This window comes from Pungitius pungitius, chromosome 1 (genome assembly GCF_949316345.1).
Source record: "Pungitius pungitius chromosome 1, fPunPun2.1, whole genome shotgun sequence".
NCBI classification, from domain to species: Eukaryota; Metazoa; Chordata; class Actinopteri; order Perciformes; family Gasterosteidae; genus Pungitius; species Pungitius pungitius.
This window is the reverse complement of record NC_084900.1, coordinates 26,532,553-26,810,358: the sequence shown is the minus strand read 5'-3', so window position 1 is coordinate 26,810,358 and position 277,806 is coordinate 26,532,553. Positions and strand designations below refer to the sequence as shown.

The window sequence follows — 277,806 nt, the reverse complement described above, 5'->3', positions numbered from 1 at the left end:
TGATTGGTTGATTAGATAATTGCATTAATGAGAAATTGAACAGGCGTTCCTAATAATTCAATTAAATTTATTTTATTTTGTGTAGCCCAAAATCGCAAATTACAAATTTGCCTCAGAGGGCTTTACAGTCTGTACGCATGCAACATCCTCTGCCCCGAAACCCTCACATCGGCACTGGAAAAACTCCCCAAAATATGAAAAAACCCTTCAATGGGGAAAAAAGGGAAGAAACCTTAGGGAGAACGTCAGAGGAGGGATCCCTCTCCCGGGATGGACAGACTGCAATGGATGTCATGTGTACAGAATCAACAATGTAAAAGATTTACAATACATTCAATTTCTCTAACAGAAATGATACAAGTAATTGCAAGTAGCAGAACAGGTGTACGGCAGGACCACTGTAGGGACAACCACCATCAGATCAAACCACCATCCACAGAGGCTTCTGTGGGGAGGGAGAGCAGAAATATGTTTGTTTATGATGACAGAAATATGAATCATATTTAAAGTAATGATGATGGCAGCAGCAGGTGTCAGCAGAGCCATGCCAGGAGTCAGAACCGGGTCCGCACGAAACTATGATCCATGGAGACCTGCTAGGCGAGAAAGCACAAAAAACTCCCGGAAAGAAGCTTAATTAGTGATGTACATTAATAAAACATGGATGATTGTGGAAGGAGAGAGTGAGAGTGTGAGAGTGAGAGAGGGGCTCGGTGTGTCCTAAGAAGTCCCCCGGCAGTCTAAGCCTAGAGCAGCTTAACTAAGGGCTGGTCCAGGCTAACCTGAGCCAGCCCTAACTATAAGCAATATCAAAGAGGAACGTTTTAAGCTTTATCTTAAATGAACTGACCGAGTCTGCCCCCCGGACTGAAAGTGGAAGCTGGTTCCACAAAAGAGGAGCTTGATAACTGAAGGCTCTGGCCCCCTTCCTACTTTTTAAAACTCTAGGAACCACAAGTAGCCCAGCATCTACGGAACGCAGATGCCTTGTAGGGCAATACGGTGTAACAAGCTCTTTAAGATAAGACGGTGCCTCACCAGCAAGTGCCTTGTAGGTGAGGAGAAGTACCTTAAATTCTATTCTTGATTTAACAGGAAGCCAGTGCAGAGAAGTTAATACAGGAGTTATATGATCCCATTTCTTAGTTCTTGTTAATACACATGCTGCAGCATTCTGAATCAGCTGGAGAGGTTTAAGCGATTTACAAGAGCAGCCTGATAAGAAAGAATTACAGTAATCCAGTCTAGAAGTAACAAATGCATGAACAAGTTTTTCTGCATCACTTTGAGACAGGAAGTTCCTGATTTTCAATATATTACGTAGATGAAAAAAGGCAGTCCTTGAAGTCTTCTTTATATGAGAGTTGAAGGACATATCCTGGTCGAAGAGAACTCCAAGATATCTGACAGTGCTGTTGGATACCAGAGCAATTCCATCCATAGAGACTGTATCACGTGACAGCTGACTTCGAAGGCACTCTGGGCCTATCATGATAACTTCCGTTTTTTCCGAGTTTAACATCAGGAAGTTGCAGGTCATCCAAGTTTTGATGTCTCCAAAACAATCCTGAAGTCTAACAAGTTGGTTGGTGTCTTCTGGCTTGATTGATAGATACAGTTGAGTATCATCTGCATAACAATGGAAGTTTATGCTGTGTTTTCTGATAACGTCGCCCAAAGGAAGCATGTACAGGGTAAATAGAATCGGTCCAAGCACAGAACCTTGTGGGACTCCGTGACCAACATTGGTGGTACTCGATGATTCACCTTTTACAAACTGGGATTGATCCGATAAATAAGATTCAAACCAGCTGAGTGCAGTTCCTTTGATACCAATTAAGTGTTCCAGTCTCTGCAGCAGGATACGGTGATCGATGGTGTCAAATGCAGCACTGAGGTCCAGCAATACAAGAAAAGAGACAAGTCCTTGGTCCGATGCAAGTAGAAGATCATTTGTAATTTTAACCAGTGCCGTTTCTGTGCTATGATGCCCTCGAAATCCTGAGTGGAAATCCTCGAACAAAGCATTGCTTTGTAGAAAGTCACATAATTGATTCGTGACAGATTTCTCAAGGAAGTTAGCGAGGAAGGGAAGATTAGAGATGGGTCTGTAATTAGCCAACACCTCTGGAGCTAGAGTAGGTTTCTTAAGAAGAGGTTTAATTACAGCTACCTTGAAGGACTGTGGTACATGTCCTGTCAACAAAGACAGATTCATGATATCCAGTAGGGATGTGCTAATTAACGGAAAAACTTCCTTAAGCAGCTTAGTTGGAATCGGATCCAGGAGACAAGTGGAAAAGTTGGATTTCAAAGTTGTAGAAGTCAGTTGATCAAGGTTGATGGAAGAGAAACCATTCAAGTAGGTATCAGGGCCCACGGCTGCGTCCAAGGTTCCTACATCCGAGGACGGGTCGGCTCCGGTTGGGGGTAGTAGACCATCAATTTTCTCTTTGATAGTCAGAATCTTATTATTGAAGAAGTTCATAAAGTCGTTACTACTGAGGTCCACAGGAATACACGGCTCGACAGCGCTGTGACTCTCTGTCAGTCTGGCTACAGTGCTGAAGAGAAACCTGGAGTTGTTTTTATTTTCCTCGATTAATGATGAGTAATAAGATGCTCTTGCGTTACGGAGAGCCTTCTTATATGTTTTAACGCTGTCTTGCCAAGTTAGCCTAGATCCTTCTGATTTGGTGGAACGCCATAACTGCTCAAGTTTCCGCACAGTTTGCTTTAAGTTCCGGGTTTGAGAGTTATACCAAGGGGCGAACTTCCTTCTTGTTGCCATTCTTCTTTTGAGGGGAGCAATACCATCCAGTGCCATTCTCAAAGAGCCTGTGGCAGTATCGACAAGATGGTCGATTTGTGACCTTTAGTTGAGTGTATGTTGTCATTATACAGTGAATACAACCGTGTTATTTGACAGACACTGACTGATACAAGAAGAGTACATGTGTTTTGGGATATTGTGACATTATCTTTTAATATCTTCTCTACCAAATGAAGCTCTTTGTTCAGAAAGGACGCCTGAACCCATGTATGCGTAAGCTTGGGGCTTTTTTCTCATACCCCGACAGGTTAGTCACGTCATTTGTGCAGCGACAAAACTACAATTTTTCTAAGGAAATGGACTACCAAAAAAATAATCTTATTTGCCTTTGTCCGTTTATTGTTACAGTGCTAATTCATGTAGACAACCTAAAACTACCGGGATCAAGGTATTACTTTACTAGTAAGGTTTTAACATGTATTAGTTATACTAATGAATACTTGGTCCCATCCCTTCCTACTCAGCAGAACAAAGCAGAACGAGTTTGACCTTTGCACCCAGGCGTTGCCTGAATTCAAACTTTGATGGAAAAATATCTTCGACATTCACAGAGTGATGCAAATGATCTCCTTTCAAGGGAACTTTGTGGTCATAGCTTAAGTCATGCAGAGCTCATTTGTAAGAGGATGTAGCATTTTAGCATAAACCATAGACACATGGTTAAAATTGTTGAATAATTTGTGTGTATTTGCTTATGACCCTGTGTGATGGTATAACCTCATCTGGACTTCATTTTGATTCTTTCCTGTCATTCACAGACCATCTTCATTGTAAAAGTTTTATTTGATATTCTAATTTTTACACTTCATAAAATGTCCCTTTGAGAGGCATTCATTACTCACACCCAGCAATGTGCCGTTATCCCAAACCTGGTTATGCCATCATTTGGACATTACACTGACTAGAAGCCACTTATCACCGCATCACTACTTGTTTTAGAATAGGGGCTGCAACTTCAGCCTCAAACCAAGGCATCCCAGTGAAAACCTTTCAGCAGACAGAGAGGTGGTCCTCTTCCGCCATGACGTCATACATTCGCTTTGCCACTACACTGGCAAAGCAAAGATAATTCAAGCCTTAACAATTCCAGTAAGCATGTATTTCAATCCAGAGTCAAAAATTCAACAATGCTTTATTATGGAACAGGCATGAATATTTATAGTGCAATGTTGTTTGGGACTTGGACTCCATCTTGCAGCAGGATAGACAAGGGGCCGGGATGCTGAGCCAAGATGAGGCATATCCCCTTAGTTGTCAGTTGTCATTTCAGCACACACCAAGACAACCCACCACTACCCCTGACACCTCCAATCTACAGCAGAACCTGGCATTTGAAAATGATTGGAGCAACTTATTCTCTACCACCCCCACCAGTGTCTGGACTCCATCAACCACACAAGTATCGGCTGACTCAGTTGTGTGTCCTTGAATAAATAGTCGAGACCTTCCTATGGCTTACAAACTGAGGCACTGTAAATGGTGCATTTGTCATCTCGGTTCAAGGAAGATTAAATTAGCACCAGATTTATTCATGATAGCGGGACTGACTTCACTTGCTTCTAACGTTAAACATTTTTCATTGCCAAGTGAGTGCAGCCTAAATCCTTTTTGCATAGTGATTTGTTTATTCTCCTCCAACCATTAACAGGTAATTACTTATGACATCTGACGTCATGCCATCCCATATGCATGGAAATGAACACTGGGGAGTTTGTTGTTACGAGCATCGCATTGCTCAGTAAAACGGTGACGCTACTGAGTTCACATCAGATTAGTGAAAGGTAATTGAGACAATGAAACATTTCCTTGCTTCTCTGTCTCTTTTGGGAGCTTTTCTTCATGCTTTGGCCCAACAGGCTGTCCCAGCCTCGGAGTTTCTGCTGGAGGGAGATTACTTGTTAGGTGGAGTTTTTGATATTCATCACAGTGGCACCGTTTATCATGACAGACCCAAAGCCATCGACTGCTCCAGGTGAGTTTTTTAACATATCTGTAAATAACTAATGGCAAAATCTTGGAACTGAATACCAATTTCCCCACAACTTTAACCATCAATTTTGCAATTATTAAAGTTCTGAATTCCTGTTGCACATTATCAAGGAAATAAGAAAGTGGAAGTTTCCACTGTCAAAACATCCACTAACCTTTCTCTGTTGAGGAATGTAAAAGTTATGAAAACTGTTGTGAAAATAAATGAATTGTATTCTTGTTCACAGTCAACCCTTCATTCTTTCAAGTTATCGGAGGTTTCAGTTGATGAGATTCTCTGTCGAGGAAATTAATAACTCCACTGACCTTCTGCCAAATGTGTCTCTCGGCTATGAGATATTCGACCACTGCTCAGAGGTTCACACTTTTCCAGGCATTTTAAAACTCCTCTCAGTGGACAGCTTGATACAGCCTTGGGCTGAACCACACAAGAATTTGTCCAAAGTAATGGCTGTGGTCGGCCCTTTTTCAAGCGCTGACACCCTAAATGTAGCACCACTATTCATGATGGATTTCATTCCAATGGTAAGTTTGCCAACTACTTCATTTTGACATAACCCATAAAATATTTTATTTAAGATAAGGTATTAACATTTTACACATTTAAAATATTTAAACAACTTAAATGTTACATTTGAGAATGTATTGTTACTGAAAATTTTGTCCATTTCTCTAATACCCCTTTGTCAGATCAGTTATGGAGCTGCTTCCTCTGCCCTTAAAGAGAAAGAAAGATTTCCCTCTTTCCTACGAACAGTGCATTCAAATAAAGACATGATTGAAGTGATTGTTAAGATTCTGCAACACTTCAACTGGCAATGGGTTGCATTTCTTAACAGTGATGACAGTTTTGGGGAAGATGGCTTGGATTTGTTCATTTTGAGGATTAAAGATACTAAGATTTGCCTGGCATACACCAAAACACTCAATGACAAAACAGATTATTCCCAAATGTTCAAACAGATTGATTCCCAGACGATACCCATCATTATTGTTTTTGCCCGAGAATTGGGAGCTGAAGCGCTCATTGAATCAGCAATAGAACTAAACGTCACCAACAAGGTGTGGATCGCAGTGGACACATGGTCCTTAAACAAGAAGCTCCCCAAAGAGAAAGGAATCAAACAAATTGGAACTGTAATAGGAGTGTCTCAGCCAATGGTTACAATACCTGGTTTCAGTGACTTTATCTATCATTCAAAAAACAAGACACACTGCAAAAATGCAGAACAAAAGGTGTTTTGTAATCAGGTTTGCAACTGCAGCAACTTGACACCAGAAGAAATCCTCAACGTGGACCCATCTTTTAACTTTGCTGTTTATTCTGCTGTATATGCCATTGCACATGCCTTACACAATACCTTGCATTGTGGAACTGACACATGTAATGGCAATATTACAGTGTTTCCATACATGGTAAGTTTTAAACATTTTTCATGTTCATTTATTCTTATGTTAATAACAGATTTCAACTTTAGATAATGTAGGGCAAATATAAATCAAGTTATTGGCCAAATGTGTTTTGTCACAACATCTCAAATAACAAGTATAATTAAAGTTGATGTTCCCTGTCAAACATTGTCTAGCATTCAAATCTCAGGAAAGACATTTTGTGTGTCCACATCAGGTTCTAGCAGAGCTGAAGACGTCAAACTTTACTCTTTTAAATCAACGTATCCAGTTTGATGGGAAGGGTGAACCCATGTTCGGATCCTACTCTATTGTTTTCTGGAACAACAGCGGTGATGCAGAGGAGATTGGCTTTTATAGATTCCATCCACCAGACAATTTTTTCATCAATATCAGCAGCATTCACTGGTACACAAAGGGAGAAGTAAGTCAGTGTTTCCTTGTTATGTGTGGGTTAATGCAGAATATTGAAATGTTAAATGTATCAAAGTTCAGAGTTCCTGTTGTAGTAGTCACATTATCAAGGAAATAAGAAAGCTGAGGTCAAAACATCTGCTAACCTTTCTCTATTAATGAATGTAGAAGTTGTAATACTGTTTCCCTCCATCTTTCACATTCTCTTTTCTTCCAATAATTTCATTTCATAAAATTGTTGTGTACAGGTGCCTACTTCAATGTGTTCCCAAGAATGTGCTGTAGGATTTGCAAGAATAGCAAGTCGAATCCAGAAATGCTGCTTTAGTTGTGAAATCTGTCCAAACGGAACTTATATCAACATCACAGGTGAGAGGAAGAACATTTGTGGAAACAATCAGGCCTTGATGAATTATATCTGATTTTGAGAAACATAATGGGTGATATGGTTTAATCATAATTTCGTGTGAATTTCACACGTCTATGAATGATTCCATCCTTTTTAATTGCATCTGTCCTTCTCTTGTGTTGAGCAGAGAATGCCTATAAGTGCATCAGCTGTAAGGAGACAGAATGGTCTGCAGCAGGAAGCACATCATGTAATCTGCGGGTGTTGGAGTTCGTTCCATTCACAGACCTTGGTGCCATACTGATCCTGGTGGGAGCCTGTGTCTTGGTGGGCCTCACAGTAGCCATGTCCATTCTCTTTGCCATCAACTACAACACACCTGTCGTCAGATCTGCTGGGGGACCGATGTGCTTCCTCATTTTTGGCTGCCTGTGTCTGTCTAATGTCAGTGTGTTCTTTTACTTTGGTAAGCCCACCACTTCCTCTTGTGTCCTGAGGTTCTTACCATTTCTCTTGTTTTACACTGTTTGTCTAGCATGTTTTGTGGTGCGCTCTTTTCAAATTGTTAGCATTTTCAAAATGGCTGCCAAGTTCCCAAAGCTCCACAGTGTGTGGATGAAGTATCATGGACAGTGGCTGTTCATCACACTGGCATTTGTTACTCAGGCACTCTTACTTCTTTTTAGCTATATTCTTACACCTCCACATCCCCACGATGAAACCCTTTGGTTCCCTGACAAAACCATCCTTGTTTGTGAGATGAATATCAAAGCATCAGCTGGTCCTGTGCTTTTACTTGTATCTCTGTGCTTCCTTTGCTTTGTTTTCTCATACATGGGCAAAGACCTTCCTAAAAATTACAATGAAGCCAAAGCAATAACCTTTTGCCTGCTCCTGCTGATCCTCACATGGATCATCTTTGCCACTGGATGCTTACTTAACAAGAACAAGGACATCCAGACACTTAATGCCCTGGCAGTCCTCTCAAGTCTCTACTCCTTTGTGTTGTGGTATTTCATGCCAAAATGCTACATCATCATTTTCCAATCCCACAGAAACACACAAGAGTACTTCCAATGTCTCATTCAGAATTATACCAAAACAATCAGCAAGTAGCACTTCCAGTGAAAATGTATCTCTATTGAAAGAAAAGCTGATGCGCCTCAGGTTGCCTAGTAAAAATGTAGAATTTTTAGAGTACACTGTAATCATGGTCATTTTTTCTTCCCTGAGTAATAAACTAATGCTACATGCTTGTTTTTATTGTTAATCTTCATTCAAGATAAAGAAGGCCTTAAAATTAGCAAGCACTTAATGTTTGTGGCATGTTATTTTGGAGATGGGGGGTCACATGTCTCTAGGTTCTGAGTATACATTAGCTTTTTTGTATGCCGCCTTCTTCTGACACTTACTCACTTTAGAAGAAACTCAACTGTGCAGAATATGCTTGTGTCCCAGTGGCGCCCAACGTGGAGGGGGGACAATGACGGACGACAACAGGCAGGAGATACCAACCAAGCCGTTTATTGCATTGGGCCGAATGATCAGGGAGCTAGCGGCCATCCAGCGCGACCAACCGTCAGTTCCTGGGGGCGCTCCAAGCCCAAATGGGGAGACAAGCCCAGGCGTTGGAGCAGCTCGCGTGGCGGCCAGCCGCACCCCCGCCGGCGCCCGGGATGGCGGCGTTGGCCGGGCTGACACTACACCGGCTGACAGCGGGGGATGATGTCCAGGCATACCTGGAGGCCTTTGAGGCGACGGCGGAGGCGTGTGGCTGGGCGGAGGACGAGTGGCCGGTGCGGCTGTTACCGCTCCTGACGGGGGAAGCGCAGACGGCGGCCATGGGACTCCCACCGGCGGCACGACGGGAGTATGCGGCCGTCCGGAAGGCCGTGGTGGACAGGCTGGGACTACTCCCGGAGGACCACCGCCGCCGGTTTCGCGAGGCCAGGCTGGGGCCGGAGGACTGGCCGTTTTCATACGGGCAGCGGCTCAAGGACTCCGCGGCCAGATGGTTGCTGCCGAACGGGCCGGGTGGGGCGCAGGCAGTAATGGAGAAGGTGGTGTTGGAGCAGCTTATGGTGGGGCTCCCGGAACGGACTGCGGCGTGGATGCAGTGTCACCGACCCCCGACCGTGGAGGCAGCGGTTACCCTGGCGGAGGACCATCTGGCGGTGCATCCCAGCGGGGGAGGAAGACAGCTGGGGCCAGCGGAGCGACCCACACCGGCCCCGCAACGGGCCGCGTTCCCCCCGGCATACTCTCCACGGACAGCAGCAGACGGCGGCGCCATTCCCGACCCACAGGGAGTGTCTCAAACGCCAGGGCAGGCGTGCTGGAGGTGCGGGCAGCCGGGACACCTCCGGAGAGATTGCCCGCTGATGGAGGTGGGGCAGGTGATCCGGGTTGCCGGCGCTCCAGCACCCTCCCCCGGCCCGGGAGCGACGTACCGCGTTCCGGTAAGAATCCAGGGGGGTATACGCCAGGCGATGATGGATTCGGGCAGTCTATGATGCATCAGAGCCTGGTTCGGCCCGGGGCATTGGTGGAGGAATCGCGGGTGAGGATTAGGTGTGTCCACGGGGACATTCACGAGTATCCCATAGTGTCCGTAGAACTTAGGTTCAGGGGAAAAAAATATAGAATAAAGGTCGCGGTTAGCTCCCACCCGACGCACCCCGTAATTTTGGGAACGGATTGGGGCAGGCTGCGGGGGTGCGTTCACGACCGACAGGGATATGCGATACGTGTGCGGTGCTCAGCGGTGACGCGAGGACGTCCGACGCTGCCGAGGGGGAGGGGGAACCGGCGGAGCCTCCCGTGGAGACTCCAGCGGTTCCCGGGTTCCGCTCCATGGAAGATTTTCCACTCGAGCAGTCTCGTGACGATACTCTACGCTCAGCTTACGACCAAGTGATAAAAATTGATGGTCATTTGGTGCGCCCTGACGCAGCACAGTCGTATCCGCACTTTTCGTTGATTAGGGACAGACTGTATAGAGTGAGTCGTGACACTCGGACGGGGGAGGAAAACACCCAGTTGCTGGTGCCGAAGAGCCGCCGAGAAATGATTTTCCAGGCGGCTCACTATAATCCGATGGCGGGTCACATGGGATACGGGAAGACACTAGACCGGATAATGACCCGATTTTATTGGCCAGGCATCCGGGGAGACGCGCGCCGCTGGTGTGCGTCCTGCCCGGAATGTCAGTTAGTCAATTCACCAGCCATTCCGAGGGCCCCGTTGCGGCCTCTACCTTTGGTGGAGGTTCCGTTCGAGCGAATCGGCATGGATTTAATCGGGCCATTTTACCGGAGCTCACGCGGATATCGCTTTGTGTTGGTCCTCATGGATTACGCAACACGATATCCGTAGGCAGTGCCATTGCGCAATATCTCTGCAAAGAGCGTCGCGCAGGCTCTGTTTCAGGTCATCTCCCGGGTTGGAATCCCGAAAGAGATTCTAACAGACCAGGGCACTTCGTTCATGTCGCGCACACTGAGAGAACTTTACGGGTTACTAGGCATTAAGTCGGTCCGCACAAGCGTGTACCATCCCCAGACTGACGGGTTGGTGGAACGTATGAATAGGACACTGAAGTCTATGATCCGTAAATTTATTAGCGAAGATGAACGTAATTGGGACCAATGGCTTGATCCTCTGTTGTTTGCAGTCCGGGAGGTCCCCCAGGCCTCCACGGGATTTTCTCCCTTTGAACTTTTGTTTGGCAGATCACCAAGAGGGGTGCTGGACCTTATTAAAGAAAGCTGGGAGGAAGGTCCGAGCCCCGGCAAGAACGAGATCCAGTAAGTCCTGGACCTGAGAGCAAAGCTCCACACACTGGGTAGGATGTCACGGGAGAATTTGCTCCAGGCCCAGGAACGACAACAACGGCTGTACGACAGAGGAGCCAGGCTGCGAGAATTCACACCGGGAGAAAAGGTACTTGTATTACTTCCTTCTTCCAACTCGAAACTCCTGGCTAAGTGGCAAGGGCCCTTCGAGGTCACACGCCAGATGGGGGACGTCGATTATGAGGTGGTGCGGTCTGACAGGGGTGGTGCTACACAAATATACCACCTCAACCTCCTGAAAGCCTGGAGGGAGGTGGAGTCTGTTTCTCTGGTGTCCACAGTATCAGAAAGAGAGGACCTGGGGCCGGAGGTGCCAAAAGCGGTCAATCCCACCCCGCTCCCGTGTGAGGCCCGGCTCTCTGAGGACCAGAGGGCAAACGTGGCCCAGTTGCAGAAGCGGTTTGCTGATGTGTTCTCCCCCCTGCCAGGCCGGACCGACCTGATAATGCACAGAATCGAGACTCCCCCGGCTGTGACTGGCACTGCCCGTTTCTTTACGACCCTGGATTTGACTAAGGGCTACTGACAGATTCCCCTGTTTTCCACTGCTTTCTCCACTCCGTATGGTTTGTACCAATTTACCATGCTTCCCTTTGGCTTGTTCGGTGCCCCGGCCACGTTCCAGCGCCTCATGGACCGGGTGCTGCGTCCACATGCCGCATATGCGGCCGCGTACCTGGACGATGTAATCATCCACAGCACCACATGGGCGGAGCATGTGCGGCGGGTGGATGCGGTGCTGGCGTTGCTGAGGCGGGCCGGGCTCACCGCCAACCCGGGGAAGTGTGCAGTTGGACGGAGGGAGGTACGGTATCTGGGGTACCACTTGGGGGGGGGGCAGGTGCGTCCTCAGGTGGACAAGACGGAAGCTATCGCGGCCTGCCCACGCCCCAAGACAAAAAAAGAGGTGAGGCGGTTTTTGGGGCTGGCAGGTTACTACAGACGGTTCATCGCCGGCTTTGCGGACCTCACCAGCCCCTTAACCGACCTGACCCGGAAAGGTGCGTCAGATCCGGTCCAGTGGTCGGAGCTATGCCAGCGGGCGTTTGAGACTGTGAAACAGACTCTCTGTGGGGAGCCGCTCCTCCACACACCTAACTTTTCTCTCCCTTTTGTCCTGCAGACCGACGCATCGGACAGAGGGCTGGGGGCCGTTTTGTCCCAGGAGGTGGGGGGGGTCGACCGCCCCGTGGTTTACATCAGCCGGAAGCTGTCAGAGAGGGAGGCCAGGTACAGCACGGTGGAGAAGGAGTGCCTGGCCATCCGGTGGGCGGTGGAATCCCTGCGCTGCTACCTCCTGGGACGCCCATTCACCTTCTGTTCGGACCACGCCCCGCTCCAATGGCTCCACCGCATGAAGGATACTAACGCCCGGATCACTCGGTGGTATCTGGCCATGCAGCCTTTTAACTTCAAGGTGGTCCATAGGCCGGGGACGCAGATGGTCGTGGCGGACTTCCTCTCTCGCCCTCTGGAGGGAGGGGGGGGGGGAGTAAACTAGGCCGGACGGCTCCCCAGCCTAAGTCGGGCGGTGCGGGTATGTGGTGGCGGGCGTGGTTTCGGCTCGGCTGCAGAGGGAGAGAGAGGGGGAGTGGCTCGGGGAATGGTGACAGCTGGAGGTAATGAACCTCCAGCTGAGGACAATTGAAAGAGATGCTTCCCCGTCTATTTAAAAGAGACTGACCGAGCGAGCGGGGGGGCCAGCAAGCCGGAGAAATATAAACAATAAAGACGTTTACCAACTGTGAACAGGTGTCTGAGTCCTTACCTTCCCCCCATAGTAACCCAGCTGTTACAATGCTTTTTCATTTTCTTGTGGAAAATTAGTTGAGATTGATACTATTCTTTGGTGGATCAACAGTGGATCAAAAGCAGGATCAACGTTCTCATCTAATTTGCAACAAGAAACTTTATTTAAAAGACACAATGTATAAAAAGAGTAGTGGTTATTTATCTAAATATTAAGCTAAATTGTAAAGCAAACTACACATGAGTTGCATGAATGAGTGAAATATGTTCCTGATGGAAGACCTCTCTGGCCTTCCACGTATTGAATTGTCCACACTGTTGGTAAAATATATTCTCTAGTGAGGAAAATATCACTGTGCACTCACTTTATTTAAACTTCTCCTATTTACTTTGTAACATCTGTCCAGGGACTGAAGATGAGTAGCTGGACGTCTAAATATAATTGTTAGTCTGGCTACAGGCATCTAAGTCTAATTGTATCTGCATGCTTTAACTTCCAGTTTTATTGTTTGCACGTTTTTGTTTGTTGGTGTGCAGTGACTAGTGTATTGCAGATGTGGTTTTATTTGTTTTGTCTACCTTGTTTATTAAGTGCGTGTCTAACGGCATATCTTATTAGGGTCAACAGGTGCGTTCCAGAAATTGACAACAGGTGTGCCACTCTGCACCTTTTTAAAAAGCCTGGCGAGAAACCGGGACGGCGGCAGTTGGAGCAGCACGGAGTAGAGGTGCACAGGAGGACTGTGACAGAGTTGTGACCAGTAGGATTTTTAGATGCGTTTAGAAATCTGTCATCCATTTGGCTTTTAATACGCTTGGTAAGCAACGTGTCCTCTGGTCTTAATTACCCAAATGACCTTTCCCTGTGCTGGCCCAATCTGGTGCCCCTTTGTTTGACTTGTCCTTTTTAAATAGAGATGCATCTTTTACTTGGTTTTTATGGTGGCGCAGGACCTCTGAGACTACTTTTGGATTCAGTCATTTTAGACATTTTTTTATCTTGCTTGACTGTTTTTAATTCGTAGTTTGTGATTCAGTGCAATAAAATGTATTGTAAATTCTTTTGAGTGTTACCTACCTAGAAGATAGTGACTAAGGTCTCCCCAAATCTCTCACCAACACTCTTATGGTGTAACCTCACAGAGTGTGCAAAACGAAAAACCCCACCCTACAAAACCTGTTAATTAGAACTGTCGTGCAATATCTAGATCAAGTTATAGATTCTTAATGTTATAATCTAGTTAGTAATAAATACTTAATCACAAAGCGAGTTCAAGATACTTTTGAAGGGCTTAATCCATGAATTTCCACCACAATTATATTTGAATTTAACGGAAGTTGCAATCTTTAATATTTGTCTTGCATTAGTCCAAAAAGAGCATGCTGTATACATAAAGGGTTTCTCCAGTAAAATTAAAACCTATACCCTTTTGCAATTTAATTTAATAAATGCTTCACTTATTTCTACACCCACACTGTAACATGAGTATTACTCATCATATAATCTGCGTCGCGCCACTTTTCAACTCCTTCACACTTTCAGCTATTTAAACCGTTCAAATATTAAAATTTTCAGCTCATTCAGGAGAGGGGTGCTATGACCTTTCAGCTTTCTAGCTCCAATTGAATTTATATTATTTAAAATCAACTTTAACAGTTCATTTTCAAATCTTCTCAAAACTTCAACTTTCAACTTTTCCAATCTTTCAGCTAGAGACACCATTTAAACTTTAAAATGTTGACACAAGTCTTAACAATTTTGTAAAACAAACCGCTTGTTGATGTCTATTCTACTTTTTTCATGATCATTAATTATGTTTCATTAGTTTTTGAGTCCGTTTCAGAGTTTTACATGTGTCTCCATGTGGAATGTTCTGGAAACTGAGCTTGTTAGTTACCAGCTGGTTTGTTTGTGAGCGCTACCCAAGTAAAAGGTTCGATGGCAGTAAAACCAGTAGCTCAGGAGTCATCCACTGTGCCAGGGACGTGTAGGTTTAACCGTGGTTAGCGAACGGTACTGTTACGCTCCAGCTCCCTAGAAGGGAGGGGACCACCGCTGCTCAAGACCCAACTATATCACTAACGGGGGGCATTCGGGGGTTGTGGTGCAAGTTGGACACAAGTTTGTTACCGTATATAGATTATTTTATTATTCTCTAATCACACGGATTGCAGGGAGAAGGTCTGGGCAGAACCAAAGCAATGAAACAAACAAAAATACACAGGCTAGTTCCTATATATAGTGCCGTAGCTTTGGCACGCTAACAAAAAAAAAATACAGATGGTGGTCTGCCCAGGTCTAACCTAGTGTTCCTGGACAGAAACTCACTGCGGGTGATGTATGCCCATGGGCCTCTAGCCTAACCACAACAGCTCCCTTCCCCCTGGGACGAAAAGAAGAACACGGTTGTTAGTCCAAATGGATGTAGTAATAAGGACAACACATATCAAAAAACTAAAACAACCACAGAACAGTCAAACCACCCACAAAGCAAAACAAATGTCTGACCATACAGTGTAACCCATGTGGAGCGAGAGACGGGGGCCTGAAGACTGTGGCCTTTTGAGCTCCAACCAGGTGCAGCCACTAACGATCCTGAGGTCTTCAGCCAATCAGGGTGGTAAATCCTGTCAATTTGAGAGGAAAGGGAGATGCACACACACACACAAGCAACCTCAACAAAAAATGCACATACACACATACCAGGCCCTGCTGTGGAACACAGGGCCGTAACTATGAGGGGCCGTTTAGGACTTAACTACTGAGATACTCTCATACACACTACTGAGACACTCTCATACACACTACTGAGACACTCTCACACACACTATTGAGACACTCTTATACACACTATTGGGACACTCTCACACACACTAATGAGACACTCTCACACACACTATTGAGATACTCTCATACACACTACTGAGACACTCTCATATACACTACTGAGACACTCTCACACACACTATTGAGACACTCTTATACACACTATTGGGACACTCTCACACACACTAATGAGACACTCTCACACACACTATTGAGATACTCTCATACACACTACTGAGACACTCTCATATACACTACTGAGACACTCTCATACACACTATTGGGACACTCTCACACACACTACTGAGACACTCTCTCACACACTATTGAGACACTCTCACACACACTATTGAGACACTCATGCCATCTCACTAGTGTGCGTGAGAGCATCTCACTATACAACGTGAGAGCATTTCACTATACAACATGAGAGCATCTCACTATACAATGTGAGAGCATCTCAGTATACAGTGTGAGAGAATCTCAGTTACACCAAAAGGCGGAAGCAAAGAGCGCTGATTTTGAACAGCGCAATGCGCCACTCATACGCCGTTCCTTCATATGCCTTGAAGTCCGGGCTTTCCCGTCCACGTTTATAAATACTACCATATTCAAAGGACGGAATGTCATTTTACGACATTTTCAGACGAGAAATTAGGTGTTTAAGCAACATTTCTGCGGTCTGTTTGTTAACATTCAGCCATCGTAAAAAATTCTATTGAGGATGTCGGAGATGTGAGGTGTAGCTAACGTGACCATCTGATGCCCCCAGCACCGGGCGGTCAGCCTCATCTCACGCCGCAGACAGCAGCCTGTTCTCGGCCAGACTTGAGACTGTGAAATTGACTACTTGTATTAGGGGAATGTTGGACCGTCCTGATTTGCAATGCCCTGACGCGTATTTGTCCTCCTTTTTTGGAGTTGCGCTGGGAAAACTGTCGCCCCCCCCCCCTCTCTGGCCGTAACGTCCGCGCCCGTCCGTGCCCGTCCGTACTTTAAAATGAATTTCAGCTTTATGCACACATTTTCAGCAGGAAATGCATTTTCAACTGAACCCATGAATGTGTAAGCTTGGGGCTTTTTTCTCATACCCCACAACAATCACATGATGCGACAGGTTAGTCACGTCATTTGTGCAGCGGCAAAACTACAATTTCTCTGAGCAGATGGACTACAAAAAAGAATCTTATTTGCCTTTGTCCGTTTGTTGTCACAGTGCTGAGTCATGTAGACAACCTAAAACTACCGGGATCAAGGTATTACTTTACAAAACAAGGTTTTAACATGTATGAGTTATACTAACGGATACTTGGTCCCATCCCTTCCTACTCAGCAGAACAAAGCAGAACGAGTTTGACCTTTGCACCCAGGCGTTGCCTGAATTCAAACTTTGATGAAAAAATATCCTCAATGTTCACAGAGTGATGCAAATGATCTCCTTTCAAGGGAACTTTGTGGTCATAGCTTAAGTCATGCAGAGCTCATTTGTAAGAGGATGTAGCATTTTAGCATAAACCATAGACACATGGTTAAAATTGTTGAATAATTTGTGTGTATTTGCTTATGACCCTGTGTGATGGTATAACCTCATCTGTACTTCATTTTGATTCTTTCCTGTCATTCACAGATCATCTTCATTGTAAAAATTTTATTTGATATTCTGATTTTTACACTTCATAAAATGTTGCTTTGAGAGCTATTCATTACTCACACCCAGCAATGTGTCGTTATCTCAAACCTGGTTATGCCATCATTTGGACATTATAATGATTAGAAGCCACTTATCATAGCCTACATTCTTTTAGAATAGGGGCTGCAACTTTACCCTCAAACCAAGGCATCCCAGTGACAACCTTGCAGCAGACAGAGAGGTGGTCCTCCTCCGCCATGACGTCATACATTCGCTTTGCCACTACGCTGGCAAAGCAAAGATCATTCAAGCCTTAACAATTCCAGTAAGCATGCATTTCAATCCGGAGAGACTTAAAAAAAAATGTTAAAATTCAACAATGCTTTATTATAAAACAGGCATAAATATTTATAGTGCAATGTTGTTTGGGGCTTGGACTCCATCTTGCAGCATGATATGATTGGAGCAACTTATTCTCTACCACCCCCACCAGTGTCTGGACTGCATCAACCACACAAGTATCGGCTGACTCAGTTGTGTGTCCTTGCATAAATAGTCTAGACCTTCCTATGGCTTACAAACTGAGGCACTGTAAATGGTGCATTTGTCATCTCGGTTCAAGGAAGGACAAATTAGCACCAGATTTATTCATGATAGCGGGACTGACTTCACTTGCTCGTAACGTTAAACATTTTTCATTGCCAAGTGAGTGCAGCCTAAATCCTTTTTGCATAGTGATTTGTTTATTCTCCTCCAACCATTAACAGGTAATTACTTATGACATCTGACGTCATGCCATCCCATATGCATGGAAATGAACACTGGGGAGTTTGTTGTTACGAGCATCGCATTGCTCAGTAAAACGGTGACGCTACTGAGTTCACATCAGATTAGTGAAAGGTAATTGAGACAATGAAACATTTCCTTGCTTCTCTGTCTCTTTTGGGAGCTTTTCTTCATGCTTTGGCCCAACGGGCTGTCCCAGCCTCGGAGTTTCTGCTGGAGGGAGATTACGTGTTAGGTGGAGTTTTTGATATTCATCACAGTGGCACCGTTTATCATGACAGACCCAAAGCCATCGACTGCTCTAGGTGAGTTTCTTAACATATCTGTAAATAACTAATGGCAAAATCTTGGAACTGAATACCAATTCCCCCACAACTTTAACCATCAATTTTGCAATTATTAAAGTTCTGAATTCCTGTTGCACATTATCAAGGAAATAAGAAAGTGGAAGTTTCCACTGTCAAAACATCCACTAACCTTTCTCTGTTGAGGAATGTAAAAGTTATGAAAACTGTTGTGAAAATAAATGAATTGTATTCTTGTTCACAGTCAACCCTTCATTCTTTCAAGTTATCGGAGGTTTCAGTTGATGAGATTCTCTGTCGAGGAAATTAATAACTCCACTGACCTTCTGCCAAATGTGTCTCTCGGCTATGAGATATTCGACCACTGCTCAGAGGTTCACACTTTTCCAGGCATTTTAAAACTCCTCTCAGTGGACAGCTTGATACAGCCTTGGGCTGAACCACACAAGAATTTGTCCAAAGTAATGGCTGTGGTCGGCCCTTTTTCAAGCGCTGACACCCTAAATGTAGCACCACTATTCATGATGGATTTCATTCCAATGGTAAGTTTGCCAACTACTTCATTTTGACATAACCCATAAAATATTTTATTTAAGATAAGGTATTAACATTTTACACATTTAAAATATTTAAACAACTTAAATGTTACATTTGAGAATGTATTGTTACTGAAAATTTTGTCCATTTCTCTAATACCCCTTTGTCAGATCAGTTATGGAGCTGCTTCCTCTGCCCTTGAAGAGAAAGAAAGATTTCCCTCTTTCCTACGAACAGTGCATTCAAATAAAAACATGATTGAAGTGATTGTTAAGATTCTGCAACACTTCAACTGGCGATGGGTTGCATTTCTTAACAGTGATGACAGTTTTGGGGAAGATGGCTTGGATTTGTTCATTTTGAGGATTAAAGATACTAAGATTTGCCTGGCATACACCAAAACACTCAATGACAAAACAGATTATTCCCAAATGTTCAAACAGATCGATTCCCAGACGATACCCATCATTATTGTTTTTGCCCAAGAATTGGGAGCTGAAGCGCTCATTGAATCAGCAATAGAACTAAACGTCACCAACAAGGTGTGGATCGCAGTGAACACATGGTCCTTAAACAAGAAGCTCCCCAAAGAGAAAGGAATCAAACAAATTGGGACTGTAATAGGAGTGTCTCAGCCAATGGTTACAATACCTGGTTTCAGTGACTTTATCTATCATTCAAAAAGCCAGACTCACTGCAAAAATGCAGAACAAAAGGTGTTTTGTAATCAGGTTTCCAACTGCAGCAACTTGACACCAGAAGAAATCCTCAACGTGGACCCATCTTTTAACTTTGCTGTTTATTCTGCTGTATATGCCATTGCACATGCCTTACACAATACCTTGCATTGTGGAACTGACACATGTAATGGCAATATTACAGTGTTTCCATACATGGTGAGTTTTAAACATTTTTCATGTTCATTTATTCTTATGTTAATAACAGATTTCAACTTTAGATAATGTAGGGCAAATATAAATCAAGTTATTGGCCAAATGTGTTTTTTCACAACATCTCAAATAACAAGTATAATTAAAGTTGATGTTCCCTGTCAAATATTGTCTAGCATTCAAATCTCAGGAAAGACATTTTGTGTGTCCACATCAGGTTCTAGCAGAGCTGAAGACGTCAAACTTTACTCTTTTAAATCAACGTATCCAGTTTGATGGGAAGGGTGAACCCATGTTCGGATCCTACTCTATTGTTTTCTGGAACAACAGCGGTGATGCAGAGGAGATTGGCTTTTATAGATTCCATCCACCAGACAATTTTTTCATCAATATCAGCAGCATTCACTGGTACACAAAGGGAGAAGTAAGTCAGTGTTTCCTTGTTATGTGTGGGTTAATGCAGAATATTGAAATGTTAAATGTATCAAAGTTCAGAGTTCCTGTTGTAGTAGTCACATTATCAAGGAAATAAGAAAGCTGAGGTCAAAACATCTGCTAACCTTTCTCTATTAATGCATGTAGAAGTTGTAATACAGTTTCCCTCCATCTTTCACATTCTCTTTTCTTCCAATAATTTCATTTCATAAAATTGTTGTGTACAGGTGCCTACTTCAATGTGTTCCCAAGAATGTGCTGTAGGATTTGCTAGAATAGCAAGTCGAATCCAGAAATGCTGCTTTAGTTGTGAAATCTGTCCAAACGGAACTTATATCAACATCACAGGTGAGAGGAAGAACATTTGTGGAAACAATCAGGCCTTGATGAATTATATCTGATTTTGAGAAACATATAATAGGTGATATGGTTTAATCATAATTTCGTGTGAATTTCACACGTCTATGAATGATTCCATCTTTTGTATCATGGACCACATGGACTATGTCCTTTTATCATGGGATGACTGTGGCTGAAGATCCCTGCATCAATATCATAGTAAAAAAGAAAAAGTGCAAGACATCAACAGTGTAACCTCCTCTGATATTTCGTCAACCATAATATAACTAAGTAATCCTTCCTTTTTAATTGCATCTGTCCTTCTCTTGTGTTGAGCAGAGAATGCCTATAAGTGCATCAACTGTAAGGAGACAGAATGGTCTGCAGCAGGAAGCACATCATGTAATCTGCGGGTGTTGGAGTTTGTTCCATTCACAGACCTTGGTGCCATACTGATCCTGGTGGGAGCCTGTGTCTTGGTGGGCCTCACAGTAGCCATGTCCATTCTCTTTGCCATCAACTACAACACACCTGTCGTCAGATCTGCTGGGGGACCAATGTGCTTCCTCATTTTTGGCTGCCTGTGTCTGTCTAATGTCAGTGTGTTCTTTTACTTTGGTAAGCCCACCACTTCCTCTTGTGTCCTGAGGTTCTTACCATTTCTCTTGTTTTACACCGTTTGTCTAGCATGTTTTGTGGTGCGCTCTTTTCAAATTGTTAGCATTTTCAAAATGGCTGCCAAGTTCCCAAAGCTCCACAGTGTGTGGATGAAGTATCATGGACAGTGGCTGTTCATCACACTGGCATTTGTTACTCAGGCACTCTTACTTCTTTTTAGCTATATTCTTACACCTCCACATCCCCACGATGAAACCCTTTGGTTCCCTGACAAAACCATCCTTGTTTGTGAGATGAATATCAAAGCATCAGCTGGTCCTGTGCTTTTACTTGTATCTCTGTGCTTCCTTTGCTTTGTTTTCTCATACATGGGCAAAGACCTTCCTAAAAATTACAATGAAGCCAAAGCAATAACCTTTTGCCTGCTCCTGCTGATCCTCACATGGATCATCTTTGCCACTGGATGCTTACTTAACAAGAACAAGGACATCCAGACACTTAATGCCCTGGCAGTCCTCTCAAGTCTCTACTCCTTTGTGTTGTGGTATTTCATGCCAAAATGCTACATCATCATTTTCCAATCCCACAGAAACACACAAGAGTACTTCCAATGTCTCATTCAGAATTATACCAAAACAATCAGCAAGTAGCACTTCCAGTGAAAATGTATCTCTATTGAAAGAAAAGCTGATGCGCCTCAGGTTGCCTAGTAAAAATGTAGAATTTTTAGAGTACACTGTAATCATGGTCATTTTTTCTTCCCTGAGTAATAAACTAATGCTACATGCTTGTTTTTATTGTTAATCTTCATTCAAGATAAAGAAGGCCTTAAAATTAGCAAGCACTTAATGTTTGTGGCATGTTATTTTGGAGATGGGGGGTCACATGTCTCTAGGTTCTGAGTATACATTAGCTTTTTTGTATGCCGCCTTCTTCTGACACTTACTCACTTTAGAAGAAACTCAACTGTGCAGAATATGCTTTTTCATTTTCTTGTGGAAAATTAGTTGAGATTGATACTATTCTTTGGTGGATCAACAGTGGATCAAAAGCATGATCAACCTTCTCATCTAATTTCCAACAAGAAACCTTTATTAAAAGACACAATGTATAAAAAAAGAGTAGTGGTTATTTATCTAAATATTAAGCTAAATTGTAAAGCAAACTACACATGAGTTGCATGAATGAAAGAAATATGTTCCTGATGGAAGACCTCTCTGGCCTTCCACGTATTGAATTGTCCACACTGTTGAATGGTAAAATATATTCTCTAGTGAGGATTATATCACTCTGCACTCACTTTATTTAAAATTCAAACTTCTGCTATTTACTTTGTAACATCTGTCCAGGGACTCAAGATGAGTAGCTGGACGTCTAAATGCCATATTTACAGAAATATTTTATATTATAAAGAATCTACTATAATTAGTATACAAGTAGATAAATGTAGCAAGAAAGGAAGGTTTTCAGTAATGCAGTAGACCTGGCCAGCCACTTTGTAAGGCACTGAGACATTTACTAGCTAGAGCATGGGCTTTTGTTTTAATCTAAATCAGAATCAGGTTTATAAATGAAGACTATTGGGTTCGAAATTATTTTTAATAACTTTTGGAGAAAACACCAGGAACAAGAAAAATATTACCAGAGAAATGCTTCGCTGGCGTTTGGGGGGGTTGCGCTAGTTAGCTAGCTGACCGAAAACATGAACGGACGAGCCGGAAAAACACAGACACTCCGCTGCATTAGAGAAAGTCCCTTCAAAATAAAATCCCAGGATATTTTTTTTTTCCATGCAATGGCCCACTACAAACGGGTCGGCGACCCACTACAAACGGGTCGGCGACCCACTACAAACGGGTCTGCGACCCACTAGTGGGTCGGGACCCACCAGTTGAGAAACACTGCTCTAGCAAATCCAGTGTGTTTCATTCCACATTGAAAAGAGAATCTAACATTAAAAAGTGTCAATGTGGCACCTGAAGTACCTGAAGACTTCCTTGTATGGTTGAAGTTTTTATCCTGCATGTTATAAATTGAATTTTTGCACTTAATCAAAACAGAATATCTGTGTAATGTTGACAGCATTATGGATTGAAGCATTTACAACTGTAAAATATTACACAAGCAATGATTAAAATGAGCCATTTCGGAGGTTGGATTTTGGTGTAATACTAACATCACCACATGACAAACATCTTTAAAATGTCATCTCTTCCTTTATATTAATACCTACTTCTTCTTACCTCTAGTGTAACAATTTTAAAATATTTAAATTGAGGTGGAATTGTAAGGTATAACAAATGTTTAATTGCATTTCTAAATAGAATACCTTACAGCCATTATTTGTAAATATATTAGCTTTCAGCAAAGAGTTAACATATTTGTATAATGTGTCCAAAGTACATTACTTTATATGGATAGACAATAAAGACAAAAAAATTGTAATGTTACAGTACCAACCACATTGTTGACTACAATGTTGTTGAACTCTTGTAATGAGAGTTCATCAGCAAACATCTTTTTGCATAGAAATGTGCCATGTCACTGACATGTTACTCCTATTAAGATGTTGTGGCAAACACAAATTTGTTTGACTTCAGTCAGGCATGATTCACATCACGGTGAGAGTCCCGGCCACTTGTTCATTTTCCTATCTCAATCCCCTGTGCGGGCTAATGTTAACTCATGCAATTATTTGTGAGAGGAGGTGGTCATTCAGTAGAAACCAAAGATACTTGGTTGAACTAATTCAATTTATTTGCATTTGCTTGTGGATATCCTGCATCATCTACTGATGTCATCTGAACTTGTTGAGAACATTCTCTAAGTGTATCTTTTTTTTGAATGGCCATTTGATTTTTAAATGTTTACTGCAACAGCAATAGTGATCGGTTCGCTGCCACAAGATGTTTTAGTTATTACAAAAATGGTATAGCAAAAAAGACCTCTACTGAACATAATTCACCCGATGACAACACGGTGGAAGGGAGACAATGACCAGTGAAAACAGTTAGAGGAAACAGTTTTTTTAAGGGGGGGGGGGGGGGGGTTACGTGGGGGAATCCCCACTGCCATGTTATTTTAGGAATATTTGCCAGTGTATTAATGGCCCCCAATGTTCCTTCTTGTTTTTTCTGCAAGGTCTCTCTTGATCCTGATATCCCCTTGATGGCGGGCAAAGTCGTGGTGTACAAAGATAATCACATCGGCTGCCAATGGCCTGTGGCAGCTTACTCCCCCGAAGATCCCTCCTCGATCAAAATGGGGAACTATGGTGTCTACCTACTGAGAAATTAAACTTACAGTGTACTGGCACCAAATGTGGTGGCAACAATCCAAGGCCAACACCATGCTTGTCAGGATCGGGCTGGTGCAGGTTGAAGGAGGCAGGAAGGCAGGACTCAGACGCAGGGTCTTCAGACGAAGTGCTCTTTATTTCAAAAAACAAAAACCGACGTGCTCCAAGCACGGGAGACATTTGACAATGACGCGACCAAGGACAACAGGCACACAGGGCTTAAATACACAAGGGAGGTGCAGGTGATTGGACACAGGTAGAGACAATCACTCAATCACAAGACAAGGCAGGAAGTGAAGTTAACCCAGGACCACAAGAAACATGAAACTTCAAACTAAAACAGGAAGGGAGACTAAACCGTGACAATGCTGTCCACTTCCCAGCTGGCCTTGGTAAAGAGGGGCTATTAAACTGAGGAATGACTTTGGTGACTTGAGTGTAATTGTGCAGAAGGAACCTTGCATTTGTCACCACAGTTGACCTGGATGAAACTCTGCAGCAGGAAATTAGACTACTTTGCATTTCCGATTTGGGTACTGTCCTCCAACCAATAATACTATGAATTTCATTCCCATGTGCATGTAAATTTCTCTCAGGGCTTTGCCATCACCAGAGACACATAACTTACTGAGGCAAATTCCATTCCATCGGAGTTCAAATCAGATTTGTACTTACAACCATGGAACATCTTCTTGCTTTGCTGTGTCTCTTGGGAGCTTTTCGACATGCCCCGACTCAATGCACTTCCCCGGCCTCAGAGTTTCAGCTTGGAGGAGAATATTTGATTGGTGGACTTTTTGATATTCATCAAAGTGTCCCTATGTATCACGACAGACCAGAAGCAATCGACTGCTCGAGGTGAGTTTCATAATGAGTGGAAAGCTTTTGAAGACAGAATCAGTGCAGAATACACGGTATAACAGAAATATTATTTAAATGACAGTCACATTTAAGAATAGCTATCGCTAAAAAGCACATTTACTCCACAACTATATTGGTACGATAACAAAGACGTCAGATAGAGTCATTCTGAATTTCGTCCTTGTTATTTGAACTCTGTTTTGTAAATGTCATATCTTTAAAGGGGTCCAAAAATGTTTGTCATTAAAGGATTTGCCAACAAATGTTTGAAGCACTGAGGCAAACATGGTGCAAATAAGAAGCTCTGAGCCAGAGTAGACCGCAGTCAGCAAACACCTCGATCTTGTTGTGTTTTCTCTGTTCACAGTCAACCCTTCCTACTCCCAAATTATCGAATGTTTCAGTTGATGAGATTCACTGTACAAGAAATCAACAACTCCACCAACATCCTGCCGAACGTGTCTCTCGGCTATGAGATCTTTGATCATTGTTCATCAACACAGAATTTTCCAGATATTTTCAAACTGATCTCAATCAATGGCGTAATCCAACCTTGGGGTAAACCACACTGGCAACAAGCACATGAGATAAACGTGTCCAAAGTGATCGCAGTGGTTGGGCCTTTTACAAGCACTCAGGTCCTGTCTGTGGCCCCACTTTTGATGGTGGATTTTATTCCCACGGCAAGTTCAACCTTTTTTACTGTCAAACCAACTCATTTAAAGAACACTTTTATCAAAATGGCATGATCAATTCAGTTGTAAAATGTTTTTTGATGTTACGTTTGAGAATTTGTCTGTGAAATATTTGTTTTCCCATTCTTCCATTGCCAGGTCAGTTATGGATCTTCTGGTTCTGTCTTCTCAAAATAAACACTTTTTCCATCTCTACTACGAACAGTCCATCCCAATAAAGCCGTCATAAATGCTATTGTTGGCATTATTCAACATTTCAACTGGCGCTGGGTTGCTTTTCTTAACAGTGATAGCGATTATGGCCTTGATGGAGTGGAGTTGTTCATAAAGAAGATCAAGGACACTGAGATTTGCCTGGCATACACCAACAGCCTCAAGGACAATATGAATTACTCCTTATTGTTCAAACAGATAGAATCACAGAGAATAGGTATCATTGTTGTTTTTGCTGCAAAAATTACAGTTGAAGAACTCATTGAGTCCGCTATTAAACTAAATGTCACAAGCAAGGTGTGGATTGCAGATGAAGGATGGTCCTTAAACAAGAAGCTCCCCAAGAAGAAAGGATTAGAAAATATCGGAACTGTACTGGGAGTGTCGCAGCCAGTGGTGACAATACCTGGTTTCAGCGATTTTATTTATTCCTCCAAAAGCCAGACTCACTGTGAAAATGCAGAGGAAAATATATTGTGTAACCAAGTTTGCAATTGCGGCAGCTTGAGTGCAGAAGATGTGATCACTGCAGACCCATCTTTCTCTTTTTATGCGGGTGTATATAGCATCGCCCATGCTTTACACAATACCTTACAATGTGGAACTGGGAAATGTAATGACAATATCACAGTGTACCCACATATGGTGAGTATACAAACAAGAGTATTTAGATTTTGCTCACTTATGTCCTCATTGCTTTGATTTAACCCTAAATCATTTGTTACCCTTTACAAAGGTAACAAATGATTAGTCCAGCCTGTAATCCTATATAAAAAATGTAAACATACATTTGAAGTAGATTTTCACCTGTACAACATTCAGGTAACAACCAGTCAATAGATCCACCATATAAATATAAAATGAAAATAAATCCCAATCGATCGGATTTGACAAATCATGACCCATAAGTCAATATCACCAATGTGACAGCCTTAATTTATCCAGAGCATGTACATTGTGCAAATTATTTGTTTAATGTCCAGCTATTGTAAATATATTAGATATTATTAGTGATGTACACATTAACATTAATTCCCAAATATGGCTTTTGTATGAAAATATGAGATGAAAAAATGTCTGCAGTTGTTTAAGTCTAAACCACGTCCTGAAAGGAGGGGCATCACACCGCCGTTCAAACATGAAAAACATTTTTTGAACGCACAGAGGAAACGATCATTTGTGTTTTTTTTGTTCACTCAGGTTTTAGCAGAGCTGAAGGAGTCAAACTTTACACTTTTAAATCAACGCATACAATTTGATGATAATGGAGAGCCCACGTTCGGCTTTTATTCAATAGTTTTCTGGCACCAAAGTGGTGACGCGGAGGAGATTGGCTTTTATATAATTCACCCATCAAACCAACTGTTCATCAACAAAACCAAAATTTAGTGGAATCCAAATGCAGAAGTAAGTTATTTTAACCTTATTATAACATGTGCAGGATAATAAAATATACTAAGTTTATTCATCAACAGTTTTAGTTTTGGATGAGTCATATTTGTTGAGTAATAGCTGTGAGACACTTAAAATACAAAATTAGAAACATAACCAATAGTGGCTGTTAATGGTGAAATTCCCTGAGAAAAATACATGTAAGTGTCTGTTAGAAGGATTTGATTTTTAGAAAATAAATCTATTTTTGCTTTATTGCTAATTTTTTGCTACATAATTGTCTGGAACAGAAACCGACTTCCCTGTGTTCCCAAGAATGTGCTCTTGGATTTGCAAAAACAACGAATGGAATTCACAAATGCTGCTTCACTTGTAATATCTGTCCTGATGGAACTTACATTAACATTACAGGTAAATTATAATACCTACACTTGCTAAGCTTGGAAAAAGTTTTTTTTTAAATGTTTGTGTTCACCTGCATGTGGACGGCTTTCCTTTCATCATGCAATGCATTGTGTTCTTGTTCAAATAACCTCTCCACTAATGATGGTCATTTAAAGCAAATTTGAAATTCACAAAATATGTAATCTTGAAAGAACACACAAATTAAAAGATGGAAAGAGTAACACTTTTACGGCTCCCTGATATTATTAACATCATAACCTAAACTTGAATTGCATCTGTCCTTCTCTCGTGTTGAACAGAAAATCCCTACGAGTGCATCAACTGTAAGGAGACAGAATGGTCTGCAGCAGGAAGCACATCATGTAATCTGCGGGTGTTGGAGTTTGTTCCATTCACAGACCTTGGTGCCATACTGATCCTGGTGGGAGCCTGTGTCTTGGTGGGCCTCACAGTAGCCATGTCCATTCTCTTTGCCATCAACTACAACACACCTGTCGTCAGATCTGCTGGGGGACCAATGTGCTTCCTCATTTTTGGCTGCCTGTGTCTGTCTAATGTCAGTGTGTTCTTTTACTTTGGTAAGCCCACCACTTCCTCTTCTGTCCTGAGGTTCTTACCATTTCTCTTGTTTTACACCGTTTGTCTAGCATGTTTCGTGGTGCGCTCTTTTCAAATTGTTAGCATTTTCAAAATGGCTGCCAAGTTCCCAAAGCTCCACAGTGTGTGGATGAAGTATCATGGACAGTGGCTGTTCATCACACTGGCGTTTGTTACTCAGGCACTCTTACTTCTTTTTAGCTATATTCTTACACCTCCACATCCCCACGATGAAACCCTTTGGTTCCCTGACAAAACCATCCTTGATTGTGAGATGAATATCAAAGCATCGGCTGGTCCTGTGCTTTTACTTGTATCTCTGTGCTTCCTTTGCTTTGTTTTCTCATACATGGGCAAAGACCTTCCTAAAAATTACATTGAAGCGAAAGCAATAACCTTTTGCCTGCTCCTGCTGATCCTCACATGGATCATCTTTGCCACTGGATGCTTACTTAACAAGAACAAGGACATCCAGACACTTAATGCCCTGGCAGTCCTCTCAAGTCTCTACTCCTTTCTGTTGTGGTATTTCATGCCAAAATGCTACATCATCATTTTCCAATCCCACAGAAACACGCAAGAGTTCTTCCAAGGTCTCATTCAGAATTATACCAAAACAATCAGCAAGTAGCACTTCCAGTCAATATTAGTCTCTAGACAGAAAAGATGAGCTAGTCTTCTGAAAACGTTCAAGATAGTGCTTAGGCTTTTACCAAATATTTGTATTCCATACCCTTTGTTGACTCTTTTTAAAAATATTTTAAGAAATGTAAATTGAGAATATATTGAGAAAAAGAAAAAGAACAAATAATGCAGCAGCCTGTAGACAAGTATTTACAGTACATTTTGTGTCTACGTGGTCAAACAGGAACTGACAGGCCACACAGAAAGAAAAAAAAGATAACAGCAACAATGGTTTTCCTTCAAATTGATCAGCAGTTAAACCCATCTTTGCAACCTTTACGAGCTCTTATTGCTCACAATGTCTGCATAGAGTGCATCAATATACATTTTGATGTTGGTGAATCATTGCTTTAACATATTTTGACATTATATACTGTTAAAAAGTCTGAGGCCATTTAGTGATCCCCTTACAATGAATTATTTGAAGCCCCTGTAATAATATAATAAATATTTGCATGTACACGTAAAGCAGTTAAACAGTAAGTGTGACTCAATAAAAAAAATATTTAAATGGGATGTCTGTTTTTCTGTTGTTTTAGTTACTGTAACCGGAATCTCACCACATGATGGCAGTAGTTCACAGGCATGATCTGATTGAACAGTTCCCTCATTTGACTATAACTATATGGCTATAATAAATGATACAAGGCTCACATGAAACCCATATTAACCCATTTTCTGCATAAAGGTATAACATAAACGAGATGGGTCGTTATACATGAAACTTCATTCTTTAAATGCAAAATCCGCTTAACACTATAAAAACTATGGGTGGAAGGTTTCTCTTTTTTTATTGGTTATGATTGTATGCATACATAATATAGTTTAACTATTTTAATCAATAGTTAATTCATGTACAATACACAAGATTGAAATGGACACTCAGTAATGTATGCTATCATTTTTGTGTGTGTCTTTTTCAGTTGGTTTGCCTCATGGACAAAGTAATAGTCTCTATTTGTATAAAATGTAATGATAAAAAATACTTTCCTGCTTTGATGCCCCAGTAAAACGATATATGTTTTGTTTTTTTGGAACATGTTATGACTGATCCATCCATGCTTTTTCGAATAATGGAATAACAAAGTCACTTTCAAACCAGTTTGCTCCATCAGAAAAAAGAGAATGTTTCATCATTTTGTTAGAACAACGTAAAGATCATTTTCAATTAAAAAAAACATTTGGCAGAAAAAAGTTTATTGTGACCTTAATTAACCTGTTTTGCACTGAAACATATTTTCAACATCGTAGCAATAAAGTGATACCTGTGCAAAACACAGAATGACACATGAACTATATTATTATTATATGATATTCATCGTTATTAGTAACTACAAATATTATCAAAACAGGTCGCAGACCTGATGCCCACTCATTCAACTTTTCACTTGTCAATAGTTGTGAAGGCAAGAACGGTCTAGTGCGACGTACAGCGTCCCCACGCATGCGCGGCCGCTTCTGACAGACGAGAGCCTGTTTTGCGCCGTTATACTAGAGGGTCGCGCCCCACAGTTTGAGAGACACTAATCTAACCCCCAGTATTACTCACCAAACAGCAACATCTAACCTTCTTGCTCACTCTTGGAGTGAACTGACCATTAGTTTGTTAATTAGTAATAATAAATAATATCCGTAAGTAATATTCCGGAGTTAATTATTTTTGCAACCTTGCCTTGTGTTACTAAAGACAGCCTTTATGTGCCCACGAAGCTAACGTGTTCCCGGGTGGTTTTGACAGGTTCCCTAGTGTGTGGTCGTGGAAATGCGTCAGCAACGCTGAGCCGAGACAGTGCTGGCGCTCGACCTCTTTCTGCCTCCACGTGAAAGGCAAAGTTTCACGCTGTGACACTCAGTGAGGCCGGGACGTCCCACGACGTGAAACGGAAAGAGCCCTGCAGCAGGGGGTATGTGACAAATCCAGAGAGTAAATTGCCATTTTGTTGTGGCTATTCAGTTTCCTGGCAGGGAGAAGGGGAGGACGGACCGTGAAACTGGGAACGAATTGGTAAATGGTGCCACTTAACATGGCATATGGCGCGTTTGGAGAGCGGACCACGCTGACACCAACAAATTGACGATTTCATACCAATTTCAGAGTGACATTCGCCACACACGTTGTCACGTGGAAATGCATCGTATTTATCCACCATGGGCAGACTTTCTACATTCGTGTAGCCTGTTACATTTTTAGTTTGTGATGAAACACTAAAATAATTCAGCGTGATGAATCCTAAATGGTCCAAATTTCGAAAACGATGAGTATATAGCTCATAATTTGCCGAGACTTGCAATTTCGCATACTGTGTGTATTCTAGAACGGCAACATGCCTGGATTATTTTAATTAATCTTTTAAATTCGATGAAGGTGGCATTTGTGCTGACGGGACACATATTTCAGGTTTCACAAAATATGGAGCGAGGAGAATCGGAGGAACGCCCACTGGCTTTTCTCTTGTAACTTTCAATTTTCCACTTTGGTCAGATAAAGGGGGAAACCCTGGGAAAAACGGGTCCTAACTGGTCCTTCCTTTTAAGCTTAAAGCAAAATCATACTTTAAATGGGGGCCATCTCTGGCGGCCATATGGGATTTGCCTTTAAAATCGCTTGGTTTTGAGTAAAATAATAAAGTTTCTCCACAGGAGGTTCTGGTTTTGAGATAAATTTCACAAATCAAGTTTTCCCCAACTTCAAACTGTACTAGTCCAATTTCGAAACACTCAAATCTATAGTAAAACATGTAGGTCCCATTTTTGAGAAAATCGATTTGATTTTCAACAAAGAAATTAATGACCAAATGAGTTTGATGTTTTGGAAATGCCAATACTGTTGGGTCACTCTCAGCAATGACAGTTATTTGGGAATTTTTAACCTGTATGCTATTGTTAAAACTATTGGTGGGTTTTATCCACAGTGGCTTTGTGTTGAGATTTAAGCAACGGGACCTGCTGTATACAAACCAAACCAAAATACCGTGACGTGGACTAACGGAAAGATTAGTTTCTAGGCAAATAAAGAAATGTTCATTTTTTTCAATCGGTGGAATTTAGGGGACAATTTCGATGCAACCGAAATGAGAGCAGCACTAAGGTGGTACAGCTAAATTATAAATACTTTATTCGGAGTATGATCCTAATCTTAATCCAATTCTTAACTCCAACTTTGGTCATATGGCTTACTGTTGTTTTACGCACGGCTAAATGCACTGCGCTAACGGGTGCTCGGTTATTCTAATTCAAATCTCGCTCAAGTGGTTCAGAGTAATGGCAGATGTTTTGCAATTCAAGGGACATCAATACCCATGCGCTTTAGTGCTGAACAATGGCGATCCCCTTTTGTTAGGCACTTGTCTCTTTCAGTTCAGAGCTCGACAAAGGCTTCATCCTCCAGCGAGTTATAAAGTTACTTTCCAGCCAGTTCATTTCGGCCCTTGAGAAAACCTTAAGCGATGTTAATGTGCACCTCTGGTCTTTTCATGCGGTAACCCCGGCACACACAGGCAAACAGCGGCCATTGTGTTCCCAAACCAAAGTAAGAAGTCTTTAAATAACCCGAGGACCAGTCTATAGAAATTCATGACGCAACGTCTATTTGATGTTTGATTAGAGCTTCGTCAACAGGTCCGTCGCGTGGCTTTTCAGAAAAGTCCTGTATCTATTTCTAATATTTTTCCAGTGCACCTGTTCTGGTACCTGCCCCCTTTTATTGTGACTCTGATGCTCACAATGAGCGTTTGGGTCACACCAGTGCTGGCATTTGAATGGAAGGCGGTACATCGATTTGCTCCGCTCACGGTGCGCCAAGTTATGGGCCTGTTTGCATATTTTAACAGCGCTCTACTACGACGTGACGTGCAAACACGGTGCAGCCTTTTAATGCACGCCGCAATACACGGACGAGATTCCTGAAGCAGATTTTAACTATTGGAGAATGTATTGAGGTATATCGTCTGAAATCTGAAATAAATAAAATGCAGGCTTTCATTTTAAATTTTACACTAACCACGCACGTTGCTAAACATTGGAGCGTATTCGTAATACATCGTTATTCTTAGACAGTATTATTTACATAATGTTTTCCTCAGAAATAGCCTAAACGGTAGATGAATAATCTGACGTGTTGACGTCATGCATTTCTGCATGGTAATAGCCTAGCCATTGGTTTGCAAATGTATCAGTTTCCCTCGAGAAACAAAATAGTTTATTGCAGTAATTGCATAATTGCTTCACTAATTGTTGTTAACAAGTTCCCCAATAGTCCAATTATTACAGAAGCATTGTCAGGTCCCCGCCGGCCTGCATCCATGACAAAGGTCCGGTAGAGTTAATGAATGACCTGGGGCTGAAAAGTGAAAGTGGAGCGAGGGCCCGAATCCTTTTATAAACATACACTTAACTTGTCATTTAATGGCACTTGCTTTATTAGGTCCACTTGGGACACCGTTTCTCGTTGCCCCATTCTAATGGATAGATGATGACATAACGACTTTTGAGAGAAGTGAGGTTGGAGGGGAACGATTTGAGAGCCGTTCACCCCCAGAGAGACAACACTAATTGAAATTATACCGAATAATCAGCGGGGAAATCTCTACTCTGCGGCACAGAATGACTAAACAGGCGGCTGTTGTGATGCCGTGACTTCCAGCTGAAATCCAAAGTCTTGTGTCGAATCCAAGCGTGAAGGTGCAGATAATGTGGCGTCGAGCGAGGACAAAAGACACCAGAAAGCTCACTTACACCAAATTTCATACCGATTAAATGATTCAGTATGTCACAGCACGAGTGTGGCAATACGTTTTGGTACATTTTACGCAATTAGGGGCCCACACGCCGGATGTGGCTGTGCTGCAATTATAGCATCGAAGTGGGACTTGCGAGTTTCGAGACTATTGAAAAAACTATGAATACATACATTTTACACAACTGTTTTTAATAAACGACAACATCCTAGTTGCAGCACAACGCAGTTGGACCCACGCGATAGCCTTCTGTGGCCAAGACATGAAACCGAAGAATTTACACGAAGTCTATACTTTATATTGTCAAAAGGGAATGAAGAGAAGATCGCGTTAGAAGTCCAGGGAACCTTTTGATGCGCACACGTTTCTGGTCACAAAGCAAGCCAAAAGAAAAGATCAATGGAGCACATAAACTGGCCTCTTTTCATGCGCGCTCTCCTCAGACTGAATACAAATGCACCTCCTTCAACACACGCATTGTGTCCCGGATCAGACTAGAAGGCCTATGCAATGAAAGGTTTTCTCGGTGTGGCCTCTTAGAAAACGTCCCATCTAAACTGACTTTCTATCATGTAGATATACTCAAGTATAGATCTAAATATATAAGAGCTAATTCGCTCCAATTATCACATTTACCTTAGAGCCATATAAGGAGCCAAATTATAAACGAGTGTGTCCCTAGTTAGTATTTTTATATCTTCTGTGTGGGAGCTCAAGATGTGCAGTCTAGTCAATACATTGTTTCAGCTGCTACGACTTTCCCAAGCCTTTGCCCCTTTCAGGGAGCAGTGTGGAAAATCGGGAGGCGAGGGACCGAGGACAAGGGGCGGCCCACAATTCTCCTCGGTGCCTCAACACGCCTGGTATGAAGACAATAACTTGCGACGCACAATAGTCAATCTTTAGCAACAACAATTTCGCAGAATCCCTAGTGTTGTGATAAATATTTTGGTGTTCACTTTTCCTCTTTTCATAGGATAGGCTGGCCTCAAGGAGTAGTTCAACTGCAAAAAAAAAACATTTCACAGGTGTAACACTTTTTTACCACCGTGGCTGTACCAGAAAATCGGCGTCTTGTGGGAACACGCAGGAAATTACCACGGTGCTGCCTTCGACCTGGTGGCGTGAAACTCACATATAAAAGATTGAATACCGGAGTCAATTGTACCCACCGCATGCTTGCTAAGCAGAACCATTATGATTAGCCACTATGTTTAAGATTCGTACGCTTCCCCTTTCTGCCCCACACGTTGTTAGGGCTGCCACTTGCACATCTATTTGGAAGGCGAAAGTTTGTCGTCTGTGCATTTGTTGTGTTCATTTATAAAAAAAAGGGTTTGTGACCGGTTTGAAATACATTAGGAAAACGGACTAAGTCATCAAAAAAAAAAAAATTAAATGTACAATTTGTATTTCAAACTGAATAACATTCACTTTTCTGTGCATCTGAGTCTTTTGTTGGTTTTGGCTGTCAAATGACGCAAGTGGTTGAGCGCAAGAGACAGGCGGGACTGTTTGCATTGAGATGTTAAGTGGGTGTCTCTATAAAACTCCACTAAGGCTCAACTCCTTCATTCGTGCGCCAAAGAGGGAACTAGATTAACTTCAAGGAAACCAGAAAAGGACTAAACAGAATGGTGTCGACGTCAGGCTGTGAAGAGAAGTCCAAACACATCGCTGGAAACAAGGTGTTTAAAAACTCAGAGACAAATAACCACGAAACTATTGAAGTGTGTTGTATGGGATATTCATTTTACCGGCTTTTGTTACAGGTGTCCAAACCCCTGATGGAAAAGAAACGAAGAGCTCGCATAAACAAATGTTTGGACCAGTTAAAATCTCTCCTGGAGAGCTACTACAGCACTAGTGTAAGTGTGCAGAGTGTACCTTTAGGATTTTCATTTTGACCTCGGATTATACCAATTCATGTTTAGGTAATCGTAACCGGCACTGAATGTCTTCTTTTCTCAGATTCGAAAGCGCAAACTGGAAAAGGCCGACATCCTGGAGCTTACTGTGAAACATCTAAGGAACCTCCAAAAGATCCAGACCTGTAAATTCTAACCTCACGCGGTCGAAGCCATTTCATTTATATATATATATATATATATATATATATAAAAATGAATATCTATATATCAATATATATATATATTAATATATATATATATATATATATATATATATATATATATATATATATATATATATATAAATGAATATCTATATATTTTTAAGGTTTAAGGTTAATACTTCAGCTGTACGAACAACTTTATGCATGTGTGTTTTTCTCAACCTTCAATGTCTTTCAATTGATTCCAGGTGCTTCCGCTGTTTCAGAGTTTTCTGAATATCAAAGTGGTTTCCGCAGCTGCGTGGCAAATGTGAACCGGTATTTCCTGATGGCCGACAACTTGAACGGAAGCGACCGATGGACGTTAGCGCAGCTCTCCACCAAACTCCGCCGCTCGCGGGGTCGAGAGGAAGTCTTCAGCACCATGGACAGCGTCCCGGACCAAGCGGAGACACGGGATGAGGTGCAGAGGCTTCTCCCGTCCGCAGCTGGATCCGAGGGCAGAAAAATGACTAAATGCAAAGCTGTGGAACCCCATAGTGCAAGCGCGTCGTCCTTTTTACCGAATGAAGACGCACCCGGAATCCCCTTTGTAGCGCCCAAACAAATTGTGCCTGAAAAAATATGCAGCAACATGATGTTTCACCCGGTCAGTCACGGGAATGACGTTACAAACTCTCACAATGTCTGGCGGCCTTGGTAAAGATTGTTGTCCGATTACATGTTTATAGTTGTACTGTATAGATTATCCCATTTTGCTATAATAGGTCATTGTGTATATTTTTTTATTTTCTTAATAAAATGAAATACAGAAATAATGTGTTGTTTTGTGGAAACTGATATGGATCTTTAACGTCCACGTTGAGAAGGAGTCGTTCATACATAACATGCAGCTGACATATCTATTTTCATACATAACGTGAGATATCAAGTGAAAGCATTGTTTTATTGTGGGTACCTGCATATGCCTCTCAAACAAAATGTATTTCGTGCCGAAGCTCTCAAATTAAAATATAATTATATGATCGGGGGGGGGGGTTAATTCCGTATAGATGATGTGGGCACCGAATTAAAATGAGATGTTACTGTATTGTGTTGAATATTTGATCAATTCATTAGACCTTTACGAACACATCCAATGTTTTATATTTCCAAACTTAATTGCAATACATCTAATGTATTTACAATAAATCCCAAATTCACGTCGATATTTCAAGTCGACCTGTAACTGATTGTGATTCCCCACACTCAAAGATCATCGAGGAGAGAATGTTAATTCATAGATTCATTTATATAAAACCAAATAAACTGGAATAAAGTGAAATACGTTAAGATAATTGCTCCTTCGAAAGTCCCATTCTCAAAGAAATAAGCAATGAAGCATCTTTTTTCAATCAATTTTTCAAGTGGTTGAAATTGTGGTGGTCGTTTGACGAACAAAAAGAGAAGTTCCGATGTGTATTTCCTTCCCTTTAAGCATACGACAAACAGAAAATGCACCTACACGTTTCAGTCTTACTTGTTTGTTGTTGTTTAAACAGAGGAGTGCATCACGTAAGTTAACACTTAAAGACAATTGAAGTGGCGCATATCGACAAATTATAGGAAAATTCACTGGAAAAAGCTATTGATAAAAATTCTACAGTTGTATAAAAGCAAACTTATTTGCATGAGTTGTGTGGAATTATAGAACAAAATAAGCCCCAGGAGGGTGGGTGTTTGAATGACATTCCCTCCATTCTTCTCTGGTTTCACAGATAAGTACCGAAACAGTGGCGGGCAAATCAGATGCTTGTTGGACAGCAGGACAATTTTCTGCTACAGGCTACTAATCACACGCCATGCATCCTTGTCCGGCTCCTCGCGACTCATGTGGTCTTCATTGCTGTCCAGCTTTAACGCAATTCAGCATGATAGCTCGAGCTCCTCTGGACCTTTTTCTAATGTCCCATGAGACCAATTTATACAATAAAACGTCATCGTGTGCAGGTCAGGTATAGGTTTACTGGCTACCAATGTTCTACCCATAGATTATATTAGTGAACTCTTCTGCAGTGAATTATAACGAATGCAAAGTAAATGGTACATTTTAAGGAGACATCTTTTTGGCGAAACCACAACGCACTTTTATGTTATTCGACTAAAGTACTGATAATTGTATGCACACTGAGGCACTTTCGGGTTTCTTTTTTACGATTTAGTGAAAAGCAAAACATGCTGTTGGCCTACCCTTATGAGAGATTGTGTTGACGTAAATATGATCGCGATCTGGTGTGTTTTTTTGGGATACAAGACCTATGCGCGCTCTCAGAAAGCTCTTTAAAAGTGCCATTTGGTTGTCTTCCGCTGCTTTGGCAGGGATGTCATAAAGTGTCTCCCCATTCTAAAGGAGGCCTCGTTGGAAACGATGGCACCTCGCAGCGAGGAGAATCGAGTGAACGCCCACAGCTCTTTCACAAGGTACATGCTGAAAGGACACTGCTGCCCGGGGAGAGAGCGGTGCTCATGTGCTGCGGGTCTACGACCGACAATAAACATACGCATGATTGGTTCATGCTTTTATTTCCACCGCAAAATATTAACTATATAAATAGCTCCAAGCCCTCTAAGCGCGACTGTGTCATTCCAGCTTTGTTTGGTCTCATCGCCTTAGTCTGTAAATGTCGTTAATAATTTCACAAAGTCAAAGCCACTCTTTTGATGCGACCAACAGAGGCCCGTGGCAGAGAGAGGAGTTTGTTTAAGCCAAGAAAGGAAATGCCACGTGACTTCCATATTGAATGGCCTTCAGCTTTTTCTAAGAATTTCTATGAACTCTTCCCAGTATTGTTTAAGGAATCTAGTTAGGTCTGGCACTATAATGGCGACGTCTATTAGAGCCGAGAAGCGAAGGGAGGAAGAGAATAAGGTATTTGCATCAGACTGGGCTCAGTGGAGCGCTCCTAAGAGAGCAGACGTGGACGAAGTGCGCGGCAGACCCCTCCCCTCTCTATGCTCATTTGGCTGGTAGTGTCCCTGCTATGATACATTTTGCCTCACTGCTCAGTGCATCACTTCTGAACGGGATAGTTATGCAATGCAAAAGATTTCTCCCACACACATTTCTATCCATTTGAAAGCAATTTCATATTCGACAGAGGCGTGGCATAACCTTTGTTATGAGCCAAAACATTAATTTATTCGTAGCAGTTAAACATGACCTTTGGGTGATTGGGGTAGTCAGTATATGTTACTGGTGAAGAAATACATCAATTTAACACAAACAAAAAACCTTCGAATTGTGTGCATCCACTGAAATAAAATAAATAACAGGTCAAAGCACGGCATGTTTGATGAAATGGTTATTTCTAGAGAGAAAATAATCCGACCTCTAAATTTTCTGGAACACATCATGAATCCGGAAAGATCACCGCAGACCCCATATAAGGGACACAACCTGTTCCCTCGGCTCCCCTCTAGTAGGCGCTGCAGAGCCAAAACAACCAAACAGGTTCTTCCCATTAGTCGTCTCTCTAATGTTGTTTAAGTTGTGTTCTTACTATAAATATATCCAAGAATATATATATTATATATATATATATACACACATGCATTTTGTGTACTTAGATGTATATTGTATTATTAGGTATACTTCAGTTTTACTTTTGCCTTGTTCTTTTAAAAAATCCTTTTTTGTTTATTTGTTAAAAAAATTGGTGTATGTGGAGAACAAAGAAAACAAAAACGTTGTCAAATTCCATGTATGCGTTGAGCATAGATGGCCAATAAAGCTGAATGTGATTCCGGTCCTAAATGAATGGACTCACCTTTGGTCAACAGTTGAAAGAGAATTTGATTCAGGTTAAATGCCCAGCATGATGTTACACGTCTCTGAGGTGTTAAATAGTGATATACTTAAGTATTACTCACTTAGTAATGTAATCCTTGGACTGGAAGAGATGAAGTAAAGATAACTACTACTGCTGGCTTTGGAACAAAAGACTAGCAGAGGATGGTTTCGATCCATCGACCTCTGGGTTATGGGCCCAGCACGCTTCCGCTGCGCCACTCTGCTTAGCGGTAGAACTACTGTGCAGTTATAAGTGATATTATAAACACAGGGATTTGCTGACTGCTTTAATGATTTCATTTAGCTTGATAATAATTTTTCAAAAGTCGACACAATTGTACAAAACGTAGCTCTGGTAGGTTTGTCTCATTTCCCAAAACATTAAGCTTTTATTTTATTATTAAACAATGGTTTGTTTTGGGGGCGATGTGTTTACTAGCGTTGGCTGGTTCACATTGACGTTTGTGCATCTGTGTAACTTTAGGGGGTAAACTGCTTGTTAACTGCAACAGAAATTCTGCCGCCGTAAAATCTCAATGTTGATGCTTTATATAACATCAAGATGGAAAACAGAAAAAATGTGGTCCTTTTTTTAAAGCGACCAAACCTTATATGTTATTTTCTGTTGTGCATTCATAGGAAGCTGAATGGTTTAAGTCTGAATTGTTTATTTATTAATTCATATATTATGTAATGCAGTATGAAATCAGACCAGATTTCATACAATTTTAAATAATTAAGAACAAATGTTTTAAATTATATTTAGATATGTTTCTGTAGATCAACCAGAAAGCACAAAGTTGCCAAAATGAGGGTGATTGATCACAAATCAGTCGACGATCTGTCCTCGTGGGGGTCGCATGTGGATCTCTCGGAGGGGTTCGGGACGGCCGAGGCACTTTTCCGTCCTTTTGCCGCGAGATCCAGTGCCTGATACCGGGCATCGGAAGCACAGAGAGGCACATGTGGCTCAGCCAGTCGAATATGAGGGAGAAGGACAAGTCCTTCCTCCTCGACGCCCCTCTCTCCCCGTCAGCTCTCTTCTGGGACGCCATTGACATGGTCGTGGATAGGTTCCACGATGAGAGGCGGCAGGCAGCGGAATTTAATAAATTCCTTCCCCGCCGACGCAGCGTCCCCATTGAAGCATTGAAACACTTCCGCCCAGCCTTGATGTACCAGCATGTTCTTATCCGTTCAGACAACAAATCGGTAGTTTCATACATCAATCAGCAGGGGGGTCTGCGCTCACGGCAGCTATACAAGTTAGCTCGCCAGATCCTCCTGTGGTCACATGGGAAGCTCCGTTCAGTGAGAGCAGTATATATCCCAGGGTACCTAAACCAGTGGGCAGACGCCCTCTCGAGACAGGGGCCAAGGCCCGGGGACTGGAGACTCCACACCGAGGTGGTGGAGCTCCTTTGGAGACACTTTGGTCGTGCCGAGGTAGACCTGTTTGCTTCCAGAGAGACAACACACTGTCCTCTGTGGTTCTCCCCGAAGCATCCCGCCCCGCTAGGCGGCCTTGTTGGCGACCCATGCCCCACTGAATAAGGGTTCTCTGGGGAGACACCCACTGGTACCTCAGGGAACTAAGGTTACATACGGAACCGGAGACGTTACTTCATCTATCGCTCAAAAAATCCAAAAGGTCTCTCAATGTCGCCTAAAAAGAGAAACATAACTCTAAAACCACTCTAGAGCATCACCTTGTGAATATAATCAGTAATATCTTTAACAAAGTTATAATTTGAACAAGGAAATCATAACATTTAACATAATTCATATTTGAGTCATAAATCTTTTAATGTTACAAAATTATAATTTAATATTGTAAACAACAAAATGCAAAAATCTCCAACAAAGCAATGTTTGACAGGTAAATGTGATGTTTTGCTTCCAAAGGATGCATTTCAGCTAAATACAGCAATGCAGTCCAGTTGAATATAGGCTGCAATAAGTGAGAGGAACACGAATACATAATTCAAAATAAACATTTAAATGACTGCAGGTATAAAATGAATATATGTCAAACATGTGCAACTTTATTACTTGGATAATAGCAAAAGGGCACATATCAATGTCATGTTATCCTTACCTTATATTTTCTTTGAAAACCTTTTAATGTCCAAATACATTCGGGTTAGCAGTTACTGCACGTCCACGCCCAGGGTTCTTCCTCCTTTTAGTGAGCACATGTTCACATTGGGTAAAAAGCTTTTTAGTGAATTTAACAGGCTTTTTGAAGCATTGCACAAGTTCACTGCAATGTGATTGAGGGAGCAAAGTATAAGAAGTTCACAAAACTATGGTCACTGATAATCCCATTACTGTCCTTGACCTTTATTCTTTGATACAGTGACGAATAACCATATTTTCTCTCCAAATATATATTCATAGAAAATGAATAAATGCAAACACATCCCTGAATCCATATGCGGGGATACTTCGATTTGCTAACATTTATGGGGCTACAATAAATCCCATTACTTCATTCGCAATTGAGCGCCATTGGTCTTAGATAACATATCAGATGCCTGCTTTTTGTTGTAGCATTTACAATTACTATACACCATTTCCATTCTTTTAACAATGTTCCTAATTGTTGCTAACATCTTTAAAGGGTTTTAGAACATCATCAGAATTTAACTTATGCTACACCTAGTCAGCTTGACCATTCAACCGTAGCCCCATTTTACATATTTTCGAAGTTCCTTCTTATGGAGGATTAAAAAAGTGATTGGCGCACTCTTCCACGTTACTGAAACAAATGAGAGTTGAGGTCAGGCTGACATGCTCAGTTGAAGGTGGTGGGTAACAGTTGTGCCATAACGTCTCCAAAGTTGACATAAACATTGGCATGAGAATTATGTGGAAAAGTTCTAAGCAAAGGTCCTATTAAACATAAAAACACTTACACCATAAATCCAATATGTTTTCTTCTACAGGACATTTCAATCTATTTTCCACACTCCTTAGGAATTTAGGGGTCTTTATGTTATATCTCAATATCACACAGGAACTTTAAAAGTATTAGGCAAAAAAGGAGTTTGGCATTAGAAGGCTCAGTTTTGACAAAGTGTGCTTGAAAAATATAAAACAAGCATGTGTTTATGTTAATAGAAAAGGTGTACATCATAAAAGAAAAACAAACATGTATACTGTGGAGTGTCCAGAAGTTAATTTAGAGTTTGGTTTGACAGCCAATGTGTGCATACAACAAAAAACACACAGCTATTATAGGGCAAAATGAAGTACAATGAGTTCTTAGGTGCAAGAAAAAGGAAAGAGAAAAATACCTCCTTAAACAACAACCTCCAACTGGAATTCTTTGAGCAGTTCATAAGAAACAACATCAAACAGTTAAAACAATGTGCCAATGTTCTCTATTTGAAAAAAGGTGGTATTTGTAACAGTACTAGAAAAAAAAAGTAATTTGGTGATATAAAAGCTGAATAACAATACCACACAAACTTGTCACAGTCCCTCAATAGGAATTTAACTTTAGGCCCATTCAGAAAAGCTTCTAAAGCCATTTAGCATAGTTGCATGTTGGTGGTATATATAGTAAAACTGAATAGTGGCACAAGTAAAAGGGACAAATAATCCAGGATGTCACTTTCGCATAACCATCAATACCCTGTTGGTTGTCATTACTTCAATATTAATGCTACCGAGGGTAAACTTTGCTTTTAGGTGGCGGAGCCGACAGAATCGGAGTGGAAGGTGATGTATCCCTTGGAAGACCCCGAGGGTGTGCTTAAGAAACTATTCGCGCCGACGTCGCCCCTGTCGCCCTTGCTCTGGTGCTTCTGATAACTCCAGTCAGCTGCAGCGTCCTCTCCGGCTCCTCCGCCCGTCCTGGGCCTGCAGGCGGCGCGCCCGTGAGTCCGCGGGTCCGCCGCGCACAGCTGCTGCTTCCCGTCGCGCGCACGCTCGCGGTCGCCTTTGCCGGCGGGCCGGTCCGCTTTGAGTGAAGCCTCGTGCGCGTCCTCCCGGCTGCTGCTCCTCCTGTGTTCCGAGAGCCGCCTGAGCGCGTGAGGCTCTCGCTCGAAGTCTGTGAGCGGGAAGTGAGGAAGGAGGACCGCGTGCTGCTCGTACGCATTTGGGACTAGCGAGATGGCGGAGGCGCGCCGCGGGCTCTTCCTGGGGCTCGGCAGCGGCGTTTCGTCGATGAAGTTGATCACCTCATCGCGGCTAAAACACCGCAGCGCGTCCTCGTAGTGCTCCCCGCCACCAACCACGCGCGGCAGGTGCTTGAGGGAGTGCGCGCTTTCCTCAGAACGCCGCCGCTTGCGATGCGGGTGATGGCGGCTCTGCTCGTGGTAGGAGACCAGACTGTTCCTGCGCCTCTCGCGGCGCGGCAAGGTGGAGCTGTAGTGGGCAGTCACTATCATGTCCTCGGTGGAGCCCCATCGGTGAAGGTATGAGGGGATCTGGTCGCTGGTCCACATGTCGGTATCGTCGTGGGAGTATCTTCTTGTAGGGGGCACCTGAACGCAACACACAGAGAAAACCCTTCAGTGGGTAAATGACTTGGCCATTACTTGTTTTACATTACAGCAAAACAGAACCATTAAGCATTGTGGCAGTGCTCATTGGTAACGTTACAATATATGTTATATTATCAAAAGGGCATTACAAGAACGCTTCTGTGATTACACACTGCAATTTTAGTAATTCCACTGACCTGCAGCAAGGACTGTTTAGGGTAAATATTAAGGTTAGTGGCATTAAGCTCGGTGATCTTTTTTAGGCAAGTATAAATATCCATTCTATTTTTTAGAACCCTGGTCCAGCTGTAGAGCAGCATGATAGGTGTAATTTTGACTTATATTGTTAATGAGTCCTTAGCATTTTAAGATAAAGCAACATGGTTACAACTGAACTAGTTTACGCCTCCTTTATTTGAAGATGAAAATGACAAAAGATGATCGTTCCCTACACGTTATACTCACATTCCATTCTGCTCTGACAACTATGCAAGAGAGAGAGGATTTGTCAAGGTGACATCAAGAGCCACAAGATTGATATCAGCCTGCCCCCCTGTGGTGGGTTTTAGTAAATACAGAGAAATGAGACAGCAGACTATACAGTAGCATTGAGTGTGTAAGGTGGGAGGGCTGGACAGCAGAGGGCAGCACAAGCATAGGAATGAATTAAGATGCACGATGAAGAAAGACAGACTCCCACAACTAGCTAATAAAGCCACAGAGGCGTTATTCTCAATTAAAGCCATGCAAGAAGGAATATTCTCAAATGGATAGTCTATTGATTGGATTGAATAAAGGTTTGGTTTCAGTTGGGGCATAACCCCTCCCAACAGCAAAAACAGCCACTGTAACTGAAATTAAAAAAATGCACCTTACTTGGTTCATTATCACATGTATACATCAATCAATAACACCGCTAAATATTCATTTACAATCAAATGAATCTAAATCTAATGACTATTTGTCACAAAAACAATGGATGGAGTAATGAGTTGGTCTGATGAAATGATACTACTGTATACATCTCTGTTTCCAGGCTTTGCAAAAATTCAAATTAAATAGGGATCCAATTCAATCACTGGTCTTTAAAATGTTGGACATCTGGGGTGTAATACCAGCTAAATATGTGTGTGTGTGTGTGTGTATATATATATATATATATATATATTATTATATACACACACACACACATATTTACACAAATTTGTTTTCCAATGAGTAATTTTTTCAAGTTATTGTAGATTGCTTCAGCTGCACTGACAAAACTGAAGCCCTTGTTAAGTTGCTTTCTGACAAAGATGACACAGTATAAAGATGCTTTGTTAAAAGTTAATATTGTGAGGGGTTGCATTGGTTGATTCTAAAGTTAAATATCATCACCACAGCCTTCCAGGCCAAGTCAAGCAACATTTTCATCATCACTGCTTCAATCAAATCTTTTAATAATCTTCAAGTTTACTGTGGGCCTGCATTGCAATTTGCAGTGTAAGTATTGTGACAAAATCCGGAAATAAACTTTTGTTGAATTGACATAGAAGGCTGCACGTTGGGAAATAACGTTTTGGCATAAATGCAGGCTGAAAAAGAAGCATTTCACAGCCCTGCATCTGACTGGGATGGATGTCCGATCCAATGGACACAATGCTTTTGGGTAGAACATGAACAAAGGTTTATAGTGCTTTCATGAAACCTTGAGAGACTCCTGAAATGTAGAAGGTAAGTCAGTTACTAAGCTCTTACCCTTACAAAATAAAAACAAAGTTAAATGCATGTATGCCCATGGTTAGGACAGATTATTTGATTAACTTCTAACATGCTAATCGGACTGTCGATGGTCAAATTTACCAAACATTAATCAGCCAGAGCGTATTAGTGATTAATGTAAAATAGAAATCTGTGGCATATCTGGTGGAGATAGCATTACAAAATGTTGGATGATTAACAAGCAGTGTCATTTTTAAATAGTGCATTTGATCAAGTGAAATAAATGAAGAAAATTAATAGAAAAAAAATATACCTGCAAATACTGCATTTTATCTTCCTGATGTTCTCTCAATGGATACCCTTGCGGAACCCCCCTTTCTAAGGTTGAGAACTCATACTTGGCATTACGGTCTACCGTCACGATTTCAGGCGCCGAGCTATAGTCAAATGGTCTGTCAAATATTAAGTCGGCATGAATTCCTCCATCTTGGCTGTTTTCTGCAAAGTGCAGAAAAGCACGAACGTCAGGATTAGAGAGCAACGAACTCAATACACAAGACAAGACAGACAGACGAATAGAAAAGAGGACAAGCTCCACTGTCCGGTTTTCTTGATTTAGCCTGTGGGTATGCTCTATGAAGGTATAGCAAAAAAAAAAAGACGTTGCTATAAAACTGAACAATAGTTCAATTTGAATGTTTAGTAGAAAGAAGAAAAAAAATCCTTTATGGGCACTATTTAAAAATAGCTAGGATCAGAATCTTCAAAAGCCTCAGGGCTGCACATGTAAAGTGTTTTCTGGGTGCATAAATACACATCAACCAAGTCTATTTTCCCAATTACTGCATTCATGTTCATTAAAGATCAATTGGAGATGCGTGTAAAATGCTGATCTTGACGTAAATGTTTGGCCAAAGGGATGAAAGATGAGAGTAGCTCTTTGCACAGGCAGCTTGGCATGCAAGAACAGGAAACAATCCTTATACATACAACTGGGATGAGTTATACATGGCAAGCCCTCTGGAGAAAAAAGCAGAGAACTGGCAGTATTAATTATCACAGAGTATATGTTGTTTTACGGTTCCTGCTGAACAATGAGCAGTTAATCAGGAAGAATGTCTAGAGGTAGAGGATCAACAGGTTGGGAAGGTTAGAAACAGGAGAGAAGGCGTTCAGATTGGGTTGAGTTTAAACAGTGGGCGCTAATAGAAAGAGAGATCATTAGTCTGCATGAATTGTTAAGATGTGTAAATTGGCATACAAGCCGTTATGTTTGGACCACATTTTGTGCAACCGTCTGATTCTTTGGTACAATGCCGCTTTAGACGAGCATCTCTCTTGTTATGCATTTGTCAGATCAATTAAATTCATACTTCCGCCTTAAAATATATACTATTGTCCTTTTTTAAGTCAGTACTATAGGACTATTCGACAGGAGTCCACGTCACACAAAGAATAATAAATTAAAAACAAAAACAATGTGTAGAAATTGTGTTTTAAGAAAAATACTTGGGTGTAACCCTTGGGGGAAATCATAATGAGATAAAAGTGCTGCTCAGCTCACTCGAATTTTTATATGATGATCCTCTCATACTATGGCTTTTTAGAGGAAAACTGTGCATAAAACACATTTGTTTCACAGCAATATTTATTTTCTATTTTGTAATAATATTACTCTACTTCTATTAAAAAAACCCATCCCTTTTCCTTCTTATTTTGTTATTAATTTGACAGCCCCAAGCAAACAGGTGTCCATATTTCCTCCCAAAAGGGTTAAATACATCCAATCAATTGCTTTAAAATGAACAGTTTACATTTTTAGGTTGACCAATTCCAGTATTTCGAGGTTTGATCTGACTGCATATAGATGTCAGTAACAGACAACTGTAATTGCATAAGTTAATACTTAGAACATCAAGCAGAGTAGTGCAAATGTAACATCAAACAACCCAAAACATTCATTTACTCACTCAGCCCATTTCTCAGCTGTATAAAGAACAACTCTGTATGAACAACAGCTATATTTGTGTACGTGCTGTGTTGAAAGTGGCCACAGAAATATTTGCACCACATGGATTATGTTTATAAAGCCACAACCTTTAATTTGACAGAATAAGAATCTCCATACTGTACCTTAAGGACATGGTGGACATGTGTATCAAACATTAGGCTATAGACTAAAGATTTTAGATAAATGCTAACCCATGTTGTCTTCTATATCATGGTGCTTAATTTCCCCAACACCCTAGGCAAAGAGACAAAACCATTTAGGTTGATAAATCACATTGGTCTCTCCGATTCCTACAGCCAAGGGCCGTCTACAACAGAACCAGCGCTCTGTGCACCAACCGTAAGTTCAGAAACTCGTCTTTGACTCGCACTTGGATTTTACAGACTCAAGCAAATGGTCTTAAATTTGTCCCCAGAGACCATTTAAGTGGACAAACTAAAGGCTCTTTAGAGCCGTTACTAGTCTTACGTAATAGGACTCAATCATCCATAGTCACATCATCAGGTAAAGAGGAGGGGAAAAGGAGGCAGGGGATAGGCAGAGGATTTCCAACAACTTACCCTCATCCACGTCGTCGTTGGACATGATGGCGACGCACTTCTCCCACACCATGCGGATGTCAGCCCGATAGCGGTCACAGGCCCAGAGGAACATGGGCAACAGGATGGACTGAGCAATAGAGCACCACACCACACACAACACCATCCAGTTGTAGGAACGGTCAAACTTCAGACTGGCAAAGCTCACAACCTGGGCAGGGTAAGCAAAGGGTTATACTGATTGGTTAGGAACCCTGTGCTAAATATCACAGTCCCATTCAAATCCATTCGTCAATGTTCAGAGCCCTGATATCTAGTATATATTTAATCATTCGATTGGCTTTACTGGGGTTCCAGAACACAACTCAACTCCAATGAACGGGTACCAACGTGTACCTGGTCATCGACATTGCTCGATTGAAACAGCACCTGCTCATTAACATCATAGCAGTTAAGGGGCATATTAAGGGCAAGAAGTAACTAAAGTCACAAGTAGAATATGAAGAGATCAACAAACTGACTTTGGCCTAACCCAGATGACAAAACCTGTACTTCATGTGTAGTTGGCCAGTGAAAGACCTGCTGTAAGAACCATTAAGAGATACGTGCTCCAGCAACACTGTTTTCTGATAACAAACAGCATACATTAATGAAGTTTTGCTAGTGTTTAAGATTTTTCCAAAACTGGTCCAGATGATTCAGGTCACTTGTTGGATTACTCATTACATGTCATATTCTTTATTTCCTCTCTGCATTCCAGTACTGGGCTGCTTTCGTATTGTAAAGTGGTGGGGCATTACTGGTTAGGGCAAAACCCCTTTATACAATGAGCAATAGAACTGACATTAGTTAGCCACCCCGGTGGAGCCATAGTGCTGATGATACCTGATGATTAAAGTCCATCGCTTCAGAGTCTAACCCTCATATTCAAGAAAAACTATGATCAGATTAAGTGAAACTCCTTATCTTGGATGTTATCCCCGCTGATCATATGTTGAACTCTAGCACCTGCCACATGGCAACACCTTCAGTACGTGACCTGAAGTTGTGAAGTCTCAATTGATTTTGATCTTCTTTGTCTATTGAGTTTAATCAAAAGTAGAGTAGAAAGTACAAAAAACACTGTAAATTAACACAGGTCATCCACTTAATTTTAACACACTTTTAGGCAGGAAGCATACATGTAATAAAACATTTTGGCATTGTAAAATGCTAAAATCCATTATGAGTCTGGAAAGCGTAAGTTATGGTATTGTTACAGCACATGTACTTTCCACTGAGAAGTACTTTTTAAAAGTATTCAGAAGCTTAATAATCAATAATCAATATTTTATAAAATCTTGGGAGTACAACCAGAAGATCAACTCTTTACTTTTGCGCACACACACCATTTGGTGATTCTATTGTGTTGCTCATACCCATTTGTCGCTATTTTGCTGTGCAAAACGATACATTTGTAAGTGTGTTACAGATTTCCATGCATTTAAATAGCTCATTACATCAGGCCATAAAGACGACTAGATGAACTTTTGTTGTTTCGGTCACTGCACTGGAAATTGGATCTTTCATTAGCACTGTTCTACCCTCTCCGTTATGCTCACACATAACAGCATGGTGTAGATAAGGTGATACACCACTGGTTCAATCAGTTTCAGGCTATGAAGCAACACAAATGTGGTTTCCCCTCTGATCCTGAAATTAGGGCAGACATGATGTTGTTAAACCTGAAGTTATATGAAGATTATGATATATAAGGCTGGTTAAGCAGCACACATATTGGACACACAAGATATTTTTAGATTATTTTTTAACAACAAACAGCATTGGAAAGTGCATTCAAAGAAATAATGTGTTTTTTTTGAAGCAGTATAATGCTGTTGTGCAATGTTTATAATCACTTAAATGGTCACATTCCTTCATCATTTCTGTCATTTCTGGAACTGAAGCAAACAAACAACCGTGGGATTAAGAACACTAATGGATGTTTCTACTGTGATTTGTGGCAAAGCACTAGTTATCTTGATGTGTGCTTTAGATTTCTGCATTAAAGGCTTGAGGAGATAGTGGTGCTTTGTGCTGACTGTCTCCCATTTTGAAGTCATAACTTACACAAGTTAAATCTCATAAAAGAAAAGCTGGAATCTTACAATATTGCACTCAATTGCATCGAATAAATGTTGTCTCTAATCAGATAAGAAGAGGGTAGTGTCAAAGTACATCAAACAAACAAACATGGCTCTATGTTGGCTTGCTTTTTAGAAGCACGATGGCTTGGCTTTTTCATCGACAATACGCCCTCAGCCTCCCCAGACTCCTAAGTCGGAATAGACAACCAATGAGTTGACTTGTTTAAAAAATGAATGAGAACCTGAGGGGGGAATTTGCAAACCAAATGGCGACACATTGAAACAGCACTTGCTCCTTCTTCACCCTACTGATAATGCAATTGAAGGATCAGTTCCCAGAGAAAGTAAGGTGAAGGTAAACATAGGGTTCGGCAATATATTGATTTCATTTGAATATTGTGATACGAGACTAGATATCATCGTGAACGCATTTTCTTTTCCCGTTTTTAAAGACTACATTATAGTAAAGTTATGTAACTTTCTAAACGTACCAGAATGTGGAAATATATGCGTTTAACTCATTTAATCATCAAGTCGACATTACTAATGATTATTTAATCAAATGTCATTTTGTAAACCTAAACGACCTGTACCTGGGACCAGTCTATAGCTTTACAAACATTATAAAATTGTGGCACAATTAATTAAACAGTGCAGAAGACATGAAATCCTTTTTCACTCGATAGGCACAAGAGTGTTCTTTACAGTTGGTTAACGGTGCTAGTGGTAAAATAAAAAAAACCTTCATTTGGAATTTGATTTTACTTTGAGCTTTGTGTATCTGGGAGTATCTCCATTGTTGCCTGCAATTATGAGAATACTCACCAGTATGGGGAAGCCTGTGAGGAAGTCGTAGATAAAGACAATCCCACTGATCAGGTAGGTGATTTGCAGTGATGTCTTGAGAGGCTCCGATCCATCAATGGATGATCTGCGCTTCCCCTGGGCGTCCTCCACCACTATGGTGGGGACGTTGAACTTGTTCTTGTCAGCCTTGTGGCCCGCCTGGATGGTAAAGGTCTGGAAGAGAGCGATGCCAATGCAGATCACACCCATCGCAACACTGCCCCCTATCAGTAGCAGAAAGCACACGCCGAAGCCCAGGCCGATCTCCGTCACAATGAATCGGCAGTCAGAGGTGTAGAAGCGGTCGATGGTGTCGTGCCAGCCCACAGCTGGAAGTGTTGACAGGATGAAAGACACCATCCAGATGCCCATCACTGTGTGCACTGCCTGCTTCTTGGTGTTACTCAACCTGGAAGCAGAACAAGATTTCAACAGTCAATCAGTCAAACTGCAGCCAAGCCTTCAAGAGAAGGGTGTTTTTCTTCTTCTTTTCTTAAGTGTAAGTCGTGTAGCCCATACCAGGTCTTAAAACTAGTTAACCATCACTTCGATACTGAATACTTTTATAGGAACAGTGCAGATTTTGTGAACTAACAAAATGTTCCATTAAATAATTCAATAAGGCACTAATCAGGTGTGACAGCACAATTATGCTTTATACAGAAAAATATAATGGCAAAAAAATAGGATGTCTTAAAAGTCGGCGGAAAGGACCTTTGCAAAACTGTAGATCTGCACCTGGGACATAAAAGCTGAAAAATCACTGTCCCTCTCATGCATCATGCCGAGAAAATGGAAGGAAATCAATGTTTTGTTGATGGCTAAAGATTGCTTTTCACGTCCCTCCGTCTATTTTGTCATCTAGGTCTATTCCAGTAGGAAGAGATTTCCATTTCCTCTCCCCTTTAAGCAACAATGCGGTTGTAGGTGAACAAGCTAAAATCTCATACAACCAATCCCTTTTTAGCTTGTAGAATAGGTGTGTACTACATTGATTTTGTCACATGCAGCATTTATACATTGGCCTCTAATAAATAGCTATAGTGAGTAGCTCCACGTAGGCCCTTTAGATTAGACGTATGTCTCCTGCATTATTTGTGTCAGGAAGGAATACACTGGATACTCTGTCAAGTGTGATTCTTGCAGATGTATGTATGTGTGTATGTATATATATATATATAGTAATGATATGACTGAATATAGTTAAATGTGTGTAACTACTAATGAATCAGTCTACATGCACGGTCATGATAGAAAGGGCTCAAAGAGGGCAGCAGCTTCCTTTATCTTTGCACTATGGCTCTGTGCAAAGGCAAGTAGGTATTGTTGTCAATGTGAGTAATTATGCTAGCCTTTCCTGAATGTGCCCGGGGTGCATATGACGGGAATGTTACGTCACCAAGCTGCTTGAATCTATTACCAGAGAGAAAGCATTGTGAAGGGGAAAAGCTCCAAAGAGACAGTGAGCGCAGCATGATGAGAGCAGCTGCCGAAGTACACGGTTGGAATTCATAATTCAGGCCTTCGGTGTGTGTAAATGTCAGAGACAAGGCAGCCATGCTACCTCAGCAGGGCAAACGTGAAGGGGTTTAAATGAAAGATGAACAGCAATTACACGGTGCATCGTCTGAGCAATCACTCCACCATATCATTGTTAAGAGTGACTTGAAAACAAGAAGAGGAGCTTCTGAGAGGAAACGCAATGCTTCCAGGCCGGAGATGAGGGGGAATATAGTCAGATGAGTGAGAGAACAGATGAGGGAGATAAAAGCGTTTGAGTAAACCATGATATCTCTGTGTGTGTATCAGCCAATGATGACAGCTGCACAAGAAATATTGATGGGAAGATTAACCAAAGATTTAAAAATGAAGTTTGCACATCATATATCAGCATCTGCTTATCTGCAAAATTGGCAAAGCTGACTAGGCGGATAGCCTGTGCATCTGTAGGCCAATCAGAGCATGCGACAGGAAGTCAAATCACTCTTCGTTTTACAGCAGGAGAGGAAGGTAATAGAATACTCATCTTCACCACATGTACCACAGCATTCATTGCTGCACCATTTCAACAACTCGTATCGTAGCCTGTTGGTGTTGTGGAAACCTAAATACCAATTTCATATAGGCTTCCTCAGCGCTTGTCCTAAAAAAGCATTCATGTGCAACTGATGACCAGAAATGACTAATAAAAAAGCCAAGACCTATGAGCCTGCAGAGACACAAACGTGCATATTGATGGTTATGTGATCAGTACTATTCTAGGTTTGAGGCTGGACGGCTGTTGGTATCATCATGTATCACTGCAGACACAATGTCAAGGGGACATGACATCATGCAACAACCTCCTGGTTTGTAAAGCTAAAACACAAACAGTATGCTTGACATAAGTTTTATTTGTAAAAGTGTCATTTTTGATTAAATTCCATTAAAAAGAAGATTATGTTGAAGCAGCATGTGCATCCCTGAATTCAAAATATCATTAAAATCTTGTTTCCAAGGAAGCAGCAATGTGGTTCAGAACATCAGATTACATGTGAACAGCTGATGTCTCTCAAGAATCTAACAGGACCAAAATGGTGTTACTGCAGACTGCTGTGTGTGTGAAGCAGATCTTTATTTTTAATTATTACTGAGTAATATCACTAGTTGTGATGAGCCAAATGAAGCTGTAAGCTCGAGCTGGCAGATGCTCAGTCTAGATGGTTTTTACTTTTAGTGTTACCCTGAATAACTGCAATCAGTAGATGTAGTGCCACTGGGAGGAGAGACGTTTCACCAAATGCAACATTCCTCGCAAAAACACAAGTAAACAGCCTGACAATTGGCACTAATCTAAACTTTTTCCATCCCATCTCAGGAATCTGCTCAGAAGGGAAGCAAGTGGTCCACAATTTGCAGATTAAAATGTCAGAATGTGTTCAGGTGAAGCATTGGACGATGTTGGAATTCAAAATGTGTTTATAAATTATACTGCTTCAAAATATGTTTAAAAAAGTGATGGTTGAATGTATATTAGGCCGAATACTGTGCCCTGATCAGAATATATAAAGATGCATAACAGGAATGTAACAGCTTAGTAAAACATCACTCACGTACAGAATATACTGTGTTTTAATGTGTCCAATATATTGGGCTGACACTATTCACCTGTAATTTATTGGAGTGAAGACCTTTAGAAAGAAATCCCCAAAAACCTGAGAGTAGGCAAATTATCTCTAATGGTATGAGACCCGTCTTGATACTATGAGACATACATCTGTCATTTGGGTGAAATGTTAATGTTAATGTGAACGACTATAAACATAACAGAGTCAAGTTTCTTACCTGTAGTTTACAGGCCAGCGTACCATCCACATGCGGTGATAAGAGAGGGACGTGACGGAGAAGCAAGTGACCAGCGTGAGGGTGTAGAAGGTGGAGACAAACACCTTGCACAGACCCTCGTTCCACTCGTAGTTTGAGTGCTGGCGGCGCAGTGTTATGACACAGTACATGGTGATAGGGATGGCCATGTTGAGGATGTGCGTGCCCGCAAGCGTGCAGATGAGGAATTCAAGCGGCTTCCACTTTTTCTGCTTGGCACTGACGCTAAGGATGCTCCAGGTGTTGGCCAGGATGGACACGCCTGAGCAGACCAGCCAAGCCAGCGTGTTGGCATTGATGACGTCATCCTTCATGGTGGTTACCTCATCCACCATGTTGGAGCGGGGCGGAGCGCGGGGGTCCACAGGGAACTGTTGGTGAGAGCAGGTACACAAGAGGAGAAGGAGGAGGTGACGGGCAGGAGGGGATTCAGAACGTCGGGCAAAGCAGGCATCCTATCTGGGTGGGCGTGCACTCTCCATGGGAGGGCCACAGCAGGGAGGGGACATGGAGGAGGTGCGCCACAGCAGAATATTAGAGGGGCAGGATGAAGGAGCCGGGGCAGTTCCCTTATGAGCCTGAAGATGGAGAGGGAGAGAGGGAGGGGGGGGGGGGGGGGGGGTGTTGCATGGAGTGGTCAGAGACAGAGGACGTAAAGAAGATTATACGAGTCAGTCCAATTCGAAAAAATCCATCAGTTTACTATTATTGCTAATAATGAAAGTCATGTGATTTAGTGCAGTTATCTGTTGGCTGAGCATGCTTTAAAAATGCTGCAAGGGATATGATAAAGACAATAGAATTAAGATACTGGCAAGATAACTGTCATTCATTAAGCAAAAAACATTTCATTGTATGTAGCTGCTGCACTATGTATCAATCCATAATAAAACTAATTATTGTGGCACATAAGAGTGTCTTTTTGCAGTTGTTGCTCAGAGAAGTGATTTAAAGTCAGTTTGTTGTGTTGACGTACAGTGCTTCATTATTTTAGTGCAAGATGTTTGAATTGTATGCAATCCTGTCATCAAAAGTGACAAAACAGCTACAGTTTTGGCCTGTTTTTGGGGCCACTTCCAGCATATAACTTCAGCCCAAAAAGAATCAGAAGAGGAACACTTTAAATTCCCACATTATGGAGTGAAAACTGCTTGGCACTGCTGGAGCATGTTGTCACATCCATTTCCTGTCTTTTGGCATGTCCAAACACTGATGCGCTTTGGGCAAAACCCCAAAGAGGGGACACTAGAAATGACAAAAGGCTCGTCATCACCACCGTGCTCTGACTGCCGCTGACCCAGTCCTCCTCTCTCATCCCCTCCAATGGCACTCTGAACGTGAGTCAGCGGAGGTTATGATGCAGCATCTACACGCTCGAACCACACAGGTCAGGAGGTCATCTTGCAACCACAATATGAGATATGCTGCTGATATGAAAAGGGACTACTTATTCAAACCAAAGCAGATAGTGAGAAAAAAATCAAAACCATCAAAATAAAATGAAATATTACTTCTTAGTGATGCAGAACCGATCAAAACATATTTGTGTGACTTTCATTTCCAAATCAATGAATTTTCAGGTTCGAAAAGGTGCCGATTGCTCCCTCACAGCACATTTTCTTTGTGTAAGTCAGATGGAAAAAACGAGAGGAGAGAACGAGAGAAAGTTGGCAACAAAGACTAATATTATATATCAATAAAGGTTAAAGATATTTTTTCCTATCTTTGGCATTTTCTGAGCTCTGTAAGAAAAGAAAGAAACGGTTTACGGTTACTGCCATGAAAGGAAGTGTTAGACATGATCAGGTTAAACTAATCTACTCTGAATGAACGGCACAACAAATTGCAAACTGCCTCAGAACTACTATACACTTTTAGTGGGTAGTTGTCTTTGTAGAGATAGTAGTGATGCTGCAGTGGTACTGTAGGTGTATGTATAGTAGCAGTATTATGTTAATTGTAGCACTAGTTTATATTTTAATGTTTGAATGACCATAGTGGAAGTTACAGTTGGATCACCCAAAATCCCCTGGCCTCCCAGTCAAATCTGTCCCCTACACAGGAGAAATACACACAGCCTATGTGTAGTAGTCAGTAACATGGAGATGTTGAATGTTATCAGAGTCTCAAAGATTCATTGATGAAGATTAGGAAACAAATATGTGTCATCGTAGCTTTAACGGTATTCTAATAGTTACTCAATTTATAGGACTCCATCATCTACATAACTATTGACATCTAGACTGTGAATACTCACTCAATCGAAAAGGGACAGTAAATAATTGATATTTCAACCTAAGGAAAAATAAATAACTGATTCTGAGACTTCTTGTGTCTTAATAACTGTGACAAACAGAACTATGAACAGGATAACAGGCTTATTTTTACATTTTTAACCCATCCCACACAGTGGGAGTAGTGGGGAGCAGTTAGGGGTTGGGTTCCAATAATTACATGTAAACCTGTTCAAATGACATGATCATTTCCAAAGCTCTAACAATGCTCCCTCGGAACAGTTTGAAAACTGGAGTATTTGTAATGCTGACCCTCATCTCTCAGTATAATCTGTGAGAGCTGGAGTGGACCTCTTTTATAAACTCCCTGTTGACAGGTGGGATGCATGAGGTATATTGCCCGACCTGCAACTCATCCCTGGAGCTGTAGGAGAGTAATGTACTCCGTTTTAGGAGGCTGCATAGCTTTCCCCCGAGCACAGCCGGAGTGTTAAATATTAGATCTCTGATGCCAACAGATGACAGGTGCTTTACTTTGAAAGTCACGTCAGCAGGTGAGATTTTTTGCAGCAGCACCCGGCTTCAAATTTACAAACACTCAGGAGAACCCAACACAAGTGCAGCCCTCTACAGCTTTTATGGGTTAAGGGCCTTATACAGAAAATGTCAGGGACAGTTGCCTGTCCCACTTAAAGGCAATTACAAAACATCATTTAATCACAGTTTTCACCTGCCAAAACTCATTTTATCTGTTTGTAATCACATTAATTTGTTGTACTATGTTATATTGACTACTGTGCAATATTATTGTCTTCTTAAAAAAAAACAGTGGGAGGTGTGGGGGGGGGAATTCCCCCGGGGCTAGCAAAGTGACCTTACTGCGCCTAGCCTGACTGGAAAATGAGAAAATTGCCAAAATGCTATATAATTAGAATTTGAACACTTACAATCTGTTCTTGTCTTGCAAAAAGCTTATTTCTAATCCATTGACAAATTTCTGTTATCAGTATAGGTCTACAACTTGCTTCGGGCTGCAGCCAGTTTAGGCACACTTGTCTCTTCCTCGTGGAGCAGGGGGTCAACCACAAAGTGCTGGTGGAGAGCTCTCCATCACTCCATGACAAATTACAATGGCCCTCAGAGGGCAACACCCCATCAATCTTACTCATCCCTAGTGACCGCTCATTGTACAACTATCAATTAGAGTCCAGGAGGTTTCCTCATGGTGTGACTAATGATCAACAGGAATGGCTTTAACCTTAACCGCACAAAGAAGGTACCACACTCAACAAAGAGGATTCATCTCTTAAAGAAAGGAGCATTCAGGGAAAGGGAAGACAACTGGACGAAAAGTCTTTCATTTTTCAAAAGCTCCCATTATTTCTTCATAAAGACAGATAACAAGGTCATAAAAAGGGAAAAAGCGCTTTCCTCGTACCTTTCTATTTGTGTGCCTGTGTCATTATGCAGTTCCATTCAAAATGCACAAATACCAAAGCCCAAAATGAGCCTTAATTAAATGTATGCTAAATTAATATCTATCAAAGATCCATGCCGGTCACCTTCCAGTGTGTTTACACTGTGAATAGCAGAACTTTTAAGCAAAGAGAAGGGCTTATTGGATCACCACTACCCGACTAACATCCCATCCTTAGATCATCATTGGTAAACCACCATCACATTAAGACACTCTGTTGCGCTGTAATGGAACCACACGGAATCTTGTACTGTATACGTTGCATAGCAACTGCTTCAATCCTAAAGAAAGCCTTCATTAGAAAAGAAACTTTGATCTATCCGCATGTGTCCCTTGTATGTCCAACTGGTAAGACTGTGCAGGTGTAGCACTCAATTGGTGTTTTTCCCTAAATAAAAACAGTGAGTTTCCAAAAAGGAGTCATGACATTATAAGGCCACATAAATGTCCCTACATTTCCCCTCCTTTAGAGCGGGTCTATTTATAGTAATGTCATCGTCACACGGCAATATTATTGAGCAGAGTAATTCTGACACATTGAAAAGTAAAAATGATTTGGCGTCCGAGGTCTTTTTCTAATAACTGCCTCCTCGACTTCAATGTAAAAAACATCAAGGTCAAGTAAAAATATGAAAGGTAACTCAGGTTCACTTCTGAAAAGACAACTTCTGCGTTAAAAGAACAGCACTCACACTAGGATACATAATTATGCAATGTTCACAAGATGGACCAGTAAACACGCATCTTTCATTCTCAACATGTATGTTTTATGTAGGCTAAATAAAAATGTTGCAATTGAAAAAAGGAATATGGGTAAATGATGCATTGCTTTAAATGTTGCTGCTGCAGGGAAAAGTGGAATGGCTTTAACTACTTTCCCTTCAAAAAAGGATGTTACATTGTATTCAATGCTAAATGATGTAAAGAAGCAACGATTACCTCAACATTTAGAGAATTTGACCAGCTCTTATCATGGTTGCCACTTCTCTCCGGTCATTTCACTCAATTTGAAACATTCTAATAGAAAACTATTCAACCATAACTCTACTTAAAAATAGGAAACAAGGCTGCAGTCAAATGGTCTTTTTAGCCTAGGGAGGTTGGTAACTGTGTAAAAAGACTGCTAAGCATTAAAAGTGACAGCCATAAAAAGAGCTGGTTGAATCATCTAAATGCTAAAGGTTGGAGCTTCAATGCTTTCTTATCTCCTAGGATACGCTGCACCATTGTTTACGACAGGGAAAAAGACAATGCCATCCAAAACATTTAAAGCAAAGCCCCATTCAGCTGTCATTAACACCCGCTGTTACTGTTTAATTCTACCCCATGGATACATCGAAAACATCTCTTATTGATTCTGTTTTGGACAGGAATCCTGAATTAAATCATATTGCACTGTTTTTCATTGTACTCATTTTCAATGGGTTATACATTTTAAAGATGTAAAAAAAACGCCCTAGCCTTCAGCAAGTAGTTTGATTGTTCCCCACCTTTCAAGCTATGGAAAAGGAGTTGGCAAAAGAAAGTCATTTTTACGTCCTTTTTGACATGCAATCAATTTATCTTCTCAGCTTCTTGAAAGAAGTTTAGTCTGTGTGGTTCTCTCTCATCTAACATCAACAATGTTTAACTGCAGTGTAGGAAAACATTTGCATAAATACAGACCAAACGAGCCCCTTTGAAACACGACTACAGCTACATCTGCAGATGGCCTGTCCTGAATCAGTTGCATGCTGGAAAAATAAAAGCTGCTCAAATCCATCAATGTTCTGCTCCAGCCTTTTTGGGGTAAAGCAAGGCCATGGTTTAGTTCTCAGTAGTATCTGTGTATATATATATATATATATATATATATATATATATATATATATATATATATATATATATATATATATATATCCACACACACACTGAAACATTGCCTTAAAAGCAGAGTTCTTTTTACTAAGAATTCTGTTTTTAGTAGATTATGAATTTTAGTGAGAGATGACAACGTGCATTTCATACATTTGTATAATCTTCCTGTGGTGAGTACCTCTGCTTAGCTGCTGTCATTGTAAAGTATTAATTTACATCATGTGGCACCAGACAAAATGCACAAGCAGCCATTCTCAAGTAGTAAAATTCCAACAACAACATAATCATCATCATCATCATCATGTTGAAAGCAAATGCCCCTTTCGTTTAATCACAGCCTTTCACTAACAGCAGGTATGCAGAGTGTCCGCCAGGGAAGTCTCTAAACGGAGCCGGTGAAACACCATCCGCTCCAGTCATCAGAAAAGAATCAGCTCCAGAGGTTCTCATCTGAGAAGAGACGCAAGCGAAGACCACTTCTTGAATCGCTATGCTCCTGCTGGAGATTATACATCAAACTGGCAAATTATTGAATGCGGACATACAATACTGTTCTGTGGTCTTTTTTTACTTCTTAAATCACACATTTCACGCACTTCACACCGGTCCAGAATGGACAAATGCATCAAAAAGCATTAGATTAAGTAGCACTGATTAAATACCCATCAAATAATAACAATAGCATTATGCTCTGAGCTACCTGTACATGGCAGTAGGAGATTAATATTCATGTGAAATCTGAAACTATGCTATAATTAGGTTTTGCTGTGCAGTAAAATTGAGATGTCTATAGCAGGACATGCTGAATGGGGTATTTTCTATCAGTCAAGGCATCTAAAACCTTTACTGCAGCTGATTAGAGATTCTTCCAAACAGAATTTATATTTGTGTTTGGCTTGTGTGAAAGTGCATATAAAACAACCATTGCACCCAAGCTTGACATAATTTTCTTAAATACTGCGTGTAGTCATTAGGAAACAGCCAGCTCCCAGCAGTGATATGTCATAGTTTCCATAACTCCCTTCCTGCACTGAATTTTCCACTTCCTACAATCAGCGTCAATTGGATGCCTATTTACACACAAACTATTGATGAGATAAAAAGGGTATTAAAAAGGTCACGAGCCAGGAGTCCTACACGCTCTTTGAGGTTACTGAGGAACGTTGTAAACACTTCTTTCCCAACTGCCAAGAGTAAGTAGTTGAATTTTCCATCACAACCGTAACCCTAGAGGCTCTCTTTCTGTTTATGTTAAGCTACTTCCAGCTAGGACTGTAGCGGGGTCACTGGGCGCCATATGGCAGAGGGTTTAGAGTTTCTATCGGAAGCAGCCCTGGAATTTAAGTAAGTTTATGTGGTGGGATAAGGACATACAGTAGAAACAATATATATATTTGGGTTATTAATAGTCAATCTGGTGTGAGAGAATACTTTTCCCATTTTCATTGAGACCAAATGGTTGTATAATGCTGGCTAACGAAAGGAGAACTGAATGTGTCGCGTGTGAGGGAACTGTAGAATACTCTTCAAAACGAGATAACACGGTCACAAAATGACAGAGCCAAAATGTGTAACAAACAAAATGTCACATATGCCCCGCGAAACACTGTGATCGGTTGTGAGGCTTTGTGGTGTAGCAGCAACTGTCACATGTAGGCTACTTTCTCTGAGCAGTGAATGTGATCAGTGGCTCGCAGACTGTACCTGTGCGTTACCTCCTGTCACTTCTACACCGTCTGCTCTGAGGGGGAAACAAACTGTATTCAATTAATAGAAGCCTGCTCATACTCTTTATCTTTCATTTGTGAGCTTACTACTTCCTTCCTTTCTTTATAGCAGCTTAACTAATACATTGCACATGGATATATATATATATATATATATATATATATATATATATATATTGCTAAGATTGTGGTTAGCACATTGTAGAAACAGTTCACGAGTGACGAGCTTTGTGATTTCAGGAACACCTCGATATTACGTCATGACCTGCTATAGTAAGTACATCAGCTGGTTGTTGGTTAAAATTAGAGCGATTTCTCTCCATCGCCATGTTCATTTAAGTGTTTCATTTTGGTCATTTGAAGTAATCCCACACCTGCGTAATTAGCTACAAAACGTCCGCCTCCGTTAAATGAGGGTAAATCTGCCTACAGGTCATGTTTTTAATTCAATCATTCAATCAGGTCCCTTCCTCAACCGCATTTGTCTCGCATGTAAATTAATTGTAATCCTCGAAATAGGTCAGACTTTCACGGCGGGCCCACAGGAATGTCACGTCTTCATTTAAATGTGTCCATTTACTCCCCCCCCCTCATCAGTTGAACTACAGGACACCACCTGTTTGGATGAAGCCTCGTCGTTTTTCTTTGCCCCCCACACGCACACGCACACACACACACACACGTCACAATGAGCACCGGTAGGTCCGGCGTGATTGCAATCAGCTGTGCGACTCTTTTCTCACCTTTCACGAGACGTGTCGGGCTCCCACGGGGCTCATCGTTCCGTGGAATCAGTACACTCAGCTCGGGTCCCTCGGAGGGTCGTATACATCCCCAAACCGAACCACGCCGGGAGCGTCGCCGGGATCAACTCAGAGGAATGCCCCGCGAGATGAGGGATGAGCCCGGAAGCGCCACATCCCCGCAGCCGCGCTCCTCTTCTCGCCGTCCGAAAAACGTGCAAGACTTTCGGAAGAAAAATGGTTGGCTTCTTCTCACAATGAAGCACGAGGGCCGAAGGAGCGGGTTGTCTTCGTTGTCGTTGTTTTTGTTGTCGTCGTCGTCGTCGTTTTTTTTTTTTAGGCAAAAGACCGACGTCTCCTATTTTTCCGACACCACCGAGACGTGCTACGGATGAGGTATGATTGCTGCGCGCTCCCGACAGCACACGCTCGTGCGCGGGTCAGACGCTCCGTGGCCGTGGGAGTGAACCGCAATGAGAAATAATTCATGGAAAAAGAGGTCGTCATTTTGACAGAGCGAAAGCTGCTCCTGTATCTGTCACGCTGGGTCTGAATCAAAACGGGTCGTTTCACTGCTGCAACCTTTTGAATGAGCATAACAGCTTATTTCACATCAAAGGTCTCATTGGAATGAGTTAATTCAAAAAGGATACTATACTTCCTTTTCACCATTCAAATTATGACTATATGGTGGCCCTTTGGCACTACCAATAAACAAGATTCAATTTTTTTTTTATGGGATCCTTTATTTTTCCCATCCAAACATTTGCATTGAACCTCTCCTGTCAATGAATGTACGTTATTTTCTCATTTTATTCATGATACTTTAAATTAGCTCTTTTCATTGACTGCTTGTTATGTAAGACTCCTTTCCTGGGTGTTTCTGTACGCGTGGCTTTGCTCCCTCTGGGCCTATATTGTGCCCAGTGAGAAGACGAGTATAGGCCTCCATGAGACCAGAGATGCACAGAGGTCCCTGGTGCCCTCTGTTTCTGCCTCCTATTATCAGGATTATTTTTCATTCATTTGCTGGATGGTTTGATGAGCAGTGCACGCTCCCACTGCTCCCCATTCATTAAAGCGATAAGCCTACACACATACTACAGTGCTGCAGTAAACATCCAGGCCCTGAAAGAGTAATGCTACCAATACTGAGGTTGTATGGGGAACGTCCCCACGCAGCCAATCCCGACCAAAAGCTTCTCTGCAACCTCAAGGTTTGCGTTACATTACATTTAATATTTAAATCAGACCGTTGAATGCAATGTCTGTCTTTCGATTTGTTTGTCCACATGGATTTTACAGTTAAGATAACTTGTTCAAAAGTTGATCCAAAACCCCGGCAAGTTGTAGCTCGGGGGAAAGCTGGAGGAGGACTTGGTAGCTTATTTCATTTCACTGCAGATAAATTAAAAGCCTTCAACCATAGCCAAGTCCTGTTTTCAATACCAGTTGAAAGCATAGGCTGAAAGCCCTATCTCGGTCAAAAAGATGAGTTTGTTTATACTTGGCTACCCCCTAAGTGTGAAAACAAGAACATTTAAAGCTATTATATCTAACATGACACTTGGGATGTGACTTCTGGCCCTTACCTGCAAATAGTTTGTTTTGTGTGCAGTTATAATGGAACGTTATAGCACAGACAAACTAAGTTTCACTTAAAACAATTAGTTTGAGCTGGAGATCACTTTAAACTCTGCTCGTGCTGCTTGTCTACCTGGATCTTACTCACTATTAGAAATTGGCAAAGGGAACACTTTAAACAGTTTATTCTATGGTTTCTAGCAAACTTTGGACTGTTATAATGGTACATGGTTTACATCACTCATTGATGATAGCTGCTCAATTTGTCCCTGTTGGTGTGGCTTCCCTCATTTTTGATACTTACTAAAATTTCCGAGGTACAACAGAAGCAAAGGAAAATGCCCTTTTGATGCATCACAATGTGGAAGGAAGAGAGCCAGATGAAAGAATAGAAGTTGACTGAGAGACAGAGAGAGAGAGGATAGATTCAATGTTCTTTCCTCATGATGTTTCATATTTTTATTATTTTTCTTCACAGGGAACTACGTATATACATTTACAAACAATGTCTGAACTAAGGTTTCAGTATGCAGCAGTGTTCCATTTGACTGTGTCTGACTGCAGGAGCAGTTCCTAACGTTCCTTGATCTCAGAGATGCCCATTATTAAGTTGTCCAGGGTAAAGTGAGTCAGTATTGCTTTTGCAAATCAATCCTGAAGATTTATTAATTAGTAATCAATTTACAGAATCCCAATGGGCATCTGTCTATTCTGTCCTCCTTCATGCATGGCCTGCAGAGAATACATATAGCATATATATAGGAACTAATTCCTGATGAAGCTTGTGTAACGAAGCAGATATATGTACACGTATAATGGCGTGTGGATAAATACGGGTGTAGCCTGTTGTGAATGCTTTATCTTTGTAATTTAGACTCTTAAAGTCCATCATTAAAAGCACACATGACAGGGGAGTTTGCTAAGAGAATCAGACTTCCCGTCGCTAACCTCTCCTCTGCAATGCCAGGTGACCTGGAAATAAAAAGTAACAGAAGGCATTGCCGCCCACTGGCTCCGCTGGCACTGGGCTGCCCCCACTCTCACTGTCAGCTACGCCTTCACACACACACACACAGAGAGAGCAGCTCTTTAATACTTCTAAAGGACTATCCTGTTGATGTGTTCCCTCACGCTACTTCATGTCTGGTTTACCTTTCCACCTCTCTACGAGGAGGATTTTGTGTGCCTTGTATGTAGAATAAGTTCCTCCAACTAAGGCCCCCTTAGGAGGATGATAAAAATGGAGTTTCAGGCCAGACAAAGTACGGCCCATCACCTTCTCCCTTTCAAGGAAGCCCTTCTGGCTCCAAGCCCAGGTAACAGAGGAAGGCTTGAATGTAGGAATTGTATTTCTGCTCTGTGAAGGTGTTCCAGGAAGCACAAAAAAATAAACGAAACATTTACTGCCTGAAGCTGACGTCTTTAAACATCAACAAATCCTGCCAACAGAAGCAGTGCTTCATAAAAGTATTGACAGACTTATTTTCACAAGTGACCCCTGTGTCTTGTCTCGTGAGTGAAACCCCCTGCGGTCAGGAAACGAATGGCTTCTGGTCTGCTAATTTAGATGCAAAGACATAAGAGAAAACCATAATGAAGCTGATGCATAGTGCGTAATACATACTGCAGTTCACTAGCAGCAAGCACACACATGATACATTCATTATTTACACCTGATTTACCTAGAAGAGAAAAATTGGTATCTTATAATGTCATCTCTTCTATTTCAAGTCTTTTCACAGCGAGTAACCGTGGTTACCATAGTGTGTGTCTCCCTTTTTATGGTCTCTGTTTGAAAGCCAGCTGCTATGAGCTGTAATAGCCAAAGACAGTATTGAATATTGTTGTGAAATGGGAAATAACATCGGGGCATTCTGGAATGTGTGCGCTGATATGGCATGGGATTTTCTTTACCTCATATTTCGTCATATAGTCTTGTCTCGCCATCTGAGATGGATACCGTCTTCCTGGATCACGTTTTCCTTCCTGTCCTTCCCTGTGTGCTCTCCTTCTACCACGACATGCCTCGACTTCACTGGGGTTAAAAATAGATATATTCCCCTGGTGCAGCCTGAGCCTAACTTCCGTTTTCAGGGGCCAAGAGAAAAAAAAACAACTTTCAAGAGCCAATGACAAATCAGTTTCTGTCTGTGTAAGACAACAGTACGAGGAAGAAGAACGGAGGTCACCCGTGCTGCCCTCTGTTCTTAATAGATGTCACTCATTGGGCTTTAATCTTTGAATTGTAACTAGGTTTGATCTCACATGAGTCCTTGCCATCTGTTGTAAATGATTTGAAGCCCCCTTAATCCTACTGACGTCGAAGAGTTATTTATTAAATGGGCAAATGAAGAAACAATCCTGCTAAATATTGTAACGGGAGATTTATGGCAGGTTAATAATCACTGGCCATGTGAATATTGATTTCTGACTAGCTGCTACTGCCCCCGATTTCACCTTTCTGATCTTTGAAAACACACACCCAGGCCATACACAAAGACAAATATAGCCATACAAATACATCTCTTTCTACCAGTCTTCACATCTCATGTGGAGATCAACTACCATAAGACAGTGAGAAGACCAGGGGAGACGGAGGGGCAAAATGAGTGAATGAGAGGAGGGAGAAAGTGAGGTTACAGGAGAATGGCGATGGATGACGACATCACGGGGAGCAGGATGGAAAAAAGCAGAGAACGTTGAGGCGGAGCGATTGGCGGAGTCAGATGGTGACAGACTACCAGAGGAGGAAAGGGGAAGGGCGGGCGTGGGAGGGATGCGAGTTGAGTCAAAGCCCCCCAGCCCCCCTGATTTCTCTGTGAAAGACACTGTGCTAAAAAGATGGATGGCGTGTGTCCTCTCTGCCAAGGCATGCCCAAGACAATGACATCATCATCAAGATCATCATCAGACTAGCAAGGACATGAGGCGAGAGGCCCAGACTCACGCTTGGATCTTTTATTCATTATTATTCACTCACTTATTGACACATTTCCAACTATCGCTTTGCACTGACACCAAACAAGAAGTCTTCATACGTAACAATCTTCCAAAAATAAAATAGTTCTCTTCTACAGTCAGACTGTCATTTTGGATCATGAGTTTTCTTGATACATCATTTCAAATATCCACAATTCAAAAGGTGCACTTTTAATTTTAAATACATGTACAGCCATATGTGGACAAGAAGCATTACCACAGGTTTCTACAACAACGGAACAGGGGGAGATGTTTTTTAATTCCTTCATACTGTGGGGGTTCATATTGTTGCAGCAGACGTTTCACTGCTGGGGCTCCTTATCTGCAACTCTCTTTGCTTTACTTTGGAGGTAACGGGCCTTGCCTTCGTCGAAACGTCTCTGCTCCTCCACTCCGCTAATCTGAAGAAAAGGGAAAAAAGACAGAAAAATTGTTTTCAGACACATTCATCATTTATACATATTGTGCACTGGACTGCTTCCACTGCTGTTAGATTAACGTTGGGCTCTGATCTAATTCACCAATTTGTACAGTTTATATTGTCATATATAGAATAAACAATTGAGACTTGCAGAAGTTTTGCATTAGAGACCAAATAATAATAATTAATTGAAGTAAAGTAAACCTCATGAGATGATTTGCAAGATATTTACAAGACACTAAATCATTTAAAATTCCTTAAAACTAATGACTGATTTTTAAGTCATTACAATAATATATTGAACAACGCAGAGCATTGTGAATGTATGCATGCACATTTCATTTTCTTCCAAACCTGGCAGCATTGAATATGGATTAGAATGTCAGGTCTTTTTAATGAGAATCGTTCTTTGGTCTTCAGCAGCATTACTTCTGTCTGATGATAATATGATGAACATGGTGTCATGTACATTATATATTCATCAATCTGTTTTGGCACACCAAGTACACAATGTCTCAGTAGTATTTTTAATATTGACAGCATCATCACACTCAGGGATTCTGTGAAGAGCTCCTGGATTTACATCTTCTGTTTGTATGCTGAGCAGCACTTTCAAGTCTGTGAAGAACGAATCTTCTCTTTCTCCTTCGCGGCTCGGTTTGCTGAGCTGATTTCAGGGAGGAATGGGCTGCGCATTGTACTTCCACTGCCTGGCAACCTCGTGACTTAAACAACAATACCACAGTGTGTGACATTGTCAACACTCCCCCACGCCCCTCATCTGCACCCTGTCCTTAGGAAGATAGGGGAGTGTGTTGTATGTCGGCACACACACACACACACGCGCCTATGCATGTTTGCGTATGTAAAACTGAATACCAACGTCACTGAGCTGTTCAGATGGAGGCCCTTGGCTTTGCACACACCAGGTGGTTGGCAGATTTAAGAGCCCCTGCCACTCAGCAGCACAGGGTGCTAGGCTGACTAACGGTGCCCTAACGTTATGGAGAGAGCGGGGTGATAACACACATGACCAAACACCACGCCAGGGACGAATCCAGGGGTCACGAATATGATGAGAGTATTCAAGTAGTGATGCTGCACCGCAGACAAAACAGCTTTCTCTTTGAATAGCTCGTTCAGGAGAATAACGCTGTAGTGTCGGTGCGTTTGTTGTATGCTGGTTATATAACACTATATATTGCTCAGTCAATTTTGTTTCTGCCGTTCAACTGAAAGTAATGGATAATAATTCCAGTTCGTCGACCTTCAAGAATAAAAGAGGGAGAGAGAGACCAGGTTTCCCCAAAGTTCCAGTCATTTTAAATATTTACCTCAACAGAAGTGCTTTTCACAAAATATAATGTTCAAAAACTGGAATTTTCTTCTTCGACATTTGATAAGATACACATTCATGAACTGTGAAGAGTATTGTTGTGGTAAAGCCACTGATTGTGTACAGTCACACAGCAAATACATGGATATGAAATCAAATAACAAATACTGTAATACCTGCAGAGGCCTTTCACACATTTTATTTTTCCCTGTGTGTTAGTGTGTTGTACAATTACAAGTAGGGCATTTAAATGACATGTTGCTGCATATTAAAATAAGTGAAATGTGAAGTGTTATGTGATGCTTTTAATGTCATCACTGCACGAAAAGCTGTTTTGTCCAAAAGTCAGCTTTGGCCATTATGGGAAGTCCTCACCATTGATATAACATATTTTGAGTTGTTTGAGTGTGTGTGTGTAGTACCAGGTCTTTGATCAGTTGGGAGTATTTGGCAAGTTGGACTGCATATAGGAAAACATACTTAGAGCTGGTCATTAAAGTATTATTGAAATAACGCCTGACAAGGGGATTTGGGGGCCAAACAGAAGTTTATAAATCCTCTACTTTAGCACAGCTATTGCGTTTACCAGAAACATCCATCATTCAACACAGCAAAATGGTTTAAAATGATGTCATTACTAGCCCAAAAATAGTCCCGGAGCCTGCAGCCATGCAACCAGATCCAAGTAAAACACTACTGGTAAGATGATGGGACATTTGACAAGAATCAGTGAGGTATGACAATAGTCAAACAGTCATTTGTCTGCTGCATCTGCAGTTAGTTACAAGAGATAAACAGCCCTTTTTTTCTCGAGGTATCAGTGGGTAACATTGGGACGGTTTAACAAGGTTGCCAATTAAAATGAACAGTACACCTGGATACTGCTATTTAGGAATAACAGTTAATAACAATATGGTCCTAGAGTTTTGATGCAATAGGAAAGGAAACTGTGGGAAATTTTGAGACTAACTCTTGGGGTGAAGGACAGTTTTAATGTAGGTCCTGACTGTTGAAAATAGCATTTTCATCATCACAAAAACAAACCCGTTTCCAAGATGACATTTCCAGTTGCTCTTTTTCCAGTTTTATTATATTAGTCCGGAAAACCAAAACTACACGAAGAAGGAGTTACTGTTCTCATTCCAAGGAACAAAGCTGCAGGTTATTTGGGGAAAACAGCCTTCCATTCCAAAAAGAAAATATGCTCACTAACTGACAGACTGGCACTATAACAACATCTCCCTCTATATAACATGTCATGCTTGTTTAAGGATAATGCAATGTAGATGATTTCCTTTCTAACATTTGTTATTTTTTCCTACTCAAAATAGCAGTTTAACCCATTTGGACTAATAGTTTAAGTGAACTATAACATCACAGCTAATACAAAGCCTTAATACTGGTGTTTCAACTTTTTGTCCATTAGTGCCAATTATTTATGCTTCTTATACTTTGTGTGCATTCATGCTAAGCTGTGCATCCATACAAAGTCCATGCTAATGCAGATCACATTTGCATAACCCAAAGTGACAATTTAATGCTTGGCTCAAAATAGCCTTTTGGTGTCCTTGTATAATTAGTGTTCCCAGTGGCTCCAGTCTAATAACAATGATTATTTACCATTACTTTCTGCTGATCACTCTCTGATGCAGAGCCATGCAAAGTGCTTGTAGTGCATGCATGTATGCAGTTATGCTTGTTATATTATGTTAGTCGCCTTCCATACTGCTTCCATCTCCTGCACCGCTTATCCTTCGAGGGTCGCGGGGGGAGGGAGTCAATCCCAGCTAACATCGAGTAAGTGAGGCGGGGTACACGCAAGAAACAACCACTCTCACATTCCACACCTACGGGCCATTTAGAGTCACCAAGTAACCGAACCCCCTGAGCAGATCTTTGCACTGTGGGAGGAAGCCGGAGCACCCGGAGAGAACCTAGGCAGGCAGTGCTAACCACCACACCACAGGGGCTTTTACAAATCAAGCAACGAACAAATTAATGTGCAATTACTGAGCACCCATTGTGCAGTAACTTTGCAATCAACATGAATGAATGTGTAACGGTTTATATATGACAAGAGCGATGGCCCACGAGGTGTAAAATACAAGGGTTCCTCTTTGACCATGTTGACCATCTGAGTAAAGCATGCGAGTATAACAACATTTGCAACAGCAGTGGATGGATGACTGTATCTGTCAATCCATCCAACAGTTTTTAAGGTTTTTTCTGTCTGGTCTAAATTAAACCAATAATGTGGATCATAAAAAATCAGTTAGAATGAATAATTATCTACAATCACTGGAACAAACAAAGGTATTCATTTGAATGTCGCCCAACGATGACCGAGACAAGGTCAGGCATCAGAGCCACAGCCGATCGGGTCAAACAGCCAAGAATAAAAGCTGTTTCACCTGCCATGCTGGTCGCCCATTAGGTGCACAGCTGAGTGGACCGTGGCAAATGATGTAAACTTGGAACAGGGACAAGGCTTGTTAAAGGGACTGATCGGACAATGCCAGCCAAATGCCAGAGGGCTTCCTCTGTGTTGGCACAAGCTGTTATCAGAGTGGGCACGGGGCATCAGTGGCACTGCCAAGTGCCGGATCCTCAAAAGTAGCACTGAGCTGTAAGCAACGGGCTCTAGAAGAATGACAGCCTAGATATTAACATACAAATGGGTCCAAATACTCAGATAGGCAGAGATACAACATAAATATAATTCAATCAAATACTTCACATTGGTTTTTCCTGAATGCTGAACGGACCTCTGCCGTGGATCCCTCTGTCCTGCTATGATTCATATCTGATGTTCGGCCTGTATAACAATCATTTCCTCAACAATCTTAGCTTCATCAAGGTTACAGCAACAGCCCGGTTGTATAAGTAATAAAGTTATGTGTGCAACTATAATGGCTATATTCATTGTTTCTTGGGTAGTGTATTCTAGGTTTGTTTTTCATGCAACATATTTTGTTGAAAAGCTTTAAAATGAAAGGCCAATTAGCCCACACTGCATTCCACAAGCTTTGACTGCAATGGCAGCTAACTATTTGAGTGAAATAACATTCATTGAATTAAATCACAAAGTTGGTTTTTTAGAAATGTATGGACCCAAATCACAAACTGGAAAAACTAATCCAACAATGTACACGTTGCCTTTGAATGCTTTTTAAAATGTTTGGCAGTCATTTGAAGAACAAATCCTTGCTAAAATGCAACATAGAGTGACAAATCGAGAAGTAATCTTCCTTATTGAAGTTTTTGTTATTTAATTGATAGTAACACTTTTCTGATCATTTTCTGGCACGGCTGAAGGTCCTAATTGGACATGAGGAAAACAACAAAAACGAGCAAGAGCTGGACAACATTGATAATACCTAATAGTGAGTAATGGTTTATATTGATGATTATCCATCCTTTACAGGTTATTGTGCTGAGGCCTGATGAGATGCTGAGCCTTGGATTACAAAATATCTGCGGCGCAAGTGTACATGTTAACCCATTCTTGATTGTCTTGAATGGGAGGCATCTAAAAATAAACTGGCATCACTTCATCTGGACTACAGGGGGTTGCCATGACGACCGGGCTTGTTTTTGTGTCACAGGAGGCCAGCTGAGTCTTTTCCAAGGGAGGAGGGGGAGAGATAGAGAAGGAGGGGAGATGAAGAATAGAGAGTGTAAAAGAGGATGGAAATAAAGAGAGGGGGGGTCGATGAATAGAGGAAGAAGAAATGAATGAAGAATAGAAGATGGGAGGAAAGAGAAACACTGAAGTACCAAACCGTCTGTATATTTACTATGAATGAATTTATTTATTAACTGTATGTACATTTCAGACTATAATGCCTCTGCACAAGGTCTGCTCAATGTTTTTTCAGGAAAAACGTCTTCATTCATAGTGTAGCACATGTTCACACTCAGTATAACCACATCCTCCCACCAACAGCTGGTATTCAGTATGCACTTGGCACAAAGTGCTGACCTTCTGGTAGCAAGCCAGCCTTTTCTAACCTCGGGCGACTGTTACCCCATTGAAAATCATCAGAAACATAACAAAGACATACGCTGGTCAAAGGTGCTTCCAGGCATTTTTTGCTTATTCCGCTGCTGCCCCAGCGTGCACGTATACATGATTTCAGTGCTTAACAAGGGTACGGCTGCAGAGGCCAGGCATCGCTCACTATCCGACTTTCTGTTCTTGCTGTCCTCTTTCCCCACTTGAGCATCACCCACAGTGTGCTACGCTGGTGACAACACCCCCTACCGCCGACCCCTGCTGAGCTAAAACAGGAAAATCTAAAAATAGTAGGAACAACATGCTCACTGAAAAGAAAATAAGGATGAGATCATGGGGTAAAAATCACCTGTATCAAACTAATTCCAAAAGCCATCCTTTTGACATTGCTTTTTATAGACACAACTGGATTTAAATCTGCCGCAATATTATCACCATTTTATTAGTAGAGGTTTGACATGGGCGTTTTTTGAAACTTACTGTTCAACCGGATTAGGTGAAAGAAAGATAAGACATTCAGTGACCATATAAATACTTTAAAGAGCTTGGAGGAGGAGACTCAACCTGAACCTCAGAAATAATTACAAAGTAATATCGTGCATTGCAAACGCAGGTGGTCAATATTAAGGTTTCAAAGTGTAGCGACACATGTTGAAAACGGTACTCATTAAAATCATAATTTGGCAAAAGATATACTCCTGAAACAAAGAGTAGAACAACATAGAGAGGTTGATTTGTTTTATAATTGGGTACACTGTTGTTCAGTTCAACCAAGACGCAATACGAGGGAGACGAATTGGATTTCTTGAATAAGGAAGATGGGGCAACTCGGAGAGCAGGATGATACAGATTTATTTTTAGAAAAATCATACAAGATAACTTGGAGTGACATTGAAAGGTGAAGGATCTCTGACATGGCAACAAAGAGCCGGCAACTGATAACTAACGGTTTAAACTCTGCGAAAGTGCTGAGTGAGCCAACAGTGTTTTACCTGAGGAGGATGGATGCCACTCCTTCACAAAGACTCCATCCCTTCGAGAGCCGTATAACAACACACACACACACACACACACGGAGGAAGAGTGACTTCATCCTCACCTCAAGTAGACATTACTCCACTATATCTTTATAGAAACAATAGTTGTTGCAATTGTTGCACTCGATTAAACTCAACATTCTCCGGCTTACTAGGCTAATTCATGTCACCATTGCCTTTCCATTTTCCTAGTCACATTTCCAGGTGTTAATTGGATTGACGTGTTAAACCCTATTTCCCACATGTGATGAACACCAAGGAATTGACATCTGAGAACAGGTCTGCCTTCACCAAGTGTGCACGGTCACTCCCTTGTTTTGTGTCTGCTTCCATGTTCACGCCATCAGTTCGTAACGATAAAGCAAGAAAGAGCCCTGATTGAGCCTCGTTCTCCTTCTTTAAGTCATATGAATAAAAACGCATGAGATAGTGGTCATTCATCTGCTCAACCGTTTGTGAGTCCACACGCAATCACCAATTTTCTTTATTCTTGCCTTTGTTTATCTGACATGCTACATCAGAGACCTGGCAGCACTGCCTCCATTAAGATTTCTATTTATAGTGTTGAGGATGAATTATTAAAATTACCAGGAGATTTTTTTTTCATACAACTGAGATGAACATAGAAATTTACAAAGACAAACCACTGCTGCAATTCTCTGGCATTAAAACAAAAGCTTGGCAAGATGGACAACCAGGTAATGAATGGGTGGATGTGGGCAGACAATGGAGCAAACCAAACATGGGTTTTTGTGGAAAGGGAAATGGGGAGAATGACGGGCACTTTTGTAAAGAGCAACCAGCGGTGACGCACACATTTCAGTTCGGCAGGGGCAGATGCAGAGGAGTCCGTTTTCAGATAGATGTGTCATGGTGTTGATGGCTGATGCTGCGCCTTTACGAGTGTGTTTGTGTTTATGGTCGGAGGGGTCAGTGCAGCACTTGGCGGCATGACAACCCACCTATAACAACCATCAACACTTCAGCCCCGTACTGAAGGCCACGCTTGGCAACCTTCCTATCAGACAGCACCACCATTCTGTTAAGATCTCAGGGTGAGATAGACAGTAATTTGTAGGTTTCATAATATATTATATATTTTCTACATTCTAGGGTATAGCTGATTATTGCTACTGGGTTTTCTCTTTGAATGCATTTTCCTGGCTTACTCAGTACTTTGCATAGACTTAAAAGTTGTAATGATCAGCTGCAAACTCTCCGAAGTGTGCACTTGAGAGTAGAATTACCTGCTGTTACTCTGTCAAATGTCTCGAGAGCTGTCCACTTCAGGCTATACTGATGAGGTTACCAAGTTTGAATTATCATTTTAATAAAAAAATAAAATAAAAATCTTTTGTTTCTTTGTTCAACTATGTTAGAAAAGCAAAGTTGCCTTTCTTATGAAAAATAAGTTAATAGTTAATTCCACAAAGCGAGGCAGACATTATGAAAACACTGGTATCGGAATGATACTCAATATTAGCCAATATATATAATATGTCGGTTTTAGAACTGAAAAGTCCGATTGGTGCATTGCTACCTCATACTATTGTTAGATAAAGTGTTGGACTACAAAGTAAATGCTATTACCACCAAATGAATAAAAAAACTAGTTGTTAAACTTATTTTGAAACAGCAACCACTTAAAAAACAACAGATTATTAAACATTGAGTTAAAAAAATGAAGTTTAACGTCAATTAATTTAATGTTACAACTAATTGCAATCCACTGATTCCTTCGATAAGTGCTTTAAATGGAATTTCAATGACCCCTCTGTTGGCTAAATCCCATTCACTGGCAAACTGACTTCATGTTGCAGAATAGCTGGATGAGTTTTAAAGAGATCACCACAATGACAACCACGGAGTTCAAATAGAGCCAGGAAATAATTTGAATATTTAACAGATGGCCTGCGCGTACACTGTTTGCATTTAAACAGGGTTTGGATCAGCCTGTCCTGCCAAGTCGGAGCAAACAGCAAGCGTCTCTCCCCTCTGCAGGTAAACAATTACATCCACTTTACACTGTGACAATAAGTGCTGAGTCAGCCACGCATAGATGTCCAGCGATGTTGAAGATATTAGCATGTAGCCCTCACTGCTCAGGGGGAATTGCGCAGACACAGCAAATAAGTGAATGCACTTGACAAGACACTGATGCACAAAATTTCCAAAGAAAGGACATTGTCGCTCATGATGTGAGCTTCTTAAAAGTGACAGGACAAACGGGACAATAATATTCCAAAAGTCGTTAGATAGAAAGTTTGTTTTAATATACAACTTATTTTTGTTAGCCTGTTAAAATATATATTTGCTCTGGAAAGTGCATTTTATATTTCAGTGTGTTATTCTTTTCTGTGAGGGCAAGTTTCCAAAATAAAAAGTGAACACTGACCTTCAAGCCATCCACGGCCTTATGTATTGGCAATAAAAGGTTGAGGGACCAAGGTTTTTAAAAAACAACTTTAAAGTAAGCTTCACTATACTTGGTGGACTCATCATATAATCTACATTTCACCCTCACTCTCACAGACCTGTGCAAATGTAGCCTTATCTGGACATAAAAGAAAGTATAGGATTAAACCAAGAAAGACTGCATGTTACCAACCGTAAGAGCTGGGACAGGCAGAGGTTTATTGTCCTTGTCCAGGGAGATGAAGGTGAAGAAGGCAGAGACAGCACGATATTGGTCTGCCTCCACCAGGGAGGAAGCATCGACCAACACTTCAATTTCCATAGACCTGTTACTGACGAATGTGAGCCGCCCCGTCACCGTCACCACGCAGCCTGCAGATGAACAAAAAAGGGACACAATTATGTTTGATTTTCAAGCAGTATACTGGTTAAATGGTTTAGATGTTTCACTCAAGCTACCCTGGGATGTGCTAAGATTAAAACTGAAACATTGTGTTCCAACTATCTCACGCCAAACCGACAGAGGTTTGCACTCAAATGACAACTTTGAGTCAACACAATAATAACAGCTGTAAGCTGGTGTATTGATTTAAAATGCAGAATTTGCCTATGCAATCTTCTTCACAATGTTGCATCATAAAACCTATTTAAGTCTGTTGCACCAAGGGAGTCGAGTGAAGCAGGGCGCTGATGAAGAATTGAACAAATACAGCCAACCAGCCTCTTAAAAATAGAGCCTACTTATGTACTTAAAAGTTACTCTGAGAAGTAAGAAAACATTTGAAAAAGAATGCTGCATTGCAGTAAAAATCCTCAAGGGTTTTAATGTTTACAACCACAAATAAAGAGGCTACATCATGTGCACCGCTGCAGGGCTTTTGCTACCTTTTTTCATAATTTCATCCTGAGCTCCATTCTAATCCATTTAGTGCGTTTCACTCAACACAAATAAGTGCTCTTCTCCTTTTTGTCACTGGAGCGAGGAGTAAAAAAGAGTCAACTAGGAAACTGAGCATTGCCAAAGTGTTTCTTTAGTCTATTTTATGTTTCTGTACTGTATTATTTCTGCTGTTGCCATAGAGACAAGGAAAGAAGGTGTCATCCTTGCAGTCTGAGACAGATTTTGATTCTATGGCTGCGATCTTATAAAAGAGTTAAATCTTAAAATAAAATTCAAACTAGTTCTCACAAAAATCATATTCTAAAATGTCAGTGCAATTGTCCTTTGAGCTCTTTACTTATGCAGTAGTGAGATTAAAGATTAAACAACAAAATCAACATTGACTGTTTAAATAATTAAATCAACCATGTTTACAGCTCCTGCGGTTCATGACTGCAGAGAGGTACAGCCATTAGTTGCAGTAATAGTGACGTTGCACACTGGCTGCCACACAAGAGAGGATGATGACTGAACATATAGAAGAAGACTGTGACACCATAAATGGTGGTTTGCTTCCATTCTCCTGCTTAAAAGAGTCTATTTCTCTTCACCATCACACCAATGCTGTCTTAACCTTAACCAGACCACAATGCTTCTTGAAACTTAACCAAATTGTTTTATGTTGTTTGGACTTATCCCGGCCTTAATCACAACTGCATCAGATCAGAAAATGCTTCTAGTTGATTTTGTAAAAGATGGTTTGTTTAGAAGGCGTGAGTGTGTCGTAGTACCAACCGAAAATGTTAGACTGTTACTACATATGTGTTGCTGCCTTTGGCTACTACTCTTAAAACATTCTTCACAGACTTCCTTTGGCCACTTTTCAAAATCATGGTGTAAGAAAACTTACACCCAGTTGGACCACAAATATAATTATTTTTCTCAGAATGTTTTTTGTTTGTTTGTTGTTTTACATGTTTTCACATGTTTTTTTTGTACTATACCAAGGAATAACCTGATTTCAAAGTCTACTGACATTAGATATTTGGGCAATATGAACATTGAAGTGTAAAATCTCATGCTGACACTCTCACCATTAGCAGTCCCTTCTCCCTTCCTAAAATACCGCCTTTCAGTTTCATGCCTTTCTTCTCCTTAATTTTGCTGTAGTGGATGATGGAGAAGACAGATTCTCAGTGCAGAAGAATACAGAAGAACACACCCTTCAGTGCAACTGAACCACCAGCGTAGCGCCTCAGCTCCACTCAGGCCGCAACTACTCATACGGCTTTGCGAAGGAAAATGAATCCACTCAACGAAGATCATTTCAGCAGGACTTTGAGGTCCTTTTCTTGCCTCTGCATTTTTTGGGCTGTGCTCCAAAAAATGGCACCTTCAGAATTAAAAGTGTGATAACTACTTTGTCTATCTTGACAATTATATTTCTGTAGGATAGAGGGGAAATCCTGTTTATATGTTACTAGTGAAGCTCTCCACACCAAACTGAACATTACTTTGATATGTGGTGCCATTCTTTCACTTAATTTCACAATATCAAGTGAATACATACTGTATATTGTGGAGCTTTGTCCCGCATGAAAAATAAGATTTGATATAGAAAAAACACATTTACAGTACTCACACACATAGGTCAGAATAGATCCATGGCTTCATGATTTTTTCTGAAGTTCATATGCAGGTTTTGTATGTATCGTTTGAATTGTGAACCAGTTCTGCTCTAAAGTGATATTTTGGCGGCTGGACTCCACGAGACTGAAAATCTGGGCAGTTTATTCCGTGGCGTTCAGGCGATACACAGCGGGACCTTCAGAAGCGTCTAAACTAGTTATTTGGCATCCTCCACATGAGCCATGTGCAGACTCAGACCTCAGTGTGTTTAGTTTTCTGGGTCTTCACGTCAAAACTCACTTTATTTAAAGCTCATTTGGTCTGCGTCTGGTGGTCTGTGGTCCTTTAGCCTCACAAAGGTCTGTGTGGCAACCTGTCTGCTATCAAAGTAGATGTAAAGCACTTTGACAGTGTAAGGATTTTACAAATAAATTTGCTTTTGCATTTTAACTTAATCCATAAACGTTGGCGCTAAATAATTCATTTAGTCTTTCTAATCTCTAATTGTGAGGGAATAAAACACAACTAAGCCTGACGGAAATCCTTTGAATACTATAGAGTGTTGAAATATCTGAAAAATACTTCATAACATCCACATCTAGCTTTATGTTGCAAACAATGGAAAGGTTTACAACATTTTTTCATGAAAGAAATAGGGGGGCACATCCTTTTGTCAGTAGCTGTATGTTCTTTGTTATGTTTTATTTTTAACCTTGACCTGTCTTCGCCTAAGACCACAAATTGGGTTGTTTTTCTGTCCACCTTCTGCAAAATGGGAAACGCACTGGTGACATAACACCTAAGTCACAGGTGTGTTTTAAATGTTTTAAATGATGCCTCTCTAAAAATAGACACTCTTGTGCTGAGTGAATTATCTTGCTTGAATAAAGAGACCTGTGTTTGATAGTACGTGACTGTAAATTACTTGTGAAGACATTTTTCCACTTCACAATGCAACAATTCGAGTGGATGCAGCTGGTCCTACATCAACGTAATACCCCAAAATAATCCTCGACCCCAAACTTTAGCACTGAAGATCTGGAACACAACATCTCCAGCGGATGAATGGAAAAAGCAGACACTGAGCTGAGAAAAAAGTCTGTTCTACACCACTTTGGCGCTGTCATATTTGACATGTTTAGATTTGTTAAGGCTGATGAACAAGATAAACTATAAAGTGCTTGACAATATTTTCCTCCTTTTTGCTGATATTCATGAGAGATTAGTGGCAGTAAAGTGGCCATGAGTAACGAGAAGGCGAGACAGAGAGAGGAAGCGCAAGTGTAGTTTGTTCTTCTTCCATTTCTGTTTGACATCTTTACTCCAAAATCATTGAATTCATTTTTAACTTAGAGGCTTAGAATGGAGAGCAAGAGTTGTTGAAAATTCGGTTTCAATGTTTCAAAATCATAACAATGCTATGTTTTCCAGATGTTTTGACAGCCCTAAAGAGCCAAACCGGTGTTAATTATCAACCGTGTGACAGCCGTTCATTATCATCTAATTTGTTTTTGACAGTATTAATGCACACGAGGCAAAAGAAAAGAAAAGCAGCATCTTGAAACCTCTTGCAGCCTCTTACTAGCATTGTAGAACATCTTTTCGAGGAACGTATCCACCAACCTGTGGTCCGTGCACCGTATGTACCAGTAAGTCAAAGCTCTGAGTGTTTCCTCCACGTCATCCTCACCTTTGTTAATCTTGCGATGGAAATTGATGGCATCCACAGAGGCCGTGACAATGTTGGTGTTGCAGTGCCGAAAGGCCACAATGCCGGCGACCTCATCCATCAGCTTCATGGTCACACCTGTTCAAGACACGCAAGCACAGTTTGACTTTGTAAGACATTCAGGAGCCATAGCAGGGGGGGGGGGGGGGGGGGGAAAGATAGAAGCTTTTGACTTTGTTGATTTGTTTTTTAGCTTCACAGATAACCGCCAAAGGTAGATGTTAGAAAAGTACTGCTGGCTTAAAACAAGGGAATGAATATTATATATATATCATTTTTTTCTATCCCTTTCTACCAATAAAACAGTCAGTCATGTAATGAAATGTCATTTCAAGATACAAAACTATAAATAAAAATGAGCTTTTAGCTAATTTAATGCAATAATCTATTACATTTAAGGGATAATAAGGGAGTTTTAGCAGTGTTTGGGACCCCAAAACAATGAGATGAGATTGTTTAATGGAAAAGCTAATTGGTTTCCTGATGCAATTAGAAAGTAAAAACCTAATGCTTAATTATAATTGAGCATCTCATCCGCTCTAATCAGTCCACTGTTGACAGTCAATGAGATGACTTCCAGCAAGGAGTATTTCAACAAATGATATGTTATAGCAAACATAAACACAAATACGCAGCAGTCCAGTTATTTAACTCTTCATGGAGACTGTCTTTACCAGAACATCGACTGCATCAGTAACTTGTCCTGAAGTTTAAATGACTTCTGTTTAGGTTTTCCTTAAAAGCAAACTTTTATAAAAAATAACGTTAAAGATAATAACTAAGTCACGAGTGAGCCCTCTCCTGAAGAAACTGTTAGGAATTTAAGAAGAGAAGAGCACGCCTTATAATATGTGTGCATCATGAGTAGTGGTAGTATTTTAGTTTGTGTGTTATAGATAGTTATTATATTATTAGGTTAGATTAATATATGCAACATGAATTTAAGTCATTGTATGTAAGTCATTTAAAAATGACATCCATCCATAGTGTAATGTTCAGCCTGGGGGCTGGATGCTTAAACCTTCCTTAATAGATTTGTTTCTCCTGTCGGGCTCTTTTAGGAGCAGCGGGTGTCGTGTGTTAAGATGTTATTAAACGTGATGATTTCAGATGTGTTATGATAGTGATGATATGATGCATGCCATGTTATGTTTACTTGAAGAAGCTTCAAGTAAAACTGCTTCTGTTAGTTACTAAAAACGTTTCATTTTTTTTAACTCAAGCCAGTTGATTCTTTTGACTTTTCACCTCCGGCCGGGACCGTTGTTCTGCTTAGTAGACTCCACAAAGCCCAGCCTCAATCCATCTGAAGTTAACAACTTCCACCTCCAACCACCTCTCCTAACCACTTTCACCACTGGGGTCCCGCAAGGCTCCGTCCTGGTCCCCTCTCCTCTTTGTACACTAACTGTCTCGGCTCTGTTATCCACCCCCGTAGTCTTCCTACCTCAGCTATGATGATGACAACAAACTAAACCTGTCTTTTGCCCAATCTGAGACACTGTTAGCGGCGCAGGTCAAGGTACAGGCTCTAGTCGTCTGACTCGCTGACTATTGCAACTTCCTCCCAGCAGGTCTACCTGACAGCGCCATCCGCCCTCTGCAACTCATCCAGTATGCAGCAGTGGCTGCCCTACAGATCAGGTCCAGTCTCCATCAGGATCATGGTACAACTGTAGGTCCGTGTCCGCTCACTCAGTTCTGCATCTGCCAATATGCTTGTCACTCCTGACAGAGAGCTAAACACTTAACAACATCCCAACAGTTTGCTGTCCTGGCTCCTAAACGGTGGAATGACATATCCAATGACATCTTGAAGATGTCTTTGTTTAAGATATTGTACTTTCTTGCTTCTTGTTGTTCTGGATCTGTAGATTGAATGCTCTTATTTTAGGTCCCTTTGGATAAAAGCGTAAGCTAAATGTCAATGTAAATAATCAAATGTGTGAATATTACATATGATCAGGATGATCTATTACTCTAACCATGTAGTCCTAGTTTACTCAATTTAACAAGTCTTCCAGAACGGAAAAACATTATCCAACTATAAAAAAAACAAATCTGTTAAGGCAATTTGGATAAAGATCATATATGAACATGTGAATAGCACTCTGCTGCAGCAAGGGTTCAGCGCTCTGCAGAGTATGTCCTCAACACGCCGACAACTGGCTGTGGCTCGTTGACTGCGGTTCACTTTTCCTGCTGGATGATGGAAATACGACCTGAACTCTTCTTCACGTCCCTGAATTCAACGAGCATGGGTGTATAGCCTGCAGGATTGGTGCCATTGCAACTCAAATCATGTACATTTTGCTATACTAACTTATTACTGTCAGAGGATCGGTGCTGGTGCAGGTTGAAGGAGGCAGGACTGAGACGCAGGGTCTTCCGACAAAGTGCTCTTTATTCAAAACTCAACGGAACGTGCACCAACGAGGACTGACAAAGACAATGACGCGACAAGGGACAACAGGCCCACGGGGCTTAAATACACAAGGGAGGTGCAGGTGATTGGACACAGGTGGAAACAATCAGGCAATCACAGGACAAGGCAGGAAGTGAAGTTAACCCAAGACCACAAGGAACATGAAACTTCAAACAAAAACAGGAAGCGAAGCCAAACCGTGACAGTACCACTATACCACAGAACACTAATTGTGTTTTCCTATTACTAAGGCTTACTAAGCTCTTGATCTTACAGAATTTCCATTACAGGAATCGTATCTGAGGGATTTTTTTCACGCCTGTGGTGTGCATGGAGCTCACAGAGAGACCAAACCGTGACAATTACAATATCACAACCAAAGACATCCACTATTTAAATATATTCTTAAATGCAGACTGAGAATCCTTGTGGATAATAATTTGTAACTGTCTAAGTGTCACAGAGTTTGTGTTTTTATATGTTATATGTTTAAATATATTGTGCCTGAACTTGACTGAAAGACGTTGGAACAGGATGAGCCCATAGATGCTGTATGAGTGGATTAAAGCACACAAACACCTCAACACATGGCCTCCACCATGACGAGACATGCAGATTGCTGAAATGGTCATTGCACCATGTTATTAAACGCTTTTATTCATGACTGCGCGGTCGACATCTCATGGTTAATTGATCATTTATACTCTGCCTATAACAAATGGAATTAATTACGTGCAAAATTATTCCAAATTTCTCTGTGTGAGATTAAACTACAAACCAGGCAACTTTTAAACCAACAGCAAGTTAGTGTTTTATACTAAAAAGGTGCAAAATCATATCCAATGATCCATCGTCAAAATTGTACAGAGCACTTTGCCAATTCCTGTACTCCTCTCACCGTTTGGGTTCATGTCCTGTTTTGTTTTGTAGTTTCATGTCTCTCGTGTCCCTGGGGTAACTTCACTTCCTGCCTTGGCCGTCTTCCCTTCTGATTGTCTGCAGTGTCCATGATTGTTCCCACCTGTGTCCAATCACCTGCACCTCCACTGTGTATTAAGCCATGTGTGTCTTGTGCCCCTTGTTGCGTCATTGCATGTTGTTGGCGTCGTTGTCTGAACTTTTTCAGGAATGTGTCTTGCGTGTAAAAGGCCTTAGTTCCCTGAAGGAGCCGAGGTCATGAAGTGGACACAGAGGAATTAAAAGACCTACATCTGCATTTGCCTGTGTGATGGAAACAGTTGCTTGTGGGTTTCTCAAAGAACTTTGATAATCTTGAATGGAGTGCGTTGTTTGGAGATGATGAAAGTGAGGAGGAGGGAGGCATCTGTTTCTTATTTAAGAGTAATGTGTGTCTGTGTAATGTGTTTGTAATTGCATGCTCATTTAAAGATATTTAGAACCTTGATTAGACACTCCAGTGGCCCCAATCGCTCCTTCTTCGATGCTTTTTGTGTCTCTCAGCCTACCGAGAATCAATAAGTTTGCATGTTGATGGCTGCTATGGCTCCCGAAGGCTCTTACCATCTGCACTGTGCCGCTCTATTTGTGACAGCGAAATGCGTGGGAGTACAAAGAGAATGTGCTGCTTGCTCCCAAATGTGGAATTCAGTGTGAAAGTGGCCCAGTTGAGGTGAATAAGCATTACTTTGACATTGTGTGATTCCTAAACACAACACTCAAATGTACAAAAGTTTAATATAGTAGCTAACCTTTGACAACGGTTAAAGAAAACCACTGAGATTTCCCAAATAGAAAATGCTAGAAAAATGTAATCAAGCTTTAATGTGTGGCTAAACTCAGATAAAACCATGAAAACCACTCTCTGATAAAGGCTCACCAAATAGCCGCAGTTGTGAGAGGTGACAACAGCTTGTCAGGCTTAAAGTGTGTGTCGACAAGGACAACTCATCACTTCCTTCCATAAGCCTGTTTTGAGGCTTTTTTCAAATCCCATCATATTTCTATCCATCCTCGCTATGTTGTGAAAATTGATGGGATCTCACCTGAGATTGAAAGTTCCTCCCTGAGGACAAGGCGAAGCAGGCTGCTGCTATTCGAAGCCTGGAGGGGTCGTGTCTGAGCACGTAACACTTAGTGGTGAGAGATCATGACCTAACACGGTGACGAAATTGAGTGTAAACATTGGATTGTGGTAAACTGAATAAAAAATATCCCTTATTCACTGCTGCTGAGTATGAAATAGACTTTTAAAGTATTAATATGCTAATGGGTACTATAACAGTTATATGAAAGGGGGGGCTCTCATTTTGAAAAACCCACAACAGCCTCTGAACTATGTTTCTTAGTTAATTTTTGTGGTATCAGCAGAATATGCAACTAGCTGCTAAAATCTTGGAGCATTTAGCATCTTAAGAACCACATATTAGAGTTGGTGGAGGCCAAAACAGAGATAAAAAAGTAAACATTGGATTTGCGTTCCCTCTGGAGGACAGACAAAGGACTCTAAATAAACGGCTAGTGTTGCTCCCAATCTGTCGGATGCATATGAGGCCGTTAACATGTGTTCAAAAACATGTGGAAAATACCAGACGTGGTGATCTCATCGCTTCTTTCATCCAAGATGATCTGGAGGTTGTGCACCTGCCGTTGCAAAGCAACACAAACCTGTTTGTTCTCATTCAAAGCGCAAATGTTGTTAATGCTGTCAGACAAGCATCAAGATAAATGTTAGCATTTATAGCATTACATTCTTTTATACTACCCCCTGGTTGCAGCTGCTATATTGCATCATGTGGACGCAAAGCATATATTTTGCTCCTAAATTGACTTAATAACTACCATCAGTGAAACGGTAAATGCAAGTCCCACAAAAAAAAACATCTCCTTGTACAGTTGATGCAAAAGGTTGAAGTGAGGCTCAATGTGAGACTGCAAATGAGGACAAGCGAGGCCAAGGCCGCCCTGGGCCCGGCGTTACACATTCACAGGGTGACATGGCACACTATGACTCTGCCTTCGCCGCAGGGTGGGAACAAAAAAGGCAGAATTGCGCAGGGTGTGTGTGTGTGTGTGTGTGTGTGTGTGTGTGTGTGTGTGTGTGTGTGTGTGTGTGCGTGAAAAGGAAAGACAGCTCTCTCCAAGTGGGGAAAAAAAGTGCAATTAGTAACCAAGTCCCTAGTGCAGCCCAGTTTGCCACCGGGGGAGTACCTCTGGGATTAGATTTCTTCTGACCATTTCTCCAAATCTTTGCGGAAAAATGCTGTCCATGGGCAACGGGACAAGAGAACAATGACGGGGGGTCTACCAGGCAGCTCTTGCAGCCTGTCAACTAACTTTGAGCCCTTTTAATTAGAACCAGCTCAGACACACTACAGCGATGAAACAAGAAGAAGGTGTGAGGCCAAGAGATATTAATGGCAAGTCATTCATGACCTCTGCCTGTCTCACATCATCTCTCCGCATGCGTACTCTTCCCATCTCTGTTCCTATCTCCCTTTCTTCTTCCTGCCCACATTTATTTATCCACTACTGACGGCTTCCTCAACCTATGTCTTTCCTTCTCATCCTCTCCCAAAACAACTGCTTAAAATCGTTGGACAGTATCAAACGGCTCAAACAAGCTGTTACTATAGAAACTGCTCCTGTTAACATTGCTCCCACGCAGCAACCCGTCCACGTCCTTTCAGAAACTCCCGTAAGCTGTATTTGTTTTTTTGTATATCTTAGCATTCCAACTGTGGTGGTCTTTTCCAAACCCCTTTCACAACTGGGACTTCAAGTCCTGAGAATTGCAAGGGAGCGCCGTCATGTTAGCGTTAAACTGTGAGCTCCATGCACACCACAGGCGTGAAAAAAATCCCTCAGATACGATTCCTGTAATGGAAATTCTGTAAGATCAAGAGCTTAGTAAGCCTTAGTAATAGGAAAACACAATTAGTGTTCTGTGGTATAGTGGTACTGTCACGGTTTGGCTTCGCTTCCTGTTTTAGTTTGAAGTTTCATGTCTCTTGTGGTCCTGGGTTAACTTCACTTCCTGCCTTGTCTTGTGATTGCGTGATTGTCTCCACCTGTGTCCAATCACCTGCACCTCCCTTGTGTATTTAAGCCCTGTGTGCCTGTTGTCCCCTGTCGCGTCATTGTCTATATGTCCCTCGTCGTTGGAGCACGTCTATTAGTTTAAGAATAAAGAGCACTTTGTGATTGAAAACTCTGCGCCTGAGTCCTCACTGCACCTGCTCCAGCTGCATTGTGACAGGTACATTCCCATCTCTTTTCAAAATTGTAACTTGTCTTTCATAGTGTCCTCTTACTGTCCAGCTGTCAGAATGCAAATAAGAGAAGGTCTGAGCCGCAAAAGATGATGCCGTTACCTGAATGTGCTTCAGTTACTACCGTAAAGCCACGTTATTTGAAAATTATTTATTACCGATTTAGCTTTGAGTTTATGTTCTCTAATGTGAGGTTTGGCTAATGTAACCCTGCATTTGTCCTTTCTACTTACTGTAATTAAGTATCCTTATTTCAATCTATGAGGGCAGAATACACTGTCTCTTGTATAGCAGGAACATGTTATTTTTACCTGAAGGCCTCAATTTGTAAAGACTCTGCTGCTCTTGGGTCTCAAAAAAAATTTGTGCATTCAGTATTTTATTTCTGAATCAATGTTGGTTTGGGAGGAGAGAAGGCTGGAGGTGGGGCTAGCGAAAGCGTTCACAAACACACTCACACTCCTCACAAAAGGTCGATCACACAGGCTTCAGTGGACATAGAATCTCCCTGAATTCCACTGTGTCAGGCCGTGACATGTTTATATACCCACTGAGCATAGACCAGGGGAAAGAACAGATAATATAGAGCCACAATGATGGATGTGTTCTTGTGGTCAGGCAGTCCCTGGTTCAACTCTGTCTCTCACACACACACACACACACACACGCACACACTAGATATTTGGACACCCTCCCCTCTAGGGACATGTCTGTATTTCCTCACCCCTTCCACAGACATACACAAATACACACGTACTGCAAATGCTGGATGGAATAATACACACACACACACACACACACGCACATATAAAGGAAAGAAAGTGAATGATTATTTGTGCACGGATAGAAAAGTAAACTTAAAGTGTCTTAGGCAACATCAAATGGAGTTGTGTCCACCCGTGGCAATCAACTCCTGTTTCCAGGGAAACAAGTGGTGCACTTCCTTAAAACATGAAGCAAGGAGAAGAGCGTGTACTGAGAGAGGAAGAGATAATGATGTGGGCTGATGGTAAAGGATGAGCAACAAAGAAAATAAAAGTTAAAACAGAGTAATGTTGAGGTAGGGCAGCGTGGCGCGCTCAATGTTTTGGATCCTCTGATCTTTTCCAGCATTTAGACAATTACCAGGCTTTTGATTTGGCTCGTTGGAGACTCATTACAGACCCAGTTGCAGGCCTCCTTCCCTCAACATCTGGTACTGTAAACATTTGGAGCTGCTAAAAGAAATGTTATTTTTAGACGGAGTGCAGGCTATTCTCCTTTGCTACTGCCAAGCACCTGACACATGGTGGGTGCAGCACCTTGAGATTGTTCAGTGACTGTGGACCATCCACTGACTACACTGGTAACACATTCAAACGGCCTTTTTCTGTGGCATCATTGCTCTGGCTGGTTGGATGTGGGGTCACATTTAGGGCCTGCTGTCAGGTCACAGGGCCTAAATAGATGCTGTTTTACAGGTAAAATAATTAAGAATTGTTCGTATATGCATTCACTGTGTACGCTTACATGTATATGTATCATAGGCTCAAGCTAAGTGCGGCAATATTAAACATACAGTAAGCAAATTGCTAGGCACTGTCATGTAGAAGTTAGCATTTCTAGAATCTAGAAAGAAGAGGGACCGAGAGAGGGTAGGACGCAGCAGGAGAGAAAGCCGCAGCGAGCTCGCGGCTGCCTGACCTGACTCGGTTATGTAAACAAAATAATTTTAGAGAGCAGCGGGGAACATCGCTTAATGAGCAATGGCATGTACCGAGAGGGAGGGAGAGAGCAGCGGCGTGTGTTTGAATTTACCTGCAAGTTTGTTCCACCTTTGATTTTTTTTTTTTTCTCAAGAATTCTTATCAAGTCCGCCAAATTAAAAAGGCAACCACTACTAGTGCTACGCTTGTGTGTCCCGCCCTGTCCTCCTCCCAGCCTGCTGTCCTGCCCCGTTCCCATTGCATCTCCGTCTCAGTCAATGTCTCTGCTCTGTCTTTCTTCCTCACTATCTGGTGTCTCTTCGATGGCCTCTTTATATAGCTGACCTCAATAGAAATGGCAGTGTGAGGCAGGAAGATCTCGCCAGAAACAAAATACCTCGACCGATAAAAAGCATCACTTTTGTGCTGATAAAGAGATGCAGTCAGGATGGTCTCCATTGAGGTCTTGCTTTTTCATGTTGTTTAGGAAAAAAACTCTTGATATGAAAATTATTAATGTACTGTTTATCTTGCTTTTGATTTTAGTATGCTGCTCTCTGCTCTATGTAATCTATGCAATGTGTTGAATTTTTTATTAAATTATTTTTATACTTTCTAGGAAGCTTAATCAAATCCAGTAGGGGGGGGCAATGGCCCCGGGACAAAAAAGAAAAAGACTACAGGAAGGTTCTTGCGTTCAAAAAGTGTCAATATTATAAGGATTCTGGTGTGAATACAGTGTTTCCATTGAAGGGATTTCAATATTTTTTACTCTTGGCGAGTAGAGCTTCAAAAAGTATTTTTTAAACCACCATCTAAGTAACAAAATTAGATATTCTCCTCAGGGATGATTGAAAAGGCCCCGTCAGAAATTTTATTGAGGTCAAAAGACGAGTCAGAGAGGAGCAATTTATGGCTCCGAGTTGTCTAGCTTGTCATCGCGGCGCATAACTTGAAACGACATCCGTTACCAAGACCTTCTATTCCCCGTTTGTTGTATTCCTGCTTCGTCCTTTTCATTCTTTAAAACCATGCTCATAGTTGCAGAGTGCTGTTTATTTAAGTAACAACCCGAGCAGTTCATTCAATCCGCAACAGTGCACCCATTCCCACAAATATAGAACAATCCCACGTATTCTCATTCACTCACAAAAACAGGGAGACATTTCGGAACCAAAGAACCGTTCATTCATCCATTCATAGAAAAAAAATCAATATGTAGATCTACAAAATTCTCAAGATCGTATCTCTTTGGATTACATTTAGTGAGTCTACTGTGTCGCCACAGGGCATGTTGTACCAAAGCACAGTCTGTATATTAATGCAAAAGAACATTAAACTAGAAAGAAGCTTGTCAGCCATTCACAAGCAAACCTCTAAAGAAAGACGTTGATACTGTGAACGAGTGAACGTGTACTTAACACAATGCATACGAGTACATGCGTTTTTACTCTTACCATTAAATCTTCTATGTAAATATATTTTTCATCTCATATAAATTGTTCTCCTCCCTTCATATGGTGATGTGTCTTTTAACACATCACCATCTGTTCTTTGCTACAGGGTCTGTTTCATCTTGTCCCCTGCGGGATTTCTACAGTGTTCTGAGGACACTGCGGATGGCAAGGTCTGCTCCTGCTTTGAATACTGAAGGTATGCGATGCTGTTTATGAGCTCATTGTTTCACATGTGTGAGAGTGACAAGGAATTCTGACAGATACTGGAAATGGAGTGGCAGGGGGCAACTTGGAAATACTGGGCTCTGAAACGGCTTGTCAGCAGCTGTCAGTATTTGATCCATCACCCCGCGTGGCAGTACATTTGAACTTTGGAAAAAAAACACATAACAGTCCTGAAGTTTTACATTGCATTCATCTGAATACGTTCGGGAGGGGCGACCGAGACAATGAACTGAACGCTGTTGGATCAGAGCGAGTTAGCTGTGAAATGGGGGAGAAGTGACCAGACTCACCGCCATGAACGTAGCTGTGCAGCGTACAGTCAGAGGGGCCCACCAAATGGATCAGACTGGACTGGCTGAAACCAACTGTGTGTTTTTCTGCAATGCAACACACACACACACACACACACAATAAAACAGATGAGAAAAATAGTTTTATGTTGAAAATGTATTTGTTGCTCATATGCATTTTTTCCCAAAACAACTAACAGGGATATAAACGGCATGCTTTCGGTCAGCTTTCCCGCCAAAGTTGTTGTACTTAGAGGTTGCTTAGTTAACTTACCCTTTGGTGGATCTTCTGGGTTTGAATGAACATGACAAAATTACAGAATTAGTAATCAATCTTACCTTATATCTTATAGAGCAAACATCCTCTGATCAACAAATGTTATTCAACGTAAAAGTTCTTTCTTTAGATTCTAATATATGTATTTCACGGTTAGCAGAAGGCCCAAGTTAGCAACAGTTTTACTGTTTTACTTCTGTATTTAGCAACAACATTACAACACAATCCATCAACCGTTGTTTGCAGTTATGTGAGAGCCCAGACCAAACAGACATACTGAAGAAACATCAGAACCAGATTGGATAAAAGGTCTTATGCTGAAGCAGATGATACAGAATATTGTGTCCCGTATTACGTACGTGTTTTACAGGTTAAAACATCATCATGACAAAAATTCCATCTTATATTTGCAACTTTCTTTCAAATCTAGGAACGTTTTGTGCAGCACAGATTTCTGTTGTAGGTTCACTGCTTTTGGAGGACAGATTAGAGGCCTTTGGTGTAGGATGTTACCTGGGTTTGCTGGAGGTGGCAACACCTTTTCAGTCCTTGCTTTGGTCTCCAGTCTCTCCAGCTTCTGAGCCTCGTAGCGCTTTCTGCCCTGCTCCTCTTGCACTTCACTGGCATACTACGGACAGAGCATACAGCATACAGCATGAGCACGTGCACAGCCCATTTATCACCCATTTATATTCCCGTCGCTGCATGCAGAGTAAGAAAAGTTTGTCACATTGACATTCAACCGACAAGACATGCAAACTGGAATATGGCCAGTGTCTAATAGGGAGGGAGGGTCAGATAGAGACAGAGAGAAGCTAAAAGGGGAAATGCCAAGTTTCAATGTACCTTGATGGGCGGCACATCCATGACCTTGTTGACATTCTGCAGCGAGCAGGGGACGTACCACAGCGCGGCCTTGTTGGCCAGCTTTTTGGTACCTGCCATCACAAAGAGAAGGTTGAATTCAGAAAATGTCAGTAAGGAAGCTGCCGGAAAACAAAGAGACACAATATACGAGTTCTTGACTATAAACCAATTATACACAAGTTTTGACATTTCTTTCAAATAAAACAACAATGAAGCAAACGAGTTTGAAAGAAGCTCTTGTCAAAACAGACACATCCATTAATTCCCCAATAACAGCCTATCAAGTCTTTAATAAATCCAGTGATCACTAGTCTTTCTTCTGCAGACAAAGAAGCAGAAAACAAATGACGACGTTGTTTAAAGACAATCAATCAAGACAAAAGCACACTAAACGCAGACCCTCGATTCATTCAATTCTTCTTTTTTGGCAGATGACACATTATTGTCTCACCTGCCAAAACGTGGAGAGGCTCTTACTTCTTTGAAAAACCTTTTCAACCATACCAATGTAGGTAGCATTAGAAGATAATGACAACTGAAAAATGAAATGAAATGAAACATGTGACACATCATTTTAACTATACATATATATTTCAGTCCTCAAAGAAATGACCTCGTTAGCTTATTGATATTGCTCATCACATAAACATTGTTTCAGCAGGTTAAATGTTTTGATATTTAAAGTATTACATATGATTTGTGTTTTTTTCATCTTGGAAAATGTACTAAACTTGATCAGTTCATTGTTCTTCCAATGAACAGATATATACGTATCGTCCATAAACCACATGTTTAGTGGTTGGAGGCATTCATTCTGCCTTCTCTCAGAAAGTTAAGACTTTGTAAGAAATTGTAGGAATCCTATCTCATAGCAATCAGGCCGAGAGGTTGCCATAGCGATATCTGCTCTACTCTGCTTACACTTTTTCTCTTAATTCTCTAACAGAGAGAGGGGGGCTATTTTGAGTCTGTTGTTATGGCATACAGTGGAGGAACACAGATTAAAGACACACATGTTCATATGAAACCACTCTCCTAATATTGAAGGCTATGACTTGTGGATGCAGCATTTCATGTACTTAGTGGGTTGATGTGTCTCGTTGCGACTGATGGAGCTTGTGTTCAGATTCATCAGATATCAACATGAAAAATTGGGCCATTACTGTGTGCACTTTGCTCAACGGTAAGCAGACAGAGACTGCAGTAGGACATGTGAAGATAAGAGAAGAGAGTGGGAGTAGAGGCTTATGGCAGACTACATTTGCATTTTACACCCAAGTTAAAAATGTGAAGACAGGCGAGCCGCGTTGCCATGCCGACTGAGCTCCTCTCCTCTCATTGGTTCCCACGCTTGCATGCAATCAGGAAGTTGCCCACAGGAGAAAGTCGTATTTAAATATCCTTGAGTCTACCAAGGCGGAGAGACTCCAGTTTATTATTAGCCGCTGCTGGACCTTTAAAGCGAACTGTGTTTTGGACTGATGGAGGAAGGGGGGTTGGGGGGTGGAGGGTGAACCAAGGGAATGAACCGATCCCAACAACCTTTTGGGTCGCAGAGTAAACAGGCTTTTGATGCAGAACTGGCTTTGAATTCAAATCCCTCTGCATCAAATGAAGGCAATGTCAATGTTTGACCATGTCATTGCCCAGTTACCTTCACAGTGTGTCTCCTTAAACAGCACGGATTATTCCTACTCATGCCTGCAGTGTCATGCACATTGTTCAGAGAAAAGCAAGTCATGGTCACCTCAGTCATAAAATGAGCTTTACTACAACAAAGTCATCTTGGTATTTTTGTCAAAATGCCTGTAGAATCATTTGGTCAACATTTAGGATTGGGTATCTGTTAGTTTAAATGTGATTACCATAAACTTATTGCAGTCTCAAAAGGGAGGTTTTGATGAGCAGGAGGGACAGCTGGCTTACTTAGAATTAATGAATTAGTAAATAGGAGGGTTCTGGCTGCATCCGCTCTGAACGCAAGCTGCAAAAATCTGCTCACTCAAATTTCCACACTGTGGGGCACAATGCTCAATAAACATAGCACAGATTTGTCTGTTGTTTTTCAAGTTAATTCGATGGCAGCTTTGGAACAATGAATGTAAAAAGGCACTCTGGCAGCTAGGATGACAGCTGAGACAAAATGCCACCTGGCAGTGGCCGTAGACTTTCTTTTAATTGATCGCTTAATGGTGCAGCAGTGCATTCATGTGAGAGGTCTGCCTGTGAGTGGCAGGATATCACCATCCAAGTAGCATCACTCAGCTGACTGACTGTCCGCTGACAGAGAGCCGTGATCAAATAAACTGACGTAACCGTAGCAACAATAGAAACCAAGAGCCAGTCTGCATCAAAGGCAAATCATTCTCATCGGATTATCAGGGCTTTTTTTTTCCACATTCAACTTATCATGGGACAGAAATACAGAAAATTGGGTTTTTAACAACTAAACAAAGTAACTGTTCCCGACCCTTGGACATATTTTAACTGTCTGATAGGCAGTAAAACGCTTTGCATAGTCATATTTAATAATAAATTAGTGCATTTTGGGGTATTTACTGAGTGTTCACATGGGCGCTTAAGAAGGTGAAACATCCCTCCAACACTACTTATGCATCATGCAATCCACTTTAAACTACATTTAAGCCATCAATCACTACTTCATAGTGGTGTCTTTAATGTTTTCTAAATGCACATTTAGGTGCTTTGAACAGTGCGGAATTCCAGTCTGCTTTAACATCTTTAATTTCTCATTTTCTTGCTCCTTTTAATGTCCTTTTTTCTCTTTCCCTTAACAGGCCCTTCAGCAACATCCATCTTTCACCTCCAACAGATTCACTTGATTTATCACTCTGTTGTACTTGTTCACCCCTCCTCTATCCCCCTTGACTTCTGCCCACTATCCGTCATTCTTTCTCTGAACGCAATACCCCCCCCCCCCCCCCCTATTTCCTTTTCTACTTCCTCACCATGTTCTAGCCTCAGAGACAGTGAGGATCAGCATTTGATTCATTTGATCAAAAACACACATTTTCCATTGTGCTGAGCCAAGGCTACTTTTAACTACACTAAAAAGCCCACTCGTATATGTTATAGCTTGATAGAAATGAATGAAATCATACCAGGATTAAGGTTTTGGTGCGGGTTCCTTTGGCTAAGAATAAATAAACTATACTAATTTTAAGCACATTTGTGCCACATTTTATGGATTATAAAGTGATTCAACATTTACACGAAAAATTAGAATATCGTGCAAAAGCTCATTACTTTCAGCTTTTCAACTTAAACGGTGAAACTAATATATTATATAAACTCATTACACCCTGTTGAATTGATGTCTGTGATGTTTTCACATCTTTTATCAAATTTATTTCTACTGCTGTGGGTGACAATAAAGTCATTGTGTGTGTAAAATTGTGTGTGTGGCTGTGTGCGTTTGAGTATTTTCAGCTCTCTTTCAACATGTGCAGTTTCGTGACCACCCAGGATCATGGCAGGAACTGCAAATGTGTGCTTGAGTGTACATGCAATGCAAGCCCTATTATTCTGTATATGTGTGTTTGATCCAAAGGTGGCTGTGTGCAAACCTGCGTGTTTTGGATCAATATATTATATTATATATAGTATTTGTATTTTCATGCATGTTTGTGCATACTGACGATGTGCATGGGTCTATGTGTGTGCCAGTGCGCATGGGCAATCCCCCCAGCGCCAACATTCATCACGGCCTGTGCCCACAGTAGGCGGCCTCCCCCTTGGGGGCGGTGACTGAGGCCTGCCTGACGAGATGTTGCCTGACTGACTGTGGAACCTGGGTGTTTGCCTCCTTCTCCAACACACAAACAAACACACACACACAATAAACATGAGAGCAAAAACACAAAGATGCATGCGCGCAGAGCGTAATCTAAATATTATTGCAGAACATAAGAACCATGAGCATTTATACAAATTCAGCTCTCGTATGTACACAAAAGATCATTCAAATATAAATCTAAACAACATATGCGACTGTAAAATTAAAAAATACAATGTCCTCTTACTACTGTTCGAGCCATCTATCAATGTTTTGCATTGTAAAAGAAACCCTGCCAGTATTGCCTCAGTTCGGAACATCTTAGAAAGAAGGGCTCTGTGTGTTTAGTGTGTACATGTGTGAACACGTGTGAAGACATGTGTGACATTTTCTATGCAGAATGTGTCTGCATGTGCATATCAAGCTCTATATGCACACAGGTCACAACCGCATGTGTATCTCAGAATGTGTCGGGTACATGCGTCGTGTCGGAGCATGTGTGCAGGTACATCCACTTGGCGTCCGTGTGTGACTGGGCCGCAGTGTGTGAGGCCTGATGCTAAGCTGACATGACAGAAGCAAATAATGTCTGCTCCCGTTATCTTCTCTTCCCCCTCGGCCCCGCAGGAACCTTTTAAAGGGCCAAACACTGATTAAATCCCACACACATACCCATGCGCACACACACATGCATGTAAATACAGATTCACCCACTATGCATAGACAGTGTGTCACACATGCACAAAATGATGCATCTAATTGCGCGGCTGAAGGAGTGACAGACACATCTAACGTAACTTTTCTTTCAGTTATTGATATAATAACGGAGAACTTCAGACAGTGGAATAAGATTAAATTTATAAAAACATACAGATATTCATATGAATAGCAGCTGTCTCAACTTAGATGCATGCACCCATCTATGACCTACTTTCTGTAGCCATGACCCAACAGACCACCAAGTCGCAGCCTCTCCTCTGACTCTACTTTTATTGTGGAAGCTAAATATGAATAATATATAAATGTAATGTTTAATATTTGTTTGGTGAGACTGACAGATGATGCCGTTATCAAGATATATATCTATGTAGATAGACATATATCTATATATGGATATACGTGTGGGGGGGGGCAGATGTGGCAGATGTGTTTTGCCCATGCAGCAGCCAGAAAGCTCAAAGAAACGTTTGATGTCCCAGAGGAAGTCCTCTCAGTGCCTCATCTACGTTACCCCCACACTGACCCAACTCCAAAACTACTCTTTGAATTGAGAGCCCATTTTTTTATTATAGTGAGTATTCTGTTTAAAAAAAGGACGATCTGTGTATAAAAGTCAAAACATCTCATATTTACATCAGAGTATATGAGGATGTTTTGACAAAACGATGACATCTTTTTTGTTCGATATAAGAAGAATATAGGAATACAGCCTTGAATCACTGTGAGGTGCATGAAAATGAAGATGAAACTCTTAGTTACTTCTTCGAGGTCCTTTCCAATAGGTCACCTAGAAGGCTGGTCTTGCCGATGCCTGCATGTGTGCTCCTCTCCACCTGTCATCTCATATCTCCGCCTCCGTTAACCAGCTTCCAGCCCAGCAACCAGCCAACCAACCAGTACAAGCCTGTTGCTAGGGCAACGGCTGTCTAGGGGATACTTCTTCTGTTTCTCACACCTCCTTTCCTTCATCCCTCTGTCTATCTCCTTCATACTCTCACTTATTCTTGCACTAATGTTCCCTGTGCTATCTTCTTCCTCATGAATATGTTTGTCTGTCTCACTGTGTCACTCCCAGGCTCTGTCTTAATTCAACTAACTTCTAACGAACGATTCATTAACATAAACGCACACAAACTACCCATTACAACATACTGAGAAAAGCTCCTCCAATGCTTCTTAAACTCATCCACGTCAGCATGACTGTGATACCTTGTGCATGTTTCATCGTCTCTACACCTTTCAAATGAACTCAAGCAGTTGCAGTATGCTCAGGGCATCACATGTGGTTCTACCGACAGTCTGCGCATCACTGGCATTTCAGAGCCAACGCTAGGTCAGCCAAATGTGATCCTCCCGTGGTCTTTACTTAGAGGGACTATGGCCAGTGTGTGTGTGTAAGTCTGCATGAACATACAGCATGATCTCCTATGTACTTAGCATGCATTATCACGTATCTTAATAATAGAATAAAATTACAGACTGCATCCTTTGGCTAAGATTCTACACTAGAAATCAACATGGCTCTTAGTTTCTGCTCCCCTGTCACAGCATGTAGTGCAAAGCCTCGTGGAAGCAGTGTTTCATCTTTCATGCTTCTTGGGGCTGTGTTGCTTATTGTGTGCTGCCATCTACTGGGAAAACAGAAAAATATCACAGAGAGGTTCCCAAAAGACACTTGAACTTAAGAAGTTACTTTTTTGAGGCCCAAGTGATTCCCTCTGCCAGAGGGGGTTGTTTTGCAGTCAGACAAAAAAATACCTGTTGAATTGTCATGGAACTGAAATTGAATTTCATCACTTTCATTATCAGCGCAGGATACTCTGATTGCCCCTCTGGTTATAACATACATTATAGGTGACAAGCAGTAGTATATGTGTGTTATATATACGGGTATCCTTGTGTGTACGTGTGTATTGTCCATCCTCTTGCTTGTGAATACTTGTGAAACTGAAAGTCTCTCATTTATTCTTCTCTGAAGTTATAACGATAACAAGAAAATCTATCAATTTGACATATTGTTCCCACAGGTGTAACTGCATTATTAATACAACTTCTATAAGCCATGGTAGAATGTGCGTGGGAAGGCCTCGATTGAAATGCCAGTTCAACACTCATTCATACGTATTATCAAACAGTTATATGCCAGCTGAAAAACCAAAAAATGCCGGGAAGTCACCTGTGAGGATGTTTTCGGCGATGACTTTGACCTGCACCTCCAGTGAGTGCTTAGAGGTGTAAGTGATCTCAGCCGTGACGTGGGCAACCTCGCCAATGAACATAGGGGACAGGAACTCTGTTTTCTCCACCCGAACCAGAGCCGCCAAGCAGCGGTCCTAGAGAGGAGAAACAGCCAAACTTAATCCCTACAAATATTGAAACATGCTTTCACAAGATAGAAAACCCCTACAACATCAGTCTGAAATAGGTTTGAGTCATTTGTATTCATTACTAAATCCACTACTAGAAATGAGTATGGATATGATTTATTTTAATTCTTATTTCAAGTTAAGGTCCCTTTCCTTCCTGTGATTAGCCGTTATTTCTAATAGTGCTTTCAGTTGATCAGACACTTCAGTATGCTGAGGTTTCAACACAAAATGCAATATTCTGATTCAATATTCTGTATGTTGGGAAAAAATATCTAATTCAAAGATTTGGTAACAGTCAAACGAACATTTGATGAGAAAGAAAGAAACAAAGAAATAAACCCATTAGCACATATTGTGCATCCACAGAAATGATTATACAAAATATTATAGACCGATGATGACATGAAACTATACTTTATAAAAAGGATTAACTTTAGCACTGTGTCACTATTGGTTAAAAATGTTAGCAAAGGTGATTTTACTAAACACATCTCATTTTTCATTCAACATCTGTTTGGCCACTTTACCATTATTTTCAGGGTTATCTTGAAACAAGAATAGGAGTCATTTTATTTTACATTAAGTAAATAGATTTCTGGAAGTAGTACATCCTGACTTTCATTTGTTTCCTTGTTGTGTTCTGGCCGTGAGGTATTTCCATTACAGGCGGAAAACTTGATTAAATCAGTACTAGTGATTTTACGGCAAATACTTGGCATTATTTCCTTTTCCACTGAGGCCAGGCGAAGAAACGAACAGAGTTGCCCTTAACTCCACGACAGCTCTAGTTAGACAAGTTCAAGGTACCGAGATAATATTGATTAAAAAGAAAAAATGTAAGCATAGATCTTAAGCACATGACAGAAAATGTGTTTAAAAAAGCAGGCTCCACTGATCCTGATGACGTGTTTTGTTTGTAATTCTTTTTCTGCCTGGTTTACACAGGGTGTATGTATCTAAAGTATTAGTTTAAGTAGCAACTTGTTCACAAGTTAAGTAGTTATTTCTGCTTTACTGTTCAAACTTTTGACTGGTACTGTAAGGCATATAAATTAAATTGCAAATGAAAACAATTGTGATACTTTTCATACTTTTATATAGTTGTTGTTGGTGAAAATACTATCAAAATGATGCAAGCTAAAGCCAGTTGAAGTTCACCAGATGAAAAGTAAAACTAAGACACCCTGGTGAGGTAATAGTGAAACCAGCAACATTATTGCATTCATGCAGTTGGGACATAACTAAAAGTCATTATATACTGTTACTACAGGATGTCAAGTATTTACCAGTAAACGACTCTCTCGAATTAACTGTGTTAATAGCATCTCTTTAAAAACAAAGGATATTATGAATTCTTACTTCTAACAACCTTTAAACACAACAATGACTCATCATCTGTTGAGAAAAACAACACAAGGGAAGATTTAATATTTTGTTTCCCTTTTAAGGTTCTTTATTTCACTGACTTCCCTTTTTCCATATTTAAATGAAGTGGTTAATGCAAATAAAGATAAAGTTCTTTTCCTTTAGAAGCACAACACATAAATTGATCATTATACATTCACTCTCTGTTTATCCATGGTCGAAAATGAACATGTGAAACTGGACAAATGTATGATTGTATAATTCACACATATTTTGATACTAAAAGGTTTTAGCTTCCCACCACTTTCTTCAGCCACAGCGCAGTAAAGCAGTGCGCCGATGGTTGTGGTCTCTTACCCCGCTCTGTGCGTTGCAGTGTCGCGTGCCGACGATGCATCCGGCCTCCTCGATCATCTTCAGGATGATGCCGCCGTGGACGTTGCCCACAATGTTGGCGTCATCCGGCCGCATGATCCTGTAGTAAAGAGAAGATCAGCTAGCATGACTCGGGATGGAAAATGTTTAGTAGCTTGTTAGAAGACTTCCTGGCATCTTAAATTAAATAAATCGATCCATTCTGTCAAAACTGCCCACTGACATAATTGAATAAGAAGGGGATGCTTCAATACGTTGTACAGTTGTGGAAAATTCATGATTTTGCCCTCTGCTTCTACTCTGTAACATCTCCGCTACCTTCTTTTTAACACAGGCCTGAGCCAACAAGTGTTTTCAGTTTAAGTCACTGAGCAGTTATTACAAGTATTTTAATCACACAACAATAGTTTGTGTTTATTCTGTCTGACATTGAGTTGAAGCAGGCTTTGTAGGACGGGACGTTTGTGGAAACTAGGAGGATTTTCTACGGGCATTTCTGCTGTGATGTGCTTGAGTTGAGATCACTTCTATTGGGCAGAACATGTTGCCGTCGGAGTCCAGCCTGCAGGTCTATCTGATGACTAGATACAGTTCCACTATCACTAAGTGCATTGTACTTCAGCCGTTTCAAATTCTTCAGTGTGTGGGTTGAACCAGTTTAACCTGTCACAATCCAAGCTGCTCACACACTCACACAAACACACCAGGTGTTTATCAAGGGAATCAGACTAAAACGCTTGTGATGACAAAAGATGTGATGATTCACGTTCCGACATCCTAAGTAATTAATCAGTCGTGTTCTACAACAAAAGTTACCCGCCTGAAGAATGCTACTGATGCCAGAGTGGAGCAATTAATGTTCCTGTTACGGTGCACTTCCTCTACAAACTGTCACAGCTGCATGTGACTGGGAGGGGAATTTTACAGATGCAACACTAAGCAACAGATGAAGGGAATCAAGAGTATAAGCACTACCTAAGTGTATTGTACATAATAACCACTTTATTTTTTAACTGTTTAACTTTTATTCCCTTATTTTTAAACTAACCCACAGCAATATATTTTATTTTATTCCTCTTGCATTATATTGTCATGTCATGTTGTCTTGTTGTTCATTGTCCAAATGTTCTGCTGTTATGGGCCAACCGCCAAGTCAAATTCCTTGTATGTTTGACATATTTTGGTCATGAATGTTTCCTGATTCCTGATCCTGATAAATGAATATTTCTACTACTACGACACTACTGCATGAGAGAAAGTTACAGTGAAACGCATATATTTTTATAAGATATTGCAATCCAATCAACGGCAGAGGAAGCTAAAGCCTCAAAACTGAACAAGGAGTAAACACTGCTCAGTCGGAACAACTATTAACTATTAGGTGTAACAAAGGTAGCATTAGGCGTGAGGCAGGTTGTTGTGTATGCGACGAGCTCCGTTTTTAAACCACACACAGTATCCTTTATTTCCAGCATCATTACGTGTGTGTGTGTGTATGTGTTTGTGTGTTGGTTAGTTAGAGATAAACTACCTGCTGAGTTGATACTTAGAGTCCTCCTGAGCCTCTGCCCTGACATCTCCGCTGACTTGCTGACTTTGGCTGGCCTGCTGTTTCTCTTCTCCAGGTGCCGCTTCCCTGGCGGCCTTGTTAGTCGGAGGCCTAAAGCAACGCATTTTTGCACTGCTGGACTCTTGGTCCTACTCTGGCCCGTTTCCCTTTTATACAAACTCTGGATTCACATCTTCTGAGACTCTGGGCAGTAACGTGGTTGTGGGCGAGTGACGTCGTGCATTTTATAAAAATGACACCGCCTTAGTGGTTGAACTGGATCTCAACACACCCACTGATGCATGGAGAACGAAGAAGGTACAAAGAATAAAATCTGCCATTATAACAACTATTTTCTTTGAAACAGCTGACAGGCACAGTAAGAAATGCCTTGAATGTGATCCCCATGAAAATTATTTATTATATTATGAATAGTTTTTGTTTAGTCGGAATGTACGTTTTCTTCAGGATTTGCGCGCCCAACTGCTTCATTATGTGCCTCAACCTGTCTCCCTAAGATTTGTCTTCGACAATAGCTAATGAATCCAAAGGCACGCCCCAACCTATTAACCTACCAACCACCGATAAAGCTTTTAAAAAACATGGACAGTAAAAAACACCTATTGCGCTGGTGACCTGGTTTAGAGATTGAAAGTTTAGTCTGAAGTCCCCCTGCCTTTAAATCTTGTTCACATATTCATTCACTTTACAAAGAACCATCCCTTTTATCTTATACAGTGAAATGCAGCCCTTAACCATATTGATGTTCAACCTCCCAGGAGCACTGTGTCATCAATTGCTAAAATTGTATACAATGTAAAACTTAAAAGTAATCCATTTCAATGAGGTCTTGTCTGGTAATATCACATATCCTTTATACGGGTAAACATATGAATTTGAAGTTATCGAACTACCACTACTCTTTTTTTAAAAAATTAGATCCATCTGCACTAGCTACACCAAAAGATAAAGCTTACAAACCACTAAATGGCAAAGTACTGCTGCCATGGATAAAATCTAAACAAATACAAAACACCTAACGTTACCTGTGGTAAGTTGAATAATGGCGAACACTGCAAATTAGCTTGAGAAAATCATATCTTTGCATCCTTTCCGTCCCGAGCCCCACCGGCTACAACACAGCAGAGAGAAGTGACTTTGGTGGAGGGGGTTCTTACATTACCAGACAATCTTACATCGCCAGGTGAAACAGGTATTCAGCACTCACAACTTCCATTATACACACCTCAGTCCTGCGTGCGTCTGCACACACACACACACACACAAGTTGATTATTCATGACTTAGAAAGGTTGAATTTCCCAAAGACATGGCTGTTTGAACAGGAGATGATGGTAGTTTGCACAACAGTAGGGATTCTCTTCTGAGAAAGATACAAAATAACAAATGAACATTTCCTCATGTGTCTCTCCTGACACTTATCAAACATATCCAGTGAAAGAGTTTCTATGCAGGCTCTGTTACAGATCTAGAGATATTGTCTCCATCTGCTGGCATCCACTACATCACACACACACACACACACACACACACACAGTTATTTAAAAGCCTGAGCAGGTCAATCACATAAAGTCATGAATGCTTCCCAGCTTCAACCTAGGACAGCATGAACTCTTTCGCCTCACATATTGCCGTTTTCGCTAAAGGTTTCTTCATCCCCATTAAAAGGTTTCTTCATCCCCATTAAAAGGTTTTTCCTGTGCCGATGTGAGGGTCTCGAGTACAGAGTGTAAAGTTTGTAATTTGTGATTTCGGGCTATGCAAAATAAATGTAATGTAATTGAATAGTCCAAGTTTAATGGGGCTTCTCTCTCATTGTGAATTGCATTCTGTCTATTCAGCATATACAATGAGTAGAAATTGAATGTGACAAAATGTCACATAATAGCTATAAACCAGCCGTTCAATGAGTGCAACTGACATCACGGACTACGACAACACAACAACTTTCACTGAAGAGCTATTTTCACCTGAACAAGTGCAGTTCTGTAGTACCTACAGTGGCCTTTAACACACCGCATGCTGCCGTGAAACGAAGCCGATTCACTGCAAAAGTATTTTAAAACATAACGCTCACTGCCACTGTATTTACGTGCAGCAGCACTTCCGGTTGATGATAAAGTATAAAGGACCAATCGGATGCGCCATTTAACGCCGCACTTCAAGCGGACTACCGACACGGGCCATCTAGCCATTTAGAAATAACACGCTTATTGGAGCGTTGCTGGAAGGACGGAGACCTCAACGTGTCCTCGGTCATTTTTGGCGGATGCCAAACCGGCGGTGACCGCGTTGAGGTCACCGCCGGTTTGGCATCAAACGCTGTGCGGCTAAACACGCCAAACGGCACGAAACCCGCGCGCCGCTTAGTGCGGCCGAGACACCTGGAAGATACTCGTAGTGTAATCACGTATATTAACGATAAGAGGCTTATCGGGGTTGTGCTCCCGCGAGGAGCGACGCCGCATTGCTCTTGTCGACCGGCAGCACGTTTTTTTTTTTCCCCCGCATGTGTCGCCGGGTTCGTCACACGACGTCCTACCTGCATATCTGAAGAGGGGACGCTGCTGCCTCGCTGGCCTGCGGTACCGACATGATGCGGATGAGGACGACGGGCTCGCTGGTGTCGTGTCGCAGCGGGACTCCGGTGTGATGTGAAGGGAAATCGCTCCCCGCCGGCTTCTCTGTCCGCTCTCCTTGAGAAATGACTCATCTGGACGGAAACTAACCGAGGCTTCACGGAAATGCGCAGAGCGGTAGTTTGGCTCGTTGCCGCTCGATTGTTCTTTCGACGTACGCCGAATAAAAGACATGTAGCATTGTGACTGGTGAACTTATAAACAGGGGAAAAATATAATGGTGCAATGTTAACGGGAATAGAAACCATAACCAGGTCAATACCTAAAGTCGTCGCAGGGGGGCAGCAGAGACCGTATGTACACCGCCATAACTAAAGCAAGGCGTGAGCGCTTTTCACCACAAGGTCCATCCCGGATTCACACCGGTTAACGGTTTTTATTCAGTTAAACTCTGCTGGACAGATGTCTCTGCCCGGCCCTTTGCTCGTTGAATACGGGGGGGGGGGGGGTCATGTCTACAGCGTTGCAGCGTGTTTACTGAACCAAGCTCTAAGTCGGGAGACAATTTCGTTTCCACGATCATTGTTTGAGAGATTAAAGGCCTGAGAACATTTTTTTCAGCTGCCTCTCTAAGATGCATCTCAGCACACGGTACAATTGTTGCTAAATTAACTTTATCTTTGTGTGCAAAGTGCGCCAAATTCAGAACGTGGTGATTCCATTTAGCAATGCATCCCTACCTCTTATGACTGCGTTAAAGATGAACTAACGCACGTGAACAAAGGACTTTTGTTATGGCAAATACTGGCACGTTGTAATCAAAACACAACACAGTATCTTACCACGACATCGTAGTTTTATTTGTATTTATATAACATATATACAACATTTGCTGTAAATAGCAAAATAAAACACATCTCGACAGAGATACTTTCAAAGACACATAATGTGTCTACACAGTTCATCTGCACAGACTCAGAACTCAAGTCTTTGGTGCAAATTCATACAGACTGACCCTTTGGGTCTTACAGGGCTGTTTTAATGGCCCTTAATCACTTAGTCCGCGAAGAGGACTAAATATTTACCGTATACATACATGCAGATTTAAGAAAATACGACTGTCTAAACTTGTCAACATATACTGGACAATAGACCCGTGCGCAAAACGTAAGTATATAATACTCAACCAATACCAATCAACGATGAATTCTTTTCATCAATGGTAGCGAGGCTGCGAATCACTGTGCATATTTACAAGTGATGCTATATCAACATGATGAACTCATGCGGAGCTCTTTAGAGTCGTTTTACAGGGTTTTTGGAGACCCGGCTGCTTGGGTTTAAGAAATCTACCACGGTCTCCACATGGCTGCGCTGGCAGCCTGCGCTCCTGACTGCGCGCGGCTCGGAGCCGCTGCGCCGCTGCCGCTGCTGCTGCCGCCGCCGGACTGGCTCTCCATCCTGGAGCTGAAGCTGGATTTGAGGCTCAGGAGCCTCTGTTGGATCTGAGGGAGAGTCCTGGAGCTCTGCGCACAGCAGCTCAGGCAGGTCGGGGTGACGGTGGCGGACATGGACTGCTGGACGAACTCGTTCACCCGCTGACAAGCGTCTTGATCCAGACTCGTTTTGGGAAGCAGAGTGGAGACGCGCTGCAGGCAGGCTTTGTAGCCCTCTTTGTAACTGTCTGCGGAGTCTGAAAAGACAATGATATGTTAGTTTCGTTGTTCAAAAACGACAATGTTTTAGAAGAGATAAATGGGTCAACAAAAGCGTCGAACAAGCAGAACCATAACCTACTTTTCGTGTTAATAGGGGGAAGGTCTCCCAGGAACCTCACAGTCATTTCCAGGATATCGGCTTTCTCCAGCTTAGAGTAGCGAGTCTTCTGGAGAAAAACATGTAAAAAGCAATTGTTAAACACAAGAACCTCAAACATCTTCACTTCAGCTGATTTGGAAACAGTTTTCTACGTGTATTGAAATGCATATTATAACTTACATCTCTGCCTGTGAGGGGAAGAATGAGGTTTTTCAAATGGTTCAGACTGTCGTTGATACGGGCGCGCCTTCTTTTTTCCATTAAAGGTTTCATTGTCTGAAAAGAACAAAGCATACTTAAAATACATTCATTCAGCACATAAAGTGTAAATCATGAGAGAAAATGTTTGAAACAATAAAGCCAAATAGAGGAACATTGCTTACCTTTCTGAGCTCAAGTGCTTCTTTTCTTTTGGCCACAGTTAGCCTCGGAGAAAAAGACTGGAGAGCTTCACAAGTCATGTTTGGAGACATTTTCAGCGTCGTCTTTGTGCCAGAGCAGTGTTCACAACAGAAGTTGGTGAAGATGTGTCGCTAACGGCCAAGAGCTGTGGTATATATGCAGGTCCGTGGCGTCTGTTAACTTGCGTCACGGATACGCCCCCAAGCCAAACGATTTGGACGTATTCGATGGAAACAACACAAAACCATCAAATTGAGTAAGATAACCATCTGTCTTCTACTCTAATCCACGCCTAACAACTGCGGTGCGTATCTGTGTTATGTTACATATACCAAATAGAACAAATCGACGTCAACAAGCTGGAGAAACCTGTGCGTAAAGAACTTAGGACGCACCGAATGATCATCAACCAAATATCAAATTGGCAAACTATACAATTTCAATATTGGTATTGGTACTAATACACAATTACATTTCATATTTCACATATCGTAGATGGAACAGATTTTTCGTAAAACATACACATTGATGGTGCGTAATTACGCAGTGCTCATCGGGCTGGGAAGCAAATATATTCCTTTAATTTATTATTTGAATGTGCTGAAGCAAAAAGCATTACTTTAATGTTGTGCTTATGTGTTTACAAGCCGATAAGTAAGCAAAACATATTTCATATCACGATTTTCTCCACAAAACGTTTTCTTAATTTAAGTTGTTGAGATTTTTTTGCATGTTGATATTCATGAAGTTCCATGCTGAACTTGTATTGTATTTTATTGTCTGTGATTTGGCTACGTTTGATTACCACATGTATTTTAAATTAAATACATTTTAAAATAAATGTACACAATTAGTACAAGGAGGTGCAGTACTTGGATTGCTGACATAGGGGTCAGGCTTGCGTGTATGAAAACGTGTCCAGAGACGAAAGGACTCATACTCCAATCTCAAACCCAAGCCACGCTACTTTCAAATAACATCTGCTCCTGGATTTTGACAACAATAGTTTGCATATGACGTTTATATGCAGTTTTCTGTCCTGGGGGAGTCTCTACCTGCAGGGTGTATCCCGCTGCTGCCTCCACCTCACGCAAGACGGTGGGGGCAGACATCGGGGGCTGAGTAACGCGTGAGGGTGACACCAATCACAAAAGCCACCGCCAAATAAAATACAATGAGCCTGCCATATGTTTTAGTTTTGAGGTGTTTTACACATTAAAACTATTACCTTGTGCATTCTAGGTATTTGATGACCAACCGTGTCATGCGAGGCTTACATTAAACTTCAAATTACATTTTTTGAGGTTTCCAGATTTAAAATAAAAATTGGAGAGAGGTGACATCCCATCAAATACCACTGCACTCAGGGAACCACGCGCGCAGCACGCGCCATGGAGACCAGATGGCTGTCTGTTACCGAGCCTTCAACCCCACCCCCAACCTCCAACCCTCGACCCACGCCCCACATACTCCACCTGCACTCCACCAGCTTTCTGAGCAGCCAATCTCCATGTCCCACCACAGATCTGTCCATATATTATCCATTCACGAAAGCACACACACACACACACCGTCTGCATTGCATATACTTACGTTTTTTTCTATAAACTTTACACGCAACGTCACATGATCCCCACGCAGTGTGGCGTGGGTGCCCCATCTGCATGCATCTTATCTTATACACGTTGTTGTCCAACTGACCCCCCTCCATCGCCTCTGTTGCACGTGTCTGCTACAGCTTGAATTTGGATACTTTAGCGTCCAACCTATCAGGAAATGCTTGTTTATCATTATGGTGATGCCGCAAGACCGACCGTTTTTCAAGCATTACGTTAAGTACACTCTTAAACGTCGCTTTGCTCTACATAAATATCGATATACCATTTTGTTTACATAGTATTGTTGTGCTTCTTACAAAGCGCTGGCCCCTGCATCTGTGAGGCACACTTGCTGCACGCGCCCCTGTGCGCACTGCTGGGATGGAGGGAGGATGGGGATGGTGGGGGTGGGGGAGGTACACTTCTCCGTTTTTTTTTTTTTACGGTTAGAGTCTTCTTTTGTCTTTTCAACCATATTTGGCGTCAGTAACCCATCTGTGTCGGCCGGATAACAGGAAGCCTTTGTCTGAAAATGTTCCCGAAACTTCATGGGCATTAAGAGTCACACGCGGCTGCGGAATGGGGGAGAAACAGGGAGGCGGACTCCACCTGACTTCTGCGTCAGTGTGATGTGAGCTTACAAGCCCCGGTCCTGAGTCTCAAATATTAGGAACATAGCTAATAACAAATAAAACGTGTCATGGTCGATGGTGAAAGCCATCTTGCCTTCTGTGTCATGCAGTAAAATATAGATCATATTAAGTTACAATTTATAGTACAACTACATTTTATCAAGTGTAGTTCAGGCCAATACCCTGGTCTTCCCTCTTTTTCCAAAGAAGGAAAAACTATCACACTTGCATTTTGTCTTTGATTACGAGTAAGACTGTTTGCATCTGATTTCTACAAAATAATTTACAGAAAGTGTCCCAGAGCTCAGCGGCTGTTTCTGACGCAGTGATCTTTGCTTTTAGACGGAACTTGATGTGGAAAATTCAGGTCATTCATTGTAAAATGCACCCTGTCATCAGACAAGACAATTCATACCAAATTCTGGAATACGTTAAATCAAAATGGTTTCTTATTCAGTGTAATTTCCCCTTTTAAATATCTGTTAAGGGTAGAGACTGCTGTAGAAGGCTCACAGCGACCCATCCCCCACTGTGACCTCAGTTTGGAAAAGAAAACTGATCATCACTGTGTATCCTCCTTTCCTTCAGTCTTTAGACAAAATGTCTTTCAGTTAAGGGTTAGACTTGGTAAAACGTATTGTATTAGTTCCGTAATCACGTATTTTATATGAATGTGGTGCAACCATAACCTTCAACGTTTGTGCTTTCAGCATTACTGGTAAAAATAAATAAATAAATGATGCTTAAGCTCTTTTTTCTAGTCCTGTTTATCTTTTCAGGAAGAGAATAAAATGTTTATTTTTCACATATGTGTGTGTTTTGAACCATGTTGTGCTTATGGAAGGTTTTTTAACCATCTTCACGGCCACTCGTGCACACTAATCTGCACATATTTGCAAATACGTAGATTAGGTTGGATGTCCTTTAAACGTTAAAGATTAAACGTCAAGTGGCTTCATAAAGTATTTATACGCTTGGCTTTTAGAACACTGTATTGTGTTGTAACATTTTCCCACAACCAATAATGAATAAATGAAAGGATGTTTATTTGTTTTGCAAAGTTATCCAAAATCAAACTATAAAATCTAAAATGTTCAGATCCTTTTGCTGAGGCAGCCCAAAATAGTGCGGGGTCATCGTGGTCGCTTTAATTATCTGTAATTAAACTTAAGTGGCATCCACCATGTGGCAAACTGAACTGACTAGTATTTTTATGTAATAGACCAACACAAATCGTTGGGGGAAATATTACATGGATTTCAAAATGATTAACAAATATAATATGAATAGTGTTCAGTGAATGCCCCCCCCCCCTTTTCTTGTGAAACCCCTAAAAAATAACTGGTGCAACCAATTCCCAACACAAGTCACATTTGCAAGTCACAAAGTCACATAATTAGGGTCCACATGTCTGGAATTTAATACCAGTATAAATACACCTGTTATGTAAAAATCCTCCGTTTGTTAGAGAGCATTACCGAACAAAGAGCATTATGAAGACCAAGGAGCTCAACAAACAGCTCAGGGAAAAGGGTGTGTGGAAATGAAGCAGGGTTGGTTATGACAAAATATCCTACGTTTTGAACATCTTAAGGAGCAAAAATCCATCATCAGAAAATGCAAAGAATATACCACAACCACAAACCAAGACAAGACTGTTTACCCAAAATGACAAGCCGGACAAGGAGAGTAATAATCAGAGACGCAAGCCAGAGGTCCATACTCTAGAAGAGGTGCAAAGATCCACAGCTGAGGTGAGAGACTCTGTCCACTAGCCGTGTACTTCACAAATCTGGCCCTTGTGCAAGGGTGCCAAGAAGAAAGCGGCTGTGGTAGGTAAATAATAAATCCCATTTAGAGCCATAAGCCATGTGGGAGAAACAGTAAACATGTGGAAGAAGGTGCTCTATGGTCAGATGAGAACTCTTTGGCCTCAATGTAAAACGCTTTTTGTGGCTGAAACCCAACACTTCCTATCATCATCCCAACAGTGAAATATGGTGCTGGTGGTGGTACCATGCTGTGGGGATACTCCTCTTCAGCAGGAACCACCAAAGTAGTTTAGGGAAAGATGGATGGAGGGCAAGCTTTGAAGAAAATATGATGCAGTCTGCAAACGACTTGAGACTGGGGCAGAGGTTCATGACAATGAAGATACAACCAGAGCTACAATGAAAGGGTTTAGATCACAGCATGGTAATGTTTTCAAATGGCCCAACCAAAGTCCGGACCTCAATCCAATTGAGAATCGATGGCAACATTTGAACGTGAAACATTACCAGATGTGCACAGCAGGTAGAGACATACCCCAAAAGGCTTGCACCTGTAATTGTATTAAAAGAGGTTCTACCAAGTATTGGCTCGGGCGGGGGGGGGGGGGGGGGGGGGGGGTGATTACGTAAGCATCTAACACAAGTCTCATTATTGTTTGAAACAGTAAAAGGTATTTGGCACCTTCTAGTATGCATGTTGTGTTGATCAAATGGCAAAGAGTCCAAGGGGGGGAAGAGGCAACACTTCTCCAACAACTTCTTGCAGCGGGTGAGTAACCGAGCAAGAAGAGTCATGCTAAGGGTGGTGACCAGGAACCCCAACACTCTGAGAGATCTTTGGAAGTGCCCTGAAGAGACGGAAGACCCAGCCGCATTCCATCAATTAGTCCTTTCTGGTTGAGTGGCTCGATGGAAGCCTCTTGAATAAAAGGCATGTGACAACCTGCTTGGAGTTTGCCAAGCGGCATTAAAAGCACTCTAAGAGCACGAGGGTAAGGATTCTCTGGTTCAGAGCAGAGTGACGAAATGTAACTCGTTTATGAAACTTCTAGCGTGTCTGGTGAACACCAAGCACCATTTATCACCTGACTCCGTCCCTACGGTGAATTACGGTGGTCTCAGCAGCAGAAATGGCTGAAGGCTGTGAAGCTAAGAATGCCGTCAAATGGATAAATGCAGTCAAATGAGAACTTGCCCCAGAGTGACTGACACACAGCCAAGCCAAGCCAAGAGGGGCATCAGAACAAATCTCTGAATCTCCGACTGTCCGAGACCTTCATCCATCTGCCAGGAAGAATGGAATAAACTTCCCAAATCAAGATGTGCAAAGCTGTAACTGCAACTTTAACAACATATATTATTGCTTGATTTAACATTAATTCATGTGCCTGTTTCAAGTCTGAAACAAATATTATATACAATTATACAATTTCCTTTTTCAACTGCAGCTTTACAGCAAAGGAACCGTCTGGAAAGTCGGAGTTAAAAGAGTAATTTTAAGGAATATTAATTGACACCAAAATGCGGAAGACATGAGGATGGTGGATTTCATCCTGCATCACTTGCATTGAAGATGCACAAATGATAGATCTCTTCGCGGCCCACTTACAGTGTTTTTAATGCATATATGGGAGTGTGAGTATTATTTTAAAGGACGTAAACCTAAACGCATGCTTTGGACTGTGGCAGTTACAGTACAGTCATTTGATCAGTGATCTTGTTCCACAGAATATCATACATTTTCAATGAAACCCTGTGACATTTAGTCTTGACAGACCAAATTTATATTTCTTAACTGTTGCACAGTTGTCCAAAATCAAAGCTGTATGACTTTGTCAGATGTGGAAGCTGGTGCAGGCGGACGGAGGCAGGCAGGCAGGCAGGACTCAAACGCAGAGTTTTCAGAAGGTGATCTTTATTCACCATAGAACTAAACAGAAGCCAAAAACGTGCACCAACGAGGACTGACATGGACAATGACGCGACAAAGGACAACTGGCACACAGGGCTTAAATACACAAGGGAGGTGCAGGTGATTGGACACAGGTGGAAGCAATCAGGCAATCACAGGACAGGAAGTGAAGTTACCCAGAGACACGAGACACAAGAAAGCTACAAAATAAGACAAGCAGACCCAAACCGTGACAGAACCCCCCCCTCAAGGACCGAATTCCAGACGGTCCTAAAGGAGGGTGGAACCCAGAAAAACAGACAAGGGAGGGAGGGCGGGGAACCCGACAACCCCCGGCCGCCCAGGGGACTCCAAGGGTCGGCGGCACGGGGTCGGCGGCACGGGGTCGGGTCCCTCCGGCCGGGATGACCGCCGGACCTCAGGGTCTCGGGGGTCTGCCGGGTCGGCGACCGGGCCTCAGGGTCTCGGGGGGTCTGCCGGGTCGGCGACCGGGCCTCGGGGGGTCTGCCGGGTCGGCGACCGGGCCTCAGGGTCTCGGGGGGCCTGCCGGGTCGGCGACCGGGCCTCAGGGTCTCGGGGGGCGTGCCGGGTCGGCGACCGGGCGTCAGGGTCTCGGGGGGCGTGCCGGGTCGGCGACCGGGCGTCAGGGTCTGGGGGGGTGCCGGGCGGTGCGGCTCCGGCGTCGTCGTGGCGGGGGGCGCCGAGCTGTGCGGCTCCGGCGTCGTGGCGGGGGGCGCCGAGCTGTGCGGCTCCGGCGTAGTCGTGGCGGGGGGCGCCGAGCAGTGCGGCTCCGGCGTCGTCGTGGCGGGGGGCGCCGAGCAGTGCGGCTCCGGCGTCGTCGTGGCGGGGGACGCCGAGCAGTGCGGCTCCGGCGTCGTCGTGGCGGGGGACGCCGAGCAGTGCGGCTCCGGCGTCGTCGTGGCGGGGGACGCCGAGCAGTGCGGCTCCGGCGTCGTCGTGGCGGGGGACGCCGAGCAGTGCGGCTCCGGCGTCGTCGTGGCGGGGGACGCCGAGCAGTGCGGCTCCGGCGTCGTCGTGGAGGGGGGCGCCGAGCAGTGCGGCTGCGTCGGCCCAACCCCTGACCCCACCCCCCCCTCAAGGGCTGGATCCCAGACGGCCCCCAGGGGTGGGGGGGAGAGGACCAAGGGATGGGAGGGAGGGGGCACGACCAGGGGCCGTGGGGACGGGCCAGGAGACTGGACTCTGGGGGCCGGTACGGGCGCTGACGGGCGTCTCGGCGCAGGAACGGGCGCTGACGGGCGTCTCGGCGCCGGAACGGGCGCTGACGGGCGTCTCGGCGCCGGAACGGGCGCTGACCGGGTTCTCGGGGCAGGAACGGGCGCTGACCGGGTTCTCGGGGCAGGAACGGGCGCTGACCGGGTTCTCGGCGCAGGAACGGGCGCTGACGGGCGTCTCGGGGCCGGAACGGGCGCTGACGGGCGTCTCGGCGCAGGAACGGGCGCTGACGGGCGTCTCGGCGCAGGAACGGGCGCTGACGGGCGTCTCGGCGCAGGAACGGGCGCTGACGGGCGTCTCGGCGCAGGAACGGGCGCTGACGGGCGTCTCGGCGCAGGAACGGGCGCTGACGGGCGTCTCGGCGCAGGAACGGGCTCTGACGGGCGTCTCGGCGCAGGAACGGGCTCTGACGGGCGTCTCGGCGCAGGAACGGGCTCTGACGGGTGTCTCGGCGCCGGAACGGGCGGAGGCGAGACTCTGGGGGCCCGTGTTGCCTTGCTGTAGGCAGCCTGCAGCCTGGCAGCCAAGGTGAGCACCCGGTCGACATGAGGGTCGACCCCAGGGAAGGGCCGCCAGACTAAGGGGGGTCCTGGTGCCGGAAAATGCCCGCTGGTGACCTCCCCTGAGGTCAGCATAGGGCGGCGAGGGCGGCGAGGGCGGTGACCGGAACACTGCCCGGCGCCTGCTGGCGAGCCGGGGTTGGCGTTGCGCCGGGCAGCCTGCTGAACGCTGCGGGGCCCACCAAAGGCCAGACGGGTTCCCAAAAACGGGTTCTTCAGCTCAAACCCTGCTGAGTCCTTAGGTGGTCGCGTCATTCTGTCACGATCGGGTGAGTGCAGGTTGAAGGCAGGCAGGACTCAGACTTCTTCAGGTTTCCAAAAGTGATCTTTATTCACCAAACAAATCCCAGGACCGTGCACCAACGAGGAGTAACATGGACAATGACGCGACAAAGGACAACTGGCACACAGGGCTTAAATACACAAGGGAGGTGCAGGTGATTGGACACAGGTGGAAGCAATCAGGCAATCACAGGACAGGAAGTGAAGTTACCCAGAGACACGAGACACAAGAAAGCTACAAAATAAGACAAGCAGACCCAAACCGTGACAGACTTGTCAGACAGAGTACGTAATGTATCATCATGTGTTTGTTGCATTTAAAAAGATGTGGTTTGAATCCAGAATGTTTAGCCATCTTAGAGAGGATCCCTGTTTTATCATGTTGAAAAGTTGAGTGTGAGTTAATAATCATTTTTAAACCACATTACAGTCAGTAATGGCTAAAATAAATCTAACTGACGCAGTTCTGTTGTCTCAGGAGAAATATCTTCAAATGTAATGTATTACAAACTGCTTCAATGGGCCAAGTTTAGTACCAATTGGGTCAGTATAATTCTGGACCAAATATAAAGTAAAAAAATAACAGCTGTAAAATGTTGAAACAATGTATTTTTCTAGCAGACTAAATGCCTTAACTGCACCTTCAATGATCAAGGCTTATGCACATGACTTATATCAGAAACAAGTCTAACGAGGCAAGGACACATTATTAGAATGACTTATTTTAGAGTTGTTTATGCAATGGGAACTGTATGCTCAAGTAACAATAAATATGGTACTGATTTGCAATATAACTTAAAACCTTGATGGGTTATTATACAGAGAAGTACAATGGTCTGACCATCAGGCCATAATCAATGGGAAAGAACGTTAAATATCCTAAAATGACCGAGAAAGCTGAGCATTGTGACGTCAAATGTGTTATTGTTATTCCCAACCGCAGTCCTCTCATTGTGTCCCCTCTCAGAGTTCAACTTCTTCCCACCGGTTTGGCGGCAACTAGAGAGACGCTTCACATCTGCAACAATAGAGCAGCTGCTCATCCGCATCAAAAGGCTGAGCCTGACCTCTGGCTTTATGCGTTCCGCGCCTTTTTTGTTCCTCTCATATTACTGAGATTCTAATAGGACCCGTGTGTTTATTGAGAAATTCGAGATCGTTGGCTCAAATAAAAAAAAAAATCAAAGCTCAAACAACAGCAGTGTTGGAGAAATGTACATTTATTGAAAAAGCTTTTGTCTATTACAAAACATTGCATTTTTTAATATATACACACATAACGCCAATGAATAACATAATAATCCTATTTAACACATGGTGTTTACAGACTATTTTTTGCACAGACCAAAATACTTTTAAGTCCATTGTGCAAACCTCAAACAATATAACCCTTGGGGTTTTACAAAAGTGTTGTCTACAACCCATATCTTTGAAACCCCAAAGAGGATTGCGTTTTAAAAAGCTCAAAGACTTTTAGTTTCTCTAAGATCTGTGCTCGTGCTCTGTGGCATTAAACGCGGAATGAGCTAAATGCTGAATTAAATCATTGTACAGCAACTCCAACAATCAATGAAAACAAATTACATGAATGACATGACAAAATAAATAACAAGCATGGGGCGAATGTCCATCTAATCTACCACGGTCTCCACATGGCTGCGCTGGCAGCCTGCGCTCCTGACTGCGCGCGGCTCGGAGCCGCTGCGCCGCTGCCGCTGCTGCTGCCGCCGCCGGACTGGCTCTCCATCCTGGAGCTGAAGCTGGATTTGAGGCTAAGGAGCCTCTGTTGGATCTGAGGGAGAGTCCTGGAGCTCTGCGCACAGCAGCTCAGGCAGGTCGGGGTGACGGTGGCGGACATGGACTGCTGGACGAACTCGTTCACCCGCTGACAAGCGTCTTGATCCAGACTCGTTTTGGGAAGCAGAGTGGAGACGCGCTGCAGGCAGGCTTTGTAGCCCTCTTTGTAACTGTCTGCGGAGTCTGGAGGGAAAGGGAGATTTGATTAGTGACTTGAATCCCATATGTAAACCACAAACTTGGAGATGGTTGGTGCGCGATGCACGGCAGAGTTCAAGAGATGAGGCGTACCTTTGACAGGAGTGGAAGGAAGGTCTCTCAGGAAACGGACCGTCATTTCCAGGATATCAGCTTTCTCAAGCTTGGAGTAGCGTGCGTTGTCTTTCCCAACCAGAGGAAGAATCAGGCTTTTCAAATGACTTAGACTGTCGTTGATACGAGCACGTCTTCTCTTCTCCAACAAAGGTTTAAGAGTCTGGAAGAAATAAGGATAACACGTTATTGGGCTGCACAAAAGGCACAAATGAGAAAATGCTTCCAGAAACAAAGAGGCATGTAAGGTGTTTCTCTGTCCCTTACCTTTCTCAGTTCGTTGGCTTGTTTCCTCTGGGCCACGGTGGACCTGGCAGGAAGAGGCTGGTCGGCCTCGGTAGTCATGCTGGGACTCATTTCGTTTGCGGTTTGTTGTTGTGCTTTTTGAGGGGAGATACTCGCTCTTGGAGCTGCTGCGCTGAAGTGTGCCGGAGAGCGGGAGAGCCTCCTATTTATGTGCGCCAGGCGCGTCAGAGGGGCGGGAACACAAGCCATTGTGCGGGATGTTTGACTCAGGGAGGTGGGATGGGGGGCGATGCCTTTGGGAGATGAGCGGAGCTCCCGTCTGGACCATCTGGTCCCCTTGGGACCCTGCGTCTATACCGCTGGTATGCAGGGTTCCGTGAATATGTCGCACTTTATTGCGTTTGAAATGAAAAGCTCTAACGTTCATCCAACATCCACTTTGTACACAAGCCATGTAAGGATGCTGTTTATTTCTAATAAAATAAATCACTCGATCCTCTTTTTCAAATATCCTAGTAAAAGATTGCTTCTTTACTCGCCTGCATGGGTTTCTTTTTTCTTTCAAATGTACTAATTTAGTTTATTTCATTAGTATTGTTTTGCAGTAAGAGTTTCTACAAATGAGATGCCAAATATTTCAAACAAAAGCCTTTAATGAGATGCCTAAAAGTTGCACTTCTAATAAACGATTTAAGAAACCACATCTTTCAAATATACGCAGGATAAATTCAGTCACTTAAGTTATGGACTCGATTTGCCAGCCCGCCACAAAAAAAGAACCTGAACCAGATGATTGATTCTGAGGTTAAAGGACTAATCTATTCCTACAATTAAAAAAGACAGATACCCAAGCGACGCTATGTATGGATTAACATCTGCTTATTCACCCTCAGCAGCTTGTTTCCAACATCAACAACACGGTGTCTACCTGGGGTAGTGGGGGAGGAGACGGAGTGACGTCACAACCACACTATGTGCATCCATCAGCAGAGTGTGAACGTACTGTGTGTCCACACAAAGAGGAGTCATGAGTGCACAAGCCTGGAGGACATCACGGTATCTAATGGAATAGGCACATGATTTAGTGCAAAACTCTCTCTTCTGAAGTGATACTCCCTTAAAATCTACAACGTAATCAAATCTTAAATCAAACATGTTTTATTTGGACATTCTCGATGACTTTCAGTCAATCTGATGCTGAGCATTAAACCGAACACGGTGTAACGAGCTGCCTGCAGGATTCACGCGTTCGGCACGCGCCACACCCGCGCAACAGATGGGACCCCCCCCCCCCCTTCTCATCCTCGCTGTCTACACACCAGACAACCCCCCTCCTCTGTTTCCCAGTGCACCGCTCCGCCGCTGCTCTCATCAGCATCCCGGCTCGTCGTTTTTTGGAGGGGGAGGTTTGGTTTTAAGGGCATGAAGACAAAATGGCACAGTCATGGCCCATATACGTTAATGTAAAGCGGACCACGTGAGAATCACACTGCTCAAAAAGATGCTGAGCACGTAATAATGCCACAAATGCGATGGAAACACACCAAATTCCAGGAATTACGCATAAAATGCTTACTAAAACACTTCATCGAGGCTTAATAGAATATAAAGAGCGGGAACTTGCTAAACACACTGAAAGATCGATGACCTTACAATTGATATATTTATATTAGGTGAATTCGACACGTTCTCATTATTTTGCTAAAGATGAATAACGTTGCAGCGCTTGCAAGCTGTCCCGCTGTAGCTTGAGAGGTCCCAACCCTCTTTTTCACGCATTGTAGATGCACGGTTTTGCACGCGTCCTGCCCCATGGGGCCCCAAATAACTGCCATCAAGTCCAGTCTGGGAACGGAGCCTTGGGGAGAAAAAAACCCCAATGTGCACCAGGGGCTTCAGTTGGGAGACTTTTTGTCCTGGTTTCAGCGTGGGTATCCATCTGTGCAGGGCTGTAGGCACAGTGCTCCATTGTTGAAGGACGTAGAGAAGAGGACTTTTCCAGCAAGTGGTGTGATTACATTACTTCTTAAACTATAGGTGATGAATTTGACACCTGAATAGTTGTCCGAATTAAGTCATAAAAAAGCAAAAGCTACGTTTAAAGGCTGCGGATTATTATTATTACAAGTAAAAACATACAATAAGTTTGTGACAATTATATTAGGAGAGACAAGTACCAATTTATTTTTATACTCCCAGAAAATCTCTGATACCGGCGAGGTCGAAAATGAAATTCTGATAAGTGAGAATTCGGTTGTTTGAACGGCGTGAGACTGACACGAGCCACGGCGATCAGACAGATGGATTCTGCGCGGGTTATTGATGCGTGAAGCGTCGACGGGCTCTGCTCAAAGCGATCGTCATCGTCTCCATTGCTGCTGTATGGAGTATACCAGACTTCATATCACAGTGAATCAAAGAAAGCATCCCAAGATATAATTAATATACGCCAGTACGACCTGCATACACTCCTGGCTGGAATTTGATGGCAGAATTGAGACAGCCGAGTTTGAATAATTAATTTTATACTGACAGTATTAACATGATCATATGTTTACCATTAGACACCTAGGTTTTGTATGGTAAAAGAGACATGTCAAATGTACAAAATGTCCATCAAATGATTTGATGCTCGTATGTTTCACCTGCAAAATGTAACTTCTGTTTTTATTGCAAATAACCATGAAAGAACAAAAGCCATATTCGAACAACATCGTACTGTTCTTCCGAAATGTAGCATTCAGTATAGATTTTGATTCAGTTTGATGCATAAAATGTACCTAACATCAGCAATCTTCTGCAGCTCACAAACCATGTTTTTGTATAGCTTTAATCGAATGGAGGTGCAGCCAGTCACCATATTCATAATGTAATCATTGCAACATCAAACATTCGAAATGTATCACGTTGAGAGGATTATATTTGAGCGCTAACAAAAAGTTTAATAATCATGGTTTTTAATTAGTATCACGAGCATCTGTTAAGCACAAGAGAGCATTTTAAGAAAAGTTTGTCTTTATGAGAATGAGGAGATTGAGTGAGTAAAGGCCATACTTTCCGAATAAAAGTAACTAAGTGTACTTTGCTGCAGGAGTGTAAATTATACATTTTCTTTTTTATTTTGTCTATACCTTTTGTGTTTTCAGCCGTGAATCTGCAAAGTCAAGCTGACTTTCATCAAAGGGCTCGTTTGCTTTTTGCCACCTTACATTTTTGATCGGGTGGTTGGACACTAGAATTTCTTGGACTTTCTATTAACCTTGGAAGAGAAATGTTATTCAAATGCTTCTTTGTTAAGATATTCACTCTAATACCAACATTTCTGTATGAGTCCACAGTTTCACTTTTTGTTGGTTATTTCCCATCTTTTAATAAAATATTTGCAACTCAAGTGGCAGTAGTTCATGTACTTTTATAGGAGAATTTGGCCACATTTTTTCCCAGTGTTTGTTTCTCCTGTTACATTGAGATATTTGATTTCCATGTCAATATATTAAAATTGGACTTCTAAAGTCTAAAATTGTTGGAGTTGCTGCACAATGATTTAATTCAGCTTTTAGCTCATTCCGCGTTTAATGCCAGAGAGCACGAGCACAGATCTTAGAGAAACTAAGTGTTTGAGCTTTTAATAATGCAATCTTCTTTGGGGTTTCAAAGATATGGGTTGTAGACAACACTTTGTAAAACCACAAGGGTTATATTGTTTGAGGTTTGCACAATGGACAAAAATAATGTTTATAAAGGGAGAAGCCAAGTCAATCATGTGTCATGCTTGATTTAATTTTGGGTTAGGGTTAGGAGGTCTCAACAAAGGGAGAACAACTGGAGCAACTGGATAGAAGACAGCCAAGTGAGGCAGAACCATAAAGAACTGTGATCTTATATGTTGTGTTGTAATTGAGGTGTAATATGAAGACAAACTATGTATGCTATGTTATATTCACTCATTTAGGCATAAAGCCAAATGTTTCTACATAGAGTGCATTGGAATGTGAGGGATAGATAAGACAAAGAGGTTTCAGGTTACTGCAGCAGATTCACACTTGGATGTGAAGAGGATGAACCAGGAGGAGACACTCTGAAGGAGAAGCCAAAGACATTCAAACGCACCCAGAAGACAGCCCCCCGGGAGTTTTAAAAGTACCAAACTGGGAGAAGAATATTCTGCAGCCGCTTTCATATGTAATCTTTGACTTGGTCAGAGAAAATTCTCTATTTCGCGAAATCTATCACAATTCACATTGTATTTCACTTTGTAAATTGTATTTTTATCTCTTTCTTTAGTTGTTAAATACTTTTTGATTTTTTTAATTCGAGCCAGGTGACACTTTTGGTTCATCATGGTGTGATCTCCCCCGAGGGGCCTTCAGAACCCTAACAAGACCACGAATAAAGAGAGCTAAGGGGGTGTTTTTTAAGGGACCTTATAGAAATATTGTAAAGGCATACTTCTGTCTTCTTGTAGAAACCTCATCTGTGGTTTTGCTTGCAAGGAGTGCAAGGTGCATAATGAGGTGACCACTGACCGTGGTGCTGAAGAGAGAGAGGATGTTTTACAAGTCGAAAGCTGTCGGGTTCTTGAGTAATATGCACAGGCCGGTCAGCACATTATGTAAATTGCTCTTACTAAAATATGTTGTTTCTTTTGTTTAAATAAAACAGAATTCTGTCCAGTTATCCTTTCCTGGGTGTGACATTAGTACACACCGTGTGATTGCTGTTCTATGTTGCTGTAGATGGCCCTTTTAGGTACAATTTAATGCAGCATAAAACAGCATTCATTTTGCTACTTTTACAAGGGTGTCAATTTGTCTATGCCCGCAGTCAACCATTATTCGTACATTATATTGAAATGTATTTTAATAATTGCCTAATGCAAAAAAATAAGTAATGGCAGAACCCTTCTTGGCTTATAAAAAAGACTATACAAATGTAGAATGTTTCATTGTAGATTTAAAATAGTAAAATACTTGTTTACATTATATTTTTTTGTCAACGCTGATGAAACGCAGTCACGTCTCTCTCTTGGGATGCAAGATAGACCTATCAAAAATTGCCAAGAAGCTTCCCACGCCTAAAACAACGCTATTTTCATAAAGCATCTGCCGGTGCGACAAAACGCAGACTTGTTTTCTCCCGCACGAAGTCCATCCGACGTCACTGATTGTGTCTAAAGTCTGCGTCTGCATCCCTGCTGGTCACGTGCTAAATGAGACGCCATCAAAAGATCAGCTTATTGGTCGATCAACGGGCTCTAAATGAAACACCACTAATCAAGAAGACTATATCCTCCCGAAAAAGTGGCACATTTATCAAAATAGTTCGAAAGTCTTTGACTTCAATTATTCAAACTGTAGATGTAAATCTAAGGCTCTAAAACGATCTTAAATTGATGTTATATTATTTCAGGTGCCTCATATAGTCTAAATGTATTGTCAATACAATCTTGTGCTATCTGCTTGTTATTTGTTACTTGAACAGAACAAAGTATATTGTTTACAACCGAGAACATACAAAAACACCTTAAAGCAGAGAGATTATATTTTATACTTTAAACATGACAAAATGCGTTCTATACAGGCACAAAAACATCCATCAAAGCCTTGAGCCATGGCGTCGTTTTCAGAGAAGCCGTCTAGCGTTATTGCACATTGTATACATCAGAGGGGTGGCTCAGACGGGATTTGAATATCCAACCGAGCCTAACCAAGCCAAAAGCCAAGCTGTAAGGGCCGGCACACATCTGGTGGTGCGCATTTGTTTTGCTCTTCAAAGTTGACAAAGGTAAACTTTAAGCGTCGCATTGGCTTCTCCGCCAATAGCAGACGTTTGCAGCTCTGACACACATGCGATGCACCTCGCTCATCTGAGTCACCAGTCTAACACTCACTGTTAATGTTCACGGAACAGACGTTGACACAATTGCAACAATAAAGGTCCATCTAGTTTGGTGTTTACCAAACTAGATGGACCTTGGTGTTACTTGTTTTTAATCATTTCGTTAATAATATGCCTATAGCGGGTATTGGAGATTAAAGCAGCCACACACAGTCGAGGTATTAGACAGGCAGCTTCTTGGCGGGTTTTTTGAATATTAGATTTCTGATTGAGTGGGATCCATTGTGTTGCCATATCAGGGGCACGAGAACAGCACGAGCCAAGAGAACAAAGGCAGCAGATGGCTTCCCTGCTCTGATGAATTATTTTTGAAGTGCAGGGACGATTAAGAATTGTCCAGGGGGAAATTAAAGAGTGGAAGGTTAATCACGAAAATGCATGTGGATGTTCTTAAATAATGTCCAATATAGAAGAAAGATATTCTCCAAGTAGTTTACTAATGATAAGGACTTTATTTTCATACCAAAACCACTACTAATATCGTTGCTGAAACTCATAACAACAAGAGCAAGAAATAAAGGTTCACAATTATCCAGACAAAAAGGTTGTGCTCAACCATAACCCAAACATAATAATATTTTAGGGATATAGCTTTTTACTTTCAGAAATCTTTTGGAACATTTGTGAAAAAAATGAATGCTTTTATTGAATCTAAAATTAACCGATTAAAGGAAAATACGCAAATGGAATTTCAATGTGACCAATGGAAATACAGCCTCGAACAAAACAAATAACATTTTAAATCTATCTTTTTCTCGTTGCCCCATGGCCATCCTGCAGTTCTCCTGTAGTGCACGAGCAACGCTAAGTAGGGGCGTGGCCCCCAATCAGGTTTCCGCCCACAGACAAAACGCGTCTCTGTGATTTGATCCCAAACGTCGTGCTGTGAAAAGGCGCTCATTACAAGCACAGCCTTCCACCAGAAGCGACCTGCACGCTGCGCTGCATGGGCTCCCGATGACCAGCACATGGGCAACGAACTCACACGCTGGTATGTCATTTTCTCTTTTTAAATGAAATCCATAGCACTGCTTTGAACATGTCTGTGGAGCATGAAAAGCGTAAAATATGATCTCAAGACACCGTAATTGTCCTGGAACCGGGACCGTTTATCTTCACCTGTCTCAATTAGCCCTTACAATGGTACACGTGTATGGCTCAATAGGGGAAATATTTTGTGTGTTTTTGACGTGTATGATCTTAAATAATGATTGAATTAGTCCAACAAGTTCAAAATGATATGTATAAACTGTTACATGTCACAGGATTGTAATGTATTATATTGCTAAATGACAGTCTTGTATATTAACATTTGATAAAGGGTACAGTTACTCTGAATCCAGTGTATGATGTAGTTATTTGGTGTTATTATTCAACAGACAAATTATTGAGTGCTTTATAATGAATAAAACAAAAATGTATTGAGACAGAGAAAAACGAATAAAACGCCACCAGTCATATGTATCAGTCAATTTATTTCTTAATTTTCACTAAATGCTGCTTTGTCAAAACGTCTGTCTTGTCAAATCAGTTGTCCTGTGTCTGACAGTTGCTAATGAGCCCGAGTGTGAGAAAGTCTGACCGTAGAAGTTCCCACTGCAGCTCACGGATGACTGAGTCCCTGTGGGAGAGACATGGCGCGTGCATGGTGAGTTCAATGGACAGAAGACATCTAACTTGTGTTGAGAAGAAACAAGATGCAACAACTGATTTAGAAAGTTCGGCTGTTTATTTGTTGGATGCTTGTAGACGTTTGCCTATAAAAAGTCAGCAGGGAAACAACCACGAATTATAAGTTACAAATATGAGTTATTAAAAAAATGTCTCAATCTTTAATGTGGGTTTACTTCGTTTTATGTAAAATATGTCCGAAGAGATGTTTTTATTTTCAACAATATGCCCTATAAGTTTATTGAATAACCTATTTAATTCAGGAACATGATCCAAATAGACAATGTTAGAGTTGTAATATTTGATTTTATAAAATGACCCTTAGAAAGAGTGACAAATCATGTTATTCAGCACAAATGACTAACATAGGCTACATAAAAATGTGAGGGGCAAACTCAATTAAAATGAACATTGCACGAACGGAAGTAGGCTAAATGTGAGCCTTTCAGGATGCATTTCATGACTACAACATCACTAGTGTTCAGTTGCATTGTTTGTATCACTTACGAAGAGTATGAATTAAAAGTGATCCTTTTGTTATATTCTCGGTGACATATAAATCGCAAACATGTTAAGAATTTAAATTTCAGATGTAGTGGATTCATAATATGATTGCCTGTTGGTGTATTATCAATGCTGTCTTAATGCCTACATGCACATGAGACTTCTTCAGGAACAAGAATGAAAATAGTCTTTTGTGATGTCTTATTTTTGGATTATAAAATATTTATATATATATATATATATATATATATATATATATATATATATATATATATATATAAACTCAAGATATTCTGCAAGATATACAAGGAAATATAAAAGATTAATATAAAGAAAATATAAAGATTAAATTCTGCAATAAGTTTGGAGATGCGAGGGTGGAGAGGATAAATAAAGTGATTTCCTCTTGTTGTGTGTGTTGGTCTTTTTTCATCTTCTTAATAAAGTTGAATGTGTCCAGTCTCCTCTTTTTTTATGGTGGACAGTTAAATAAATGGTACTCTTTGTGTGTTATGTTGCCGATTCCTTGTTATCAGTATTTTGGATGATGCACGCTCCTGGTTCGTCACAGACTGAAAGCATGCTCCCAGCACGCGCCCACGTTTGCTCAAGCGAAAGCTATTACGTCGGGCACGCGCCACAGCGCAGCGGGTGCAAATGCGCGCGAGGAGCTGCTGTGTTACTATATGCATATATTATCTAAAGATGCTTTAAAAAACCCTAACGTCCGACGTGGTCAGTTGAGTTTGAACTAAATGTTTATAGTGACGATTATTATTGTGGTTACTATTTGTGTAACTAATATCATGTCCGTCATACACTCAAATCTAAAAATTCAAACTATAAAACCCAAATTCATCGAAACTCGTCTTCTCATGAGTAGGTCATTGTTCTGGGTCAGCCAGGAAAATATTAAACAATGAATGATCTGTTACGAGCGTGGTCTTTTGCTCCAACGTTCAGATTTAACAGATTTAAAGTTCATTTCTTTCTCTTTTCTCGGCGAATATTTAGCGGCACTGGACTAAACTGTCGCTGATGCTTTCTGGGGAAATGCAGTTCCAAACTGGCCGTCGTTTATCCGTTAGAAGCAGCGTGGTCTTGAGCAGAGAAGGTGATCATTTGAATGTTGGCGCGCAGCAGCAGATGTGACCATACAACAGATGGGGCCCGCGCTGAATAATTGAGTCCAATTTGAATAACTGTCGCACGTCCGACGCGTGCAAGACATAGCGCAGCTTTCCCAGGCTCCGAGGAGAAAACCGTTGGCAGCCCCTTTCCACTTCAAAGGGGATTTAGTCTCTCACTGCTTGAAGTTGTGGGAACGTCTACTCCAGATCAACCAACACATGTCTGTGTGATTAAATCCATGTGTGGACCCTTCTTTGTAGAAGACGTGTTCTGCGGGTTTTGTCGACCTCATTCACCAGACTGGCGGATAAATAAATAAATAAAACCCACTAGCACAGTATGGTTAAGTAACAAATTCAATCCAAAATAAGGGTCCAAGTGTCATACTTCAGCCTAGTCATTCTAAACAGTTAAAATAAAATTGGGTCGGTATCAAAACTGTGGGTTTATTTCTATATATTATATCTTTTACTAAACAATCAATCAACCACTCTGATAATTCAATGAAAGTGCCTATATAAGATAATAAACTGACATGATAAACCTTTTTTTTTAAATTGGAATGCCTTGCTCAAACAGGCCTTAGAAGTCTGTATATCTCTATATGTTTTCATTATTCCTGTAACATACGATGGGCTAAGTGTAATAATGGCAGTGATGGAGAACCCTCCAAATCGTGTTAGGACGTTATTGTCCAAGTCCTTTAGGGAATTGTAACATTAGTACGGCTCGTGGGAATAACCCCTCTCTCCCCCCACTTCGGCGCGTGGTGTCTACGACAGTTGGCCCGTGCAACAGATGGGCCGGAGAGGCACGCGCCGAGCACGAGACTGTTCTCCCCCCCCCCCCCCCCTCCTCTCCCAAATCCTCCACATCAGGCAGCAGAGAATCAATCAACCTGACAGTGTGAACGTGGCGCGAGGAGGCAAGTTAGTTCCCAAATTCTCCTTTAGAAAATATAAGAACGAGTCAAATATAATCTAACCCGCAAATAGGACTCAACACGAATTGAAATAGCTTTTACACGGTGAGGCAAGCCGGAAGTGAACTTGGCCACCAGTTTAAAAAAAAATTTAAAATTTTTTTTAAAAAACTTTAGTTGTTTTATTATGATTTTGCTATTTGGACATCAAGACGCAACGTCCCGACGCGCGTGCGATAGATGTGATTTAGAGAAGCCTACAAATGGTTGATTTGACACCTGAACTCCTCCGCAGGTGCAGATACTTTGGTGCTGAGGCTTTCCCGCCACCGTTTGGTGATTGAAAGTATTACAGTTCCTCACAACGTCATGTTCAAGCAGTACGGGTATCTATGATACACTATGCCAGGCTTACTTTAAACGGGCCTCAAGACAAGGTCAAGGCAATCCAAAATCATAAAGTCTGTGGTTTATTTCACCCGTTGGTATTAAAATGCTAAGCAGAGACTCGGTTTAAGCTTACATATAAAACACCTGGCCTCGGTTGAGTTTTTTTTACTGTTTGAGTACATTTCTCTCACTCAGAGGTGAGTCATACTCCTCCATCATTGAAGGTTCTTCTTTCCAAGTAAAAGTCATCCATTCCAATTTATAGTCAAATAATAGTGTCAAATGTAGCATAGTCAAAAAATATAATTATAAAACTGTTCCACATCAAATCGTACAATATTGTATTATTGTTATGTGTATGTTAAACACTGTTTAACACGGATTAAGTTTGTGCAATGCTGATTACAAATAATTCACGTCATTTACATATGTTTTTAGATACAATCTAAATCCAGAAAGTAAACATTTTTCTTTTGTTAATTGGAGTTATAACTTTGCATATACTCTAGAAGCGAACTCAAAATTTCACTCACAGTCAAAAGTCACAACAAAAGCAATGCAATTTAAAGCTTGTTATGACCTTATTGATCTCCCAGAAGTAAATAGCACTTTACTAATAATATGCTTTGGCTGCGAGTGTACAGTTATACAAAAGGCCTACCGGCTCTTTGTGAACAGAACAATTTAATTTAAAAAAAGCTTTATAAGAATTCAAATGTTCTATAATGATATTCAGGATCTTTTCACAAAGATAAACATGCTGCTTTTGTTTACAGTTAACAAAAACAACAACGAATAATAATAAGTAATAGTAATAATAACAATATTATAAGATAGCTCCATAACTCTACAACAATATACATGACAACCAGTCACTAAACAGACAAATGCCCAAATATATGTGGAACAGTTTTCAATGAGCTCAGTTTTACGAGAGGCCAGCAGATGGACCTCTTCTGTCTGCAAACCGAGTGTCTCATTTCACGGCCACATGCAACATTAATGCCGTGGACGCAAACAAGACATGTTGTGTGTGCTCAAAGGGTCCGTCGCAAATTGAGTGTCCGTGGGTGCACACTTGAGTGACAGCCCCCTCCCCCCCGCTCCCACAGCAGCCAGTGGGCTTCATTCACCCCGGGCTCGGAGCAGCTTTTCCGCATACTGGCCCTTTAACTTCCGAGCGGATTTCCAGAAAGCAACAACCTGTAACAGGCTCAGTGATCCTCCCCTTGATGGATTATTTAACAGGCTCTGAGTCCCATGTCGCCATCTGCTATTGGAAGAAAAAATAAAACGCGACGGCAATGACTTGAGCAAACCGGGTGAATAAATCAATTAAACAACGATAAGTTAGCGGAACGCACACAACTTGCGCAAACAGGTGTTCTGCATCCCGCGGGCGAGACGGAGGAAACGGATACACGAGCGTCATTCAACCCCGGGAAAAACGTAACAACCAGGTCGGTTTACCGCTCAGGAAAATAACAGGGGACTGAGTTTTCTTTTTTCAACATGTAAAACATATCGCGTATTTAAAAGTGTCTGAACGGAAACGGACTTTGTTCATTTTGGGCTCTTTGGTGAGCTCTTTCGGCAACTGAGTTTCCCCGCAAAAGTCAACCGCGTGACCGAGATGATCTGAAGCTTGGCGCATACAATGCCGACCCCTTCTGCACGGTGAACGGATCTGGCTGCACGCGGGCCTCTCTGAAGGAAGGAGTCCCCTCGGATCTGCAGAAGCAGCGATGGTACTGGAGGGGGACACTGCGCTGCTCGCCGCGAGGCAAGGGGACGTGCAGACTCTCAAACTGCAGTTGGCGCAAAAAGCGCTCACGCCGCAGGTCAGGGACGTGTTGGGGGCTTCGCCGGTCCACCACGCTGCCCGAGCCGGGAAACTAACCTGCCTGCGATTCCTCGTGGAGGAGGCAGGGCTGGATGGAAACTGCCTGGCCAACAACGGGGCGAGCCCGGCGCATGACGCAGCAGCCACCGGCAACCTGGCCTGCTTACAGTGGCTGCTGACCCACGGTGGATGTCGGCCTCAGGTGAGTGGCTTGAGATGTACAGCAAGAGGTGTAGAGGGCTTTAAGTCAGGGTGTGTGTGTGTGTAGGGGGGGTTGATAAAAGCAAACTTCCTCCAACATGAAAACAATCTTCAAAAGAAACTCCAAAACGGATTTAACATTAATATTTATTAGGTAACAAACATGGTAACCTAAATACATTTTTGCTGAAAATATGTATAAATACATACATACACAGTCAGGAATCAGATTTATTGATATAAATTGTCAGACATACAAGGAATTTGACTTGGCAGTTGGTGCATAACAGACATTTAGACATTGGACAACACAACAACATAGTGCAAGGAATAAAATAAGATATACTGCTATGGGTTAGTAATCTAAAGCTAATGGTTAGTTTAAAAATAAACTAGCGAACAGAAAGTGACACGTGAAAGTGAAAGTGTTTGTGCGTGTTGTGGAGTGTGAAGAGCGTGACCAGTGGGATGTTGGAGTCAGTCAGTGGGGGACCCGACTGCCGAAGGGAAGTCCCCAAGGGTCAGAAGGTTTCTTGTTTGTGCTGATAACCCACTAACCGACAACACGCTAACAATCTAGGAAAAAACCCAATCCCCTGTCTTCCAGTTTGTTTAAATCCACTATGATGCACTGCCTCATCTTCCAATGGTAATGTATGCAAAACTACATTTGCAAAAGTAATCCACTTTTGAACACACAGTATTGGACATTGGGCTTATATACAAATACACAATGACGTTGATGTGATGAATAATAATCGGGCAAGAAAGGAGTAAAGTTAGAGCACCGTGATTAAACCTCACGAGCCCCACTTTGGAGGCGTCTCCGTAGACGCTGTCATTCAGTAGTTCTTTGGTGTTGTCTGACGTAAAGCCTCCCTATATAATTAAAGCCATTGTGCCTCTACTGCTATTCAAAAACTTCTCTACATTGGGGCGGTTCCTCTCTGGTCCCGCTCTCAATTCCCCAGCTTTTACAATACTATTTGCCAGTTCAACTAACCTGTACATTTTTGGGACTGTAGAAAAAAATCCACATGGAGAACATGCAATCTCCACAGAGACACACTCAGGCCAGTCCTGTTCCCCCCTCCCCCCACCCCCCCCAAGCCCCCCCCCCCCCCCCCCCCAAGACGTCTTTGGTCTGACAGCTCCAACGACTAAGCGATCTCACGCTCAAACGTCATTTAGACCAAGACGACACAAACCAAAGCTGAGTCAGTCGAGCCATCGTTTAATATGTGATTCGTCATTTTAATGCAGTAATTAGAGCTTTTCGATGTACAAAAGTCGTAAATGTATGAGTATGCTGCTTAGAACTACAGCGTTTCTCATGAAGACTGTAGTGTTTTTTCACAAATAAGGTTAGCCTTTATTCTCGGGCTAAGCAAGACTTATTTCCTTGCTCAAATATGCTCGCATAAAGAGCTTTGTGGAGCTTTGAGCTAAAAAAAAAACAGCATAATCATTCAGTCTTACTGTATATCAATAATACACAAAACATCAACTTCTTTGAACATTTTATGTGACCCTGTCATCCAGTGGGTAAATATCTAAAATCTTTTTGATTGTTAACTCTTATTGGGTGAAAATAAAGCAATTCTCTTTTGTTTGATTGACAGGACAGGGACAGTTCTGGAGCCACCGTTCTCCACCTCGCATCCCGCTTCAGTCACCACGAGATCACTGACTGGCTGCTGAAGAGAGGCGACGTGGACCCCGGGGCCTCCACCGATACAGGCGCAGTACCTGTTCACTATGCTGCTGCCAAGGGAGACCTGGCCTCCCTCCGACTGTTACTGGGGCACAGCCCAAAGTAAGCGGTTTGGAACTGTTCTCTGTGATTTTATGACTTCATGCTTTCTTCTTGCTGTTGTCTAATTGGGTACCTCGTACAATTTGAGCATATTTGGTGCCGGGGAATGTCTTGGTTCACAGTGTCTCAAAGCGGGCAAGTTTTATTGGCATACACATTAGATCTCTAATATAGAACTATAATATTGCAAGCTCTAATTAGTTCCCTCATAGGGTTTTAAATGAAAGCGGTTAGAGTAGATCCACTGTTTGGATTCAGATTTCCGAATGCTGACACTTTTAATGTGTTTGATTAGTTTTAGTGCATGTGTGTGTATGTGTGTGTGTCCCGCGATGAACACATCCCTTATCAGGTCCCTGTCAGCCACCAGTGCCCTGTAGAGATAACACCTTCCTGTGTGGACCTTTACAACTCGAGGGACACAGGGGAGCTATCGTCCGCTCTGGGAAGCACAAGGACGGGATGAGCACAGACCGACACTGCAGATTCTTTCCAAGCACTGAGGCTGTTTGCAGAAAAGGAGTAAAACAGTCAAATTGAGCTCACACCTTTGAGCCGCCAGTTGAGATTGAAAGATGAGATTATAAATGGTATGAAGCATTGGCTTCTTTTTGATGAGTATGGTGCCATCAGATCAGCATGAATGTCTTTTGTCAAAGGTATTCACAGGGATTTGTGTCTGACGTTGTCGAGTAGGGGAGTGGAAGAAATGATCTGTTAATCTCGACCACACTAACAGTTGTGAATGGAACACACTTTGTATTTGTTAAAGAGCTCTGTATTATGATACTTGACATTTCTAGTAGTGGCTCTACATTAAAATGCTTTTAACGCCTACATATGAGGAATTAATTGGTAGGGTTCCATCACCTTTGATCAGTGGCATGGCTGTAGATTAAGTGGTTAACAATTTCTGCTTTTTTAAAAACCTTAAATGAGTTATTTTTGTTTTGGGATAATAGAGTGAATTCAGTACAAAGCTGGTCTTTGTGGTTAACGCCATGTAAGCAAGACTAGTGGCCTTGTTTGGTTGTCAATTTAGGCTTATTAAAAGCAACAACTGTATGGTTATAAAACAATAAAAAAGCAAAATATGGAGATAACCGTTGAGCTGAGCGACGCTCTTTTTGCTGTTGTCTACTTTCGCCATCAACAATGACAACTAACTACTGCCATAAAGAAATACACAAGGTAAATAATTGATGACCAGAGTAGGATGAGCAGCCTGTCCAGGCACCTTCCCCTGCCCCTACATATTAGTGGATTTGCAGCCCAGACGGGTGCACATACCTGCTGAAAATTTAATGAGCCTCAGAGACACGGTGGCTCCCTGATAGCTGGTCGCCATTTACTCTTCTCCACCGCCGCCCACAATGTTGCTGTTTACCACTATCTCCACGGCAACACATTATTGCGCCCAACCAGTGATAAGGTAATGAGGGAAACAAATCCATTTGAATAGACGAGCTGCTTTTATAGCCTTCGGCATTGTTCAGACTTGAAGTTTGCAAAAGAGAGATAGCCTTGTGGTTTCAAGGCCACACATTTATATGGGCGAGCTTTAAGAAGTAGTTTGTTCTGCTTAAAAAATTGAAAACAACATGACCCCCTCAATTACTGATCCCTTTAGTAACCATGCACCTGAATGTACACCATGAAGAGAGTGCTTTTGCGCACATGATAATGGCACACAGACCAACATGAGGTAAACAAGCCGTGCTGGTTTGAGGATTAAGGCTTGCTACCAATATATTTATATTTTACATAGCCTTATCCCATCTGACCTTTCCCATGACATGAATGCAAGGATCTAAAGACTTCCTCCCAGAATGCTTTATTCACACAGCATTTACAGCAATTACAAAACTGTCATGTATTTTCACTAGTTGGGTACCAATATGGCGCCGGTTCTCTGTACCCAACCCTACTGCCGGGCCAAGGGCCCATAGAATTATAACTGGTAAAATGACTTGTTTTTGTGCCAAGTTATGACATTAAACGTGCAATTCCTCAATTCAAGTATTACATGCTCACTAGATAAACTGCTGTCAGTACACGTTTGTCTAGGTTTTAATTATTGTGTTGTCTTTGTGTAGTTTTTTGACCTCTTTCAATGGTTGTTGCCTCTAACAAAAGATATGGATAAAAATCTGTTAATTATCAGTAAATTGCATATTAGGTCTTTCAAAATAAGGGTTAGGGTTGGGTTACTCAGTTGAATAAAGTACATGAATTCTGTAACAACATTCTTTATTATTAAGACAAGAAACGCCACTGAGAGGCTAAGAAGACTGTCAGCCAATTACTCTGCTAGTAATGAAAACAAACCCTGGTCTTTGTTGCCCTGTACATGGGGGGGGGGCAGGGATTGCTTAGACAATTACCGGGTCTAAACCATCGGAGCGGAACTAAAAATATATCAAATGTCTGCTACGTTAAAGGTTTTTTATCTGCCTGGAGTGACTGATGACGTAGCGCCCTTGGACCACTTGCTCGCTCTGTTGTCACACAAGGCCAACCTCTTTCATCGCGCTCTGAAATCTACACCTCTCCTCAAAAAGCACCTCTTTAGTGAATTGTTTAAGCTGCTTCACTTTGGAGAGTTGTGACGAGGGCAAAGTGCTCTGTTAGAATCCTAACTGTAGTACACCTCAAATACACTCGACTTGGTCGCTCTCACAGCCTTTGGGGTTACGATTAATGACAAATGTAAGTTTCTCTGCTATACAGACCCCAGTCAGCAGGTGAACACTTTGGTTACACATATGAATAATTTACCCGTCCGCCCACTTCCTCAAGAAAGAACCATGGAGAACTTGCCTTTCTTATTTTGAAAAATGTAAATAGTGGGAACTTGGGACCCTTTTTTGCCTCAGAATGGGAGATGATTAATTATGAGCAGATACTGCCTTTCATGTATAATTTAGAAGAAAACGTGTTGTTATCCATGTTATTCAAATACAGGATCCTTAGTGATGGTACTGACTTTATGCCTTAAGGGGAAAGTTTGGCAAGATTATGTTTGTGTCTACACAATCGATTTGTCCACTTAAACCCTACCTCTTCTTCTTTCCCTCACCGCCTCTGCTCCTCTTCCTGCTTCACCGTGGCCACCCTTCCTGAAGCTGCTTTGAGAAATGCTCTTCACTCACCTTGAGGCAGGGCGCAGAACATTGCAGACATTTGCCGAAGCAAAGAACCGATTCAAAATGTGTAATCACACTGGTTGCACTTTGATAAGTCGGCCTCAAACAAGGTCTAAGTTGGTTTCATTTTAACATAGAAATGTACCCCACTAAAGGTTGTGCTTCTGCCAGCCAGCCAATCGGAACAATGACACAGCCAGTGCAGAGCAGTTCATATGCTGGCAGCTTTAAGCACACAAGGGCAAAGCCTGGCAAGTGATAATCCTCTTTGCACGCATTGCTTATTTGTCAGTGTCCAAATAAAGCTCACCCTTATGAGATTTAGTGAGGAAGCGATCATTCTCTCCCAGAACACCCACAGTGCCTGAAAAGATCTGGAACAAGGGGGCTTTTACCTTCGAAAGCGGGGCTTAGGGCCTTTGGGAACCGGAGAGCGGGATTTGCCTCGCCGTCACTGCAGTCTGCTCCCAAAATAGCCGTCGGTTGACTTTGTAAACGGATGTTTTTCTGTCAGTTACCTGCAGCCATCAAACTACAATCCCACAGCCAAACCCTTTAGATAAATGGGTGAAATACAATGATTTACATACAATTATTTGACAGCTGTGTGTTAAGAGGATACAGTTTATGTATGTGATGATTATAAATGAATTGATAAGAGTTATAAACAGAAGTAGATAAGCCACCATTACTGTTGTGGCAACTGTGCAAACTTGCAAGTCAGTTAAATGTAGCTAGTGCTTTTGCAAAGGTATCTTCCCTTTTAAATTTAATGTAGTCTTCAATCAAAATATCTATGAATTTCACTGCCTGAAAATGGTGAGAATTAAGGGTTTAGGGAACTAATTGGGACATTTTCACAGCAAGAAACTACTACTAAAATAATACATTAAGGGACTTGGTTTGGTGAATTTGGCCATTTCTTGGGACAAGACAAGGAGTTTTCATTAATTACAGTGTTGACGCGACGTGAACTCAGTAAAACCTTCATCCAGTCAGTTTCCAGTCCAGTAACGTTTTTACCAGTATTGTAGGGTGAATTCAGGTATATTGGGACAGCATAAGGAAAAAGCATTTTACTTCTCCTGTGTGATATTACCAAAGTTATCTCATGTGAGTTTAGTTCTAAGCAATGTATTAGCACCCCTAACTTTACCTTAGCCTTTTCAAGGCAGAAGTAAAATGCGTTCTTCTTATGCTGTCCCATAATACATGATGCCCCAATATACATCTGAATCACACAACTGAAGTTACGTTTAAAATCCACAATTGTAAGTGTCTATATCTGGGCGTCAGTATCAGTAGATTATGAATGCCGACTTGAGACTTTTACTTTGTCCGAATATAGAGGTTTTCAGTGATGAAGGAAGAAAAGGCTCCAGCCAACCGCTTCAAGCTTTTCGAGACATTCGGGATCCTTTTGTTTCCCTTTTCACTTTCTTGTTTCATTTCCAGCGTTGTCAACACTCAAACAAAGAATGGTGCCACACCGCTCTACCTGGCATGCCAGGAGGGTCATCTGGAGGTCGTCCAATACATGGTGAAGGATTGTGGGGCAGATCCTAGCATCAGAGCCAATGACGGGATGACACCTCTGCACGCTGCTGCCCAGATGGGCCACAACACTGTCATTGTCTGGCTGGTATGTTGATGGCAGCTCCATATGGATCATGTCTTCTAATGAAATGGAGCACATTTACTTAGAGTTTAGTCCATATTCCATACTGATGCAGTTATATTTTTTAAACTCATTGGATTAAATGTAATAACTGAGCCACCACATATCTTTTTAACTTGCGTCGTTATCCTCCCCCCCTTCAGGTTAGCTTCACAGAGGTCCGCCTGACGGACAGAGACAGTGACGGGGCCACGGCCATGCACTTTGCAGCCAGTCGAGGTCACTCAAAGGTGCTCAGCTGGCTGCTGCTGCACGGCGGAGAGATCATCACTGACAATTGGGGGGGAACCCCTCTGCATGACGCTGCAGAGAACGGCGAACTGGAGGTGTGTGTTTCTGTTGTTTGATCAGTCAGACTGGGGTTAAAAATTGAAATAGAATACAGGCACAGAAACTTTTGACTTTTGACTTTTGTGTTACGATGTACAGTGAAACATCTGAAATGCGCATATTAGAATGAGCGTTATGATTATTGGCGCTCACATATCCATACTGAGTTTCATACTTAACCATCGGTTTTGAATACAACAAAACTCTAACCTTCTACTTTGACTAAAGTACTGTTGTATCCAATCTGTTCAGTCAGCTGTTTCAGCACAAGCTTGACATGTTAGATGTAGAGAAATGTGTCTGCCACGTTCTGTAAACAAGCAGCTTAATGTGCCACTAGACATTGAGGGGTATAAACGGGCTTTATACAGTTCAGGTTTAACAGAAATGTTTGTTATTATAAAGGGATGGTCTCCCCCAGTAGTATTCTGGTTTTGGAAGGATATTTAACCTGTTTTTTACAGGTGCTGTCGATGATTGAGATGGTTATTGACCAATAAAGAAATATTTTGGATCCCCATAGCAAGGGCCTTCTAAAAGAAAAAAACAAATAGTAATGGATTTCCTATCACTAACAAAAGAATGCATTTTTTTAAACAGTTTATTCATTTTATTCTATAAGAAATATTTTTTTCTGCAGAACATATACTTGTATTTTAACTGATTTTAATGCTGAATTGAAGCACAGTGATTTCCTCCATCTTACTGAAACTGACCTCGACCACTTTCTGTGTCGCTCTCTTGTTGCTCTCCAGTGCTGTCAGATCCTTGTAGTCAACGGGGTGGACCTGGCCATCAGGGACCTGGACGGTTTCACCTCAGCAGATCTGGCTGAATACAACGGCCACTCCCAGTGTGCCAAGTATCTGCACACTGTGGAGAACATGGTAAGACACATCCTGACTAATCAGTGAGGGTCAGTCTTTTTTTTTTCATCATCCTTCAAATCCTTAGTGAGTAGTGGCTAAATGGAAAAACAGCAGCCCCCGAGCCAGCATGTCCCTTGACTGCCATCAGTTTTTCTGTGCTAATTGCCAGAGTGATTACAACATGTATAAAAAAAACGGACTCCCCGGGTTCGGCCCGAATGAAAATCCCAAGTGGCCAGAGAAATAATAATAACTCCTCTGCACTGGAGTCTCTTTGGTTTGTGGGAAACAGATCCCCCCCCCCCCCTCCCCGCTTGTGCTCTTCCCATTAGGGACATCCAGCCAAGTCCTCCACTGTGGGGAAAAGCAGAGGGCCCCAGAGGCTTTTTGATCAGCTGTGAGATGTTTCATTAGAGTGTACTCATTAAACACAATGCTGTTGCCCTCATGAAGGCCATCAGGGACTGAGAGCAGTGTAGATTTACAAGTTCAGGGGCGGGGGGGCACACGGTATGGAACGATGCTCTACCTTTTTACATCTAAAGTATTGATTGACATAATAATTAACAACTGTGTTGTTTGATTGTATTCCTGAACTGCATCCCTTTGGACAGAGTGTGGAGCACCGCGTTTTGTCCCGGGACCCCTCAATGGACCTCGAGTACAAGCAGCCGGACTCGGGCCTCTCGTCCCCAAACACCACCATGCCCCCCATCAACCAGGCGGCCCACTTTGACATCAGTTCACCGTCCAGCTCCCTGTCCAACTACGACTCTGCCAACTCCAGCCAGTCCAGCACTGGGGAGAAAAGGAGCAGCTTAACAAAGTCACAAGGCGCACTCGCTCAGCTGAACACGGTCGCACACACAGGTCAGCAACGCGTAACGTCAAGAGATCAAACTTTCTATGCTGGCCCAGTTCGTTAGTTTGGTTTCTGAGGAACCACCAAGGTGGCTGGATAAGTATAATCACATTTCTTTTCACTGAATAACCGATGATGTTGCATTGTGTTTCTAAATGGAAACCACTAAAGTTTCGTCGGAGCAATGGCGCCACACTGAGCCTTTTACTGAGGTGGAGCCTGATATCAGGCAGCAGTTTACTTCCTCATGGTGCATGTCACAGGTGCATGGTACGCTGGTGCTGCTCCCTTGTGGCAGCATGCAGATTATTTGTAAGAAGGTGGGCCGTCATAACAGCCATAAGAGTAACTTGTGTCTCTCGTTCACGTTTGAATGCCAGGTTCACTGCTTTGCTTTACCTGTTGTCGCAGGTGCATCCGAGTCGGGCATTTCAGACATGCAGGCGTACATGGACATGCTAAACCCCGACATCGGCTCCGACGTGCACAAGAAGAATGACATACCTGCTAATAACGCCTCCCAGCCCTCACCACCCCCACCCCCACCACCACCACCTCCAACCTATCCCCCCCCGCCTCCACCACATTCGCCCCCGGTGCCCCCGCCAGCCCCGGCCTACCCAGCACCGCAGCCCCCTCAGGAGCCGACATCAGTGGAGTTCCTGAAGGTGAAAAGCAGACTGCGTCACGTGGAGAGCACCACCAGCAAGACGGAGGTGAGGACAGGTGTGGTGAGCTCGTTGCAAGTCGAGCCTGTGTGAAATATTTCCTTGTGTAGAGGGAAATTTCAAAATGCAAAAACATGATTTTAGGGGGTATTTGTTTGTGCCCGTCCATCAAACCGTTTCCCTGTGCAGATGTATTAAGTAAGGTGTGAGCAAGTTTTTGTAAAGCCAAGCAGTGTAGTAATTCTTGGGTTTCATATATATGTACGGAACATGGCAGGAAAGCATTCACTGGGTTTGGTGATTGTCTCCCAAACATGAATACGTTTGGCAAAGCCTGTGATATGAAGCAGGACGGGTTTGTTCGGGGATAAATTGCCAATTAGCTGCCATTTTCCCTTGTGTCTAATCAGTTGGGCAAATGCTCTTGTGTAACAGTGCGCCTTGTCTGGGTGCCTACAAAGATGTTATTGTGTTAGCATGGCTAACGAGGCTAACCGAGAAGCTCATTACTGTGGCGCACATGACACACACACAGTGGTTATTGTGATGGGCTTGAACTTAATTCCAGTAATTAATCTGGATACAGATCACTCAAACGTGTATTTAAAGGAGCACCATCAACATTAGTTTGTGCTGTTTCTGGTGATTCTGGGAAGTACAAAAAAAACGGGTGGTGAAGTTATTCAATAAATTTAATTGTGATCGGGTTAGTCAAAGAACACTGTAATTATAAAGAGGACGATCTTTCTGAGAGATCACGTTCACCTCATGAAGAATGTATCTCCTGGTGGTTGCTATGGTTTCCAGTATGATGGTAGAAAGACACAAGTCTCTGTTCTCTTGTATGAACAACAAGTTCCAGACAAGCACCACAGATATTTTATTATTTTTGGTTATTCTGATAATCATTTTGGGATTTATATTCTGGAAGTTCAACAGAAGCAAGAAGGCGTTTATGTTTATATGTTGTACATATGTGTTGCATCAGCCTAACTAAAATGCGGCATACAGAAGTGTAGTTATTATAATTAGTGCCACCCCCCCTCCTTTGGGGGGGGCGGTACCAGCCGGGGGCTCGCCCTCATCAACAATTTCACAAAAGCGAGTGCTTAGATCACATGCACACATGCGTGCGCACTCACACACACATACACAAACTCACACAAATAAGATCATTGTCTACTATATATGTATATCCAATCTACCTTGGGCGCCATAGTAACAGGGAACAGTAACCTCATCGATGATCGGGGTGTAGTATTGCTTTGTAATGAAAGAGTTCACATGTATATCTTTCTATTGTTGGCTTTCTTTGCTGCTTTTCCCATCTCATTTGTCTATATTTGCTTTGAATGAAGTCAAATGTTTCGTGAGAAGCAGCCAAACAAATGACTGCTTTGCCTCTCCCATTTTCTGTTTAATTCTTCTAATGTAGTGTAGAAATTCTGGACTTCTCAGCCGGGATTAGCATATTTCCTGCCTCTAATACTGGTACTGGAGGCCAGAATGTTCTGATAATCCTAAAACCTGAGAGGTTCGAGTGCCTCCATGGCAATAGCAGCTTCTAGCAGGATCCAGGTCTCTGTGTTTTGCATAAGAGGCCCTGGGGCAGAGTCGGGGAGTGTTTGGTCCGCAGGCTGGTGGTGACATCATTTCTACTGCTGAGGCCCGACCCAATAGGTAATTGATGCTGCCTGTAGGTAAAGTGAGAGGGCAGGTGGAGTGGCAGGCGTAGCAATGGGCGGAGAGGAGGTGACACTCTGGATTTGATGACAGCTCCGCTGGGTTTTTGTGGATGAGGTTCAGTCCAGACGGTAGGAGAGCTGCAGGACTCAACGCTAAGGTAAGGTGTTAAAAGGAAATAGAGTTTTTTTTTTGTTTTTTTTACCCGTTTGGGCTGCAGATACGGAAACAGATTTGACAAATTGCTTCGTGTTGATTGGATGATGCCAGGTTGCGGAGAGGTTTGAGCTGCTGTTTGGTTTAACCGTAACTGTGTGTTGCATCTTGTCATGTTTAAATTGTTTACTTTTCTTGAAATCACTTTTTCCTCATTTTACAATGAGAGTCTTCCGGTGTATGACCGTTCTTTATCTGAGGCTTTTACAAGACCACATGCACGTCCTGGACCCTAACCACAGCCAGGTGGAAAACTCCATGATAATGCAAATGCATTAGACTGTTAAAGCAAATACATAACAACCATTTTATGTGGACAGACAGATCTGTATAATGGGAAGAAAGGAGGCGTAAGTACATCTGTGTGAGGGAGGGGAGCAGCCAAAGTGCTTTGTACGTTTTGCTTTTGTTAGCCCACCTCCCTCGAGGATGACAATCAAACCATCTGTACTGCTCCCCTGCTCACATTACCCTCCCACCTGATGAGTGCTCCGGGACCATTCTTTTGACCGAAGACGTGAGTCAACAACACTAAACAGGCTGAGAGGAACTTAGAATGCGATACCTCAAAAAGGAGGTCACAGGTCAGCTGCCAATTGTTTCCCTGCATTTGAAAGGCCAAGCAACTATACGTTTTGGTATAATGAATAAAGCATGTTTTTGAGTTGGCAGCTTTGGGCAATAATACTTGAAAATATTCAATTTAAAGCTTCTCTTTTCACATTTACTAACATATTATGCAATTTTGGACAGAAGTTGAGCCAAATACTATAACAAAATATAGTTAAGAAATCTCGTATTAGAAAATTGTAGCCACTTTGTCACCTTAGTTGTAAAAGCTGCTTCACATGAAAGATGAGCAGAAGGAAAGCCAGAGTGTTCAACTGAACAGGCCCAGTTTGTGACCTCCAGCACTTCTCTGGAGGCAGAAGGGTCTCTCTTGCACTGGTGCTAAAGCTGTGGCACGTGAATGAAACAATGCCAATATTTTACACAAACTAAACTAAAGCCTTGGGGTTTTTTTTCCCATTCACATCTTTCTAATCAGCTGACGCTCGGAGAAAACCCAGACAAACTGCGCCGCGTGGATTCCAACAGGAGGTCTAGGAGCTTCAGCAAGCAGCCCAGCACTGGGGACTACTACAAGGCCCTGGGCAGCGACTTGGCCGAGTCCGAAGGGAGCAAAGGCATGGCGCCCAACGAGGAGGTGAGTCAGCGACCTGCTGTTTATGCCATCAATATGTTCAATGTTTTGACGGCTTAACGCAACATCTAGTTGGTCAAATCAATTCTTTCAAACGGTATATGGGTACATATTTGCCGGCACAATCAGTGCAAACTGATTTTATTCTATTCATGCTTGTCGATGGAAACGCACAATTATGTAATGCCTTACTTTTTCTTCAGAGGGCATCTTTTCAATTTCTTTTATTCATATTTATATATACATTTAATATTATCATATTTAAAAAAAGTATATGTTATGTAACACAGCAAATAAGGGTGAGGTTTAGCTGAGTGGCGGTGTGCATAATGCCTGCACAACCCAGCAGCTCCAGTAATGTTTTTATAATGCCTTCTATCAAATCCGGAGCACTTATGTGTAGGGTATGTAAATAACTCTGCAATCATATGTTTCAGCTCTTAAATATAGATTTCCTAAATCAGTTTTTACTTCTCCAAGGGCTGGAGTGCAAATGGCACTATTTGCGTGTGCATTATGACACTCAGCAACGTCTTGTGTTCACCTGGGCGTTTGTTGATGACAGATGCAAACGTCTCACTCATTTCCATGACCTTGTGACTCTCACCCTGTTGTGTAAGCTGTCTCAGACATACAAAAGAACAAACTTAACGCTGAGTCTGTGAGACCACATTAAAATGAAAAGGTTAATTTTATCCGTTAGGTACTGTGCAAAACATTCACATTTTGTCATTGAGATTAAGGCACTTCAATTTCCTTTGAGAATATCTATTGAACTACAAAATATATTTTTTGCCAAGGCTTTCTTGTGACTAATCTAAGTGAAACATGATCCTGATCATTAAGCACCTGTTTGCTGCCACATACCTGCACAGGCAGCTGAATGAATAGAGTCTGTTAGACTGTCATCAGTGTCCCTGGAGAGGTGTTCTTCTAATCTCAAGGGTATCCGTAGTGGGGGAATTCTGGATGATACAGCTTGCAATCCACATTGAGCCAATTAAGCTCTCAGTGGGGCCTCTCGTGGTCTCGGGGGGCGCCGCAGCAGATGGACCGGCTAATCAACGGGAGCAACGGCACGTGCTGCCACGGCCCATCTGGACACCGTCCTCCCCCTAATTCCCTGAGGGGCGGTTTTGAAAAAGTGAAGGGGGGCGACAATGACGAGCACGCGTCCAACGGACTAAGGAGGGGGGAGGGCGAGGTCGAATTAAACGTCACGGCCCATTAACTTGCCCCCCAGGAGAGTCGTGGCACGCTTTTGAAGCGTGTCAGACTCGGGCAGGCAGGGGGGCGCAGGGCGTGGGGGGTTTAAGCACTATCACTTGCAGCAACAGATGTCTTCTCCCAATGTTTTCTCTCAGCGTTTCCCCTTGAGATTAGGTCATATTAGCTCTGTTATTAGCAACAGGGTGTTACGTCTTCATGAGTAGATTAAAGATGGCAGGAAGCAGAGGGAGGACACATCTAATAGGGCGGCACACATCTGTCACTCTTGACAGAATTGAATCATTTATCCCAGCAGGACGTTCATGTGGCATGCCTAAACAAGCATGGCAATTACATTTTATTATTATTTATTTTTTTCATTATTAAAAAAAAAAGTTGTTTTTTGGTTTTGACATTTTGTCAACATCATTTGACATGTTTTAAAAAGAGCTGGCAAATGAAATGCTAATATTACAACAGAAAAAATAGATTCAAATTGGCATTGCTCAAGTAATGTTTAAATTGGTGGAGTATCACTCCATGATCAAATATGATCACAAGGTGGGGTGAAAAATACGACTGACCAATTCTGTTCAACCCTCGTCTCCGACCAGGGCTCCGTGTTACTGGAGGAGCCCACTGACAGCTCCGCCCACAGCTCCAACAACGGCACTGCGGAGGAATCGGCAGCGTCCCCACCCCCCCCTCCTCCTCTTCCGCCGCCGCCGCCTCCTCTCCCTGCAAGCAATCAGACACCGACACCACCTCCACCCCCTCCGTTGCCCCCGGAGACGGCAACCACCCAGAATTACTCTGCCAGTAGTACCTCTTCCAACCAGCGACGTCTATCTTCCTCATCAGGAAGTGAGTGTGGTTTTCCCCTCTTTCCCCATCTTTTCTGCCTTCATTTCCTGTTTTGGTCCGCTTGCACCCAACAATTGTTAAAAGTTTTTAAAATAGGATGGAGCAATACAAGAGCAATTTCTGAATAATTTATGGCAATTCACATCTTCGTACAAATATTCCTAGAAGGCAGCTTTCTGTTGGGGTCCAACTCAGTCCGAACCAAGCATCCTAAATAAAGAATTATATATTCATGATGTAGGGCTACCATTACCCGAACAACTGGTTTAGTGTTCATCCATTTCCTTAAGTGCCTTACGCTGACCTGGATGCAGCGGTCTGACAGCATGCTCTAGTCCTCATATGGAGGTAAACTGAGTCAGTCTGGCTCCAAACACAACAATTTAAGTCCCAGAATTTCACACAGCAACCTTTTAAAAAAGGATGCCAAATAAAGGATCATACAACTATCAGAATTCCTCACATGCATGCCTTTGATAGATTTAACTAAATATCAATCTACAGTCATTTGTTATATAATAAGTAACACAGTAGGAAGCAAATGAGGCCCATTGTATAAAAGAAGCTGCAGAATATAGCGCCGACTGTTGAGCCAAAAAGGTAGAAAGGTATCAGAGATCAGGCGTCAAACAGCAGTAACATGAAGAGTAACAAGACAAAACAAATCTCTTTGTGCAATATTTATACATTAGCGCTGCTAATTTACTGGACTGGCAAACAAACCCTATTCTCCTGCTAATATTGTATTTGCCCTCCATTACTCCCTTAATGTACATTTCTGTTTACATGGCCCTTCTTTCGTTTGCTCCACCTGTTTCCTCCATGAGGCTCTGTGAAGTCACGCAGAATGATGAAGAGGAAGTACAGACGGCCCACCAGTCTTTCAACAAATCTGTTCACTCATCATACAAATTTAATTTGGAGTTGACCGTAGTTTAAAATGATGATAATCCTATATTTTTTATATAAATATTAACAGCAATACAAACGGAAGAAGGAAAATTATTTTTATTTCTAACTACGTAGACAGAATGCTGACAGGAGGCTGTGAGGAGGCTCGTTATTTAAACTGGTTTAAATGGAAAGTAATTTGCAGTATAATGTGGTTTCAGCTTTGTGTCAGGTTGAAAAGCAGCTAATAGGGCCATATAGACTTGTTTTTATAAACCAGTAATAAACAGCAACGTCAATTAAGCTGTATACTATTAATTGTTCAATTGGTACCTTTTTGTTGTATTTTATCTTTACGCTTTGTTCACAAAATATTCAATTGCCTCATCCATTTATCTTCCACTTGCTGCCTAACAGGAGGATACCAATTAAATGCTCACAGCTAAAGAGCAGTGTGTCTTCACTAATGGCGACATTTGTGCTTCAGCGTTACTCTGGTAATAAACGGGCAGTTAGGTGGTCGTAAAATTAAAAGGAATCAACACGCCCAAGAGCTGGAGATGAGTTTACAGCTCAGATGCTCATTCGGACGAGGGCAATAAACCAGGTGGCGGATTGAAAAAGCTGCTGCATCACTGCGGATTGTTAGAGTTTCCATTGTTTTTACTTTATTTATTATTGGTTTATAAATAGTGGAGCAATAATGGACAGAATCTAACTTTTTATATTACAGGACACAATGCCTTCTAAGTGCTTTGCGACAGTGTAGATATTAACAGATGAAGCAGCTTGACTTTCATTTCTAAAGCAGAGCAGGAAGCCTTTTGTGCTATTTGTCAATTCTTGTCCACTTGTCGCAGCGCCGCCCTCCTTTGCATTTACTCTGGCAGACTTGTCCACACCCCTGAGCTAAAACAGAATGTAGCTAAGACACACAAACACTTAACCTTTGACTCCAAACTGCACAAATACAACTTTGCGGTCCGGTGTAACTTTTCAGACTTGAACCTCGTCTGATTGTTCATAATCAAGTGTTTCTGGAGCTCTGCAATGACATCTCGTCAGGGACAATGGGTGAAGGTAGGCTGCTTACGTTGCTCAATTTAGAAATCACACTTTATTTGGGACTGATCCAGTTACATTTAAATAAAGTTTTAGTTTAGAGTTTGGGAGCAATTATCGCACCTGGCAATAAAACTCCTTTGCATTACATGATCAGTTGACACTAAACTAACCCTTGATGTGTCTTGTTCTCTTTTGATCACAAATATTTCGAGACACATTTTGAGTGCACATTGTTCAAGGTGTGTGGGTTTTAGTCATCAGCCTCTCTCTATTTCTCTGTAGTTGTGTAATTGTACGACTGTGAAAATGATTGAAAAGTGTGTGTCAGGTTTGCTGCAGTAAGGATTGTTCTGGCATGGTGCACTAACAATCTGGGGATTGAAGGGTGACTGTGTGTGTGTGTGTGCGTGTCTGCGTGTGTCTCTGTGTCTGTGCCTACCTAACTGTATCCATCCATGTGTGCGTGTGTGGTAATTCCAGGCCGGCTTGCCAGTGGCTCGCTGTCACTTCAACTTACTGGTGATTCCTTTGGATTTCCCTCAACTGTGATGATGGGTCTTTAATAGAATACTGCTCTCTCCTCCCCGAGAGGGAGAGAGTGAGAGAGAGAGAGAGAGAGAGAGCGGGAGAGCGAGGAGGGGGTCAGGATAGCCAGACTTTGTGTCCAGCTAGACCATTGTGGTCGTCTCAACAAGGAACATTTTTACGGGAGGACTTTTTCCGTTTCCCTAATGCAGAATGAGTGATCCGTGAGAGACGAAGGATATTTAATCCATTGGAGGTTTGAATTCACTCAAACAGGTGAGGCGGCGTTTGGCAAATAAATATAGTATAAATTAGCAGGTTGTGTAAAGAAAATGTTTTTAAAAGATCGACATTTTATCTCATTCATCTGCCCTTAAACTGATAAATTCTTTCTGTAATCCTAGTTTCAATAGAAGTCGTTGCATTGTTCACTATAAGCAGATTAGGGCTCACGGAAGCCTACTTTTTTGAAAGTTAAAAGTTCAGCTACAGCTAAGCTGTGCATGTCAGGTGACCCTGAAACCGAGTGTGTCCCTCCTCTCTTTGGGCTCACTGTAGTGAAATAATTTGGAATTGCTTGCAACAGTTGCCTAACGTGTTGACTCATCCGTGGCAAACCCTCAAACTAAAAGGGTTACAAAATGCCAATCAAGGTAAAAAGATTTAAAAAGAACCTTATTAAGCTTATCCTTGAGAGACAGGCTGAGTAGACACGACACTGGCCTCCTGTGCGACGTGTTCGAGGGCAGCACGGTTCCCTGCCTGATCGGATGAAATATTTAACAATGAAATGCCACCCAACCGTTCCCCCCCCCCCTTCTTGAGTGTATCTCTCTCACGCTCTCCCTTTCTTTCTTTCTACTCGGTTTCACTTTTCTTCTCCATCCTTTTGTCCGCAGGCACAAAATCTTTCAACATGATGTCCCCCACCGGCGACAACTCCGAGCTGCTGGCAGAGATCAAAGCAGGGAAGAGCCTGAAGCCAACACCTCACAGTAAAGGCTACACCACGGTGTTCTCCAACAGCGAACCCACAGGCAACAATGTAGGTCGCGCACGATACCCCCATCCACTAGTGGACCACTCAGTAATACTTCCTCTAGGATAATATCATTGCAACACTTTAAATCAGGATTTAATGGGATGCAACGAGACAACGGGATTTACTAATGATTCTGGGGTCTTGCAGTACAGAAATGAACAGAATTTGTTCATGCCCGTGTATGAGTGTGAGTCCACGCAGTCATACATGGTATGAGTTGCACTTAAGCTACCGTTGGTAAGGGATACTCAAAGATTATGTTGGGAATCTGGAGGAAATCTTTCACACCGAATTCCTAATGTTCCTAATCCAGTTGAATATTTCTACATATGTAATGTATGGGTTGGTGTGTTTTTATTTATTTGTCCAGGAAAACACTGCGTCTCCACCAGAGACCCGCACGTCCAGCCCACCGGCCAAGCCGCCGTCCCCGGCACCGTCTCCTACTGCGTCCGTGACCTCGCCACCCGCCACCCCGAGTCCCTCCCCCAGCCCCACCGGTTCTGGATCGGCCAGGACCATGTCGACCTCTGCGAGCTACGAGCAACTGCCCTCCAATGCCGTTCTCAACGGGAACGGCGGCGGGGCAGAGTCGGGGCGGAAGATGAGCCTCGCAGACGTGGAAGCGCTCGTGCCCACTCACGACGAACAGGGAAAAGCCATCCCTGAATGGAAGAGACAGGTGATGGTGCGAAAGCTTCAGGTCAAGATGCAGGAGGAGGAGGAGCACAAGCGCAAGGTAGGCCTTCAAAATTGCAACGATCTAGAAGTTTTAATGTGTATTGGCTATCCCGTTTGTGGTGGAGTACATTTTAATTTTTTTTATCCTGATTATATGTGGCTCAGATTGAAAAATAAATAACAACACAAAGGGGATAGCCAGTGCTTGGATTTGAGTGTTGAGCAATGAGTTGTGGGAGTGTGATCTTCATACTCATGCATGTGTTTTGCTGTCTTTTCAACCACCAACCTTCATTTATCATCTTTGATTTCCTGATAGCGTGACAGTGTTCTGCCAAAACAGATGTACTTTATTATATATATTTTTTTGTATTTTTTACAATTGAATTGCCTTCACCTGCCTCACACTTATCAGACCAAAGAGAATGGCCTGCGGGTTTCATCAGCCAACTACAATATGGCTTCTAAATTTGTTTATTTGGCTTTAGAATCATGAGCCCCATTAACCAATATTTCAAGTTTGTTTTTAAAAATGTCCTAAGAAAATTTACATTAGATTTAAGCATGTTAACCTGGATAATTGTTAAGGCATGTGCAAGTTGAGCATAATTAGCATTGATAAACACCATGCCAATCCATTTGAAAGAAAACTTCATGCTCACTGGGAATAAATAAAAAAAAGGTAAAGCAGTAAACCCAAAACTGAGGAATGACTTCTGTTTAAAACATTCTGAACTTTGTTTTTGTAAACCTGATGGTAAACGGGTTGACTATAAGGTCAACGTTTCCTCACTGGGGAAATGACTAATATTACTTAATGTATGAGACACCATTGGACCTAACCAGCTCTACATGTAGTCTTCCATAGACATACTCATTTTTTTCCCTTGATTGATCTCCATGCATGTTTCTGTTTTCTTATTTACAGTCTTCATCAATAGTTACAAGACTCTTTGGGGTGCAGTGAATTGAATACTTGACCACAAGGCCCATCACGACATTAAGACACTTTGGATTCTCAGTGTGGTCTTGCTTGTGTTTGATGATGGAGGTTTGTGGCTCCAAGTCGTTACATGCTGCTTCAGTGGTGTGATGCCAAGCCCATTCACACTACAGGTTCACCAGTAATAACAACAATACTAGATGCTCTTTTCTTTCCGAGAAAGTCATGATACGTTTAAGTGGAACTCCATATCAAGTCTCTTAATCAACAACTCTGGTTGCGCTAACATGACAGTTTCAACTTTGCTGCACCTTCAACTACACCCAGTTTTGTTTTTTATCCATGTTGAGTGCTGACTAAGGTGTTGTCTATGTGACACACTAGTGCCGGCCTGCAACAATGATGTAACATTGTACTACATGTTACAACATAATAGGGGGGGGAGATAAATGAAGGATGTAATTGCAGGATGTGCGGAATATTCAGCATATGTGTAGTTAACCAACCAACCCTATAAAAACTCACAATGAGAGAGATCAGCTATATTAAAATATGTACACACACACACAAGCATACAAAAAGGACAACGCTTTCTCTGTTCTCTTTGACTCAAAATTGAAAGTCCTGTGATTGTAATGAGGCAGTGCCATTGCACCACTTAATCCATGTAAGTCATGTGTGTCGAGATGGATTTGAACTGAAGTGTGTGTTCAAACCAGGAACGTCAAGCTGAAGGAACCCCCTCCTTCCCTTTTGTTTTTGTCTTTTGGTCTATTGGCCTCTGATTTAGTTTGCGGCAAGCGGACACTACCAGCCTCAGGAGTGGCACTACTCCCATATCTACAATGCCATTTTGGGCCCATTTGGGGAACTGATGACAGAGGATGATCTAAACCTCATTGAGAAGCAAATTGAGAACCTGCAGGTCATGCACAAGGTTTCAGAAGTGGAGAAGGAGCTGGAAGAACTGGAGCGGGAGCTTCACCAGCTCCTTCCAGTTTCTGCTGCCCTCAACCAAGGGCACTTCTCAGTCAATCCAAAGCAGGTACATGGCCAAGCTGAAGATCTTCCAGCCTGGTGCAGCAAGATTTCTACCCTGCTAAAAAGTATGGCCATTCTTCTTGCCACACTGGGGGGGAAAGAGATAGACATCTTGGATCTAATATGTCCTGGATATTCTCAAGAAGAGACAAGGAGTGTCAGCACGGAGCCAGGAGCATCCGTCGGGACTGGCTGCATCGGTCGGTCTCAGTCCTTCTCAACAAGACAGGATGTAGAGAAAGAGATAAAGCAGTGTGGAGTTTCAGTGAAGAACCTGAAGGCCAATTATGAAATTCAAAATGAGCAGTCTACAGATACCTCTGCAAATAGGGTGTACAAGCGCAAAAGGTCGCTCCCCGTGGTCAGTCAGTCTAGTAATCGCCCAGAGACCATTCGTGAGGACGACGTCCATTGTTCCTCAGCTGAGGTCCCTCAGTCCCGTACTAATGGAGATTCACCATTGGCGGAAGAATCCATCTTACCACTTGTTGAAGAGCCAATTATTATTGCCTCTCATGCTCTTAAAACGTATGCGCCCTCTGAGGTAATGGCCCCAACTAACATTGAACACTTCAATCAGGTTCTTTCTACAGACCCCATTTTAAATAATGGTCAACTAACAAGAAGTTTGGAGGTTCAGACCGACCTAAGCTATGTCCAGGAATGTATTGAGATGAGGAAAGAGAGAATTGTCTTCCTTTTCCTGGAACACTGGCGGAAATACACCATCTCTGAAACTTACCAGACTAAACATGCCGGTAGCAGAGGGGGTCTCTTAGACGTGGGCTGGGGGGACTGCAACCAATTGAGTGAACAGATTGGTGGGGAAATGCAGAGCGAAGACGATAAACTCCTCCTCTTCATGAAGTCGAAGCAGGTAGTGGGGAACCTGATCGGCCACTGGAGGACAATTATGAGTCAAGTGCCCACACGTCAGATCCGCAGGCTGAGTCGTGCACAGATGATCTACTGGCCAGAGCACTTCCTGCCACACATCAGCGGCTCCCCTGTGAGATACGAAAGCCTAACCCTTGACCTCTTCATGCTTGGATACTTCCAGCTGTTGGAGATGAATATGTCTCGCGGTGAGCGCAAATTCCGCCACCTCTTGTGCTACGAGATGTTTGACCGTCTTGGCAGCCATAAATGGGAGGTCATTCGGCAGTTTCACAGGGAGGTCATGGAGGAAATTGAGACAGGGAAGCGAGACTGGGCGGATGGTTTTGAAGAAATAAAACTCAAGTACTTTGGAGACTCAAACAATGGGGGAGGTGTGATGACGGCTTCTTTGCATTCCATGTCTCCTGACATTATGCCGCAGTCGCTCCCTCCACCACCTTCTCATCCTCCCCCTCCTCCACCACCTACCCATCCTGCACCGGCCCCAACACAACCTTCCCCAGCCATCTCACAATCACATGATTCTCCACCACCATCACCTGCTGCACCAGATGCTGTTTCTGACGAGGGCCAGTGTGCAGTGCAGGGAGCCCCGCTGAGTTCACTGGGGGAGACGACTCGGGGGGATTTAAAAAGCAGCGAGCAGTTATTCATAAATGACACTGTAGTTCTGAATGGAAACATTTCAGAGCAGGACCACATGCAGAGGTTGATGACCAAAACTGAGCAACACAAGGATACAACAGAAAAAGCTGACGCACTGCAGAACGCAGCAGAAAGCAAAGGACCAGATCCAGTGAAAGATGTTCCACCTCTTTGTGTTCAAATCCCAGGGGAACCGGATGTGGATAAACCTCCACCCAGGGACAAACATAACGAAGACTCCATTAAAGTGATCTATGAGCTGAAAGAGTTCAGCAATGATGACATCATCAGATACATTGACCGAAGCTTTGCTTTCTGGAAGGAGAAGGAAGCTGAGCTTTTTGATATCTAACAAATAAGTGGACCACGGGTTCACTAAAATCTCAGTTCCCCTGTAAACCAGAGAGGAAATCCATAAAGCGCAGGATCAAACCATCAAACTAACCCAGCCACTAAACTAGCCTGCAAAGTATAGTATGCTTAGAAAGGAAACTAATCTGGTGCGTTCAGGCCATGTCACATGAGGGACTTAGCTGCTGCAGAGCAAAGGGCATTCACTTAGCTGTTTTGAATTCGCCTTTTGTATTTGCTCAAGTGGATACAAGAACGTGAAAGTGATGTTGAAAGGTACACAATTTCGTGAACCGAGACTATAATCAAATATGGTTGACTGCCATGGCACACTACTAGGAAAGTAATTAAACAAGAAAAGAGTTGCCATACAGGTTGTTCACAACATCTTTGTAATGACTTTCATAACTGGTGCAATTCTGCACACGTTGGATATCGATAAAATGGAATCGCTTCAAAATCAAACATCTGGATGGAGTAGATAAAATACTGACATTGTGATTAAAAACTAATGAATTAAGTCTTTGTAGCCAGCCAGAGGAAAACCAAGGGTTAATATTTCGTGGGACCTTTTTGTTGTTTGAAATAAAAGGGAAATAAAGGTCTATAGTGGGTTTGGAGGGGTGTCTGGTTCATTGGTGGTTCACAGATGGCCCTTAACTTTAAGCCTGACACCGTTTGCTTTTGTTAGAGATCATTTTCTCACATGTCAAACATGGGCATTAGTTCAGCTGGATGTCATTTTTCTGTAAGTCTCAAAAAAAAATATTAAAAGGAATGGTAAATGCAAGGTTTAGTTAACAGGATCTGAGCTTTTTCCTTTTTTATTCACAGCTCAAAATTGCAAAAGATGCACATAGCTGTCAGCAAGTTTCAGCATTGACTTGAGAAAGCTATTGTCAAGTAGATCAAGCATCACATTGAGAATTGTAACCATCTTTTCCTTTGGTTTTGTTACTGTTTATAATTTGCGTTCTTCCGCGAGATCTGCTCAAGCTTTCCACAACTTAAATTTGTGATCTTTTATTATTTGGTTACTATCTTCCTGATGGAAATAAAGTTTGACATTTTGTGATTACATGACTTCAGTAGTTCTACTTGTTGCGGTTCCTCAACTGAAAAACATAGATGAGTAATATGAACACAGATCCAAGCCAAGTGAATACAGTTTCAGATAATCATCTGTACCAATAAAAGAGCCATCGTCTAACACCGAATGTTCCATCCACCTCTGCGCCGTCAGCAGCAGTGAAGAACATGCTCACAGCGTCTCTTCTGATGCATCGAGATTACCTCTGAATAACCCTCTTAGCACCACCCGCTGTCATGCTACCTGTGGCTTACAGGAGCCATAAGGAGGTTAAAGTGAATCTTCATCGACTCACAGCCCAAAAGGGAAGGCAGTCAGCTGGTAAACTTAACGGCCTATACATAGATTTGGATTTATGTTCAGTATTTTTCTCCAACTGTCATTTGTTCCACTTTAAATTTACCATGCTTGCAAACGGCACAAGATCAAATATTTGAACTACATTAGTAGTCCAGACAATGGAGAGTGTTGGCAAATAAAACATAACAAAGGCGGTGAATTGGTGTTGACTTCATTGTCTAGGCAACCGTGTAGAACGGTTTTATTTATTCTAAAAGTATAGTGTACATAACTTGTAACATGTATAACTGAATAGGACTTGCAATGATAAATTCATCACCATGTCAACCAACAAGCAAATAACGAGGAGCTAATGAGCTACTCCTTTAATGCCAGCAATACAATTACACACAGTTGCCAACACATGATTTCTCAAATATTATAACAACAAAGCCCACAAATATCTAGTTCAACGTCCTTTTACATATAAAGGCCAGAGGATTTGCAGCTGATAATTGGAAATTCATAACTTTCTTTCTCAGAGTAAACTAATAACAATGTACTGTATATTGCATCTACTATTGACTGTAATGGATGCTGGCCAGGCTGTTGCAACGTATTGGCTGCACCCTCTGGCTCACACAAGTTTAGTTTTTTGGCAATAAGGAAGACATGGACCCGTCACAAGTAGTAAATCTTCTGACAGGACAGGTTTGAATTTTAAGTGGATTTGTCCTCATGTTGATCGAGTAGTGACCTCTAAAAGACATCCTGTGTTGTGTGGGCAGATGTTTCACTAATGATGTCAATGTGACAGAGTAGATGCAAGTTAAAATAATCGGACACTGCTGTGCTTAAGTTCAGGAAGTCACTGATAAAGTACCTCTACTCACACAATTTGCTTGTGGGTTGTTTACCCCAAAGAAATTACATCTTTGTAAAGTTAAATCAACAATTATTCCAGTAGCAATACAATCCATAATTAACTTTTTTTTAAATTAAAAGAAAATCTCACAATGGCACTTCCGTACTTCAAAGCAAATCAAACTCACTTTTTTCGGGGGGGATTTTTTTTTTCTTTCTTTCTTTATAATTCCCGAGGGAATCATCAATTATTTACCGGCTATCTATTCCTACCTGGGATAATGTTTGCCAGGACAAGTGAAATGCTCCAGTCAATGCAATTCACATGGGTAATCTATCCTGTCAGGTGAAGATGAGAAATCCAAGAATCCTTCTCCCCCCCCCCCCCGCCACTGCACCTCCGATTACAGCCTGAATGAAAGGATCCAGTAACCGTTTGTGTGCACCACATGCAAAAATGTCCTGTTTATTTAAAAAGCATTATTGTATTTTACAGAAATGGGAGGAGAGAGCATAGTGTGTGTTTGTGTTGTATTTGCTGTCGTAAAGGTCATAAAGGTAATTGGACAAAGGTTTGACATTTGAGAATGTGTAAACTGGAATAATAAGTTGGGCTAACATTTCATTACAGTTTTTCTATGCAGGTGTTTCCCTGCTCTCTCCAGCATGTAGAGGCTTTATGCGAGACTGCAAGCGTGAAGCACACCAATACCACCTTTGATTGAGGTTTTCAAAGCCCTTGACTTTACGTCTTAGTATTACAACCACCTTTAAACCCTAGTATCTCAGATTTCAGTGAGCAGGTTTATTGAGTGAATAACTTTGCAGAGTAAGTCCATGGAAAAGCCAATTTACTGCAACACAGATTGATGTAAGTATTTAAAAACAAAAAGAATAGTGTTTAATGACTTTGTTGTACACATGTGACTTGCATGAACTCCGAAAAAACTGTTTATTGCTTGTAACACCAATGAAATTGTGTTTTAGGTTATTTGTATTGTTTTAGTGGTTTCGGCTGTTATAGATCAAATTTTTTACTGACCGGCATCTCTGTCCCGACAGGTTGAGGAGGAGGCTGCACGCCTGGCATCCATGCCGGCCTGGAGGAGAGACATGATGAAGAAGAAAATGGACGAAGAGAGGTGAGTAACGAAGCTGTGGCTCCGCACGTCAGGTTCTCTTGTACCTTTATTCATTATATCCCAGTGGAGATTTAGCTCATTTATTCATATATATACATATACAAGCACACAGTATGCTCATGTGTTTGGGCGTCTCTCACCAAAGATAACCTTGGAAGTAAGAATAGGAATACTCACTTTGAAGTTATCACCCTTACTTTGTAGTAAATGAGCACATATTGTAACCTAATGGTTCCCCCATGTTCATACATACTGTTTTATCAATGTTGTCTCAACGCTTGAGCTCTGGAGGCTTTACACAATAATGAAATGAACCCAATTCAGGCCTGAGACAGTCACCATTACACCACTATAATGTCCCATGTAATCTAGTTAGAATGGAGCCATTAGTGCAACAGTTTTGAATGGCATGCCTTTGATCAGTTTGGATATTGCATGATTTTTCACTGTGAGATGCCCTCCTGCACAACACTATCCTACTGATGCTCTTCATTAGCAGTATTTTGTGCCCTAACTGATGCCTGTTAGCTTTAACAATTTCTGTAGTTGATGTGAAAACTCGTTGAACAACTTGTTGTTGCCATTCAAGATATTTACACCTTTCCTTCTTGTGCTTGTGTCCTCCTGATGTGACAGGGAAGAAAAAAGGTAAGAAAACCTTATTTATTGCACACAGTAATATCTACATGCCGCAGTGATCAAACATTACAGTTAAACACAGGGTTATAATAGGGATGAATACATACGTTAGAACCTAGTGGCCATATGTTCAGCAATGAACCTTTTTCCTTATTTATATAGTGGCACTCAAACTGGGACCTAGCTAAGCCTATGATTAAAATCACATGTTGTGACATAAGTGTTAACTTCCCTTTTTGTCACCTTTGGTCTGCTTTTCTCACTGACAAATTAACGGACATGTTATCATACATTAAAGTATAGAAAGCCATAAAGACACACTGAATAGTAATTTAACTCGCCCTTTGGCCAGGCTCAGCCTGCTGCCCTGAAGCGCTCCTCCGGGGGGGGCAGGGGCACGCTGCTGCCGGTGTTGTTTTTTAGGGCAGTTCACTTAGGATAGTCGACTGTTACAAATGTACTGTGTTTTGGGCTCAATCTACTGGCGCTGTAATGTTTTAAGCGTTTTCCCAATCATGCCTACCTGGGCTGAGCAGCCAATCCCATTTTATCAACAGAGTTACGAAATGTTCCGCTTCTTTGTATTTTCGGTTTTCCTTACCCTGCTGACCTCAGTGTGTAAATACACATTGGGGGCGATGGTGGCGCATGGTGCAGCGTGGTGTGCTGAATGGTGGTTCGAATCCCGGCTGCTCCATGTGCCCTGTCGAAGTGTCCCTGAGCAAGACACCCAACCCCCAATTGCTCCCCAGGCAAAATGTAAGCCATGGGTTATGATGCAATGTAAGACGCTTTGGATAAAAGCATCAGTTAAATGACATGTACTGTAATGTAGTCACATCATGTGTGAACAAGGAAGGCACAGGTGTATGTTAATAAATGATGCATTGCATTCAGGTGAGTTGGTCCCAGGCTCCTGGTGCATGCCGGCTAACTGTCATGGCTACTGTGACATAGGTAACTAAATCTGTTCCACGGCATATTTTTATGGTGAGGCTTTTTTTTCACTGGTTCCAGCCAACAACATGCGTAAATGTATGACCGTGATGGCGTTCCTGTTCCCAACAGCAGGTTTATAGTTTGGTTTTGAAGATCTAGATTGACCAGCAGGGATCCTTGAGCCCCTTGAGTAATGATGCATCATGAATAGACACATTAGAGAGTGAAACTAGAGAGCTAATTGTATCTAGGTTTGTTGTAATGCATATCATTTTTTTAATTTTTTTTTGGAACATATTCCAATTTGAACAAAACCTCCTGAGGACTTAAATTACAATTCTAACTTTTCTTTCCTTCTGGCCTTTTGTCCCCCTTTCATCGTGGATGCATCTAGAAAATCCGAGCAGCAAGCCAAACAGGTGAAAGAGATGGAGGAGAAGACGGAGCTGGAGCGAATACGGAACCTGGGTTACGACGAGACCAAGCTGGCCCCCTGGCAGCGGCAGATCATTTTGAAGAAAGGGGATATAGCCAAATAGTGAACTGGGCCGTCTCCTCCTCTGACCCCCGTCCTCACACACCGACCCCAAAGGCCTTCACTGAACACCTCCCCACCCCCGATCCTCCGCCCTGCACTGTACACTGGACAGCCGGGAGGGAGCTCGTCCTCCTCTGCACCCTGTCTCCGACCTCCAGAGACACAGGACTCGGCGTGGGCGCCGTGACTCACCAACCTCCACTGAACGTCTCACTGACACAAACTCTCCGTCTTTTAGTGCTATAACAATAGCTATGAAATGCGCTGATTCTCTTTGCTTAAGACACTTGCTATAGATGCATGGGTCCTTAAACGAATTAAACCCCTATGTAGTTTCTATACTTACTTTCCTCTAAATGAATCGCAGTCGTTTCCCATAGAAGAGTTACTCAAACAAAGAGGTTTGTGATAGATTGAAAGCGGCGTCTTGTGAGCTTGTTGCCATGGGTCAGTTCACGTACTGTACCTTTAGCCATACTCACCACTATGTGATAAATGGAAAAGTAGCTCTACTACATTTGTGTCACCTGACGGTGGCATGGACATACTCTGCAAATGCTTATTGAACCCTGAAGCAGCTAATGCGTTCTGTGTGTAGGATATATCATATCGACATCATGTTACATTCGGAGTCATGGGATTTTTCTATCAAGATCATCGAAGCGCTTTCTAGATGACTTCAGTTTACCGCCAGAGATGTAATCCTAACACTGCTCAAACTAACTCTGTGTCTTTAGATAAGTGTGCTGTCATTTGGAATATTGGTGTGTAGGATCATTTGAGTCATGTAAAGATGATGTAGCTGTGCTAATTGAATTTGAGAAAATATGACTGGAAAAATAAACCAACATCACTTTTTCTATGTGAGTTAAATATTAAGCTATTGTGGTCATGAAAGGGAGTCATTTCATGCATGTGTTAAAGTGTGTATCGAGCATGTTGTCATCTGGAAACAACAACATGTGAAGAGCAGCATCAATAGGCCTCATGCTCACACTGAATTTTTTGAAGGTAGAGAAACGCCATCAGTTTGTCCTGCGTCCTGCGTCCTGTCCCGACCTTCGGCCCCACTGACCCGGAGGATAAATCTTTGATGAGTGGATCTGTTTACAGAATACGGATTACACGCCAGAAACGGCCGAAACACTAAATGTACTGTTGATTTGATGATGTCCGCTGTGTATTCATAATCTGTGAGAGTGAGGGGTCCAGTTCCAGTAATCTGATTATAAGATGAATCAGATGTAGAAAATGTTCTGTTTTGGGCAAAAACAATGTATGTGACTGAACTGACAATAGGTTAATGTTAAAGGTAATTTTGTTCATGATTTCTAAACTGCTCCTTCCAGTTCAAATATTCCTTGGATTCAGACATTTGTTGGGGTTATGTTTGTGAATTTGGGGTTAAATATTGAAATGGTGGAAAGCTGGTTTGAATTTCTTTGAAACGTTTATGAATCTGTGACCAGAGTAACTGAAGCTCACAGTCCTGTTGAATGTCTCTTTGCTAAGCGTGACACACAAATGTTCCCACACAATGTAAAATACGCTCTGTTACATTTATGTTGGATGTAGATTTTTGCATCAAGCGTACACATCACGTCTTCAAACATGGTCCTGGTTGGGGAATCATTTGGAAATATTTAAATCCACTTTCATTGGATGCCATATGATGTTGAAAATAAAAATGATGTAAACATCATTGCCATTTGATTTTCTATATATTTAAACTCTATATAGTGACCCTCTAAGATCTTGGTTGTTTCATTATTTCTAGAATGCAATATATAACAAGTCTCAGCCTTGCTTGAATAGAATGTTGGCTAATCGTGTATAATTATATTTTCAGAAATGACCAGAATAAATCTTTAATCACCAAACCATTTGTGTTTGTGTTGCCTCATGAAACACACAAACGATAGAATGCATCAAATAAAGGTGCATAGGAAAACTAGTCAAGTGAAGTCTGAAATGTGGGGATGCTTTTGAAATTATTTGAATGTGCACTGTATTGAATTAACGCAGTGTGAATTGATCCGTGACGAGGCTGTAGTTCTTCATATCCGCCACCAGAGGGAGACAAAGAGCTAATTGTCACTGATGAAGCAGGCAGGATGTCAACAAACATCAGAAAGTGAGAAACAAATAAAAGTTGATGGGAGATTTGAAAGAAGAAAAAAAGATAGAAAATATGTTACCTTACTGTTTTTGCAAAATCCTTATGATCATGTGGCCAGTTGAAAATTGTAGCCGGTATAATTTTTTTAAGCCGTTTCGTTATGTTGTTTATTGAAGTCCTGCGTCCCTCGAGACACCGCCAGATCCAAACAATAAGGCACATTTTCTGGGAAAAGGTTGCGTCCGTTGCCGCTGGCTTTTGCCCTGGAAGTTTTTCGAGGACTGATTGACGCTCACCTGTGGTGACGTAGGCAACGCGGCTTAATAGGCGCCTTCGGACTGAGGAGGAAGTGAGTGGCTGATAAGGACTATGTGACCGAGCGGAGCGGAGGAGGACGCGTCTGGAGCCGGAGTTGCACCGATCAGCAGCCCCCCTGAAAACGAGCCGCCGTACTCAGGTGTGAGCTGCTTTAATACGCAGGCTGGTGTTCGTAAGGTCACCTCACGCAGGTAAGGAAGCTGGCGGGACTCGACATGTATTGAACTGCGTTCCCACCTTATTGTTATGAGCCTTGGGAATGTGAGTCCGACATTTTCTGTTCCCACCCTAATCCTTCTGTTAGCCCAAGTTATTGCAAAGTTCGGACTGCGACGGAATAGAGGGGTCGGCAAGCTTGAACTGTCATATCAGTAATGTGTTATAAATCTGCGGTTTAAAGTCATTGTTATTTAAGACCGTTTAGCCTGTATTTACATGTTCATGACACTTAGCCCCGCGACACGCCTGTGAAGTTCCGTTGTGCACGCGCGGCAGGTTCGGAGCAGCCGATTAATCGGAGAAAATGTGTGATTTTTATTTTCCATACAGTTTATTTGGCGCACAGATTTTCCGCAGCGAGCCTTTCCGCGTGCTTTTTGTGTGGGCAAGTGCAGCGTGGGAGTGGGCGCTGAGTCACGGGGGTTGTGTGTGTGTGTGTGTGTGTGTGGTTCAAGGGGTAGCCCTTCGAGGCATGAGATCTGGGAGCCTCACTGCTGGTATTTGAGTGTCATCCAGACTAATGACACAGATTAGTTTCTACATGTTCCCTGACTTTTCTTCCGGCTGTGTCCCCCCTCCCCCGCAGACCCGTTCAATGTTGTAGGTGGTGGAGAACTCCGTAAAACCCGGGGCTGAGGCGACGCTGGGAGGACACTATGTCCCGCGGCCAGTCGGACAGCCACGTGGGCGACCAGGCCCCTATGACTCTGGAGAACCACTTCTCCACAGAACTCCATATATCTGAGCCCGGCGATGACTGCTGGCAGCTACAAAGCCCCCCCGCGACCCGACCGGAGGCCGCTACACTCCAGCAAGATGTTGCAGAAGGGCTGGCTGTGCCTCAGAAGGTGGTTTTGAGCACCCTGAGTCCAGCGGCGAGGAAAGTTGGCACCCAACAGCTCATTCCCAAGAATCTATCCAGCCGGCCTAAACCGCGCCACCACACCACCGTGGTGACGTTCCCAGTGGGGCTGGAGAACTCCAGCAGTGCGACCCGCAGCCGTCACTCGACACAGGGGCCAGATGTGTCCTGGGAGGATTACGACAGTGATGGAGACGGCTTCTCTCTGAGGAGGAACGGCAGGAACAAGTCCTACAGAGCGGCCGTGACCAGCCTGGACATTGACGCCATGGTGACGGGACGAGGGTCTGCGGCCACGCTGAAACCCGTCCGCGAGGGCCGAGCAGCCAGTCCCGGTCCAGCTCGCACCCCTGGACGCAAGGTACAGGGGGGGAGGATTTATCAGCTTAGCCAATAGCATTGGCGGGGACTTTAGTCAAATTCTATAAAAATAACGAGTATTCTCGAGGCCTGTGTGACACTGCGGCTGTGCTGCTGTCTCCCCCACAGCGAACCCTGGGGAGAAAGAGGAACCAGAATCAACGCGGGTCCTTCAAAGATGGTACGTTCCCCATGTGTCACTCTCTAAATGTGGCTTTAGAACTACTAATAGCTGGGAAATAACGGGGCCGTTTTTGTCCCCAATGCAAATTGTTGTAGTAACATGGATGCAATACACCTGTGACATGGCTTAGAGCAGGTGCCTTGAGGCAGCAGCAGCGCCGTATGAACGCATTTCATTCCCTCAGTCTTGCAGATGAATAACATTGCCACCCTTTATTTAAATTGTGCTCTTCTGCGATTTGCAACGTGGTTTTTCCTGCTTCTATTCCAAAACCGCCGCACGCTGAGCCGCGGACTTGAAACCTAAGCAGCGTCTGTTGGTGTTCATCCTCAGCCACTCCGTGCCTCTACCAGGAGATCCGTGAGCGAGGGCTGCACTCCACCAACCAGGATGAGCTGCTGGACGACTTTGTGGTGGTGGAGGCCCCTGTGGTGGAGGACCAAGGCATCGTGGTGAAGAGCTACCGGCCGGTGCAGCTCACCTGGAGCCAGCTGCCACAGGTAAAGCTCTGACTGCACCGGCGCACGAAGCAAAGAGGAGCAGCCCCAGACGTGTGTTTGGTTGATCTAAAACGGTGTAATATAAAAAGCTCCTTGCATGTTTGTGCTGCTGCATAACTTCCACGTGTAGAAATGATGGCCAAGTTTAATTTTCTTCAATATACAGAACAGTGTGAAGTTAACTATCTTTCTTTGTATCTCCTACCAAGGTGAAGGACACCGGTATCCTGACACTCATCACCCCTCAGGAGAGAAAGAGACAAGAGGTACGTTTTCCTGTTTTGGCATGCGTGGGTGTGTTTGTGTGCACACCGTGCACCGTCCTAGGAGGGATTTCATTTCCTGCAGGAAGCTGGACGGCTCAGATGCAGCTCAATGGCAGAACGTGCTTCAGTTCTACACAAATCTCAACAAAACAGTCTTCTTCGACACACAGTATTTTCAATTCACACAGGGAGAAATAAAGATTTAATATGAGGCTCATTTATTTAACTGACTTTAGAAAATTCAATGCGATGCAACCACAAATGTGAGGCAATGTTCAGTTTTTGTTTACAATGGGTCAAAAGACACAGGATCATACATTTCCCATAATTTAACTCCAAAGTTTCCAGTTCACCCCCTGCTAAAAGATAAAACCAGACATCTCCCAACCAATGAACCCATTGATCACAGGTCGATACCTTCTCTGTTGGTCGATTTCTCTTTTTACTGATGTGTCTTCGCTGGCAGTCCACCCACAGACGTGTTGATACCAAAGGTCCACCGTGTGCCCTGTCGTCCTCTAAAGCCACACCCTGCCGGTGTGACCACACTTGGGTGTTGACTCACTCTTCTCTACCTGATGAGTGTGACGGCCCCCCCATGGAAACTATTAATGTCACTTTTTTTAGGTACATTTTTGCTTGGAGCTAACTGACGTGAGCTAAACGCACTGCTCTTCTAGCACCAATACTGTAATGTTAGGACATTTGAGCTGTCAAAAATGGCTCCCCTCGTTCAGGAAGAATCCATCTTCACTTCCACCACCAGACACGCTATAGTGTACTACTCTTCTGTGATTTTCAGGAAGTGGCGATCTTGGTTTAGCTTAGCCACTTAGCCTTAAGGAGGTGTGTAGGATCACCTAAGATCGCGACCAACAGAGGTTTATTAAGCCCTCAATTTACAAAGTAATTTTAATACGATAGTCAAAGTAATTCCATACAGCTATGAATTGCTGATATTTTGCCATCTGCTGTTGTTTTACCTATGGATAATTCTTCTGCAATACATTGTGAAGCGTAAGCGTGGTCTAAAACATTAACAGTAAATGTCAAATGTTGGTGTCTTTTATTAGCTAATTCACTGTTGTTTTGGAAAGCTGAACGGTAGTTTCCCCACAGTCTGAATGGACCAGAATGCATTGCAGCCACATATGTTGTTCTGTGTGTTTGAGGTGACATGTCTGTTGCAATTTCCTGATCTGGAAGATTGTCACTAGTGCTGTGATCTGTTATCCTGTATACGCTTGCATGCAGAAAATAGAGGTCATTTCTCTGGATGTTGTAAGAAAGTGAGGTCCCAAAACAAATGAATACCCCCCAAAAAAGAACCGACTATCAGGTGTAACGGAGCATCCCATGATAAGGTTTCCTCTTTAGTGTAAACTGAAAAGAAAGTGCATGTTCTTTGCATTCAAACACAATTTGGGTGCGTTTGTGGTCATTTGACAGGCCATTTTTGAGATCATCACATCGGAGCATTCGTACCTGCACAGCCTGGGCATCCTGGTGCGTTACTTCAAGAGCAGCGACGCTCTGAAGAAAACCATGAGCGCCGTGGAGTACCACCACCTCTTCTCCAACATCTCTGTCATTCAGCAGGTCAGCAAACGGTGGGTGAAACATTGTCGCCGTCTTTCTCTCCAAAAGAGCACACACACACACACACACAAATGAGATTTCTCTCCCTCTCTGTCTTTGCCAGATCAACAGAATCGGATCTTTACAAGTTTTTGATGGGGTCGCACATTTAGTGTTTTTTGTCATACTGTTAACGTTGCAGTCTCATTGAGATGTGGTTTGAAACGCAAAGAGTCTATTTTTTCAGGTAGAACGTTTGTCCTTATCGTGTCCAGCCACATGTTAAGACACGCGAGCCGAACTGGTTCTACCGCTCCGGGTGTTATTCCCGAGCTTTATGGTGATAGTGAGCTTGAGAACTGCGGGTGTTGCTTTTATTCATTGCCAGCTGCATTTGAATGGAAATCGAGTTTTAGCAGCAAGACTTTCTGTTGTTGATTCTGCTGTGTTTCCAAGTAAAACCGGTTGTATGAGGCCAGAAGGGTTTCTGAGTAGCTGCTGTATGAACCGACAGTATCTGAGTGTGACTGCTTTGTGCGGCAGTTGCTTCCTGGGTAGGGCGGGCGGGTTTGCCGGTGTCATTTTACTGCTTTTTGATGAAAAGCCACTTTGCCAGGGCAGAGCTGAAAGTCACCGCCGATAATGGAAGACATTCACTGTGCTTCGGCAGAAGGATTCACCTGGATCTTATAGGAGGATGTTTTCAAAATGACCGGCTCAAATAACTTAACACAATTGTTACAGAATGACACAACAATTATTACTTAGTTTAACAGAGTGTATATAGTTGAACCACTTTCACAAAAGGCTGTAACTCGTATTCGATTGCCTGCACCGGTCTCTGAATGTTTATATCATTAAAATCACAAAGCTACAGAATTCCTCTGTATGTGTCATTATCACATACAAACAACATGGAGATCTAAAACCTAGAAGTTGGCCTAAACGCACTCTCCCAGCTGTGTGCCTGCTCAGGTAATCCGTCTGTGGGCGGAGCAACGCAGTCTTTCCACTTCTTGGCTAAGCTCCCCATCTCTTCTTCTATTTCAGCTTTTTTGAGGACCTGGAACGGCGTCACTATGACAACCCAGTGATCCGGGACATCAGCGACATTGTTCAGAACCACGCCGCCCACCACTTTGAGCCCTACATTGTCTACTGCTCAAACGAGACCTTCCAGCAGAGGACCTTGCAGAAGCTGCTGTGAGTGGCAGAACATAATGTAGTTTCTGCAGTAACGCGGTAGGACGAGCTGAACGGTTTCTCATTTCTCCTCATTTCCGTCCACCAGGACCACTAACGCTGCGTTCAAGGAGACCCTGAAGCAGATTGAGGGGAGCAGTGACTGTGGAGGCCTGCCCATGATCTCTTTCCTGATCCTTCCCATGCAGAGGGTGACCAGACTCCCGCTGCTGCTGGATGTCAGTTCAACCTTTTTTCCTTTTTACATAAAGTACTTATTCGAAATAAGGAGGCTTTTTAAGTTTGCATTCACCACATTATTTCTAAGTACAATTTGGTCAGCCTTTTACAAACAATAAAAGCTTCATGTAAAGAAAATATGTCTATGATACATTAATCATTTATTATGATTTTAGAAACTCCAGATTCAGCATCTTGGCACGTACACTGTTGCAGAAGGTTGTCTTGGGTCTAGAAGTAAACAACTGCTACAAAGTTTAATACCTTTTTGTTTGCTCTGTCCTCACAGACCATTTGCCAGAAAACTCCAAATACGGCGGCGGAGTACTTTGCCGCTGTTTGGGCTCTGCACGCCATCAGCAAGGTAGAGCGATGTTGAAGACCGTTTTTACCCCCATCTCTCAATCGAGAGGGGACTATGAAGGCTGTTTTCAAGGTTGCAGTTATCATTTTGTCATTGTTGCGATTGTTAATTCAACAGTTGGTCACCAGCTGCAATGACGGGGCTCAGCGGATGGAGAGGACGGAGCAGATGTACACCATCCAGAAACAGATGGATTTTGGTAAAATCAAGGTAAGCTCTGCTCAAAAGCCTTTCTAAGAAAGTGACTACAGAGTCCACGCCGTTTTACTGAGAAAAGATTGGAACATAATGTAACCTGGATAAAGCTTTTGACTGATACCTATCATGTGACCTGAACTGATGGTCATGCGTCCTCGCAGCCATTTCCTCTGGTGTCGTCATCACGGTGGTTGAAGAAGCGCGGTGAGCTGGCCTTGAGCACCGAAGAGCTCAGCATCTGGAGGGCTTTCAGCAACAAGAGCTACTACCTGTTCCTCTTCAATGACGTGCTGATCGTCACCAAGAAGAAGAGGTCAGTGGGACTGAAGTACCGTTGGTTTGGAATAGCATGCACTTCACTTCTAAAACAATATTTGGTGTGCTGGCGGTTTTCACAAAAACTTAAACTAATTAAAATATGGGGAGGAGTAGGGAGAATATTTGTTAAGTCTTTAGTACATTTTTTACTTTCAACAACTGAATACCTTCTCACTTTGGATAAAAGAACCTAGTTGTGCATCTGCTGAAGTTAGAAAAGGGGTGAGACGGGAACGAGCATGGATGTGGTGCGTGCATACTTTGGATTCTTCAATCTAGCCTTCAGCTGGACAGACTACAGCTCTGTTTTCAGTTAGGGAGAAACCAAACAATGTCACCATGGAGGAAGGAGCTGCCCACAACAGTGGAGTCATTTTCAGGTTCGTTAAGGTGATCCTGTGACCATCAGGTCATCGGGTGCCTGTATCTAGGAAATGCTGTTAGCGTCACAGAATGTAGGTGGAAACTGTTGTTTGAATGCACAAAATGAGCAGCTAGGTTCAGCAACGCTAATGTGCAAAACAATCATTTAGGGGGGGGAAAAAAAAACACGTATTTCTGTGATTGTCCCTGTACAATTTGTATTCAGTGAGGAGAGCTTTGTGGTGATGGACTACGCCACTTTGGAGAATGTGGAGGTGGAGGTCGCTGAGGATGTAGAAGGACGAACGACTTCGCCTGTGAAGAACAGCTACTTTCTTTCCTTCAAGCTGCAGATGAGCAAGAACAGTGAGGGGAAAGCGGAGCAGATCAGTCTGGTGGCCGAGTCCAGGTAACCGTGAGCTACACAGAAGTATTTGTTATAGTTGTTATTCCTCAAGTGGGATATTGGAGAACACATCCCTCAAGTATTGTGAGTATGTTAAGGTATTATTATAATCTGAAGGGGAACTTTGTCGCAACAACTGCTCTTTCTAGTTGAATCACATCCATGTGTTACACTTGTAGGTGTCTTCTATAGTAGTACATGTCCTGGAGGAGATGGCAGTGATTTTATTAGGAAGAAGCACTAGCTCCATTTGGACTCCAGTACACAATAGTAATTTATGAATTACAAAACCACTGAGGGCCAAAAAACTAATGTTTTGTATCTGGCGCCCTCTACTGACATGTTTTTTAATGGTAACCTTAAATTTCCCTCCTGCATGGAGTCCATTGATAAGAAACAGAGTTCTTGAGTTCACACATGTTTAAAATGCAACACTAGTTCTGGAGTCATATGGAAGTGTTTTTCTTCATCTCTGTTGCAAAGGGTGGACCGGGCACGCTGGATAGTTGCTCTTACTGAACACAAGCAGGAGGGAGTCTTTCCTTCTAAAGGCGGTAAGTCGGCATGCTTTATTTACCAAGGGAGTCGTGCTGAGTTTCGATCTTGATCAGTTTTCAGTGAAGGTCATAATGATCTTGAGCCTTTTTTTAAAATTATTTATGGAAGGAAATGTGTGCTGCACATAAATCATCAGTTGGTAGGTGTTTATAATGCCGTCACGTATTCACATGAGCTGCACTCAGTCCGTTTGTATGAGGGCTGTTTTTTTACTGAACAGCTTTCTGGAACTTGAAATACAAACATACAGTTCAAAGCCTTGGTTTCATGAATCGCATTGCACTTTGGGGATGGTTTTCAGGTCTGCCACAATATGAAGCCACCAAAGCCTACATGCCAAAAGAACCAGATGAGTTGGGTCTGCAGCAGGCGGAGCTTGTCATTGTGATGCAGAAAGAGGAAGGTTAGTATGTACCCACGGTCACCATTTATAATGCTCCATGCGTAGGCAGTGAGGCTCCCCCCTGCCTATAAGTCACTGAAAAGAATGGGGGCTTGAAACCTAACAGTCTGCTCTTCCTAGCCTGGTGCTACGGTGAAAGAATGCGAGACGGAGAGACAGGCTGGTTTCCTGCTGCCTGTGCAGCAGAGATCACCAACCCCACGGCCATCGAGAACAACGTGCAACGCATGAAGCGCCTGCGCAAAGAGACCAATGTTTGAGTGACTCTCAGCATGTACAGGATAACACCCTGATGTATACAACGAGGTGTCCAACGCAATTAAATATACCAAATCTAACTTGAAGGGCTACTTGCTTTATTAAATTAGCTTCAGGCCTAGGTTAATACATATGAAAGCAGATTTGCTTTAAAGAGTCAAGAAGTTGCATGTTTCTATTTATCCTGGTTTTAAAAAATGATTTTTTACAAATGCTGTACATTATGAACATTTATTGAATTTGGTGATTGTATATGGGAAAATAAAGTCTAGTTGATCACTTGAAGTATAAAGAAAACACCCAAGACTTTTCCTGGTTTCTGGACTTTTATTTGAGCTTGCATTTTGTTAAAATGTTTGATTACATAAAAAGTTATTTAAAAATGTCAAACTGACCATTTATCAAATTCCATTTCTGTAAAAACTTAGGACAGATTTAGAAAAACGTTTGTAGCTGTCACATAAAAATAATGGGAAAAAAAACAAGTCTGCATAGATTCTGCAGGCAATTGGTGGTAATCTGGTCAAATGCATGGTGCAAGCTTGTGACGATCGTCAAGTCAAATCTTTATTGCTCAGATCTTGTTTGATGTTTCATCTTGTTGACAAAAAAACTGTAAATGAAAATTAACATGTTAGTTCATCTGTGCTACATGTCAACAATATTGAGGGGCTTAACAGTTCGCTTTATCAAAGTTACTGCATTGCAGTTATTTTAAATGTGCCACGTTTCCTAGCATCCACATATTTGTAAGGCTTTTGGAAACTTGGTGGTGCACTCACCCGGACGATGGTAAAAGATGGTAGGTGCCGGTGGGCAGGTGGTTTTCCTACTCAGCCCCACCCTGCTGGGCCTCGGGAGCGGAAGTTTTCTCTGCAGGTGGTTCTCCTCCTGTCTTGGCCTCCTTGGTCTCCTGGCCGGGTTTGCCATCAGACTGGGGACGTCTGCGACGGTAGTTGAAGTTACGGCGGTAGCGCCGCTGGCGGGGCTGTTGGTTCTGGCCATCTTCACCAACCTGATTCTCCTTATCCTCCTCGCCATCGCGCACTGGTCTGGGACGGGGTGGACCCCTGCAGTGAAGAAGTAAAATATACATGTCACGTACAGAGATAAGGCTATAAAAGGCACAACACAATTGCTCCAAAAGAAATGTACAATAGCAAAATTTGAATGCACAGCTGCAATTTGAGGGTGGACTGCAATAAAAGAACAGCTTCTCCAGCCAAACGGGTGGCATTTAAATCTGGTCCGCATGTAGACTCAGGGCTTGAATTTTTTGCTTAGCAGCCCAGTGTTCGATTGTTGCAGCCCTACGTCAATGAAGCCAACACGCAAACCTTGGAATGAACCTTGGTCGGAAGCCTCTGTAGTAGTTTTGCCTCGCTGGTTTGTTGCCCTGGTCCGGAGCTCCTTGGCCCTCGTCGCCCTCTCCTCCCTGAAAGCAAATAAATCCAACAACTGACATGCAGCTTTTTCCAAAGTCAACACGTAGGCAAACAAACCATATAATGAAACTGGCTGTTAAGGCTGACTGAAGTTTAACATCATGTAGCTCCAACAAAGCTGAGATCAGGGGCCGATCTTGGGACTGTAGCGTCTACGTACAAAGTATGGTGGGTAGCGCCGTCTGCCAGGGTAAGGGGGTCTGCGCTGCGGCTGCTGCTGTGGTTGCTGCTGCTGCACATCTCCTTCAGGAGCGCTCTCACCCCCATCTCGGCTGCCTTTGTCACGACCTCCGCTGCTTGGCTCACCCTCTCCGTCACTCTGGTAGTTGTCTGGATATTCTCCGGCACGAGGAGGGCCCCTTCTTCGGGGATAGCGCCTATAGCGGTTCCTGTCTGCAGCGTACTTACTTCCCTGGACTGCAATGCCTCCTGGGCCGGTGACATTTGCCGCCTCTGCTCCCTTTAAAAAAAGGGGGGGGGGGGGGGGGGGGGGAAATACATAAATGAATCATCTAGAGAACAGGATGCATACTAAATTCAGAACTTGGACCTAGTAAAAATGCAGATTGGGTTACCAAAGTACAGCTTACCTTCTCTCCCTCAACTACATCAAACTCCACAGTTTCCCCATCTCCAACACTGCGAAGGTATTTCCTCGGGTTGTTCTTCTTGATGGCTGTCTAAAACAAATCACAGTTCAGCTGTGAGCTTTTATATTAATGTGCAATAAAAAAATGAGGAATATTAAATCTATATACAACTTACCTGGTGTACAAAAACGTCCTCCTTTGTATCATTCCTTAAAAAAGATAAAAGGGGGGTTGGTATACAGACTCATTTGAGGTAGCAGGATCCCGGAGACACAGAATGCAACAATATATCTGCAGACAGATTTAAACTAAACCAGGAAGTGTAAGGATAAGTAGTGTGCGCAACAACAGCAGACAAATTGTCAGGTCAGCTTTGTAAGCAAATCAAAGCCTTAATAGGATTGGGAATGTTCCTTCACACACACACACAGATGACAACAGGGTCTTTCGGGGAGCTAGACAGAGTTGGGTCCACTCACCGATTGATAAAACCATATCCATTCCTGACGTTGAACCATTTGACTGTACCCAGGACCTTTGTTGCTGCAAAAAAACACAATAAGCAAGAAATGATTAACCAAGTTTAGGCTTCAGTCATTTAATTTACAATATTACATGGTTGAAATAACGTGTGTACAAATAAACCTTCCAAACACCAGGTCCCCATGACCCAGAGCACCAATGTCAACGAGAAACCGTAAAATAATCAAACTACAACAGGTGATGAAAAACGAACGCTGCCAGATATTGTCGAAGCTATATTTAACACCCAACTGTCATCCTTTTTATAGACCCCGGTGCTTAGGGGTACCCTGTGCCAGCTGCACATAGTGTGCGCTATGGACCGGGAGCTTTAGGGTCCAGTAATGACTGCCCTATTTCTAATGTGGAACGCGAGATTAGTAACGATACAAATGCCCTGTGCATTAGTTTTATAGAGCTGCATTAGAGCGTATCGTTACACTAGAGATCAATGCAGCAAAAATACAACGCACTTTAACCACTGACGTATCAAATTCCAGTCACTACGGAGCCACTGCCCCATTTTAAACCGCACCACTCGGTACATGAGCGTTCACACGTGGTAGAGTCGCTCCCGGACACGTTAGCATGCAGCGAGCCCAGCTGGCTTGTTAGCACAGTAGCTAACGGAGGCTCAACCATGTGGTTGGATTAAAGCCAACCCGCAAAAACAACCGTATCGCATCCGATGAAACGTATCGGGAACGAATATTACGTAGGAAAACCAATACACATGTCTGTACCCCCAAGGTTCCCACAGATATTTCAGTATTGAACTCCGCGAAATCACACGGCGGACATTTTGAGTTGCCCCTCCAGCCATGTAAATAGCTAGTGTAGCTTCGTTAGCCAACGAGCTATCACCGACGCGAAGTAAGCTAACGCTAGGCCCTTAAATATGGGCACAATTCGACAACCGTTGACAGTTACGGCCAATCATGCTAGTAAAACGGGCATCCATGGTTTTCCCCCAGATGTTGGTGGCTAACGTTAGAGGATATTTTCCGATTGTTTTTTGAGACACATTTGCTTCTAACGCGGAACCAGACGCTTTCTTGTGAACAAAGGGACGTTCTGCCGCTTACGCTAGCTTGCTCCTTACGACACTGATCATGGCCGGTTAAGTGAACTGTATGGGATAAGTTGATGATATTCCACTAGCCATTACAAAAACAGTAGTCAACGTTCTGACGTTTCATCGTTTTTTTTTAATGTGTGGTGAGTGGCACCGACGTTGGTCTCGAGACACCGGTCCGAATACAACCTCAACGTTCGTGCATGTGATGGCCAGTCGGTAACATGGCATTCCGTGGCATGGATTAGAGGTTTGAAGGCCGATAAACGGCAAATATTAACCGTGGGGATTTAAGGATTGGCTTTGCAAACCATACAGTTGAATCTTGAATTAATGTCACCCACAAATAGTTTGTATTTATATATTAAGTAGTGAATATATAACGTTAGCCAGAGCTACCTATTTTACAACTGACATTTTAAAAACGTGTTACAAGCTAACGCCAGGACGTCTCGCCCCTTGACAAAATGTATAAATTGATTATTATACTCATGATATGATCAATACTAGTCCATACCAGTTTATTACAGACATCAAACACCTTGGGGTTATACATAAACAGCGTGGGGCTACTTTGGACAAAATTAACGTGTATTTTGCCAAATTTCAACGGACGTTCAAATTCATTAATGTGAGTCAACGACATTGTGAAAGCGCTACAGTAACATTGGTGAACTGACCGGGGATTTGGAAAGTTAGGGTTTGCAACCGCCGCTTTTGCGCATCGCTTCAACAGGGTTCAACACCACGTTCGCTAATTTAATGTTAGCTAACTAGCTCACTTCCAGTATCCATACCGATGACCTTCTTATCCCCCGCGGAAGCTGCGGCTGCCGGGCTGGATGGGCTCTCCTCATCGGCAGGGGCATCCGGTGGTTGTTGTGTCTCGGCCTCGCTGCTCATGGTTACTACTGGTTGGTAATGGCTTCTGCCGGCGGCGGCTCTCTGCTATGTTTCCCGGTGCTAGATGGTAACCTGGGCCGGCGGTGGTAGGGGCAACTGCCTTCGGGCTCTCTGCTTTCCTCTTTCCGCTCCCGTTGCCGATCGAACTGGGCAGAGTGAGCCACTGTGCTGGGGAATGTTGCCGGCCGGCGGTCCACCCAACGACTCTTCCAATTGGTTGGAATCGTTGGCGGAGAACACGGCGCATTTCTATTGGCTGAGACGGCTGTCAAATGTGGATGAAAGAAGAGCTTGCTGAACCTGATTGGCTAAAGGAGGTTGTACCTGTTCATTTTCACCGCCTCATAGTGATGTCAAAAACAGACAAGACCGACAGAAAACCGTGACACTTTGGGAACAGTGTCAGCTCGGTTGTGTTTCTTTTGCCAGACTTAACAAAATTATGAACAGTATGAACTACGTGTATTGTTTTGCTATCCTAGTATAAAATTGTATCATCAAATCATCTAAATAAAGCCAAATAAGATTACGAGTTTAATATTTGGGAAATGCAAGTCTTCAGTTCAGTTGTCTTAAAACTTTGTCTCTCCAATTTCTGGGAAAAAACATCATTTTGTAAACTCGCCTGAGAATGATTGAAGCTTGTTTACACCTGCCATCATTTATATAAAATGCCTAGAATAATTTGGACACTGTCTGTAACCACATAAGTGCAACCCGGTTTAAATATAACACGAGATGATTAACCCAATTCACACAGGACAGTGAATTGTATTTGTGGCAGAACAGGCCCCCGTTAGCCCTATGGAAACGTGTTAGGACCTCTACAATTTGATTTACCAAAAAGGAAGTAAACATTCTATTCATAATTGTTTTTACCACACCGTCAATGCTGTGGCTGTGCCTCGCGAACATAAAGGACCGTAGAAGCTCTGCTCATTTAGATGTCATGACATTACATGTCGATTTTGACAGCAATACTCTCATGCCGAAACAAAGAATAACTGATTCACTATTCCATATCACCGGGAGTATTACATTTGAAATAGGATAGTATCATGACGGGAGATAAAACCCAAATAATCTGCTAATTGTTTAGAATGGTGTTCAGATCATGACAGACCAGCCAGGATGAACAACCAGCCTTCTGTGCCTTCATGATTTAAAGAGCTTCAAACCTGAATGTGTCATGAAGTTACTCAGGATTCACATGGAACCCGTTGGAAAGCAGATCATTCTTTAGATGATAACATTTATTGAATCTTAAGGGTACATAAGCTCAAGTGCTGACATTCAGGAGTACCTATACATAACATTTGCTTCTTCTCTCGTATTAAACAGGTTAAAAGCAGTCCTCCTCAAGTAGCGCAGTGTCGACATACCCAGACCGTGTGAGACAACCCCTCCGCCCCCTCCCACTCACACGCACAACCCCATTGTCATGTTAATACTCCACTGGCACTGTTTATGAGCGCTGGCTGATATGTGAAGAGCTTGCCCCGTTTCTCCCACACAAAGATGGGCTCCAGCATTGACCCCCAGTGAGCATCTCATCCATGCAAGAGCCCCCCCCCCTTCCCTAAAAAAATACTTCTTCCTGCCTCCACAAGAACAGAGTATCCATTTGAAAGAGTTCTTTTGTGCCACGGGAAGAAGGTCCACAGTGGAAGAAGGAGAGCGTGGGTGGGGGAGGGGGCTGGTGGCCTGGATCTGTATGGAGGGTGTGAGGAGGAAGCCATACGTTCAGCAGAGAAGTGCTTGGTGCTGAAGTGTGTGACTGGGAGGGCTCTGTGGCGTCCTTACATTGAGATTGATAACTACCCAGTAAACCTTCAGAAATCAATCTCCATCCACCTCTTTCTTAGAAGACTAAGAAGAAGACTTAGAAGAAAACCTTCCAGTGTTCTCACACTATAAAACAAGTTAAATTTAAGATATTTGGAAGGAAATAATTGATCTTTTTAGATACATATATGGATAAAAAAGAAAAATCCCAAACTTGTGGAAGACTGATGATTTCAGATTCTGCTTGTTAATATTGTACTCTATACATGCATTTTGTGAAGATGGTAGCAATTAAAATTCTTTGAAATCCAAGCTAATTACACATTCATATTTTAAAAAGTAAATACATATTTTGGGAGTATCATATCTGGAGTGCTAAACATATAATCATTAAAACATATTGAAATGATTATTAATTAATTATTGAAAACGATACAATGCAAAAAAAGTGCTATCAGCTTTACCAAAGAAAGAAGATCACCTCTAAAATGTTTATGAAAAAGTAAACAATTTATTCATCCTCAATGAACAGACTGAAACACAAATTGCAGCAAAAATCATCTTCACTTGGACCCAACGACAGTGTTGACATGACGTTTTGTAAAACTACTTTATTTAGCACATCTCGTCAGTTCCAAAACCCACCTGTCAGGTGAATAATCTTATCTGGGTTGGATTTAACAGCTGACCTGGAACCCGTTCTACAACTTTGGACAATCGGCCAAACAACGTACTGTTGAATTTCACGCCATCCTTTCAACATCCACCATGGAAAAAGGCCTCCACACAGCAAAAGAAATGTGTCGGCTGAGGATTATCAAGTGACTATAACCCTACTTCATGGATACAAAAAAGCTGAATAATCCTGGCGTGGTGCTGTGAGGAGGCCGGATCACATCTCTCCACACTGTGCAATGAGGATGGGGAGCTTGGGTTTGTTGTTGGGTCCCGTAGGAACATTCTGTTGGCAGGAAAGAGCACAAACAGCCATAAGAACACCACACACAAAGATCCTCTCAAATTCATTCACAAAGCTTGATTACCGTACTCATGACATAAACATAGAGCAGCACGAGATGGTCATACTGCAAGTATCTATGACTGGGTTTCACATACACATATTATGAAATGTACTTAGTTTGATGGACAAGTGAAACATTTAGACAATAAATCCAGCGGGCTTTACGTTGCACAGCTGGTAATCACAGTGGTCAATAACATTTTCTCCACCACGAGTTTTTCATTCACATCAAACAAATAATATTACAACATGTTTGTACCTCGATTTTCCTCATGATCAGCAAACCATCCACCACTTTTCCTGAAAAGGGTGTAAACAAGACGGTTTAAATCTCGGCACATACGGAAACATACATGGCGCTCTAAATAGATACGAAGGCACAATTAATATTGTGGACTTACTCACCAAAAACCACATGCTTCCCATCCAGCCAGTCACATTTGGTGCAAGTAATGAAAAACTGACAACCATTTGTCCCTGGCCCACTGTTTGCCTGAGTAAGACACACAATATTGAGAAGGAAAAAAAAAGAGCATTTTATACCGATCAGGGTTACTTCACTTTGAAGGAATCCATCAAATGATATTGTATATAGAGCTCAGGTCCAACCAATAAAATCTAAATGATCTTGATATAGTTTAACAGATGATTTACTAAATGGTTGTAGGAAAACTACTAACATAAATTTGATCGAGGTAAAGATACCCTTTCCTTATTTATTGTCCACAACCACTATGCATTGATCTTTATACATACCATGGCCAGAAGCCCGGGTGCAGAGTGCTTCATTTTGAAATTTTCATCTACAAATGGACCTCTGTAGATGCTGCAGATACCAGTTCCATCCCCCTTGACAAAAGGACAAAGTATTAGTTGGCCAAACGGAGTAGTCACTCTGGTGCTCTCTTAGTGTGGAACTACAGTGTGTGTCTATTAAATTGCACTGTTTTTCAGGAGGGGGAGGGGGGGGGGGGGGTAGTGGAACCACTGTGTACTCTTAAAGTCTAAAAGAACACTCATGGATATGTTAAAAGAAGATTGGGTTAAGATTAAGTTTGAGCTTACAGAAGCTTGAGCCGAACCCAAACAGTGTTGTTTATTAACTTACATTCACAAAGTCCCCTCCTTGTATCATGAAGTCTTTTATCACCCTGCCAATAAGGAAGAAAAAATAATTAGCCAGTTCTATTGTGGTGAAAGTCGTTGTAGGAATTGGGTGCGTGTGAAAAAGTATTCACCTTAAATATTGATAACATTTTTTCATTCTAATGTCTGTTGAACAAATACTTAACACATGTAACATGAATAATACATGTGGCTAACATTAGCTGCACTTGAGTGACTTTCATCTAAAAAACAAACTAAAAAGGTTTTCGTATTTCCAGGATCTTTACTGCTCTGGGCTCCCTCTTCGTACCGGCCGATGCTGGTACAAAGTGAGCTAATCATTTCCAGCACCAACACCTTACCTGTGGAATGTGCAACCTTTGAAACCAATTGGAACTCCATCTTTCCTGTGGGACGAAAAAAAATGCATTTATTATTATTATTAATAATCAATTGTTTGCTCCACGTTTGTCATGTGAGTTTTTCTCAGTAAATGGTCAATCCCGATGCATTGAGAAAGAGATGCGTACATAATAATGGCCAAGTCTCTTGTGCTGGAAGCTGTTCAACTTGATATGCTAGTTATTGTGCGTGAAGGGACTACATACTTCCAAAACAAAGCGCCAGTAAGGAACAGCGTTTGTTACATAAATAGAATGACTGATTTTCCAGGAATCAGTGTAATCCATCAGGAATAACGTGTTTATAGTCTTTTATGGCTTTTTACTGATTGACATTGAACACATCATTCAAACGATTGGATTTGTATTGATAAACCTTAAATTTAAAAGCTGCACAGGTCATTATTCCTTCTTTATTAGCTGCTTCATATTGCTGTGCTAATGCTTAATCAATCAACTGTGTTTATTAAATTATCTCCCCCAAGCTATATTTGACAACATTTGATTACATCATAAAGTTATAATTTTTTACTCCACCCAGTTGTGATTTATGCCGAATGGAGCGTGAACACATCATGATGTAACTGAATGGAACCTCTGCATCTTTTCAACTAAATATTGGCAACTTTGTTTTGCACATAACGGTTTAAATTGGTTCAAAAGATGATGATGTAGTTTTTGTGTATCTTCCAAAAACAAAAACCCAGACTTACCTAAACTCTCCAGTACAGAACTGCCTGTAAGAAACAATGGAAGTTTAAGTGACGTCGTCAAACACTCAGAGTTGTCAGGCATGAAAAACAGACTTGTTTGTGACTTTCCCCATACCGGAAATTCTCTGCCGTCTTTGGAACCACATCGGCAAACAGCTCGATCTTCATTCGACCGATATCCTGCCAAAAGGTGATAAAACAGTTGAACACACCAAACAAAGAAAAACAATTAAATGTATTCGCCTAAAAAAAAAAAAATTGGGACAAAGCGTTGCGCCCAAAAACCGGTCTGGTCACCAGAACTACTGAGAGAGAAAAGGCCTTAGGTGCAGTAACCCGCTCTATACTGGGACTCTATTCAAAGATACTGCTACTGAAAAAATGGTAAGGGGTTTCTTCCTGTCCATCTTCCCTCTACTGTGGGTTTTCAATGACACATTATTCTATTTCTTGGTGAAAATATCAAGAAGACCGTTTCATCCCAACAATTTTATTTAAGTTCTGATGAATGAAAATGACACATCATGCCTGTAGGTTGTGTGTGTGTGTCCACCGAGGCCTCCAAATCAAGAGGGAAATGTGAAAGGGTGATCACTACAACAACGTCTGTGTGTCTGTATAGGTGCAAACGATCACTGACTTAGATAAGAAGCTAAAGCTTTTCACCTGACGGTCAACATCCATCCATCTTCAAACCGCGTATCCTGCACACAGGGTACACCCTGGATCGGTCGCCAGCCAATCGCAGGGCAACACAGAGACAAACAACCATTCCCACTCACATCCACACACCTACGGGCAATTTAGAGTTCCCAATCAACCTAATCCCCAGGACATGTCTTTGGATTGAGGGAGAACATGCAGACTCCACACAGAAAGGCCACTGGGCAGAGTCGAACCCAGGACCTTCTTGCTTTTACACCACCGTGCTGCCCTGACAGTCAACATAACAAGCCAAAACAACGTTCTGTACACTAGCTGCATATTTGACACATGTCAAGGATTCATATGTAAGGAGCATTTAAAAAAGAGAAATAAGGTACATTAATGCCAGATTCATTTTGTTAATCAAACTGCCTCATTGTTTAACTACAGCCTTTATATTAAAAAAATCACAGTTCCGGCACTATATGTATTTACTAAAACTCCCCTTTTAGGCAACTATTCACCTGTGCGCGCGCGCATGTCACGCACATGTCTGTGGGTGACTTCCGTGTGCGGCTGGGTCCCTCGGGGCGGAAGTGCCGAGCGCGACTTAAATAACGGAGGGAAACACGGACTTAAATGAATATAAATGGAAGTGCTGCATGAAGAAGTCACCAGAGTGTGTAAACTAAACGTGCTTCAATCGTCTCAGGCACCAAAAGGAAGCACCGAAATCTGCGTCGCGTTTCGGGGGGCTACGGTAGATACACCGGTCGTACAGGAACCGGTTTCAACAGGACACCGGTTCTCGGCACCCTACCCTACACAAAAAGGCGTCTCCGGATTCACAACGGGGAGGTGGCGTCATAAATAGCTGTGTCAAAGGAAGCGCTTCACCTGTGGGAGCACACCGGGGCTGCGACTGGATCTCCACTGAAACTCGCTGCACTGGGACCAGCCCGAGTATCAGGTACAGGTGGCTTTACGTCCGTTTCATTATTGAACTTTTAACGGCAGAACTCGCCTCTCTTGGTCTACATAGTTGGAAAGAATGAAATACTGTTCCTTCGGGATGTTGACGTGACAATATGTGAGAGGCGAATTGTGTCTGCAATGATAACAAAGGCGAATCCATCTATTTATTTTTTACTTTGTTTCTTAGAATCGCCCGGGGTGATATAAAGACAGTAAAAAGCCTCGATGGTTACCGTTTGTATGAAAAATATGCAGGGACATTCCTGACAAGTGCTCTAGTAACTTGCACAAAGTGGGGTGGGGGACATTAAACCGGATTAAGTCAGAATTACACCATATCTGGAGAAAAAGGTTGAGCCACACATTATTATAAAGCTGTCATCTGAATATAAAATGGATTATGGACGTGGCTTCCAATCAGCTACTCAACTATTTCTTTTTTGTTTCATGTTGTGGACTGGACTCTCGTCTATCATCATATTTACGACCGTCCTCCAATCAGATGATTGGCGGTTCGATCCCAGGCCCTGCTAACCCACATGTCGATGTCACACCCAACCCCAACATCGCTCCTGTAGCGGTGACTACAGTGTGTGAATCTTAGTTACTGAAAAGGCATTTGTCCCTGTATATGGTAGCTCCTCCTGTCATAAGTGTTTGAAAGGGTGAATGAAGTAGTGTCAAAGCGCTATACAAGTGCAGACCATTGACCATTTATTTACAGCCACAGTTCCTAAACAATGTCAACTTTTCCTCGACAGTTTACTCTGGAGCACTGCAAGTAAACAGCGGATCAGACAACAAGACATACCGACAAAATGCTGGCCATTATAGAGGAAAGGACCGTGGAGTCTGGTTACCATACAAACACAGACAAGTATCTGTTGATAATGCTTTTGAAGTTGGGACTGGACGCAGCGGTCCTCTCTTTGTGCTTCCAAAGGCTACATACCTCTTTTATAAGTATGTGCGGTCTGTCCATCGTCTTGGCCGACTCTGTGATGGTGATTTTTGTTTCCCGCTTATATTTTCTACAACCTGAAACGTGCTTGGTGTCCCTCTGTTTCCTCTTGACCAATGTCTCTGTGATATTTGATGCCCTTACGCTGCCCATCGTGTGCCTGTGTTTACTGGACTGTTATTTAGAAGGCACCAGCCTCGGCAAACAGAGCAACGCCTCCAAATTCCTGAGACACACCGCCTTGACATTGCTGCTGTGGGTGATAGCGATTTTGTCCTCCTTTGGTTCAGTCAACTCTGATACGTCGGAACTGAATTTAGAGGACGGGCTATCAGCTACAGTTTGTGAAGTACGAGAGTCTACACTGGTGAACTTCTTCATTTTGGGGGGTTTCTCAGTTACAACCTGTACATTACTGCCCTTTTGGTCAAGGATTCCCCGGTGGGTGAGGGAGTCTGATAGGTTATCTCAAAATGCAAAGATCCAGAAAAGCGACTTGCGGTTCTCGACTAATGGCCCGGACACATGTGTCATCGAGGAGAATCCACTGGAGGAGACGGTCGATCCACGCCCGCCTCTGTGGTTGAGCACAATCCTGGGCTTTAGTCTGATGTGGATGCCCTATCTCACCATGAGTGTGGTCTTCCTACTGCTCACCATTGGACTGCCTGCTTACACCACTGTTAATCTTCTGTGGTTGGAGTGCACCAACAGTTTAGTGATGGGTGTGATGTTCTGGGCAAAAAGCGACACACAAGGGCCCTACAGCCCTCCAGGAAACATGTGCTTGTGGTCCATTTTCTGGCATTTGAGCAAAGGAACACAACGGCAGCCATTCCTTGCAACCGTGTTCAACGCATCAAGAGAGAAGATGCACACTCTGCTCCACGTGTGAAAGAGAGGTCAACAATCAACCTGTTCTGAGACAGGTCGGACTGCCAACAGTGATGTTGTTTAATCTGCAAGGTGAGCAGATCGTTGTAAGTCATACATAGATGTGATAATAGATTAAAAAAAACCTAGTGATAATACCTTCTATTTTATACTGTATTTAAATTGAACATGCCACTTTTACTTTACATTGTTATTTGTCTTATTGTCAATTGTCTTACTGTCCAATGTTCAATTGTGTAAATGAATAAAGAATATATTTAAACAGACCAGAGAACCTAGTGATAATACCTTCTATTTTATACTGTATTTAAATTGAACATGCCACTTTTACTTTACATTGTTATTTGTCTTATTGTCAATCGTCTTACTGTCCAATGTTCAATTGTGTAAATGAATAAAGAATATATTTAAACAGACCAGAGAAAATCAGGACATACTTATGTCGCATTTTAAGACTGAAGCCCTTCAAAATGATGAATGTCCGATTTGATTTTTCAAGAAATGAGCCAACTTTCTTTTGAATGTAATTCATGAACCACTTGACCTCACATTCTAGATTAGAAAGGAAATGGTAAATATTTACATATTTATACTCCAGGTATAACCTGAAGGTGTCACTCAGGGATAATCAGAAGATTTGGATGTAGCAAAATTAAATTAAAGCCCTTCAAATTTCATCTCAATTTTAGATTAAATGTTAAAGGAAATTGTCCATAGTTAAGGAATAATTACACATATTAGCTATTGGTAAATATTATTACACTACAGGTAAATAATACACTTCCTCAGTGTCACTACAGATTATCCCTGAGAGACACCTTAAGGCTGTCATCTATTGACGTAAAGTAAAAATACGAAGTCATTATTGACCATTTTGCTTTTAAATCTAATATAAAATGTGATGTGAATCAGCTCCTAAATAATATTTAATGGGCTAATCTTAGTCTCTTAAATTGTTTGCTATCAAACCCAGGTGAGGTTAGTCACTATGTTTGTAGATTTACAGAATTATTTCGACATGTCCTCTAAGGTTTGCCGGAAGTGCTCTTATTTTGTCAGTTCTTACACGCTACTACCGTAATGCCTCGTAAATGCGCGTAACCTCTGAATAAGGTGCGGACCGTCTAAAAGAGAAGACGAACGTTACCGTAATTACACAATACAACACTCGCCACAATATAAACCGCGCGATTTAAAGTCAGCGTCTGTTGCTTTGTGTATCAGACACGTTTGTTGAATGAAGAGGTTTAGTTTAGAAGTTAGATACCAACCAACGAAGCTCAGTGGATCGAAACTTTCAACACGCTTTCTTGGTGAGATTCGGTAACGTTAACTCAACGTCGTTTAGCCACAAAAGTCGTGTATCTTTCCTCTACTCACCTGTCCTCCGATGGTTATGTCGAAGAAGACAATCGGGTTGTTTGGATTTGTTGATTGAACAGACATTGTGACTGTTAACTCGCTCCTTAAGACTAAATAAAAATGCTATTCGCCGGATAACACCATGGACGCGACAACCATTGAACGTCTATGAGAGACGTGCTACGGATTGCATTAAGGGTCAAAACACTGCCATCGCGAGATAGCGCGAAAATAAAAGCTGATTACATTTTATGAGAATGCAAATGAAATGTTTAAAATAAACCAAAAATGAAATGTAGGCATTGGTAACTTTGTTGCATACTCACACTTAAAATACCTCTGCTATAGTTATTTTCTTATGTTGCAAAATGGGAGTACGAGACAGAGCACCACCCTGTTGTACAAAAACATTAAATAACATTTTTTGAATTATTGCTGTACTTAATGTATTGCTGAATATACTTATTTAATGCCTCTAAATTGTGTAATTAAAAAATGTAAAAACAGTGGACATCGGCTCAAAAATGTTTACGGTTTGTAAACAGGACAGTTAACATTAACATGATGGCTTTTGCATAATGCCGTTCTATTGCAATTTAAGAAAACAAAAAGCAATCTTTTCGGCAAGATATTTCTCGTGGGTTATAGTATATTTGAATTGAGCTGCATTTAACAATTACACAATAAGACTGATAAACGTGTGTCTTTAAACCATCAGCATATCAAAATGTTTAGCTCATATACCGGTGTTGGACAAATGAAACATCTCACAGACGTCAACATTTATTGTAAGGGTTTTATTTTCACAATAAAATGTAATTACTAACCCTAACTAACAAATGGCAAAGTGATTACAACATTTTGTCAAAGCTCTACTAAAGAACCATCATCCAAAAAACAAAACATTAAGCAATAAAGGTGTTGACAGAGTCTAGTGGGTCAGCAGGGACTTAAAACTAGCGGAAGAAAAAAAAATTAAAGAAAGGCAGTTCTATGTGAAGTAATATGGTTTCTTGACATTGACACCATATTCGGAGAGGGCAGGACTGAGGTCCTCCATGGTGAGAGTGTACTTCTTTTCCTGAATAAATATAGAGAAGAAAAAAAAATCAAACTCATTAACTATCAGGAACAACATTATCAGAGATAATAATATACATTCGTTTTATCCCCCCCATCACATACATCAATTTCGAAATACTGTATGAGAAAAACACACCTTTGTTTTACTCCGTGAGCTTCCTGAGGCGGTGCCTTTCATTTTACAGTACTGCAGCGCATCATTTGCAATGTCCGAGATAAACTTCTGGGAAGCAAGGGAGATCAGGCGGATTCTGTAGAATTAAAAATATATATATTAATGTTGTGGTTTCCACGGTCTGTACAGACAGCATGTGTCTATGTTTCATGGGACAAAAATAAAAAAGTCAGATCAAGAGTTTCTCGGATCTCATTTTCATTTTTCTATTACAAGATATCATTAAAGAAACAAAAAGATGTGTGTGTGTATATATAGGATGGTCAAATAGGCTTCAAAGTCTCAGACATGTCAAAGAAGATTAATAGTTTTTTTTGTAAAATCTTTTACAGCAACACTCAGCAAACTCCACAATAACAAGTATATTACCTAAGTGAAAGCTGATGAGCTACTTTCAGACAACACAAAAATCCACTTTGAATTGCGCTTTTACCATATTTACCATACATACTATGAAACATAATTCATAGTTGAAACATATATGCAAGTAATACGTTTCTCAAATTGTTTACCCCAAAAAATATTTTTTAAAGTTAAATAGACCTTAGAGTCAATTGTACACTTACATTCTTGGGTCAGATGCCTCGAAGCCAGCCCGATTGAGGTAGTAACCTGTTACTGCATCAGGAATCTGAAAAAAAGAGCAGACTTCAGGGACAAGATTCATAAGAACTTTTACTTCAGCTAACATTTATTTGTGAAGAATATTATTATTCTATGTGTGCCATTCAGTGATGATGAGCCAAAAGTAGCAAGAACAATGGTGCAGCCTCTAATCACCAAGTTAAACTATTAGCGTTATCACAGTATGACAATACTTGTTGACAAATAAATGATGTTCAAATAACAAATGTTCATTAATGGATGTCATGAATGTCAATTGAGCGTTTTCATTTTTTTTTGCTATTAAGGTATATTGTTTGTACCAACCAAAGTGATTGTGCATTGACGATATTGAATCTGTTGCTTCTCGAGTCATTTTATTAACTGAACAAGCAAAAAAATAGACGCACTATACCAATCTGATAACCTTATAAATAAATCTATATTTTTTGAAGGAATTTAATTTTGATTTGATGAGATGGTGATCAATTAATGTGGCCGACAGGGTAGCCAAACTTGCCAGGCTTTTCCAGCACTTTTCCATCATTCTGTCATTACCAACTTGAACATAGGCAAGGTTTAGAATGTGCGGTCTTTTTAACAACATTTCCCTACCAGTGAATGCAGCATATACAGTAGTAATCTGAGGACACCACTTGGCTTACTGTGGGAGTGTACTCTTCCAGCTGCATGAGGAAATCAGCCAGCGGGGTTGTGTTGAGGGCCGGCTTTACGTCTCCATTGGTGATACCTCCGGGAACATAGACCCCGTTGGACACCGAGGAGTCGGCGGATGTGGTCACCATGGCCGCGGAGGCTGAAGCTGGAATACAGATTATTATTTTTTTCAATTAAAAAAAAGGTTTTCCTAACGAGTATTCTTAACATTATACTTGTACACAAATAACTACGCGTTACAGTTTTCAGTAAAATATAATTAAAAGTTTTGTCAAAAGTGGCTCAAAGTCTAAGCCATGTTTGAGAGCAGGTGTTGCAGAAAAAGTTCACACAATGATGCATCAACTTCTTGCATAGTATATTGCGATAGGGAATCACACCATTCATCTCCAGTAGAAATACAGTAGCTATCCTCCCTTGACATAAATAGTAAAGTATTGGGCTCACCAACTTGGACAATAAACGTTAACTAAGCTTCATTACTAAGAGTCATATACAAGTTTACGTTACCGTTACTCGTGACCGAAGGGACGCTGCTGACATTGGTAGTTGCATTGTCATTTGAGATACAATTGCTGGAAGTTGAGGACGTCGTGGAGGACACCCCAGTTGTGACAGACTGATTAACGTTGTCTATATTCATGTTGGTGTTACCGTTAGCTAACAAGCTAACCGTGGCTAGCTAGCGCAGCGAAATTGTACAAATATGCCCCAAAGCGCGGTTCTGTGCTAAATAGCTCCAAGACTAGTCTCCTACAAAATAATCTGTTGTGTAGTTAATCGTATTTTGTAACTCCGATGCTTTTAAATTAGCCGAATCAGGAGCAAGCTAGATAGCATTAGGACTGTTTGAGGCTAGCGTTACCGAGCAGCAGAAAGCTGAGCTCATGCTGTGGGAGCGAAACGCGTCACGTGAACATTGCTGTATGGATCGGATCGGACGAAAGAAGCCGAAGACACCCGAATACCTTTTAAAGCTACATCTGATATGGTTTAGTATGGTTGCTGGCAAAAGTCTAAGAGCGTTTGTTATCTGCGTTTTGTTTAACAAGCAACTTAATGATTTAGCTGTTTCAGCAGCTAATTGGGTAGACATCTGCATAGCTAACATTTAAATAACGTTAAGAGATATAGTAGTGTTATAAAACTCTTTACATTTATCTGCTATTGGCAATGAAGACACTTTAAAACACAAACGCAAGCTGTTTGGAATTTCGGGATATTATATAAATGTATAAGTCTAACCTCGAGGCGCATGAATTCAAATTTGAGTGCATTTCTACTCTTTAACACTGTAACAAGCTCCTGGGGAAATTAAAGTTTACGAGGAGCACTGAACGCAGCAGAAGGGCATCGCGCACTCACCAGGGGGCGCTACGCTCCTCAACCACTTGGCCGTTTATCTCTTTTATCTGTTCGAAGAAGTGTCCTTGGTGTTGTTGTCAAATGCATCGCGCGCGCCGCACTCCGATGACGGACTGACGCGCGAGGCAAGCAGAAGGTTTGGAAAGCTTTATGGGACAAAGCAGGTACAAACCACTTCGTCGTGGACTGATAATAACGTCACCTGAGCTGTAACTTCCTGTCGTGACGCGCTGTATCGTTATTTGTTAATTACCGCATTTGAACGGATCCGTATGTGTGTTCACTCTTGAATGGTGGCTAATCCACTATGCATCGAGATAAGTAGATGAGTTACTTATGATCAGTGTTTAATAGCCCTCGCATTGCAGGGAGTTTATCTTCACGCTTTGATTCGCGTTAGATTACATTACATGTCATTGTTAAAGTTCCCAGGGGGCCAAAATGACTTCTCCCGTCCGTGTGATCGTGGTGGGAGCTGGATGTCGAGGAGAGATCTACTCCCAGTTTGCATCCATCCACCCTGATCGCGTTAAGGTCAGTGGAAGAGAAGTTGCTCTGCAGCTTGATCCTGTCAAAAAAGAAGGAGATAATTGACAAACTATTTATTAAAGTCACATGTACACAAAAAAAGTACACGATCAAATCTATGTGTAATGAAACAATATAGTGGCATATATGTTTAGATCATATTTAATCCTATATTTAAAATTCTCAGTTTTATTGTGTTGTATTGCTACTTTACTTACTTAAGTAAGTAATCTGCATACTTATTTCCTGGTCAGATATTAAGTTGTCAGCTTCCTCATTTTAGGTTGTTGGAGTTGCTGATCCAAGGAAATTTGCTCGCACTAAACTTAAACAGCAACACAACATTTTAGATGAAAATGTATCTGAAGGTGAGCATTAAATGAAAACAATGCATTTACTTGTATAAAATTATCTGCCTCCTACTATGTTATTGAATGGATTTTTTAAAACTAGACTGGAACAGTATGGTTGAAAGAGAGAAGTTTGCAGATGCGGTTTTAATTTGTACTCCAGACCGCCTTCATAAGGTAAACATATTTTTATATATTCTATAAGTATGTGTATCTCCCACCTCATCATCTGTCTGTCACTGTTCTTTGACTAGTTCTTCTATTAAACTAGTTATTGATCCCCAGGAACCTGCGGTGGCCTTTGCACAGAAAGGCTACCATATTCTACTGGAAAAACCAATGGCAGTGAGTGTTTTGTAAATAAACCTAAACAAATGATCCTACAGATGATTTTCTATCACATTTACGATTACATTTCTTTTAACCAACTCGCAAACCTCAAAAATTAAACTACTTGTCAACAACATCCTTCTCTACCGCTTCTTTGTAATTGCATTTGTGTGACACTCATGCCTCCCTTCCGCCCAAATGTGATCATGTGACTTTAGACAACGGCCGAAGACTGCACAGCGATTGTGGAGGCTTGCACTCGGAGTGGCGTGATGCTCTCCGTGGGTCACGTTCTCCGGTACGATCCCGTCATCCACAAGATAAAGGTGAACATTGTCCCTCATACTTTCTGAACATGAAAACATTTGACCGTTTTCTCCCCTAGGAAAAAATGAGTCACAATTTTGGGGTCAATGACATCAATTTATGTACATTTTTAAAAAGTAAACCTGTAATTGAGTTAATTGTTTTTAATTAGAAGATATGTTAATTGTTCAATTACAGAACAAACAAATGTTTTCTCGAACAGAGACAGAAAATCACGCAATTCAAACTAAGAATTGACCAGTTGTTTTTTGTTTTGTTTCTAGGAACTGATCAATGCTGGAGTCATTGGTGATGTGATGCACATTCAGCACCTTGAGCCGGTAATAGCACACTAAAATGAGTACTTGTCTTCAATAATTCCTGCTGTACTGTAATACTGCAGAGGCACGCAGCAGTTTGTGTACTGGTAGTTCCGTTAGCTTTTAGCCAAACACAACATACAAAAACATTACAATGAGCCAACTAACAACTGCTTAAGCTCCGTGAAACACACTTCACTCAAGTGTGAAGGCATTTAACACCCACATTAAACAGACTGGGTATTTTTGTGTGTCTTTTTTCATTTTATTTATGTGTTAAATCGAGGCTTGACTGTCACTGTGATTTGTCTCGTCAACCTCTCCTTGCAGGTCGGGTTCTATCACTTTGCTCACTCGTTTGTTCGAGGAAACTGGAGGAATGAAGCAGAGAGCTCTTTTGCTCTTCTGGCTAAATCGTGCCACGACATCGACCTCATACACCACTGGGCCGGACCACGCAGGTGAACCCTCACACATCAACGAGCACTCGTCTGATGCTGAGAATTGAGGTCACACCTTAGTCGGACCCCGTCTGTGTGTTTGCATGTGGAAGAGCTCGTTGTATTTTTTTTTAACAATTACTAACTTTGCTGAACGCACTCGGCAGGTGTGTGAAAGTGTCATCATTTGGATCCGTCGGCCACTTTGGAAAAGAAAACAAGGTTTGTGGCTGCCTCATCAAAAGAAATTTGTAAAATAAAAAACATTTTGTACACCAAGCGTGAATATGATTTATGAGACGGCGGAGCTTTTATTGTCAGCCGACAGGTGCTGGAAATCGCTGTGTGGAGTGTTCGATAGAAGCAGACTGTCCATACTCGGCATCCAAAATCTACTTGAATAGAGTGAAACAGGTTGACATGGCAACGCAATATTGAAACAATTAACAGCTGTCAATAAGTGATTTCATATGTCATTTGTGTGTGTGTGTGCGCTAGGGTAACACTGGGTGGCCTGTATCAGTCATATGTCCGAACTCGCTCCCGGACATCGAGTCAGTAACCGAGGCCCTGAGGACCGGACCCTACGGCCGCTGTGTGTACGAGTGTGACAACGACGTCTGCAGTAACCAGGTTAGAAAGCACTGGTATCGTTTCCCCAGCACAACGCGCTCTTCCATCCTTCTCTCACCCATTGCGCTTCATTGACGCACCTGTGTCAGTGTTGGTATCCAACGCATCTTGTCTGGTTCATCGATTTGGTTTTTCCTAGGTTGTCAACATGGAGTTTGAAGGGGGTCTGACGGCGGCCTTTTCCATGGTCGCGTTCACTGAGGAGATATGCAAGCGGAAAACGACAATCTATGGCAGCAAGGTAGGGGTGGGAGGAATGTGCATCGGCGAAACAAAGATCGTAAGAAAAAGAAATGCTATTAAACAAGGAAACTAGCCGGCCACTGACTCCCAACAAAAATTGTTAGTACGTTGTAGACAGACAGTGGTGATAAAATCAAATGTCAAAGTGGTGTAAGAACTAAGTGAAGTAAGTGGCCACTCATAATATATCATTAAGAGGCCATTCCATAATTACAGGCGTTAGTTAAAAACTTCTAACAAGATCCTGAAATCTGTCCGCAGATTAGAGGTCAAAACCATTCAACTAATCAGAAAGGGTGTGCGCAGTCATTTTCTTCCTTAGAAAAACAGCATTTGATCAGTGACACAATTGACACATTTTCACAACCGCATCCAGCTTCTAACAAACACTATCACATTGTGAGGTACATGTCAAGATGGATCGGTTGAATGCTGACAGCGTATTGAACTGTGTCTCTCCAGGGGGAGCTGTCATGTGACGGTCATGAGGTCCGCGTGTTTGACTTTCTGAGCCAACGATCCACAAAGCATACGGCCCACAATGACGCCCCCAAGGTCTTTGGCATGAGTGGACATGGTGGAGCAGACTACCACCTAATGGGTGCCTTTATTTCTGCTGTGGCTGTAAGTGCTTATTAATACTTTTCTTTCTTTTTCATAAACAGCGTCGATTTTAATCTTTTCTTTTTATTGATTATATGACCTTTACATGCAGTTGTTTGCCGCCTTAAGTACTATATATTAACTATTTTTCTCTTCCAGCACCTGTGGAAAAGGCACTAACGTATAAATTCATGTACAGGACTTGGACTGTGATGGCTGATGTGTGTGTGTGTGTGTGTGTGTTCTTTTCGGTGCAGAACAACGATCCATCCCACATCCGTTCGGGTCCTGAAGAGACACTGCTGAGCCATTTGCTGGTGTTTGAAGCGGAGCGGTCTCGACTGGAGAGCAGGGTGGTGCACTGCGGGGACATCGGCAAAAGACCGATGACTGAAAAACACGTTGACATTAAAACGACCTGAACCTCCATAATCAAACATTGTAATGAAGCTTGGCACCTGAGGGAAGACTCTCCAAAATACACATTTAAGCGTTAATTATACTACACTTTTTATTTGTCTGAAGATTCCTCCTAAAATTAAATTTGAATATTTAAACGTCGCCAATGATTATATCAATGTAAGTGATCAGCTGGTGGTATCAGTTAGCAAAGTGTTTTACCCACTGTAGGTTCAAAATACCACAAAATGAAGGGAACTACTTATTCCTCTTACAAGCATTTTCTGATGTATATGATAAAAACAGATATCCACAATCTGCTCTTACAAACCATGTCAACAAAGTGAAAGAAGAGATTATGATGTAGCTTTAACTTTAGCTTTGTGCACATTTTTTATTAGAATCCGTAATAACAGTAACAAATGTCTTTACGTGAGTTTAATGTTTATAGTTGTGACCTTTAAACCAATCAAACGAGGGCCAAATCATGGAGTGCAAAGAGGCTGACTCTTTAGTTTATATTGCTCAGAGATTTTATTTGTGTGTAGTTTGTTTTGTATGAATGAGTGAGGTGAAAAGGGATGAGTCAATGAACCTGTTTTTCAATCTGAAGGGCCGAGTCAAGAATGTGATAATTTGTTGTTAAGCATGTCATATTGAGTTCATGTAAAGTTGTCCTATGATTTATGGTGGAAAACGTAAATATAATTAAAATTGTGAATTATTGTCGTGCCACTCTCAGTATGACTGACCTGTCTCTGTTTGCAGAATTGATCTCAGGACATCCATGAATGTTTGTTGCCAGCTGAGAGCATTCTGAACAGCTCAGGCTTCAATGCAACAAATCAAAATAAATTGATCGAATTGACTACTGACCGAAAACAAATGTACATAATTATGCAATATACCAAAATGTGATTAACGAACAATGTATAAAGTCAGATCAATGTAGTTAACTCAATGACAGGAACCTGACACATTTATTTACAACACATTCAAATATTATTTAGATTCGAGGGAACGATATTAACTATATAATAAAAAGATCACAGACATATTAACACAAAACTGCAGAAGATAAAACATTAAAAACAGTTCACTTACCAAATGCTGCTTTTGTTTACAGACAAAGTTGATCCTGAACTCTTAGTAAACACTAAGATCTGCGAGCTAACTTTCTGATTGACAAAAGTCACGCTGGCCCACTGACCAATCAGAGTGCATGTTAATGCGGCCGTACAGATGAAGCTACCTCGGTACTAGTGGCACATCAAAGAATACCCCAACATGTCAAACTAAAGATCTGATGGTTTTAAGAGACCATTGACAATCAACAATATCATCCCCATATACTTAAATCTGCTAAGCCATCTAGAGGACACCAGGCCTCTCTTACATAGAGACATAGGGGCTGTATTTATAAAATAATGATGTATTAAATAGTTATAACTTTGAGATTCTGTTTAGGCCTGCAGAGAAGGCTTATTTGGCCTCGATGGCCCACCACTGCTGTAACGTAAACACGGGAGGGTTGATTATCTGGATGTAGGCCACCACAGATTCCTAACTTCAGTGCTGTAATCAACCACTTTAACTGAGATCTGAGAAGGGCTGACCAAATACACATTTTCAATCAAATTGAGAAATCCTTTCAGTTACACTGACCCTCTTCTGGACCAGTGTCAGGAGATCCTCTCTGCTCACTGGCTCCTTTGCCTCGAGCAGTAACGGCGCCACCAAGTCTGGGTCATCGCTGAAGCTTCACAGAGATAATTGGTGTAGATCAATATGTGCATTTTTCTTCCAAGTGTACATCAGCAAGGAAGCTGACAACAAGTATAATAATGATTATGGTATCGGCAACACTCCAATCGTGGCTGATTATTTTACATTATTGATAATTTAACACCATCACACTTTTTAAACATACAGTGGTGCAGGAATCCCAGCAGCAGTTGGTTGGTGGTCAGCCGGGGGCGACGTCCCCACGAGCTGCTCAGCGATGGTAGTGAGACCATCAATGTCCTGGAAGGGAAAACCTTTATTACACGTCAGTTTCTGTCCTCCATGTTCCATTTAACCTTCTCCTCTCTCCGATATCAAGTTACCAAATGACCTCCATGGCCTGTACCATTTCACAGGGCTCAGAGTCAGATGGGAAGAACACGCAGTTGTAGAGTGAAGCAACAAAATCATAAAAGCATTCCAAGTAGCCATGAACTGCCTTTCAGCGGAAGCCTGAGCTGGGAGGGGCATTGCTTGTGTTGCGCAATAGTGAAGAGGGTTGATGACGGGCAGAGAACAGGAAATCAGGTAGGGGGTGTGGTTTAGGCATGGGAGGGGCTGACGCAAGGACAAGTGGAAAGAGGAAGGACTTCACGGCAGGGTATAACCCGGAGAATTCTGGAAATTGCCGGACCTCTTGTGGGAAACTTTATGGCCAATTCGTATGAGTCTGTTGGGTGAAACACATCAGGCCTATAGGAATATCATTTCATGTGATTCAATGCCTATATTTTGATGACGGACTTTGGGGCGAGAGGACTCTGCTTCATGAGCAGGTCCTACACGCGACAAACGCTCTCAATAAACAGATGGCAGAAGCTGGTGTGTACTGGCTCTGTAATGTCTCTCAAGTATTTCATATCCACGTACCCACGGGTTGAGGTTTTCCTGGAAGTGAATGAGTGACTGCAGAGTGAGAAGCTCGCTGACTCTCTTCTCCACCCTTATCAGGTTCTCCACGGTGTTTTCCTCTTGGACTCCGTCAGAGGAGCCCAACTGTTTGCTGGTCCCAGAGCTGTCACCGCTGATCCGAAGCAAGGATCCAACACCTGCAAGAGTGGTTGTGAGATATATAAACAGTGACGATATTTCCACAAGACTGATGTTATGACGTGATGTCATTCACAGATTCCTTTTTTATTGCCTGACATGAAAAAAGCGATTTACTATACTAGTCTATTGTTTTCTGGTTGTTTAAAAAACAAAAAACTTTAACAGGAAAAGATCAAATTGAGGTGAACTTTGACGGTTTAAGTGTCACTGATGCTCAGTTCACTAAGCAACAATTATTTCAGCATTGTCTACATTTTAAACTGTGCAGTAGAAAACCCCGTCATGCAGTTTGTCATGTTTGTGTTGCACCCATTCAAAGGGATAATGTTATGCAGCTGTACCTTCTTTGAGCTGGTGGAGGAGCTTTTCAATGAACTCAACACGCTGTCGATAACCCGCCAGATGTTGCTCAGTCGTCTCTTGCTCGACGGAAGCTTTCTTCCCAAGTGCCGGACGCCGCCGCTGCTCCTCAGCCTCAAAGAGCCCTTTGCCTTTTTCAATCTGTCAGTCAAAAACATCATAGGAAACAAACACCAGTCACAGTAACATTTTCCTCATTTTTATCTCCCTCTCCTCTCCAACCAGCACACCAACCTGGGAGAGCTTCCTTCGAATGGCCTCTTCATCAGCGTGCTGATTGTTGACAAATATCAGCAGCCTGTAGTTCTGCTCCTCCACTAAAGAAAATAATTTACAACATATTTTCATTGACCATGACAATCCCAAACTGCCGTCACCTCTGAAGTTTTAAATCGTGACTTACTTTCTATAAAGTTCCTGACCAATTCTTCCAGGTTGACCTCTTTAGTTTTTGTGAGGATTATTTTGATCGCTTCCTCAAAGTAGCCGGGTGCCAATTCCTTAGACTCTAGTTGCTTGTGCTTCACTGTGGAGACAAATTTAATTAAACACATACACCACAAGCTCTTCTTTGGAAATTAATCCAAACTCCAAACTCTGTTTGTTCCTTCTCTGTCGGGCTTTAACTAGTCAAGCAGTGACATCTTTCAAACACAAGGTGTCACTAGTACACATGATGAAAACATGAAGTTTGAAAACACTGGCCTGAAGAGTAAATATGGAGTGTAAAACAGTCAATGATTTAGGATAAGAAAATTCCCAAATTCTAGCTTTAAGATCAGGTCCAGCAGCCATTGAAAAAATGCCAAACTCTATTAGAACATCAGGATGAAAGAACTTTGTACTTGGACGCTGAAAAGTAAGAACTAAATAATATTTTGACCCCTTTCAATGCGTGACACTGTTTGGTCACAGGAGAGTAAGTGCTAAAACTAATCATGTGTTCAAAGCATGAGATTAATAGCCACCTTTTCTGTGGTCGGTGTCTTGGTTGCTGCGTACAATTGCCTTTCTACCAAGGAAAACCTCAAAGTTGTGGAAATGAGAGATTTCTTGTTCCAGGTTGCTCCTCTGTCTAATGTAGTGAAAAACATCCTTCGCATTCTGGTTCATGAGCATGCTCTGGCTTTCCTGGATCATCACACTAAATGTAGCCATAAATACACAAACAAAAAGTTATACATAGTGGCTGAAGTGCTTCAGCACATTTCAGTGCATTTATATATTTTTAGTCTATATTTTTTACCTTTATAAATAAATGTTGATGTAGCAAAGAGACAGTCCCTTTGTGTGATTAATAAGGTAACTATCCATCCACTTTAATCTTAAACGAATCTTAGATAGCTATGGTTTATAGTTATAGTTCTAACCATAGTTAGCCATAGAAAAAAGCCTAATAAAAAGTAAGCAGATAACAGTGTGCCTCAGCTAAGTGAAATCTGCACATATGCATTTCTAGGTGGTTTTCACTCAATGATGTCCCCCAGTAGGCCATACGATGTAGATCCATTAGGAAAGGTTGCTAATAAAACTAAGCTAGCATGCGCAGGTGAATAGAAGTGTGACTGCTTTACTCTGATCATCATAGTGACTATCAAAATAATATCATCTTCTTAACTGTACCTCATATAATAACAATATGAACCTGCACTCAAACCTAACAATTATGCACAGCACAGTGGGTCAAAGGAAATTAAACTACAGTCAGAGTGCTGCAGAACGATTTACCTGGCGTTGAAAGCCTCTATGCATTTAGTCCTGAAATTCAAAATGCCCTTGTGAATGGCCTCCAGCTCCTGGATGAGAGAATACAATTATTAGCAGCCAAGTCTTGTTGGGCGCTATTCTCTAAACTCTCTGGAATGGTGTTCAATTTTCTGTTGTACAATAGTTTAATTAAAGAAGAAAAGCTTCACTTTGAGACAATCTAATAGTAGGAGGATTGGAAGCATCGTTGTGGCATCTCTTCCGTGGTGCTCCTGTAGTTGCTACATATTGGCAGAATTTAGCAGCATAAAAATGCTAATGTAAGATCTGGCTGATGTGGAGTAATTGTACCCTTTCCAGATGAGACTGAACTTGTAGAAATAGTTTCTTCTCCTCCTGCAGTGTCTTCAGATCCTCCCTCAAGTCTCTATTACTGGTCATCATCTTATTGAGGCAGGCGCGGCCCTAGAATAGAAACATCACTTAATTAAGGGTTGTGTTTAGAAAGAAACCTGGTGTCCCGGAGGAGTAAGACCAGTGATGTCTTGTAAAGTGAACAATGTGTGTAACACTAACCCTGTAGAGTTTGCTTTCTATGATACAGGTGTTTTTTATTAATTCCCTTCTATGGTGCGTTGTTTGCCAACACGTCTTCTGTCCTGCCAACTTCCTCTCAAATTTTGAAATCTAAAAAGCAAAGCAAACAAGTAGGGTCACCGGGGTAAAAACAAGATCAATTCACTGTGCTGAACGGTCCCTGGCAAGAACAACAACAAAACTTCACCTGATCTTTCAAGGAAGCCAATTGGCCCTTTTCTGCTTCCAGCTCTTCATCTATTCTTTCTCCACTGGCCGAAATGACACTAAGGTCTTCAACAACTCTAGCATCAGTCCAGCGGTTGAAACGACTTAGAGAGACTCTGAGAGTGCATGACATTTCTTCTTGTTCCTCCTCGAGCCTTTTGAACTCACGTCTGATCACAGATACACAAACACATAAGTTTGGCTGACTATGTGAAACTTAAAGATGATAGAATACGTTTTGACAAAATATACCTAAAGATGCATTTAGATGCTACATGAGCAATTTATTGAGTATTAGCATTGTTTTTTAGATAACCTTTTTACTATTTAGGATTTACATAAAATATTACACATATAATCTGTTGTTCCGATTAGCTCTTGATTCAATGACAAAAACCTTGAATAAAGCATGGACTCATAACATTAACGGATCTCTGTAAAAATGACTACTGGCAATATCTGGCAACAGAGTCTGATGGAAAAGGAAGGTTACTTCTGTCTGCTGAGGAGCCCCAGGGTTTCCTCTTTATGTGTCCTCTTCAATCCCTCGGCTCTACGGTACTGAAGCTTCAATATGTTCAGGTCGGTTTCAGCTGCACACACAATTGCAACAGTCACTGTTGAGTCAATTCTATTTTCATTTTCATTTTTCATGTTAACGTTAAGGAGGCAAGCTTTTTTTATTTTCAGTGTGAGATTCACTAATCAAGTTATTGTGAATTAAGCCATTTATTATGTTAAACATAGCGGTCAAGTCCTATCACAATACTTCACAAAACTACAACTATAGCTAACTTAGCTAACGTTACGTGTGATGTAACCTTATAACTTAAAGTGTGAAAAACGAAAAGCATTCAAGTTTACTTACAAAATTCCCGGAGTAATTGCCCCCTGGCAGCAGACGATCGTAGACTCATTAAATACCGTTATTTTAACTATTTTACGGTACAGTACAAAGTGAGCTGGTAACACAAACAAAGTTGAGCTTATTTAACTAGCACTGATTCACACCATCCTTCAATTAACTAACATTGGTCTGTGTGTTTTAATAAATTATTCTACATTGGTTAGAACAATATAAATAGCGTACAACCGAAAATTCTTTTGTTAAAAGCTAACTGTAAGTTACATTGAGCAACACTAAACTAGCGCTGGATAACTGACGTTACTCTGCTAACGTTAGCTAACGGCAATTAACACAGATCTTATGTTTAACCTAATGTTATGTTACTTTGGTACCGTTAACGTTAGCTTTATCGTGACATTTGAGTGATTTAAGTTAGAAGAAAACCGCTACGTATCAATACGTTCTTATTTACCGTATATGTTGACTAAGTACAATATAATTTAGCTAGCGGTTAGGTGCATTTTAGGATTAAACTCAAAAACCAGCCAGCTAACGTTAGCTACATATTCAAGCACAACGGTAGCTGTTATGTTGAGTTCAACCAGCTGTGAGATCTTCTAGAACGTTAGCAGCTAGGCTAATTAGGATAATTAGGTTTTATTGCGATAGTCTAAATAAATTAAATATACAAAATGAAATTACTATTAATTACCTTTAAATGGAAAATGCCATTTCATAACCATAATATGTATCATAATATTGGGCCAGTTTAACACTACAATCGACCCAAATCGAGTAATCTCTAATAATAGATCAATCTCTCAACTAACGATAGTTTCTTTTGGCATTAAAATAATTGCTCATGGCTCTGGCCATCACTGTGTTATCTTTCAAATATTTCTTTACAACCATATCATTAACACAATTAAGTAATGGTAAACAGGTTTTGACTGTTTGCAAAGTATTTCTTAGCATTACTCATTTGCAACACACTCAGGGAAAACAGCTCTGAAATTGTATCAGTAATCACATTCCATCGTGGAGGGAGGTGTCCTTCTTAATTAACCTCTGAACATAATAATGTCAACAATAGCACACCATTTATGGACCTTGCAACATATCCAGGGTGACTAACTCTACTAAGTGTGTCCCAGAGTCCATTCTACCAGATGGATCACCTTGTGTTGATGGTTGGACTGACACAGTTGTAAGACTACTGTGGTAAGAAGGGTGTGTAAAGAAAACTGAACACATGACGAAAGCATTGAATCACAGAAACTTTGACCTGCTGCCAGGATGGGATTACGGCACTCCTTCAGGCAATGCTTCGTTTTCCATTTTTGAGCGTTTTCTGAACCAACCACAAGCATCTAGTTTTTTACAGAATGAATGTCAAATAAATAATGCTAACATCTATTGCATTTTCTCTTTTTTTCTCAGAGTAATAAAGATCGACCTGGAGGCGTGACACACAACAGATCCGACGAACACACACAATATGCCAGATAGACTGGCGACGTGCTCTGGGAGACAAGTTTGCAAACTGAGTCAGCAGCTGCATTTTTGAGTGACTCAACCAGTCCACCACAGAGCCCTTTCGTTTCTCTGAGCCCTGCCCTCAACCCACCCTCACACACACAGGCGAGCACAGCCTACGTTTACGCAAAGCCCTACCTCACTACAGCATCACTTCCTAGCACCGCTTCAAGTAGCCAGTCGCAATAAGGAAACATTTTCCAAAGACATAAATCAACACAGTTGGCAAATCACATTGAAGTTAGCAGTGCAGAAAATCCTGTAATCCACCGATTCATTTGCCGCGTGAACAGTCGTGTTGCCAGGAAGGGACTCCCACATCTGCTTTTACTTCTTCTGGACTCCTCCGCTGGAGGACTTTTACAATGCCACACTGGGACATTCTAATGATCACTGAGACATCTACGACCAGGAAAGTGGAGGGGGAGAGCAAGGAAGGGAGCAATAAACTGTGAAACATGGTGCAGTCTGACTCCGCTGGTGACTCAACAGGAAATGATGGAACAGGAGTGAGCTACGTGAGAGAGGCAGCAGGGTGGGAGTGGGAGGGGAGATAAAGTGAGGGAAAAAGACAGATTGACGCTGTCATGTCTCAGGACTCTGAGCTATGTTGGGAAGCAAGGCGCACTAAAGGACATCGTACCGAGGTTTTCGGAAGAAATACGTAAACTGTCAGAACACAGCTAGCCCCAAACATTCCAATAGCAGCCGTGACGTGGACGCACACGTGGTAAATAATCAGCGGTAGAACAGCAATACTACCAAACTCGGCTATTTTCTGATTCCTCTGTGTGTCATGTGATGGTTCAAGAAGACTTTGCCCTCAGAACAAGTTGTGACCACTGTGTAAACAAGCAAATATTGACATGTCTTTCTGTCACTACCTCATGCAAACAAATAACATGTTTTACTGCATGCAAAACATGTTTTTACTTCTTTCTCTGTCCTTCATCCTCACTTCAACATCATTTTATACTGAACTAGAGACCAACTTCACAGGGGTGCAGAAGGCCTCCTGCTGGGCCTGTGGACACCCTCTGCCCACATGGAGGCCTGGAATCACAGGAAGGGAAGCTTCCCCGGCCTGCAATGCTGCATCCTGCACAAAGAATCACTCATTTCAAGCTTGAGTCTCTGCTATTCATTAAGACTGTCACCGTGAAATAAGATGTCACAGGGATTAAATCACTGCAATCTTTGCCACTTCCCCTCCATTCTTTGCCCATTGACAGATTTTTTTTTTTTTGATACCCTGGGAAAAAAGTAGTTGACTCTCTGGACCTTAATGAAGATAGCACCTAAACCGTTGTCCTAAAATCCATCAATTTATTCACATTAATTTATTCACAGCGCACACTGGCAGCCTGTAATGCTATTTGTATAATTTTACCAATCAGTTTAACATCTGATGAGAATTGCTTTCACAGAGAGTACTTTCTTTTGGCGCTCAGTGCAGTTCCTGGACGACCCAACAATCAAAGGCACCACAAGCATCATTATTCTTCAGTCCTGCTCGTAGTCCAGCTGGCTGTTGGTTCTTCGATAACTGAGCTGTGTCCTCACAGGATGAGGCGAAGGGCCATGATGGGGAGCCCACTCAGACATTTGAGGAGCCTGAATCCTCCCTGACGCCTCCAACTTGTCAGAACCAACCGCAGATCCATTAAATCAAAGAAGATTAAAAGAAGGGCGTGTTTTTCAAATCACACAAAAATCACAGCAGTGATGAAAGTCTGAGTATTAGTGATTCAGAACTTATCTAAACCTAAATTAATTCCTCACTCCTGAAACTACTTCATAAAAGAAATGTACCAACGTTGAACTCTCGCAGGCGACTTTGAAAAGAGGACATCAAACAGGACTGTTACTGGTCAGGCTGAAGGAAGTAGTGGGTGTTAACGAATACTATTTTCCATGAGAACTAAGATTACTCTTCAGTCATTTCAGAGCTGTATGACGATGCCCGTTGTTTCCGCTCTGTCGTCCGACCACAGAGTTTATTTATATACTGAAAAACTGGACACACATTTGACACATTTTCACATGTAACAGCTATAACAGAGACAAATCGCTTTCTTAAAGTTTACATCTAATTCATCTCAACTTTCACAACCTTTGACAACTAAAAGGAACGTGAGACTGAAAACAGCAGCAGGCTTGTGTGTCTGCAGCCTGTAACGGGGCTCTAATTACTATTACATGTTTGTACACAGCTGGTTACTCTATAAGAGAATTCCCCGTGTTACCATGTCAGCACATCGACCTACACAAATGCATTTACCATTGAACACGTATGTTAACACCTTACTTTTTTTCCCTATTCCAGCTTGAGACATTGTTAAATAGTGGGCAGACTTTCATCTTCTGAGATATTTTTCATTTCAGGGGTTTTCTGCTTTTTAAAACTGATCGGCTATCTCAACCCAGCATCATATTTTAGCTTTTATCAAATGTTTATTGTCTTTAATGAAATTGAACTCATTAAAAAAATGAAATCAAAAAGAGGAGGCCTTGATTTCAGTTTAGCTTTGATGATCCGTCTTTAATTTTGCAGCAGCATGAGTTCCTTTAGAGCGATCCTTCACATCTTTGAAAGGGCGGTGGGGGGGAGAGGGGGGGGGGGGGGTGTTACAGATGTGGGAGCTGGACTTCTGACTGCACTGACAGCTGTGAGGGACGGAGGCCTCTCGAAGCAGGAAATGACTTGACCTCCCCTGTGGGAGACGAGCCCACCCCAAGAACAACCCCCACAGCTTTGAGCATCCTGGGTCACCACGAGCGCCCACGGAGGGCCTCGGAGCAACACTACAGACAATGTGCCGGCCCCGGTGGCAAAAAGTTGAAATGCGTATGTGCTCCGGTTCAGCTCCACACGACAGAACATAACGTATTTTCACCAAGACCTTCAAAGGGATGGACGTCATTCATACATTACACTATCACCTTTCAAAGACAAAGCCTTACATCTGTTGGGTGAAGCGTCACCTTTAAGTCACACTGGACTCACATGGGATATCAGTCACTACATTGCACCACAGGAAGTGGACCAAATAGCTTATTTGCTAAAAAGTATGAGTATTCCTTTAAGCAAACAAATGATCTTGGTGGAAGAGAGACAGTTTGATTGCAGCAATAGAAGCACATGTGGTGTATTTATTTTGTGGGTTTGTAATTTACGGGTTGGTATATAGGTATAAGGCACTCCTTAATCCATATATGACCCTAGAAGGACTTTAATGGAGTATTAAAATAGTATATAACAGGATATAACGTGGGGAGGTCATAGGGTGATTCGGCATCATTACAATTTTATGGTGAGGTTATTTTATTCACATCTTTACAAAATTGAATGTGTGTATTTGCCTGAGGATTTATTTGGATTGTTACAACAGTAAAAAGATCATTTAGCAGTTTGGAGGAAGCCCGCAGGATCATTGTGTGTTCTGGACTCTGTGCTAAAACAAGAATGACGCGCACTCACTTCCCTGTTGTTTTCCAGTAAATGGCCCCCCGTATTGTCCTCCAGCCTCTCTCGGGCTGTGGTGAGAACAAACACAGTGCTCTCCTGTGTGACATCCAAGTCCACATCCACCATAACTGGGCTGCCAATCCTGTATGTGTTCTTCTCTATCAAATTGTATTTTGTACTCACGGCAAAAGCCACCCACACACTTTCTGACTCCCACACAGGTCAGTCCAAAATTGTTTACTGCCTTATGACATGAGGTAGATAAAATTATATTGTTAGAATTCTGGGAATCTCTTGGTTTTGTTCTTATCCGACTGACGTTTTGCATGAGACACACATTGTTTCCAGAATGACACAGAATACCATGTAGCACGATTCAAGGAAAGAATAAATGGTAATTCTCTTAAAACCCCTCAATAGTATTACTATATATTATTTGTGATATTTGCAGACTTGAAGTAGTAACATCTCCATCTCAGATTTCCAAAATTGACATGTAGAGTACTAACACGATAACAGCTGCACTTGGAGTGGGTTTCTGCGTGTGTTTTGGGTCTATCTGAGCCATATGTTGCAACTAGAAAATAATATATATAATAATATAAAAGCACCCCCCCCCCCACACACACACACACACACATACACACGAACACACACGCACGCGCTCTTATTTCCGCTTCTGCGGGTGTATAAAGCTATAAACTACTTTTCCTTGTGACGTTTAGTTGTTCCCCAATGTTTTCTTTTTGAATGGTGGTTTTCTGTCTCCCGTCGGGACTTTTGGGAGGAGTCACAGTAAGGTTGTCGGGGGGCTGGAAGGATTTATAAGGAGATGTGGAGCCCGCGTCACGCGGACCAAACGAGTTTAACCTCCTCCCGGGGATGTTGACAAAGGAGGGACGTCGCACATGGTTCAGTTTGGACTGAAAGACATACCCGAACCAGCAGAGTGATCTTATCACAGCGACCAGGAACAAGTCGACCGACCCGGCCTCCGCCGATGCACAAATACCGTTTTAATGGTAAGACTTTCCTCCCGAAAACCGGACTTTAACACAACTTAGACTTGGTAACCACCGGCTGTGTTTGAGCCCGCTAATTTGATCGTATGTCTTACCGTGACCGTTTAGCTGTTTCTGTGTGACCGACTCGACTCTTCTATCGTGGTTGTTTGTCTTTGTTTTTGATGAAATCCCATCTGGAGACGAGGGAGTCCCGGCCGGCGCGGCCCGTCCACTGCCGTCCGCTAGAGGGCGCTGACGTCATGGGCAGCATGTACGCGTTGGCTAACGAATTAACACATTAATTACATTTTAAGTTAAATTCTAGTGATCACACACACACACATAAATAAGGAATGGAAGGAACTATAGAATATATATTGTGATTAGGTACAAAACCTAGTTGGTTGGACTACTCAAAAATGTTAATAATGTAGACTTGCGGAACATCAACACAATAGTATTGGATTTATGTTTTTAATTATTGAGAATCACCTTCGTTGTAATTGTCTTTTCTGCCAACAACACCAATGGAATCAGCTTCAAACCCAAATAACAATTTATAATCGGTTTTGAAAAAAAAGGTTTTAAACTGTATATTGGTCATTTCAGTGTGAAGCGTATATTAGCCAGGTGTGTTGTGCAATTTATCCTGTAATACAGTAATAAAATATTAAATACCCATTTAGTTTGTTACATAGGCCTCTTACATATGATATATTTAGAAACCAATACATATCGAGTTGAAAATCTGTAACAAGTCTGGTTGTTGCTAGACTATTAACGATACAATAATCCTCTTTCTATAAAACTTTATGAAGGTCTCAGTCACCAATTTAAATGTTTTCCCTTACATTATTTTTTTTCAATTTAGATTATTTGATTAAATAAACTTTCATCTAGGCTGCAAATACTTATGCTGAGAAACTGCAGTAACATATCACATTATTTCTTTGTATTTTGTCTATTGAAGCATTTGGCAATAAAGGCATTTGGTGAGATATCTATCCAGCCTACTAAGCGTAAGTGTAACTTGGCCTGCAGAATTAACAAAAGGTATATCAGGTTATGTAAAGCACATACTTTATACCAGAACATTAATTAAATGATCTGTAAAGGTCCAGTCAGTGAATGGCCTATTGCCTGAAAGAAGTTGAGACAGCCCATCGAGGCTCCTGCATGAGATGAACAAATTGTTTTTCAGGGTCTGGCCTCACCTTTTGAACAGCCAAACAGTTTGTGGGTCAGGCTCATACCTTGGCCATGTCAGCCTGTCGCCATGGCGTATCCTCGGCCCTAACCTCATGGGAGAGTTCACTTGTATTTTCAGGCTTGCTTCACTGCGCACCAAAGTGACACAAAGCCCCATTCATGCCTGAGAGTGGCTCCATTCATGGACACTGAGTACTTGCCGGTAGAATTCATAATTGTTCAGCGTCTTCCATCTCCGAGGATCACTGGCGGAAATGACGCAACAGTCAGTTGTTTTAATGATGACATGAATATTCAAATGAACGCATGGGTCACTGTTTTGTTTGTGGTGGGTTTTGTGTTGCATTATGCATGCTCTGAATTGTTTTGCATCCCACATGGGACCGTAGGCATGTTAGCGACATGAAACAGAGCAGGACTTTGAAGAATAAGATTGCAACGTGATAGTAAAAATTGAGACCCCGAGCTGCCCTGCGGGCGAGTGAGAGGCAGGACGGAGGTTAAAATTGAGTGGTTTGCTGGAGAATTGCTGCATGGTTGAATTCTAGAAGCAATAACATACATTTATAGTGTATTTTTTAGTTTTTGTACTTTTAGATATAGCCATTATTATTTTATTATAGGAATATTAAGCAGGATTTGTGTAATAAATATTGTTTTAAATATTTGACGTGGCACATTTAACTTTGATCAATTATAATTTCAACAGTAATCCACTGTCAATGTAATGTAATAATGTAATGGATACTTTGAACGCTGACTGTGCAACGGGGTCGAGTGTCGCTGACCCAGGGGTATGTCTTGGTTTTAAACCAAATGGTCTCTTAAACATAATCTTTGACCCTTGACCGCGTGAGTAAAGCCAAGGAAGCTGGCATATGTGTCCCTCCGCCTAAGGGAGAAATCATTCAGTGTTCGTGACAGATCTTTCCTTTAGCTTTTCAAATTCAACAAAAATGTAACAACAACGTTTTCTCATCACTCTGCAGATCGTTACATATTTCAGGAAATGGCTAATATTGTGCGTGGGTCTCGGTGGTGGAGTTTGTCATGCAGTATCGTAGGAATGCTGCACAATTAGGGCCTGTTTTAAGGGCGGATACTGCAGGGTTTTCATGGTCACAGAGAGGAACGAGGGCGAGGAGTACTGCTGCCCTCCCACATCTGACCCAGAGGTTGTCCAATAGCCTGCTCATCAGACAAATGGCTTTAAGGTGAAACCACAAAGAGATACACATGCCAGCTGCCACAGCAAACCAAAGTATTTGACCGGGCTTGTGTGACTGCTGTTAATACACAAGGGAAATTCAACATTAAAAGGTTTCCCTGCAGGACGCTCTTTTTCAGAGAGTGTTCATATCCATACTTATTATACTGGTATAATATAGATGTTCTGTATTGTTAATATAACGATTCATATATATTATGTTTTTGTGTTACCAACCAATAAGTATTTGTTAAAGAAAGTCTACCCGACCTTTTGCCTGTCTGGTAGGATGAGTGCGTGCAGCTGGTTGTGGTGAATGGGGTTGCGCTCCAGATGTGCACTGTTTATATGCCCTGTTCATGGCCAGTTCACACTTATGGAGGTGTGACCGGAACAAATAAGAGGAGTGATGTAATGCAAAAGCCAAATGTAGAAGTATTTAAAGGCTTATTCCCACCTGACACATCTGCTACAACTAAATGGGAATGAACACTTGTACTCTTAGTCACGGAAAAACGAGCAGGTGATAATACTCCTCTAATACTGAGTTTTCTGTGTTTCTCCGATAGCTTTCTACAGGCTAGAATGAAGCCATGATGGGTTGGATGGAGCTGACTTGTGTTCACATACCAAACAGGCCAAAGTGCTTTTTAAGAACACAATTTCTTCCACATAATGGCTGGGAGTGAGAATAACTACTGGACACAACATGACCTGAACAGGTACGCAGACACGGCCGTCAGTAGTGATGAACATGTCATCAATCACAATAGTCAGTTATTATTATAGGAGTGTGACAATACTTACACATCTATAATTTCAACGTTAAATTAATATCAAGAGTATATTTCTGGCATATAGTCATATTAAATACTTACCATTCAATAGGTTTAAAACAATCTTTGCTGTTATTTCATCATGTTTTATATATGACCAAAAAATAACAAATAGAATGGAGTTATTGCCATCAACATTCCCAAGTTTTACATTCACTCTTGACTCGTCTTATCCACAGAATGAATCCTTATATGTCTGTCATCTAAAGTTTTTGATAATGGCAATTTTAAGTAAAATAGCCCTCAACCCTCACCGTGGCAATCTGTATGCCACACATTGTCCTCTATAGTTTGACCCTTCACGCTGGAGAAGAATCACGCTATCAGGGTCGACAGATAGGCAATAGATGTAACATGCCGCATTTAAACCTCTTACATAATGTACATACCTGACGGAGAGCAGAAAATATGTTCTATTTAAGCATATGTCATGCTTGTTTTTTTCACAACATAATGACTTACTCATGACAGGTTTTGTGTAGGAATGATTTACACACATACACAGCTTTGTACATTTCTTAACCTCTCTTGTGTTGCAGAGAGGGTTTTGGCCTGAGTGTTGACATGGATCAAAACCTGACGGAGCCTCAACGGCAGCAAATGGCCAAAGAACTTAACTGTGAGTGTTTTACTTATTTTATATTAACTGTAAATTATTATAAAATGACTATGAGAAAAACTACAGTTTGACAAGCAACTAGTTGAGTTCAGTTGGATGTGTGTGACAATGGTCTAAATGCTTTGTGAAGAATCTTAGTTTGAATTTCTGAATGAATATTGTTATAATATTATTAGTCTATATTTGATACATGAATTACTATGACAACCTGTTTAGATTTGTGTGAGTTACGTTTACCTGTTAAACTAGAAAGGAACTAATTTAAGGGTCATACATACAGATACATATACAATATATAAAACAGATGTTAAACACTTTGAATCCATATTATTAAGCCTGTCTTGCCTGTACCAACCACAGTTTAAACCTGCTTTATGTAGTAAAACAGCATTTTGAGTGAGTTTTTCATCACTGGACGGAGCTGAGAACAGATTGCAGCAAGAGGCAAAGCGGATGCTCGCTGGTCACCAGCTGTTCCTGCAGTCCGGGGCACATCGGATGTTTCCACAGGGAAAGTTATGGGAAGCTCTGTTACGATAATGGCCTCAGCTGCCGACAATGGCGATTCCTCTGTTAATCAGGGTGTTGTGGCTGATGTTTGACGAAGAGGGGGATAGGTTAAGCGGTTGTTTTCGACGTGTTTTTACTCCCGTTTCCTGGAAGATACCTCCGGCCAAACAAGAGTTTTTTTTATTTCTTTTTTTATTAGTAGAGTGGGTGCTACACCATCACGCCACTCGCGATGGAAGTCGTTTTCCATGTTTCCTCTTTGGAGAATTGTTTTTGCTGAAAAGGAAGCAACAGGGAAAGCAAAACCACGGAAGGAAAAAGCAACGGTTTCTCAGTGTACAGTTGTCTAATTCCTGATGTTTCTTCCCATCCCCAGGCAACATCGCCCTCTCACAGCCTCCTTTCTACTCCGATGCGTCCCGCCTGGCGTCTGACGGCATGCTGCGGCCTCACGAAGGAGACCAGGTGGTCCCTTCTTCCCAGAGACGGACGTTTTTTGGGGGCCACCCGAGAGAAGCCAAACCCCTGCCGCCTCTGCCTGACCCTGAGGAGGTCATGTCCGATGAGGCCGCCGACAGTGAGGTGGAGTTTTTCACCAGCGACCGGCGGCGCCTTTTGCCCAAAAGCTGTCCCAAGGCCATTAGCCGGGACAAGAACAGAGACTCTGGCCAGGTGAACTACGCCTACCAGGAGAGCTCTTGGCGGGCGGGTGGTGCTGGACCCGGCACCATGGCTTTCTCGTGGCCAAGCAGGCAGGACAGACCAGCCGGAAGTAGAGGGGGCAGCTTCTGGCCACTTGCTCCCCGGGGTGAAGACCACCAGCGCGTGGGGTCGGCAGTCGGCGACGCTTTGTCTAGCAAGCAGCCCGACCAACACAGACTCCGGGTCCCCTTTTCGGGCGCTGATCCGCAGCCGCTCCTCAGCAGCACCTCCAGCTGCCTCCCTGAAAAGCCGCTAATCCCTCCTCGCATCCCCATCCCGCCAAAGCCTCTCTCAAAAAGCGCCAGCTCCAACGAAGAGGACAGGCCTCCCAAAATTCCTCCGAGGGTCCCTTTGGTCCCGCCGTGCCCACCGCGTACCCCGAGCCCCAAGCGCCTCCCGATTTACATCAACGGCGTGATGCCCGCCACGCAGAGTTTTGCTGCTAACCCCAAGTACGTGAGCAAGACATTACAGAGACAGCAGAGCGAACGGGTCCCGCCTGCAGCCCAGTTTTCGCCCTGCATCGTTCCCATCGTGAAGGACGGCAGGAAGGCCAGCGCCACACACTACATCCTGCTGCCGCCGGGCCGACCGCCGCACTCGGACAGACGAGAGAGACTCCTGAGCGAACCGGCCCGGATGGGAACCGGCGGCGGCGTCTGGCAGAACAGATAGAAACCGCCACGGGTCACCGAGCGAGAGTCGACTTGACATCGTTGTGACGCGCTGTCGTGCAGAGCCAGTGACAAACATCTACCTGCTACATTCACACTGTCATACTGGTTGCTGTTTTCAATGATTGCTCATGTCACACGATACTGTGAGGGTTTTATCTTTTTTTTTTCATCTTACCGGTCAGTATTGTAGCAACATGAAACAGTTATAACATTCCAAAATTTTCACTAACGGATAAGAATATTTAGATATGGGTTTTTAATTGGGGTTTTTTTCTCAGTGACAAGTCTTGTCACTCATTTACTTTTAAGTCTGCTCACATCACTAACACATTCCTTACAAGAGCGCAAATCATTACTGTAAGTACAAGCTGGGCTTGTACTAATCTGATCATTCCATGTGCATCTTTTAATGACAATGCTGCTTGAAATTTTAAGTAAGTTTAATTTATTTTATCGCTGAACCATTCTCACAATTAAGACACGTCATATTTAACAATGTGGCCAATATTAGCACAACAAAAACAAAACATGGTATGAACTACAGTGAGAGAAATACATGACAAAGCTCTTGGCTTCCGTTTGTATTTTAGTGCTTACGACTTGCTTTTTGAGCAAGCTAAAGCCCTCCTGCAAAAACGCATCATATTCTATGCTCAAGTTCAATCTATTTAAGGGAAACGATGGTCTCACCAACAGAATACATGACTGAAACCCACGGCCAGCCTCAAAATGATTGACGTCTTTTTAATACATATGAAGTAAACTTACGTTCTCACTACTAGTGTTTATGCTCAGTGGACACATGTTGATATTTATGATGAATTATTTTTTGTCTCAAACAAGGTATGTTGAAAAAAAATACCAATTGGGCCAGATTATTTGTGTGCATGTGTGGGTATGGAAGTCATGTTACGTTTACACTGTAGTGATGCAGAACCCTGTCTACAACCGAAGTTCTCATGAAGAGTCAGTGCCAGATTTGGCCTAAGCAAAAGCTGTTTATAATGTCAATGTCAAAATTAAATTGTTTTTTTATCTATTTATAGAAATAAAATAACTTATTCATTCTATGTACAAGGGCTCAATGTCTTTTTTCCACATCACAATGATGTCACCAAAATTACCAAAATTGCATCAACGCTCTCTGGAAAGTTGGGAAAACAGAAAAATACACTTAAACTGGGAGTTCTATAACAAATTTTAATGGAGCATCAACAGCGGCAGACAGTGGATAAAAACTTCTAGCACAAGTATAAGCTGCAGGATGAATGTACATAAAGACAAGGCAAGAAAATGGTGACTGTGCCTTTGGTGGGAGAGCCACCAGGAAAACACAAATAACCACTCACTGTCCATTCTGCATTATCTGCTCACAGTTCATTTACCATCAACACAAATTGCATTTGGGAATCAAGGATTCTGCAGGATTTAATTTCCAATATGCTCCTATGTTGCATAACCAATTTTTTTCATTGATCTTGAAATATGCAATTCTTCTCCATCAGTCTACTGAAGCTGAAATGTCAAACAATTTTTTTTGGGGAAAAAACTACATTGCTTAACCATCTAATTTTCACACGTGTGGGAATTTACAAATTCCAAAAATTTGTTAAATCCTATTTCATTTGTTATTAGTTATGTGTTACGTTTAATCAAAATGACATGGCACATTGAAATTATTCCTTGTGCTTGCAAAATAAGTTAAAGACATAAAAACCTCAACTAATTCCTCCTTTCACCCCCACCCCCCCGTCCCCTCACCTCTGCAGTTCCTTAAGGGCATCATTGAATTTGACCCGTGTTCTTCTACAGGCACCGCCTCAGCCGCCTCTTCTCCTCTGCTTGGGCTGAGGTCCTTCACGCAGCCTGCGGTGCTGCGGGAGATGGGATTGTGACCATTGCTTTACCGCCAGGCCCGGTTGAGCAGTTTGACTTCTGCCAGGCGTTTGCTAATCATGGTGGCGAAGAAAAGTGCAAAGAGAACGCTGCTGATCAGCATATAGTCGTAGTCGTCTTTCAGTACGTCAAACTGCTTTGAGGGATAGACGCGCGTTTGGTAGATGTCGAGACCATATGCCACCACCTGTAAGGAAAGGGAATTATTACGGTCTAGTTGATGTTAAATGAAGAACACCACAAATGGTGGAAATTCAGACACATTGTGGCGGTTTGACAACAAGTTTTTTTTCATGACATAGTTAAGTTTCATATGTATTAAAACAATGTGTTGTCTCAATATTTCTATGGCAGACTCACCAGGCAGGTTGACTCCAGTCCAGACGGCGCAGTGTGAATTCCTCGGACTCTTGATACAGTCTGATTGTAATTAATGAACCACTCAGTTCGGATCAGTAGCTCTGGCGCGTACGGTATCAGGTTCTCTTCCCTGGAGGCCGAGGGAGCGCGTTAGAGACACATGAAACATTTGAAAAGTGAACGAAATGTTTCAAATCAAATTTGACTGGAAGACGCACCGGCTTTGCTCCGATACGATCTCTGGCCGCCGAGGGTCGAGGAACATCTTGGGTAATGACAAAATGCCTCCAGATGGCAAGCCAACTGTTGAAGGGAAATTGTATATGAAAATCTTTTAATCAAACACAACGGGGCAAACAGTAATGGAAAGAAGGGGATTTTCTTCATTGGAGGCACTGCCTCAGACTCACTGAGCAAATGGCGGCTGGTGATGCCTTTCTCCGTCAGCGTGGCCTCCATGGTAGAAATCGATGAAGGGAAAATGTAAGACTGCTGAAGCACTTGAGGAGCATGCGGCCGATCCAGCGAGCTGAACACAGTGCTGTTGTAGAGCTCCATCCCTTCATACAGTTCAATGACGGAGAACTCGTTCCTACGCGATTTGGTGCTCCAGTACTCGTACTGCAGTATCACACAGAGACGTTGGAAACATGAAGATCACGACGGTTCCCTTTCAACCTTCGCTTCCCCTTGTGTTCAATAATAATGTCGGAGCAGAGTCATTTCAATGGAACAGCTTTAGCTGTAAATATTACTCACCACCACCCAATTCTCAGAGTGCACAACATGCACCGGTCCTTTGGTCTTCCTCTGAACAGCCTCGTGGATGATGCGACCGGTCACGCCGTCAATCAGGAACATCCCCACGAAGCTTCGCTCCTGATGCAAGTCTGTGCTCTCAGTCACCACAGCCAGTAGATTTGGGTTTAGGTACTGTGAGAACATTAAATATAAAAGGCCCGTAATAAGATATGTTGTAATGTTAAAATACGAAATGGTGATCGTCTACATTTAGAAAAAACGTTTGAACAATTTAAATTCGAAACATAGAGAACCCAATAAATGACAGATGGGCTGGGTTAAAATTGACAGAAAATATCACCTTCCGAAAAGGTTACGGATAAGATGATGACAGCATATTGTGGCAGTTATTTCTGACAACACATAAATAGACAGCAGGCTCTTGTGTGCCACAAACTTTTGCACTCTGGGATGTTATAAGTATTGTGATCTCTAGAATGTATAACAGTGCTGATGAGTTTTCTTTCACACTACCCTCTCTAGCACAAGCCCGAGGAGGAGAAGACGGGGTTCCATCTTGCTCAGTCAGTGTTGAAGAGGATGTGAGTCACTGGGGAAACTGTGACACGATGTACAGAATTCTTTGGAAAGTTTTCAGCCCACATCAAACACGAGGAGCAACTCTGTCTTTCTGGATGACGTGGTACAGCGAGAGGTGGAGGCAATTAAACAAATCCAGCACCAGCAGGAGACGTGACAACATTTTCAAACGTTCTCTCAACACTCTTTACAAAAAGTCAATACAAGCTTCTGGGGAAGTTATCATACCTTATAAAGGACACTACGGTCTCCCATGACTCTGCCCTGAGAGTGCACGTGCTCATTGGGCCTTTTCCCTTTGACCGAGACAATCTTCTGTACCTCGGTGGGGAGGACGATCTCCCAGATCAGCTCAGTCGACAAGTCCTGAGCGCACAAAAACAGTCAATGGTTTTTGCCAATCAGGCATCCGTGAGCTAAGTGTCATTGAGCAAGAGAACAGACTTCTGGCTATAAGACATATTCACATACATTTGACTCACAGTCAAGTCTACTCCATATACACTCGGTATTTCTCATTCAAAATATACTTATATTTTTTTTTCATACCGCATTATAGACGACAATGATATGGAAACAATTCTTGTCACCTATGGCAAACAAAGGTAAGAACTGGGACTGGCTCCAGTCGTGAAGCCTTACTTACCGTCCGTAGCCTGTAGCCAGAAAGTCGTCCCTGGCTGGAGTCAACAAGATAGAAGAATATGGACGAGGCTATCTCCTGGAGCTGCTGAAGTACGTTCTTTGTAGAGGGGAAAGCGGACACCTGTGGAAAAAAAATAACAGATGCATACAAGATGCTTAAAGATTGCGTGTTGCTGTGGCGGATGCACAACATGTCCACCATTAGTTAAGATATAACGTTCATCTGAGTTCGACACTGACCTTGTACTGGTCATCAACAAGGAGTAAGACTTTGGCATAATCCTGGTCCATGACAGGCAGCATGAGTGACTGAAGTATCGGCTGAGGCAGAGCAGGTGGGTTGACGTGACTCTTCTTTCCAAAGATGGGATTAAATACATGGAGTGAGGCCAGGCCAGTGTCCTTATGAAAAGAAGAAAAAAAAGAAAAGGAAATAAAACACACACCAGAGCGGCAGTTATGTTTTTCTTTTAAGCGAAAGTGCTGGAGAAAGTATTTTCATGTATTTAATTGTTTATGCGTTGCAGCAGAGCTCGGTAGAAACTTCTCAGTCTGTGTGAGGTACAACCATTAATAATTGATCTTCTGATTTCAGAGCTAAGGAATTTGCTTTATTTATGTTTGAGAGACGCAGAAGATAATGGACTTGACTCCCGCACGGAGTATCTTCAGGCACAAAGCGCTTGTTATGGAATACCTTGTCTTTGATGAGCAGTGTGCACTGCGGCGGGTGAGGAAAGTGAGCAGTGGTCCGTTGCACCATAAGTTTAAAAGCTGCATTCGATGGGATGTTCTCCAGGTAGTGCTTCCATAAAATACTGCCGGTCTTGCTGTCGATACCAAAAAGCTTAGCGAAAAATAAGCAGAGGAATAAAATTATTAATTGACCATCAAGTCCACCTGACCATGAAATAAATAAATGAAAGAAAGAAAGAAATAGAAAAGAAACTTGTTGAAACACAAATGTACAGCAGAGCTCATCTCTCCTGAAAGCAAACCTGACATTAACGTCCATGAGAGGTGAAGCTTTGGTCTCGTACCTTCCCAGACGCAGTAACCATAACCATCATCTTCCGCAGGTTGAACTCGTCTCTGGAAAGGTTCTCAATGGTCACTTCATTCTTGACTTGACTGCGAGGCTTCCTCGCGTCATAGAACATTTTCCAAAGGTGGGCGATCCAGGCCTGCAGCAAGATGAGCTGAGAAGAGAGCCTCTTCAGCAACATGGAGAACAGGCCGTCTACACAAAGTACAGAGAGAACACAGACGCTGCTTGAAGACCTTCAGTGGACGGAGAACCGCAACTTGGGCATGCGATCGGACCGGTGTATCTCACAATGACATGCGTGTGGCAAGGGACTGTCAGTCAACAACAGGACATCCTAACGTTAAGCTTAATTACGTTTTGTTATGAAAAGTGCAGAGGCATGTGTTACCTTGAATGGCTGAATCCAAGTGAAGCAATAGAAAAGAAGACAAAGACAACAGAACGTGAAGCAAATAGCAACCAGGCAGACTTTCCCAAAGACATCTGTTTTACCAAAGCAGGAATAAAGTGGACTAAAGCTGCAACGGTTATCGATCCTGGACAATACGGAGGAAAATAGGGATTCTGGTTTGAAATTTACCAGCCTTTTTGCCAAACTCTCCTTCCAGCTCCGCCTGCGTTCCTGTCAGAGGCAGATCCACCATTTCCATTGTCACCACATCTGAGAGGGCCTCTTCTCTCGTCCACATTACACGCCCTGGAAAACAAGACTCATTATTGTTCTATAATCTTTAATTCTACTTTACGCACCCCGTGACAGTATGCAGTTTGTGTGGTGCTTTCAGTCTATTGAAATATGACATACTCCTCCCCCCCCCCCTTGCCCTCATGGAAAAAACAAGAAAATAATTGTTATGATAACTGAGAGCCAGTTTGTGGTCCACACGGATGTCTGATGTGGGCAGCAATTACGATGGTTCACAAGTGGAATTTAGCTAAATGTTATTATTATTATATTATGAGTCTGTTGGAATCTCAACAGTAAACACAACCAATGACCAATGTTTGCATGAATCAAAAAAATGAGGGAATGTAAAATGTTCAGACGTTGGTGCCACCCAGGGGTAGAATTACTAAACACCACATGGCAGTAACCATTGGATTAAAATACCCCAGATATCAAACCAACAAAGATTCCCATTTTCTACATCCATACCTGGCTGTTGTATGAAGGTGAGTGTGTGGTCTTCCGTCTGCACCATGACCCTGTAGCCAACAGAGTCGTCTTTCTTCAGGAATGCCTGCACATACAGCTGGAAGAAAAACAAAGGAAAACCCATCATGTTAAATAATATTTATTGGTGGGTAGAGAAAATGGACGGAGCCTTGCCGACTTGACCAGCCTGGAGAACAAGTGGGAAGAAATTTAAGCTCACCTTCTCTGGTTTCCCACCAAAAGGATCCATATTAAAAATCAGTGTTGTGTCTAGAAGTCTGCGTCCAGTTTCTGCACTGAAGAGGTTCAGACTGCAAGCCTGAATCAGAAGAAAAGCTGGTAATGTCGAGGGTAGCACATTTTATCTTTATTTAAAAAAAAAAAAAAAATCAACATTCCAATTACAGACAAAGAGACAAATAAGTTTATACCAAACTATTTGATCATTATACTGTAGTTTGCTAAGAAAGCACCGGTTATAATTTAAAAATTTGACTGTAGGATTTGACAATAACTCACGGTTTTATTCTTGGGCGACATTACAGCAGCTACGGTCTTCTCTCCAGGTGTAGCAAATGACACCAACAGGGCCTATGGATTGAGGGATATCAGTCAACTCATTTTTATACTGCTTCTTAATATAGCTATTTGAATATCTCACGTTGAGATTGACCCCTTTTTAAATGATTAAGTTACTCAACAATTCTAAAATATTAGAGGAAAAGTACATTTCAGACACAGAAGATTGTATCCAGCGTGACTTATAGTTCAAGAATTTCAAGATGAAAATATAGAATATTTTGCATGAGAGAGAGAGAGAGGAACTGTTACGTACAGGCTTGAAATCTCTCAGTGTAACTATCCGATCATTGTTGAGCTGCAGAAGCAAGTGGTGTTCTGGCCCGAGCTGAAGAAAGAATTCTGACAGAGGGGGGCGTGCTGGGTTGGGCTGCGTGGACACTAGTACTGGTTGGAAGCCGTCGGTGACTTCAAGTCCCAGAGACTAAAAATAGAAATGGTAATGCACATAAAATAGGGAAATACATTCACACAATAATTGAGGTAAATATAAAAGAGGGACAGCTTCTATATGTAGGTAGACAAATACTAGAAATAAAAGACAAATGGAGACCTGCAAAAAACAGAATATGTATATCATTGTCTTTTTCCAAAATAAAATGGTTTTGGCTTAATTTTGATGGATACCTGCAGGGGGATCTGGGTCATCTCTGACTGTCCATGCAAGTCAAGCGTGTACAGAGATACAGCTGGTGAGTCCACACACGTCAACATCCCCCGGCCAATCACAGTACAGCTGGCCTGGATGTCAGACAGCCACGGAGCTTCCACAGAGGTCTGAGGAAAACACAAGCATAGAATTTAATAAAAATATATGTACTTGTTGTATTTCAAAAACATTTGTATAGTATAAAAATGATACTCTATAGAGTCTACAGCATTTTTATAGTGCTACTTTGAATCAGGATTACCTGCTTGATTATTTCTCCATCATCTAAACTGTAAGCAACAATTGCAATATGGGAATGAGGAACAATTCCCAGTGCATACACCTCCCCATTTCCACCAGAATACACAGCCTGGTAATCCACTGTTTCACTGTTGACATGGAAAGAAAATATATTGCGTTACCATTTCTGTTTATGTATTCTGTTAATGCCTGAATTAATAACAGCTACGTATCTATCTGTGTATGATTTATTTCAAATCTTGGCGGTGTGACTTAAATGTATAAAGGATTTTTTTAATTAATTCTTTTTAATTTGAACCAACATTTTCACGATACCTTGAGCAATTTTTCAAACAGGAGAAAAAGTAATTAAATAAAAAATTATTCTTTTTAAAAGTATATAGACAAAATAAGGTTTCATTGTTGAACCATTTATATAAAAGAGACATTCACTTGCCTTTCTGGTAGATTCTCGATCCATTTTTGATGACCATTAGAAAGGTAATGGAGAGAGAGGGCAGTTTTCTTCAAAACAGCCACGTGTTTCACGATGTCTTGCTGGCCAACTAAACATGCAGCTTGGAAACTATAATGTGTAACAAAAACAGTTAACGTCTGTTGAAAACAAAGACAATTTTACTTAACACAAGCCAATCAAGAAGGTTATCACCTGCCAGAGTCCAGGACCATCTCCCAGTTCAAACCACCAACATTTATGTCCCAGGAACGGAGCTGGCGGCCGTTACCAACAACGACCACCGCATCTAGAAGTCAAGAACACTTTTAAGAGCTATCCGCTTTCAATCGGGCAGGAGAAAAGGTCCAAAGTGTTAACAGTTTCAATACATAGAACAATTTTATTATGCGACAATAGGGGGACTAAAAGTCTGAGAGCTGGAATGTAATGACCAAATCACCTTGTCCATGTAGCAGAAGAGCGTCAATGTTCCCCTCCGGCCCAGTCATATCCACATGCCGCCAGACTGTGACAGAAAGCGATTAAGGAACACTTAAGTATGTCAACAGAGACAAATAGTGTTTCAATACTTTGCACTACGTTAAAATACCCACAGAGTTCTCCGGTCCTCGTATTGAGTGAAGCAAAGACATTCTTCTCGGTTGCCAAAAGCACCTTTTTGGATGACTGCACATGTGTGTCGAAATGGGCAAAGCGAACCTTGCCAACATATTGCTGCCTCCTGTGAATCACAAGAGAGGAAAAACAACCTGCTCAAAAAAGCAAACATGGTGTATCATTCAAGCTGATTATAATAATGATGGAAAGTACAGCAACTACTACAAGGATCAACCACACAGTATCATGAACATCATTGATAAAACGCTTTCCAAATGTTCAGAAATGAATTTAATCGACATTTACACAGACAGTTAGCTTCCTAAACATTTGGTTTCAAAAAGACAAATTCAAATTGGTAAAAAAGCCAACAGCACCTGCAGTAAGCTAGTAAATACAATTCGTTTCATATTTTTTAAATATCCCCTCTAAGTAAGTATCTTTTCTCCAGCTCAAACACACCGGGTCGCAGCTAGTGACTGTGACAGGTGTTAGCATTAGCATTAGCATTTCCACATTAAAACATGGTTCACAACAACACACATGTTGGAGCGTTCTCTGGATTTATCTTACCAGTCAAATTTCCCTACTTGATCCTCAAACACAGACTCGACAGTGCCGCATAAAATGATAAATTTAAGGCATAACAAAATTAGCTTTGCCATTGCAGCAGTTTGTTCTTCAGGAGAAAAAGGAAGCCGGAAGTGTGCGTGTCTCCTTCACGTGTAGTGACCGAAAGGTGCTGCCCCCTGCAGGGTAGAAGGGTACAGAGATACTATTAAACTTTCGCATGTCCACTTAAGTTCTGATTAAACGTAGGTATAATTGGTGGTGATAAATCCACCACACCTTTCTATGCTGGCTTGAATTCTACCTTAAAGTGTTAAAATACTACAGAGAATTTAAGAAACTTAACGTTATATACGAAGAAAGTTGAAAGCTGATGTCAACAAACAAATGTTTTTGATTACTGTGGACAAAAACAAACAAATACCGACAACTTGAATCGAAACAAATAGGTAATCAAAAACAACTCTGAGTTTTAAGACACATTTGACACGTTCTTCATGTTTACTCTGCTGGAAAAGGGATAAAGGACCAGACTTTATTGGTTTTCTGTTAAAACATCCATCGGAAGCCTATTCATTGAATGTTTTAAAGGCATCATTTTATTTGTATAAATAAATTATTGGGAATTGTGTTAAGTCAGGAATGGAAATAGGTTTTTGGGGGCAAACCATAGGGTCAAACGGCGTAGTATTTAGTTTGACATTTTTTGTTGACCTGACTGTAGTGTGTTGTGAGCGCCCCCCCTGATTTACTTTCACTCTGTCAGTACAGTAGCTAGTTTTTTTCTATGGGATTTCAAGATGGCGTCGAGCGGAGGAGATGTGGAACACGAATGGACATCGGCAGTACGGCCGCTTTTATCAGCGTCGTACACCGCTTTTGAAACGAAGGAGCTACCTCAGCTCATTGGGTCGATCGTAAACAGGTAACCGATTACATGTCAATAAATTCCGTGTCTCTATTTACTCAGATACTAGCCGGGTCCACCCATGAGTGAGCTCACAGGCTAACTTGCTAAGTTAGCTTGGCTGGTTAAGTTGGATGGCAATCGTTAGCTGCTAAGCTAACGTTAGCGGCTAGCAAGCTACTTGAGCGTAACTTGTATTGGCATCGAGTCAGTTGATGACGTTAGCTGATATGCTAATGTCGGCTAACTTCCTCAAAACGCTATTTAGCTCACTCCTGCTGGTTATTCATAAACTATTTCAAATATGTCTCGACTTGTGAATGGTTGACCTTGATCTTCAATATATAATTGTTGTGCAATCGTCAGTCGACGCCGCAGTGCAATGTTAAAAAATGTGCCTCATCATTAGCTAGCTACCCCAAACATTAGCAAGTAGTTAAGCTACCCAAGGGGCCTTACAAACGGACTGGGTAACGTAACGTTAAAATAGCCCAGCCATAGTTAATTGTGGACTACGTCAGCTTTCGTAAGTTTATGAAATGCTATTCAATCATGTTCTAAGCTTGCCATATCCGGTCTATTATGGTCATGTAAATGTATACAGGTGTATACATAAGGTGGTGGAAAGGTTCGCCAGTCAGTTTAACGTCATCTGTTTTGCCTGTAGTGGGGGTGAAGTGGGCGGGGTCATTTTAACGATCAACTTATTTGTGATTAGGCAGTGACGGCTCGCAGTAAATGTATTTTCAATAACATGTTATTTTGTCAATATTGCTTTATTGTAATTAAACTCGAGGATAAATAAGAAAATGTGACACGATGTGCTACATTACAAAGAGGGTGGTGCAGTGTCTGTCACGCAGGAGGAACTTGCCTTTAGCAAGAGTGTGAGTGCCAGAACTTAACGCCATTTAACTCAGGAACCATTCGTTAATATATCGGTTTAACGTGCCCATCTCGCCCTGCAAACTAACAATCCGTCCTAATGATGATGATTATTAATGAGTGGCCAGGTTGTCACTTTCAGTTTATCAGCAGAACTCAGCAGAAAAATGAAAGAGCTTCTCCGGATGTTCAGTTTTTTGGTTTCACTTCCTAAAGCAGCAATTGGCCTGTAAATATTAGTATTAATATTATTAGGCTGGTTATTTTCATTTTCAAATGAATCGCCCATCTGACTGTATACTATGTCATGGTGATAATTCAAAATACAGGTCCATTATTTGACATATTCTTAATTGTAAAGCAGAGATCAGAAACAGATACGGTTATAAATGGAGATATAGGGCAACACCTTGAGGCCATCATCAATCCCGTTCCAAATTTGCTGTCTTGCCCAACCCTCTTCTGCTTCAAGAAAAATTCTATGAATGTTCTACACACATTCATTTTGGACAACGTTTAATTAGGTAATTCACTTTTCATTTGCAGTGAATCGGACATTCTTCACCACGACAAACAATATGAGCCCTTCTTCTCATCATTTGTGGCACTCTCTGCACACTACATCACCACAGTATGTGGGCAAAGTATGTATCTTTCTTTTTCTCTTAAATGTGATAGAAATTGCAACACTTATTCTATTCACATATTCAAATTTGACAGGTTGCGTTTTTTCCAGCCAACAAATTATTTTTTCTCTGTCTCTTTAGTACCGAGAAATCAGCTGCTTTCAGTTGCGGCGGCGTGTAAAGTGTTGATTGAATTCTCATTGCTGCGCTTGGAAAACCCGGATGAGGCATGTGCAGTATCACAGGTGAGAGAAACCAACTGCATGGGAGAATGTAATGTAGGATGCCATTGAACTGATTAGTTTCCATTTTTTCTGTTTTTAGACGAGCGGGCTAGCCACAGACTAAATATAACATTACTTTCCTCGACAACCCCTTTGTCTCCATTTAGTTGTTTAATCGTCAGTGTTTACATTTTTATTAGTTAATTAGATATTTTTAAGTTCTCTTTTTTTTGAAAAGGGCATTATTTACTTGGGTAATAATGTTATTTTTTCCACAGAAACACCTGATTCTTCTAATAAAAGGACTTTGCACTGGCTGCAGCAGACTAGATCGCACAGAAATCATTACTTTCACTGCTATGATGAAATCTGCCAAGTTGCCTCAAACCGTCAAGACCCTTTCAGATGGTGAGTGTCCCCTGAAGCTTTGTGTATATTTCAGCTTGACGCCGTGGTGCGAATTCTTACTTTTACTTTTTTGACTTTGTAGAAACGGTGTAAAGAAAGAAGTCAACTGTTACTTGCATTTGTTACATGCAATTGTGTGACTTTGTTACAATGTATAAAAATTCACTGTTGCACAACCAAGCCGCGCCAGTAGTGATATGTAATTGATAAACAGATTCAGGTAGCCATTTTCAGCTGTTGGGCAGGTGGCACTGTGCCCAAGAGCGCCATCAAGTGTACAGCAGAGGTAGCGTTGGCTCTGGTTATATAGGGACGGTAAATGGATGGTTTTTGAAGTCAATGCCATTTAGGACACAGCCCTTCTCAGCAAAAGCAAACATTTTGTGTTGAGGAAAAACAAACCTCAATATATTACATTTGTATTCCTAATGGCAGGCAGCGATGTTTGAAGGGAAGCAGAAAATGTATATAAATCATTACAGTTCATGGGGGAATAACAAGGCACCGACTAAAGTTCAACAGTAGACACCCCCGGGCATTACAACACATCCCAACTAGTGCTAAAAGCAATAATGTACTATTTAAAATGTAAAGGCAGACATGACGTGGCCTCGATGAAGCATTGGGTACTTTGTGGTTACGCATGGTTATTTTAATGAGATTATTGACTAAGTGTCATCCCAACTAGGGGGGGTAGTACTCGGATGGCGGCGTAGTAACGGTTCAGCCAACACGGGGGGGGGGTGGTATTAGTTGGCCGAACGGGGTATTCTTCTTTGGACTTATTCCTGCCATAATAATGTCAGTGTGGAACTGCCGTGGAAAAATAACAACAAAATGTATTTCTTTAACTGCACATTTCCTCGGGGGGGGAACACACTGATTAACTGTTTCATTAAGTCTTTTGGTAGTTGTCCTCTACTTATTGAAAAAGCTTTGGTGTGTGAAACATTGTCTCCTTTCTTGTTCATTTAATAGTGGAAGATCAGAAGGAGTTGCCGAGTGCTGTGAACCCTGAGCTTCGACACAAAGAAGTCCAAATGAACTTCTTTAACCAACTGACTTCAGTTTTTAACCCTGACCTTACCACCATCTTAGCCTCCCCGTCAACAGCACACATGCAGGCAAGTGTTTCATTGTCTCTATTGGTGGTTTTACTGTCAAAATGCTGCCGTTATATGCAAGTTGCTGTAAATGAAATTAGAATCAGCATTTTGTCGTTATTTATGTTGTGTTAAAAAACATCTCTCTCCAATTATAGGCTGAGAGTGATTGCGATGACCAAACCACAGATCAAGCTATTCAGGCCAAAATGAAAAACGCCTTTGTCTCTCAGAATGTGTCAAACTTACAGGAACTTGGTGGGTTATTGCTTTTTTGGAAGAACATTTTTGGTTTATCAACACTCTCTATACTGTTAACACGTACTGATTTAGTTTTACCCTATGGTTTGTGTTAAAACATGATGATGTTTTAACAAAATTGAATGATTCCTGAGGATTTTGTAGACATGTGACACTATTTTAAGATGATTGTATTCTTTTTAACAGACTTGTTCAAATCCTCATCAGATGATACTTTCTCTGTGCTTATATTCATAAATGTAAACACAGTACTTTAAGTGTCCTGCTGGTAATTTGTTAGAATTTTGGATTAGTCCATTTTCCTTCACAACCTTTTCACGCCACATGAATCGGCACTATTTTTAACTTTGCCGTGGGTTCTTCTCGTACTAGGGCTAATAGTTCATTTTTCCGTAACTGATATTTCCAGGTGGGTCTGAGAAGTTGCTACGAGTGTGCCTCAACCTGCCCTACTTTCTGCGCTACATCAACCGTTTCCAGGATGCTGTATCAGCCAACTCTTTCTTCATCATGCCTGCCACCGTGGCTGATGCCACTGCTGTCCGCAACGGGTAATTCCTCTAATACAACTTGTCTCAGGTCAAAATGTTCTTTAGTCAAGGTTTTAATTAAAACATTTTTAGAATGTCTAGCTTTTTATATCTGTATTTAATTACTTCTGTAAAACCCACACCCAGATTCCATTCACTGGTGATAGACGTAACCATGGCTTTGGATACACTTTCGCTGCCTGTACTGGAGCCCTTGACACCAGGCCGATTACTGGATATGACCGTGCTGGCTCTGAGCTGTCTCTATGCCGGTAGGTGACAACGAGGAGTTGTAGGCAGGACAGCGGTACTGTTACAAACGGTTGACCGCAGAGCATTGGGTCATGTTTCTAAATTAAAAGTGAACTGGTTTCCCCTGTTTAGGTGTGAGTGTGGCAACTTGCATGGCCATCCTGCAGGTGGGCAGCGGCTTGCAGCTTCGCTCGGCCTCCACCGGGACCAAAGAGGAGGACTATGAAAACGACGCAGCCACCATTGTCCAGAAATGTGTGAGTAGAACAATATATGCTCTCATTAGTTTTGAGACACCACTATTTTCACTTTTTAACATATATAATGCTTCTCATAAGTTCTTCTTCTCACGAGATTTACTAATTTACACACTTCTAATTATGAAATTGCTCAAATCTCTATTTGTTATTTTAAACAACTTTGTCAGCGTTTGTAACACAATATAGCACATTTAAAAATGGTAACAAGTACGACGTTTGTGTTTGCCACAGCTGGAGATCTATGAAATGATTGGACAAGCCATCAGCAACTCACGCAGAGCTGGAGGAGAGGTGAGTCCAAGGGTTCAGAGCTGTACCAGCATATTAAAAAATAACCGGTTCAGCGGCATTTGAGTCCTTTCGTCTGGGCCACAGAAGTGATCTGTTCAAAGCAATGTGTCAGAGGGTTTTATTAGATTGTTTAGTTTTGTACTTCTGTCTACTCCAGCATTATCAGAATTTCCAGCTGCTTGGAGCCTGGTGCCTACTAAACAGCCTGTACCTGATTCTCAACCTGAGCCCCACCGCCCTGGCGGATAAAGGCAAAGAGAAAGATCCCCTGGCTGCCCTGCGCGTCCGTGATATCGCTTCTCGCACCAAGGATGGTGCGGGATCGCCTAAACTTGGTCCTGGCAAAGGGTAATTTCCAATCAATTTCAAATGCTTTTTTATAATGTTTCTAAAGTCACTGTGGCTCAGTTTTGTCTTGATTTTTTTGTGTTCATGATTCATAACTTTTGTCCTTTTTTTTCTTCCATAAGGCACCAAGGCTTTGGCGTTTTATCCGTTATCTTGGCAAACCACGCTATCAAACTTCTGACTTCACTTTTCCAGGATCTGCAAGTTGAGGCTCTACACCGGGTAAGTCAAGAAACAATCAAAATACTCACACTGTTTGCCTTATTTTAAAGTAAATTGCCATTATTTTACATCAAATTTCTTCCTGTTGTAGCACATCATGTAAGTGCGAGTCATTGTAGCAATTGCCTCTGCCGAAAACATTACAATCAATAGGGAAGTTGTAATGCTGTCTAACAACCAGCATCTGACTCCTCATTGTATGGCCTTTCAGTTTTTGTCCCATGTTTTTACAATAAACAAAGCATACCTACATGTTTGGAATCCAGTCAACGATTAACTGACGACTTCAGTCTTCAGGCGTTACTCATTCACTGAAGCTTTATGCAAAGCAATTGTTCTATAGAAACAACGTTTAGAGATGGAATTAAATGGCTATGAAAGGTTGTCATATTGTGTTTGAATTAATAATACGATGGTTGTAAACATGCAAGAAAAACCTGTAACAAACACATGCAAAAGGAACCGTCTTTCTTGAAAGCCATGTTTCCTGCAGGGTTGGGCGAGTGATGGGCCCCCAGCTGAGCTCAACATCATGGCACAGAGCACGTCCATCCAGAGGGTCCAACGGCTCATTGACTCTGTCCCCCTGACCAATCTACTCTTCACGCTTCTCTTCACTTCCTACAAAAAGGTAAGCTCATTGCCCATTTACATCCATGCTATCTGCATAATTGCTCGTAATATTGCATCTTTCACCTTTGCAAGTAGAAAAAGTTTGACAATGCAGCATTCGTTATTCCTCAAGAGGACAGCCTAATATATTCTTATGTTTATTTATAAAGAGTTCATTTTGATTAGTAAGAAAGCATTTCTTCAAGTAATCATATTTTATCCGTGCAACACATGAGGTGAGATAGTTCAAAAAGACATGCATGCAATAAATATATAATGTGAAGGCAACCAGTTGTTGGAATGTAGCAAGCACATGAGAGATGTTTTGGCGGTGGTTTTGTATCCTCTACGTACTTAAGATTGCTGTATTTGCTTCCTTCAGGCTTGTGTTCTCCAACGCCAGAGGAAGGGCTCAGTCAGCAGTGATGCCAGCGCTTCCACAGATTCAAACACCTACTACGAGGATGATTTCAGCAGTACGGAGGAGGATAGCAGTCAAGGTACTTCATCACTCTGATTTCCTCCTTTTGTAAATCTAATGTTGAGGCTAGAGCATGCACTCACATAGCAGCTTTAGATTTGTAAACAGAAGAAAAGAACACCTCTGGCTGTTGTCGGGGGCATTGTTTTTACTTCAGTTTTGCACTGATGATACAATGAACATATTGTTCTGTACAGCATTCATAGTATTGTAACGGCAGCATCAAAACACTGGATAATTTACAATTCAAGTCTATCCAACTTGAAAGGAGTAGAGGACTTGGGCTGACATGATAGGCATGAGCTCCCTGCATGCACGCTTGCGCGCACACACACAATAAACGCAATAAAAATATGTTGTTCCTAAAATGAATGACTGAATGAATAGTAGTGATAAATAATCGGGATCTCATCATTGTCCAAAATAATCGTGATTATTTTCTCCTAATCTTGCAGCCCTGGTACACACACACAGCTGACAGCAAATCACAAAGTCTAATCAAGAGAGACAAATAAATAAACTAAAAGTCATATTTTTTGCAACTCGTTGACTACTCCGTTGCTCAATCAGAAGTTCAAACAAGTGTAGAAGGCAATACCTGAAACTTCCCCCAGCAAATATTGAACGTACACTTACTGAACCACAATGCTCCCAGTCTTTTAAAGCGTTTACAGTACGTATGTTAACTTATTTTAATGCTTCTGGTTGCCTATACATTCTTCTAATTAAGAGACAATTGTCAAGAAGAAGAGAAAGTCTAGCATTTTTTAGTCATGCAAAAGGTATTTACAAACAAGATCAAGAGATTATTTAAAATGCCTTTATTCAGGGGATGTAGAGGACACTAAACATTGGCTTTGTATTGGGGAAAAACAACTTGATCTAATAATACAAATCTAGTTTTAATTTCCCCATTAATGAGATTAATATCTGTTCCTCACAGCAAACAGATAATTATTGATTATCTAGAAGAGTCCCATTTGAGTTTAGCTGAGCCAGTGTCAGTGCTGAGCTGTGTAAACGAAGTAGGAAAAAAATGTGGGATGTCAGTAGAAAAGAATACTCATTAACGTTTGTTAAATAAGGACAAATTGTATGCACACAGTGTGCGCTGGAGTTGTATCTGTGACGCATAGGAATACAATTAACTTGTTTAACCCACTGAAAAAAGTGCACGTTAGCTGGAATGTAGCACAACATGAAAGTGGAAGCAGTGTTCCTATTCATTTAAATCGAAAAAGAGCTGTCCCCAAAAATGTATAAATAATCGTGATATTAATATTAATGAACATATTTTCAACTATGATTTTGGCCATGATTGTGCAGCCCTAGTGCACGTGCACACACACACACACACAGTAATTTCATTCAAACCTTTTCCCCTTCATCACTTAACGCGACAGTGTAGTTGACAGTGTCTACTATTTCAGCAGAGAGAAGACAGGAGAAGACAAGTGCAACTTGTGTCTCAGGTCAGCGGTTTTCTGTCCTCAGGTCAAAGACTTGATGTCCACTTCACTGTCCTCGATTCATTTCGTTATTGTTTGTCTCACAATTTGGGGCCTTAGCTGTCGCCCCAATAGCTTAGAGAATGACGGAGCCACAGATGAAGAGGCTTCTTGCCTTTTAGTGTGAACAACGCTTTCAACTTAAGTTAACATGAGAAGGACAAGTTTTGTCAGAGAGATTCATCTGTGGCTCAGTATGGTTCAAAGGACAATACCAACGGTGTTGACATGTGGAAGCTCATTATGGTTTTTGCAAGCATTACAACCGTTGATTAGAACTGGGTAAATGATCGAAGTCGCTGATACAAGCATTCATTTGAACTGCAAAACTTAATTTTGTTCCTCCGAGTATGATGGAGCGAGGTGTTTCATGAGTTGTGTTTTAAAAACAAAACTACAACAAACCCCCATTTGTAATCTAGTCATTTTTTTATCCAAACTTGTAGTAAATGTTTAATAGTCCGATACTAAGGTAAATTTAGTAAATAAAACAAAATCTGATACTGTGGTAAATACCCCAAAGCCCTTTCTCATTTGCTCATTGACCACCACATTCTTCTGACTTGTCATTGCATTACTTTTCACACGTTGGAAAATAAATGTAGGCCCCATGTCAAAACAGTGGTATTTTTCTTGAACACAATAAATTGAAGTTTTGCTCGTTGACTATGGGCTTAAACACACTGCTACGTCTTGCTGTCACCAGAACGTTTTCAGTTTTGTATGTTGCATGCAGATGTAAAAATTGACTTAAAGGGCTGATAACACTGGTTGTTGATTATTTCTGTTTTGAATTCTGTAGATGCCTCAAGGGCGTAAATCTGCTTTTACATGTTTTTATAGACCAATGTTGCTCAAATAAATTAAAATGATTCATAGCTAACCACATAGGCAGCTGTGTGGGCTACCATTCAGAATAGGGGCGAGAGTTCAGTCAGTTGGGTAAAAACTGCAAAAACGGATGCTTTAGAAAAAAAGACCCAACATTTTAGAAAAGCTAAAACAAGGAAACAAGACATCTTTTTATACATGTTTAAGTGTACGTAAACTTTTAACCGCAACTATTGATGGTTTTTTCTTCAAAGCAATGGATTTAGACGGATACAAAAGGACTTCTCTTTTCATGAGCTAGAGGTACTTAATAATCCATTAATCAGATCTGCAGAGGTGTGTTCCTCTCGGATAACGAGAGGAGCAGAGCCACCATCTTAGTTGTGGCCCAAGTCTTCAAAAGCCCACTTTCAAATTAATTATTTCCTGTTTCCTGTGGGAGGTTATTAAGTTTGCCATGATGAAACTTTCCATAGGTAGGAGTTGGGCTAAAGGTGGATGGAACTTTTTGTGGCGGCGAACAAAGAAAAACTGTTAAACATCCAAAGAGGGAAGCACTCAGACCTTTTTGGGCCTCAAAGGTTTAGTGTCTTTGACATGAGACAATTGTTTAATAATTAAATAATTCTTTCTTCATTTGCATCAGTTCAGTGATTTTAAAATATTCGCTGAAATTGGATAACTATAGAACTTTGTCATTAGACTTGGCTAATATAGTATTATGGCACCAACCTTCTATTTATTCATTAGATACGTGAATTTTGCAAAATTTAGCCATATATTATTCTAAAAATATATTTCTATTGGAAATATCTGACTGACGAATGTTGCTGTTACATAAAACGTTAAATATAACTGATGCATGTGACCTGTTTATTGTAAAGGTGCTTTCTGCCTCATGGTAATATTAATAATGCAGATACTGCGCAGCTTCCATTTGTCTAAATACACGTTTTGCATGTGTCAATCTGAATAGTATTGTCTGTCTCATCATTGCCAATAGCATGTTTAAATATGTCTGTGCATACACACATACTTCAAGGCAGCTATTAATTACCTCAATATTGCATGAAAAACACTCATTTTATTAGAAGTTATTGATTCCAGTCCAATGTCCACAATTCTGGGATTCTGTTCTGATCCACACGCATCAGAAAACCTTTAGTTCCCATAATAATCAGTGTCTTGAGGAAGGATATTTGCTTTGCAAGCGTGGGACAGTTTAAAAAGCGTTTTTAGTTTTTCAGCAAGTAAGGTAGGAACCGCTACAGCATGAGCCATGCCATTGGTTCTCTGCCAGATGTAATGGCAAATATAAAATATATCTAAGGAGATTGTCCCAATCGTCCGTGAAATCAATTGAAAGGGAGCAAAACCTTCAGAAGCAAAAGTTGTTTTCTTAACGTGGATATTAACAGGTCTATATGTTCCCTCTTTTCTGCCCCCTTTGGCTCATGTCTACCGCCTTCACAGTGTCATAGGTGTCACGAAGTTGAAGCTTTTTACATTTTGTGTTTTGATCACATCACTACCACTCCAAGTATCTTGTAAGTTTTGGGACCTTTCTCACTCACAGAAATACAAATAAATGATTTGTCCGCAGATGATGACAGTGAACCCATCTTGGGGCTTTGGTTTGAAGAGACCATTTCTCCCACCAAAGACAAAGTCGCTCCCCCACCCCCTCCACCCCCCCCACCCCTGGAGACCTCTCCCAGACTGAAGAGCCCCAGCAAGCAGAATCCAAGTGAGAACGGCAACATTTTAGCTGGACGTAAAGACCCAGAACTGGTGAGCACTGATTTCTATGAACCTGACAACATAAAGCAGACTACTGCAGCATTAAGTCCATTGTTCATGACATTTGTATTCATGTATACAGCGTATAACGTTTTTTTTTGGTAAAAGTATGCCAGCAACTCATTTTTTGTTTTGTTCCTAAAGTTCCTCAGTTTAGCCTCCAGCATTTTGAACTTCCTCACCACCTCAATGCTCAAGTCCAGGAACAACTTCATCCGCAACTATTTGAGCGTGTCTCTCACAGAGCAGCACATGGCTACACTAGCCAGCATCATCAAAGACGTGGACAAAGATGTCAAAGGTACACCAGAAGAAGAAAAAATAAGCCTGTATATCATGACAATGACCCCCACATCCGCCCCCCCCCCCCCCTCTTGATTTCCCTTGTATGTCTTTGTAGCTAATGATTGGTTTAGCCTGTAATTAGTAGAAAGCAAAGCATGCTGCCACCATTAATGCATTTTGTTCTCCTCAGGCTCCTCCGATGATGCGTTTTCTTTAGCTCTGTATCATTTCAACCACACAATGGTAACATCCGATCTGCCATCTCCAGCCCTGCAGGTAAGATGCATGTGTTACTAATGCCAGTTTCGAATCTGTGATAAACTCATTAATAACCCTATTATTTATGAATTGTATATTCACTGTTAAATACTTATTATTGTTCTCTTGTTGTTTCTAGAGCACACTTCTTCAGCAGTTAGGGGTCGCACCCTTTTCCGAGGGTCCTTGGCCTATGTACATTCACCCTCAGTCGTTATCAGTGCTCTCCAGACTTCTCCTCATATGGCAGCACAAAGCTAGCCTGCAAGGAGAGCCAGATGTACCCGAGTGTATGAAAGTCTGGGAAAGGTATGACAACCAATGATCTCAGTTCTCTTCTGGTTCTTATGTCCAATACTCTGCTTTACATCTTTCCATCATGCTGTTATCATGCTGTAAATTATTTGGGTCAGCTGTTTCTGAAAAGCCGTGTGGGCACTTGATTACAAAAAGCACTGCGACCACTTGCAGAGCCTTTGCAAATGCTGTGAATATGTAATTTACTGGTTAAAGCACCTTCACTACGGAAAGCATCTTCCCCGTATTAGAGGGGGCTCACAGGAAATACTCTGCTTCACTTTGTCATCTGAAAAGGTTGGTGAACAAAGCGGAAACTCCTTTTACAGCGCTGTGGTTTGTAAAGCTTTGGCAATAGATGTAAAAACATGTAACAGCTTACTTTATTGCAACAGGTTGGTTGAACCTATTTCTCCTCTCTGCTCCGTTTCCCTCCCTGTTCTTACAGATTTCTGGGAACATTGAAGCAGCACACCATCCAATGTTCTGTGCAGGGAGAAGACGACCTAAATGTAGAGCACCTCCAGCTCCTACTGCTCCTTTTCCACAATCTGTCAGAACGCGGTCGGCGGTCAGTCCTGACCCAGGTCACCCAAGCCATCACAGAAGTGGCGCAGAGCAAAGACTCTCAGCTGAAGGCAGTGCCTCTCAACCTGGCTCGCCTCTGTCTTGTGTTTGACTACCTGCTGCGCCACTACTCCAAGCCACCGCTGTACCTTTTTGAACAGGTTAACCTTATTTTTGATTGTCTTCTCCTGATGAATAACATATTGTGTAGATCTATCAATTTGATATTATCCAGAGAAACCATAAATAGCCTGTCCTTAATATGACAAACCACTCATTGGAGTAAGAATCCGTCACGCATTTTTACTTACTTTTATTTGATTGCCCATCTATCGAGCCCCAAAAAGTGGTAGTGAATGAATAGTCTTTATTCCATTGGCGACTCTTTGAATTAATGTGACTATTTGTGTAGCAATGGAAATTGAGCTTCTCTTTACGATGAACCTTATTTATAGGTGCAGTACAACCTTCTAACGCCACCATCCACTGGGCAGAGTTCTGTTCAGGACGGTGGCAAGCGCAGCGGCATCCCACTGTACTACGGATTCAAAGAGGTGGAGGAGAACTGGGCCAAACACTGTTCAGCCGGTAAGACCACTGATTGAAATGTACTTTTTATTGTATTTTTTTCCACCCACTGGCAAGAGCATAAAATAGTGTTTTTACATGTGCTTGTTCCTGTGCCATTATGTAGAACTACAACAGTGTTGTTTTGTGGTCGGTAAAAGACTGACGACGATGTCTTAAACATTCTTTCCAATCGCCAGAAGGGGGCGACTGACTGCCAAAATAAGTTGCATTGTTTAGCCTTCAATTGATTTATTAAACTCCGGAAACATTGTCAAGTGTCAGTTTTAAGTCTTCTAAAACACAGCATGTTGGTAATTGTCTGGTCTTGGACTCAATAAGTGTTTACAAGTTAAGTGTCTCAAAGATGTCTTTTTCACCAAATGCGAAGATGGCCTCGTGTATTTGATGTAGTCTGGGTTCTTGTGTGTTATCTGTGACGAAAATGTGGCTATGGTGGTAGTAGATGAGAAAATAACCTGTTCTTTTTTTCTTTTCTTTTTCTCATATTTGAACTTTTCTTAGATTCAAATGTTCAGCCCAAATTCTACTGCGTTCTGTCCCCTGAAGCATCTGAAGATGATATCAGCAGACTGGACAGCAAGGTGAGACACATTTATATACATATAGATGGATGGATGGATAGACAGTTTAGTTGCATTAAAACGTTTAATTAAAACAATACCTGTGTTATTCTTTCCTGGTAGGTCTTTCCAAAGCTGTTCAATGGAGCAGTTAAATATGATGATCTGTATGCGTGGCTCATCTCACTCCTGGTTGCAGGCGCTCAGTTTGACACAGCAAGAAGACAGGAGAGCAAGACAATCACTCCTACGGTGAGAACACAGCATGAGTGGGACTTCTCTTCGCGGCTCCTCCTTCATTTATCATTCACTAAAATATTTGAAAATGTGCGGTTGCTCACCTCTGTGACTAAGACTGGTTTTCTATGATCTATGCCTCAATCAAAAGCCTTGCCCAGTTGTTTGATTTAAAAAGTGTTGTATTGTGAAGCATTACCAATGAAGTGCAAGTTTCAATCAGTATTAATTTAATAGACTTGAGCCCTGACAGTGGATGTTTCTTTTTCAACATAAACAGGAGGCTTGCTCCCTTCAGTATTACTTTCTGATACTGTGGAGAATCCTGGGGGTTTTACCACCATCCAAAGCCTACATGGAGCAGCTGAAGTCTGGCTGCAGCGACCCCAGTGAGAGTGACATCCTGCACACGCTGCGATGGTCCTCACGTCTCCGTGTGTCTACCTACGCAAACTGGATCAAGGTCTGTTGATACTTGATAGTGCCAACATGGTAGATGCCAAAGCTAATGAATGACTTTAAAATATTACATTTACCTATTCTCTATAGTAGTATATTTTTGATTATTTTACTAATGTCAACCTCCTCACAAATCTGTTGAAATATAGCTCTGCCAATTAGCATGATGATTGACTTTTGGATTTTCTATTTACATAATATAACGTACATTGTCCATAATGTGTTATCTATATTATTATAAATTCCTGGTTTATTCTAATCTATAATGAATCCATGTCATCAATGACAGGAGCATTTGGTGAAGCAGGGAATGACGGCAGATCAAGCAGCCTCTCTAGTGGAGATGACCGCTGCCAAGTGTAGCACCGGTAAATATGATGTGGACCTAGCAGAGGAGTACATCGCCAGACAGGTAATGTGTACAACCTAACACTGGTTGATTTTGTATCCATTATTTTTGTTTTTTGCATAATAAAGTTCAAAGCATTGCTCTCACTTTTTGCCAACTTGGTTCTGTTGCAGATTTCCACCTTCTCCGGTGTAGACCCAAACGCCATCCTTCCTCTGGATCAGTTACCCTCTCTGCAGGCCATCTATACACTGGATGCAGTCATCTCAAAAGTGCAGGTTTCTCTGGATGAACATCTGTCCAAGGTTGCTATTGAAACCGACACCAACAAGACATCTGATATCACAAAGAACCTTCTGCCTGCCACGCTGCAGCTCACTGACATTTACACGGCCTTCACAAGGTGAGAAAGCACTTTGCTTAGAGATGAACATGACATGCTCAACTAGGTCACATAATAAAGCCAGAAGGAATACAATGATAAGATTGAAACAACCGCTTATGTTTTTGATTAAGCAGATGAATAACTGAAACGGAGCACTCACTGTAATACATATATTAACCTTAACTTTAAGGCTTAAAGAACAATCGGCTAGCTATATATAATTTACATGACGTTGTCATGACCAGGTCTTACTTGCTGATGAACATCCCAGAGGAAGGAGAGAACAAGCTCACAAATGCCAAGCTTCAAGGTTATGCAGCAGTTCTGTCCATTGGCTCAACGCGCTGCAAGGCCAATCAGCTGGGTATGTGAAAGAATTACTATAGAACAGTTTTTAAACATACATTCACCTTTCTGTACATTAACTGTTTTATAATGAAACTCCTCAGGTCATAGTATCATGCAGAACTTGCCATCGGCTGTACAGACAATATGTGAGACTTGGAACGGCATCCACACAAATGAATTCCCCAACATCGGCTCATGGGTACGTGAGAGAGAATTGTTGAATGTGGTTCAGTGCGACTGTAAGCTCATTATGTAGGAGAGTAGGCCATCTTGTCACTATATAGTTTTCATAATTGCCTTTTCTTGTACCAGTGGGTGATTGTTTTACAATGTAACTGTACGGTGTGGGTTGGTCGGGCTCCGGACAGAGGCACTTGACACCAGGGTGGCGAGTTTTAAATATGTTTTTATTTGACTGGTTCTGCTCCATAAAACGCGCCAGCATCCAGCTCGCTCGTACTCCCTCTCCTGCTCGCCCGCCTCACTGCGTTTTAAGTAGGGAGGACACACACATGTCAATCATCAGTCAATTGTTCCCACCTGGCACTGTTCCCCGAGCCACTCCCCCTCTCTCCCCCCTGCAGCCGAGCTGAAACCACGCCCGCCACCACAGTAACATTTTCAGAGATTGGTCACTGGGAGGGCATAACTGCCGATTACTGATCATGTAAAACGTAATGTCACACTGTGATGGTGAATGGTAAACTCCATGCTGAAACAAGAGGGGTGGGGTGGACAATGTGCACATCACGGATCAAAATTGTTCCGTTAGACTGCAATTAAATGAAATACATTTTAATTTATGTATCTTTTCCAAACCAATGTATACATCCAATATATTTAGTTAACAATGAATTATTGCAGGTATTAAAATATCAACATATGACTCAACAATGTTCAGTCATTTATAATTTTAACAGCACCTGAAACTAACCGCATTGTGATTTGTTGTTTTTTCCTCAGCGAAATGCATACGCCAATGATACCATTCCATCAGAGAGCTACATCAGCGCTATCCAAGCAGCTCACCTGGGCACATTGAGTTGTCAGTCCCTGCCTCTGGCCTCCTCTCTCAAACACATCTTACTATCTTTGGTCCGCCTCATCGGCGACCTCATTGTGTAAGTGTTTGTCAAATCAGAGTCATTTAACGTATTACAAGAAGTACTTGAGAAGCAAACTTAATTCAATATTGCTGCATGTTTGTCTCCTCAGCACAGAGGAGCTGAATCCTTCGCAGGTTGTGCGCTCTTTGCTGCCCCTCCTGCTGGAGAGCAGCACAGAGAGTGTCGCGGAGATTAGCAACACCTCACTGGAGCGCATTCTCGGCCCATCAGAGTCCGACCCGTTCCTAGCCCGCATCTATGAGCGTTTGGTGACCGGGTGTTACAACATCATTGCTAATCACTCAGACCCAGACAGGTATGCAATGTTTAACATGAGGATTAAACCATCTCTTTATTTACGTGAGTGATGTGCTTGCTTAACCCGTGCCCCACTGTGGAGCTTTGAGCCTCTTATATTAAGTCTTCTTTTTACAACCTTCTTTGATCCTCTTTTAGTGGTTTGGATGAGTCTGTCCTTGAAGAATGCCTTCAGTACCTTGAAAGGCAGCTTGAGAGCAGTCAAGTCCGCAAAGCCATGGAAGAGTTCTTTTCATTCAGGTATCTGCTCAACTGGGGAGACAGGCTGAATTGATACATATTTATACTGCTACCTCACATATTCTGTGCTGCTTTTTTCCAGCGGTGAGCTTGTCCAGATTATGATGGCGACAGCCAATGAGAACCTATCAGCAAAGTTCTGCAACAGAGTGCTGAAATTCTTTACCAAGCTTTTCCAGCTCAGTAAGTTTACCGTTCATTTCAATCAAGAAAGGCTTTCACAAGGTAAAGGAATGCTTCAAATGAATTTATTCATACGAAGTAATGTCTCACAATGTGTAATGGAAAAATATTTTAGTGCTGTTTTTAAAGGACACATCTGGAGGCACAGTAACACGCCTCCCCGTCAGAGAGGGGGTTAAGACAAAAATACTTAAAAGGGGCTTTTAGACACCGTTTAATGTTCTAACAAGCACTTTGTTTAAAGCATTCTGAAGCCTTGTTAGAAATCCCATCAGGAATCTTGAAAGCTTCAAATACATGAGATTTTTAAACTAAGCCTAACTCTCCCGGTGATTCTGTTCATCGTAGCGGAGAAGAGCCCGAACCCCAGCTTGCTGTGTCTGTGTGGCACCTTGGCCCAGCTGGCCTGCGTGGAGCCCTCCCGTCTGCAGTCCTGGCTGACGCGCATGACGGCCACTCCGCCGAAAGACTCAGAGCAGATGGAAATTGTGCAGGAAAATCGACAGCTGCTGCAGGTGCTCACCACTCACATTGTGCGTGACAACAGCCAGGTGGGCGAAGGGGTGTGCACCGTCCTCCTCAGCACACTCATTCCCATGGCAACAGACATGCTGGCCAATGGTGATGGAACTGGCTTCCCTGAGCTCATGGTCATCATGGCCACACTTGCCAGTGCTGGTCAGGGGGCCGGTCATCTGCAACTGCACAGGGCAGCTATCGATTGGCTGACCAGATGGTAAGAAATCCTTTTCAATGACAATGTTGCCAGATTAGATATCACCAGAAAGAAATGCTTGTTAAAATGTTTAAGGATTTAAAGTTTACTTGGTATTGAGCGTCCTAATCCCTTATATACAATCTTACATTTCTGAATACTGATATATATATATATATATATATATATATATATATATATATATATATATATATATATTATAATAATAATAATAATTGTATTATTGTGCAATTTTTTTCTCTACAGCAAAAAGTATTTAACACAGAAGAATGTTGTGGAAAAAGTGAGCACAAACCTATCCCAAGGAAAGGTAAGTTTGAATATTCATCATTATATTTCACCAGTTTGAAGAAGCGCCTTATTTGGACTACATCCAAATATAATTCCATTCAAAACGGCATCCTGTGTAATAAGCCCTTACCAAAAGGAAACCATTGACTAATTGAAGTGCACGTGTTCCTTGATTTCAGCACGCCAGTATGCTGGAATGCTCGTGCCACATCATCTCTTACCTGGCTGATGTGATGAATGCCTTGCGCCAAAGCAGTGGTCAAGGCACCTCAGCAATGCTAGTAGATGGAGAGGAGAAAGCCATGGAAGTGGACTCTGACTGGGTGGAGGAACTCGCCGTAGAGGAGGATGATTCCCAAGCTGAGGACTCAGTGAGATCTCATCCACTTATATTTCCCCTTCATGTCTGTCCTCTTGAAACTTGACACTATTAATTGGTGTTAATAGTAGTGTTAAACTATTTATTTTTCTAGATGCCAGGACTTCTGTGTGGTGTAACTGGAACAACACATCTTAACATGTGTGTTGCGGTTGTTGTTGTTTTACAGGATGAAGACTCACTTTGCAACAAACTCTGCACCTTCACCATTACTCAAAAAGAGTTCATGAACCAGCACTGGTAAGGAAAAGTTCATTGCTCCCTGTGTCTTTGTTTTTTCTTTTGTTCTTTAAATAATGATCAGGTTAAGGGGGTTTCAGTCGGTCATGGGACCGTCTTTTAAAAGATGGTTATTTAAGAACCTACATACAATAAATTGACATTAATACATTAAATACAAGTTGATTGAATGATTTTTTTGGTTGCTTATAGTAAGGCCGACCACAGACGTTCACTGAGTAAGGCTTTCTGTAAGGCATCTATCCATTAGATTTAGAGTGTTTGCCTGTTCCTTTTCATTCTGCAGGTACCACTGTCACACCTGCAAGATGGTGGATGGGGTAGGTGTGTGCACAGTGTGCGCAAAGGTCTGTCACAAAGACCATGAGATCTCCTATGCCAAATATGGCTCTTTCTTCTGTGACTGCGGGGCCAAAGAGGATGGCAGCTGCCAGGTGAGACCGAATACCTCAGGTCATCATGGGAAGAGAACAACAGCGGTAACTTTGGCTTACAAGTCATTCCAACATTGATTTCCATTCAATCATTTCATTTGCTCAGTGTTATAGCTAGCCCACACATGTGGCCAGATAGAAGGATATATATATATAATATATTAGTAATGTTTGTCAACATTTTTTTAACTGAAAAGGCCAGCTTTCCTAGTTAATCTTAGAATAATGCAGTTTTGAATATGCATGAGATGATGAGAAACCCATTACTTACATTTTTACCTACAGTGTGTTTTGTCATTGTGTCAATTTTGTTATGCATTAGCTTAAATTAGTATTGTTCTAGGAGATAACAAAGGGAATTGGCATGCAGATAATTCCAAATCTTAAAACCGTTCAGGAAACTTGTCAATCAAGGATTATGTTTTGTAGTTTAGTAAGCTTCCAACCACCACTATATGAGAGTTTTCTATATACTCCATTTTGTGAAGGAGCTAGCAAAGTAAAATCTAAAGCAGCATATCCTAATTGTAGAGAAGTAAAACAAAATATGTATAGTATCTTGTTGTATTTGATGTGCTTCCAGTATGCGCATTCAAATATCAACAATGTGGCTATTCTCACTGCTCCACGTTGTGTTATGCCGTCTGCAGGCCCTGGTCAAACGGAGCCCCAGCAGCGGCATGGGCTCCACCATGAAAGAGTCTTCTGCGTTCCAGAGTGAGCTGCGTATGCCCGACAGTGCTCTCCGCCACCAGAACTCCTCACCCTCTGACAAGGGTAAGGTCACAATCTGTGATGGAAAACCTGGAGATGAAGACCGGCCTAAGAAGAGCAGTGTGTGCAAGAGCATTGAGGGCTGCCAGGAAGAGTTGGTAACACAAGTGGTGAGAGAAAGTAAAATCTATCAACAAGTCAGTGTGTCTCCCTGTCATCTGATTTTTGCTCAAGTCAGTGTGTCTCCCTGTCATCTGATTTTTGCTCAAGACTCAAATTACTACAAACGTCCAACACTTTTGTCATAGTTATTTTATATTTCAAGCTGTTGGCCCTCTTTCTCCACAACAGATGGGATCGTCCACTGCAGCAGTCATACTGGAAATGCTCATGTTTCTGATGGAGGCCATCCAGACCAACTTCCAGCAGGCGTCCGCAGTGGGAAGCAGCAGCAGGGCTCAGCAAGCACTCAATGAGCTGCATACTCAGGACAAAGCTGTGGAGATGACTGACCAATTAATGGTATGAATATCTTTTTCATTTGAAAAACGTTTTGTTCCTTAAATTTCTGTTGATCTCATCATGAATCCCATTGTATATGAATTTCTCAGGTGCCCACCCTTGGCTCTCAGGAAGGGGCTTTCGAGAATGTGAGGATGAACTACAGTGGCGACCAGGGACAAACTATACGCCAACTGATCAGTGCACATGTCTTGCGTCGTGTTGCCATGTGTGTCCTGTCGTCCCCTCATGGGCGCCGCCAGCACCTTGCAGTCAGCCATGAAAAGGGAAAGGTAAACTTTAATAACCAGTGGGCTGAAACCTGTAATAATATCATTATAAAATAAGAACCAAAAAAAAGCTTGATTGGACAATTTTTTTTAGATCATTCTTTGAAATCCCAGATTTTTGGTTGGGGTTTTTGGCTACCAAACAATGTTATGCTTTTCTAATGATGGATGGTTCAATTACTTTTTAATGGAATTCAGATGCTGACCTTTTTGATTATCAAATAATTCCATTCACTAAAAACGATTGCTGTTGACCTACTATTATACTCATTTTTAAATATGAATCCAAATAATGTATTTAACGCAGTTTATTTCCAATGTTTTTTTTCTCCCTCTTCACAGATAACAGTTCTGCAGCTGTCTACTCTCCTGAAGCAGGCAGACTCGAGCAAGAGAAAGCTGACACTGACCCGTCTGGCCTCGGCTCCAGTCCCCTTCACTGTCCTCAGTCTCACAGGCAACCCTTGTAATGAAGATTACCTGGCTGTGTGCGGCCTCAAGGTCAGATGGCCAGCTTTTTTTGTCTGTGTTTTCTAATCCCATAGAGATAACAATATAGACATTAAGCTTTTTAATGAAGACCACAACAAGGTTTCCCCAAATCATAATCCTGGAAGAATTCAGATCAGATGTTCATGCTAATGTTATTCAAGTAGCTTCTAGAAGTACTTATTTTTATTGAATTTGTGTAAAGGACATTTTCATTTGACTGTAATGTTTTTGTCGTGCTTTCATTTTTTCCCCCCCAAGGACTGCCATGTACTGACTTTCAGCAGCACGGGCTCTGTGTCAGACCATCTGGTGTTGCACCCTCAACTGGCGACTGGCAACTTTATCATCAAAGCTATTTGGTTACCTGGCTCACAGACTGAACTTGCAATCATCACTGCTGACTTTGTCAAAGTATGTATCAAGAGAATAGACACTTTGTGTTTACCTTTGGATCTTAGTATTGATCTATTACTGGTGATCTGATTGAGATGATCTGGTGATTTGGGAAGCCGGTGTTCAGAGAGGAGATACGTGACGCTGATTATTCTGTTTTTTGCAGGGTAAGGAAACCCTTAATAATGGAAAAATGCATGTGTCTCTTTTGCCAAACAGATTTATGACTTATCAGTGGATGCTTTGAGTCCCATGTACTACTTCCTGCTCCCGAGTTCCAAGATCCGCGATGCCTCCTTCCTGTTCAATGAAGAGGGGAAGAACATCATAGTCATCATGTCTTCAGCAGGTTACATGTACACTCAGCTCATGGACGAATCCAGCAGTGCCCAACATGGCCCTTTCTATGTCACCAATGTCCTGGAGATAAACCACGAAGACTTGAAGGTAACCCGGACGTATACTTAAACTGTCAGATTGTTCCCACAAAAATGTGCAATGTCGTAAAACAGTGCATTGATATTTTGGAACTGTCGATTGATTACATTTTCAGAGAGCTTTGAATCAGTGTGTGGGGTCTCTGGACACCGCTGAATGGAAGAAACAATGTTTGAACAAATTCTTTCTGTGTGACTCCAGGAAAGCAACGGGCAGGTAGCCGGCGGAGGTGTGTCCGTCTATTACTCCCATGTGCTCCAGATGCTTTTCTTCAGCTACAGCCAGGGAAAGTCCTTTGCTGCTACAATAAGCCGCAGCACCACCGAGGTGCAGAGGCTCTTCACCATCAATGTCAAAGGGTATGATGCTTTCGCGAAATATATACAGTTTCTTCACTGGCAACTGCTACAGCACCGGGGGTTGCAAATGTAACGAGTACCAGGGCAAGTCAACTATGCCAACTATTTCTCCTCGCCTTTTGTAGGTCTAACGGCAGCAGCAGCAGCAGCAGCAAGATATCGCCCGCTCTGTGCCAGTGGTCTGAGGTCATGAACCACCCAGGCTTGGTGTGCTGCGTGCAGCAGACCACTGGCATTCCATTGGTCATCATGATCAAGCCAGACACCTTCCTCATCCAAGAGATTAAAACTCTGCCAGCCAAAGCTAAGGTAAGGACCACTTCCTGTATTGATGAGGAAGAGTCCTTAGCTTTTCCTCTTTTATCAAGAACATAACATAAAAACTATACTGTGATTGCGATTAAAATTAAATTAATTGTGCGTGACTATTTGATGTAGGAACCAACCTATATGGAGCGCCTTTGTTCAGTTAAAATGATAATTAAGCATGAAATTGAAGTGGGAATTGGTAAAAGTGTCGCTCATCGAGCCATTTCTTAAGATCAAATCACTTAATTTAATCTTTTCCCCAGATTCAAGATATGGTAGCCATCCGACACACGGCCAGCAATGAGCAGCAGCGTACCACCATGATTCTCCTCTGTGAGGATGGAAGCCTACGAATCTACATGGCCAATGTGGACAACACCTCTTACTGGCTCCAGCCCTCACTGCAGCCTAGCTGTGGCATTAGTATCATGAAGCCGGTCCGCAAGCGCAAAGCTGCTGCCACTGGTGAGTGCAACTATTTTTTTCATCAACAGCGAATGGTTTCCAACATGAAACATAGAATCCGTCTGAACTACGAGCATACAAAAGTGATCATCACTTGAGATAATAGGTTTTATTTTTAAATGTTGTCACTTTTTGTGAAAGATTCTGTCAACGCGTTTAGTACCTTCTGTGGAGCATTCTCAGTCACATGAGTAAGCCAGGAGACATAAAGCGTTCCCTAAAATACGGAAAAGTTAGGGATTGTGACGCTTCCTTTCGTAACATATGCTGTATGCCGGGCAAATCTTCATGATGTAATGCAAGGATTTTACCTTCAGCCACCCGGACCTCCAGTCAGGTGACTTTCCCAGTGGACTTCTTTGAACACAACCAGCAGCTGACAGAGGTGGAGTTTGGAGGCAATGACTTGCTGCAAGTCTACAATGGACAGCAGATCAAACACAGGCTCAACTCCGCTGGGATGTATGTGGCCAACACAAAGGTATGGACGTTTTAATAGAATCATTAGAAGGTGTTATTATGTTAGAATATAATGAATAAATAGTGTCAGGAAGGGGTCTTTGTTTTATGCCTCTTTTTTTTTTACTGTAAAAGCTAAAAAATAAAAAATAATTATAATGGATTGTACTACTCCTTTTTTCAATATTCACATCGTATACTGGCACGGTCATCAGTGTAATTTGCCCACCGGTGTGCAATTTAACTAGTAACGTGTTAATATGCATGCAGACTGAATAAATAATGGACAAACCAGCATTTTACAATGGATTATTTTTCCTAAACCAGCCTGACACCGTAATCTAATGTTTATATTGTAGGTATAGTATTCATAGACCAAACAACAAATGTTTTCATTCTGGTCATGTCCTCATAGCCTGGGGGATTCACCGTGGAAGCGGTCAACAACAACAGCTCAATGGTGATGACGGGCATGAGGGTGCAGGTGGGCACCCAAGCCATCGAGAGGGCTCCGTCCTATGTGGAGGTCTTTGGCCGCACCATGCAGATAAACCTGACGAGAGCCCGGTGGTTCGACTTGCCCTTCACCAGAGAGGAGGCCCTGCAGGCGGACAAGAAGCTGTCCATCTTTAGTAAGAGCGAGAACGGGCTCTGCTTGGAGACTAACAATCATATTTTAAACCTATTACTTCATACATATATTTCCGTCATACATTTTGCAAGTTACAGAAAAAACACGAAAACATTACAAATTTGGATGTATTTCGTATCACATTTCCTCATTCTTTGCATATCCATCCAACTTGTATATAAAAAGATTATCCCATTGGAATTGTTTTTTCCTTGTGACCTTTTAGGCCGCTGTCCATACATTTGTTTTGTTTTTCTCGGCTCAAACATTTTTACTTTGACATGGATAATTGCAATCGGCTGCAATAAAGGTTCATAATGAATGAATTGTATGCATTCATTGCAATAGTTATAACCAAACACGTTGTTCTTATTCATAGCAGTTTAACTTGGGATCACATTTGAATTCACTGCGGACTTTTCAGAAGCCATTATCTGATGCTGTTTTTTCTTCCTGCTCTCAAAGTTGGCGCCTCTGTGGACCCAGCTGGAGTCACCATGCTTGACTCAATAAAGATCTACGGTAAAACCAAAGAGCAGTTTGGCTGGCCTGAGGAGCCACCAGAGGACTTCTCTTCCGCCTCGGTGAACAACGTCTGCAGTCCCAACCTTAACCAGGGCAATGGATCCTCCGAGGGAGACATAGCCACCCCGACCACCACCAACGGCACTGTGCTGGAGAGGTATGATCTTTCCACTCAAGTTTCATGAGGTCAACACGATTTGGCATTTACAAATGTAGTTATTTATAGATAGTGTTAATGTTTTTCTCTTTTGAATGATCTACTGATCAATTTTATGTTAACTACAGTACCAGTCAAAAGTGTGTCCTCTTGTGTCCAAACAGTCAATAAAAAGGTACAGTACCAGTCAAAAGTTTGGACACACTTTTGTCTGTTACTGTACCTTTTTCTTGACCGTTTCATATCTTGCCATTCTCTCGATGTTTATCCTTTCAATGGCTGTGGGCAAATCAATAAGCAGTTCTGTTATATTGGATTTTATTTGTTTTTTGTTGTGATACGTACAGGTATTTTGTTGATTCCACAAAACATAACAGTGGTTATTTTGTATAGAAATTGTTTGCTAAATGCTAATATATGTTGTAAATATCCATGTTTAAACACTATGATTAATGTGACATATCCATATTGCCAACTTCTAGCATATCTTCATGAGTCCAGCTAGTTTTAACATTGGGGGGGTGGGTTCTCTTAAAAAGTATATAGTGCATGGCAATTGTGATGTCATCTTTTCTTGCATGCTTCTCTTTTGTTCAATGAATCATTTAATTTCACTTGTTTCTTTCTGTGATCCTCACACTTTTTTTTTTTGTTCTTTTTCTTTTGCTCCCAAAAATACAATAAAAAGTTGTGAAACTGAGTCCTTATCAACCTTGGACCGGTTAGTAAATGCCTTTTCTCTGCTTGCTTGTTTGGTTTTGTGCATGTGTGCTCGTTTGTGTGTCCATGCCTGAGACTGTGAACATGGCATGCACCATATCCACAACTAAATTATTATTTTTTTTCTGAGATTTATTCTTGCACTCATGCATTTTTGCATTTAGATCAGCACAGAATGCAACAGGTCTAGACTTGCTTAATTTTTGTTAATTGGCTGCTTTAAGGCAACATCTAGAAGAAGGAGCAGTCTTCATCTCCTTTCTTAATTTCAGGTTGGTAGTCAGCTCCCTTGAGGCGTTGGAAAGCTGCTTTGCAGTAGGTTCCTCCAGTGAAAGGGTAAGTTCATATTTTTCTTCATCGACTTAATAACAAACTTGAATGAAAATTACTGTGGTTACTTTTCATTTAACTACCTGTTTTAAATCTGTAGGAGAAAAATAAGGCTGCAGCACTTGAGTTGGCCACTCTACTCCTGTCCATGCCGACCCCTGCAGGTGTGCAGCAGCAGACCAAGGGACTCCTGGCCAGCCTGCACACCAGTCGAACTGCCTACCACACCCACAAGGTGAAGAACAAACCAATTTGTCAGCCAAAATCACTGCGTCTTTCTTGTCTACTGTGTATTTACCGTGATCAACAAAAATGTTTGTATACTTGATCATAACCCTCGATCATCATTAGCCCCAGAAAAGTATTGAAATACATTCAACCGTTCAAATTACTAAGTAAAAAATAAAATGTGACCAGCTGTAATGTTAAGTGAGGAAGGGACAATCTGTGCACCAGAGGAAAATAGTGAGGTGTTCTGTATGCCAACATGATTACTAGAAATTTTACTGGAAGTTTGTAGCCAGCATTGCAGAAAGAAGTTAGTGCTTATTAAAAACATTTATCAACATTTTATCTATAAACTGTATGCATGTCAGAGCATTTTGTTTGAGACAGGTCCCTCAGAAGGGCGAAAACATGTTTGAGGCATTCAAGGACTATTCGGTGTTAGATTCCGTGCTCATTCTCTATGTTAATTCTGAAGAATACAACAAACCTAAACAATCTGCCTCTGTGTCATCAGGACCAGTCCCTGCTGAGTAACGCAGTGCAGTGTCTGAATAGCTCCAGCCGCGAGGGAAGGGACCTCGACCCAGATGTCTTCCAGAGACTAGTGATCACCGCCCGCTCCATTGCAATCATGAGAGCCAACAACTTGGTGCATTTCACAGAAACAAAGTCATCACTCCTTGACTCCGGTAAGAGGATCTTCTGCTGGTGGCGAAGGTTTCCCAAAGCTAGGGAATGGCAATTTGTGTACAGTATTTATATGATTACGTAATCACGCTTTATTTTATTCGCTTTTAACCGATATTGAAGGTGTATATTGAAACTTTATTTCTGTTCTTCTCTTAACTAAGACATGACAGACGATGGGCATAAACATGTGGATGGAGAAAGCTGTAATTTCATCACACAGCTGATGAATAACTTCTGGAAGCTCCATGCCCTAAAACCAAAGAACGCCTTTCTTGCGCCAGCTTGCCTGCCTGGTTAGTACAATGATTATAAATATAAAATATATGAGCATAAAACAACATATAGATCATCTTAATGACTAATCAGTTGTCCACTAACATTTTACTGTTATGTAGAACATTTGTGTTTGTATTCATAATGTATACAGCCTTTGGGTAATACTGTCATTCTGATTTAAGTCAAGGCTCTGAGTGTTTTAATGTTTTTTTTGTCTTCTAAATAAGGCCTGACTCATGTGGAAGCAACAGTAAATGCCTTGGTTGACATCATCCATGCATACTGCACATGTGAACTGGATTACATCAATGTAGCCTCAAAAATCTACATGCAAATGTTGCTGTGCACCGTAAGTATTAAATTGATCACTCAAGTTCAAATAACATGAATGTATCATTATGTACGTAAATATAAATATGATTTCATAATTTTTTCAAATTGTTATTTAAGCAACCATGAGAATAAATCATTAAACTTTAACTAATCACTGTTCCTTACAAAATATCATGGGACGTGTTAAGGTCAATAAACATTTTACCTTCACTGTTTTCATTTTACTAACCTATTTATCCAGTTTGTGCAAAGTTAAGTCAGTTTTTAATCAGGATTTGAGGGAATCAGGAAATGACTAACTATCATAAGCAGTTCAGATAGGAGCTGTTCTGTGGAACACTGTATTTAAAAGCAGAATAGAGAGACTGTCTTTAGGTAACCAATGTGGATTTGATTTCAGGACACAGCTGTGAGCTTTGCATGCAAGCAGGCTCTGATCAGAGTGCTCCGACCGAGAAACAAACGCCGACATGTGACCCTTCCGTCTCCCCCTCGCTCCAACACGCCAATGGGTATGGTTTCACAATCTTTTCATATATTTGGTAGACCAACCAACTGAAGGGCTAAACAAATAATTAAAACCTTCAATGGTCACATTGTTGGTCAAATTTTTTTTTTCAGGAGACAAGGATGATGATGACGACGACGATGCAGATGAGAAAATGCAGTCCTCGGTGCTGACTGGAGGAGACGAGGGCAGACAGGAGAGTCAGGAGCAAAGTGAAGTGGACCACGGGGACTTTGAGATGGTGGTAAGCAAACTGTACCAATTGGTCCGCCGCTTAAACTTGACATCACTTCTTTAGTGTTAACAACAGCGAGAGGAAACTAACGATAGTCAAAAATCCCCTGCACCCCTCTCTAAAAATAATAAATAAGCTGGTACAGCTGCTGCACCGGCTTTAGTTCAATTATGTAAACAAAACTCATATCATTTACTGACCGTACGTCACATAAAAACATCAAATTGCTTTCTTTTTCTTGTTTGCACATCATTAACACGACTCCTTAATTTGCCCTACGAAAAGAAATTGAACAACCTCTGATCGTGATTGACAATAAATAACATTTTTTTCTTGTTTTTTCAGTCGGAGTCCATGGTCCTAGAGACGTCAGAGAATGTCAACAATGGAAATCCATCTCCTCTGGAGGCTCTGCTAGCTGGAGCCGAAGGCTTCCCCCCCATGCTGGACATTCCTCCCGATGCAGATGATGAAACTATGGTAGAGCTGGCCATTGCTCTGAGTCTTCAGCAGGATCAACAAGGTACGTTGCCAGAAATTTTTATATAAAATGAATCATTCATTCATTCAAAAATAATTCTGTGGTAACGGAGCCCAAGAGTCCCACTCCACCTTTAGTCACTCTACTTATTTGTGATGAAATACTCCTTAAATGTCCAGAAAATAATTGTTTCAACCTAAAAATTAGACTTGGAGACAACAGGCGAGCACTGAATAGGGATCATAGAAGTTAATACCATTTACATAGTTCAGTAAAAAAATAACCACTAGTTCACAAAAGTAAAACTTGCAGGTATTGAAACGCTCCTACAACTGAATAGAAAACTCTTCAAAGTATTTAAAACCAAATGTTTCACCCTTCCTGTATATCAACCAATTTTGGTATTTGGTACCTCAAATGGTTGACCAAATCTTTATCCGGTGAAGCATCACTCTAGAAGATCAATATTTTTGTGCTGCTAATGTAGTATATAACTTAGTACATATTCTTTTCACATCTTTAGGCAGTAGCAGCAGTGCCCTTGGCCTTCAGAGCCTTGGCCTGTCTGGCCAAGCCCCAAGCTCCTCTTCACTGGATGCTGGCACCCTTTCAGACACCACCGCTTCAGGTAAAAAAAAAAAATAAAAAAATAAAAAAAGATAAGAAAACACCTCTTTGATAGTGTGAGATCAACAGGAAGCTAGGTTTTTATATCTGCAAGGTCACAGTGGCTAGTCAATTTCCAAATATGACAGTGTGTTAAAATTCCATTTTTAGGCTCATCTCATCTGTTGCACATCTTGTGGTTTTAGTTCAGTATTTTAGAATTCATTTGTTTATCCTCAGACTGACTTATTTGCTCTATTAGGTAGTATTTATATACAGCAATGCCTGCAATTGTTTCTATGTGAGAAAAAAGGGCATTGGTATACGGCATGCTTTACACATTGTTGGTGGACAACTCAAACAATAATTTATGATGACTGCAGTATATTTGCTGTTACAGCTGTTGCTATGATTTCAGCCCCGGCATCAGATGACGAGGGCAGCACAGCAGCTACTGACGGCTCCACACTGCGGACCTCCCCAGCTGAGCATGGCGGCAGTGTGGGCTCAGAGAGTGGAGGCTCTGCCATTGACTCCGTAGCGGGCGAGCACAGTGGTGAGTTTTCAGAGCACATTTATTTATTTTTTCCCACCTTGATATTAAGAATGTTATATTTGCTATGAGGTTATACCTACGATGATGCTTTTGAGGTCTCAATCATTTTTAGAAACCCGTCTTGCTCTTTCATTGAAAGAACTAAACCGTAACACTTTGTTGTGTTTCCGGTTTGCTTAGTTGCCGTTCATGAATATGTGTATGTGTACAGTGTCGGGACGTAGCAGCGCCTATGGTGACACAACAGTGGAAGGCCACCCTGCGGGTCCAGGCAGCGTGAGCTCTAGCACTGGAGCTATCAGCACTACCACAGCGCAGCAGGAAGGCGAAGGCTCAGAGGGAGAAGGAGAGACCGAAGGAGACATCCACACGAGCAACAGGTCAGACACCACCGACGCCAAGTATGAGTTTATCTCAAGTCGAAAGGCTGAGGTTTAAACGGAAAGACAATTAGGAATTAATTTCATTTGGGCGACAGTTTTTCATCATAAAAATAAATACTATATTGTCTTCTCAGTTATGCATTTTAAACTTTTTTTCTTTTTTTTTAGGCTACACATGGTTCGTCTAATGCTGCTGGAGCGCTTGCTTCAGCACCTTTCGCAGCTCCATAATGTTGGTGGAGTCCAGGCTATCCCTTACATGCAGGTTGTCCTCATGTTGACCTCTGACCTGGATGGCGAGGATGAAAAAGATAAGGGGGCCTTGGATGACCTGCTGTCACAGCTCATTGCTGAACTCTCCATGCACAAGAAGGTAACCACCGGCTCCTCTTGATGAATCGGACTCGGTGTGTCTTTTTGTTACTCAACCATTGTTATTCCTCCGCAGGACGTTTCGAAGAAGAACGAGCGCAGCTCAATCAATGAAGTTCACCTGGTCATCATGAGGCTGCTCAGCGTCTTCATGTCTCGAACCAAGTCTGGCTCCAAATCCTCTTCCGAGGTACGTCCTCTTATCTTTTCCTAATGCAGTACTAATTCAGTTAAATGTCTATTTGAATACAGTTTGTACATACAAAGAATGTAGCAGGCACATTATTTAATTGTGGACATCAACGTTGTTTTAAAGCCTCCTCAAAGTACTCGTAGAACAGGGGTGCCCAGTTGGTTGATCTGGGAGGCCGTGCCCGTCGTTTGTTTTCTGACACACGGCGCACCGCGTATTCGTGGTCGACCGCGGGAGCTAACGGAAAACTTGTTGTGTTAATTAGCGATCCTTGCTTCCGAACAATCGCCTTTATTTAATTGAAAAGGAGAGGGGTGGCAGGAGCAAGTAAAAAAAAATGCTGTTGCTGCGTACGTCAGTGAGGAGAAGGTAACTGACAGGACTATGGAAGCGTCGGCATTGATACTGATTTAGCATTTTTCATGTAGGTAGATGACTGATTTTGTAAAGCTTTTTCCTTTGTAAAGTACTCAAAACTAAGATGCTTATATATTGTACTACATGGTAGGTGCAAACTCTTTCTCTCTTCCAGTCTTCCTCGCTTATTTCGAATGCCACAGCGACTGCCCTGCTGAGCCTCGGTTCTATTGACTACTGTCTCCACGTGCTCAAATCACTCCTGGAGTTTTGGAAGAGCCAACAGGGGGAAGAAGAGCCCACGACCACCAGCCAGCTCCTTCGCCCACACACCGCCTCCTCTCCTCCAGACATGAGCCCCTTTTTCCTGCGCCAATATGTCAAGGTATCACATCTTTATCTGTAAAACTTGAGAAAAGTATTTTCTGCAAAGGGAATATGAGCTGACTATGTTGCTCCCACCATTAGGGACACGCTGCGGATGTGTTTGAAGCCTACTCCCAGCTGTTAACGGAAATGGTGCTCCGGCTGCCGTATCAGATCAAGAAGATTGCCGACACCAACCCACGCATCCCGGCTCCTGTCTTTGACCATTCCTGGTTCTACTATCTGTCTGAGGTAACGGTTTGTGAATTGAGTGTACTATTTATTTTATTTTCCTTTTCAACCTCTGTCGACACAATAGTATGGTAAAACCCCTAATTCTGTCTCCCCTCCGCAGTATCTGATGATTCAACAGACGCCGTTCGTCAGGAGACAGGTGAGAAAGCTGCTGCTGTTTATCTGCGGCTCAAAGGAAAAATATCGCCAGCTGCGGGATCTGCACACTCTTGACTCCCATGTGCGAAGCATCAAGAAGCTCCTGGAGGAGCAGGGCATCTTCCTCCGTGCTGGTGTGGTTACTGCCACATCTGGCTCGGCTCTACAGTATGACACACTCATCAGTCTGGTGAGGGGCCCGTGATCAGTCATTACGACTACTCCGACAGAGGATTGAGATCTCTCTTTAACGGCCTCTGCTTGAGTCTAACTGGCTTCTCTTTGTGCAGATGGAGCATCTGAAAGCTTGCGCTGAAATTGCCACTCAGAGGACAATCAACTGGCAGAAGTTTTGCATGAAGGATGACTGTAAGTTGTTTGAAATCATCTTTTGACTGGAAACAAATTGTAAGGTTTGGTAATGGTTTTTATAATTTCTTTCTTTTCATCTGATTCTCTCCTCTGTCCAGCTGTGTTGTACTTCCTACTCCAGGTTAGCTTCCTGGTGGATGAAGGAGTTTCGCCTGTACTTTTGCAACTACTCTCCTGTGCCCTGTGTGGCAGTAAGGTGCTGGCCACCTCTTCCTCCTCCTCCTCCTCCTCATTCTCAGGAGGAGGCTCCAGTGGTGCTGGACAGGCAGGAGCTTCTCAGTCTTCTCAGAGCAAGTCCTCTAGTAAAAAGAGCAAAAAAGAGGACAGAGAGAAGGACAAAGAGGGTGAGGCAACAACACACTTTCTCAAACATCATTCCAGTTCTTCTCGTTTAACTCATGAAATGCTGGAATATGCTCGACCATCCGCTCACACAACCTGCTCAGTATATTTGCATTTCAAAAGTGTATTGTAAGTGCTAGTGTCTTACCTGTGTTGTATCTTTGCGGACTGAGCACAGGTGATGGAGTTGGCAGCCAGGAGGATCAGCTGTGTATGGCTTTGGTCAGTCAACTTAACAAGTTCGCAGACAAGGAGACGCTGATCCAGTTCTTGCGTTGCTTCCTGCTGGAGTCAAACTCATCTGCTGTGCGCTGGCAAGCCCACTGCTTGGCCCTTCATATCTACAGGTACTACAGATACATAACACATTAAGACGCAGATAGAAACGGTTTTACCAAACTCAACCCAAAGCAAGCCTAGTTAACACATGACAGCCTTTTTAAATACGGACTCCCTTGACCACATTTTAGACTAATGTGTCTAAATTAGCACAATGCTGAAAAGCAAAAATGCATTACGAAATTTTGTAATTCAATCTGACATGTACGTCTTTGTGTAGGAACTCCAGTAAATCTCAGCAGGAGCTGCTGCTGGAACTGACTTGGGCCATCTGGCCCGAACTGCCTGCGTATGGCCGCAAAGCTGCCCAGTTTGTCGACCTTCTTGGATACTTCTCACTCAAAACCCCTCAGACAGAGAAAAAGGTCAGCTTAAAGCCCTCACAAATTATAATGCGTTTTCTGCCTTTAACATCATTTGTTTGGTTATGCTTTATGTATCTTGCTCAAAAATATAACAAGACTTTTCATGAGTTATGATTAGATGTCTGCTCAGAGTTATTATTCTGGACATCTAAGCCTTTTTGATCATGCAGCAAAACAGATATGAGAATCTTCACGGTGTGTAAAATAATTGTCTGTTTTTTGATCCAGCTGAAGGAGTATTCTCAGAAAGCTGTGGAAATCCTGAGGGCACAGAACCATATCCTGACAAATCATCCCAACTCAAATATCTACAAGTAGGTCGACACAAACATGTTGCAACAAGAATTTGAGCAAGTGGACATGACTTACAAATGTAATGATTTCATGTTTTCTTCTGCAGCACTTTATCTGGTTTGGTGGAGTTTGATGGATTTTTTCTGGAGAGCGACCCCTGCCTGGTGTGCAACAACCCAGAAGTTCCCTTCTCGGTATGTGCAACACAACTTTTTGTAAATGAACACAACTTTTTGCGATAAAGTACACAAGATGGTTAGCTAAAAGATTTCCAGTTTTATTGATTTGTAAGATGTTATGCCACTTGCGTTGGTTATAATCAAACTATGTTTTGATTTCATTTGGTGATTCAAAACAGGGTGTAACAGATCGAGGCTAACATGTGTATCTATACAGCTACTGTTTATAAACCAACCATTGCAAACTATTCAAAAGATTGGACACACTATCTCATTAAATTCTATGAGAAAGTGTGACCATTTGACTGGTACTGTACAGTATATGCAGACAGAACAAAGACACTCGCCAAACGGCCTTTCTTAAACCCCTCCGTTATAACAGTTAGCTATTGTTTTCAACATTGTCTTTTGTTTGTCCTCCAGAATATAAAACTTTCATCGATCAAAGTGGACACCCGCTATACAACAACACAGCAGGTTGTCAAGCTCGTTGGCAGCCACACCATCAGCAAAGTCACAGTAAAAATCGGTGACCTCAAACGCACCAAAATGGTCCGCACCATCAACCTCTACTACAACAACAGGACCGTACAAGCTATTGTGGAGCTGAAAAACAAGTACGTTTTGATGTTTAGTTAGTGGCCCCGTTTCACTCTCGTATCATTTAAAAGCCTTCAACGTAACTCTCCTTTTAGGCCTGCTCGTTGGCACAAAGCTAAGAAAGTTCAGCTGACCCCAGGACAAACCGAGGTGAAGATCGACCTTCCTTTACCCATTGTCGCATCCAACCTGATGATCGAGTTCTCAGACTTTTACGAGAACTACCAGGCCTCCACTGAGACGCTGCAGTGCCCACGCTGCAGTGCGTCGGTGCCAGCCAACCCCGGAGTGTGTGGCAACTGCGGTGAGAATGTGTATCAGTGCCACAAGTGCAGGTGAGCGGCAGGTTTCCTTCTGCAGGTCTGTGAAAGTGTGGAAATGTTCGGGGACAGAACTTTAATTGGTGGTTGTTGTCTCTTAGGTCTATCAACTACGACGAAAAAGACCCCTTCCTGTGCAACGCGTGTGGTTTCTGCAAATATGCCAGATTTGACTTTATGCTATATGCCAGACCTTGCTGTGCTGTGGATCCCATTGAGAATGAGGAGGACCGTAAAAAAGTAAGCGGTCACTCTTGTGTGATAAGGAAGGCTGTTTTAAATAATCAGCTTGCGTAGCAAAGATGACTTAGTAGATCTAAGTAGATCTGCATCACTATGCACTATTCTTCACTGCATCTCTTAATCTTTTAATTAGGGGTGCAACAGATCACACCGTGATCCGAACAGATCATGGATCGATCTGTGATCGGTACACCACTACTTTTAATGTATTCTTCTGTTATTAGGCCGTGACCAATATCAACACCCTGCTGGACAAAGCTGACCGGGTCTACCACCAGCTGATGGGCCACCGGCCACAGCTGGAGAGCCTCCTGTCTAAGGTCAACGAGGCTGCACCAGAGAAACCACAGGTCAGACACGAGACGGGCCTGAACACAGGCAACGTGAAGGAGGTCTCTGTGACCGTATTTGCTTTGAACTGGAATGCCATGTATATAATGTATCAAAGACGTACCTGGTATATTAGTTACAACAGGCCTATCAAAATAGTATGTAAAACTGTGTTTGCAGTTGACCATAAGTATTAGCTTGGCAGTATAACGGTAAACTCGCCCTCATTGTTAATCCTTCTATCAGAACTGCCAAAAATATTAGAAACAGTTTTTGTAATTGTGTGTTTTGGATTTGTTTTCTTTTTCTTCATTGCCCCTCAGGATGACGCTGGAGGAGGTGCAGGACCTGGTACGTCATCTTCTAACGTGAACAGATACATTCAGCAGCTCGCTCAAGAGTACAGCGGAGACTGCAAGACGTCATTTGATGAACTGTCCAAGATTATACAGGTCGGAGAGGCAAAATAGTTTGTTTTCCTGTTACTAGGAAAATCACAAAGTAATTTGTGGTTTCTGTTATCACACATAACGTTGGCCTCTCTTTCTTTATGTTACAGAAAGTGCTTGCCTCACGAAAAGAGCTCCTAGAGTATGATCTGCAGCAGAGAGAGGCTGCCACTAGGTCGTCCCGCAGCAGCAGCAGCCATCAGCCCACCATCACCGCCAGTCAGTACCGCGCTCTCTCCGTGCTGGGCTGCGGACACACGTCCTCAAACAAGTGCTACGGCTGCGCCTCAGCTGTGACGGGTCATTGTATCACGCTCCTTCGCGCACTGGCCACCAACCCAGCTCTCCGGCAGATCCTGGTCCTCCAGGGTCTCATCCGTGAGCTGTTTGAGTATAACCTGCGGCGAGGTACAGCGGCCATGAGGGAGGAGGTGCGCCAGTTGGTCTGTCTCCTCACCAGGTTTGTTCCTCCCCTGTCTTTTAACGTGCAGTCAGTCTCCCTGCTGCCACACACTCAGGAAAAGAGGATTTATCCCCATGCTAATGTGTTACATAGTGGAACGTTTTTTTATTGAGGGAAAAATCAGCCCCTCACTGCTTTCCTCCTCGATGCATATTAGTTTGTTCAGAAGCAACAGGCAGGCAGAGTCGCTTGTAGCCTTTTAGAGAAGTATGATTGATGATTGAGTTATAATGCTCAATGAGTTGTGGTAATCATGACATACACTGTACATCTAGATTCATTTTTTGCTTTTTACTTTTAACTATTGATGTTGCAGGGTGTTTTAGTGGTGCTTTTAATATGACCCTGTTTCTTTTTCCCCCTCAAATTGTCTGGCTTCAGAGATCATCCAGAGGCCACCCAACAAATGAATGACCTCATTATTGCCAAGGTGTCAGCTGCGCTCAAAGGCCACTGGGCAAATCCTGACCTGGTATGACCTCTTACATGTCCTACTGGGTTCGGAGAAAATGTCAATAAAAAAAACTGGACTTTGCGGAACAATTTCACATTTTGATACGAAGCTGCCTTTATGTATTCAACAGGTTAGTAATCTACAGTATGAAATGCTGCTGCTGACGGACTCTATTTCAAAAGAAGGAGGATGCTGGGAGTTACGATTGCGTTGTGGTAAGTCAGATATCCTGAACTCATCTACTCCAACATATCATATCGTTCATCTTGTGGGGATTAGTTTCATGGGAAGATTCGTTTGCCTTAGTCTAAATAGATTCAAGTGCCTTTTTTGTGTGTAATGTTTCAATTCTGTGTATGAGTTTGGTCTAGTTAACAATGTGGTGCATCACAAATCACCTTATACATCAAACTACCTTCCAACGCCCAAATTCTCTGATGTCTCATGAATCATCACTTGGAAATACTTTTTCAATTGTTACCATGTCATGTTTTCAGAAAGCTATGTTGGAGTGTTAATTATCTAAGAGTTGCAATTACTGGTTATAGTTTTCAATCTAATTGCATTGTATTTTTGTCCTTCTAGCCCTCAGCCTGTTCCTCATGTCGGTCAATATAAAGACGCCTGTAGTGGTGGAGAACATCACTCTCATGTGCTTGAGAATCCTGCAAAAGCTGATCAAGCCCCCAGCTCCCACTAGCAAGAAGAACAAGGTAAAGATGCCATAACTGCCATTAAGCTATTGCTCTGTTAGGGTTTCCCTTTGCTCATTAGAGAAACCGTGCAAGTTATAAACTACACAGAAAACAGAAGATTTATACATCCTATATCTAATTTAAAATACACCAGCTTTGGAAATGTAACAATTACAAGTGCAGTGTCTCCCAGTTACCAGTTGTTTGTGTTATGTTGCCCAACACCCCAGTATATGTTTGCTTTTGCTTTATAGGATACTGCAATTGAGTCCCTAACCACAGTCAGGCCATACAGCAATGAAATCCACGCACAGGCCCAACTCTGGCTCAAGAAGGACCCCAAAGCAACTTATGAGGCCTGGAAAAAGTGTCTCCCAGCAAGATGTAAGCACGGTGTCTTAAAAAAATTCACTTTATATCAGTGCAGCAAGATGGTCCCCATATAGTTTATCAGTTAAATAATGTTGAGTTGTGGTGATTTTTACTGTTACTTTTGTCTGTTAACAGGTCAGGAAAATGTGTTAAAGCCCCAGGGGAAAACTGAGTTGCGAAGGCAGTACCTGTTGGAGAAGTATGTTTGGAAGTGGAAGCAGTTCATGAGGTCCAGAAAAGGTGATGGCCTCTTCCCTCGTCTGCTCAAACTGAGCCACAACAACTGGCTGCGACAGGTAAACCTTTTTTTAATTCTGTTTTGTTGGAAGTAGTGTTCGGCCTGTTTATTAGCGTCAAAAGTGAATATTTAGAGTCGGTACTCAAATAAAAAAACTGAGGCGTGTTGTTTTACAAACTTGGTAAATTCATATTTTCTGACTAAAGTTGTATTCTTTTGCAGGTCCTTTTCACACCTGCCACTCAGGCAGCCAGACAGGCAGCTTGCACTATTGTGGAGGCCCTAACCACGATCCCCAGCCGCAAGCAACAGGTCCTGGACCTGCTCACCAGGTATGACCTTCAAACAAAAAAACTGCAGGTTACATTATGCAACGTTAGGAAAGTTCATGCATTGAACAACTTTACTATTGCCAAATGTTAGGAAACCCTGCTTGTTAGTGCAAGTACTGTAGCTGATTCTACTCTTGATAGGCATCACATGTCTGTCTGCTTTATTGAGAGTTAACAAATGTCTCCTGAAGTACGAGAACTGTTAAAATAATCATCAAATATCCAGCAACGGTAGTTTTCGGCCGGACACTCAGTAGGTTTGAGCATCTTGGTGTAAAATGACTGTTCCTGTGTCCGTGTGTCCGTCAGTTATCTGGATGAGTTGTGTGTAGCTGGAGAGTGTGCGGTGGAGTACCTGAGTCTGTACCAGAAGTTGATCAAGCCAACACACTGGAAGGTTTACCTGGCAGCCCGCGGAGTCCTGCCGTACATCGGTAACCTGATCACCAAGGTAATGGCCCAACAGTATTTCAATTTACAATTAGATGAAATGTAGTAATACCTGTTTGGTCCAATGCTTTCCTTAAAAATATAAAAAGTTACAGGCTGGGAAGTACACTTCTTTCATTTGAAGGACGTTGCATTGTGCTTCTTTTAATGTTCTTTTCAAATGGAGGTTTATATGTCTGGATGTTTACCAGCTGACCAGATCTTTACTTTTCAATTTTCTGTTTAGGAAATAGCCAACCTGCTGTCTCTGGAGGAGGCGACACTGAGCACAGATTTACAACAAGGCTACGCCCTCAAGAGCTTGACTGGTACGTCGCTTTTAGTTTGTCTGAACATTAAAAGTACATCAGGGTTTAGAGGAGACTTTCAACACCATTAGAATAAATCATAGATAAATATTATTCCACAAGTTAAACCTCTTGCTTATTAATTTGGGACTGTTTTGTTTTTTGTTTTTTTGAGCAGGATTGCTCTCTTCATTCGTGGAGGTGGAGTCTATTAAGCGCCATTTCAAAAGTAGGTTGGTTGGAACAGTGCTGAACGGCTACTTGTGTCTGAGGAAACTGGTGGTGCAGCGCACTAAGCTCATCGATGAGACTCAGGACATGCTGCTGGAGATGCTGGAGGACATGACAACAGGTCAGTACCGATTCAAGTTTTACACAGGATTTTCTAACCACGTCACAACTTGTGCTTCCACTGCTCTAATCACAATTAGGAAATGCATTCATTCATTCAAATTTTTTGTCATTTATTACAGCTTCAATATTCCAATATATTTAATAAAGCACAAAGTATGCATCTGTTTTTCTACAATGTGAATGTTTTGGATGAGATAATTCAGCAGATATCAGTCATTATATATTGTTTATATGTGTCTTTATTAACATCAGCATGTTAAATCCTTTTGTGCTGTTCGTAGGTACTGAGTCTGAAACCAAAGCCTTCATGGCGGTGTGCATAGAGACTGCAAAACGGTACAACCTGGATGACTACAGGACACCGGTGTTCATTTTTGAGAGACTGTGCAGCATCATCTACCCTGTGAGTTCCCTTTACCTTGGTGCACTCGCATCGGTAAAGCCCCTCGGAGTAATGCTCTAAGATGCAGTGCAGCCGTGGATCTGTCTTCATCTGGCATTTTTGTTTCCCCTTTTGTGTTTAGGAAGAGAACGAGGTGACAGAGTTCTTTGTGACCTTGGAGAAGGATCCTCAGCAGGAGGACTTCCTGCAAGGCCGCATGCCAGGAAACCCTTACAGCAGCAACGAGCCCGGCATTGGCCCACTGATGAGGGACATCAAGAACAAAATCTGCCAAGACTGCGACCTGGTGGCGCTTCTTGAAGACGACAGTGGCATGGAGGTAAAATGTGCATTTTATTCACTATATTACTCACTATATAATATTTATAAAAATATTCTTTGTTATTAAACTTGCCTCCACTAGATACATAGTGACAGCTGTTTTGAAACTAGTTTATATCAGATTCTTAATGGTTGCTCATTGAAATCTGAACGCTGCCTTGATGCCTCTGTTTTCCTCAGCTTCTGGTCAACAACAAAATCATTAGCTTGGATCTGTCAGTGGGGGAGGTGTACAAGAAGGTCTGGTGCCCTACAAATGAGGTGAGTCCTAATGAGTTTGATTAAGAGCATTTTGAATGCAAGTTAAAGAATCTTTTAGCTTCTGCTATAAGAAATGTTTTAATGACTCATGCACTCAATAGTGGGCCATTTGCATCCACACATCCCCAATAGAGTCTCATGGAGAGAGATAGGAAGAGATGCATGTTTTAAATGTCCAGAAAAGTTTTCATATTTCAGAAACAGTGTGATTTAGGGGTCATTCATTCAAGAGAAACTCTTAACTTTTTAACTGCAGTGCTACTAGTTGGATGCAGATGGATTAAACAGACCTCAAATAGGGCTGGTTGATAATTTAATATGATAATTTATTGTCTTTCAAATTATTTCATCCCTCAATCACAAATCAAGGTATTTGGATTAAAAATCATCCAGGCCTAATCTCCTCAGCCACATGTTTGCCCACTTATGTCCATCACAGTCCCTTCCTATCACCCCCCATAAGGCTCTCTGACCTGCCGCTATAAATTTCCTTTCATCTTTCTGCTTCTACTCCTCAATCTAGAAATGGGGCGTTGACAATGTAGAAGCTAAAGATGCTTAAACCTCCGTTAAACTGGGACTTCATATCATTTGTAATAAAGAGATATTGTTACTCATGGAGATGTCTTGCTTTTTTCTCCAAGGGTGAGCCAATGAGAATCATCTATCGAATGAGAGGTCTGCTGGGAGATGCCACGGAGGAGTTCATAGAGTCATTGGACTCAACAACAGGTGAGAGCTACAATTTAATGACAATATTTTTGTGTGAGAAATTTAATATATTAATGCGGTGTTACCATTGTCAGAGAGTAGCCTCAGGGACCTGCTCTGTGCCATCAAAAGTGTCAACATTCAACACCTTCTTAAAAGGGTACTGGAAAAGAATTTAATGTATGTTTATCTCACCAAATAACAGATGAGGAGGAGGATGATGAGGAGGTGTACAAGATGGCAGGAGTCATGGCACAGTGTGGCGGACTGGAGTGTATGCTCAGTCGGCTCTCTGGAATCAAAGATTTTAAACAAGGAAGACATCTTCTCACTGTAAGTCCTTAAACAATAAAGCTGTTGTTTGCTTTCTAACCTTTGAAGCATACTGAATCTGTCTTTTTTTATTCAACTTCATCAGATCTCCAAGCTTAATCATGTGACGTAGATCATTTCTATCCTGTTACTCTCCTTAAGAGGACCGCGGCTGTTAAAAATTGCCGACCATACAAAGATTAATTTTAAGTGTGTGTTTTTTTTTTTTTTTAAACGAGGAACAGGGGAAAGGCAGCAAGCTCTTATTCCTTAAATAAGCGTAATCAGTAATAAAGAAGACACCTGTCTCCCTCACAGGTCCTTCTGAAGCTGTTCAGTTACTGTGTGAAGGTGAAGATCAACAGGCAGCAGCTGGTCAAACCGGAAATGAACACACTCAACGTCATGCTGGGAACTCTGAACCTGGTGGGTGTTAAAATGACTTTATAAAATTGTGTTGTGTAGTCTAATTATTGGGGGGGGGGGGTGGTTCTGCAATTTTATGAGTCAAACTAAAGTTGTATTGCAACGCTTTCTTAAGGCAGTTTAACAGTTACTTTTGGTGTCATAAGAAACTCTTATATCCGTTTTGCTCTCAGGCTTTAGTGGCAGAACAGGAGAGTAAGGACAGTGGTGGAGCCTCCATAGCGGAGCAGGTTCTGAGCATCATGGAGATCATTCTGGACGAAGCTAATGCAGAGATTTCAGAGGACAAGGTGGGCATCCAAAAATCGAATCCGGCCTCCTGAAAAGAAAAAAATTCTGTTTTTTTCTATTGGCTGTGTAAATCCAACGGAAACTGGCTTGTCGCTTGTAGGGCAACCTGCTGCTGACCGGAGACAAAGATCAGCTGGTCATGTTGTTGGACCAGATCAACACCCCGTTTGTGCGCTCCAACCCCAGCGTGCTGCAGGGTCTGCTGCGCATCATCCCATACCTGTCCTTTGGGGAATTGGAGAAGATGAGGATCTTGGTGGAACGATTCAAACCATGTTGCAGCTTCGACAAGTAGGAATCACTCAAATAAATGCACGATGGAAGTTTTTGAAGTCAATATTGTTGGATGAATGTAAACATTTACAGGTGAAGAAGTTACGCTATAAAACCAGGCTGATTACAGCAGATACATATGACCCTTCCTGTTTGCTTTTAGAGCTTATGACAAAGTAGAATTGACCCCTGACTTTATTTCTTAGGTATGACGAGGAGCACAGCGCAGATGACAAAGTGTTTTTGGATTGCTTCTGTAAAATTGCTGCTGGGATCAAAAATAACATCAACGGTCATCAGCTGAAGGATCTCATTCTCCAGAAAGGGATCACGCAGAGTGCTCTGGACTATATGAAGAAACATATCCCCAATGCCAAGAAGTAGGTCTTCTTACATCTCCCACAGATAGTCTCTCAATATCTTTTAAAGTAGTTATATAATTGTGCTTGATTGTAAATCATTTTTCTTCTTGTTGTCAACTCTCATTAGTCTGGATGCAGATGTCTGGAAGAAGTTCCTCTCCAGACCGGCTCTACCCTTCATCCTCAGATTGCTACGTGGTTTAGCGACCCAGCATCCGCCCACACAAGTACGAAATATTAAATGTTAATATTATATCGTTCATGTATGGAGGAGTGAGAGAGCCAAAACCTTCCCACCTAACATGTCGGTCTGTTTTTTTCTCCTCTGTTCAGGTGCTGATAGGCACGGATTCAATAACCAACTTGCATAAGCTGGAGCAGGTATCCAGTGATGAAGGCATCGGCACGCTGGCGGAAAACCTTCTCGAAGCGCTGAGGGAGCACAGTGATGTCAACCTGAAGATTGACGCAGCCCGAAGGGAGACCAGATCTGAGAAGAAGCGTATGGCTATGGCCATGAGAAAGAAGGCCCTGGGGACACTGGGCATGACGGTACTCTTTTACCTTACTTTTCCTTTTTTCTCCATTTTCTTTGGTTCACTTTTGTTTAATTGGTGTTTGTTTGTATCTCTAGAGCAATCGCTCAGTGTCGCTGCCCAGTGTTGTTGGGTTGTTTTACCAGTGGTGTATGTTTACCTTTCAGACCAATGAGAAGGGTCAGGTGGTGACCAAGACCTCGCTGTTGAAGCAAATGGAGGAGCTGATAGAGGAGCCCGGCTTGACCTGCTGTATCTGTAGAGAAGGTTACAAGTTTCAGGTACACATTTGTCCATTAGATTAGATTAAATTATTTCACGTTTCAGCTGCAACAATTATTATATACTAGCCAGCGTCCTTAAGTAGTAAGTAAGACAATTGTCTTGTATACAGAATTCACTTGGTGTTTTGAATTAACATTTTGGTCTTTGTCTCCTCCGTCCCAGCCAACAAAAGTCCTGGGTATTTACACTTTCACAAAACGTGTGGCCTTGGAGGACTTTGAAAACAAGCCTAGGAAGCAGCAGGGCTACAGCACTGTGTCGCACTTTAACATAGTCCACTATGACTGCCATCTAGCAGCTGTCAGGTAGCACCAATCCCACAATGCACCTGCAGATGTTTACAATGCCTCTTATTGGGTAACCTCACTTTCAGTTTATTCTCATCCAATGATTTTATTTTTTCCTTTTCCCCCGCCGCAGGCTGGCTCGTGGACGAGAGGAATGGGAGAGTGCTGCTCTCCAGAACGCAAACACCAAATGCAACGGGCTGCTTCCTGTCTGGGGTCCAAATGTGCCAGAATCAGCCTTTGCTACATGCTTAGCAAGGTAGAATCATAGACCAGCACACCCCGGGGGGTTTCAGTGTAGTCAACTACCAGTTGACACCATGTTTTGTTGTAGACCATCGACATGTGTGGTTTAAATGTGCCGCGATGCCAGGGTTGCTCCCAGTAAATCATTTCCAATGGGATTTCTCTCTGGCGCACAGGCACAACACATATCTGCAGGAGTGCACGGGCCAGCGGGAGCCGACGTACCAACTCAACATCCACGACACCAAACTGCTGTTCCTCCGCTTTGCTACCGAACAATCGTTCAGCGTGGACACGGGAGGAGGAGGACGAGAGAGCAACATCCACCTCATCCCTTACATCATCCACACTGTGCTCTACGTCCTCAACACGTAAGTCTCCTTTTTGATGGGGAAAAGAAATTGAACAAAATGCAAGGCCCCATCTTGCTGGATAACCTATTTGACCAACATCCAGCTTGTGTAGTTCATGTATTTCACTCCTCATCCCACTCTGTCGCTGCAGTACGAGAGCTACGTCCCGAGAGGAGAAGAACCTGCAGAGTTTCCAGGAGCAACCATGTGAAAAATGGGTGGAGAGCTCATACGAGGTTGAAGGGCCGCACTATTTCACCATCTTGGCCATGCATATTCTGCCACCTGAACGCTGGAGAAGTTCACGTTTATACTTCCTACGAAGACTCCTGGTCAACGCCCACGCCAGGAAGGTCTCAGCAGTCTACACCAACAAGTATGAAACTGAAATTTGACTTTCCTAAAGTAATTAGCAAATAAGAAGTACAAAAAGATTTTTTTATTTTTGCATTAATAACTAATTAATGATTTAAATATGAAATTTACTTGATGAACAGACTCACAGATAAAGCACCAAAGGAATATGCAGTCTATCGCTCCCCTCTTCTCTTCTGGGCCCTGGTGGATCTCGTCTACGACATGTTCAGGGTAAATGTGCATACATAATTCAGACAATATTCTGCTTTCTACTTTTGTTTGGATTCTGTGAAAACTGAGAACCGATCGATGTCATTTCTTTGCTCTCTGTGAACAGCTGAAACGGAGCGAAATGTTGTCTTCACTTCTCTTTTTCTTCACTTTGGCCGTACAGAAAGTAGCTACCAGCAACACAGAGGGGGGCTGGTCCTTCTCGCTAGCAGAGTATGTCCGTCACAACGACATGCCCATCTACGAGGCCTCGGAGCGCGTGCTCAGGGCCTTCCAGGATGAACTCATGCCGGCAGAGTCCTTGTCAGAGTTCTGTGATGTTGTAGGTCAGTACACACGCATGCTTTCCACATTAACTTCAAAAGTGCAGACACCTCAATTGAAAGATATATTCCTTGAGGGATTTTATGCTTCGCATTCTCAATAAATTTGGACAAATCTGCGGTAAGATCAGAGACAGATTGTAAACTGTGATGTGACTTCTGTTGAGATACATGACCTTGTTTCTCTTCCAGGTCTTCTCTCCGAAATTGCAGACCCAGACCTCTTCCTGCAGGATTTGTTGAACTCTTTGCCCTGATGACCATCATCTCTTCCACCACCCCCCCTCCCACACACACACACACACACACACACACACACACACACACAGTTGTGCAAGTTAAGTTTGGATTGCCTACCAACTGAAATAATACACACAACTCTTACTCACTTCACTCCCTCATATGACATCTTAAAATTTACTAAGCTGAAACTATGTGTAGTCTAAAGAAACATCTGCCTTTGGCAACGCTGTTGATAAACTGCACTAAAACAGAATTTAGCCTTCGCCCCTGTGATTCAGATCGCTTCAGTCCAGAGTTGGTCATTCAAACCGGAGACATTTAGTTTAGTTTCTGGTTCACTGTGATCAACGACAAACATGAAGCTCCACCACCGCTCTGTCGTTTAAAGACATCACTGATGTTGCAGATTGGCCGTCTGAGAGAAAATAAAAAGTTGTTTGTTTCATGGGAATAACAAGGGAATTCTGTTTTACACCCCCCACCTCCTCCCTCTATTATTGGGCTGCAACGTTTCGGTAACAAAAAATGTTTTGGGATTTGACCCACCACGTGTTAAGAGTGGCATTTGATTTTATCTTTTTTTTCATATTGTTTGTTTGATTTAAGTTAGTTTTGGTCTGGCTTTTTAAGATGAGAAGGTTTCAGTGTCACATGGCTGCTGGCTAAGCTTTCCTTGGGGGCTTTCGCTGCGGTCTGTAGTTTCTAACTGGAATTTGAGTGATGGACAAAAAAGGTTTTTGGATTTTGTGTGTATGTGCAAGGTTTCTTTTATCATCATCTGAAGCAAAATGGTCAAAAGAAGAATGAATAAAAGTTTGTTTTATTTTTCCTCCAGTTAAAGTTACTCATTTGTGACACAGTGAACTTTGGGTTTGTGAAAGATTTCATCTGTTGCAACGAAATATCAGATCTGTCTAAATTAATAATAAAACAGACCATTATATCCTTAATGCGCTTTTTTCTTTGACTAATATTTTTCTTGTTTCTTCCCCAACACTTTCTTTATTTCGGGCCAACACTCTTGTTTCAATCTCCTGAACAGATTACCGGGAAGATTGATTTATATTCTACAGACCCTCGAGAGATGAATGCATGGTGTGGAGTTTCCTGGTGTATTGTTAATACTCTTAATCCCGCTGCTACTATGTGCAACTGTTGCTGAATGTCTGCTTTTTGAATTTAGGCTATGATTAATAAAGCTGTTATTATTGCAAATCGTACCCAGGGTAACCTCTTCTGTTATTACAAGTTTGCGGTTCTACACCAAAACAGCCCATTCGTTTTCAGGAAATTTGCCTTCCATTTGTAACGCTGCATGGAGAGACTTCATCAGTGTGCCATAGGCTCGATCACTGTAGTGACTAATAGTCTTTCTCTAGGGTATTACATTAGGTGTCTGAGTTTATATTAAATTTGTTTTTTGTTAAATGAAGAAACCACTGCAGTCCATTACTTTAGGTCTTCATTTGAAAAGCAACGAGTCCAATTGCAGTTTTGGGTCAATGCATCCTGCATATATCGTGCTTGGACTATCTAGCGTTTCACCAACCTACGAGTGTAACGTCCCACTGTGGATCTGCTCTTTTAGACCAGCTCAAGAACAACAACAAAACCCGTAGGTCCCCTGGATCAACCTGTAAACTACCTCTGAGGTGTGTGGAAGCGTTCTATAAATGCTGCTAGAGGCCTGTAAACACGATAGAAACTTTTATTAACAACTGGACTCAACACAAGAATTGTTAAATTCATATTTGAAAATGTTAAGTCAAAAGAATCTATCGTCATTAGTTTTAGGAAATCATTGTCAACACAAACTGCAAACAGTAGTACTTTATTTTATACTTTTATATGAAGCACATATTGCACATCTCAGGACAACTAAAATGACATCACTCAACGTAATGTAGAAACATTTACAAAAATAAGTATGCGTTGGCATACACATTCTCCCTTTGTACAAAGGAATATGCCATTAGCTCATTAAAACCTGGCAACATGGAATTTAGTAACCAGTTTCAAGGAGTACTTGCGGCGTTAAACGTACATATTAAGGCATATCTGTGGACCAATAAGATCACAGTGTATATGGTTTACATCTCCCATCCTTTCCATAATCTCCACTTTACGTGAAGTGAAAGCACCCAACAGAAAACAAGATTTAATGTCCTTTTCCATCTGAATGAGGTTTTCCAATTGGAGCTTCCCCTTGACGGTCCATCACTATGAAGCATGTGGAAACACACACAAAGTCACACACAGTGCCCCGCCCCCATCTCATTTCACGTTGTTCTCATGTGTGTGTCCCCTTGCTACTAGCAGCAAAGTGGTGCCAAGTCCTCTGCAGGTGAGGGGAAGAGCCGCATGGCCTCCCTGGACGACTTGTTGTAGCCATTATGGAAAATCAAGGCCTTCTTCACTGTGAAGAAGGACACTGTCTTGTCCCACACCTCAGCGGTGCCCCCACCCGTGTTGAGTTGGCTCTCCACTGCTGAGCGGAGCCTCGCTGCTCTGTCTGTGCACTTCCTCTCCAAAACCATCATCTTACACATTCTGAGGAGAAAAGGGGTGAAAGATCAGATTAATGCTGAATGCACACAAAAAGACATCCGTTTTAAATGTATCAGCCTACAGAAAATGAAAAGCTTGGTCCTGCTGCTGCCCTCGTACAAATCCGCTGAATGGAGTTTCATTCATAATGCTCCCATCATTAATTGTCAAACCGCAACCGTCTTCTCAGAACTAGTGTCCCTGTTTGTTTGTGTACTCCACAAACCCTCTATTAATAAGAGACGCTACCCATGAAAAAGTTGGTGGGCTCCCATTAAAAATCCACCTCCATTGTCTCAATGTCCGTGAAGGACTTACAGAAAGTTACAGAAATCTAAAAAAACGGTAAGGTAAAAACAAATTACAACAGAGGTAATTTGGGTGGACCGACCCAAACAGATTACTTTCCCCCCACCAAAAACATTGATCAACACTAAATGATGAATGTACAAAGGAACAAAAACTACTAAATCCTCATTATGACGCCAGATGACCATGAATGAGACAGAAGTTCAAAGAAAAATGCCAAATGAACTTCTTCCACATACGAGTTGTCTTCATGTGAGCTTACGTGGTGCGCTGGTCCCTCATGGTGAGAACGCAGTCCGTGGATGTCCAGTCAGTCCGGGCCTGTCCGCTACAAGAGGCTCTCAGAGTTGTAGTTTCGCTCATCGCGACCTCCTTCCTTTATATACTTATACCAACTATCCCATCGATTTAATGTGATGCTGGTTCTCACAGTGTTGGACCAATCACAAAGCAGCGTTATGACAATGGGATGTGAATGAATTAGTTGAATTCAGGGGGCACAAATGCCCCCAATCCAGACAAACGGGTGGGAGGGGCCCGTGGTCGGCTGATGGCGAGGGAGCTGTCCTCGTTATTGTATCGACTGGGAGTGATATGTGGGGGGAACGCAGAAGAACCGACTCCACCTGAGGACGTCCTACATGGCAAAGTATGTCCATTTAACAAGGTGGTGGACGATACAACTGCTCTTCCTCTTTTATGTGAAAAATGTACTTACTAAAGAAAGAAAACATGTTAAATTTGAATATGTTAAATCATCACAGGCTTTATCACAACTGAGCATATTCTTTTTTTTATCAGCCATTACTCAGTCCTCAATGTGTGTTTTTCCCCGAACTCACTTTTTACAACTTTTTATGTCCTGCATTTATCATTTTCAGGTCAAAACCTTGAAAACAAATCCCAGTGAACTATCCACCTTCAGCTCACAGCCCATTCTCTTATTTAACTTTGTGTCTCTATTTCAGCCTCTCCAATTCTCACGCTGAGCGTCTCCCATGCTTGATTGGCTGACAATAGCTTACTATCCGTCCAGATGGTGTGCCTGGAAGCCCTGTTGACAGCACTGAGTTCCTGGGTGTGTGTGTGTGTATTTGGAAGGGGGTTGGTCACTCAATCTTTGTTCGATGGGGCACACTTCCTTTGTGCAGCCGGCCTCAGTGTCATTAACACTGAAGTGTGGGAAGCCTGGGACCACAGCGGCTCCCACGTTCCACACAAGCAGGAAGGGAGCGTGTGACTGAGACGTGGCCAGCGGCAGGCGGGTCAGCCAGTGTGTGTGTGTGTGTGTGTGTGTGTGGAGCGAGGGAAAGTGAATGAGAGTGTGGCTGTCTGCACAAGTATGCGGGGCGCTCGCCTGATGTGTGCTCGGAGTGTGGAGACTGTGTTCAAACCGTTTTCTTGTCTTACAGTTTCAATTATGTTCAACTGCCGTTAAATTAAAGTTGACAGGCTGAACTTTTAAAGCACCATCACTTCTTTTAACAGCAAGTGTCTGTATTGATTTTTTTAAAAGACTTGTATGGAATGTAAGCATCTATAATGCCAGTAATAATGCCTTTTTACACTGGAAACAGTACATTAGATGAGTTTAATGTAAACTGTGATGAATGTTTACATTTGACACTATGACTAAACCAGTGAGAAAAGAACAGAAGAAATGCAGGACTCACGTGAAAGTAAAAACATGGTCCTATTGAAAGTATAACCACATCAAGTATATTTTGTTTGATTTTCAAGCTGGCTTTTCTTATTCATCTTTGAGACGTCTCAACTGTTGCACGGCTCCACGGGGAAAGTCTGCCGTGTCAAACAGGAAGTGGCTGCGTGTTGGGCTTTTCTAATGGCTGGCCCTCGATAACACCCACGTGTGCCTGGTGGCGGAGGCACTTTGTGCTCAATTATGTGGCGGTTGAGATGACATGAGACAGCGGCGTGCTTCCCTCTGGGGTCACCACTTTCCCATATCAACACAAGCACAGGGTCAGTCTCCCAGCTACGCCCCCCCCCCCCCTCCTCCTGCCTCCCGCCCCCACCACACTCTTTTCTCTCGCAGTCTATTCCTCCACCTGCTCCCCGGAGACACACTCATTGTCCCCCACGGCTATAAACACTTCATTGAGCATGTGGCAGCCCTGCGTTCCTCAAAGCCCTTCCCAGCGCTCCCATTGGCCGGGGGGACTGTGAGAAACTCCAACAAGCCCAAGACCCACACATTCATATGGAGATTTGGGTGTATAAATACAGGGCAGAGGCAGAGGAGAAGCAGCACAGAACTGGCTCTTTGAACTGAGCAGGAACGCTCTGATTCCACAGCTATGGCACCCACTGTTTTTGGACAAGCAAGCTATCCTAAGCAGCACCTGGCTCCGGCTCATAAGGTAAATTGGATTTCTAGCAAGTCACACAGCTTCCATATCGAACAGTGTTCACGTGGTATGAAAACGAGGGATTTTCAAATCTAAACTTTATTTCTTTTTTTTCTTCTTTTTCTTCAGCTAAGAAAGCCAATGGTGGAGAAACTGCGCAGAGACCGCATCAACACCTGCATCGAGCAGCTGAAGTCTCTGCTGGGTCCTGAGTTCATCAGGCAGCAACCCGACTCCAAGCAAGAGAAGGCGGACATCTTGGAGATGGCGGTGTGCTACCTGAGAGCGTGGCAGCTTCAGAAGCAGCAGCAGCAGCAGCACCAGAAGGCCGGTGGGGCCCGCGGCCCGACGGCGGGCGGCGATGGCTACTCTCGCTGCGTGCAGGAGGCCGTCAGCTTCCTGTCCCACTGCGAGGGGCAGACTCAGGCCCACCGACGGCTGCTCAGCCACTTCCGGGGCCTGCAGGCGTCCGGCGTGGCTCCGCGCCGCCTCTCCCCTCCGGGTTCTCCGCTGCATCAGATCACCTCCGGCAAAGGTGCGGGTCAGGCCGGCAGCGCGCTGTGGAGGCCCTGGTAGGATGGAGGCAGCCTCTCACAACTCAGAACGTCATGGACACAACGTCAAAGACTCGTTGGAGTCTGTTTCCGTTTGCTTTGGCAGAAGATTCAATGTCGTAGAGTGTTGTACTAGTACAGCGAAATGGGCACAATGTGCCAATGTTCCTTTGGAAGGACTGAAATGATCAGGTTTTACTGAACATGTTCACATTACACGCTTTAAAATTTAAAGTGCTTACTCGTGTTCCCGTGGGGAAAAAATAACATTGTTTGTTTTACAAACATCACAGAATTGTCGTGTTGTAACACCCACATGGGGTTGAAACTATAGGTGTCTGAGACACTGATTTATGTGTTTAAACTACTGTCTGTCGCTGGTACTAAGTATCACCGACTGACACATTTCATCAGTTTGGTGACGATGAACATCGCTTTATTGGATCCAATGGATTCACTTTTACTGTAAATCGCATTATGATTGTACTTAATTATGACTATATGTAGCCATTATTTGGTATGTGTGAAGGTGTGTTTTACCTGTTCAGTTGTAATTTTCATAATAGATGTTTTTTTCATCTTCAAGTCTATACCTTTTATAAAGTCATGTTATGTTGACATCTATCTTTACTAAAGGAATCTGTTGATCGCTTCCTTGAGAAGTTTGCTTTTGAACTTGAAAAATAAATGGGAAACTTCACATGAAGTTTTACAAACATAAACCAAAGCAGCGTCTTTATTTTCTCAGAAAACTGAAATTTTAAGTGTTAGAGGACAATAGAGCCATACATAAAAATGGTAGTTTTTGTCTTAGTGCTAACACTAAGTCTTGATTGAATATCATTTAATGGCAGAGCAGGTTGAGGTTGAGTTTGTGTCCTGGGAGAGGTTTGTAAGAGCAGACGTTTGCATCTGGTGGGCTGCGCGAGGAGGGGGCCACCTGTGCGTGCTTTAGGAGGGAGGTGGAGGTGGGGGTGGGGGGGGCACGTGCTGCTCGTTGAGAAGGTGAGAATGATCCCCTCTTCCCCGTTGATAAATGATGGTGCCCACCCTCCCTTTGGAACTTTGGGTCGCGGCTTGTCATTAAGGTGTGACGATGGCGCACCAGAGAGCTCACCAGCATCACCACCTTGTTTAACTGAACGACACTGTAGAAATCAATGGTACATTCCTGCCGCATTCTTTTTGGATAATGTGAAAAATGTGCTGCTCAGATAATCACTCCACACATTCACTGCCATTCGCTGCCACCAAGGCCCCATACGTCAGTATGTTCCTGTTTGAACCATGTGCCTACTTGGTATGGTACCAAAGCAAATGCAAAATAATAATATCTACAGGTCTTCAGAGGTGCTACACAAAGTAAAGTCCAACTATAGCTAATGGATTGAAAGTTGTGTTATGATGTACAGTGATTTGTTTGCAGTGGGAATCATACATAATTTATATTTAATGACCTGATTGAACAAATTAAATTAAAACCTAAAAAAAAAATTGAATTGAATTTTTCAATTGAATTGAACAGTTTTTACTCCACTAACTTTGAGCTTAATTGTTGCCTGAGTTTTTCCCACAGGGCTCATTAAAGTTTCATCTCATCTGACCTCACTGGGTCACAGGTGTTCAAAAAACTGGGGTGACACCCCGCACACATGACCCACTTCTGTTGTGGCGAAGGGCACAGGCTGTCTAGTGCTTGAATTGTGTCTCAAGTGCCACAAAAGTCTTTCACAACTATTTGTGTGTGCAGAGTTTGTGGAGAATGTGGCATGCCTGGGACTTTCTCAGGGTCTAGTTGTCCAGGCCAGATGGTCTGGCTGGAGCTGCCTCCCCCCCTTCAACATGAGATCAAACACCGTAGCTAATGTGATGTGTAACAAGACACACTTCTTTTGTTCCCGTCTCTGGGCCAGTGAATAGGCACAGAGTGTGGGAAACGGGAGATATCACACTCACAGAGAGATGGCTGACGGGAAGCCGCTCTGCGCCCGCCGCGGGTCTGAGGGATGGCCGAGACTTTATGGCAGGAATTCAGAGCTCTGGGGCTGCTGGTGGGAGGGCAACTCGTCTTCACACACACTTGTAGACAAAGACCGCCAGCAGCAAGGCAGTGCACACTGACTTTCAGAGGAGGCACATACTCACACAATCGTGTGCACAATGAAATCAACGCAGGGAACAGATACCATGGACGTGACTTGACCAGATTGTCAGTTTCTGTGCCTTTGAATGCTGTAATGGTGACAGGAGGGCAACAGGCAGGAATTAAGGCACAGAGATACATCTACTTATATGAGCATATGGAACTGTAGAGAAAAGAACATCAAATATCAAAGTAACAACACTAACAAGCAATATCCAAATATATTTGTAGTCATATTATCTATCTCTCTACTTAAGGTTGGTTTGTTGGTTTGTTTATTTGTTTAACTCACCATTTCAAATCAATGGAAATACCTCCGTTTAATTTATTATAACAGCTACAGGTTTCTATAGTAACATGTTTGAATGGGCCAGTGTTGCCGTTGTGGCATTTCTGCTCTGAATGAATGAAAACGTTGAGTCCTTCTTTCAGTATTTCTGATGGACGTCTGAAACCACAAATTAAAAGAGTCAACACGGACCAACGCTGCTCTGCGCCAGCCAGTGGAGCCAGTTGACTTGATTTTTCCCAGATGGACCGAGGCACAAAGTTTCTGTCTGTCCTGCAGCAAAAGATCAATTAACATTCCCAGTGGAGCATTGAGGAGCGGCAGGTCTTTTGTAGCTCATTTAACCCGATGTTGGGGACTGGTGGGAAACTGGGGAGACGGGACTACTCACACAGCACCCACAAGGCTGCCTTCACATCTGGGGCCAGCCGGTGACTGAGGCCTCTCAGAGGCACGCTGCTGGCCCGCTCACAATGCCATTGACTTGACTTTAATTTGACACAGTTAATTTACAACAGGGGCGGCAGACTTTGAGTAGAAGTTAGACGGGAGCATGTAATGAAAGACTGCCTCTGTTTTTACAACGTGTGACAAAAAACTACAATAATCCCAATGTGATCTGTCTCACCAGATATTGTACAGTGACTGAAAGATATCCTTACAAAACATGGTCATTTAATAAGTTAACTATTCATGAGTGAAACATTTGCTGTAACTGTTTAAAGAAAATAAAAACTAATGATAGATTTCTCAGTTTGCAGTGTGAGCAATGCACTTCTTAATAAATAGGCATATTATGAGTTATTACCATTTACTGCCTTTGATCCGTGTCTCTGTTGTAGAGTTTTACGGTTTTTCTTTCTGCTTACAGAAAAAGTTAACTGTAACAGAAGGCAACACGTAGTTGGAAAAGTAACAGGTGGACTCACCTGCAGCCAGTTGAGGTCACTCTTTAATGTTAACTACCCACACGGCCACAATTGAATATTGTTTAGCCTAACTGTGGGTTATCTGCGATATCTGTTCTTTTTCTGTTCGTTTTCATGTGTCCAAATGCTCCTGTCTGCTACTAAAATGCTTTTCGGAGGAAGCAAAGCTTTGTTTGGAGAGAAAATGAAAGGCCTTCAGCTTATATTGTTTTATTGCAGTGAAGCATTTGCTCCTTAATTGCCGTTCTCACCCTTTGAAGATGCCTAACTTTCATTAATCTAAATCTAGAAAATGCAATTTAAACCTCCTGTCCATGATTAACTCTCAGGTGACCTTAGATAACATATTAATTACCTGTTGCTTATCTTGGGAAACACGCCCGCACAGATACATGCTCTCTGAGTTATTGTCATGTCCTCCATTGTTGCGCTGGGAGTCCCACTGGTCAGAGTGTGGGAACCCCAGCCCTGCCTGTGCCACATGGCTTTGTTATGCTAATGTCTCGGTATAAAATGAAGAGCAGCCCCTCCAGGGGCGTCACAGCTAACAGTGCAGTCTATACTCACTTCACCTGCACAGACATGGCTCCTTGCTCATCCAACTACTCCTCTATTCCCCACACCAGGATCTCTGAGAAGGACAACATCAAAGTAAGTTCTTTAGAGGGATTTAAGGGCTTGTATGGTCAAAAAATGGACACATTGTTCACTGCTGATTTAAAGAATGAGCTAACATATGTATCTCCTCTTCCACAGTTAAGAAAACCTTTTGTGGAGAAAATGCGGAGAGATCGCATCAATAGCTGCATCGAGCAACTCAAGATCATCCTGGAGAAGCAGTTTCACAAGAAGGAGCCCACCTCCAAGCTGGAGAAAGCCGACATCCTGGAGATGACTGTGAGCTTCTTGAGGCAGCAGCTACAGCCGCGCCTCTGTGACAGTGACTACAACCAAGGCCTCTCTAAGTGCTGGGAGGACTCGGTGCACTTCCTATCTGCTGCACCCGACACAGAGGGCTCCGTCACTCCTCTGCATGGCCTTCAGCGGCAGAAGCTCCATCCGGCCCAGAGAGCTAGCAGCACCTCACCAGTGTGCTCCCCCCTCAGGCCCACCACGCTGCAGGACAGCAGCAGCAGCAGCAGAGGCAACGTGTGGAGACCTTGGTAGAGACTTTGACACACACGGACAGTCAGAGACTTGAGGGACGTCTCCCTCACTATGTAGGAAATATATTTCCAGCCTGCTCATTCATGATGGGTTTCCTTACGGTCTCATCACATTGATGGACGGAGAAGGAAATGCGAAGGCTCTTACTTATTTGCTTTGACTTTGAATCACATTTGATGTTTGCTTTTCCTTTGAGTTTAAAGCTGGAGGTCGATATTGAGTGATATTCTTGTGAAATAACGTTTGCTCCAGTGGAGTTTATCTTTTGACTTCTTAAAATGATGTTGTCTGCCATACTGTGTTATACTGACAGCTGCTGTTGAGAATATTTCTCTTCTGTTTTGAATTATTATTAAGTTCTATGTATGAGGTTGATGATAATGTGTATGTCTTAAATGGATGTTCATATTGATCTTTGTGTTGATATTGCTGTTGTGCTATCATAATTAGGCTCTTCTACATTTGTATGACAATTAAAAATAAAAAGATACAATCAATAAAAGAAATGTCCATACTATATTAGCAAATTTTCATGATTCTCAATAAAACTGGCCTCATGTGATGTTTGGTGAGGAAGGAAGAGATGTAATAATGTATATAAACAAAATACTATGGTTAAAAGCCTTAACATTATACTGATACTTAATAATAGTTAACCTTCCTACTTTCCCAACCTACAGGACAAAAAAACATTTTCTTTAATTCCAAGAATGATTTGTGTTTGATGATTTGTGTCACACACTGCATTAAAAATAATACACCTACAGAACCAACCTTTAATTTAATCAAATACCTTTAATAACCACTGTATTAATGTGACATACATTTTTAACTTCACAACAAGTGCATAAGGAACAGTAATAATAACCTCACTGTGAGGCTTGAGGACAACGTGATATTGTTTCACTAATCCCTGTGTTGTCATTGTTCTGTGTGAATTTAGGATTAAGAGAATAGAATTCCTTTTACGTATCTTTCATCAATATGATGCAACACTAAAAGCATTCAGTAACATCATAATGGAGCAAGATGGAAATAGACAAGTCCCCTCAGGTCTGAATGTCTGTGTGCCTGATTACATTGAATCATTTATTCAAACTTTGTCTTTTTACTTTGATTACAAACTGCAGCTGTCGGTAGACACACTGTTTCCTCATAATATTCCCCTCTTGCTCACATTCACATTGCTTATTGACAGAGTTGCTGTGGTTGTTGTCACCCTCACAGAGGACGGGCCTCGGAGGAGCAAGGAGCCGTGTCCGTGCAGGTGAAGTAAGCTGCAGAGATATTAGCATAACAATGGCACGGAGGGCTGGGGTTTGTATCAATGGGACACGCATCAATTACTCGGAGGTGAGGTATTCACAGGCTGAACAGCAGAGATAAAACCATCCCCGAGATCTATATCAGACTGAGAGTGATGTGCTGTCAGTCTCCGATCAGGAGCGGTTGCTTATCTCACACTGCAGTCACACAGGGGACCAGCCAGCATTTCCTCATGCGCTCCTGGGGAATAATTAAACAGGATTTAATGTGTTGGTGGCATCTAGGGGAAAAGTAGGCATGTTATTATTAAATTGCTAGTGTGAAAGTATGATATTTTAAAATGTATTACACAAATTTTAATATTAACAGCTTTTGCATCCCTCTACAAGAAGCGTACAGCTTAATGATGAAAATGCAATATTACCCAACTAAACAATCAACAGAAAACAAGACGGTTCAAGTTTGGGATTTCCAAAAGAAACGCATGTTCTGAATATTGCCTGATCATAATCATTAATTTCCCTAATTGAAATGGACCGAGAAGTTTGTCAAATGAAT

The 277,806-nt window shown here is 42.1% G+C and overlaps 21 protein-coding genes and 1 pseudogene across 41 annotated transcripts; 13 read left to right on the top strand and 9 right to left on the bottom strand.

Moving 5' to 3' along the window:
• The first annotated feature begins 4,626 nt into the window (after positions 1-4,626).
• Positions 4,627-8,333, top strand: LOC119208835 (taste receptor type 1 member 1-like). Its single transcript, XM_062563192.1, has 6 exons — positions 4,627-4,805; positions 5,050-5,347; positions 5,513-6,238; positions 6,450-6,656; positions 6,895-7,015; positions 7,183-8,333. Exons 1-6 carry the CDS (start codon positions 4,627-4,629, stop codon positions 8,109-8,111), a joined length of 2,460 nt encoding a protein of 819 aa, XP_062419176.1. The 3' UTR covers positions 8,112-8,333.
• Positions 8,334-17,967: 9,634 nt separating this feature from the next.
• On the top strand, positions 17,968-21,855 carry LOC119222686 (taste receptor type 1 member 1-like). Its single transcript, XM_062563168.1, has 6 exons — positions 17,968-18,146; positions 18,391-18,688; positions 18,854-19,579; positions 19,791-19,997; positions 20,236-20,356; positions 20,687-21,855. The coding sequence occupies exons 1-6, from the start codon at positions 17,968-17,970 to the stop codon at positions 21,613-21,615; spliced, it is 2,460 nt and encodes an 819-aa protein (XP_062419152.1). The 3' UTR covers positions 21,616-21,855.
• A 3,087-nt stretch (positions 21,856-24,942) lies between these two features.
• LOC119222735 (taste receptor type 1 member 1-like) lies at positions 24,943-29,057 on the top strand (annotated as a pseudogene).
• A 6,378-nt stretch (positions 29,058-35,435) lies between these two features.
• her3 (hairy-related 3) lies at positions 35,436-36,665 on the top strand. Its single transcript, XM_037456915.2, has 4 exons — positions 35,436-35,534; positions 35,619-35,714; positions 35,818-35,899; positions 36,169-36,665. The coding sequence occupies exons 1-4, from the start codon at positions 35,481-35,483 to the stop codon at positions 36,621-36,623; spliced, it is 687 nt and encodes a 228-aa protein (XP_037312812.2). The 5' UTR covers positions 35,436-35,480; the 3' UTR covers positions 36,624-36,665.
• Positions 36,666-41,530: 4,865 nt separating this feature from the next.
• LOC119221873 (probable G-protein coupled receptor 153) lies at positions 41,531-63,510 on the bottom strand. Of its 2 annotated transcripts, XM_037478021.2 has the most exons (7): positions 62,870-63,510; positions 54,793-55,409; positions 51,448-51,877; positions 48,518-48,707; positions 46,937-46,966; positions 44,708-44,727; positions 41,531-44,242 (listed from the first exon to the last, which is right to left on the bottom strand). In XM_037478021.2, exons 2-7 carry the CDS (start codon positions 55,164-55,166, stop codon positions 43,442-43,444), a joined length of 1,845 nt encoding a protein of 614 aa, XP_037333918.1. In that variant the 5' UTR covers positions 55,167-55,409; positions 62,870-63,510; the 3' UTR covers positions 41,531-43,441. The 2 variants fall into 2 exon arrangements, with proteins under 2 accessions (XP_037333918.1, XP_037333917.1); XM_037478020.2 differs by lacking the exons at positions 44,708-44,727; positions 46,937-46,966 and adding an exon at positions 46,260-46,444 and having other exon boundaries at positions 62,870-63,509.
• Positions 63,511-67,396: 3,886 nt separating this feature from the next.
• Positions 67,397-105,398, bottom strand: acot7 (acyl-CoA thioesterase 7). 4 transcript variants are annotated; one of them, XM_037478022.2, is made up of 10 exons: positions 105,086-105,395; positions 100,957-101,074; positions 99,042-99,198; positions 92,329-92,420; positions 91,996-92,110; positions 91,480-91,494; positions 91,206-91,292; positions 80,856-80,972; positions 76,850-77,028; positions 67,397-67,833 (listed from the first exon to the last, which is right to left on the bottom strand). In XM_037478022.2, exons 1-10 carry the CDS (start codon positions 105,136-105,138, stop codon positions 67,735-67,737), a joined length of 1,032 nt encoding a protein of 343 aa, XP_037333919.2. In that variant the 5' UTR covers positions 105,139-105,395; the 3' UTR covers positions 67,397-67,734. The 4 variants fall into 4 exon arrangements, with proteins under 4 accessions (XP_037333919.2, XP_037333922.1, XP_037333921.2 ...); XM_037478025.2 differs by lacking the exon at positions 105,086-105,395 and adding an exon at positions 102,506-102,699; XM_037478024.2 differs by lacking the exon at positions 91,480-91,494 and having other exon boundaries at positions 105,086-105,398.
• A 384-nt stretch (positions 105,399-105,782) lies between these two features.
• Positions 105,783-108,177, bottom strand: LOC119199155 (transcription factor HES-2-like). Its single transcript, XM_037456745.2, has 4 exons — positions 107,324-108,177; positions 107,121-107,216; positions 106,920-107,007; positions 105,783-106,815 (listed from the first exon to the last, which is right to left on the bottom strand). The coding sequence occupies exons 1-4, from the start codon at positions 107,411-107,413 to the stop codon at positions 106,472-106,474; spliced, it is 618 nt and encodes a 205-aa protein (XP_037312642.2). The 5' UTR covers positions 107,414-108,177; the 3' UTR covers positions 105,783-106,471.
• Positions 108,178-116,970: 8,793 nt separating this feature from the next.
• Positions 116,971-117,826, bottom strand: hes2.1 (hes family bHLH transcription factor 2, tandem duplicate 1). The gene is made up of 3 exons (XM_037480364.2): positions 117,711-117,826; positions 117,423-117,606; positions 116,971-117,314 (listed from the first exon to the last, which is right to left on the bottom strand). The coding sequence occupies exons 1-3, from the start codon at positions 117,798-117,800 to the stop codon at positions 116,971-116,973; spliced, it is 618 nt and encodes a 205-aa protein (XP_037336261.1). The 5' UTR covers positions 117,801-117,826.
• An 11,543-nt stretch (positions 117,827-129,369) lies between these two features.
• On the top strand, positions 129,370-160,247 carry espn (espin). Its single transcript, XM_062563902.1, has 14 exons — positions 129,370-130,250; positions 131,872-132,065; positions 136,667-136,853; positions 137,033-137,215; positions 137,975-138,106; positions 138,703-138,958; positions 139,362-139,666; positions 142,566-142,724; positions 144,545-144,794; positions 148,175-148,320; positions 148,688-149,056; positions 156,174-156,253; positions 156,881-156,901; positions 158,226-160,247. The coding sequence occupies exons 1-14, from the start codon at positions 129,951-129,953 to the stop codon at positions 158,368-158,370; spliced, it is 2,727 nt and encodes a 908-aa protein (XP_062419886.1). The 5' UTR covers positions 129,370-129,950; the 3' UTR covers positions 158,371-160,247.
• LOC134132272 (espin-like protein) lies at positions 149,694-155,479 on the top strand. Its single transcript, XM_062563912.1, has one exon. The coding sequence runs from the start codon at positions 150,816-150,818 to the stop codon at positions 152,877-152,879; it is 2,064 nt and encodes a 687-aa protein (XP_062419896.1). The 5' UTR covers positions 149,694-150,815; the 3' UTR covers positions 152,880-155,479.
• Positions 160,248-160,809: 562 nt separating the features above from the next.
• Positions 160,810-169,575, top strand: arhgef16 (Rho guanine nucleotide exchange factor (GEF) 16). The gene is made up of 15 exons (XM_037479450.2): positions 160,810-160,997; positions 161,612-162,248; positions 162,377-162,428; positions 162,765-162,931; positions 163,141-163,197; positions 164,647-164,807; positions 165,826-165,978; positions 166,067-166,196; positions 166,487-166,561; positions 166,679-166,771; positions 166,921-167,072; positions 167,667-167,849; positions 168,330-168,400; positions 168,706-168,807; positions 168,928-169,575. Exons 2-15 carry the CDS (start codon positions 161,682-161,684, stop codon positions 169,065-169,067), a joined length of 2,103 nt encoding a protein of 700 aa, XP_037335347.2. The 5' UTR covers positions 160,810-160,997; positions 161,612-161,681; the 3' UTR covers positions 169,068-169,575.
• Positions 169,373-173,767, bottom strand: ybx1 (Y box binding protein 1). Of its 4 annotated transcripts, none has more exons than XM_037479451.2 (8): positions 173,480-173,767; positions 171,580-171,643; positions 171,276-171,309; positions 171,101-171,190; positions 170,671-170,970; positions 170,403-170,500; positions 169,848-170,135; positions 169,373-169,678 (listed from the first exon to the last, which is right to left on the bottom strand). In XM_037479451.2, exons 1-7 carry the CDS (start codon positions 173,598-173,600, stop codon positions 169,895-169,897), a joined length of 948 nt encoding a protein of 315 aa, XP_037335348.2. In that variant the 5' UTR covers positions 173,601-173,767; the 3' UTR covers positions 169,373-169,678; positions 169,848-169,894. The 4 variants fall into 4 exon arrangements, with proteins under 4 accessions (XP_037335348.2, XP_037335350.2, XP_037335351.2 ...); XM_037479453.2 differs by having other exon boundaries at positions 170,415-170,500; XM_037479454.2 differs by having other exon boundaries at positions 173,495-173,767.
• A 1,118-nt stretch (positions 173,768-174,885) lies between these two features.
• ppih (peptidylprolyl isomerase H (cyclophilin H)) lies at positions 174,886-183,665 on the bottom strand. The gene is made up of 9 exons (XM_037480660.2): positions 183,483-183,665; positions 178,743-178,807; positions 178,628-178,651; positions 177,876-177,920; positions 177,515-177,557; positions 177,163-177,255; positions 176,812-176,899; positions 176,666-176,706; positions 174,886-176,346 (listed from the first exon to the last, which is right to left on the bottom strand). Exons 1-9 carry the CDS (start codon positions 183,546-183,548, stop codon positions 176,278-176,280), a joined length of 534 nt encoding a protein of 177 aa, XP_037336557.1. The 5' UTR covers positions 183,549-183,665; the 3' UTR covers positions 174,886-176,277.
• On the top strand, positions 179,927-182,614 carry si:dkeyp-100a1.6 (probable G-protein coupled receptor 160). Its single transcript, XM_037480659.2, has 2 exons — positions 179,927-180,242; positions 181,009-182,614. The coding sequence occupies exon 2, from the start codon at positions 181,066-181,068 to the stop codon at positions 182,101-182,103; it is 1,038 nt and encodes a 345-aa protein (XP_037336556.2). The 5' UTR covers positions 179,927-180,242; positions 181,009-181,065; the 3' UTR covers positions 182,104-182,614.
• Positions 183,666-184,439: 774 nt separating the features above from the next.
• Positions 184,440-186,953, bottom strand: taf10 (TAF10 RNA polymerase II, TATA box binding protein (TBP)-associated factor). The gene is made up of 5 exons (XM_037480956.2): positions 186,514-186,953; positions 185,991-186,148; positions 185,289-185,353; positions 184,684-184,798; positions 184,440-184,545 (listed from the first exon to the last, which is right to left on the bottom strand). Exons 1-5 carry the CDS (start codon positions 186,644-186,646, stop codon positions 184,456-184,458), a joined length of 561 nt encoding a protein of 186 aa, XP_037336853.1. The 5' UTR covers positions 186,647-186,953; the 3' UTR covers positions 184,440-184,455.
• Positions 186,954-187,023: 70 nt separating this feature from the next.
• zgc:154075 (uncharacterized protein LOC556929 homolog) lies at positions 187,024-192,261 on the top strand. Its single transcript, XM_037480955.2, has 14 exons — positions 187,024-187,532; positions 187,794-187,902; positions 188,180-188,264; positions 188,350-188,423; positions 188,532-188,591; positions 188,795-188,902; positions 189,167-189,223; positions 189,533-189,663; positions 189,810-189,864; positions 189,964-190,056; positions 190,141-190,275; positions 190,415-190,516; positions 190,981-191,142; positions 191,379-192,261. The coding sequence occupies exons 1-14, from the start codon at positions 187,519-187,521 to the stop codon at positions 191,541-191,543; spliced, it is 1,350 nt and encodes a 449-aa protein (XP_037336852.2). The 5' UTR covers positions 187,024-187,518; the 3' UTR covers positions 191,544-192,261.
• Positions 192,262-192,263: 2 nt separating this feature from the next.
• LOC119223606 (uncharacterized) lies at positions 192,264-203,643 on the bottom strand. 6 transcript variants are annotated; one of them, XM_062563875.1, is made up of 13 exons: positions 203,094-203,643; positions 197,723-197,822; positions 197,210-197,399; positions 197,002-197,112; positions 196,777-196,890; positions 196,447-196,514; positions 195,687-195,862; positions 195,122-195,244; positions 194,953-195,035; positions 194,700-194,859; positions 194,176-194,354; positions 193,451-193,545; positions 192,264-193,279 (listed from the first exon to the last, which is right to left on the bottom strand). In XM_062563875.1, exons 1-13 carry the CDS (start codon positions 203,407-203,409, stop codon positions 193,150-193,152), a joined length of 1,845 nt encoding a protein of 614 aa, XP_062419859.1. In that variant the 5' UTR covers positions 203,410-203,643; the 3' UTR covers positions 192,264-193,149. The 6 variants fall into 6 exon arrangements, 5 of the variants coding, with proteins under 5 accessions (XP_062419859.1, XP_062419861.1, XP_062419860.1 ...); XM_062563877.1 differs by lacking the exon at positions 203,094-203,643 and adding an exon at positions 198,098-199,740 and having other exon boundaries at positions 192,269-193,279; XM_062563881.1 differs by lacking the exon at positions 203,094-203,643 and adding an exon at positions 199,751-202,140 and having other exon boundaries at positions 192,272-193,279.
• Positions 203,644-203,854: 211 nt separating this feature from the next.
• On the top strand, positions 203,855-210,915 carry LOC119223607 (ERBB receptor feedback inhibitor 1). Its single transcript, XM_037480953.2, has 4 exons — positions 203,855-204,103; positions 207,071-207,223; positions 207,877-207,956; positions 208,843-210,915. Exons 2-4 carry the CDS (start codon positions 207,177-207,179, stop codon positions 209,841-209,843), a joined length of 1,128 nt encoding a protein of 375 aa, XP_037336850.2. The 5' UTR covers positions 203,855-204,103; positions 207,071-207,176; the 3' UTR covers positions 209,844-210,915.
• Positions 210,916-211,027: 112 nt separating this feature from the next.
• emc1 (ER membrane protein complex subunit 1) lies at positions 211,028-219,564 on the bottom strand. The gene is made up of 22 exons (XM_037480951.2): positions 219,408-219,564; positions 218,831-218,958; positions 218,677-218,742; positions 218,430-218,523; positions 218,217-218,345; positions 217,782-217,908; positions 217,498-217,647; positions 217,127-217,294; positions 216,811-216,882; positions 216,512-216,610; positions 216,292-216,388; positions 215,716-215,832; positions 215,128-215,327; positions 214,785-214,934; positions 214,328-214,489; positions 214,089-214,208; positions 213,671-213,808; positions 212,861-213,034; positions 212,512-212,722; positions 212,320-212,404; positions 212,102-212,231; positions 211,028-211,928 (listed from the first exon to the last, which is right to left on the bottom strand). The coding sequence occupies exons 1-22, from the start codon at positions 219,497-219,499 to the stop codon at positions 211,749-211,751; spliced, it is 2,889 nt and encodes a 962-aa protein (XP_037336848.2). The 5' UTR covers positions 219,500-219,564; the 3' UTR covers positions 211,028-211,748.
• Positions 219,565-220,192: 628 nt separating this feature from the next.
• On the top strand, positions 220,193-266,895 carry ubr4 (ubiquitin protein ligase E3 component n-recognin 4). Of its 9 annotated transcripts, none has more exons than XM_062563848.1 (106): positions 220,193-220,329; positions 221,743-221,840; positions 221,964-222,067; positions 222,325-222,454; positions 223,433-223,578; positions 223,716-223,815; positions 224,228-224,369; positions 224,496-224,620; positions 224,733-224,857; positions 225,092-225,151; positions 225,309-225,499; positions 225,622-225,721; positions 226,215-226,352; positions 226,716-226,833; positions 228,245-228,286; positions 230,757-230,944; positions 231,098-231,254; positions 231,429-231,514; positions 231,636-231,805; positions 232,242-232,521; positions 232,816-232,948; positions 233,453-233,532; positions 233,635-233,763; positions 234,029-234,211; positions 234,497-234,619; positions 234,730-234,959; positions 235,187-235,305; positions 235,391-235,488; positions 236,253-236,410; positions 236,505-236,711; positions 236,852-236,953; positions 237,036-237,136; positions 237,485-237,872; positions 238,119-238,182; positions 238,343-238,534; positions 238,712-238,782; positions 239,069-239,261; positions 239,867-240,100; positions 240,282-240,452; positions 240,542-240,724; positions 241,064-241,222; positions 241,472-241,624; positions 241,826-242,053; positions 242,246-242,403; positions 242,529-242,712; positions 242,976-243,177; positions 243,495-243,658; positions 244,052-244,268; positions 244,733-244,949; positions 245,638-245,670; positions 245,942-246,005; positions 246,100-246,234; positions 246,742-246,916; positions 247,079-247,210; positions 247,421-247,542; positions 247,927-248,038; positions 248,148-248,278; positions 248,615-248,792; positions 249,274-249,378; positions 249,757-249,912; positions 250,124-250,292; positions 250,464-250,668; positions 250,744-250,857; positions 251,369-251,602; positions 251,686-251,835; positions 251,939-252,166; positions 252,267-252,345; positions 252,447-252,692; positions 252,869-253,037; positions 253,250-253,394; positions 253,623-253,708; positions 253,795-253,882; positions 254,291-254,484; positions 254,563-254,802; positions 254,889-255,027; positions 255,255-255,380; positions 255,684-255,812; positions 255,920-256,269; positions 256,654-256,744; positions 256,857-256,941; positions 257,312-257,439; positions 257,676-257,805; positions 257,929-258,089; positions 258,254-258,363; positions 258,673-258,814; positions 259,040-259,121; positions 259,279-259,452; positions 259,736-259,857; positions 259,979-260,176; positions 260,359-260,439; positions 261,084-261,171; positions 261,356-261,483; positions 261,781-261,888; positions 262,062-262,178; positions 262,280-262,470; positions 262,659-262,832; positions 262,942-263,041; positions 263,148-263,366; positions 263,518-263,631; positions 263,798-263,940; positions 264,056-264,181; positions 264,345-264,539; positions 264,673-264,897; positions 265,019-265,109; positions 265,273-265,435; positions 265,625-266,895. In XM_062563848.1, the coding sequence occupies exons 1-106, from the start codon at positions 220,205-220,207 to the stop codon at positions 265,687-265,689; spliced, it is 15,651 nt and encodes a 5,216-aa protein (XP_062419832.1). In that variant the 5' UTR covers positions 220,193-220,204; the 3' UTR covers positions 265,690-266,895. The 9 variants fall into 9 exon arrangements, with proteins under 9 accessions (XP_062419832.1, XP_062419834.1, XP_062419835.1 ...); XM_062563850.1 differs by having other exon boundaries at positions 226,200-226,352; positions 249,775-249,912; XM_062563851.1 differs by having other exon boundaries at positions 226,200-226,352; positions 251,393-251,602.
• A 3,884-nt stretch (positions 266,896-270,779) lies between these two features.
• Positions 270,780-272,199, top strand: LOC119222512 (transcription factor HES-5-like). Its single transcript, XM_037479236.2, has 2 exons — positions 270,780-270,912; positions 271,030-272,199. Exons 1-2 carry the CDS (start codon positions 270,850-270,852, stop codon positions 271,474-271,476), a joined length of 510 nt encoding a protein of 169 aa, XP_037335133.2. The 5' UTR covers positions 270,780-270,849; the 3' UTR covers positions 271,477-272,199.
• Positions 272,200-275,373: 3,174 nt separating this feature from the next.
• her12 (hairy-related 12) lies at positions 275,374-276,277 on the top strand. The gene is made up of 2 exons (XM_037480200.2): positions 275,374-275,466; positions 275,572-276,277. The coding sequence occupies exons 1-2, from the start codon at positions 275,398-275,400 to the stop codon at positions 275,980-275,982; spliced, it is 480 nt and encodes a 159-aa protein (XP_037336097.2). The 5' UTR covers positions 275,374-275,397; the 3' UTR covers positions 275,983-276,277.
• The last annotated feature ends 1,529 nt before the right edge of the window (positions 276,278-277,806 follow it).

Coding starts and splice junctions, on each gene's coding strand:
- LOC119208835 (XM_062563192.1), top strand. CDS start 4,627: ATGAAACATTTCCTTGCTTCTCTGTCTCTTTTGGGAGCTTTTCTTCAT. Junction 6,239..6,449: donor TTACAGTGTTTCCATACATG/GTAAGTTTTAAA, acceptor TGTCCACATCAG/GTTCTAGCAGAGCTGAAGAC. Junction 7,016..7,182: donor AACTTATATCAACATCACAG/GTGAGAGGAAGA, acceptor TGTGTTGAGCAG/AGAATGCCTATAAGTGCATC.
- LOC119222686 (XM_062563168.1), top strand. CDS start 17,968: ATGAAACATTTCCTTGCTTCTCTGTCTCTTTTGGGAGCTTTTCTTCAT. Junction 18,147..18,390: donor AAAGCCATCGACTGCTCTAG/GTGAGTTTCTTA, acceptor TCTTGTTCACAG/TCAACCCTTCATTCTTTCAA. Junction 19,580..19,790: donor TTACAGTGTTTCCATACATG/GTGAGTTTTAAA, acceptor TGTCCACATCAG/GTTCTAGCAGAGCTGAAGAC.
- her3 (XM_037456915.2), top strand. CDS start 35,481: ATGGTGTCGACGTCAGGCTGTGAAGAGAAGTCCAAACACATCGCTGGA. Junction 35,535..35,618: donor AACACATCGCTGGAAACAAG/GTGTTTAAAAAC, acceptor CTTTTGTTACAG/GTGTCCAAACCCCTGATGGA. Junction 35,900..36,168: donor CCTCCAAAAGATCCAGACCT/GTAAATTCTAAC, acceptor AATTGATTCCAG/GTGCTTCCGCTGTTTCAGAG.
- LOC119221873 (XM_037478020.2), bottom strand. CDS start 55,166: ATGGTGGATGAGGTAACCACCATGAAGGATGACGTCATCAATGCCAAC. Junction 51,878..54,792: donor CGCTGGCCTGTAAACTACAG/GTAAGAAACTTG, acceptor TTCTGCTTCCAG/GTTGAGTAACACCAAGAAGC. Junction 48,708..51,447: donor TCACAGGCTTCCCCATACTG/GTGAGTATTCTC, acceptor TACCCTGCCCAG/GTTGTGAGCTTTGCCAGTCT.
- acot7 (XM_037478025.2), bottom strand. CDS start 102,648: ATGCGTTGCTTTAGGCCTCCGACTAACAAGGCCGCCAGGGAAGCGGCA. Junction 92,421..99,041: donor CGCCGAAAACATCCTCACAG/GTGACTTCCCGG, acceptor TTGTGATGGCAG/GTACCAAAAAGCTGGCCAAC. Junction 77,029..80,855: donor CCATCGCAAGATTAACAAAG/GTGAGGATGACG, acceptor GTTCATCTGCAG/GCTGCGTGGTGACGGTGACG.
- LOC119199155 (XM_037456745.2), bottom strand. CDS start 107,413: ATGTCTCCAAACATGACTTGTGAAGCTCTCCAGTCTTTTTCTCCGAGG. Junction 107,217..107,323: donor AAGCACTTGAGCTCAGAAAG/GTAAGCAATGTT, acceptor TGTTCTTTTCAG/ACAATGAAACCTTTAATGGA. Junction 106,816..106,919: donor TCCCCCTATTAACACGAAAA/GTAGGTTATGGT, acceptor TTGTCTTTTCAG/ACTCCGCAGACAGTTACAAA.
- hes2.1 (XM_037480364.2), bottom strand. CDS start 117,800: ATGAGTCCCAGCATGACTACCGAGGCCGACCAGCCTCTTCCTGCCAGG. Junction 117,607..117,710: donor AAGCCAACGAACTGAGAAAG/GTAAGGGACAGA, acceptor TATTTCTTCCAG/ACTCTTAAACCTTTGTTGGA. Junction 117,315..117,422: donor TCCTTCCACTCCTGTCAAAG/GTACGCCTCATC, acceptor CTTTCCCTCCAG/ACTCCGCAGACAGTTACAAA.
- espn (XM_062563902.1), top strand. CDS start 129,951: ATGGTACTGGAGGGGGACACTGCGCTGCTCGCCGCGAGGCAAGGGGAC. Junction 136,854..137,032: donor ACACTGTCATTGTCTGGCTG/GTATGTTGATGG, acceptor CCCCCCCTTCAG/GTTAGCTTCACAGAGGTCCG. Junction 156,902..158,225: donor TGTGACAGGGAAGAAAAAAG/GTAAGAAAACCT, acceptor GGATGCATCTAG/AAAATCCGAGCAGCAAGCCA.
- LOC134132272 (XM_062563912.1), top strand. CDS start 150,816: ATGACAGAGGATGATCTAAACCTCATTGAGAAGCAAATTGAGAACCTG.
- arhgef16 (XM_037479450.2), top strand. CDS start 161,682: ATGTCCCGCGGCCAGTCGGACAGCCACGTGGGCGACCAGGCCCCTATG. Junction 165,979..166,066: donor AGGACCTTGCAGAAGCTGCT/GTGAGTGGCAGA, acceptor TCCGTCCACCAG/GACCACTAACGCTGCGTTCA. Junction 166,197..166,486: donor GACTCCCGCTGCTGCTGGAT/GTCAGTTCAACC, acceptor CTGTCCTCACAG/ACCATTTGCCAGAAAACTCC.
- ybx1 (XM_037479451.2), bottom strand. CDS start 173,600: ATGAGCAGCGAGGCCGAGACACAACAACCACCGGATGCCCCTGCCGAT. Junction 170,971..171,100: donor ATGTAGTTGAGGGAGAGAAG/GTAAGCTGTACT, acceptor CTTTTTTTAAAG/GGAGCAGAGGCGGCAAATGT. Junction 170,136..170,402: donor CGACCAAGGTTCATTCCAAG/GTTTGCGTGTTG, acceptor TCTTCACTGCAG/GGGTCCACCCCGTCCCAGAC.
- si:dkeyp-100a1.6 (XM_037480659.2), top strand. CDS start 181,066: ATGCTGGCCATTATAGAGGAAAGGACCGTGGAGTCTGGTTACCATACA.
- ppih (XM_037480660.2), bottom strand. CDS start 183,548: ATGTCTGTTCAATCAACAAATCCAAACAACCCGATTGTCTTCTTCGAC. Junction 177,558..177,875: donor AAAGGTTGCACATTCCACAG/GTAAGGTGTTGG, acceptor CCTTATTGGCAG/GGTGATAAAAGACTTCATGA. Junction 177,256..177,514: donor AAGGAGGGGACTTTGTGAAT/GTAAGTTAATAA, acceptor CCTTTTGTCAAG/GGGGATGGAACTGGTATCTG.
- taf10 (XM_037480956.2), bottom strand. CDS start 186,646: ATGAATATAGACAACGTTAATCAGTCTGTCACAACTGGGGTGTCCTCC. Junction 186,149..186,513: donor CCCTTCGGTCACGAGTAACG/GTAACGTAAACT, acceptor TCTGTATTCCAG/CTTCAGCCTCCGCGGCCATG. Junction 184,546..184,683: donor GCTCACGGAGTAAAACAAAG/GTGTGTTTTTCT, acceptor ATATTTATTCAG/GAAAAGAAGTACACTCTCAC.
- zgc:154075 (XM_037480955.2), top strand. Junction 187,903..188,179: donor TCCACCCTGATCGCGTTAAG/GTCAGTGGAAGA, acceptor TCCTCATTTTAG/GTTGTTGGAGTTGCTGATCC. Junction 191,143..191,378: donor CCTTTATTTCTGCTGTGGCT/GTAAGTGCTTAT, acceptor TTTTCGGTGCAG/AACAACGATCCATCCCACAT.
- LOC119223606 (XM_062563875.1), bottom strand. CDS start 203,409: ATGCAAAACGTCAGTCGGATAAGAACAAAACCAAGAGATTCCCAGAAT. Junction 197,400..197,722: donor GGGCTCCTCAGCAGACAGAA/GTAACCTTCCTT, acceptor ATCTGTGATCAG/ACGTGAGTTCAAAAGGCTCG. Junction 194,860..194,952: donor TTCGAAGGAAGCTCTCCCAG/GTTGGTGTGCTG, acceptor TTTGACTGACAG/ATTGAAAAAGGCAAAGGGCT.
- LOC119223607 (XM_037480953.2), top strand. CDS start 207,177: ATGGCTGGGAGTGAGAATAACTACTGGACACAACATGACCTGAACAG. Junction 207,224..207,876: donor ACACAACATGACCTGAACAG/GTACGCAGACAC, acceptor CTTGTGTTGCAG/AGAGGGTTTTGGCCTGAGTG. Junction 207,957..208,842: donor AATGGCCAAAGAACTTAACT/GTGAGTGTTTTA, acceptor TCCCATCCCCAG/GCAACATCGCCCTCTCACAG.
- emc1 (XM_037480951.2), bottom strand. CDS start 219,499: ATGGCAAAGCTAATTTTGTTATGCCTTAAATTTATCATTTTATGCGGC. Junction 216,883..217,126: donor CACTGAGAGATTTCAAGCCT/GTACGTAACAGT, acceptor CTCAATCCATAG/GCCCTGTTGGTGTCATTTGC. Junction 212,723..212,860: donor ACTCTGAGAATTGGGTGGTG/GTGAGTAATATT, acceptor GTGATACTGCAG/TACGAGTACTGGAGCACCAA.
- ubr4 (XM_062563848.1), top strand. CDS start 220,205: ATGGCGTCGAGCGGAGGAGATGTGGAACACGAATGGACATCGGCAGTA. Junction 234,960..235,186: donor ATTTACACGGCCTTCACAAG/GTGAGAAAGCAC, acceptor TGTCATGACCAG/GTCTTACTTGCTGATGAACA. Junction 247,543..247,926: donor TGCAAATGTTGCTGTGCACC/GTAAGTATTAAA, acceptor ATTTGATTTCAG/GACACAGCTGTGAGCTTTGC.
- LOC119222512 (XM_037479236.2), top strand. CDS start 270,850: ATGGCACCCACTGTTTTTGGACAAGCAAGCTATCCTAAGCAGCACCTG. Junction 270,913..271,029: donor ACCTGGCTCCGGCTCATAAG/GTAAATTGGATT, acceptor CTTTTTCTTCAG/CTAAGAAAGCCAATGGTGGA.
- her12 (XM_037480200.2), top strand. CDS start 275,398: ATGGCTCCTTGCTCATCCAACTACTCCTCTATTCCCCACACCAGGATC. Junction 275,467..275,571: donor CTGAGAAGGACAACATCAAA/GTAAGTTCTTTA, acceptor CCTCTTCCACAG/TTAAGAAAACCTTTTGTGGA.